This window comes from Clytia hemisphaerica, unplaced genomic scaffold, assembly GCF_902728285.1.
Source record: "Clytia hemisphaerica strain Z4C2 unplaced genomic scaffold, Clytia hemisphaerica genome assembly, whole genome shotgun sequence".
Lineage (NCBI taxonomy): Eukaryota > Metazoa > Cnidaria > Hydrozoa > Leptothecata > Clytiidae > Clytia > Clytia hemisphaerica.
This window is the reverse complement of record NW_027103938.1, coordinates 590,557-825,051: the sequence shown is the minus strand read 5'-3', so window position 1 is coordinate 825,051 and position 234,495 is coordinate 590,557. Positions and strand designations below refer to the sequence as shown.

Here is a 234,495-nt window from a genome sequence, read left to right as displayed (position 1 = left end):
AAAGTTACATAACACTAAGGGTAGACTTCTTCTTTTGACCTAGCCTATTATTTTTTCTGCATGCTTTTTCCCATGAATCATGATTTTCTCACGGGGGTCGCGAACACCAAAATACCGACGCATTTTTCTTGAATCATCATCGCTTTTTTATATAAGAACCAGTAAATTTTCGTGATTTCAAAACGTGATTTTCAGGCTCGAATGTTTTTAAATCTCAAAATGTCCTTAATTTCCTTAGTTTATTCACTTATTTTCTTAAAAGTTAAAAGAGCTGTTTTTAAAATCTGACATTTTTAATTAAAAAAACATTTTTTAACTCGGATCGAAGGAAAGGGCAAATACTGGCATTTTTTGGTTGACTTTCAATGAATTTATGAACATTTTCGAGTCTAATTATGACTTGACCTCCTTTTCACAAAGTACTTTTCATTTTAAAACGTATCTTATGCTCAATGTAATATTGTTTTGTTAAATTGATTTGCAGAATGGAATGCTAAAATTTTGCTACAATGTCAATTCATCATCATCATCATCATCCTTCGACCGTTAGGTCGGAAATACCGAGTATCTCTCTCTCCACAGCTCACGGTCTGACATAACTGTTTTCAGTTCTTCTAACTCGAGCCCTGTTTCCCGCCTCAAATTGTCGAGGAAAGTTCGCTTCCTTGAGCGTCTAGGACCAGCAGGGCACCACAATAAGATATCTGAAACGACCTCAGATTTCGCTCTGAAACAATGGCCGGAGAAAGTTAGCCTCCTGGAAAAAAGAACAGAAGAGATTCTAGGGAGACCTTGGTAGATTTGGGCGAGGTTGGGATGATTTCTCCAATCAAGATTTTGAACCCTTTTTAGGAGATTGGTATAACACCCATCAAGACTTTTCTCCATAGATTTTGTCATGGTCCAGGTTTCAGAACCATAAAGAAGAATGGGCTCCACAAGACACTTGAAAATTTTAAGCTTGAGGTTATTGTCTAGATCACATTGCCAGATTTTGTTGAGCTTATTACAAGCTTTCCACGCAAGTGCTTTCCTGGTTTTAAAGTCGCTATCAGAACTGTTGATAAGAGAGCCTAAGTAGTTGAAATCGATCACTTTTTTAATGTCAACACCTTTCAAAGAAAATAAAGGGAGAAAGTTTTCAGAGGAGCAAAGATATTCTGTTTTTTTCTCGTTACAGTAAAGACCGACCTGACTTGCTGCAGTTTCTAAAGAATGGAGTAGAATTTCGAGATTTTGAATACTTTCTGCAACAAGTGCGAGGTCATCAGCAAAATCAAGATCAGTCACAAACAAGCCAGGGTCACGTGTGCCCTGGGGAGTTTTAATTTGAATTCCCTTTTTGTTAAAAGTATCAACAGAAATTCTTAAAACATAATCCAAAACAACTATAAAAAGAAAAGGAGCAATAGTGTCTCCTTGAAGAACTCCTGCTTGAATATTAAAAATATCTGTATCCCCATCAGGTGATACAACCTTTGCTTTGGAAGAAGTATACAATGCTTGAATAGCATTTATAATTTTCTCAGGGATACCATAGAGACCTAGAATTTGAAACATTTTTTCTCGACTGATCGAGTCGAAGGCCTTTTTGAAATCAACAAAACATATAAAAGCATCTTTATTGAGTTTCCTCATTTCTTCAAGAATTCGTCTGATAGATAAAATTTGAGAGAGTGTGCTCCTGCCCTTCCGGAAACCGTTTTGGTTTCTCCTAAGGAGGGGGTCAAGAATAGGAACAATACGGTTAAATAGAAGTTTGTTATAAATTTTTGCGGCAATTGGCATCAAGGTGATACCTCTATAGTTTGAGGCTAAGGTCAGATCACCTTTTTTGGGAACTGGAATGATACCCCCTGTTAACCATGCAGAAGGTGGCACAAAATCGTTAAATGTATGGTTACAAAACTCTAGAAGGAGGTCAAGAAAAATAGGGTCTTTCCATAAAACTGTGGGTATATTGTCTAGACCGGAAGATTTATTGATAGAAAATGATTTTAAAGCTATTTTAAGTTCATCTTTAGTAAAAGACTCTGTTGAAATGTGTAAGAGATCAAAAACTTGGTTCAGAGGAAGTTGGTCAGGTCCGAGAAGTGGGGGATTTCCAAGCAGTGTCTTGAAATGAGCAAGCCAATTCTCTTTTCTTTTCTCTGGAGATCCTCCTTTGAGCTGGATCGATGGATGATCCTTGCGCCCTGACAGTTCATTGATTGTCTTCCAAGCAGCTGAGTGTTGATTGGAAAAATGAAGATGTGAAATAGAGTCAATTTTACCTTGAATAAAAGATGCTTCAGCTGTTAAATAAGCTTCATCTAAATATTTTTGGGCGTCAGCAAGGCGTTTTGAGGTTCTTCTGGTTGCGCGAGATAGGTGCCTTGCTTTGACTTTATCGTATTCATTGCGTGCTGCGATGACAAGATCATTTTCAGACAGATGTGTTCTTTTGGTTTTAACTTTTTTGGGCAAAAGAGAGAGACAGACATGTTCATTTGCGTCTACCAAAGTTTGGTATTTCTCTTCAATATTGTGATCGGGACGAGAGAGGAGGTCAAATCTATTTTTCACTTCAACCGCATAAATAGAGCGAAGATTAGAACTTGTATAAACTTGTTGCCAATCAATAGATTTCAGAGGGTTGGGTTTGCACTTTTTAGAAGATCTCAAACTTAGACAAATGTGTGCAGAAACGACTCTGTGGTCTGAGCCAACAGAAGAAAAAGAAAAATATGATTGAGCATTTCTGACACTATTTTTCCATTTATTCCGGACAAGGACATAGTCTATTTGGGATTTAGTTCCAGAGGGATGTTGGAAAGTCCAGAGCTTATTAGTATTTTTCATAAAAAGTGTATTAGTAGCAACAAGCTGATGTTGTAACATAAAATCAAAGAGTTTATTACCATTTCTATTTGTCGATTTATGGTATGAAAATTTTACATTATCATTCCCTAACTGGGCATTAAAATCGCCAGCTAATATAAGAAAGTTATGCGCAGGAATAGAAAGGATAGTTTGAGAAAGAATGGAATAGAAACTATCGACATCAACCTGTTCAGAGACATTAGTTGGACTGTAACAAGCTACAAAGGTTGTTTTAGGGTTGCTATTAAATTCGGCAACAATAATTCGATTTGAAATTTTACGGAGAGATAAAAGATTTTCTGCTGCTCTAGAAGAGAGAAGCATACCAATACCTCCGATTGTTGTTCCCTGGGAATTTTTCCATGCTGAGGCGGTTACAAGCTTGTTTTTACCAAGATTTGAGTGGAGGAATTCAATGTCTTTGTGTAGAAATCTATGCTCCTGAATACTGAGCACATCGATTTGGAATTTAGAAAAACACGAAAGAAGCTCTTGTTTTCTACTAACAAGAGATAGAGAGCGCACGTTGAAAGTGCTAAAAATGGCTGGATGTTTGCAAACTAGTAGTCTTTGTGTTTTAGGTTTTGTTACAGACTCAATCCTATCACCGTCAACTCTCTCTGGTGAGTTTGGAGAAGACGGTTCATTGGTTTCGCGGGAAACAAGGTTTAAGTTTGAAACTGAGAAAGCAGGGGCTTTAACCCTGGTGCTGTTTAAAGAGTTATTCATGGTATTTCTTTCGATAGCTAAATGTTTCTAATGCTCCGCGCCACTGGATACATCATAGGGAGAATGACAGTAAATACTGTCTAAAGAGGTCAACCACCCCATGAGGCAAAAATAAAACACTGCAAGAAGCCAACCTATGCAGAGTGTGCAGTACCCAACTAACTTGGGCAAAATCCCTTTAGCCTGGAGGCCAAACGGACAGATAGGAGAACCATACTAACGGTTTCTTGTTAAATGCTTCTACCACTATTCACTTTACCTGCAACAAAGTGAGATTTATTGGTTTTCTCCAGGTTTTACAGTAATCCTTCTGTTTTGTGGAACGAAATTTAATGTTAAAACTTGATAAAATACAGTATTTGCGTGATAAAAAGTGAATTCGCAGTTATATAGTTAAAAAAAAATAAGTTTGTATGTACAGGTTGAAAAATACGGTTACTATTCACAGTCAAAAGTCTTAGTCAAATGAATCTGACTGAACTTTTGAACAATGTCAATTGCACAAGAATCAATTATTAAAATGCTATTCTTATGTGTAATCGTTGACTTTCTTTGAATCAACCAATCACCAAAATTCAAAACCTTCAAAGGTTATGGATTGTAATCTTATGAAGATGATGCTTATGAGAAATATAAAAATACTCACATTTTGCACAATCCCCAACTTGCTTTGAATGAACCAATCACCGAAAGTCAATAACCCTTAATTAAAAGTTATTGATTGTATTCTTATAAAGATGATGCTTATAAGAAAAATAAATATGCTCGCATTTTGCACAAACCCCAAGTTGCTTTAAATGAACCAATCGCCAAAAGTCAATACCCCTTGAATCAAAAGTTATTGATTGTATTCTTATAAAGATGATGCTTATAAGAAAAATAAATATGCTCACATTTTGCGCAATCCCTAACTTGCTTTGAATGAACTAACGGCCGAAAGTCAAAATTAAAAGTTATGGATTGTATTCTTATAAAGATGATGCTTATAAGAAAAATTAATATGCTCACATTTTGCACAAACCCCAAGTTGCTTTAAATGAACCAATCGCCAAAAGTCAATACCCCTTGAATCAAAAGTTATTGATTGTATTCTTATAAAGATGATGCTTATAAGAAAAATAAATATGCTCACATTTTGCGCAATCCCTAACTTGCTTTGAATGAACTAACGGCCGAAAGTCAAAATTAAAAGTTATGGATTGTATTCTTATAAGATGATGCTTATAAGAATAATTAATATGCTCACATTTTGCACAAACCCCAAGTTGCTTTGAATGAACCAATCGCCGAAAGTCAATACCCCTTGAATCAAAAGTTATGGATTGTATTCTTATAAAGATGATGCTTACAAGAAAAATAAAAATGCTCACATTTTGCACAAACCCCAACTTGCTTTGAATGAACCAATCGCCGAAAGTCAATACCCCTTGAATCAAAAGTTATTGATTGTATTCTTATAAAGATGATGCTTATAAGAAAAATAAATATGCTCACATTTTGCACAAACCCCAAGTTGCATTGAAAGAACCAATCGCCGAAAGTCAATACCCCTTGAATCAAAAGTTATTGATTGTATTCTTATAAAGATGATGCTTATAAGAAAAATAAAAATGCTCACATTTTGCACAAACCCCAAGTTGCTTTGAATGAACCAATCGCCGAAAGTCAATACCCCTTGAATCAAAAGTTATGGATTGTATTCTTATAAAGATGATGCTTACAAAAAATGCACAATCCCTAACTTGCATTCACCTGCACAACAGTACCATTGGTGAGTGCAGCATTGCATCCACCAGTACACCACCATCGATTCCACCATTGAATTCACCAGAACCATTGATTCCATCATTGCATTGACCAGCACCATTGATTCTATCATTGTATTGATCATCACCATTGATTCCATCATTGTATTGACCAGCACCATTGATTCCATCATTGCATTGACCCAGCACCATTGATTTCATCATTGCATTGACCAGCACCATTGATTCCATCATTTCATTGATCAGCACCATTGATTCCATCATTGCATTGACCAGCTCAATTGATTCCATCATTGCATTGACCAGCACCATTGATTCCATCATTGCATTGACCAGCACCATTGATTCCATCATTGTATTTACCAGCACCATTGATTCCATCATTGCATTGACCAGCACCATTGATTCTATCATTGTATTGATCAGCACCATTGATTCCATCATTGCATTGACCAGCACCATTGATTCCATCATTGCATTGACCCAGCACCATTGATTTCATCATTGCATTGACCAGCACCATTGATTCCATCATTTCATTGACCAGCACCATTGATTCCATCATTGCATTGACCAGCACCATTGATTCCATCATTGTATTTACCAGCACCATTGATTCCATCATTGCATTGACCAGCACAATTGATTCAATCATTGCATTGACCAGCACCATTGATTCCATCATTGCATTGACCAACACCATTGATTCACCAAGCCGTCAAATCTTCCAGTTTATTCACAAACACCAATTTACAATAAAAACGATTGGATTTATTATCTCCACAGTCATATTCACCAGAACGATCAGATCCTACTGTACAATCATCTTGAATAGATTAACCAAAATCGTTAGGTTCTCCTTAAATCACCGGGTTCGACACCTCAGGGCCACCATTTTCAGCTTTTTCCCTATCGTTACTTCGTTACTTTTTCGTTACCCCTCGTTACTTGCGTTACTTCATCGTTACCGACCGTTACTTTATCGTTACCTGTCGTTACCTACCGTTACTTGTCGTTACCTATCGTTACCTACCGTTACCACTTTTAGTAACCACTGAAAAGTTTGACCCTTTTTTAGCCTAAAACAGTTATTTATATGCCATGGGGAATTTTTCCTCCGCAGTGCTTTGATTACAAAGATAGGTAGGTTCAGCAATTTTAACTTCCGCTTTATAACGTTTTTATTATTTTTTGCAATGCAATGTCTTCTTTTTCAAAAAAATGTCTTTTCATTTCTTCTTTGTGTTAGCAAGCCATTACAAAAAGAATTTGATAAAAGTCTGCAGTCAAAATGAAGATATCTGGATTTTTTTTATTGGATTTTGAAATTGAAAAACCATCAAAAAGTGAATATTTCGGTGCCATTTTATTTTATGCCATTTCTGGGCTAAATTGTCAACCTCAAATGTCTAGAAAGGTGCTATTTTAGCAGAACCAAAATCTCAATGTCTCTGGAACCGCTTATCATTATTAGGAGGTGTATGACCCCTCATTTTTTTTTTTTTTGAAGCTCTACAAGATGTATTAAGTTTGATTGCCACCAAAATAGTTTCAATTTGACCCTGGAATGGCTACCAAATGCAGAGTCCAGTAGAGTGTATGACCATTTCAACAATATCATCAGTCCAGAGTGTATGACCATTTCAACAATATCATCAGTCCAGAGTGTATGACCATTTCAACAATATCATCAGTCCATAACAATGGTTTATTCCATTTAATTAAACCATATAGGAGGGGGTTAAGTTATGACTATGAAGGATGTGTATGGTATGATGATGAAATGACTTTTTTTCAGAATTGCATTTTGGAAAACTTTTTCTGGTAATTTAATCTATTCTAACACTAAGACTATCTGTGAAAAAATTAGCTCAAAATCTTCAAAATTGACCGTTTGCCCCAGGGTTTTGTAAAATCAATATTTTCGAAAATGGGTTTTTGCTTAAGGGGTCACTCACATATAGATTTTTCCTGCAACTAACGTCATTGTGACGCTATCTGAAGAACCCCCCACCCCCTTTCTTAGTGTCATTTACATAAATATACCAAAAATCGATGAAAGTAATTTTTCTTCTCTATTACAGATATTGATATTCCAGCCACATTGATTTTTGTGCTTCGTTTCGCACGGTTTTAAAAACAAGTGGTTTTGACTTGTGACTTTGACATTTGTTTGTCCCCAGACAAATGGTTTTTGGCCTAAAAACCTGTTTTTTTGTAATTCTTATAAATATGATAGAGCTATATCATTGTTACATTCTAATCCTACTTTTTTCCAAGGAACAATTTAGGCCCAATTTGAGGTCTGTGGCACCAACACAGCAGGTTTTAGATTTTTTTTTTCAGGCAAAACCCCTGTTTTTCGCATGTTTCTTTCAATTTTGACCTAAAAACTTATTATTTTATAATTTTCATATATGATGGAGCTATTTCATTGTTACATTCTAATCCTACTTTTTTCCAAGGAATATTTTGGGCCTGATTTGAGGGCTGTAGCACCAACACAACAGATTTTAGGATTTTTTTCTTTCATTTTTGGCCTAAAAACCTTTTTTTTTGTAATTTTCATGTATGATAGAGCTATTATCATTGTTAGATTTCAATCCTACTTTTTTCCAAGGGACATTTTGGGCCCAATTTTAGGGCTATAGCACCAACACAGCAGGTTTTAGGGATTTTTTTCATTCAGGCAAGAACACTGTATTTCACAAATTTTTGAAAATATTGATTTTACAAGACCCTGGGGCAAACAATCAATTTTGAAGATTTTGAGCTAATTCTTTCGCAGAAAGTCTTTAATTAGATTTTAAATTACCAGAAAAAGTTGTCCAAATTGGATTATCAGAAAAATTGTTTTCAATTTTTGCAATTTCATCATACACCCTACTATGAGATGATGTTTTATCCAAATAAATTAGTTTCAATTCCTATCTTTAAAGAAGGATGTGCAACTTATGGTACTTAATAATTCAAAAATACAAGAGTTAGTTTTGCATTCGCGAAAAATAAGATTAAAAAAATGATGAATTAATAACTAAAATTACACACTAAAACACATTCTTCTTGGAACTTGCAAAACTTCATCCGACCAATAGTTGCAGTTGGGTTCTTGCAAAAAATCTAACATGGGAGATTTTCAAATCCCCTATTTCGATCAAAGAGAGAGATGAACAGAGTTAGTTTCACAACTAAAAAGTTGTACATAGCACTCCTCATCACACACGTCTAAATTACTAAAAATGATGAAATCAAAGTTTTAGGAGTGTGATTAACCACACGCCTGGAGTTTTCAAATGATGCAGCCTGGTACAATGCCCAAAATATGCGACTCAGAAATTTTTAATACCTGAGATAAGAACTGTTTCTAAGATTTCCAGTTTCTAATATTTCCAGTTTGGATACCAAGGATTCACCTTAAAGTTGTGTATTGAGTGCTCTGCTAAGCTTTTCTATTCCATTTTTCATTCATAGAGATTTTAATAAAAATGAAAATTACAGTGAGAACACTAGACTCTCAGAATCATGATTTTGAGATTGACAATGAAGAGGTAAGATTTTCTTATTGAAAGGTGTAATAGTATATACATTTTTTGCCAATCGTTAGTTCTGTTGTTAGTGAATATACCTTTACTAAACAATTGTCTAATAGTGTGGTCGTGTTACAAAAGTACAGGCTGTTTGTAGGAAAAAAATAATATATAGCTGAAACTTTCTCCAGACCTTCTCTATAGGATGCTTATGCCTCAGGAAAAAATCCCCTAAAATCCCACTGGTGGAACATCCCTTTTTTGGGCAATTTCTTTTTTCCCCAGGCAAAACCCTAAGGTCAAAATTTTTTGAAAATTTCAAACTCTTTTTGAGACAACATCATGTATACCATTCGAAAGCTCTCAAAAAACTATATCGAAGACTTTTAGACGGGTATAGCCGATTTCATTACCTAACTCGAGATAATTCACGCAGAAGATGCAATTTTTGGTCAATTTTAGACCAAAATGTGGCAAAAAGTGGAACTTGCGCATGAAATATCTCGAGTTAGGTAATGAAATCGGCCATACCCGTTTAAAAGTCTTCTGTATAGTTTTTTGAGAGCTTTCGAATGGTATACCTGATATTGTCTGAAAATGAGTTTGAAATTTTCAAAACATTTCGCCCTTAGGGTTTTGCCTGGGGAAAAAAGAAATTGCCCAAAAAGGGAATGTTCCACCAGTGGGATTCTAGGGGATTTTTTTCCTGAGGCATAAGCATCCTATAGAGAAGGTCTGGAGAAAGTTTCAGCTATATATTATTTTTTTCCTGTAAATTATGCTAAACGACCCCACTATAACTTCTTTGTCTATTTTGAATTTTTTTATGCTGTTTAGGCAATTACTTTTTTATTTTCTGGTTTACGGACATTTGGAGATGATCTTTTGGACCGGAGGATGGAAAAAAAATAAAAATAAAATTGCTCTTTTCAAACTTTGATGTTGGAAAAAATTAAAAAAATATGTTTTGAGAAAACTTACATACATTAAAGAACGTTTTTAGTAGGGAAATTGTGTTTAAGCTATTAAAGGCCTGGACACTGATCCTTTTACTTGCCCTTCTTGCTTTTATGAAATGTAATTTTCTATAAAGTTTTCTTTTTATGGCTGTTCAGTACAAGGTCGGAAGAGCATAAATAAATAAAATATTTGTAAAATCCAATTTTATTTTTATTTTTTTTTTGCAAAAAAAACGTCGGCGATTCCGTAAACCAGAAAATAAAAAAGTAATTGCCTTAATTATGATAAATACTTTTTATTCCTCCCTTCATGTTTAATAAAAATCTTTTTAGGCAGGCTGACAGTATTTTCAGACAATTAAAAGTGAATTATCTTTTCTATTGATAGATTACTGTAAAGGAATTCAAGGAGCTGATCCTTCCAAAAGTTGTAGGTTTCACATTTACATTCATTGAAACTCTTGCTATGATGGACAAAGAAAAATCCTTAGAAGCCCTACTCCAATAATATAAGTCATTTGAGACTTTATTTAGTCACATATTATTGAATGCTTTTGCCAGACATTTTAAATTGTGGATTTTATTGAACAAATGATTTTGATTTTTAGGGTATACCAGTTGACAAGCAAAGGATAATCTTCAAAGGAAAGGTTTTGAGTGACGAAAAGTTGCTGAAAGAATATAGTGAGTTTTTTTTCTAGATTAAGAGCACTCTGTCACAAGGGTTTGTGTGAATAGGCGTTTGTGTTGCATGAATTAAAGTAGAAACATTTCAAAGTAAAAAAGACAGATTTTTTAAATTTTGCTTGCATTAAAAATATTTTGAAAATCTTTCAACTAAAAGTTATAAACTACAAATTGTTCAAAGGTTTACATACCTTTAGATAACTCCCAGCATTCAAAATACTTTTAGCCCCTTTCCCTTTAACTTTGTTGGATAACTTTTATCTTTTAAATGTACCTATTGTGTGGTCCAGGTTAAAATGGTTATGAACCAGTGCACACAAGAATCCTCTCATCAAAGTTGTATGTATTTCTTTTGACAGATGTTGATAATTGTGTGGTGCATTTGGTTCAACGAGCTCCTCCAACTGCTGCATCTTCATCATCCTCCGCGTCTGCATCATCAAGTACGTTGTCATATCTGCACATTGTTTAGTTTTTGTCATATTTAATTGATTAATATTTAAGTTTAACATATTGATCTTGTTTAAACCTTGTTTTTCAACTACAAAGACCTTTTGTCTCAACAATCAACTGTCGCAAGAGTTACTGTCCGACAAAGCAAAGGCGCTGTGGTATAGTGGTCATTGGCCTTGGTTACTGCACAGGCGACTGAGGTTCGATTCCCACTCGCAGCGGTTCACTTGGCAAGTAAATGAACCTTCGCCCGGGTCAACCCATGCCATGTGAGGGGAATTGGGTAGTCAGTCCAAGGTGCTGACGGGGCGCTCATTGAAAGCGTCTATAGTTGCGAAAATAGGCCTCAAAGCCTCCTGCAACTCAACCAAATAGAAAAAGCATAGTCTTAGTGTGATAACCATAGTGTGACAACAAGCTTTGTTCAACAAATTTTCTCTACACTTGGAAACGCCTGAATGCAACTCTAGGATGTGGCTAGTTTTTTTAAGTTTGTCTTACAATAAAAACAAGAAGAGTTTTCACTTATTGTTTTGATATAAACAAAAAAAGTTTAACAAAGAAAAACTGTTTGTAATTTATATTGATAAATTATTTCTGAGAATAGCAGAGATGTCATTATTATGACTTTTTACAATAACGCACTTTATCACCTTAGAAAATAAGGTGAATCTGTAGCTAAGGAGAATATGTTGTAGTAGTAGTATGTATAGTTCTTCAAAAATAGTTGAAATTTAGCAAAATCAAAAACATGAACAAAAAAACCGACAAAAAGCAAGAAAAACAACCATTTGAAGAAGCTAAACAAATCCAAACATGCACTCTCACCTCCTGCTCAGATGACGATGACCAAAACCATCTAAAATGCCGAAACTGTCACCGCATGGTACACTACAAGTGCACACAATTACTGCTTTACCAGCTGCAAATTTTTGCCAATACTTATAACAAACAATATCTATGTCAGAATTGCGTGCGGATAACACTATTTCTAATGAGTAAAATAGGTGAGAACTCATTTCATATGATGCAGAGGGAGATTGAGAAGAAGGGCGACGTCAAAGCTCAAAAACCAGCTAGCCAAGAACTGCAGCCTTCGAACGATATCGAAAGCATCTTAACCAATAAGATGGCTGACTTTGAAATAAAAACCAAGCAGATTATAAAAGAAGAAATAAAGCAAACGACGAAATACATAGAAAAAAACATCAGAAAAAACATACCCTGAAATAACTAAGAAACCCAAGGATAATTTCAAATCAGCAAGAAAATAAGAATGAAGAAAGAGACATCGAATCAAGAAAACGAAACATTATTATACATGGAATGGTGGAATTAGAGGTAGATAAGAAAGAGGAACAACCGGAACAAGACAAAATAGATATTGAAGGTATACTAGGTAACATTGGCGTCCAAGATATCAAACCGTTCCACCATCGCATTGGACAAAACAGAAAAGGGCTACAATGGCGTCCAATCAAGTTGATCTTAAAAAGTATGGAGGAAAAAGAACGGATAATGCAAAATCTGCATAAGCTGAAACGATTCAACGAAATTGGTGGTTTTAGTATTACAGACGACTTCACCATCAACGAAAGAAAAATTATTAAAGATATGTGCCAAAAGGCGAAAAAAAAAAGAATTTAAAAAATGATGATTTCGTTTGTCATGTACGAGGAAAACCTAGAACAAACCTTCGCCTAGTTTGAAAACCTAGGACAAAGACAAAAACAACGTCTTCTCTGTCCATATCTTCTGACGACTGGACGACAGATGAAGAATTAGACAATATTTTATAAATCTAAATTATTTTGTAGAGGTCGATAGACATGTGAAATATAATTCTATGAATAAAATAAGTAAATGTTTTTGCTGGTTTCGTTTGCAAGCCATCAAATCTTTAAGATTTTACCATTAGTTTAGAACCTTGGCTATCAAGCCAGCTTTTCGCGCTCCTGATATTATAAGTCATAAACAAGACAGAGAGTAATTTGTTGATGTTGGTGTGAAAAATTTACAAAGACCTAAGTATAATAAGATTCTGTAACCTCGAATTTATGTCTTTTTATTTCAATGAATCATCCGTCTGTTAGTGAGAATATCATAATCAATAGCAAAAGCTTTATGATGCTTGTCAGATAAGTTGCCAGATAAGCATTTTGGCATTTGCCAAGGCACAAAATTGTGTAATTGGAAAAACTGAGCAATCGCATTTATAAGTTGCTCCTTTGTTGTACAAAATAGCTAGGCTTTTTTTTCGAATTAAGTTAAATTTTATAATCAATAATTCCATCAACAACAATTTTTTTAGGACCAAGTCAACCATCATCATCAAGACCTTCAAGAAATACTTCACAGAATCCTACAGATGAACTGAACGGTGTTGCTCAGGTAGATTTTCACATGTGATTTCCACTTTTCAATTTTTTGTTGACTATGATTCAACATGATAAGTCGTTATTGCATGACTTCGACTGCAATACGAGATATATTTCACGAGTTCTGAGATTTTTCCGCAATATTTTTCCAAACCTCTAGGGGAGAAAGAATATCAGTAAAATAATATTAGAAATAATCAGAAATAGAGGGTGTAATATGCAATCCTCACTCATGTATGCTTCTTTTGATTTTGAAAAGTATCTTTTTTGATTCGCCTTAAAAAAATGAAAAAATATTTTTTAGCACATTGTTGAAAGCTTGGTATCTCAATTTGGTGCTGGGAATGTTTCTGCGAACCAAAATGTAAGCTTTTTTTAATGTTTGTAGCCAGTTTTCTTACTCAAAGTACTCAAAGAGGCAAATTAATATTAACATTGTTTCCTCCTAGGTCATTGCCAACCAGAAATTCTAGACTGACTTGTGGTCAAAAAAAGGGGGGGCCCTGAAAATGAAAAATCTATGTACATTGATTATATTGGAGAGTTATTCACTATTCATATTTATGAAGTATGTTGTTTTACTGATAAAAAGAAAAGAGGAAAGCGAAATTAAGTGTACGTGAAATTTAAAGAATCTGTATTGTGCATTTCAGGGTAATAGCCTCAATGTGAACATCAATGTCTCTAACCCCTCAATGGTATGTATAATGATATATATTGTCCGTGAGTGAAATAATTTTTAAGAATGATGTAATTTTAGTTATCAACCTTCAATTTTTGAGTTTGAGAATTTGACTTTATTCATAGGGTGAGCAAGATGTCATTCAAAGATTGACAACTGCCCGAAGATTTTTGAGTCATGCAGAACATCTGTTGGAACACATTACTGAAGTAGATAATATTGGAAATTTTAACCTGTCAGAACGACTCAAAATGCCACACATTTTTCAAAAAAGCCTCTCAGCGTCAGACCAATAAAGATATTTAGCTTCCTTTTGAAGACTCTAACGTGAAATATAAAAGGCACTTAACATAATTTCTTGAATTTTGTTTTCGATGAAGATTTATTGTTAAAATTTGACGATGTGATGTTATCATCATTTTGTGGTTCATCAGATTCTCACTTTTTGTCATATAAGTTGTATTTTTGTGATTTTTGTTTACTTTATCTAAACTACTTTTTGAGAAATTAACTTTGATCGAACTTTTAAAGCATAAGCTAAGAGGACTGGAAAATGTTAGTGTTATCAAAAATATAGACACCAAACTTTCTTTGGAACAAACAGTTGACCCCTGTGAATGTCCCCATTTTTTGATAAAAAAATATTTGTGAATAGCGCACCGCGCTGAATCTAACTATAGATTTTATTTTTGACATAATCATTACTCTCGATGTGTTTGTACGAGTTCCTATCCCATCAACCTTTGCGTTAATCTCTTTTGCACGTTAATTGCATCATTTGACAAAAGATATATAACAACTTGCACGTATCTTTCATTGAGCCGCATTGAATTGTGGGATTGCAACTCGTAAAAATGTCAAAAAAGTGAAAAGTAATAATTATGACGTATGCGTTGCGGAGCGCTATTAAAAACTTATTTTTAACTTTTAAGTAGAAGCTAACTGCAACAATAATACTTTCTGACTTTCTGTTATTGTAAAGCTTTCAATGAGTAAAAAAGCTCTGCTCTTTGCATTCTTAACAGCCAGAAGATGGTGGAGAGGACACTGACCAACCAATGGACTCCTCCCCGTCAACTGACGCACCTTCAGAATTGAATTGTCCTTCAGCACACGACGATGATGAATCATCTTCAGATGAAACCAATACTGAAGAACAACCGTTAGAGTATGAAATCAAACAAAGTCTTTGTTACTTGCATTTTTCAATCCTCCTTGGTCAACCTTTTAACTTAAAATTATTGGCCCAACGCTAAGCGGTAGTCCTTTCATTTGCAACTTTCTGTCTGTCCGTGGGTGGATTCCGTCTGTGTATCTGTTTTGGTGGAAAGGCGCTTAAAACCAGTAACACACTTTTTAATTTTGCCGTCTGTAGAGAGAAAAGCTTGGTAAAGGTGGATACTGGCTATAAAAGATATATTTTCTGATTCCGCGCTCCTTGAAAACAATTTTCAAAACAAAACAAGATGGTGGTCGAAGGGAGGAGGTTGATTCATACTTTCTTGAACATTTTCTTTGCTTTAGTGGTTAAGAGACTTTCAAACCAAAGAAATCTTTCAGTGATTTTTCTTTACAAACCTTTTTCAACATTCTGCCATATCTTATAATCTTTGCTCAAGTTTTCATAAAGTTTTATGAGTGAAAGTTCTACCTTTAAACCTTAATTTTTAGTTTCTTGTTTTCAAAAAGACTTTATCTTTAGGAAATAATGGCTTCTGGTATAGAAAAAACTAAACTGAAATGCAGCTCATGTGTAAATTTGAATAAGGTTGGAACTTTTTTCTTGATGCTACACAAGAAAACAGTCACTTCTGGATCCGTCGCTGTTAACAGCGGTAGACAGGAGAACCGTCCTGTATTTTTATAATCTGATGTATACAGGACAGGTGTGACCTGTGAGGCACAAATCTGCCTCAAAAAAAATTTACAGTGGGAAATTCGAATTTAGCACTGTCCTCACTTATTAAAACAAAAACAAAATTTCGAAAGTTGGGCTTTCTCTAAAAAAGTGTGACCAGTAAAAGAATAACAAAATTTGATTGGCTATGTTTTCAACCGTTATTAGGAATTAGAATAAGAAATCATACCACGGATCTCCATGCTATTAAAAATGGCCAGTGCCAGTGGTGGGACGTGGTATGATTTCAAACTCGACTCATAATTATTTCAAGTAAACTGGTTCTGGAATTTATTAATGGACACTAAAATGGAGCTCATATGTAGATTGGAACTTTTTCCATGATGCTACGCGTGAAAAAGGTTATTTTTGGATCTGTCTTGTTTGACGATCCGTCTTGCTTGATTTTTCAAACTTGACACATAGTAGGGGACCAAGCCTGGGGTTCTGTGACATCTTTTCTACGACCTAGCCATTTTTAGTCTATTCCCAAGAATCAGTATATTACAAGATATTTTTGACAGGGAGGACGCGGATTAGGCCCGTGAAAACTTTTTATCACCAAAATAGTGACGCCATAGGCAAAACTGCAAGGGGAATAAGGGGTTGAGAAATAGCTGATTTTCAAAAGTCAAAATAAACGAAAATGATTGGTACCATCTGAAAGAACATGGAATTCTGAGCAATAAAATGTATTACAACAACTCTCTGACTAAAACACACAAAGGACTACAGCCGTTTTTAAGACCAACTAACTGTCAGCTCTACTGCTGACGTCAAAGCTTGTCTTGATCGTACTGACGTCGGTATGTTTTTGAACTTCAAGCGGCTTTATATCTAGATTGAAACATTTTTCATGGTTGCAATGCATGAACAGTGAAAATGGTCATTTCTGGATCTGTCATATTAACTGTTAACTCACATTAACCACATGAATTTTATTAGCCTGTATATACAGACCGTAAACTATTTCACCGTCTAGTTTTTTAAAGATTATTTTTCTGGTCCAACTAACATGCCTGCAGGGATATTATTCCCTGCATATGCGAGTGCACCTAATTGTTTAAAAAGCGCCCACTCACTGAGCAGAATATTCGCGGAATTTTTTTATATTTTTCTACGGGCGCGCATAATTTATGGAAAAAGCAGACCTTGTGAAAAAAAAGATAAACAAATGAAAATGAAAACACAGGTTCATTTCTAAAAAAAATGGCTGCCTTTATAAAATGTGGCTGATGTTTTCATGTAGTTTTAAGTAGTTTTGAAAGTTTTTTGACTTTGTGAAAGAGGTTTTATGGTAAGTTATGTGTGTCTGCCTGGGTTTTCAAAGTTTTGATAGTCTGTCAACAAGGGTTCACTCACATGCAGTATCAAACAAACTGTACCCGACTTTTTTAGTTGCACTGGACTCTAAAATTTTAGAAACTTTGTATGTTGAGGTAAGATTCTTTTTCTGAAATTTAGAGTCTGGATACCCAGGCTAGAATTTTATGGAAAGTTGAATGTAGTTGAAGACATTTTCGCGAGAGGGGTCCGCTGCTAAGGCCTGGTAAAATATTTTATCGGCCAAAGACTGACGTTACAGGCAAAACTGTAAAGGCACAAAATGGGTAGAAATTTTTTTTTTGAAACTCGTATTCAACCAGGTGAACCTGCGCCTGCAGGCCCGGTTGGTAGGAGACCATTCAATAAAATTTCAAGCGTCTAACCAATGAGAAGTACCGCGGTGATTTTGAAAAAAAATGTATGTCTTCACTTTGATCCATGTCAACGGGGTCATACATTTGCTGTTTTGCACGCTCGTTTTCAACACGTTACTTTTCGCCTTTGCTGGACCTTCACGCCCAACGGGCTTCTTCTTACTTTATTAAGGAGTGTCTGTGTATTTTACAAAATTAATCATCCAAGACCATCTACTTCTCACTTTTGATTCTTGACTTCTCAACTCTTTTCAATCTTTCTCTCTTTTCATTTAGCTCATCTGCAAGAAGTTTGCGCAGAATTTACAATCAGTTTTTCCAGTTTTATTCACAATTTCAACCTTCATTTCAACGTTACCGAGATATGCTTGAAAATCCACAAGCATCAGTGAGTATTGTTCAATTCAATCGAGTAAGATGAGATAATTTTTATACTATATTCGAGTAGTGTACATCCTTTTTATGTCGTAAAAAAGCAGTCCTAGCTAATGTTGGCTATTTGAGTGAGTCTTTGAAAGCAAATTATTATTAAAGTTTAATCATGGTACATCGTTTAATTCTTCTCTCCAGGTCAGAAGTCCCAGTGATGATATGTTATCACCTCAAATATCAGAGATTTTTCATGATTTATCTCACGCTTTTCATGCTTTATCTGACTTGACTTACAATTTCACTGGTCCTGAACCACGGTCAGTTATGTGTTATCCCCGTATGTCACCCATTCATGCAATGCCCCACATATCTCCACAAGTTCACATGAGTACAATGAGACCTAGAGGCAGTGGGAGCACAACAGAGAATTCGTCATCTTCAACCGCCCCTACTTCAACTTCACCTTCAAACCAGGTAAAAGAAAATATTTCATTAGCAAGTCATTAATTCTTAACCAGGCCACTTTTTTTAAAAACAACATTAAAAACATGCAAGCAATTCGGATAGATTCTTGACTCAACAAATGATTTTAAATCAACAAACTAATCTATTCTTCTGAAATATCTTTCACTCAACCTTGTTTCAGCAAAGTGGAGGAAGTGGTCGACCAGTTGCAGTGGCAGCCATCTCAACAGTGGTTCACATTCCAGCCATCCAAATTTCTTCCATGATGAGGAACAGTTCTTCTTCCTCATCATCCTCTTCAACAAGCAGCAACACGACCAGCACCGGCTCTGTCTCCTCCAACACCACTACCAACAATACCACAACTAACACTTCTTCCACAACCTCCACAGGTCCGACACCCGAACAAATGTTCCAAAACATGATGAGGAATGGGAATTTTCAATCTTTCTCATCATCTTCTGGTGGTGCTACTGGTTCTGGAAACTCCCAAGTCAATTTTGGAATGTTTCCAGCCGGTCAGTTTGGTATGATGTCCTCCTCTTCTACCGGCAGACAAGAAACCTCAGAGTCTAACTCAGAAGGTACGTTTACTATGAGTAGTTCCACTTCTGGCAATCTTTCAGAAGGTCTGCAAAGCATGATGCAAGGAATCATGCAGAACATTTCCAATATGCACGGTGGTACACAAAACAATCCAACATCATCGACCACATCAACAACTAGTACCAATACAACACCTTCTTCAACAGAAAGTGCCAGTGATACTTCTTCATCGCAGCCCAGTCCTTCTCCTCGTCATCCTCATTTTCACCACGGACATCATCATCACCACCATCATAATAATGCAAATAGTAGACCAAACAACCACCAAAATACCACCAATGAGCGTCGTAATCCTTCCATGAACTATCGGCCACATGTTCACCATCACCACCACAATCACGATGGCTCTGTCATCCACCCTGATTCACTTTTACCCTGCCAGTCTTTTCATTTCGGACCAACTTTCCACGGTGAGTCATCTGGTGACGGCGAGGTCGTCGCTGAAATGAACAATATAGTTGTGGGTCAGCGCAACGAACCAGCTGGTGAACCAACAACTACGGTCACACCTTCTTCAAACAGAGAACAACAACAACAACAACAACAACAACAGCAAACTGACTCACAACAGACGCAACAGCAAGATAACAGTGCAAACTCAGGTAATTTTGTTGAACTTTTAGTAATGCCTAGGCTATCCCCCTTCGCTCCGAGCGTCAAACTCCTACTCTTCTAGATACGCACACTGCTATTATTACAGTATTATTTTACATCGCATGCGCACTAATCTTTTAGTGGTGCAATAAAAGGTTCCTAAACTTTATCCGATCTGTTGCAGTTTAATGAAATTTTTTAGTCAAAACTTCTGTTATGTTTAATCCCATTGATAACAAAATTCTCGACTTAGGTAACTAGTCACTGCGTAGTGCCTATAATCCAAGAATAAGGCCTAAAGGCCTGGAACTGTTTATTGTGTATAAATATACAGGCAAAAAATCATATTATTTGAAACTTTCACTGGAATATATTATTGCATTTTTAGTGCTTGTGTCTTGGCTGTGACTTGTGTCTTGATTATAAATCTGGGAGTTATGATTTCATTTTGTAAACCTTTTTATTGCATTTTCAGAATCCACCTGTCGTGAGTATCTTTTTGTTACAATAATGATTTGGGCTCTTTCGATTTCTTAGGATCATCAGCACCCTCACCGACAGACTTTTTAAGCACCCTCTTTGGAAGTTTGGGTGGAGGTGGAAATCCACGTCAGCAGCAACAAAGAGGTGGAGGCATGGTATAAAATTTGCTCTTTCTTTAAAACACCTCAAGAGCTAAAAGTGAATACCGTCAACTCCTCTCAAAATAGGAAAGTAATTGCTAACTTAAAACAGTACTGCTGTATGGTTTTCTTTTCTTACCCGATGGCTAGTGTTTAAAGATATTTCATCTCGGTGCAATGAAATTTCATTCAAGTGTATAAGTTCAGTACAAGCTTGTCATCCCAATAAACGTTATCAAGACAAACAAAAATTTAGGATGAATGATTTAGTGTTTACCGAGCAGTGATCATTATGGTAAACAATAAGGACTTATGGAAAGGCGTGCTTCAACTATTTTCCCATTCGAGGGGAGTTGCCATGGTAATAGTGAATAGTAAATCACAAAACATGCTCAATGATTGGACAGTGTTTACTGCTTTTTTGTATGTTAGAGAAGAAAATATTTTTTCATTTTCCTTGAAGTCTGTCTTCAATATCACTCCTGGAATGAACTTTGTTCTTATTCACTTTTTCAAAAAAGATGGGTGCAGGTGGCGGTATGAACATGGGCATGGGTGGAGGAGCTGGCGGCAATCCTTTCCAAATGTTCCAGCAAATGATGCGATCACCCATGATGCAGTCATTGATCCCTGGTGCCACACCTCCTTCAAGTACTCCAAGCGCAAGTATGTGGTGATCTGTTATGTTCCTAACTTCAGTAATGATAACGTCTTTGTTCCAACGTCCGGTGGCTATAACGATCTCCGTAGTTTTCATTCGATTCGAATTTTTACCGACGTCATTTTTCTTTCAGTGTATGACTTCATGTCTGGCGATCAATCAGTTCGCGAGTTCATCCAAGAAAATTTCGGTTTGGCTGATGACGGTGAATCAGGTATCAACTTTTTATGGATTATTTTTTCTGATTTACTTCTCAAACTATCAAACTTAGGTCAGAAAGTTCATCTTTTGAAGGGTTTTATACACTGCAGTTTTTATGAATGCTAATAAATTGCCTGTTTGGTTATAGGTGGATTCATATCAGACGTGATCGATGTGTTGGCTGATCGTTTGGCTCTCACTGATCTCATGAGTATCTTCATGGGTATGTTTTTTGAAATCCCTGAACCATCTTGTTTCTCATTATCATCATTAGCGAGTTTATGTGTGTGTGTTTTTCAGCGACGGAGACGGTAAGGTTCTAATTCGAGTAGATCCTGACCAGCTGAGAACGACGGTAAATCAGCACTTTTACCGTCCTCGATTTTGCTGGGCGGAATTGCGGGTTATTCCAAATCGCTTTAGTCTCTCTACCGTCCTCAAAAGTGCAAATACATAAACTCGGTATTGCTTATCACACGACGGGAGGATTTTAACAATATTGCATGTAATTGTCTATGACAAAGAGCCGGGAAACTGCCACCCACCACCTGTTCCTCCGAAACAATGTTGTATTGGTAGGGGGTTTAAAACGTCCAAGCAAACTTTCATTCCTCATCGTTCGGAGGAAGAGGGGAATTGGCTACATCGACTGTACTAACTTAGGGCCATGCTTCGTCGAACTCTAAAAAAGTTCCGTACTATATTCATTGTAGTATAATGAACCGACAGATTGAAGTCTAGTTGTTCAAATGGTTATCGTATTAATACTAACCAGTTTCCAGGTGAATTCTACCTCACATTTATTGGCTTGGCTTTTTCGATTTAATTATTTAAGGGTCAACACATGCTTACGGAAGGATCCATGGTCCTTTGCGACAAGTCGTTCAAAGACACTTCAACAATGACGAACGATTAACGGAGGAAAATGTTAAGGTGAAGATAATTATATTTTCTTTTATTTGCAATCAAGAAATGAAGAAACTGTTGTAAAGTCACTGGTTCACCCAAGAATCACATTGAAAAAACGCTCAACAACGCCAATTTCAATGATTTTATCGCGTTTAAATGTTATATTTTTACATTTTACAGCAAGTGGCAACCGCAATGGCAAAGAATTTACAAGAAACTGCGATTGAAATACAAGTAAAGTTTTTTATTTTATTCTTTGAGTTGACTGTCGTCTCTCAGTGAAATTGAACCCTTGAGAAAATCGATCATGTTTCGTGAAAAGAAACAAATTGAAAATTACAACTTTCATATTTGGTAAGTAATAATAGTTGATTTTTCATGACCAATTTTTACATTTTAGCCGAGAATTACTGTACGCAATGATGTTGACTTATCAGCCTCTCTGCTAAACATCGATGTTCGATATTTGGAGAAGTTTTTACGACTTCTCATGGGGAGTGGTGAGTGATTCTTTGTAGTCATTTGAAATTCAATGCTTGTGCATTCCTTTGCAAGTTTTCGAGTGACGAGTGACGTTGAGAATTGAATGTAGGTTTACTTCTTCTGGAAACAGCGAGAAATAGGTTCTTGTATCTGAAAATCCCTGAGAAGGGATTGACAAGGACTTTATTTTGTATTTCATTTCTTTATTTATAGATCGAATATTTTCATACAGTGTACCTAGCTGGTATTCTGAATATGCGAGTTGGTCGTTCGCTTTGTTGGACCATGCAGTGACGGGAGGAGGAGATGCTTTCATGAGGGCTGCCTTCAACTCCCCGACTGTAAGTTTACTTTTTAGAAACACTGAAACAATGTATTTGCAAGGAACCACTTGTTTTTCAGAAGTCTTTTTCATTTTTGTTAGCTTTAGCACACCGATATATTATGCCTAGAATAAATTATCTAGAGTTTTCTCACTTTACTTTCATTCAGTTTTCGAGCTTCTTGACGGACATGCCTGAGCAGACACGACAAATGACATTACAAGTCCTTTTATCACGCCTTCGTTCTGCCACCGCTGGTCGAACCATCACTCAAGAACAATTGAACACCATCATTGTGCGCCCTTCTGCAGCTCCTTCCTGCTCCGCTAAAGCCGAGGTTTGTATGTTTTGTGCCCTGTTTTATTCGTATGGTAAAAGATACAAGTTTCGTATTTTAGATTTCATTGTCAACTTGTCAGAATTTTGGAATTTCAGTTATTGAAGAAGTTGACTTTTCCCTTTTTCCATTCCAATCTTCATTTTCAGATCTTTTCTGTATTTCTTTTTCTTTTTTGATAATTATCCCACTTCGAATTATTTTTTAACGAACACAAAAACTCTATCTTGTTCCAATTCTATCAAAATTTATAGCCTTTTTTATCTCCGGGGCATATTATATTGAGACAGACTTTACTTTAATTTTCCATTGGTACTACTATATATATTTTATATGGGGAATCCACCATCATTGACCACATGTTTTCTTCACAGAGTTCATGTGAAGGAGAGCGAGCAGCCAAACGTCAAAAGAAGACTGAAGAAGATAAAGTGGATGTCAATGCATTGTGGGAAGAAATGAGTTGCTCCATGCAACAAAATGAAAGTGATGACGATAATGAAAACAACCCTCCATCACCGGAAGATTGGCATTCACAACTCCCTAATGTACGTACCGTACCCTGTCTATCCTTTCAAGTCTTTAAGCTGTCTTTTTTATCAATTAATTGATTGATTAAAAGTACAAAATGATTCGAAATTGTAAATTACCCTCCATGGAATAGAAAAAGGTTGACGAACGAGAGGGATGAACAAATACTTTAAAACTGTTATACTTATACTATCTCTGTCATGGGAAAATCAAAATATAATAGTCCCATTCATTTTCGCCGTTCAACATATACATTCTCGGTCATTGTGTATGGGTGAGACTTTCAAGCTATAGCCTTTAATGCTAAAGGCTACCGCGAAAATTTTGCCTGTTCCAGATTTTTTTGTTACAGTGGCACTTTAACTCGAACCTCTCTTACTCAAATTTTTCTTTAGCTCGAACAAGTTTTATAGTCCCTTCAGTTAACAATGCCTTATAAACCTTACTCGACAAATCGAAATTTCCTTAACTTGGACCCGTGCGTGTTCGAGTTATCGAGACTCCACTGTCCAATGTTTAATTCATGTTTTCCGGTGCTTAGGATTGGGTGGTAGTTATAAACCGTGACATTGAGCGCCAAAGAAGAAGACATCCACAAAGACCGTATAGTGATGCTTACATCAATGGTCTACCCAAGAAGAAGAGAAAGGTACATTTCCTTCCTCAATTTTTAAAATTCAATACCTTGAACAAGGTACACGATCTGAGGTTATTGACACTCCTTCTTCGCTCTCACCTACTTGAAATATGTACCTCTTTTTGGACCTACCCCGGTGGGGTGGAGGTCCTATAAATTAACCTTTGTCCATTCGTTCGTTCGTTCGTTATTAGTTTTCCTCGTGATTGGCTCATTAGTTTTTTCTGATTTTTTGCACAAAGATGTGTAACTATAAACCCTCGAATGTAACGGAGCCCGATTTTCGAAAAAAAAAATTTTGGGGCAAATTTGGGCCAAAAAACGGCTAAAAAACGGGTTTTTTGGACTTTGTGAAAAATTGAATCGTTAACTTTTTCAGATTTTTTGCATGAAAGTAGGGTACCATCATAGGTAAAAGATGGCTCAAGCAGATTTTTTCAAAAAAAAATTTTTGGCTCAAAAAACGCATGTTTATCTATAAGAATCACTATTAATAAGCATACATCAATGTTCTTAGCCAAATTACTCAATTTTTTGATGAGATCGATGTTTTTTTGCTCCCAAAGTCTTGAATATGAAAGAATATTTCAAGAGCATGAAACTTTGGTTTTTAAACGTTTTTTTATAAGAAACAAACGACTAATTTTAATAGATCGTCACTATTTGTGTCCTGGATGCTTGTTTAATGGTCACGCTCACGTAGATATCAATTATATATGTGTTAAATGCATAACTAGGTAGGTCCATAAAAGTATCACTTGTTACAGTATAAAATGTACTTCTCTTTCTATCCATTCATGCAGTTGATGACTCGACATTCAGCAGAAGCAGACACAGTAGACATCAAACATTGTGTGAAAAGTGCCATCAGTAAAACTAATACTAAACCTAAAGACGAAGCGAGTAAGTTTTTTTATTTTTCCATCGGCAAAAAAAGCCTAGCCCTCAAGCGAACATATCCGCTTCTTTACTAAAGGTCTCTTTTAGTTTGATGTTCTTCCACAGTGTGCAGTGTGTCATGACTTTGAATCTTGGAAATTACTATGATGTTTGACAATTTAGGTCAGTAGGGTTGGTCGAAAACTTGACGATTTTAGGAGAAACTACGAGTAAAGGTCCATTACCTTGGTTGGTTATTTAGTTTAACAATTATTCCATTCGTTTTATCCATTCATTCATTCTCTTTCACTCCTCTCAAGAATTTGAGCAAGACATAGATGAGAATGACTTACAAAGCATGTTCGAAAGCACATTCCGCCATGACGTTCGACAACGTTTACAAAAAGATGGAGACTACACACCAAATCGTCATCCACACTCCGAAGATTACTTCGTCAAAGGGATTGATAAACAAAAGAAAAAGAAGGAAGATGGAAAATAAAGGCTATTGTTCGTCAACCAGTAGTTCTTCTCAACATTATTAAATATAGCTAAAGGATAGTATTTCTATTTTTTTGAGCATATCCAAATTGTAAATGATTCTTTATACTCTCTGACTGAAAGTGAATCTACATACTGGTTTATCTAAAATTTATATTTAAAAACTTTAGATTTGTCTTTCAACGACTTTTGGGAGCTTTTTGAGAACAACTTTTTGCCCTGCGTCCACATCAGTTTCTCTAAGTTACTCCTGTCCTCGCCACCTGTCATTGAAAACACTATGTTAATCTAAATTGTTTTCAATTTCGTTCAATTCAAATCTGGAAGACGTGATATGAGGTGCTAACTTCATTCTTTTAGTCAATAATTTTATAATTTTTTGTGTTTACTTTTTACAAAATATTGTATTATTGTAAAAAAAAGATAGAATAAACGTAATAAACGCTTTTATGGTAAGTGCGAACGAATTCTTTGGATGATTAAATTTACCTTATTGTCCTACTAATCATTGCTTCTGTATAAAGGTTTGTTAGTTTTGAATGATAACGCTGACGATTATAGTAAAGATGATCTTTTCAAATCTTTGCATTTTTCTTACCATTTCTCATTTTCCTTTTTCAGAAAATATTAAACAGGCTCTCAAGCATGTCTGAAATTAAAACTTACACGAATGACGAGGAGCTTGAGAAAGTATGGATGGATGGCTTTCAAATATACATGGACAACGCAAGAAAGAGTAAAAATGCTGAAGAAGAATTCATGAAACAGCAAGATGTGTACAGTCAGTTTGCCAATGTCTATGATGAAGCCATCCGAATAGAAAAGTACTCAGGGCCTGGTCGTATTGCAGCCAAAGTGAAAGAATTATTTCCAAGGGATGAAGATTTAAGTGCGATCAAGATTCTGGATTATGGCTGTGGAACAGGTTTGGGCATTCAATTTTCTCTGTTTTGACCACCGTAGACCGTGTTTTTACTTGGCTTTTGTTTTCCAAAATCATAATCGAAAATGTGTCAATCGCAATGATAATAGTTGTGGAACATTGTATGCGACCTATCCCAACGTTCTATGTATTATCTTTTTCTTTTTTTAGGTCTTGTTGCTGATAATTTGAATGCACTAGGGTTCAAAGACATTGAAGGTTTGGATCCCAACACAGAACTTCTACAAGAAGCCAAGAAGAAAAACGTTATGAAGAAATTTTACCAGATGAAGAGTACAGATAGTCACCAGTGTTTTGAAACGGCTTCTTATGATGTAATAACGTCTGCTGGTACTTTTTTCCTATCTGCTTCCCACCCTGGTTTTGAAACGGTAAAAACGCTGACCCGAATCATCAAGAAAGGTGGATATCTCATCTTGTTGATCAAGAATGCATATTTAGAATGCCCTTTCATTGATCACACGATCATCCCTCAGTTGGAGGCTGAAGGTGTCTTGAAAAGTTTCCCAAAAGAATTATTTGAAGGTTATCGACAAGCTTTCAAACACGAAGAGGATGGTCAAAGCATGGGTGCTTTCTTAGTATATCAAATTTTGAAATAAAGTATTTTCTGTAGATTGTTTTTCGTTTTGTTAAGCATATTTTAGGACTATTATCACAATCAGATTATTGACACCGAGTGTTTTGACTTTTAGGGTGAGGGAAATCACATGAAATGACATCCTAAAATTTTAATTTTATAGGTATCATTTTTGTAAAAACCTTTTTGAAAAAAAAGAAAATATCAATTTAAAATTTTTTTAAGGTGTGTTGGACAATGTAAAAACAAAGTTTAGTGTTTTTGTTTTTACAGCAAATGGATCTGTGAATTGGCTTTGAAAAGTGTCCATTCTCATGCTAACATATTTTTACATTTTTCTACAGGACTACTAAATAAAAAAAACGAACATGTAAAAACTATGAAAACAAACTAAAAAGCAATCAAAATGTCAGAAGAAGAAACAACAAAAGAAAGTGCTGTGCTATGGATGGGTGATGTAAGTTTTTCTTCTCAACCCAGTTGGCATACAACGTTGTTTCAACGTTCATATAACGTTATATGGACGTTGTGAACATTAGATAAACGTTGAAATAACGTTGTGTGCCAGCTGGGAAGACAGAGTTCGTTAGATTTTATGAGAATTTCTTAAGGACGCCCATTGTTAAATATCATCTTTTCATTGGCTCCAATTATCATTACTCGTGTCACTATCAATTTACGCTCAAATCACTTCAAGACAATATCATAACCCCCTGGATTTCAACACTATCTTTTTAACTAATTTGTCGTTTAGATCAGCCCAGAGATGGACAAAGATTTTGTGATCGAAGCATTTGCAAATATGGGCTTTACTGCCATCGACGTCAAAGAAATGCATAATAGAAATGGGTAAACTTTACTGATGTGCTTCCGTAATCTGTGGTGATTCAGAAAACAACATAGTGTCACTACCTTAAGGGAACTTATTTTGGGGGGAACTAATTTTGGCGAGCGGCGAAAATCTTTAAAAAATTTAATTTTGGCTGAAACTTATTTTGGCGAATAGTGAATTTTTTTAATTTTGGCGGGAACCAATTTTGGCGAATGACAGCATAAATCTGTTCTATTTTGCCTTACTTTGAGCAATTTTGATGAATTTCAGGGGTTATTTAAGCAAGAAAACAAAAAATTTAATTTTGGCAGGAACTTATTTTTGCGAGTGAGCAAAATATTTAATTTTGGCGGGAACTAATTTTGGCGAATTTTGCCTAAATTCAATTTTTTGAAAGTGTCTGGGGCTAACAAAAAATTCATAAATCTTTGGGGGGGGGGGCTTAAAACTCAGGGGGGGAGCTAATTTCTGCCTGGGACCTAAACCCAGGTCGCTATGCTCATTGCAAATATAATTACTCATGCGAGATTCAATCTCTCCTGACCCTATTTCTTTTAAATATTTTTTTCCATATTTTTCATTCAGTGAACGAGCGAATTATTGCTTCGTTGATTTTGGGGATGTGAACGTTGCAAGGGAAGTACTGATCAAAGTCGACAAAGAACCCATCCCAGGCACTGATGTATGTAACTCGCCTTCTGTAACATATTTTTCAGCTAAGAAATGACTGAATATAGTGCGATTGAGCCTAGTCTCTAAAAAATATATTCAAATTCAGATCTTTGGAAGTTTCATTTTTAGTGTTTAACCCTTGTTTCTTGCTTTCTTTCATCTCCTTCTTAGCAAGTCCCTCTGGGTTCGTCTATGTTTCATCTTGATCTTTATTGTTCTGCTTTATAGGAAAAAAAGTTTCGTTTGAATCGTTCTGAATTTGGTAAAGGAGGAGCCGGGTACGTTCTTTTATTTTATTATGAAATTCAGTCATCCTGTCTGACACAACTGAACCCCTTTTCTTGATACTACTTAGCCCGGTCATTGTTAGTGTATATTTTCGCGTCTATTAAATTTCGCGATTCACTAAATTAGATAATTTTATAGAAAGGCTTTATAACCAGAAAGACTTTGCTTGACACACAATGTATGAGTTCAGCTACTTTCAGGCTCATTCGTGAAATTAAATCTACGCGAAATTTTTCAAAGCGCTGACTCGCGAAATTAAATCCAGAAAATTACGCGATTTTTTAATCCGATTAAAGTTGGGGCAATGTATCTGACAACTTATGATATTCTTTCTCTCTGTTATTTTCAAAAATTTCTCAATTTTTTGCCTACTTTGAAAATGTTTCGTGTGTATTTAATTTTGCGATTTTGTGTTTGAAAAATTTAAAGAGTACTAAATTTTGCGAAATTTTGACTAAAAATTTAGAACCCGCGAAAATATATACACATAAGGTAATAATGAGATAGAACCAAGCTCCTTACAAAGTGTCCATTATTTTTTGTTACTTCGACAGACCTCGTCATTGCAAATTGCTTTTATTTTTCTTTAGTGTTGAAAAGGAATTTTCGTTGTATGTTCGTGAAATATCTCTTGAAGTCACTGATGAAGAACTACTGGTATTATTTTTATGTCATTTGTTTAATTGGCTCTCAAATGCTATTAATTGCATAAACGATTAAAAAATACAAAATTTTTTACTTTTATTCGCTTGCCTGTCGTTTGTGAGCTTGTTGCTTCAGTTTCTTTTCAACAAAAATACTGTCTTCTTTTTAGACATTCTTTCAAAAGAAATACTCGTCAGTACGAGCTGCCAATAGTAAGTTCCTACCATCTTTACTTGGCACAAGGTTATCTTTCAATTGTGTTTTTTCTCGTACATTGGTTTCGACGCCTACTGAAAGTTAAAAGTAGTAGCTACTGAAACTATTTTCCCATTTTTATATTTTATAAGCTAAATGTAGGATTCTTCTCTCCTATTCTTCCTCATTATTTTTTTTTTCTTTTTCAGTCGTTCGAGATGTCATGGGCAACTCCAGGTGAGGAACAAAGGTTTTTTTTTGTTCATCCCAATCCTGAGTGGCTTGATGATGAAGATGTGTTGAATATTCTCATGCTTTCTTACATATCTATCTTTCAGGGGATTCGGATTTGTTCGATTTTTCAACGAAGAACAGTTTTCAAGAGCTTTGCGTCAAATGAACGGTGCTAAAGGATTGGGACAGAAGGTGCTCCATGTCAACGTTGCTTCCAAAGGGTACTGCATTTTTATATAATCTCACGAGTAGAATTAATGACGGAGAGAAAATTCTCCTGTGAAAACTCATGAAGAATAATTTTACTGGCTTTTTCAGTAGTGATTTAGATTTTTCGATAGTAATGATGAAATATATCTTTTCGTCTCACAAACAGTAGTGGGAACAAGAACAAAAGTGCAGGAGGTGATCACATGCCAACCGATCCCTCCAAGATGCCGAAATGGATGCACCAACAAATGGAATACATTCAACAAATGCATCAATACATGCAACAATGTCATCAATTCGCACAAGTCAGTACATTTCTCATAAAAACTGTATCTGATGGGGACGATCTACAGATATCACATTTTCTCACTAGCACTTCATAGTGTTCGTATTAAAACCCGTTATAAGCCAGGTCTTTGTATTAACGTAGTCCTAAGTCCTATACATTGGGCCATTTAAAAAAAGTTAAGTTAAGGTTAAAAATAGGAATTTCGAAAAACATTCACAAAAATTTAGGAATGATTTTTACCCAAAGTCATTGGCACGGTCATTCTGCTTTCTCATTTCTTCCTAGGATGTTCACCTTGTCCTCCATATTTTACTTATCCTCTTTCTACAGCAAGCAGCAGCTTACGCAGGGTGGAATCAACACCACCCGCCACCCTCAGAACCTCCGCCCTCTTCATCGAAAAAAGATTCGAAAACGAAAGAGGAAGATGAAGACGGGGAAATAACAGACGAGAAAACTTTCATTAACATGGTGGAAAAGGAACACGCCAAAATGATCTCCGAGGTATGCTCTAGCATTTGATGTTGCCTAGCTTCTTTTACTACTTGATCAGATCGCTAAGTTTTTTATTACTTTATTTTAATATGACCTTTTACGATTGGTGCTCAAAATGGTAGTTTTTTTTTTCATTTCATAATTTTTAACTTATCCCTTTTGACATAAATTAATTTTTTTTCCAAATACCACTTAATCTTATACAACCTAATTTCAAGAATTCATTTTCGAAATAATCTAATTAAAATGGTGAACGTTTATGGGCTATTTTTCTTTTTCTTTTATTTGTAGACAACAGAGCTTGAAGAAGACCAGGAATTAGTCGGTAAGCTTCTTAATATCTTTTAACGAACTCGCGATTGGAGTCTCTTTAACTTGCACACGTTTTATGGACCCTTCACAGAGGCGGATCTGGGATTTTTCTGAGGGGGTTCAAAAATCTCTTTTCAAAAATTTTTTTTCGGAACAAACGTTTTGGGCGTAAATTTTGCACCCGCCCTGCTTGGGCGGTGTCACGTTTTTTCCATTCAACATGGGGGACGTTGATATGCGCCTGCGGGGGACCATTCAAAAAGTACGTTCGTAAAGTACGCTCGAAAATGGCAAATTTTTGACTCCCCCTCCCCCCGTGTACGCTTTGTGTACGGGCGTACGTACGCTTTTCAGTACACCCCCTTAATCAAAGTCGAAACTTGTAACTCTTGTAACAGTAGAATATGTAGGTATCCAATCGTATTTATAACAAAGTCTCAAGAAATTAAAAGAATCTATAAGATGAACAAAAATACCAAAGGAGAAATGAAAAATAGCAATCGCAAAAACCATTTTTTGATGTGAAAATATTGCGTTTTTCTCTCAAAAAAGACAGTTTAGGAAAAATTACGAGCGTACGTACTTCTCCTCAAGGACCCCCCTCCCCCTCGTACGTTTTTGGGAGTACCCCCCCCTCTCGAGCGTACGTACTTTTTGAATGGTCCCATGCGTTGAAAGGAGGGTGGTAGGCCAATTTCTTTTTGACCCGGCTTGAACAGCCACATGCTGAACGTGTAATAATCGTTTGTGGTGATATTCATATATACATTGGGAAATTCCCTCACTGCAATTGCGCACATCTAGTTTCTTCTTTTCAATCTTATCACACAAAACGTTCATAAAACGCAAATATAGTTAGTATTATATTTCTTATATTTTCTGTATTTTTTTGGTTTAACCTTTTATTTTGATAAAACAGACACCCAGAGCATGCTCAGAACTGCTTGTTTGGTGTATATTCTTTTATATGTTCATTGTTCTTGCAGAAAATCTTTTTGAGAAAGCCATATAGATAAAAGAGCAAATAAATGGTTTTGAAGAAAAGTTTGAAGGAAAAATAAGACAATTTATAATATTAAATACTTTCCACACTTCAGTTTCATTTCGTGAATATTTAAAACATAGTAAAAAGTTCGATAATTTATTCTTATAACCATTTTTTATGGAATTTCTTTGTAGTGAATTAATTGGCTGACAATCAAGCAAAAACTTTTCATGTTGAGTATGTTTACATTATAAAACCAGAAATGGATAATATTCTGAAAACAGTGATCAAGTTAAAAAATAAAGGAGATTATTTATATAATACATACAAGGGAATACAATATTCTTAAGATGGAAAAATAAAAGATTTCCAAAAAGTGGAGTACACCATGAGTACTGATATAATGTGTTTTATGTGCAAATAGACTCAAGAAATTCTAGCTCTCAAATTAGATGAATAATCTCATAAAAAAGTACTTTTTACATTAAAAGTAAAAAGTTTGATGTTTTTAAAGCATTATTAAAGGTACTAACAGTAATCATCAACAATCTGTAGGAAAGCACTTTTTCAACTTTCACAATTGTATGGAGTGTTGTTTATAATTCTTTTGGTAGAGATTGTTGTTATATATCATTTCATAAATTCTGCATTCAATCGTACTCTTTTATGCTTACTTGTAGTGGGTGCAAGATGCAGGGGCAGTACTCTCAGAGAAAATTCATAAAATGGGGGGTCATTATTAACTGATTTTGGGGTGATTCTCCCAAAAAACTCAAGGAAAATGAAGGTTTGGCACTTTATCAGGAAAATTTGATAAATTAGAGGTCATTACAAAATGCTAATTGGGTGATTTTTTCCAAAAAATTGCAAAATGTCCACCTATAATTAAGCACAAGAGGGTAATTTTTTCAGAGGTCACCAATGTCTCTTTTTGTATAAAAGTACACCATATTTTCATATGATCACGTAAAAGTAATCTTTTTTTGTTTTGCAAGTATAAAGTGGTATGAACTCTCTCTTCTTATGACATGACGAAACCAAAAATATTTCCTCGCATCACATTATCTTGAAGCATGCATGAAGGTTCACCTTTCCAGAAATTTCATTATTCAACCAAATTCAATCAAATTGCTAAAATGTTGTTCCCTAGCCTTTCTTCCACTCCAGTCTCTGTTATAAAACAAATTTTGTTTTGTTTTTCTATAATAGTTTTCAAAAATAAAGCTAGCTAGCTGTTTTTCCATGTGAAACTCATCAATGCACAATGATGGGAGAAGAATCTCTCGAAACGTAGCAATGTGAAATTCATCAATGTCCAATGATGGGAGAAGAATCTCTCGAAACGTAGCCAATCGCAAATCTCGTGATCCATATGTAGCTAGGTAGATTTTTCCCCGTGACATTCCCGATGCCCGATGATGGGAGAAGAGCCAAACGTAAATTCGTGATTATATTCAAGACACGATAAACTTCCACCGAATATTCACAAATAAGTCCTTTCCCATAAATAAATTCCAAACTTCATTTATCAAGCAAAATTGATTTAAGTTTTGTTTTTGTTGGTATGAATGCTTTTCTTTTAAAGATAAACCAAAGCAAAAATGTTTCCTCAGAATGAAAGTCTTTTTCTTTTGTCACTCTTCACTGGATCAAACAAAAGCAGATGAAAATTCCATCACACAGAGTCTTTGTCAAAATCATCATACATTGATTGATATTGTTGTGTGATTCTCAAATTTACTGATTAAATTGAACCAAAAATGTCCTCAAAAAGATAAGTAATTGCCTGATTATTACCACTTTTCAGGACTTCAATTCCTTTCTTTAAAACACTGCATTGAACGCTTGCAAAGAAGTGAGGTCGTTTGCCGTACGAATGGCTACCCTTCAAATCATTTCAATATTTTGCCGGCGACGACATGCGACTGAAAGTTATTTTTGTAGGAGAATCTTTTACGCTCAAAACGGTCGGTCTCGTATTTTCGAGAAATTTCCTTGAACCACCTCAAATTTGCCATTTCACTGGATGCATTTTCTGAACCAGGTTCAAAATCAAAGATTTTCCTAGCACAGAACACAGCTAGATATTAATCCCGCAAAAAAAAGTCATTGTATATTGGAGGAGAAATTTATTTATGCTGCCATTTGGCAAAGTTGGGAAGAGCTACATTGAACAAAATAACTATCTTCTCAACGAATGGTTACATGACTCTCCCTTAGCAAGCATATCATTCAAAATGATAATGGTTATGCCTCAGTTACTTCTTCAAAAGCCTTCACCGAAATCCAAAGCGAAAGATCACAGTGCTCACCTAAAAAGAAGGCTGGAGCTTTGGATGAAAGGAGAGTTCCATCAACTGCTAGAGGAAAGTACAGCAATTCAACAGAACTTAAAAAGCTCGAGCAAACCAAAAACAATCGCGGAAACCTCGAAACGCTTCCTGAAAGAAATGCAGAGAGGCAACATTAATGGAGCCATAAAAATCCTGACAAATAACATGGAGAACGGCATCCTTCCCATCAATGAAAAGACTCTCCAACTTCTTCGTCAAAAGCACCCTGAGGCGAAGGAACCACCAGAAAACGCATTGCTGACCGACGAGGAAAAGCCAGTCCATCCGATCAAATTCGAAATGATTGACGAAGAGATGGTGAGAAAAGCTGCATCGACAACGAAAGGTGGTGCTGGTCCATCGGGGCTGGATGCAAATGGCTGGTGCAGAATTTTAACATCGAACTGTTATGGCACCAGCTCTTCTGATCTATGTAAAACACTAGCCCTAGTGATAAAAAGGCTATGCACCGAAAAAGTGAACTCCTTATCAATCGAAGCACTTTTGGCATCTAGACTTATACCACTGGACAAAAACCCTGGACTTCGACCCATCGGAGTCGGAGAAATCCTCAGACGAATAGCCGGAAAAGTCGTCACTGCTGCTCTTCGTCAGGAAATCATCTCATCAGTCGGCTTTCTTCAAACTTGCGCAGGGCTAGAAGCAGGGTGTGAGTCAACTATCCATGCCATGCGAACCAAATTCGATCAAGAAGAATCAGAGGCCGTCCTGTTGGTCGATGCGAGCAATGCTTTCAATGCTATTAACCGAAAAGCGTTTCTTCACAATGTTGGTATTGTATGTCCACCTCTCGCCATATTCGCTCGTAACTGTTATGCCGAGAACCTGCGGCTATTCGTAATCGGTGGAGTAGAGATATCTTCGAAGGAGGGTACAACGCAAGGAGACCCAGTCGCCATGGCGATATATGCTGTCGCAATAATACCCCTGATCTTCATGCTAGTCAATGCGAGCATAACAAAAAACCACGCTACTGTATCAGCCGGTTTTGCAGACGACCAGACTGCAGCTGGTAAAATCGATGAGCTTTTGTTTTGGTGGAAGCAATTATGTTCACTTGGTCCCGATTTTGGCTATTATCCTGAGGCAACAAAGTCATGGCTCATCACCAAGCAACAATTTGAAACAGCTGCTAGAAGTACCTTTAAAGATAGCAAAGTAAATGTAACCGTTGAAGGAAAAAGACATCTCGGAGCAACGATTGGCTCAGAGGGCTATAAAAAGTCCTTCGTCCGGGAGAAAGTCAAGGAACTAATTGACCAATTAAAAGTCTTGTCAAAAATTGCCCAGATCGAACCGCAGGCAGCATACACTTGCTTTACGGCAGGCTTCAAACACAAGCTAACATACTTGATGCGTACGATTCCCAACATCGTAGATGAGCTAGCGGAGTTCGATTTTGTTTTGGACAACGAGTTCATACCTGCCATAACAGATGGTATTCATTGTTCCCCCATCGAGCGGCAGCTGATTTCACTCCCAACGAAAATGGGAGGTCTTGCTATCCCTATCTACACCGAGCTGTCCGACCAAGAATTTGAAAACTCGATCAAAGTCACTCGAAGTCTCTCACGAATACAACGAAAGTCACGGCATCAAAAGAGAAATCCGTTCCGAAAAATCCAAGAGACAAGAAGCCAGACGGAAAACCATCATCGAACAACTTCCGATCCACCAGCGAAAGGCCGTTGAAATAAGTTCCGAAAAAGGCGCTTCTATCTGGTTGACGACGCTACCTCTTCTTGAAGAGGGGTACAATATCCCAAAGAACGTATTTTGGGACTTGATTCGCCTTCGATACGGGTGGAATCTAAAACGTCTACCAACCAAATGCGAGTGTGGTGAAACGTTTACGATTGAACATTCACTCACGTGCGAGAAAGGAGGATTTGTTTCACTTCGTCATAATAATTTACGAAATTTGACGGCAAACCTTCTGAGTAACACATGCAAGGATGTTTGTGTTGAACCAGCTCTTACACCTCTCACTGGAGAGGAGTTTAATGAACGCTCAGCTATTGTTTCAGACAATGCACGTTTAGACATTAAAGCACGGGGTTTCTGGCAAGCAGGACAGTTGGCCTTTTTTGATATAAGGGTATTTAACCCACTTGCCAAGCGATAAGCCAACCAGAGCCTCAAAAAGTGTTTTGAAATAAACGAAAAGGAGAAAAAGAAATCTTATGGTGAACGCATTCTTCAAATTGAACACGGTTCGTTTACTCCCCTCGTTTTCTCCGCTACCGGTGGAATGGGGCGAGAAACAACAAAATTTTACTCTCGTTTAGCAGAGACTCTCGGTGAGAAAAAGAACATCACCTACTCTCTAATGGTTACGTGGTTGCGAAGAAAGATTTCTTTCTCCCTAATAAGCGCTGTTGCTATGTGTATTAGAGGAAGCCGATCGTGTAGGTCGCAGAAAGAACTATTAGATTCACTAGACAAGGGTAAACCCATTGTCAGTGAAACAATTGCAAATATCTAATTCTATTTTTTTTTATCTAATCTTATCATTTTTACCATGTTCTATCATCAAGACAGGCTCCGGCTATAGCCTTAGCTTATTAATTTATTATATATTTTTCTGTAAGCTATGTAAATATTCGATTTTACTACGTATACGTTTTGTGATAAAAAAAGTCATAACAAAGATTTTTTACAGCGCGGGAAAGCTAGCTACGCCGTACACACATAACCTAAAGATTTTTTAGCGCGGAGAAAGCTAAGTTTGTCGCGCACACCACGGAAACGCACGCCACATGCATACAGCCCCTGGTAAAATAATATCGAGATATGACCAAAAAGAAAAATCAGTTCCGATCAGAAAACTAGACTTTACTTGAAGAAAGGGTCTTTGTTTTTTTTATGTACTAAAAGGGTTGGGGTGGTTCAGCTGAACCATTTGAACCCCCTCAGATCCGCCGCTGCTTCAGTTAACAATGCGTTAAAAACATTACTCCATAACTCAAAATTTCTTTCTTAACTCGAACAAATTTGCTTTCCTTGCATGGGTTCAGATTATGAAGACTTCACTGTACTTAGTTTTATTAACACAAATATTATGAGGGTTTTGAATGTGTCTTTTATTTTCAGATTTTGACGAACCAGTGGACGTTGCTGCACTGAACCAAGCAATTATCGACCGTGATGATGTAAGCAATCTTACTATGTTACTTGATTAGTTTTCTTTACAGTAATTGATTTATTTAGTAATCCATGAGACCTTCTTTAACACTTCTTACAATCAAATGATATCGTCAGCAAAATCAAAAAGCGGTGCAATTGGTTTTACGAGATTTTTCATCAGCATAAAATTTTGAGCTGTTCTTTCTGCTCATTTTTTTTCTTCTTTTTTTTTAATCTATAGTAACACGAACAAATAGTACAAAACTAAAGGTTCCTAACCTCCCGCAAAAGGACCACCAGATCATACCGCCACGAGGAAGGAACCCAAACTAAGCTAACAATAAATTAATAAATAAATTGATAAATGGAAAAAAAAACTAACTACAGAAGATAAATACTAACAGAAATAAAAAAACAAAAACAAAAAGAGCTAGGAGAGCACTTAGAGTAAAAGACTAAAATAACGGTCCCCCAAAACGGCTTGTATCACAGATAAATTTTATTGTTATACTTAATATATCGTGATTAATATTCTGCTCATTTGAATGCCTTTAATACGTTTACTTTTTTCATCTTCTCTTTTTGCAGAAATTCTTTTTCGAGTTAGAAGCTTCGAAGTGGGATTTCGAAACTTCATTTTTGAAAGCGCAAGAACAGCTGAGATCCAGGTGAAAGGTAAGACGTCGTACCCATGAAAAAGTATGAGGGTTAAATAGCATCGGTTGCATTGTTTAAGGAGAGACTGTTTTTATTTTGAATAAAAGAGTGATATTTTTTCAATTGAATTTTCACTGTTGCTATAAGGTTTTATTGAAGTTCAATGATATTCACTGCACTTCCACCAACTCTAAATATACATTAAAGACCTCACACGCACCTTGACTCTAGGTAGAAAGAATGCATTATATCGCCCTCGATATCGCCCTGCTTTATAAAATCTCATTCTTCATTTCAGGATCAACATCTACCATTTTTAAACGATTTTTGTTGTATAAAGCTTTATCGAACCTTTTTTTTAATTTTTTTTTTAAAGATAATTTAGATTGATTTGGCTTCTTTTCCCTTTGAAATCCTTGGCCAGAAATTTCGTAAACCTACAGTTATGTATTTCCCTTCCGACAAAAATGTTACATAGCATTACATGTTTATTAAAAATTTCCTGCTCAAGGGAAATTTTTCTTAAAACGGTGCGCTTTCTCCTCCTTTTCCAGTGCGCGGTTTTTTACCGCCATTCTACGCCCATGTACAGTATTTTACGCCACCGCCCTTCTGTCTGTCCGTTTTGGTAGAAACGGCGCTTGATACCAGTAACACACTTTCTGCCGTCTGGACAGGGAAAAGCTTGCTAAAGTCGGGTACTGGCTATAAAAGATATATTTTCTGATTCCGCGCTCCATAAACAACAAACGTTTTCAAAACAAAACAAGATGGCGGTCGAAGCGAGGAGATTGATTTCAGTTGATTCATACTTTCTTGAACATTTTCTTTGCTTTAGTGGTCAAGAGACTTTCAAACCAAAGAAACTTTGTATTGATTTTTCTTTGTAAACTTTTTCAACATTCTGTCATATCCTATAGTTTTTGCTCAAGTTTTCATAAAGCTTTCTGAGTGAAAATATTACCTTATAATCAGTTTCATTTTATTTTTAGTTTCTTGTTTTCAAAAAGATTTTATGTTTAGGAAATAATGGCTTCTAATATAGAAATAAATAAACAGAAATGCAGCACATGTGTAAATTTGAATAAGTTGGAACATATTTCTTGATGCTACACAAGGTTACTTCTGGATCTGTCGCTGTTTGTTAACAACCGTCAGGCGTGTGGCATGATTTAAACTCGACACAGAATCATTTCAAGTAAACTGATTCTGGAATTTGTTGATGGACACTAAAATGGAGTTCATGTGTATATTAGAACAGGATTGGAACTTTCTCCGTGATGCTACGTGTTAAAATGGTTATTTCTAGATCTGTCCTCGTTTAACTAACCTGATAACAGCTGTTCATAATTTTCTTACGCGCACGGTAAACCTCTAAAGGCGCTTGAAAATTATACATCTGAGGAAAATAGTCCTCCCGCGGAAAATTTTACAACAAGAATCTTGTTGTGCGCCAGAAAGTCAAAAACTGATACGGCGCCCTATTCATAAACACAATCACGCAACTTTGTTGTCATCCCCAGTCCTTTTAGACGAACGCGGTCCTTACGATTTCGAGATTGCATATTCGTCAGATTGTATGTTTTCACCCCTTTAGAGCTTCAGCGTGGTGGGCAGAAAACAATCACAATCTGATCTCAGGTTACGTTTAACGAATTGGTTGCTTTGATTTTTCAAACTTGACACAGAATTATTTCAATACCAATTAAATGGAATATGGCAATGGAGACTAAAATGCAGCTCATGTGTAAATTTGAACAAGATTGGAACTTTTTTCATGATGCTACACATTAAATGAAATGGTCATTTCTGGAGCTGTCGCATTTAACGGTCAATGGCTTGGATTATTCAAACTCGACTCACATAATTGTTTATAAGTCGAATTGACCTTGATGGAGGAAAGAGGGAGAAGATGAACAAAGACAATACATCGAAGAAGCTCAATAAATCGATGTGGCACCATTTTTACATTTTTTGATGTTGTTTCTTATGGAAGTTAAATTTAATGATATTTTGAATTTGACCTTCGGGTAGAAAGTTTCGAGCTTTCAACCAGGGGGGGTACATGTTCAGTGTAGTGACCCATGGCCGGTGGGGTGGTGGTTTTTTGAAGTTATTTCCATTTAGTACATGGTAGTAAAAAGGGTGGTCTTTTAAAAAAAATCCCAGAAAAAATTACTACCATGTACTAAATTGGGTGGTACCAAAGTAAGCTTTAATTTTAAAGGATAGTGCAATGTAGTATATTCAGCTAGATTTGATCAAACCAAATCGAAAAACTGCATTAACTCGAGAAATGATTTTCAATAGGTTTACCGTATTACTTCGAATAAACGCCCCCTTGAATAAACGCCCCTCCTAAAAGAAAAATTATTTAATAAACGCCCCCTTCGAATGAACACCCTCTCTAGTGGAGGGGCGTTTATTAGAAACCTGTGACTTTAATACAGATTTTAGTCATTTCTTTTAACCAGAGCAGTTTTCGATGCAATTTTAATCTTTGAACCAAAGAAGTTTTGCACTAAAATCCTGATAAAGAACTAAAACAAAGAAAGCACATAGTTGCTCTAAATATTAGACTTTAGACTAAAATAATTTAAAAAAACGTCCCCTTCTTTTAAACGCCCCCCTCGAAAAAACGCCCCTCTTAAAATCAAAAAAATTAAATATTAAATAAACGCCCTGAACGTTTATTCGAAGTAATACGGTAAGTAGGTTCAAGAAGTCAGCGAAAGCTTTTCAATCCCAAAATTTTAGAAAAAAATCATGGTTAGTATCAATGACTGTATTTGTTATTGCTTTTCAGTACTTTTTCAAAAGAACCAGAAAGAATGGTTATATTTGTATTAAAAATAAAGACAAAGTAAATGGTACAGGTGTGGTTAGTTTCCTGAAGTGTATTAAAAGGGTGTTGTAAAGTATCAAAATAGGTGATGGTAGCCACTACAGGGTATTAAAAGGGTGGTATGAGGATTGAAATGGGTGGTGCTAGCTACTACAGGTAACTAAAAGGGTGGTATAGGGATATTTATATGGGCGGTGACATCTACTACAAGGTACTAAAGGGTGGTATAAGGATTCAAATTGGTGGTAATAGATACTACATGGTAGTAAAAGGGGTGGTCCCCTAAAAAAATCCCAGAAAAACTAGTACCATGTACTAAAAAAGGGTGGTGGTCCCAAATTTTTTTTAAATTACTAAAAATCAGGTTATTACCCCATGGGTTACTACACTGAACATGTACCCCCCCCCCCCCTGTTTCAACATTCAATTCATTTTTGATTGACTACATTACATTGCAAAAAGTCTAATTTTTACATTTTTTTTTATTGACACTGTCGTTATGTATATTATATAGATGTTATGGAGGAAATTTTTAACCGCATCTTTTGTGCGGCTCTTGTTTTGTGGTTATGAAGCTTGTAAAAGTACGAGTTGAAAAACCTTTGATTTGCCCCTCCGACACCCCTCTACTACATTGCAAGTGACGTTTTCTGTTTATTCTGGCCTGTTTTCATGTAACAACACATAGAATTTCACAAGAAGCTGTCAAAAATGTTTCCTTTCAATTGCTTATTCGGTTTCAGGTTCGCAGTCATGTTATAAGTGTCACTCCATTTTTTCCTCAAAAATATCCTTAGAAACGCCTCCAATTCAATGTCTTTCAACATTTTTTGAACGATTGACTGGACGAATTCTGTTCCTTAAAGGGAAAAGTTTTTCATATGGTCAGGGGTCAGGTAAAACTTTTCATCGAGGAAGATTTTATTTTAATCTATTTAATTTTCGTGAGCCAAAAAATCACGTTCATCTGATTCGTAGACCTCTATAGATAAACTTCCCATATTAGAAATTTTTTCGTTGGAGAATGAGCAGAAGCCTTTTCGAAAGGTTTCCACAGGGTGTCTACGGGACCTTGAAAACCTTGAAAACCTTGAAAACCTTGAAAATGAACCACCCAACCTTGAAAACCTTGAAAACTATCAATTTTCTTGGAAAAACCTTGAAAACCTTGAAAAGCACTATCCAGTCATTCGAGAAGTAAGAAAAAGTAAAAAACCGCCTGCGGCGCTAGACCTTTATAACACTTAGAGAATTCCATATTTCCCTGTTTCTGTTGCGATTCTGTCGCAACGATTGCAACATATAATATTCTTTTTTATCATTAGCTGAGTTTTTGTCACTAATTTTTCGTTTGCATGAGCCCTAAGAAATCAACTGTTCCCCAATTTTCAAATCGCTTGGGCGTCTTGGAATAATGGCCGTTCATCAATAAAATTTCGAGGATTCCTTAAAACAACTCTTATGGTAATTGATTTTTGTAAAAAACAAAATCAAAAACAAGGCGTTTTTAGCCATTTGAAAGAGTCAAAATCAAAATTTTCTCTCGTCGGCGCAAACCATGGTTGCGCCTCCTCGGTCACTGTAAACAATTGGTTTTGCTTCTAATTCTTTATTTCTACAGTTGGAAGACGATGGGAGCTGGAGTATTTCTTTTTGTGGTATTCTTCTCGAGAGAGAGATAGGAATTTAACTGTGGAAGTAATTCCCCGGGCACCAAGAGCGAATAAATTTTATTTGCTGTCCTCTATTTTTCTTTCACCTACCACTCTGAAAAAAAAACAAAAATTCCTGTAAAGAGCCATAGCAACTGAGTATCAAAAAACCTTGAAAAGTGCCAAAGTTTTTGCCAAAAAACCTTGAAAAACCACTTAAAAATGACCAAAGAAACCTTGAAAACCTTGAAAACCCCGAAAAAAAATCCGTAGACACCCTGTTCCATTTTAGTGCAATTTGGACGCTCTCACATCTCATTTTTTTATTGACACGCTTCGAAAAAACTATACGCTTTTTTCATGAGAATGGTGTTTTTCCAATTTATCATGAATATTCTTAACTTTTTTGGAAAAATCATCCTGAAATATTCTTACAGTATTCTTAGGTTTGGATCCAAACCCAGCCATAATCTAGCATGTAATACATACCTCAAGCAGAAATTTGGCATTTGTGTGGAACCTTTTAGCATTGCCGGGGAATAAGTGGCAATTTATTATTATTTATGATAGTGTTCTTACTATATTATTAATTTTTTGTCCAATTTCAACATAAATATTCTTATAAAGTATACTCTTATAAAAAAAGCGTGTAAAGAACATGCAGGACGGAAGCTTTTCAAATCTGGTACTGGTACCAGTACCATGCAGCCGTATCTACCGTACCCGGTGCGTCGTGCATGAAGAAACAATATTTTGAGTCAACCTAGAAAAAAAATTAATAAAAGGTTTCTATATACCGTTTAAAAAGATAATTTTATCAGAAAAGAAACAAGTTGCAAAAATAACAAAATGTAAAATCAACTATTTTTAAATGATTTTTTGTCATCATTTACGAGATATATTTGGATTGTGGGTAGGCTAAGTTTACGGAGGTTTGTATGTTTTTACAACAACATAATATTTTGTGGATTATTTGAGAGCTTCTGCTCTGAATTTTCCTAAACAAATCATTTCACAATCATTTGATCCACAATGTCTGTTGCAATACAAACAAATACACAACACATCCTTTCACTAAAGCTCTATTTATACGACAACCGGATGGGTGGTCTTATTCCTTGGATGTTCCAGATAATACGCATAGGGTAGGATAGGCCACATATATCTGTAATTGCAAAGCCCGAAGGGCTAGATAGGCAACTTTAAGCTTTCTCCAGAAAAAAAAAGTGAAGCAGAAATTTGACTTTTTAAATTTCGTGCCGATGGATAGGATCTAGCATTTAAATTGTTTTCGGAGCCCAAGATAAAAAAGTAGGCTGCAAACGCTATTTCGAATCTCTCAAACCAGTGAAATTGTTGTTGTCACGTACTCCTTTGGTAGAAATCCTACCAAAACTTGCTTCACTTTTCGATAAAGGCCGCGGATCTAGCCCTTCGGGCTTTACAGATCTGTGGGATAAGCCTTTTCAAATTTCTTGATCCTTTCAAGGGCGGTGTTCTTTCAAAGATAGTGTGAAACCTCGTTCAATTTTTTCGACAAATTCGTTTCTTTCTTCCGTAATGACGTAACGTAGTACGCGTAAGGCAAGACAGCCTAAACTAGAGATTTCAAAAGAGGTGTAATGTCAATTCTGGTACTTTTTCTCCAGTGTGAGAAACGAAATGGATCTGCAAGGAGACGTCAATGTTTCACCGGAACACACTAAAAGAATAGCTTTAAAGACTTCCGCGTTGTTACAAATAATGATTTGTAAACATATCCCATTCTTTCCGATTAGCAGGAAAAGAAAATTGTACACGTACTGAGTTGATTATAGTTAATTATAATTACTAACTCTTGTTATAACTTTAGAAATGGAAATATCTACATATTGTACATAATGTTGTCTAAGGAATAAATTATCATATTAAATGATTGGAAAATAAAACTTATAAAACTCAACAGTATTTACAAAATTAATTTGGATTTCGATTTTAGGAAAGTTTCATCTTTCATCGATTAGAGAATGTTTGAAACTTGATATCAGGGTTGATTCAGAGAGAGCAAGAGAAAGAATCCTATTCACTCACTCCTCAAAGTTTGTTGATTCAAGGCTATCATTTAGGATCTGTGTATTTAAAAACTTTCTCATCATTCCAGCTGATAATTGTAATAGGATCTATTGTAAAGGAATTTGATCACATGATATGATAAGGTATGGTGAAAGTGTTTGACATCACGCGATTATTTTCAAAGACTTCTCTTTTGAAGAAATGCGATGCATCTAGCATTTAAACATTTGACCCTTAAACTAGTGTTTATGTATAAGAATTGCGAAGCGATCCAGGCAAGTCACTCGATTCGCAAGTTGCAAGCAAAATATTTAAATTTATAGGGTAACGCACTAGAAAGTGCGAGTTGAAATAGATAATCGATCCGTAAATGTAAACCCCGCGAAACCCCGACAACTGCTCAGGTCCAGGAAGGACGAACCCCTTTAGAGATTTACTTAAACCCCGGGGTTAAATTCTGAATGTAGAAGACATGACATAACCTTCGTCAGTCTATAATCCCGAATGTATCAAAAAATATATCTAAAACTATAACACAAGCACTATTTACAGTATAAACAATATAAACTACCTTCGAATTGGTAGTTCAAAATGAAATAGAAAATTACAATTTGAATACTTAATATCTATTAAAAAAAATATTATTTGAAAAATATGTTTTTTTGGCCCATCGATAAAAAAACGAGCATTTTAGAACTGTGAAACTGAACAATTTTGAATACGTATCTAGTCTACGTGTAGATACGAAAGCATCCAACGAGGACCTTTTTTTAAATATCTGTTTCCCAGACATAGCCTTCCTGGAAAATTTGATCTGTTGGCCGAATATTTCAAAAATCTTATTCCTAGAAATGAAGATCTGTTTCTCCGCAAAACCTAAATTTTTAATCTCAAAGTATCTTTCCTAGAAAATTTGATCTGTTTCCACAATTTTCAGAATTAAAATTTTGATCTGTTTTCCCAAATAGGATATCTGTTCCCCTCTCCTGGAAATTTTCATCTGTTTCCCTTTCTTTTTGTTATTGATATCTGTTTCCCCCATAAAGTTCAATCTGTTTCCAATGCAATATCATCTTTTTTGGAAACAAATATCTGTTTCCCAATTTATTATGTCATCTCCTAGAAATATTGATCTGTTTCTCTCTGATGACGTCATCAGCTGGAGCGGGGAAACAGATAGTTTTAAGGAAAAGGTCTCTCCTAGAAAATCGGATCTGTTTCCCCATTTTTCAAAAAAAGCTCTCTCCTGGAAAAGGGAAACAGATATTTTCGGGAAATGGGCTCGTTGGCTGCTTCTGTAGATAGAAAACGGAAAGTATGACCAATTAATAGGCTATCAAACAAAGTTTTTTTCATTTTTATGCCTGATATAAGTACATTAATGAACATGAAACCCACCACTACCTGTCATCACGCATCACAACCATTTATCTCCACAAAATCATCCCAAGAATCGACATCAGAATCAAACGAAAATTTCCTTCGTTTCTGACCCACAACCAGTGCATCATAAACTGGATCAGGGTACAACTGGAGTTCACTTCCATAATCGTCAGGGTCATATGTGGATTGACTTCGATCAAATTTGAGAACCAAACCATCGTCATCTTTGACACAAAACATTGTCTTTCCATCTTCGTCTACCTCAGCTAAATAATCATCTTCTTCAGTCAAGTCAGGAGAAGATGAATGGTCCGAAAAAAGAACTTGTTCGTCGAAAACGTACGAATTCAGTTTCGATACAATATCGAGATCGGTCAGTTTAACGAAGGATGAAACACGTGAAGGTGGTGGAGCATCTAAACCTGACTTTTCTTCGTCGATTTTCAATAATGAATCATTTTTTACAATAGGTATTGTCACTAATGACTTTTGTGCTGTCAAGATTCTTCGTTTTTCTGGGAAAGGAAAGAGAAGAAACGTGAGATGAATGTCCATTTTGAAAGAAAATTGGTTTGGGCAGAAACTTTCGCGATCTTTGGGAATCTTAATCCTTTTCGCGAAAGTAAATGTCTTTGAAAATTCACACCTCTGAGTCATTTTCCGCGTAAAAACTTTTATTTTTATGCCTTTATTCACGAAAGTAAATGTCGTAAATTTTGCAATTTTTCTATCATGCGAAAAAGTCTTCTCGCGAAAGTTTGTACGCCTAAAGTATTCAAATTGTGAGAATATATTCTTACTTTTTTCAACTTCATTGTGATGCTCTTCTTTCATTGAAGGATGCCTAAAATATGATGGAAAACATGTCTGAACAAATCAAGGTTATTTAACTCAATTTGAATGGTGTTTCTGTCGTTGGATAGAACATTTCTTAGATTTGATTAATTTTGTCACCAATAAAAATAAACCTAAGTCTTACCATTCAAAGTTGACTTTATCCTGATATGCCTGGATGACTTCAAACGCAATATCAAATGCCTTTTTGGTGTAGAAATTGTATGCACAAAGCTCTCTAATCCTTGGAATCATGTAATGAAATCTAAGAAAGATGGATTAATTTATTAAGAGTTTATTGAAAGAAACTACAAGTGAAAACTCGGTTACTTATTCTGAATTAATCCATAAACCCAAAAGGGAAACGGGTTATGAAACGTCCTATCGAGTAACTTGTCTTTTAGCCATTCTTTTCAGATGTGAGTATTTTATGATTTTATCACAAATTCCTAAAGCGTTTGATGTATTTTTTTACCCTAAGTTTCAACTAATGCATGTAGGATATCTAAAAGAAAATATTTGTAATTCTAGCATGCTTGAATATCATGTTGTCTATAGTATAGGTAACACAAACAAATAGTACAAAACTAAAGGTTCCTAACCTCCCGCAAAAGGACCACCAGATCATACCGCCAGGAGGAAGGGACCCAAACTAAGCTAACAATAAATTAATAAATAAACTAATAAGGCGAATGATAAAAAATGTTTTGTTTCCGGAATGCGGGTGAAGGAAAAAAGTTATCATGCGGCCGGCCGGAAAATAATTTGCTATTTTTGATAATTTATGGATCATTGAAGTAAAGTTTAAGAATAACTTTTATGTATAAACACAGCATAAATTATGCCCTAAATTACAACAAGTACGGACTACTAACGAACGGAAGTTTGCGGCCGCGTCAGAAAAAAATTTTTTTTTTATCGTTATGCTCAATATATCATGATTTTGGACAATGCTAAAATCGGGGTCGCCATAAAGAAGTATTCTACACACTGTTTTGGGATTGAATGGAAACAAGGTTATGTCAAGTTGAAGAAGGCTGTCGAACATCACATCACAAGTCTGTCGTTAGAGTAATCAGAGCAATGCATCAAAAAAATGCTGTGTTGTTTCTACTGAATTTTGTCGACAGTTGCAGAAGGGGTCAACTGTGTCTGCAAAATTATGTCTGAACTTATGCTCACGAAGATGACTGAAACCAACCCTTAATCGGTTAAGGAGAACAACACCATCGTTGTCACTAGCTCTGAAAACTGAGTTAGCACTGGGTCTGAGGAATCAGAGAATTGCTTGCTTGAAAGACTTAATAGTGGGAAGATTTTGTATATGATCTCCGAGTTGTCTTTTTTAAGTGTTACTATCTTAGGATAAACGCTAAGGCACTTACAATTCTTTAAGAAATTCAGAGACGTGTTCGGTTGCATAAATACAAGGTTTGGCAATCCATTGGGCAATATTTGAAAATGTTCGGATGAAATACCAGCACAGATCACTTTGTTGAAAAAGGATTTTTGTTTGGAGTAGAACTAAATGGAAAAATAGAAAATATATATTTTGAGGGTGGTCAAACCTGGTCAAACTCAATTAAATTTTCATGTGGTATTAAATAAATCAAAACCTTAAACGCTTTATGTCTCATGTGTTGTTATCAGAAAAAATTTCTTACAAAGTACTGAGAGTAAAATATGTGTCTAAAATCAAAGTTACATAACCATATGATGCATCATAGGGTAGTTTTGATATTAAAATTGATATGTCTAGACATTTATTTAGATTCTTTGTCTTACTTTAATATGAAATAGGAGGTCTCAAATAAATCGAAACTGTTATAAATGTTATGTATTGTGGTGTATAATACAAGGTTATATAACTCTTAAATTCTATAGTTATCAAATGTATTTTTTTTTAAGGTCAACCTTTTTAAAATTGAATTGATTGAAAAGTGGAGAGAAACACTTCCAAACACTTACTTTTATTGAGCTGATCAGGGACTGTCACCAAATTATCAATCATGTTTCCCTTAGCGATTGTATGTTCCATGTCACTGAAGCATGAAGATGTTGCATTTCCACAGGAGCAAATACTTCCCTCATCATCAGAAGTTTCTGTCGCAAACCCACAACATTGTGGAATGCTCACAATTGCTACATCAAAACTCAACATTTCAGGATCTAATAGGATATAAAACAAAAAATAACACATTATATATTATTTGACATATCTTAAAGTGGTTTGAACTAAAAGTACAATTTTTAGATCATTTCCATATCATCACAATTGATATGAAGATCTTTACATTTTACATATTTCAGTCCAAGATGACCACAAGATAATTTTTTTTTCTCTGAGGCAGTATAACCTTTTATATACAGTCTTTTTGTTGAGCCTATCCTAAATTCTTGAAAAGTGTATGATACAAAAAATAAGAAATTTAGCCGTTCTAGGATGATAAACAACTGAAGGGACTTACAATTATTGTGTAGATAGCGCAAAGTATCCCTGTAGCCTTGTCGACACATTTCTGATAACACATCATTATCTGGAGGAAATAGTGCCCTAGTCATTCTGTAGATATTATGGCTTGTGAATTGAATACTGGTGTTCCTCATATCAAAGTTTGTTTGTGATTTATGTGTATCGTTTGGGCAAATATCACTTTCCCCTCCAAAAGGTGAAATGGTTATTGTTATTCCATTAAAATGTTGTGGCATATTGTCTGTAAAGCCACCATCAATGTAAGACTGAAAGAAAAGAAATAATTCCAATAACAATAATTTCATATTAAGTGTATGGAAACTATAGCTCTGCTTAATGTGGAAATCTTATCAAAGAGTAATATCTTATAGAATTTTGAAAAATAAATCATCCAAGCATTGTGAAAAACACCATGAAAGTTAGAAGAAGGCAAAAACTGAAGAAATATATCTCACCACGCCACGAAACTTTGGAGGAAGAACACCAGAGAAAAATGGTATGAATGATGTGCAAACCAAAGCCTAAAAATTATAAGCAGTTAAATGAATTTGAAATTCTTATATTTTGGTCATTCTGTCTTTTCAGGAGGCCTTTTTTTTTTTATATTGGCCCTTCATAAGTACTATCACATCACATTTCAAAGCTTTGAATAAATTTATAAAGTTTCCTTGATTCTTTATAAACTTCAGTCTGGGAAATCCTCTCAATTGCACGCTTATGTTCCAAGGCCGTAAGCGCGCAATTGCACGGTTATCAAAATGGCAGAATTTTTAAGCGTGTAATTACATGCTTATCGAAATTGTTCTGAAACGGGCGGTAAGCGTTAAGCAAGAAGATTGACGGGTGATGGCTTTTGCGGTAAGCGTGTAATTGCCACGCTTTAAAATTTTCTATAATTTTGACACGTAATTCCTTCCGAAAGCTCTGTTGAATTTCAAAAGCCTAGTGCAGTTTTACTCAAAATTTATCGTAGAAGAAGATTCCGTAAAAATGGATTGCCCGTTAAACCATGCCTTCGCCCGAATTAGAGAATTCTGAACCCCTTGAAATCCCTAAGCAATTTCAACCGGGGCGGGATGAGCGGGCGTAAATTATAACCATGCAATTACGCGCTTACGCCCTCGGAACATAAGCGTGCAATTGAGAGGATTTCCCAGACTGAACTTGGTTAACGTTAAGCGCTTTTCAAGTTGAATTGTCTGAACAGCAGAAATTATGGAAAAATTGCACATCAACAGAAATCATACTAACATCTACTAATTCTTTGTTGCTTGCAAAGTCTGAAACAATGACATTTTCCCAATCAGAAACTCTTGTAAGGGAAACATAGAGCTTTCCAGAAACTTTTTTATATGCATCAGATGGTAAATGTGTCATAAATGTCTTTCGTATCTTTTCACATGGTTCAAATTCTGGGCTAAGTGGCCCTAAAACTTTCCCATGAACTTTTGAAGCAAGATGCATTGTAAACTGTACACTGGCTTCAAGATCTGTGTCACATAAAAGCATACATGCTGTTAGTGCTCCAGCAGAAGAACCTCCAACACACTCAATATTTTCCAACAGTTTCTTTCCATAAAACTTTAAACACGATACAACTCCAATGTGATAGATACCCATAAACCCAGCTCCAGAAAATGCTAAATTCAAATCTTCTGATTTGGAAAACATTGCAACGATAAAATAGTTCACATATAGTTTTCTCGAAGTAATGTTAACTTTAGTAACCTTTTCAGTTGTACCATGTGTATATCATTCCTCACAGCACGTTGCCTTCCATTGACTGAAAGAATAATTTTCTTGATTCAAAATCGTCCCTCGGTTTTGCCCCCAGCCAAAAAAAAAGAAAAGATGTTTACATGTCAATATCGGCTTGATACTGCGGAGGTAAATATAATAGTTTTAACTCCATAGTAGTTCGCTATAACTGTTTGTTTATGATACCTACATTGGTAGCCTGAATCAAGGTACACCAAAAAGCCTGCAGGGGTGGAGGAATGAATATATTTTTTGTGTGGAGTGGCAGAGTGGAGCTTGGGGTTGTCTTATTGGTATTTGGGCAGGGGTAAAACCATGAACGAAGAGCAAAGGTTTATATTGATATCAAACAGAAAAGCTATTTCACAAGATTTGCTGGTAAGATTTTATGTTTTTTTTTAAATTTTTTGTCAATCATTTTCTCAAGCGAAGAGTACGCGAAAGTACGCAAAGCGATTCTAGTTTTACTTTACATTAGTGCCGCGGGTCATCAATGGATAGTATTCAATTATCATTATCCCTTTATTTTAATACCTAGAAATTTTGAAAAAAAAAGGAAAAATAAAAAAATTGTATTTTTTACTGCTCTATATTCACATACTGAATTTGAAAGATCTTCTATACTATGTGGCGTTTTTTTGCAAACTTAAAAAAACTGATTTTTGTCCTGCCTTTACGGGACTTTCGCTTAGTGCTTGAGTGCAGCATAGGGTACAAAGTCCAAACACGCGTTTCCCATAATTTTTGTGTGAAGAGTAGGTCTACACTGATGGTTAGAGGACCCTGCTGATGCACCGGACTTAACGAACACCGGACACGCAAAAGTTCGGTGTAAAATAGGAATTTTTCCTACCACCGGACAATTTCTACACAGGACTTTTAAGGAAGTCAGATGTCCGGTGTCGGAGAAGGATATTTTTTCCCACCGGACAATCAAAACACACCGGACATGACCAGTCCGGTGCGTCCGGTGTTTCTTAATTTTTTGTTTCATAAATGTCCGCCGTCCAAAATTCCCTATATGCAACACCGGACTGACACCGGTCTTATTGCGTCTGGTGTAGCGAAAGGATACTTTTTGCCACCGGACAAATACACCGGACAGTCCGGTGCGTTGGCAGAGTCCTATGGTTAGTTGCTCCCAAGGAAAATTTCCAACATTAAAACTCAGCCCCTAGGCTAAGATCCGTTTCCCACCACAAAAAAGCCAGAAAAACAAGTAAATATAGCCAGTTTTCAATGATTTCGCCCCTGAACTGTCAGTCACGGAAATCCTTGCCTTTGCACGGGGTGTGTATTTGCAACGGTTTCAACGATTTTTTCTGACCCTGTGCAAATGAGCTCTAGAACATGTAAGGTAAAATGCGCGAAAATTAACAAATCTCAACTTTAAAATGAAAATGGCATAAAACAAAGACAAATGGAATTTTCACTTTCTCTTTAGAAAATTCTTTGTACAGGCTGGTACAGGTTGAAATTTTGATCTGTGCATTTTTTTATAATCAAGTGTAACATTTTTCCACTCTGTGTAAATGCAACGGGTCGCAGTGATCGAGTGTATTTGCACTCAAAACAATCAAAACAAAAATGGTAGAGTAGAGCTGTGGCCTGTGAGCGGAGCTGAATAATTATTATTTGAGGGCTATGCATGTTAGCCTCCACTGATGCAAGTGGGTAACACTCTCACGGTACATATTATCAAAATTTTGCATCTTTTGCGCCAGCACCACATGACTGTGTGCTCCGAAGATCTTTGGCGTCAGTTACACGAAATTCATACTGGCCCCTGCCCTTTGAAAAGTAAGCAATCTCTGCCCTCCAGATCTCAATGATTTCTGTCATACTCTGAAAACTGGCATCAGTGGAGGCAAACATGCATAGCCATCATCAAATGAATGACCTGTCTGGTCATTAAAATACAACTACGCAGCTCCGCTCGCAGCTCTACTCTACCATTTTTGTTTTGATTTAATTTTGTATTTTAATGACCAGCCAAGTCTTTCATTTGAGGGCTATGTATGTTAGCCTCCACTGATGCAAGTTATATACCCGATCTCACGGTATGTTTCATTCAGGGGAAACTACCTTAACTTGGTCTAATGTTGACACCCCTCCTCTAATTCCGACACCCTTTTTATCAGCTGAAATTTATAGAAAGGTTGAAACTGTTTTTCTTTGCTTAGTGGTCAGAGAGGAATAGTCCTTTTTAAATCAGTGATTCAAGCTTTTATATTAACGTATTCATCTAAGAAAACAGCTATTTTTTTAGAATCTTCCTTTTACAATCTAGTTTTTCTTTTTATAAAAAGTAGATTATTGACGTGTGGAAAGGAATTGCGGCATGACTAATCCTTTTGTTTCGATAATAACATCAAAGTGGGAATTAATTTTCTTCTTGATTCTTTCTTTCCTTTTTCTTTCTTTTCAGTTCACGCTTTCTCTCACTACTTTCAAAGCTTGGTTAGCTCAAGCGGTTAGATCGTCTGTCTCATATGCATGGGGCTTCGAGCTCGATTCCAATGGACATGTCCAATTTTTTCAATTCTTGATTTTTTTGTGATTCTCTCATCACTTTAATTTTGTATCACATTTTCATTAGAGTGAAGATATAATCGACGCGTTATGTAATGTTAATTGCTATTAGTAATTACACGGTCAATTCGAATCTGTGATCTGTTCCCTCCTAGTGAGGAGTTTTGAATATGCTCTTATAACAACCGTATTTATAAGCATTGAATACTGAAATTCAAATAACGACCATGCAAGAAAGATAAGCAAACCATTAGATCAAGTGCCAAACATTTTGACCTGGTAATCAATTATTATTCTGCCTTTAAAGTATAAAACGGGAAGCTCAATGATTCTGAAAGAAGTTATTTGACGATTCTCTTACAAATAATTGCTCGCTCACTCGCTGGCTGAAAGTGAAAGTAGTGAAAGTAGTGAAAGTTGTGAAAGTAGTGAAAGTAGTGAAAGTGAAACTGAAACTGAAAGTGAAAGTGAAACTGAAACTGTCGGTCAGCAAACGCAGACGCAAACGCCTATACCCGTTCTTCTATATCTCAGCCTTGAATAATCACTTGTGGCAAAAAATTGATTGAAGAAGTGATGCTATCGTTACTTATCTAAACCTTAGACAGAGAGCGGAGGTAATATATGCTAGTTACTTGTTTGATTGACCTTCATTATAAAAGAAAGAGAATTAAAAAAAGAAAATTGAAGAATTGAAACGATTGGTCAAAACATGGGATTGTTGATATCTGGCCTGTATTTTCACTTACTGTTGAATCTCTTGACAACAAGATTGTTTTGATACTTCAACCAGGTTTATCGATCAAACCTTATTCACCATGCCACAATCCCAACCAAATGCATTCAAAAACATTTCAGTAAGTAATCAAATCCCAATAGTGGTTCGAAAGTTGGGAGTGGTTTGTAGCGTTTTCGTGTCTCAGCGTGTATTTGTGTGTGTTCCAGCGATCCTTGAAGGTGCTGGCAGTTAGGCCAATGTAAAATTTGCCTGGGTTGTGGATAGCTGATTTGATGTGACATCTGTAGATGACGTTTTCTTCAAGGCAATTCCCTTGGAGTGGTAGCTATTATTCTTACGACAGTCACACGTTGGATTATTGGTGACTAGATCCTGGTTGTTTGAAAGCTTCTTATTATGCAAAGAAATTATTTTTGAAATGTTTGGTAAGCAATTATAATTAAATTTCAATGTATTTCTAATATCTTTTGATTATTTTTAATATTAATTGGAAGCATCTTGATAAAACAGGTATGCGGGTTATGAAAGTAGCTTTTCTACCTCAAGGAGGGGTTATTGACACTAACACTGTCTTATAGTCCTGGCGCCCTTGCCTTGCATAGCCTCTGACAGGATGGGTTCTGATTTTGTAGTGATACTTTCGCCAATTCAGCTCAACCCATTTTGCCAAAAATTCGGTCAGGTGTTTAACAAAATTGATTTTTAATTTTATATATATTGATATATATATATAATCTTTATAATTTGTAGTTAATATGGGTGATATGGTAAGTATTTTTATTGTAAGCATGAAGCAAATAAGTCGTAGGATTTCTTCCATCTAGTTAGGATAAGAAAAAATAAGAAAAAGGAGAATGAGAGTGGCAGATGAGAAAACATGGTCATAAAAGCCTAACAAAATTCTGTCCACTATGGATATATTTTGTAAACTGAGAAAATATTCTTTGATTAATGAGTTGACAGGAACCAAATTAATGTTCAGCAATGAACTGTTAAAATCAACTTTTGAATCTTAAGTGCAGTACTCGTCCTTGTTCCTTGTGTGTGTAGCCCCTTACTGTAAAGTACCGCCATTTGGGGTTGCTTTTATAAGCGAGGGGTAAAAATCATCAGCTCCCAATCCTACACCATCCAAAGCAGTAATATCAAAAAAAGAAAAAGCTCCCATGTTCAAACAAGGTCCATGAAATAAACGAGTAAATCAATCATTTGCCATGTGCAAGTTGATTTTTACAGACTGCATGCAAGATGACTTCAAAATTGCAGCTGTTTGTTGCAGAAAACTCTTTAAAACTTTCTTCACTAAAAATATGATCATTATAACATCGAATTTATTGATTTGTGCATAACATGACTTTAATTATGATTTTGCAATTAGTACAATCCATGGATTTGAATATTTTATTGGTATTTGTTGATGTTTCTTAAATTTAAAACAGGCTTAACTCAATCCATGTGATTTATTCATTTATATAATAACACCCAGCATTATTCCCCCCTGGTATCCTTTAAAATGATTGATTGATTGATTTTGTTTTCTAATTTAAAATAAATATTTTACAAAATCAAAACCAGCTATGCAATAGTTGAACCGTAGACGTTGCTTGTTTTATTGTGTTTGGGAATAAACCATTCGTTCACAAAGAAACCACATGATTTAAATTATAGTCAAATCAATCAATAACAAAATGAAGCTTTCTAACATCTATTTGAAGAGTGTTGCAGTTCTCTACCAATGCAAGCCTCCTCCACTGGTGAATGGTATTCAAAAACCGATGAAACCTGGTGGTTATTCAGATAGTGGTGCCGATATTGCATACCAGCTACAGAAGTTTAACGTACCTATCATCACTCCTGTTGAATCCCCAGTCGTAAATCAAGACTTTGATTGGGTGTTTCCTGACAGCCCTGAAGGGATTGACATGGCTTTGAAGAAAGGAGCAAAATGTTTTTGGCTCAATACAATCCTTTACAAAGGGCATTCGGTTGAAGCTTACTTTGGAAGAGATATTGAGTTTGTTGGTCAGTTACCTGCTCTAATTGAAAAATATGATGATAAACTATTAACCAACAATCTGTTAAGGAAAAATGGCTTGACTGTCTTACCACAAACTTTGATTTCTAATGATCAGAAATTAGACATGTTAGAGGGACTCAATTTTCCATGTGTTATTAAACCAGTTCGTGGGCGGGGTAGTCAAGGAGTTGTAGTGGCTCAAAACCGTGGGGAATTAAGAGGAAACCTAGAACGATTATTTTTAAGCAAGAAATATGGTAATTCACTTTATATTGAGAACTATTTAACAGGGCAGGAAATCACTGTCACAGTTATGCCTCCTGGAAGATACTATTTTGGAAACAAAGTGGAAGACAAAACCACACCATGGTCTATGCCAGCAGTAAAAAGGATCAACCATAAAAATGGTGTGATCCCTTGGAATGGAGATGTTCCTGTCACTGAGAATAGTTTTATAATGGAAGATGACGAGCTTGCCTCAGAAGCGATTCGAAATGTTTATGTTGAATGCGAAAAAGCTTTCAGTATGGTAGAAGCCAGGGCACCGATACGAATCGACTGCAGAGCGGATAAAGATGGCAAGTATTGGCTTTTTGATTTGAATATGAAACCAAACATCACAGGAGCTTGTAGACCTCATCGACAGAACCAAGATAGTTTGACGGCCATTGCAGCAAGGAAAATCGGATGGAGTTATGGTGATCTACTTGCAAATATTGTTGAACAAAGATGGAAGTGCTAGATACATTTCAAATTCCTTTTAGACTTTCTGGACATTTATTATATTTTTTATACACATTTTTTAGAAACATATTGCATATTTCAATTTGTAAGCAACAACCATTTACATCAATTAAATTATTTTTCTACTGGTTTTTCCCAAATTAATCCAAGGATTTTGGTGCTTAGCCTCTTTTCCGTAAGTTAACGAGAGAAGTTCTGTGCTTCAGATATCATAAAGAGTTTTTCAATACTTTTTAAAATTAATACTGATGACCAAATAGAAGAAACCAGAAGCTTTATTATTAAATTTTTTGTTGTTTGACATTGACTTGACTTTTGATGATTCAGTGATAAATCTTATGAAAGTATTTTTTCACTTCAGGTGGGAGATGTCTTCTCATATCTCCAGAGCAAATTTGTATTGGATATCGATGAAGTTGAACTCATCAAAGGTGAATTGACGTCTCGAGAAAAGGCTGAAAAATTGGTTGAAACTTTGCTCTCGAAGAAACGAAATTTCTTTCGTCACTTTTACAAATCATTGAAGTTTGCAGAATATGACCATTTGTGCGAACTATTGGAAAGCGGCGTGGATGATGTAGAGTCAAGTGATGAAGATGGTTCATCCAGTTCTGATGACGAGGACAGCGATGTTGGCGACCTTCCCAAAGGTAAACAAACTTTTCTTCGTTATTTCTTATTCACAGATTGTTTGCTTGTTTTCCTGTGAAGTCCTGAATAATTTGGAGGCGTGCCTCTAAGATCATCAAACTGCATCAAATGCAAATAAGAATTCAATTGAAGATCTGTTTTTCTTTTTGCGAAATATTGTATACGTCGACTTAAAATCTTTTTTTCTTTCACGATTTTCATCTGCAATTCTATGGTATTAGTTTTTATTTTCAGTTGAAACTATCTTACGAAATGGAGGAGTTCCACAGATCCCTCAAATCTTTGTCGATCGACCGCAATGCATTCAGAAAATACAAGACGCGTTGAACGCACTAGAAGAGGATATTGGATGGGTGGTTTTCCATGGTATGGCTGGTAGTGGTAAAACTCTCTTGGCTTCTGATGGTTTGAATAATGAACCTTTAGTGCATCGATGTTTTCCTGGAGGTATCTTTTGGGTGAATGTCGGTAAAGTTGACAATGCAAGACTTTTAATGAAAATGCAGAACCTTTGCCATTGGTTAGATAATGACGGTCTGTATAGAACACCAAAAAATGTGGAAGAAGCTAGAGACAGACTGAGAATTTTATTTTCACTGGAACACCCTAAATCTTTATTAGTTCTTGATGATGTTTGGTCTGATAATGTATTAAAGTATTTTGATGTTCGTTGCAGAACACTTCTGATCACCAGAAACCCTGCAATTGCAAACACCCTCAGTGGTAATATTATCAACGTTCAAATCAAAGAAACATTAACATTTTCTCAAAGTCAGCAAGTATTAGCATTGTGGACAAACATGGAGATTAAAGATCTACCCGAAGAATCTAACAGCATTATCAATCAATGTCAAGGTTCTCCACTGGCAATATCTATGATTGGCGCTCTCCTTAAAGGTCACAAGAATCGATGGTCTTACTATGTCAAGCAGCTTGATGAACAGAAAATCAGTAAGGTGAAGAGCAAGTTGTCTTATGATTATACATCTTTGTATGATGCGTTTGCTGTCAGTTTCAACGATTTAAGTGACGAACTCCAAGAACATTTTGAAAAGCTATCCATCTTCAATGAGAGCATTGGTATACCAGTGGAAACATTATCCATTCTATGGGATTGTGATGTAAGTCAAGTCTTTTTCCTTGGAAAGAAAACTGTGAATAATCTGTTTGTACTGAGGCCCTACGAAAATATGGTTTAAAGTGTTGCAAACAAGATTTTTTACTCTGTTTAATACAGTTCGGTGATCTAAATATTTTCTCCATCTTATTATGGTATTTCTAATATCAATTTAATAAGATCGAAAGAAAAAATAATTTATCGTTTTTTAATCAAGTTAAATTACTGTGATATCTTCAATATCTTCGATTGGTATGTTGTTCAACTTATTTGATCGAGACAGTGGGGGAGAGGGGCGGGTACATGTTAAGAATAAGAATTTAGGTTCGTTAAAGCTATGTTGATTATACGAAGTTACAGAACTTACATTTTTGTTCTCCAGGAAGTCGAGACTGAAGATATGATGGATGAGCTTATTGGTCGATCGCTCGTTACTTCCAATACGTCAAACGAAGATGATGAAAAGAAGACTTGCTATTTCGTTCATGACATCCAGTTAGGTTTCATCAAAGAGAAAATGACAGAAAAAAAGAAAATTAAAGGATTTCATCAACTTCTCATAGATAGGTTTGTTTTTTTGTTTCTTTTCTAAATTAAAGGTTTTATTTTTACATAAGTGTTCCCGTTTCATATCAGACACATATTTCATATCAGGACAGTGTCTGCCTATTGTTATATTATGCTGATTTAACCAAAAACTATTTATTATTTTCGCCTTTCTGGCCAATATTGCTCCACATCCATGTCAATCCAATGTGAAGCAAACGATATCACTCTTATTTGAAAACAAAACCTTTAAGATGGCTAAGAACCAGAAAAAGCTTTAAAACAAGTCAAATGATTTTAGTGTTTTAGGCTTTGAGGACAAAAATTGTCTGCAGCGGGTTTCAGATCCGACTAGATCATCGCCAGTAACGAAAAATATATCATTGAAACATTAATCTACTAGTCATGACAAGGTGCAACAAAAGTTCTCATGTTTTTTGATTGAAAAAATCTTATTCAACCTTGTTTCATCTTTTTTTGTACCAATCTCTAAACACAGTCAAATTTTTGTTACATGTTACTTAAAGAGATGAAGTACAGAGGTCATAAAGATTACGAGCCTTATCCGAGGAGGTTTAGCTTAACACGACCAATACTTTTTTTCTAAAATAGTTCATATTCTGGCTCTGGCCGAATCGGATAATTTCTTAAGGCAATTTTTATAAAGTATACTCTCAAGTTTTAAACTGATACTTAACCATTAGATATTTAGAGAGACATGGTGATTTCAAGGACATTCCGGACGATGGTTACATTCATTGGTATTTGATTTCACACCTCATAATGGCTGATGACGTCACCACCGCTGTCCAATTGATGAAGGATTTGTTTTGGCTTCAACGCTGTTTGGATTCCACGAGTCCTGTTTCCCTCATTACACAGTTCAACGCTTTACTTGACGCAATGTCATCGTCGTCCACAAATTATCAGGTAATGATTTTGTGTCTGTTTTGTCGATATTGAAATTGGGATTGAAAAAATACTTAATGGATTTGCTTTTACAACAAAGATTTTTCGACAAATCCCTGGAATTAAATTCCGTGAAACACGAATATTCTCATGATTTAAAAAATTACCTATAGAATTGGTCTTTTTAGGGCAAAATAGGCCATATTGTAAACAAAAAATCCTAACGACCGCGAAATAAAATTCCGCGAAACTTCTGAATTTTGAGCTGTAAACTGCGAAAATTTCTTCCCTTAAGGTAGAAGGCGCTAGATTCAATCCGTCGTTCCAAATGCAGTTTCTTTTTTTCTTGCTTAAGAAAGGTCGATGATACCTGTTTACCCCTTCCAGCTTTAAACTCAACATTCTCACCTCAGGAATCAGTGGAACTGCTATCAGACATCAGACGGTTGATTGGTGCACATTCCCACTTGTTTGCTTCTGAAGAAGATGACAAGATGAATCTTACGCAACTCGCACTCATACAACCTTCTTCAAATCAAGTCTTGAAAATAGCATTAGAAAACGGGAAAACGAAACTGAAAGAGAAAAGTGATTCTGTCTTTTATCAGTGGTTGTAAGTCCAATTTGAAATACTTTGGTCTCATGTACTTATTGTACTTTTCGAATCTGCTCCCCACCAAAAGGCCGATTTGTTTGTTGCCTATCGGATGCAGAATGTTTATTTCAGAAATGCTATTTCTCTCGAATAGGCTCTCCTGCAAATTACTAATAAAAAAGTCTTTAAATAAATTGCATAGCTTAGAAAATGTTGTGTTGCTCAACTGCGTTATATTTATACTTACTTACTCCTAAATAACCATCTCCGAAACTTTTCTATCAATAGGAACCGACCAAAAGAGATACAAGACGACCTGACGCTGTCCATTAAAGTACACGTAGACCAAGTGAATTGTTGCAGGTTGGATCATTCCAAAGAAAACCCCACAGTCGTCTCTTGTGGAAGCGATCACCTCGTGAAGGTAATGACTACACCCGTACATTTCCCTACATTATGCATCTATGCGTCATCAAGTTTATTTGATTGTCAGATTCCAAATAAAAACATAAAAACAAAAAGTTTTGTGGAGACAACCTTTTGCTTTGAATCTAACTTTCTTTTTCATTCACCATTCAGGTATGGGACAGTGTCAATGGCAAAATCCTATCTACGTTAGAAGGACATAGTGATAGTGTCAATTGTTGTTGTTTTTCTTCAGACGATAAACGAATCATTACAGCTTCAAGTGACTGTACCATACGAGTGAGTGATTAGGGGATTGCTTCATTAAGTATGTGATTTTTTTGCACAAAAAGGCTGAATCGATGAAAAATCTCAAAATTTGCCTTATCCGGGGGGTAAACTTGCTCTTTTTGGGGGTAATTCTGCTCCGTTTGAGGGTAATTTTGAATGTCTAGGGGGTCAAAAGTCATTTATCCGGGAGGGGGGGGGGTAAATTTCCAAAAAATGTTACATCCTCCACCCCCTCCCCCTCCCCCATGTTCAATTTGTTTTTCTGGATAAAGCCAACTGTCGTCTTAGACCTATTTAGACCTATTTAGATGACATGACTTACTTTCTTTTCCCTTGTAGACATGGTCATTAATGAACGAGACGGAGTTGAAATGTTTACGTGGACACAGGAGCGATGTTTTATGTTGTCAATGTTCCAATGACGATCAATTCCTTTGTTCTGCTTCTGTCGATTCCACTGTCAAGGTGAGTCCTCCATGTCAATCTTTTTATTAATGGTTCAAGAAAAAGAGGGCTATAATTTGATGGAAATCGCTTTAAAACCAATGCACGAAAACACTTCTCCCAATATAGAGTTATTTAATAACTGATTGATTGGATGTTATAATTTTTAGATTTGGGACATGGAGACTGGCTTTCTGGTCTGCAGTTTTGATGAACACGAAGATGTTGTCAATTGGTGTTGTTTTTCACACGACTCTAAAATGGTAGCCTCCTGTTCAAATGACCAATCTCTGAAAGTAAGCGTTTTGTTTGTGTTACATTACAACACAAGTTTTATTTATTTCCAGAATCTTTTTAAATGTTTCTTACACGACAACGATGCTCAAAAGTCGCGAAAATTGAAGGAAAAATTGAATTTGAAAATATTTTGTACAAATTTCAAAATATATCTTGTTTTGAATGTCAATTTGACCAGGACCATTAAAAAGTGCTAAATTCTCATTTTTTCCATTTTTTATTGGAAAGAAGATAAGAAATTACAAATAAATTAATAAACTTTGTCAAAAACTCATGATGGTTTGGTCTTTTCTCGATTGCTAAATCAAAATTATTTCAATAAGTAATCTACGAAAATTATATGATTGAAAAACGAAATTTTGATTTAGTCTTTACACCTTCAAAGCCGACCAAATAATAAAAAGGTGAATTTCATATTAATGGTTTTTCATGAAATGGTTTTCTTGTAGATTTTCTGATAAACAGACGGCAACCTCAGATGTCACCCTGATTGTCCTTTTTTCCTACTTTCCTCTACTTTTTCAAAAAGAAATAGTCCCTTTCAGACTTATTTTGTACAGCTTTTGTCGATTCTTTATATAAATCTCATAACTTCTCAAAAGTTATGGTATTTCGATGTCGTCTGGTTTCTCTTTTGAGCTGATCAACTGGTGTGATGCACGCGATTTACCTTGTCTACTGTTATCGAAATAACACTACATCTGAATGCCAAAGCACATGAACTGAAAAGCCTGATCAAGATTTTCGGACTGAACCACAAACTTTAACTAGTTTTGTTATCAACACGATTAAAACCTCTAAACCATGTTGTCACACATACAGAACTTTTTATATTTCGCAGCCACATTTTGTCACATTGTTGGTATCATCTTGTTGACAAAAGTGCCGTTAACCGAAACCTTTGGTGCCAACCAGCGTTTGTATTTCATGAACATCAGTGTCTGTGATATCGTCGGTTGTCTACTCTCCATAGTCACCGTGTTCGTGAAAGTTCACATCACGCCAACATTAGATCCTAATTTCATCATCATGAAAGTCACATTTTTCGGTATCTACATTTGGTATATTGGATTGATGACTTTGATGACTTTGGATCGCTTCTTAACCGTCTTCTTAAACATTCGGTACCGTGTTATTTGTACACGACGTAAAACAACCATTGCACTATTAGCATCTTTTTTATTTTCGGTGATCGGCACTTTAGTTTTCATCGAAATGCCAGCCCCGGAAGCAGAGAAGATTGCAGTTCTTTATTTGTGGCCAACTTTGGATTCGATCTTTCTATTTGCAACTGTATTAACATACACTTATTTCTTCAGAAAGCTACGTGCTATTCGTCAGACAGAGACCAGATTTGTGAATTTCGTTGCCAATAAAAATGAATCCGTGGATTCGGAGAGAAAATCAACTAAACGAAAAAGTTTTATGTCTAAAAAACGGAAGAGAGGACAGTATAAGAAGACTTTCTTCACACCAACTCTCTTGGTCGCTAATTTCTTTATTTTCTGGCTGATTCCTGATCAAATAAATTTCGTGTTTTTCTTAACCGACCCATCAGAAGAAGAGTTTATCAATTTCAAGGATTACTTCGAGGCATTGAAGACGATCTATCCTTTTGGCATTCTGTGCGATGCTTTCATATATATCTTTTCTCAACGAGAAATATTAAGGTATTTGAAAAGGAAATTACGTTCACTTAGAAATACTGGTAAAAATGGTGGTGGTTCTTTTGTTTGCAAGGGTGAACATTCTCTTAAGTATTGAGAATCAAAGGATTTCAGAGAGCAGTGATAGTAAGTGGAAGTGAAAATGTTACAAAAATATACATTTGAAGGTGGACTTGGAGGACTGTGCTTCCATCTAAAGCACTGAATGTACTGAAGAAGCTAGAAAGCAGAAATTAAATTTTCGGTAATTCAAAAAGTATCGACATCACTGTAAATAAGATAAAGTATTTGGTGTGAAGGGTTTAATTTCAGTTCTTATATTTTCTCTTGTCACAATGATATTCAAGATCCAATATACCTTGAATATAATTTAATCATTTTCCATTTTCAAACGTTTTTTTACGTTGGACCAATTCCAAAAAGCTTAGTAATATCAGTTTCTTCATTAAATAATTGATGATTTTTGTACTTAAATTGTCTTGAAAATGAGATGAAAGTTCGCACCTACAAAGCACACAAATTACGACAATTCACTTATTGTTGAGTATTGGCTGCTGTAAACCAAACACGCAGAAATCAGTATATTTTATTGTTTATTGCTTTTGATCCTAGGTTACTGAATTTTTTTTGTTTCTATCATAACAAAAGGCCTTATATATGTTTCCTTTTGGAAAGAAAGAACACTTTAAATTTCCTTCTTCGACGACGACGACGAAGAAAGGAGAACGATTTTGAGAAGTGGTGTGTGAGCGTAAAACAAATGTGAAGTTCTTTTGAAATTAAAAACTCGTGGTTTTGAAGGAGACTATAGAAGGCCATTAAACTTTATTTTCTCTCATACAAATGGAGGTAAAAGACATCATCAATGTTACGCTTTATCTCATTTCGGTAATCCTGCACAGCTTCGGATTTATAGTTTTGTGGAAAGTACCAGTGGGGCCAAACCTCTCCTCGACGCAGCGTATCTATCTGTTGAACATCAGTTGTTGTGAGCTGGTTTCTTCAATCATCTTTGTGGCAATTCGTTTTCTTCTGGACAACGAACTCTTTGAGGCAGCTGTTCATCTCTATAAAATCGCGATTTCGGGCTTATACTTCTGGTACATTGGTTTGATGATTCTGATGACATTCGATCGGTTTTTGATGGTTTACCTGAACATCCGCTACCCTTTGGTCTGGTCAAATACCAAAACTAATATCTTGTTAGCTGTACTATTCATTGTCTCTGTATTATTGTCTGTGCCCGTTGTTTTGACGGAGATGTTCGTTATCAATGATATTATTCAGCTCTACCTGTGGCCTGTTCTGGATTTCACTTTTCTGTTAACAGCTGTTGTCACTTACACCTATTTCTTCGCCAAGATTCGTCGTCTTCGAAGTACGCAAACACAATACGCTTCATCCTCCCGCACTGCTACCACAGACATCTCCATAAGGCGAACAAACACCGAAAGCTCAACCAACAACACTGCATCCACCAAGGGTCCCTCCTCCATCGAGTTGACACCTCAAGGTAGTGAGGTGGTGAAGGTACCAGTTAAGCGGCAGACATCGAGTAACATCACAAAAAAGATTCGTCGTGGATTTTTCACACCAACCCTTCTCATTATCACTTTTGTTATCTTTTGGCTCATTCCTGATCAAATCAATTTTTGGGACAGCCTCATGGCGCATTTCTATGACAGAGAAGTGGTCAGTCGCATGCTGCAAGACATCTTAAAGAATTTATATCCACTGGGTTTCATCTCCGACGCGATTATTTACATTTTCCTTCAGAAAGAAGTAATTACCTTTCTCAAACGTAAAATCTCAAACGCTATCGCTTTCAAGTGATACTCGGAGAACCAGACACGCACAAGGAGGAGTCTGGGTATGGGTGTAACGTAGATTGTAACGCGTAAACAATTTGCTGAATGTGTTTCGCTGCCTTGGATCAATGAAACATCATTGTAATTTGTAAACTAAGCGCTAGAAAAAAACTCCTAACTGTGTAGACATTCAATGGTGATATGGTGGGAAGAACGATATAGAGAAGTTTCCGAGATGGATAAAAAAACGCAGAAGTAGTTGAAGATAATCTTCTTATTCGTTGAAAACGTGAATAGCCAAATACGGAACATTGTGAAAATAAGGGGAAATAATAATATGATATTTGACGACAAAATGTAAATTAATGGGATATGATTTATTAGTTTTGATGATACCTATTATAACCAATAATTATTTCTTCCTTTCCATATAATATTTTTCATTTCACTATTGTGACTTAACTGCGTCGAGATGGTTTTTAAAAAACAATTATAACAATTAAAACAATTAATTAAGATCGTTCAATAATATTGTCTATTTGTTCTGTTAATTACCAATCGAATTTTGGGTGTCAGAGCCTAAAGTTTGACTAACTTTTCCATCAGAACTGTGTGAGCCTGCTTCAAAAGTCTTTCCCAAAGTCCATGCTGCTCCCCAACTTCCCAAGAGTACAACAATCTCAAGTGGTAAAGAATTATGACCAAATATGTCCATAGAAACGCAAGTCTTTCAAAACGAGTACTCTAAGGTCCTGAATAAACGTCTCTACCCTTTTTTTCGAACCCACTCCCCGTTCTTATTAGGATGCCACCCCGTTTATTTGTTTTTGAAAATATTTTCAGCTATCAGCAGCTGAATTGCTCTAAATAGCCTGGTTTTAGCTTATAATTATTTTTTTTTTGGGGGGGGTGGGGTTAGAGGTACAAATTCTGACCCCCTCCCCGTTTATTTGATTTTAAAAGAATTCCATACCCCGACTATTCGGGACGTTCAATACATCAACTCTCTTTTTCAATTATTTATCTCCTCTTTTTCACTAGATATGGGACATTGATTCAAGAGAATGTCAGACTCAATGGTGCGATGAAGATTTCATTGCTTTCTGTATTTTCACACCTGATGACGAACAAGTTCTCTACACAATCGGTGATCAAATCAAGGTCTGAATTTATTACATACCTTTCTAGTCGGAGACGGCGAGGGCGCTGAAGGAATTCAACGTGTGTATGACAAATAACGTAACTTGGTCCAATGTCGACATCCCTCATCTAATTCCGACACTCTTCTTATCAGTTCGTGAAATTAATTTCAAAACTACAGTTGACGCTCTCTAATTCAATCTTCAAGGGGAATCGGATTTTCATCGAGTAAGGGAGCTTATCGAATAGTAGAACGTCGGATAAGAGAGCGTCAACTGTATCTTTCTTTGCTCAGTGGTCAGGGGGGGGGAATAATCCTTTTTCAATCAGTGATTCAAGCTTTCATATTATTCCTGTCTCTAAAGAAGGGTGTCGAAATTAGACGAGGGATATCGATATTAGACTAACTTAAGGTAGTTTTGATGTTTTACTGAAATCCATTTAGATTAACGGTACCAAAGTTTGTTTTTTCTATTGATTTTCTTCCTTAGCAGTTTCACTCTCGCATCATTTACAGCTAGTACAAAAACTATCAATCAACCTTTACTGTGTGACTAAATTAATGTCGATTTATTCCCTGGATAAAAAGTCACACGATGTTGAATTGAACGGGGCCATTGTTTTCTTCCAGATTTTCAACTTAAGCGATGAGATGGTGGAGAAGACCATTGAAACACCGAGTGATGTCCTTTCGTTAGCTTTCTCTCCCAATCAACAATACCTTGCTTCGGCGCACACCGATATGTCTGCAAGGGTTGGTATTCATATTATTAAATTATGATTCAGTTTTCAGTTTTTTTCCACACACTCTTTCCTCTGGTCTTTACAACTGGTTAAATGATATAACGCGTGGAAAGAATGGTAAAGTATTTGGAGTTAACTATTTACTACTGTATGTGTGGCAGAACTCGTGATTAATGTTTTGTTTTTTCATCTACAGTTGTACGACTTGGAGAATGAGGTATTTGTGCGCGTGTACACTGGCCATTCAAGCTGGTTGACAAGTGTTTGTTTTTGTCAAAGCAATCGAACTCTCGTCACTTCTTCAGCCGATGGAATATGCAATGTAGGATTATCCTCTTTTAACAGAAGGAAACAAGCTGGCTGAGTGTATATTTGCTACTGTTACTGGGGACTTGAATGTCCTGATCTGATGGATTCAGAAAAAAGAGATGATTATTCTATATTCCATCGCTTTTGTTATCATCTTCTGCAAATCTTTAGGTCAGGAGGAGGAGGCCTTCAATATAAAGTCTGTCTCAAAATAATTTGCAGCTGGAGAAAAAAATGGCTGTAACTTTTGATAGAATTCGAATCAAGTTGCGATTTTGTGCTCGTTAAAAAGATATTCGTGAGTGGAATATTATCAAGTAAAAAATTGAGAAAAAAAAGGAAAATGAAAATGAAAAATGAAGAAGAAAAAAACCAACTTCTTGTAGAAATGTGGTATAACTACCATTTTTAGATCATCATTATCACTATGAAAAATTTTTTCAAAAATATTCATTCAATCAAAAGATATCAAACAAAGCCTCATCCTTATCTTCCAGGTTTGGTCATTGAACACTGAAAACTATTCGACAGAAAAGCTCATACCTGTTTTCGATGCATCTTTCCTGGATCCAGAGCATCCTTTCATTGCAGCATGCTCCAACAAGAATCAAGTTAAGGTAATCGATAAAGGTTTTTCCTTTCGTGAAAAAAATGATTTTCCTTCTGAGAGTTGTTGTAGCGGAAGAACAATCTTGTCATCCGAATATTGTTATGAAATTGAAGATTTTTTTCCTTATTATCTGGAAACAGTTTTGTTATTTAAAATGCAACGGTAGATCGATTCAAAAGAAAAGATAGGTTAGGTGGGGTAATATGTCGAAAAACCACTCTTAAAGAGAGAATATATGTACGATTTTGTATAAACGAATCGATTTATTTGAATTGCTTGTGTCACCAGGAATCTTTACGAAATCATAACACTAAGAATTCTCATCATACTCCTCTCCGTCTTAGATGTTCCGAATGATTGGTTTAGCCGGTGAAAGTCCCGCCTTCAAGATGTCCATTAGTTCATGTAAAATATCACGAAATGAAAAGATGTTGGCTGTTGGATTATCGAATGGAAACATCGAGGTTTACTATCTTGAATTCACTGACAACTCAATTTTTCATCTTTACCATTTTAGACTTATCTTGAAATCAAATTATGTGATCACCAGATAATTTTTATCTAAAACCGGAATTTTATTTAAAACTTTTTAGGTGATGGAGATTAAAGCTATAGAAGATAGCCCGAAAATTTCTTTCCATCAATCGTCAACATTTGAGAAGCACAAGAAAGCGATCGTTAAATTAGAATTCACGAGGAACGATGAGTTACTCATGTCGTGTGATGAAGAAATTATTACTGTAAGAAAATATTCATCTTGAACATTTATGTGTTTAGTCGTGGTGAAATTTTAGTTTTATTTAATTGTGATCGTGTATCAAAACGTTTCTGTGGAAAAAGCTCGGGTTAGCAAAAATCTACTTTCCTTTTAGAAAGTTAAATAATCTCGAATTAAGATTAGTATATGTAATCACATAACGAGTGCAATTCGAATATTGAACGAGTGATTTTTTTGCTATTAATTTTCCGAGTCCGAAAGGACGAGGAAAATTCTAAACAAAAAAATCACGAGTGCAATTTTCTAATTGTACGAGTTATTATGTGATTGCGAGCTAATCGCACAATGGCTTTCACTCACGGCGTTCTAAATTTAGAACGCCATGCTTTCACTACTTTTTCCCAGTTAGGAAAGTAAATTACAGAAATTACACCGAGAGTTTTATATTTTTCTCTTCTCTCTGTGTCTTTCTTTTATTGGCCCAGCGCTAGCGATAGGACCTTTCATTTGCATTTCTGTCTGTCCGCGGTGGTGGATTCCTTCTGTGTGTCCGTTTTGGTGGAAACGGCGCTTAAAACCAGTACCACACTTCTTAATTTTGGCGTCTTAAAAGCAAAGAGCTCGCCAAAGTCGGATACTGGCTATGAAAGATATATTCTCTGATTTCGCACTCCGTAAACACACAACGTTTGCACAAAAACAAAACAAGTAGCGGTCGAAGCGAGAGTAGGCTGTAGACTTTCTAGGCCATTTTCTTTAAACATATTTGGTCAAGAGACTTTCAAATCGAACAAAATTTGTAGTGAATTTGCTTTGTAAACCTTTTTCAAACATTTTGCCAAATCTTCTAGTCTTTGCTCAAGTTTTCATGAAGTTTTATGAGTGATAATTTCATAAACATAAAATTCTACCTCAAGAGTATTGCTATCTTTTTTCTTTCTTGTTTTTTAAAAGACTTTATTTTTAGTAAATGGCTTTGATATCAAAAACAAATAAAGATGGAGTTACAGTAGATTACAAATACAAATCATGAAATAGTTTATCAAATTTGGTTGTAAAGTATGTGGTGTGATTGGATAGAGTTAGAGATCGGTGATGGGTTTTTAGTTTTGCAGGACGCAGGATTTATTTAAAATGAACACATTTTGTTGTCGCTTCAATTTGAATGATGGAAGTCATTACTGGATTTTGACAATTTGACAACCTTGGACAACTGGACTGTGCTGGACAATTTTTTATGTTGGGGCGATTCCATTTTTCAAGATACCAACTATGGTTTTTATTGAGATAACTTTTTTTTGGATGAATATTCAAATTGATTTATGGCAAACCAGTGGATTTCTACAAAACATTACTGAAAGATGATACAATTTCCAATAGTCGTTTTTAGGCAATCACAATGATCTAGGCCGTTGGTAAAAAATAGCTTGGTTCCCATCACCCGACCGACCCTATTTTTTTTTAAGTAAAAGGAGTCGAAGGGACAGGAAGTGGTTTTGGCGCTGCTCGAATGTCATCATCAACCTCCGCCATTACAAACTCTGAGCGATGTAGCGAGCGGTGTTTGAGCGGATTTCCATCCAAATTTAATCCGAAATCCAGCTTTGTATGGATTTTTCCCGATTTTCATTTTTTGGACCAAATGGAACCACTCTGGCTATAAGAACCTGGGGTTTAATTTTTAGAGAAGGGTTTTTCAAACAACCTGGCGGATGAAGATACTGAGTCGCATGATATTTTTGAGCATACATTTTTTTAACCCCGACCGTCCCACTTTTTCAAATTTGGGGTGACGGGAACCAAACTATTTTTTACTAACGGCCCTATTGAATATAACTAATTACTACAGACTGTCACGTTCGCCTAAAGCTCCCCATAATTAGTGACAAAAATATTACGTAATAAATTAACGACATGATAACCTGGTGCCTTACAACAACAGAACTTTCCTGGCACTTATTCGGGATCCTTCCGCTGCTTTTATCTGATAAACTGGCAAAGATAGTGTGTTGCCTTGGAAATGACCACCTAACTAATTATTTTGATTGAGTACGTACTTCAACTTTTTACCTAAACTTGGAAAAAACTGTTTTCTGGTCTACTTTTCTTACCTCATCAAGTCGCACAAATCAAGTTGCATATAAATGAAAGGCTTTTATAATATGATAATCACAGTTAGGAGCTATCTTCCCAAGTTTGGGCAAATGAAATTTGGATTAAACCTGCAAGCCATCAGAAGGAAAGTTTTGAAGAGGTTTTTCTTTCGAATTAACTGACGTCAGCATTTTGTTGTGCAGGGTGATTGTTTTTGCTGAATTGTGCTGACGTCAGCAAAGTTTGAAAAAAGATCGTATTTAGTAAATCAGTGAACAAAAGACCACCGACATTTTTATATGTTTTACTAGGTTATATTCTTTTCATTACGTTTTAATGGTCATTCTTCATAATAAAGATTTAAGAAACAATATTTCGACCTCCTTCGTGGAGGTCTTCATCAGGTTTAACAAACGTTCGGTTGAGATCATTGAATTGACGTCAGATGACATCAATGCAATCATGCAATGAACTCAACCTGATGTGCGAAAGCATTGGATTCCAGAACCTTGACGTCACATACTGACCATCGTCTAGATTTAGACCATGTTCACTATTTGTGGCGCTGTCTTACGGAACTGGATCTCCAATATATTATAATAGGTTATATTGTGCTCTAGAATTGATTTGAAGTTTTACCACTGGCACCCTTGTTAATCAAGTGAGGGTCTCACTCCAACCTATCTTTATCTTTCGACCTCTCATCTCTCTCTACTTTTGATACCTTTAATCAGTTTCAAGTTTTTAATTTTTTTCATCGGGCTGGGCCTTCACGCCGCTAGGATTCTTGTTGTTGTTTATTGATTTTCTTTCTCACAAAATAAATTTCGAATGCAATTTAAACGTTCGATACAAAAAGAATGTAAGAAAAAACATTAAAATCAATTTTGTAAACATTGGCGCGGAATTTGAAGAGTGTGATTAACGATTAATTGCTCTCTACAGGATGCAATTAACGATTAATTGCTCTCTTTGAGGGCGTGCCAAATAAGAAAAAATAACCCATCGTGCGATTATGATTGTAACATCTCCACACAATTATCTTTCCATATTTAGATATGGGATGTAGCGTCAAAAGAATTGTATCGGACGTACGAGTACCACACAGAAACAATCACTAAATGTTTGACTTTCGATAACGGAAAGTATTTGGCTTCAACGTCTTACGATGGAAATTTCAAAGTAAGTTCTTACAGTAATTCCATAACAATATTATAGCCACATATCTGTCTTCACAAAATGATTGTTTTTCGGATTGATTCATCAAAACTACCCTTAAACTCGTTTCATTCACCAGATAATGAACGTAGAAACAAATCTCGAAGTTTTTTGTTACGAGAATGAAGAAAATGCAATGATGTCGTGTACTGTTACCCTGGACAACAAAATGGTGGCCGCATGTTCTTCAAACAACCAATGCAAAGTAAGGCTTCTAACCGTATATTCCACATTTGAGTACTTGCTCAATTTGGCCTCAAGACATAAATACTTAATACTTAATACTGTGACTAGTTATCAATTTCATGAGTCAAATATTTTCTTTAAAAAAGAATGTATGTATTCCAAATTTTCATATCTGTCAAAAGTCACGGTAAGTCACCTTTCCCTCTAAGGTAGGCTGAAAATGGCCGAAAATGGACACACGATCGTTTGATCTGAAAAATCTGAATACATATTTAAATTTAGCAAAGTTCCGATTTTCAGGCCTAAAAAGCAAAATCTTTTTTTTTTCTTTTTCTTCTTCATTTTTCATCTTTATTTTCAAAGTTTTTTAAAGATTTCAATAATTCGCTCTAAATGTGTTGATTGCCAATTTTTTTAGAACAGACTTTAAAAGTGTATTTGTTAGAATCTGTTGTAAAAAAGTATAAGTTTAATTTATCATCTTTTGACAGATTTGGTCATTTGACGAAGGGCAGCTTCTGCATACTTTGGAAGAGAATGATGTGATTAGGACCATCCAGTTTTCTGGTGACAACAAATTCATCGCTACTGGGTGTGATAATGGCTCTGTCAAAGTAATACTTTCTTTTTTTGGTGTGTAACAGTGACATAGAAAGTCTTTATCTAAAGATAACCAAAGTTAAAAGAGATTTCCATCATTCAAACGCAAATTACATTTGATAATCTAAGTTTTTTTGCGCTATAAATGTATTTAGCTATCTTGACAGCAGATGTTTACTTTTTTTTGCTTTCATCAGATTTGGAACACAAAAATGGGCCGTTTGAAGACTGAGATGAAAGATCATACGGGTTGGATCACCGATATCAAGTTCGATCGAAAATCGCATCTCGTACAAACTGTCAGTGATAACCTCAAGGTAACCTGCCTAATAAACGCACTCCTCAAATAAACGCCCCCTTCGAATAAACACCTTCCTTTATAAGTCTCTTCGAAACATGCAGCTATAAGGAAGAATCATTTATAAAGGGAAGCTTAGATATGTGTTAATAATTGTATTCTTTCAGTAATCAAACAAATTTGGACTCATTCCGATTTTCATTATTTCAGTTTTTCAACACAAAAGGAGACCGTTTACAGACCATTCCGTTGATCGGGCATTACCTGACGGCAGTTCTCCCTTCTGATGACTTTACGCTCTGCATCACTGTCGATAACCAAGGATATTTGTACGTTCTGCAAATGGTATGAAAGCTATCGTTGTCTCGAATGTATAATAAACGTACTCTCGGGTACCTAGTAGCCGTCCCCCCCCGCTAATCAATTTTTCGAAAATTTTCCACCCAGGACATTCTTATTCCAATCCCCCCCCCCCCGCTTATTCCAATCCCCCCGGCTATTAGGTACCCAAGAGTACATGAGGTAATAAATGTTTATGTCAATTATCAACCAATTAATCAATAGTAAACCTAGATTTTTCAAATTAGTAATAAAATTTTTATTATGAACTCTACTTTTAAAGTATAAGTTATGGAGATTTTTAGGTAGAATATTTTTTTTATTTTTTTATTTTTTATCGATGAATTTTTTTGAAACCTTCTCTTACTTTCTTGTAACAAAACTTAAATTATTTACAAAATTGCATTAAAAATCTTAAAATGAAATAGCTCTAGTATTTCTAAAATTGAAATATTTTTCATGTTTTTTTCTTTGTGAACTTACTTCTAAAATTGTGTTGATTAAAAGCCTACAATTCTTCAAAATTTCTTCCCTTAAGGAATGTATTACTTGCACTTTTATTTCATTGGCAATTTAAACTCCCACCAACCAATAACAATATCCTTGATCAGTTTTTGTGTCCGGTACACATTCTGTAATTCTTTCTCATCTAACCATCTAGAATAAACAAACAAGTGTTCTATTTGTCCTTTGAATCCATCACCACCTAACAGCATAACACCTTTTGAATTCGATAATTTGGCATCCTTTGCCACATTCCTGGTCAATGTCATGTTAGTGGTAAAGTTGTTCACGCCGTTCAATTGCATGTTGAATTGATTAATGTTTTTCTGGTATTGAATACAAATATGTGACTGTTCGCTATTTAGTAGGTTTTCATTTTGAATTCGAATTTTGTCTCCACTAATAAGTAATACAATTGAGTTATTGCTAATAAACATTGAAAGAGCTGTTTCTTTATTATCGCCATCTAATGCTTGAAATTTAAAAACATTTCCAACATCTGATTTAATTTGTATCTTTACACATATAGTTAGATTGTCCATATTTTGTGGCATCTTTGTGACTTGCGTCGATGAGATTTGATCATCAGATGGAAAGTCAACTTTGAAGTTGATATCTAAACCAAAAATAATTTCCAATGCTTACAGAGGATAAAGTGAAACTTTGACGAACACATTATATTAATATCAATTTCGAAGTAGTATACGAAGTTTGAATATTCTCAGTTTTCTCATTATAAACTCCAGACAAAGATGTTCAACAGCTTAATATTGAGAAGTATGCTTTACAAGAAAATGGTAACGAATAAAATCAATAAAATCCGCATGCAAAGAATTTTTTACCCCTACAAAAACCATTCTGATCTTTGGTCAAAATTGGTCCACAAATACAGAATGACTTCTCTTCTTCGTTTGGCAAACACGCCTTTGCTTCTTCTATATAAAAAAAATCATAAGAACGTCTTTTTAAAGGTTATTTGAACTTAAAGGGGTCGAAAGTAAGTAGTGACCCCTGAGCTGTAATAATGAGTAATCGGTTTAAGATTTTTCATTTTGAGGCCGCGAGTTCAAGTCTTTGCACACAAGCTGAATCGCAGACCTCTACAAAACCCCAGGTAGTATAAGGAGCACGAATCCGTTAGTGAATGCCAGCAGCCTAACAAGTTCTCAGCTATTTCAATTGAAATTCAACGCACCCTGCCACAATCAGAGCTTAAAAGACCCCAAAATTTTAAGTACAGAATTGACGTTTTTCCTTCTCTAAGATTTCATGTTTTCCAATTCTTTTGAAAAATCGTCTTGAAAAGGTAATACTTTGTCCAGCGAAACATTTTGTAACTCTTTATTGCCCGTAAGTACCCTCCCCGGTCTGACGTTACAGTCGCGCACCGTCGTTATGCCATAACAAGACGACAATGAGTCGAAATCTCGCATATTCGTTATGGTCCAGAAAGCCTTAAAGTTTACAGATTTGCGCCGCTTTTTGAATGGAAGATTGAATACTGAATCTATGTGCGATCCACATACCGTGAATAGCACAGGTCAAAATCATATATTGATGCTGTGCCGACGAATCGAGATTCTATTCAGCGCGCAATAAACGAAGACAAAAGTAACCATGACGACCATCCAAGATCTTGGATGAGGTTCAAAGTTGATATTTTTATTCCCGTCGTTGAAAACACAACTTACAAAAAGTCATCAATGCTTTGTAAAAAGAGTCAGTGATAGAGAATCATAACATAAAGTCTGTCTATCATTTCGATTCAATTAAAGTGGCATTTCCATAATTAAAAAAAGTTTAGTAATTACTGTTATACATTTGGGGATCATATAATATAAAAGATTTCTTTCGAAATAAACTCATTTCAATTACACTTGGAGGTTTCTGGGGAATTCGTAAATAGTAAACTGCATACTGATACAGTTTGCTAGGCATTAATATGGTAATAATTGCTCTTCATCTTTTTTTGTACAGTGATTAGATTGACACATGCGCGATAAAATTTATATTATTTGTCTTCAGAGGTTAATATATTTTGTGAAAACTTAACCTGATACTCAGGGTACGATTCACAGGGTATCATCTTTCATACCTCAAAAAGTCCTACCGTTTATACGCTTCATCTACAGCTTATATTTTGTCACCTCGGGTATATTTTGAAACCCCAAGGTTTTCATACGGTTATACTTTTCGAAACCTACCGATGAATTTTACTTTTATTCTTGGGTGTATTCTGGTTCTGGTATTTGTGTGAAAATTATACGCGTGTCAGCCACCCGATGGAAAATAGTAGTTAGTCAGTCTGAGGAATTCACAAATAACTTCAAGTTAGCCATAAATTACCCCCGGGTACTAGGTTTGGGTGGATGAGGATTGTGTGCAGGCGGGATCTCCGAAAATCGGAAAATTTGGTCTGATGGCCACGGGATGGCCAAAGTTTCAAAAATCTTACTGCTAGAAATGAAGATCTGTTTCTCCCCGGGGGGGGGGGGGTACTAGGTTTGCGAGGTGACGGGTATGTCCTAGTCTGAATCGCAGACCTCTACAAAACCCCAGGTAGTATAGGTCTGCTTAACGATCTACCAACCGCTTTCCGGTTCGCAAAGAAAATCTTGGCGAGTTAATAATTTGATTGACATTGATGTGCGCGCGAAAACGATCATTTCGAACGTTTTCAATGGAATGTTTACATTTGAAATTCGAATTCCAGACCAGAAAAACAAAACAGAAAAAAGATAAAAAACAATCTGATGCGCGCATTATGTACAGTCTGTAGATTTATTTTTGACTTTTGCTTTTATAAGATATCTGGTCTGTAAATTTATCAAAGCTTTGCCATCTGCTCTTCGGTCGAAGCTCAAAAAATACAAAATATGAACACAAAAGTGAAAGAAAACAACCAGAAACACTTCAATCTCTTCAAAGAATTGAAGATAAGTACCTGAAAAGATACAAAGGCCACACAGTATTAAAAAGTGAAATGCCAAAGCTGAAGAAAAGTTCTTTGTTTGTTTTAACATTTAAAGGCCCTTGTTGAAGGAACAACAACACTCCCTTCTGTAGAATCATAAAGAAGTAATGTCAGAAATATTCAATATCACCCCCAAAATGTACTGTATATACATAACTAGAATACCTTGAAATAATCTGCAACATATCTGTAGAACTGACAAAACAATTATCTGGAGCCAAAGTGATCAACGAATCCAGTGTGGTAAAAATTATACACTCATACAAGTCCAAATTCAAGCATCAAAATGTAGTTTTATGAAGCAAAATTGTGTTGGTGCACACAGAAGATACATCAGGGCACTTAAATTCAATAAATCTAATTTCTCATCTTTTACAAAATCTCCACATCAAACAAGAAAGGAGGACGAAAAACAAGCAAACTTCCTTCCGCCTACTTTTTTTTCGAAATTCAAATATATTTTCCAATCTATGATTTGGTGCCTCACAGAAAACTTAAACATTACGTAATGTTATATTTGTAGACACTCGCCAGCTAAAAATGTCTTTAGCCGTATATCGGCTAAAGGCGGCAAATCTCTGGACAAAGGAAATATAGCTTATTAAGCATCCTCTATAAGGAGCACGAATCCGTTAGTGGATGCCCCAGCAGCCTAGGTATGTCCGAGCCGAAAATCGAAAATCGACCCTTTGAGAGACAAAATTTTGGTGATTTTGGGACCCTTTGAGAGACTTTTTCCTAAATTTTGGTCCATTTTTTCCAAATTTTGGTTTGATTTTCACCAAATTTTGGTCAAAATTCTTGGAAATCGTGACCCTTTGAGAGAGAAATTCTTGATTTTTGTGATTTTGGGACCCTTTCAGAGACTAACTTTTGAATTTGTACCCCTTTGAGAGACTTTTGAGGAATGAGAAAAGGTACCCATGCTCGCACATACCCGGCACCCATTTTGCCTAAGTAGCCCCCCCGGGGTTTCTCCTCAAAACCTAAATTTTTAATCTCAAAGTATCTTCCCTAGAAAACTAGGTCTGTTTCCACAATTTTCAGAATAAAAATTTTGATCTGTTCTCTTAAGCTTGTAAGGAATAGGATGTGTATGTCTGTCCTGGAAATTTTCATCTGTTTCTCTTGCTTTTTGTGATTGATATTTGTTTTCCCCCCATAAATTTCAATCTGTTGTTTCCCAATTTATTATGTCATCTCCTAGAAATATTGATCTGTTTCTCTCTGATGACGTCATCAACTGGATCGGGGAAACAGATAGTTTTAAGGAAAAAGGTCAAAAAGGTCTTTTCCTTAGAAAATCGGATCTGTTTCCCGGCTGTTTCCCATGTGTAGCCCCCGGAAATTAATTTATTTTTCCCGCCATATTGAATAACGCCATTTGCGCGGGAAATCTCCAAAAGCAGTCGGGTACAACAAACGATTATAAAAGTTTTTTGGTGATTTTGTGTGGTAAATGGCAAATGGTAAGAAGATGACTACGATTTTCTATTTTCTTATTTGGTATTTGGCCAAATGTGGTGGATGTACGTACACTCAACCTATAGCTAACCCATTTTCACTGCTCGCTGTTGTACAGACAACAGAGTTTTGGTGATCAAACCGCCCCATATATCATATACCGTGAGAGTGGGTAACTTGCATCAGTGCACAGTGGAGGCTAACATGCATAGCCCTAAAATGAATGACCTGGCTGGTCATTAAAATAAACTATATTCAGCTCCGCTCGCAGCTCTAGTCTACCATTTTTGTTTTGATTTAACTTTGTATTTTAATGACCAGACTGGTCATTCATTTGAGGGCTATGCATGTTAGCCTCCACTGATGCAAGTTACCCACTCTCACGGTAAATAGACCTTTTTTTTGAATAATTATGTACTGTAGTCCAGCAGAAAAACAATGATAAAACCATGCATAATTATTACAATATGCATATGATACAGTAATAGACCTTTTTTCAAAGAGGCCACCCTGTTGAATAATTATGTAGTCCAGCATGATAAAACCATGTATAATTATTACAATATGCATGATACAGTAACTATGCATGGCTCTATCATTGTTTTTATGGCTGGACTACATAATTATTCAACAGGACGTCCTCTTTAAAAAAAGGTCTATTATGCATGGCTCTATCATTTTTTTCATGGCTGGACTACAAAAGTTCGATTAAAAAAATTAATCAAACTCTAAGATTTTTTAAAAGATTGTAAGTGTTCGATTAAGTGCAATCAATGGGTTTCGAACCCATTGTGATGGGATCGAACAGTTTGATAACTAAACCAATTTTGTTTGACAAGTTTGTGCTGCTCTGCCGCCACCGTATATTAGCTTCTTTTCAAAGCCAAATTCGGAATGTAAATCGGGAAATTACTTTCGATAACGGATTACTGCATGACACTTTTCCTGTATTCTTTTAGCGCCAGAGGCGGTTTGTTGGGGTGTAGTTATTCTGCCACTCGGCCGCGCGCGAAATCTCAGAGGGGCTTTATTCCGGATAGACAAATATCCAAGTACAATAAAACGTCAAGCTGTTAAGTCCTAGAACTGTCGAAATGGCAATCGGGTGCCAGGACAAACTTTTTGCAAGCGAGGGAAGATATGAGGATTTAAAATCATCAAACTAATCAAACTTTTTACTGACCGAACTAATCGAACTGCTATTGCAAACTTGCAACCTTCTTGAGCAATATCGACAACAAGGTAAATTATGATGATGTTATGACTGACATTGACAGGGCCCACCGGCCAGCTGGTAATCGTAATGACAGAAATAACAACAACAACAAGGACCGACCCATTTTCGTCCAGTTTACTTCTTGGAAAAGTGCTGAATATTACTTTGATTCTCTTGTCCAACATAATCGCTCACTTAAAAGAAACAATACCAGCACCGAGGTTTATGTTGATCACATGTACTCCCCAAAAGTCACGGCAAGACGTAAGATTGCTTCAAATCTGAGGAAGGAAATTCAAGAACGTGGTGACAATGCTAAAATGTATTATGTGAAATATCCAGCAATATTAATGAAATATGACACACAAGCTAAGAAGTATCTACCCTTTCAAGAGTTTTAACTACACTTGTTGATAACTGAACACGAAACTCGATCGATCTATTATCTATCATCATTTATTTAGTCCGTTTTTTTTTTGTTTTTTTTGCCTAGACAATTAAGTTCTGGTCTGATATGTCAGTGATTACCTGCCCTGCCTGTCCCAATTTTTGACCTTGCGCCATGCCCCTATAACTTAATCATTTGTGCCATGTCCTGATACACAATTCTGCACGAGCTCATGTTTCATTTTTTGCAAGACCCCCATTAGGTACATAGTTTACTGTTTTCTCATTGATAAGGTATCACCTCTCTCTTTTCTCTTTCCTCTTAATACCTTTCTCTCTCTGTTTTTATCCCCCCTCCTTTTGTTATGCCTATAAGAAACAAGAAAGGTAAGAAACAACGTAACATAAAAAACCCCTGTGGAATTTGTAGTAACCCTGTAGCAAAAAATCATAATGCTGTATGGTGACCTTTGCAACCTTTGGATTCACATCAAATGCAACAACACGTCTCTGGATGTCTACCACCGACTTCAAAATGATGAAAACTCATGGTTCTGCCAAAAATGCTACAATCATGCAGTACCATTTGGAGACATATCCCATGAAGACCTAAAACTCACATTACAAGATAAGAATTTTGATTTCTTTCTCGATCCTCTTAATGATATTAATGTGCAATTCTACAGAGATATAGATGAGGCTCTTGACAGCGGTGAGACACAAGAATTGGGTTGTCCTTATACGACAAAAACAATCCCTGCTTAGCTTCAATGCACCTCAATATAGCATCACTTAACTTACATTTTGATGACCTCACAACTTTACTGGGTAGCTGTTCCCTTCCTTTTAACTTCATTGGAATCACTGAAACAGGCTTCAAAGACTTGAACAAAGCCAAAAACTCTTCTAGCTTGATCAATTACAATCACTTTGACTGCTGTACTGTGTCTAACCGAGGTGGAGCCAGAATCTATATCTCTGCAGGATTTGACTCAACCCCAAGAGACGATCTGGTCCTTTATCAAGAAAATGAGATTGAGTCAGTGGTCCGGGAGATTGTGTATGAAAATGACAATAACTTTATAGTTGCATGTATATACAAACATCCAAATGCTGACTCTGAAAATTTCCTTTCTCTCTACTCAAATCTTCTCGACAAAATAATTTCAGAAAATAAAAAAGCAATTATCATGGGAGATTTCAACTTTGATTTACTGATGGCTGATTCAAAACAGCCCACTGATGAGTTTCTCACTACAAATTTAACTCACTGTTTCATTCCAACCATTACCAGGCCTACCAGAATAACTCCTCATTCAAAAACTTTGATAGATAACATTTTTACGAACTTCATCACAGCAAAACCACAGGCATGCAATCTCATATGCAGTATCTCGGACCATCTGCCTCAGTTACTTAAATTGGATCTGAAACCATCTAAGTCTCTTCAAGTCAAATCGTCTAAGAGAGATTTCAGAAATTTCACCAGAAACGATTTCTTGATGGATTTTCTCTCTATCGACTGGGCAACTACTCTTCATGGGAAATCTCCTTCTGACAAGCTCAATACTTTTATTACTAAAACCAATTCGGTTATAGATTCACATGCCCCTATAAAAACTACTTGGAAGAAGGCATGCATACCAAAAAACCCTGGATCACAAAAGGTCTCCTCAAATCAATCTCTTCCAAAAACAAATTATATAAGAAATTTATGAAGGCAAAAGATCAAACCCTTAAAGCACTAAAGCATGACAAGTTCAAAAAACACAGAAATTTACTTGCTAAATTGCTGCGAGCTAGCAAAAACTTATATTACAAAACCTTTTTTTCTGAACATAGTAATGATCTCAAAAAAAAGTGGAAGGCTGTAAATGAAATAATAGGTGTTAAATCATCCACAGATCCTTCCCCAAAACTTATTCTTCAAGACAATGTACATATTAACAATGACAAAGACATGGCTGAAGTTTTCAACAATTTCTATGGGTCAATTGCAGAGAAAACAAAACTGCTAAAACATTTTCAGATTATTTAGGTGTTCAGAAATTATACTCTATTTATCTCAACAGGATTACTCCTGAATCTGTTCTTAAGTTGATCAATGAACTTGACGGACTTAAAGCTTCAGGCCCATCCAGTATCCCAACTTCTTTCCTAAAGATGATAGCTCCTACAGCAAGCACTGTCCTTGCGCACATTTTTAATTTTTCTATCCATGAAGGAGTTTATCCAGACTGTTTGAAGAGAGCAACAGTCAAACCTCTACACAAAAAAGACTCTAAACTTGATGTTGGCAATTACAGGCCTATTTCTTTACTTTCTAATATAAATAAAATTTTTGAAAAACTTCTACATTTTAGACTTTCTCGCTTCTTTGAAGATAATAATATTTTTTCATCTAAACAATTCGGCTTTAGGAAAGGCCACAGTACTAATCATGCTGTAGTTGCTCTCACTGAACTGGTAAGGAAAGCTTTGGACTCTGGACAGATTGCTGCAGGGGTTTTCATTGATTTAAAAAAAGCATTTGACACTGTTGATCACGATATCCTCCTTTGCAAACTTGAACACTATGGAATAAGAGGGCCTGCCCTAAATATTCTCAAATCATACCTATCAGGTCGAGAGCAATGTGTGGAAATCAGAAATACATCTTCAAAATACATACCGATAAGACATGGGGTGCCTCAGGGCTCTGTCTTGGGCCTTTACTTTTTATAATCTACATAAATGATCTCCAACTTTCTCTTGAAAATTCAACAGCCATTCACTTTGCAGACGATACAAGTCTGATCTGCTGCGACGAATCAATTAAACAGCTTAACAGAAAAGTTAATCGTGACCTTGCGCTCCTTGTTCACTGGTTAAGGGCAAACAAAATCAGCTTGAATACATCGAAAACTGAACTTATTTTATTTCGATCGTCTAGAAATTCTTTCACAAAAAAACTTAATTTTAGACTTAGTGGACAGAAGCTGCTTCCCACAACAAAGGCTAAGTATCTAGGTATAATTCTTGATGAACACCTTTCATGGGACTATCAGGTTCAAGACCTAACTAAGAAACTTTCACGCACAGTAGGATTCCTGTCTAAATTGAGACACTTTGTTGATTTTAAAACCCTTATATCTATTTACTACGCACTGTTTGAGTCCCATGTCAGCTATTGTCTTCAAACTCTTGGTTATATAACACAACAATCTCTTGAAAAAATCGAAGTTCTCCAAAACAAAGCTTTAAGAACCATTCACTTTAAGAAACCAAGACAATCTGCTCGTCCTCTGTTTATCAAATCTGCAATCCTACCCATCAGTAAACTTCTTAAGGTAAAAAATTGCCTCCTTGCGTTTGACTTTGTCAACAAAACAATACCTAACTATTTTTGTCTTGATTTTCTTAGATTAACACCTAACCAGGAAGCAACACGTCAATCTTCTTTGCGTCTTGAACCCCCTACAACAACGACGGTAAGATATGGATCCCTTAGTGTAGCAACTCTAGTCACCAGGGACTGGAATGAACTCCACACTAAACTAAAAATCACAGACTTTAAATCAATTTCTAAGTCTACCTTTAAGTTACACCTTCAACGTTATCTATTAACTAAACTTGCTGAATCTTGATTCTGGCTTATCACCCCCCCTCCCCTCCAATAAATCACCCATTTTCTCTTCCTCGGTTTTCTCTCTTTCCATTTCTCACTCCTTCCTTCTTCCTTTTCTCTTCATATCTTCGTCTTCTGTTACCTTGTCTCGTTCAGAAACAGAACAGTACCATCTCCCTTTATAGCTACCTCTGCATTTGTTTGCACTTGTGAATACTAAACCTTAGGTTACTCCGAGTCCACTGGTTCTCTGAACTATTCTTCGTGTGTTTCCCTTCCGTTTTCTCATTCACTGACTACTAAACTAATTAGGGAAATATTACTTTACTTATTTTTATCAGCACATAGTATTATTAGTACATATAACTTGAGCTAACATTTTATTTGCATCGTCAAAAGAGACATGTACATATTTTATCTGTCACCCTGTATATATTCAACAGTAAAGTATAAACCGGTAAATATATTTATCTATCTATCTTATCTATCTATCTTCAAAAATTGTGAGTGTTCGATTAGGTTCGATTAATTTTTTTAATCAAAGTCTAATCGTTCAATGGAGTTCAATTAGTTCGATTGTTCGATTGGTTTGACAAGTTTGATTGTTTAATGACCAGACAGGACGCCTCTACTGATGCAAGTTACCAAACGGTGTCAATCGAACATTTTCAAACAAAAATCGCAATCGAACCAATCGAATGTAATTGAACGCGATCAAATAATTGTGATTCAATTGTCAAATGTAATCGAATCTCAATGAAACGGCTGATTCCTGGGTAAGATTGTGTTCGATTGCGTTTGAGTAAGGTTAGATTGGTTCGATTAATAGTTGACCATGTTCCATTGGTATTGATTGTCAATTACATTCGATTAATCTTCGATTTTGTTCGATTACGATTATGTTCGATGAGTTTGATTGTGATTGAATTAAATTGGATAACTTCGTTAGAGCTTTTTAGCGTGGGCGGCCGAGCGCTTAAGTATCATACGAAAGCGAATAAAATCTTAATCAATCGAAAGTAATCGAACATAATCCAATACAATCAAACGTAATCGAAGCAATCGAACAGCAAATCCTGGGTAATATTTAATTGCGATTTGATTGCGTTTGACAATCGAATTGCAATTATTCGATTGTGTTCAATTGCGTTCATTGATTTGGCGTTCGATTCGTTTGATTGACACCGTCTGGAAGTTACCTGATCTCACGGTACTAAACCTAAACCTAAACTTTTACATAATCATAACCAAACAATCACAATTTTGGAAGCTTATACTGTTATAGGAACAGATAATCTCTACCTATGTTATTATTTTAAAGTTTATTTAAAATTTTAAATTTTGTTGATTTATGTTTCGATGTTCCTTGATTCCCATCACTGAAGTTATTATTTTCAATACTAGACTAGATACCTATTGGCTTGTGCTAAAAAATTTGCAGTGGCGTAATAAGGGTTTGGAATCAAACTAGCTAAAGTAGGGTGGCTGGGTGGTGTAAAAAGGACCGCTAAGAAAAAATTGTGGTCTTTAACATTTTGCCCCCATTACCCCCTGGAAATGTTCGTCCACCCCCTGCATAAGGTCATAAAAATGGAATGGTCCATTGTGCTCAATCTGGTTTGATTGGTTTGATCATTGATCCTGTTCGGTTGAGGTCGTCCGTATAGAACTTCTTTTTTAGTTCAGTCAGTAAACAGTTTGATTATAATGATGTGACAGCTAATAGACCTTCTGCTAGGTGTGATGTTCTGTTGGCCGCTTATTTCTTCTTGGGTGGGGGGAGTTGAAAATGATACCAAGATTTAGTCATGAAAGCTGCCATACTTATTTACAAACTTGCTATCAATTGCAATTGAAGCAGAAATTTCTTTGATTATTTAACTTTTTTTTCTATGCTATGCTATTGCTACATTTTAATTTTTACGCGCTACGTCCTAAAAAGTATTAGCTCGATTATTAGGATTTTATTTCTGTAATACAGTACAGATAATTTCCGGCTCCAATGGATGAAATTATTCAATATATTACTCTTATTTTTGAATTTGAGTAATTTATCCCTAAAATGTACAATCATTCCACACCAGTAAGTTCATTGGGTATTGAATCCCAAATTTTCATTATTCGTCTTACAAACGTATTTTATTTTGTGTTTTGTATAGTTTTGAAATGGAAATTTGATGATTTCTTTTTTGAGAGATATCATTATTTGTAATACATAACACTTTCCGAAATAAACTATCAAAACTTTTGTACAAAACCTCATGCATAATACAAAGCAGTCTTCCTTTGTAGGCAAACATAAAACATCATGCTCAATCCAACCAGCTTTCTTTTAGAGAGCCTCATCTGTTAGGTTGCTGTCAAGTTGTTAAATCTTCCTAGCAGCCTAGTAGCTCTGTCAAGCTGCTTCATAAGTGGACCATTGTTCCCTAATACGGTGTTAATGTAAGTGATTGATGGCAATACAGCACTGTAATAAAACTTGCCAACAACCTTATTACCAAGAATCATCTTTTTTTTACATTTTAATTTTTGTTCTAGTGCTTGAAAATGAGCCTTCCAGTTTAAGAGAATTATCAATGGTAAACACAAGCACTTTTTGACTTTTTTTAATAGTTTCAAGATCTCTTCCATTAATGGTAACATTCTATATAGGACCAGTAAATTTCCTTTTTGAAGCAAATCATAATCTTCGTCTACCCAGGGTTGATAACCACTCATTAACAACTGACCAATTGTGAAGCTGGTTGGGTGCCGCCACCTGGATTTTAGGTATAAGTGCCTCAACAGTATCAACAACGCTAATTTAAGTTGTGTCATCAGCAAAAATTTTACCTGGTCAGCTTCATTCTTGGTGTCACAATTGGATGGATCATCTTAGGGTTTTATTAAATCAGGTATAAATTGTTTGGTTGGTAAGAGTAGAATCTATAGTGGTACCTTGGAAACGCCTTGTTCAACTGGTTGCTTCTCAGATTAATTTTTTCCCATAACAATGAATTGCCTGAAGACCCAAGAGAATGTCTGCACCAACCATCCTAACTCTGTCATATGACCTCCAGCTTTGTTTGGTTTGAATACCAGTTGAAATGTTCTTAGTTTGTAAAAGTTATAATCAATAAATGGGATAAAGTTGGTGTTACATGATAGATATGACTTGACATTTGGCGTTTTCAGGAGTTTTGTCTACCTTCCAGATGTTTGTGAAGTAATTGTTTAGAGTTTCACATATAGTAGAATCACTTGTGGTCAGGATGTCAAGCTAATCAGGATGCCATGTTGAATACTGTATTACTTCGAATTAACAGTTAACACCCTTCCTTTGAGGAAAACTTTTTCAAACGCCCCCTCAAATAAAATGGCAAACTAAGGTTCTCATTCATTTAATTTAAATGATCTTGGTTAGAAATTATTTAATAAAAATCCCCTTCTTTTAAACGCACCCTCAAATAAACGCCTCTTCTAAAAAGCATGGGGTGTATTTAAATTGCGAATACATTCAAATGGATCAATAATTTAAGAAAAATTAAATTGGGGTCTTGTTTTTGAAAACAAACTGCAAAATAAAATTGTTAATGGCCTTTTTATTCAAAGTATCACTTATTTTATATTGTTTATCTATGTTTTAAGTGGCCCCCCAGCGGACCTTCAATATACTAAATTCACGTAATTTCTGTTTACGCAAAGTTTCACATGTGAAAAATCCCATTCACGTACTACGGCAAACTGCTGGGGGCCTTATAAAAACCCTGAAATAAAGGGACAAGCTGGAGTTTTTACAAGCTCTTATTTGATTTGGTTGGTCGTTAAGATGTAATAAAAGAATCTTATTACTTTTTCTAAAGAACGCGTCATCTCTATCACTTTAAATGACCAATTAGTGAAGTATCTTGTAAAAACTCCAGCTCATCCCGAAATAAATGGTCTCTTTAAGTCTTCTTTGCTTACCGCAAGAAGGTATTAATCTTACCCCCAGTTTCTATTTCTCTCTTTTACTTCAACTCAATTTCTATTTCATTCTACCACTCTTAGTTTTTCAAAGATGTTCACAATGTTTTTTTTTGAATCCACTCTCATTTATCGAACAATCTTGAAATGACATTATCGATGCATCTAATCTTCTCAGAAGAGAGGACGACAAAAAATAAATCGATTTTTTCCAGTCAGTAAAGTAATGTTTCATAATTTTCTTGTTCCTTTTTTTCAGATAAAACCAAAGTAAATTCAACAAAAACATGCCTATTTACATTGTGAGATGGGCAGATTTTACTGTTTCATTGGTACAAGCATCTAATAGAAAGAAACTGTTTGAACTTCTTGATGAAGTTAGTGACCCAATTGATGTGAGCTTTAAAGAGCTATCTAACCCATTGTTTTTGAGCCTTAAGCCAGGATTGCCCTTGGAAAAGAGCAAAAAGGAAGAGAAAATGTCTCCTGAAAATGCTGTGATGGAGAAAATGAAGAATTTGTTCAACGATAAGACAAATTGTGATCTTCACGTCAAAATTGGTGATGTACAAATCGGTTGCCATCGATTTATTATTGCGACGAATGAGTATTTTAATGCTATTATCGCATCAAAGATGAGCGAGATGGTTGCTGGAAATATAATGACATTGTGTGGTGTTTCGCCTGAAGTCTTTATCGCTGTCAAAGAATACTTATATCTATCCCAAGTAAGCTGGACAGGGAAGGAAGAAATCAGTTTTTTGTGTAATATATTGCAGTACTGTCATTTAATACAGTTGACAGAACTTTTACCGGAGGTGGAAGATAAAATTTTCTTCTATTTTCAAAATTGTTGCCGAAGCTGGAATGATAACAACAAATTAGTTATTTCAAAAATTGTTAATTCTATTACCCTGGCTAAAAGCCTACAACTTTCGGAGATGTATGAGAAATTGAATAAGCTTCTTTTTGATGAAGTAATGTCAAGCTTAAGAAAGAAAAATGGGGAGGCTCCAAAACGAGAACTCCTTACAGAAATTGAAATTCACCATGAAGAATTAGCTGCACACTACAGGGAAAAAATTGAAATCAAAAGCAAATCAGAAGGCTTTATCGAGATGGTTCGTGATTTGAAATCAAGAAATTACATTCGCGATTTGGAATATGAAATAAGCAAGTTAAACTCCGAAAACATCATCGATAGTATTGATCATTGTCCGTTCCATCGTATTGCTTCATCACTCATTCACATGGAGAAACCAACTAAAGCCATTGTAAAACGAGCAATAAATGGAATTGAAATGCTTGCAGAAGCTGGTTTTACCTTAGTGAAAAAGGAAATGCATTTTTATAAAGTTCCTGGCCATCTTGCTCATGCTCTCAAATGCTCAGCTTTCCATTTAGCAGCAGAGTACGGGAATCTTGATCTCATTAAAGCTTTTGTGAAGATAGGAGCAGATCCATTGGCAAAAATGCATAGCGATGGGCAAACAATAATTCACCATCTTCAAAAAATGTTAGATGACACATCTTGTCCTGAAAAGTTTGCTTCAGATTACGATAAAACCCACCTGAACCCTGCCATAAGGCGAAAGGTGGAGCAAGTGTTAGACCATTTCCTCCAAATCACAGGTTTCAGGAGTGCATCTGATGTACCCTACGCTCCAACTGACATGGAAATCAACAACGACTATTTGGAAAAGATGATGGAGGCAGTTGGGAACAGCTCAATACTTTCGATTCCAATTCAAATGGATGATGAAATCGATTGTGCAACAGGGTGTGAATGCCATCAAGAGATTGGGAAAGTTCTGCATCCAAAAGCTTCTGCTCTTCTCGAGCAATATGATTACGGTGAACAAGACATGGAGGAACAGATGAAAGAGGCTGTTAAGATGGATCGGTTGGACGCTGAGCGTTGCATCCATCCAGATGGTGCTATGAAAAAGTTTTCGGACCGCATTACTTTGCATCAAAGCAGTAGTGATTATGATGACGACTGGTTATCTGATGAACTTGATCATGATATTCTGTCATGAACTTTGATCATCACGCTCTATGTTGCTTCTTTGTTTTTTGGTTTTAAAAAAGTATAGTGATTGATATGACTGTATCATTGCGCTTTATATTAGGTTTACCTTTTTATTATTTTGACTTCTGCTTTAAACGATAGTAATTTCTTTATTTTATGGAAGGGACTTCGTTTTCTAACACCATAATAAGTAGTTACTGAGTAGTTCAGTTGCTGACGGATTGTATGTTTACGAAGTTGCTTCAAGAATAAATTTTCATTCTGGTAGAAGTATTAGTATTTTGATTCCCTTTCCCCAACAAGCAGAGGCGGCTACGTCATTATTTTTTCAGGTTTTCTTGCCTGCTTATCACGTTAACAAACAGAGCTCTAAATCTTTAAATAACATGGTGCACCACTACTATACATGGAAATCTTTCTCTTTAATCTTGATATTCCAAAACAGTATAGCTCTAAAGCTCTAATAAAGCATCTAGTAACATGAAAGTAACGGCAAATCGGCAACGGCACTGTCATCATTGACAATCAAACAAAGCAAAAACATTTTAATCTGTCAATTATTTTCTCAAGCGAAGAGTACGAAAGTTTTTCTGGGTGTGTTGCTATTGATAAAATCCTTATATCACCCTAATTTTCAGTATTTCACTGTATTCGAATTAGTATATAGTGGTCGTAGCTTTAGAATTCATTACGAAATTTCTTATATTCAAAGTTATGTCACTTGGATTTCCCAACCATTCCAACCTGCTCATTCATGGTCCATTATTACAGCGTTTTTCGGACATTCGTCGTGAATTTGTGGACCTTTTTGTTTATAACTTTTAAATAAATATCTTTAAACCTGAATGTTAACACTTTTTATTTTTAGTCGTAAAATAACAAAGATGCCAATATACGTCGTACGAGGGTCTGATCTCAGCTTATCCATTGTGGAGGCAGACACGCGAAAAGATTTGTTTTGGAATTTGGAACAAGCTGGAGTAACTGATGTGATGGAAGTGACATTCAAAGAATTAACCAATCCACTCTTCTTGAGTCTTGAACCCAAGACCAACCCCATTGCTCCTTCAGTAGAAAAACCCGATCATTTAACAAGATTGACTGAGCAAATGACATCTTTGATGAATGATAACACTTTTTCCGATATTTGTGTATTGATCGATGGCAAAAGATTTGATTGTCACAAGTGCATTTTGGGAAAAGTAGAATATTTTCGTTGTTTAATGTCTTCGCAGATGAAGGAGGTCCAAGGCAATGTGCTCGTTTTAAAAGATGTCAGCGCGCCCGTATTCGCAGCTGTCAGAGAGTATCTTTACCTTTGTAAAATGAATTGGGAAGGACAAGACAATATACAGTTTTGGTATGAACTGATAGAATATTGTCATTTGATTTGCCTTGAAGACCTGGTCAAAGATTTGGAACAAAAGATCGGAGGGTATATTTCTAGCCAAGGCTGGGAATGGGAATTTTTTGCTGATGAGCTGAATCTTAAAGAAATGGTCGATGGTATTGTCTTGACTGAAAACATTCGACTAACAAACTTGAATCAAAAAATGAAAGAATTACTTTTTAAGGAAATAATCGCATGTACTAAATCTACGCACAGTCCAAGTAAAAACCGAAATTTTATCAAAGAAATCAAGGAATTCAACCAGGAAGAGTTAGCAGAAGAATGCCAAGAGAGACTGTTCCTCGATAAAAACCTCGATTTAATGACAAATCGATTTGATCTTCTCCTTTCCAACATGGAGTCGAAAACATTTCATACTAACTTGATGAGACTTTCACAAGAAATCAAAGAAAGTGGGATGATGTCTACCCTTAAGTTTTGTCCTTTCCATAAAATTGTCTCTTATATTGTTGATATGGAGGAAGCTTCACCAGTCGTAATGGAGAGAAGTTGTCATGCTATACAAGTCTTTTCTGAATTAGGTTTCCCTTTTGATAGGGAACAGACAAGGGACTATATGGAACCTGGTTTATATCGACATGTAATTGATTCTTTTCGTCGTTCTTGGTTTAATTCAAACGCTTTTCATTTGGCTGCGATATACGGTAATATTGAATTAATGGAAGCCTTTATTGGCGCCGGTGTGGATCCTCTGGCAAAAATCCATCACAATGGCGAAACACTCATGCATGACCTTCACAAAACTCTAGAGATCGCTAACTGCTCTGGAATTGAACATGCTAACTTGGAAAGATTTGCACCGGCGTATGAACACCAAAGAGAGAGAATACGTAAAGTATTGACTTACTTATTAGAGAAAACTGGTTATAAACATATCTCTGATGTACCTTATGCTAAAATTGAAAGTGGAAAGATTGATGAAGCATACATTGATGATATAGTAGAAGGACTCTCCACCTATGAGAAAACTTCTCTCCCCTTCTGTTTCACTGAATGTGAGAGTGAAACCTCATTCGATAGTCTGCGTGAGATAGGAGAGACGATTCATCCAAGGGTTATGGAAGTGGTCGGGGAGGATCCTGACGAATTGCAACTCAGAAAACAAATCCGGCAGGCTATCATAAAGGATATAAAAGAATCTAATCAATCCATTCACCCAAATGTGAAAATGCGGAAATTCACAGAGTTTCACGAAAGTATGGAGATCGTTCCTCAAATGGATGTTGGCGAATGATGTTTGTTTACTAAAGGCTTCAAGTAACTTATTGGATAACTGACGTTGGTAACAAATTTTAGGTTTTTAAATTTAGAGTGCGATCTTGTGTGGGATTTTACCGGGTGCCAATAAAGGTTTGTCAAGATATTGTGGGATATTGTTACGGATAAATTTTTTTGTCGATTTCTCTTTTATTGTATAGAGAAAAACTTAGACGTACCTAAAATGCTAAAATTCATTTAAATAAAATTAGAATTTCAAAATTGAATAAAGAATTAACACAATTATATAAGATAATTCAATTAATCGACTGAACTGATTTTAAAGTCTTTATATATACCAAAATTCAAGTTAGGCTTTTCTCTATACAATAGAAAAAGAGTAAATATTTTTATTAGGACACTCGTAAAATGAAGAAGAAGAAAATTTACTGCTGGTAGAATCATTGTTACTATCACACTTCCACCAATAAATCTTTAATCTTGGAACATTTTATGTGTAAAAACTGGTAAAAAAATTAAAAAATGTCCATCCAATCTAAGGATTTGACTTTACATTGTCTTTCGGGGTTTTCACACTTTTGAGTCAATCAGCATCTAAATTTTCAGTCTTCTACTTTTAAGTGAGTTATACATTTTAATTTTACCAACATCCTATTTATGAAAAAGCCTGTAGTTTTATTTAGGTTTCTTGAGATTTTTCATAATAATTTCACAGTTTTTTCATCCATTACATTCATCTAAATGCTTTGGACACTCTTTTGTGATTTGATTTTAAAATTCATTATATGCAACTATCCTTACTCAGATATTTGAGGACCTGCTGAGGCCAAACAAAGTTTAGGTTGAGTTCAAAGTAACTTCGAATTCGGTCCAGTGCGCCGTTGTCAAGTTGTAAGTCATTGATGTAAAAAAAACACCTTTCAAATGGTGTAAAGGTCGTAAACGCCTAAAGTTTAATTTCAATTCACCCCCCATAAAATTGCAACTATTGTTCAGATTGTGATAAAAGCATAAGATCTCTAAAATCTATAAGATCTTCTAGTAACCCTTGCAGTAGGTTGTCTTGAAAACTTAACTTCAAATAGACAACACCTGGTCATCTGTCAGATGACGTCATTTTTTACTAAACTTTTCTTTGTATTCGTTGCCATGGGAGCTCATATAGGACTTTCAATTACGCGTTCAGGATCTTTTGTTCATATTTTCAGCATACAAAAAAGGAGTAAAAAGAAAAAGTTATGCCTAATCAACAAACAACCCCGAGTATTTGAAATCGACTCATTTAAAACATTTCAAAATTGTGACATCAGACTGGATGTAAAGAACCAGTATAGGTAAAAAAGACCAAGAGCAAATCCAATGATGTCTAGTTTCCTACATGATGTATGGGGTAACCATTTTGTTTAGTTGGTGTAATTATCACTGACCTTTATATATCCCTGGACCAAGCTATATCCGCCATCTTTGATCCAAGTTTTTTTGAAAGCTGGTACCCGCAAAGAAGCCATTGCAGTGTTTGAAACTTGGCCTAACGACAAACGCCGCTACATCATTAGTGTAAAAGTGAAACTAGATCTAGCGCTCTCTCCGCGGGTACCAATTAAAAAAAACTCTGATCATAATATTTTGCTTGGCCGGCATTGAGTAACTTGATCCAGGGATATATAAAGGTCAGTGGTAATTATATTTTACCTTTTACTGTGTATCAGAAGAGAAATCCTTGTGCATACTCAAATCAATTTAGAATGATTTTTATTTAGATTTAAGAAGAAGTTAAATCATTGCTATATGATATAATATTTTCTTATGGTATCACGAAATGCATCCGCATAGTCAGGCACCCTGATATTGGTGCGTTCATTCCCTCAATCAGACACGTAAATACAGTAGATCCAAAGAAAGGCGATAAAAAGACATACCTCGGCTCATCTCTCGGATTGTCGTTTGCAATGTTTCATTTTCCTTCTTTTTGTCTTGATAGGAGACGACAAACACAACGAGCATAATGACCAGAACTAAAACTACCACACACATCGACAACAATTTGATTCTCTCCTTACGGCGTTGTTTCTTGAGGAACGTGAAATCGAAGGGTGAATTGAGATGATCGTTCCAACGACTTCCGACACCATCTGCATCATCCAGACCAATGCTCTGTAAGTCTTCTTCCAAAATGGTGTTGGTCTAAAAAATATAAATATTTTTATAAAATGGAAAATGGTAACTGAGAGGTCAATATACGAGGTTGATATTTTCCAGGGATGGCCAAGCTGTCCAGTAATATTCTATTCGGCTAAATCTTAGTCTTGTCTTGTGCCCCTTAGTTGAAGAATGTTTACTATCCCTTGATTACTAAGTTACAAGGGGATTGGTACAACGCAAAACAAAAAGTCAGAATATCTCGTATGACGATCATTTTAGCACATACCAACCCCAGGTAATTTCACTCCAAACTCTAAATCTTTTTTTTCAACATGATATTTGGTTCCTTTACCTTTACCATTCAGAGACCCATACACTAAAATATCTGAGAAATATCTTAAAAATGGGTAAAGCTCATTTTTCCTGCTCAAATGTAAAAAAGCTAAAGGTTTCTTACTCTTTGTGTTTTGGTCATGCTTTCAGAATTTTTTTTCTGTTCACTCTGCTCCTGTCTTCTCTTTAATTGATGATACCACCAAAAAACTACAATTTCTTTCACCAAAATAAACATACACTAGGGTAATATTATCTTAAGTCAGCGTATTCTTGTATTATTGTTATGCTATGAAAGTGTCAATAAAGAGTCATCGATGAAAACAAGCTTCCATCAGACAAAATATGAAACCAGATTTGTATATGAACAAACGGTGTCATTTTACTTTAAGAAAGTTTTGATATACCGCAAAGTAGCCTCCATTCACGTCTCCAAAATTCATTGACTATTTGACAACTTTTTGTCTTTTCATAGGAAAATTTCATAAGAGCCATAATCGTCATAAAAAACGAGCCACTATTTTAGATTATTTTTAAGCACTTTAGTTAGTCCTTCCCTTTTAGTGTTGACGGATTAAAAGACATTGGGAAAAGTGTGCTTGTGACGAAGACACTTTTTAAATTGAAAGGAAATACAAACTTTACGAGTTTGCCTACACTAAAAATATTGGGCACTTTCAATAAATTCAACTTGAAAAATCCTACAGTTCCATTAAGTTCGTACCAAAGCTAGCAACGGAAATGAAATATAGCCCATGAAGAATGTGTTAAGGATCTTTCTTTTTTTTCCACAGGTCATTCATGGACAGCCAAATAAAACACTAACATACAAACAACAAAGTCTCGTTTGGTACAATCAGGTATTTCTAGGTCACAAGGTGATGTGATTTTATGATACTTTATTCGAACTGTCTATAATAAGTGTGACTTGCAAAAAAATCAAATCAAACCATTTCTAAGTCAAGCCAAAAAACATTGTACATCTCCTGATAGTTTGAAGCTAATAAAAGGCGTATCAGGGTTGGTCTATATGTCATTCTAATGTTATTGTAGTGGCTTCAATTACAAAACGTGGTTAAAACATTTGTGAAATCGCTGAATTGAGTTTTTACGTAGTTACAAACTTTACGAGGAGAACTATTTTGTAAACAGAAAATGGATCTGGTTTTTGTCGTATTATTGAATGTTTTTCAGTCGGTTTTCGCCGCGAATTTCGAGTTGACGGTTTTACACACGAATGACGTACACGCGCATATCGAACAATTTAACGTTTACGGTGGTACGTGTACTCCGGAAGACGCCGGTGGTAATAAATGTTACGGTGGTGTAGCACGAAGACAAACAGTGATCGAAGAATTACGTAAGACCATTCCCAACACAATCTTGATTGACGGAGGCGACCAGTTCTCAGGGACCACGTGGTATAATATCTATAGAGGAAACGCTTCAGTCAGATTCATGAACTACATTGGGTATGACGCAATGGTAGGTCTAGTAGTACGGGTTTCGCCTGGATGTTCTGGTAAAACATCAAAATTATAAGTTACCATAGTCTGAATCGCAGACCTCTCCAAAACCCCAGGTAGTATAAGGAGCACGAATCCGTTAGTGGATGCCAGCAGCCTAAAGTTACCACTCTTGTCTGATATTTTGACCGTATTTTTCGCCTTTTCTACCGTGTTTTAATGTTTCAAACAATGGTAGCTTCCTCTGCAGAATATTCAATTGCTAATAGCTTATAATTTTTTTAATACCTTAAAAATCGTTTAAAATGTCTGGTTCTACACATCCAATATTATTTTCATGTCTGAAAATTTTTCACTTCACAGGCCCTTGGCAACCACGAGTTCGATAACGGTCCTTCAAACCTGGTCACGTTTTTACAGCAGGCAAATTTTTCTGCTGTTTGTTCAAACATGGATGTTGCGAAAGAGACAAAGTGGCCAGATCCTCCAATTTATGTTCCTTCAAAATTTTTGGAAAGAGGAGGCAAGAAGATCGGTATCATTGGATACACTACCCCAGATACAGCTTGGTAAAGTCGATCATTTAAATATCTTGTTTTAAGCAAATATTCAGATTTCTCACTATAGTCCGAGCCTTTATGAATTCCCAATATCCAAACTCGTTTAACACTAACATAAGAATAGGAAGCACCTAAATAGGGAATTTTGAGAAAAGGGCCCATTCATTGGGCCATGGATGTTATACAACACAGATGCACATAGCTTCAATCATATTTTAATTCTTTATACAGGTTATCGAGTCCAGGCCCAAACATCAAATTCAGCGATCCTGTGGAGTCGGTCAGAGCAGAAGCTCAGAAATTGAAAGCTCAGGGGGTCAATATTTTGATTGCATTGGGTCATGCGGGATACGCAAAGGATCAAGAAATAGCGAGATCGGTGAAAGAACTTGACTTGGTTGTTGGAGGACACACTGATACTTTTTTGTGGAACGGTAAGATACCAATCAAAATTTTCTCAAAGTAGAATAACTCTGGTTGGTTCACTGACCTTTAAATACCCTGGACAAAGTTTCTCAATCCATGTCAATCAAATTCTTTGATAGGAGTATTTTTTTAAGTGGAACACTAATGTAAGAACTATTCAATAGCGGTGTAAATGCATCGAGAGCGCTAGATCTACTTTTCCTGGAATACTTTCAAAATAGGTCAGTGGATGGGTGCACAGTGAACACCTAGCAATTGCTGCGGTTTATGTACTTTTACAAGTACTTTAAAAAGTACTCATGGTTGCCAAGGGCCTATGAACATTGCTTACTTCATTCTTTACAGATAGTTACTCTAACGGTTCTTGTACAGCATTTTGTCGTGACAAAATCCTTTTTCATTTCTCTCTTTATTCTCCTTGTAGGAAAGCGAAAGTTTTTATTCTGAGCTGCATAGATAAGACGAACTTTTGAGGATTTCCTTATCAAGAAAATCGCCTTTAATACAAGCGATAATATTAATTAAATATGTAATGGGTTTATCAATCATTTTTACCACGTGAATTTTATTTGATTTTTAAAAATTAACTTTACGAATTGATTTTCTTGTCTCTCTTCTTCAGGACCTCAACCATCAGTGGAGAAAGTGGACGGACCTTATCCATTCATGGCGCAACGAGATGACGGTACTGAATGTCCAGTCGTCCAAGATTTCACCTACGGAAAATATTTGGGTAATTTGAAGTTAACTTTCGATGAAAATGGTAAATTGTTATCAGCTCAAGGAAATCCCATCATGTTGAATGCTTCTTATGTCGAAGATGAGCAAGTTTTAAAAATGGTGGATGAAATGGACGACCCCATCATCAAAGCAAGAATGGTAATTGTTTTAAGATAAGCTTTAGAAACGCAAAGAACAGGCTTTTAGAATCTGCCAACTTAAAAAAAAAATCCTCAAATCTAGATTCATATTTAAAGTTTCCTTGTGATTATGAAACTAATTTTCTTTATTTATTATCAAAATAGAACCAAATACACCCTCGTCCACGCCTTACAGGTTAAGGAGATTCGTACCCCTTAATACATCTTTTTTTTATTAAGGATCCCATTGGTCGTTCATATGTCCGTTTAGAAGGCGATCGCTCCATTTGTCGTTTGAAGGAGTGCAACCTGGGAAATTTCTTCGCAGATGCTTTGGTTGACGCCCAAGTGAAAAATCCTTCCACAGAACAATGGGCTGAAACTGTTCTCGCTATTTGGAATGGTGGTGGTATCAGATCTGGAAATATTGATAGGAGTTTTGATGGTATGGGTAACTTCTTGATGATTCGATGCTTTGACATAACTTTCATTTAACTTCTTTTATTCCTTGCATGTAAGATGAAACCACTAGTTTTAAAATTAAAGGAAAATTTTAATAATTTTTGAGAATTCTAAATTTCAAATTTTGGTATTTATTATGTACTTTTTACGTAATCAAAAAGAAACGAGAGGGATTTGAACTTACCTAGTCTAGCATGCTAGACGACTTAACTCAGTAAAAAATATGAAGTAGAAAACTTGACAGGAGCATCAATATAGTCGTCTAGAATATTTTGTGCACAACAAACTTTTCATAAAAATTCTCTTTTTCATGTTTTTGGATAACATTTTCAGGGGTCTTGTTGGTTTGTTTTGGTTTTTTTTTTTTTTCTTTCACTTAGAAATTCTCGTTGGCTGAAATTTTTATTTGTTTATATATTTTGTTGTATATGATTGTTTTCTCACCCCGCAGAAATCTGCGGGCCCTGCTGGAACTCCCGTAAGCTACGGAAACCACCTTAGCCCAGTCGTTTATTTTAACCATATCCCGACATAAAAATTTCTCGCTTTCCACAAAAACGTTATAAACGACTGGATTCCCAGTCTAGAACTTACCTTGCTTTTATTTCATCATTCAAGCGGATATAAGCCGTGAGGAGCTAAACACGATAAGTCCTTTTGGAAATACAGCAGATGTCATGGAAATCAAAGGCAAATATCTACTTCAAGCATTTGAACATGGATTCTCTGGTGTCGAGACCAAAGAAGGGCGGTTCCCACAAGTATCAGGTTTGTTTTCTACACTCTCTTGTGTCAAATTTTCAGATCGTACTTCGTTTGAATTTTTTTCCGAAATGGCCTGCCTAAATGGTTAATATCATGGAGTCTTGCACCTTTCAATTTTCAAAAATTAACTTGTTTGTTTTTTCTTTTAGGATTTCGTATACTGTACGACAAGACGAAGCCAGTTGGAAGTCGCTTGGTTAGAGCTTTAGCTTTATGTAACAAATGTCGTGTTCCCAAATACGAAGAAATCAACGAAGAACAAATTTACAAGGTTTGTATTTGCATAACCTAAATGGTTTCTAATAAAAGAAATTTGGATCCTTTGAGAGACTTTGATCTACGCAACACGAATTTAATGTGTGTGGTTTCTAACAATAGGGAGAGCAAAAGTAATTGGTTTCGAATATAGCAGTCCTAAAATATAACTTATATAAATTATAATTACAATGTATAGCAATGTGCCCTCCCGGTTATTACCATTATGGCTTTATGGCAACTCCTGAACTTTGGCACAGGATTTAAGGTTACACATTTTGTGGATTGCATTGTGGAGTCACAAGAGTGCTCAAACTGCAAGCAGCGAGCAATGCATAATGCGAATAGTGAGCGTCTTAAATGAAGACTCTCCACCCAATCCAAGAGTGCTCAAACTACAAAAGCAGTGAGCAAATATACAATTATAAATTATAATTAGAAATATTTCGTATTTTGATCTAGTTACGAGTATCTACTTTCTTAATAGTTGGTGACATCGAGCTACCTGGCGGACGGAGGGGACGGTTATACCATGCTGAAGAAGAACGAAGGCCTCGTCAAAGGTGAAGATGCTTTAAACGCCCTGGACGCCTACTTTAGCAAGATGTCGCCTGTCACCGCCAAAGTTGAAGGGCGGGTCATCGATATATCTACTGATGATTTGTATAGACATTCTTCGTCAAGTGCGTTGCGTTCAGGATCGATCAATAGCATGGTATTCTTTCTTTGTTTGGTGTTTTGTCTGTTAAGATTATAACAGATTTTTAAAATATTTGATTTGAGGTAAGTTATGAGAAGTTCTCAGGAAAAAAATGGTAGACTTTGCTACGATACATTTGATCTGAGCTTGAGTGGAGATCTAAAATGTTTCAAAGAGAAGACATATATTGTATCATCAATGTTTGACGATAGCTATCTGGTTGCCATACGAGCTCAAAATTTGTTTGTGACTTTTTTATGAATAGCACCATATGTTTCTACTTTCACGCTGCTTCTTAATAAGATGAAAGAGGGATTTTAAGTATTATGAATATACACAGCGTAGCAAAATATTTTCTATCTTGTTTGAATTATGTAACTTAAGGCGAGTCCTTCGAAAAGTCCAAACCTTTTAAAGGCCTGTTTCCATCGATCGTGCGAGTGTGTACCCTAGGCCAAAATTTCCTAAAATAAATTTTCTGATGGAAATCAATCATTGATCGCGCGGATTGTGCGGCCGAATCTATTTTAAGAATTTTGGCCTAGCTTGCACGCTCCCGCGATCGATGGAAACAGGCACTAATGAAATTGATGTTTAATTACTCTCGGGTACTTAATAGCCGTCCCCCCGCTAATTAATTTTTCGAAAATTTTCCACCCAGGACATTCTTATTCCAACCCCCCCCCCGCTTATTAATTTTTGGGAAAATGTTTTTGAAAGTTCCCTTTTTTGTCTTAATTCTGCTGTATTAGCCTCCTTTTCAAACATTTTCCACCCAGGACATTTTTATTCCAACCCCCCCCCCCGCTTATTAAATTTTGAGATTTTTCCCAACTCCCCTGCTTATTCCAACCCCCCCGGCTATTAGGTACCCGAGAGTAACCCTTTAAATGTCAATGTCGTATATATCAGACATGGCCTATGTAGGAGGGCGAAGCCCTGCCCTCCTGTAATGCTCAGTTTGAGTTAGAAATTGTAATTTTTGGTCTAACTCGTAGGAATTGGATTGGGCTTCGTGGTCAAGCAAAAAACAATCAGAAGGGAGTCTTTCCAGCGAGATTTTAAGCCAATAAGTAAAAACAAATGAAAAAACTTGACAAAAATCTAGATTTTGACTGTTTTTGACCATTTTTGGTCAACGAGTGATCCAAGAACCTCCACATTTGGCCCTGCTTTACTTGATTCTGTCCTCCAGCGAATTAATTTGAAGTTTTTTACCACTGGGCACCTTTCTATCATTCAGGCAGGTCCGCGCAGCGGGCTATGAACAAGCTTCTAACTCCTTCTAGATCCGGAGATATAAGCTTTTAAAGTTTGAACTAGCGATTTTCTTTAAAAAACTTAGAAAAAAATGACCGTGGCACTTAAAGGTTAAACTCGGTGAAACTACAACTAACTTTGCTTTTTCTAACTTCACTTAAATAAATTTCCTTTTTGCGAGGAATAAGGAATAAGATCTGGCCTTGGAATAAGATTCAATATCACTTATGGTTTCCCGCAAAGTAAGCAAAAGAGAATTCGACCCAGTTCATCATTTATAATTTTGATTTTGATAGAATTTTGATTAAATTTATGATTTTTTTTTTCATTTTGAACATTTGAAAATAAATTAGTGGTACTGAAAAGGATATTTTGAATTGCATAATTTGCTGTTTAGGAGTTATATGAAGCTTATATAACACTATTAAGATGATAATCAATTGGACTGTACACATTATCGCGCTACCTTTACATTCATTAATCGATATCCACTGTGTGTTAATAATTGATAAAATCAAAAACTGCTCATTTTTTTTTTTTAATCTAACCTGTATACAATATATAGCACCTTGCCAAATTTACGTAACTTTTTGCAAATAAATTAGAACATTTTGTGTAAAAAGCTCTCATTTGCAAAATCATTTTTCTCGTTTCAAGAGATAAGAAGAAAAATATCAACTAGATATCGCTTTAGTGAGTTTGATGTTGAGATATTGGGTGCTAATATGGTCAATCTTGTCTCTCTATGCTATCTCGTGGCTTTTATAGCACTTGGAGAAACCTCTAAACCGAATCAATGGCATGGTGTCTTTTGGGAAGTAGAACCCTACATCAAATACAACTCATCGCTGGGGATTTACGAAGGAATCTTTCCTACCATTTTCTTGAAAGCAATAAGCTACTGTAACATCTCACAGAATCGTATCTTATCCTATGACGTTAACCTTAAATCGAGAAATGAATTCCAAAAGGCGCTTGAATCAAAAACACTTAAAGGGGATGGAATTCTCGCCAACATTTCCAGTTCCAATGCTGCAGCATGGTTTCCACACGATGTAGACAAAATCAAGAAAGGGCCGTTCGCTTTTCTGAGGAGAAATTTGACAGTCATGGTTGGTGTTTCAAGTGAGGGTTTAGCTGTCATTCAACCAAGGTCAAGAATCTGGCTTCCCAATAAAATTCTACAAGGGATTCCGTACTGCTATACCATTATCATTATCGCCGTCATGTTCGCAGTGTACGCTGGTTTGTTGCTATGGGTTTTTGAGCGGTCCTCCAATGATAATTTCAAAACATCAGGTGGCCCGATGTTGGGTTTGTATTGGAGTTTCGTTACTATGACAACGGTTGGATATGGAGATATTGTTGCCGTAAGTTTTTTCGGTCGAGTTCTTTCCGTCATTTGGATGTTTGTTGGATTAATTATGGCAGCTATCTTGACTGCTACACTGACCAATGTGGTTACAGGAACGGAAGGTTTGAGTATCGAGGGGCAGGAGGTGGCTGTTGTTCGAGACTCGCATGAAGAACGATATGTCCAGCTTGATTATTTCGCTAAACCAAAACTTTATGATACCTATGATGACGTCATTGATGCAGTTCGCGAGGAGAAGGTGTACGCGGCAGTGTTACCACACGACGTCGCAACATGGCGCCAACATGACATTCGAAACCCCAATGTTAAGAATCCGTTGGCTATTACGGGAGAACTGGATGGTCAGGTGCCGTTCGATTTCCTAGTCCATAAAGACGCCTTCCCAAAAAGTGAGGAAATTATGGACTGCATATTCAGCAAGTACAAATACGAAATTATTACATCAACGATGGATATGTATAAACGAAGACTGATCATTGAAACGCTTTATTATGGAAACGCGGACCAGATTTTCGAAGATAATCTTCCTGTACAAATAGGGATTGGGCTTGCTGTTGCAGCTTTGTTTGTGAGCTTGCTTATAACTCTATACAACCGAAGTCACCAAAAGACTTCTATTTCAGTTAGAGAAAAGAAAGAAAAGATTGAAGCTGTGTTTGACGAGATGCTGGTATTAATGCGAGATTATCGGGAATTTGTGAAAGTCAAAGATGGTGTGCTCGATCTTAAAGACGAAATTAAAATCAATATCGAAAAAACAGGCTGAACACTGATGCTCCGAATCTATGCCTTGGAGAAGAAAATCAGTTCGGAGAATACATCCGAAAAGGACATGATAAATACTGATATATCTGAGGAAGGATGGCAAACGATAGTATATACAGCTCTTTTTTTTTATTTATCTATAATTTATTTGTGTAAAATGTATATACTTTCATGTCCAATATTTATTTGAAATAATAATCATTGATTTACTTAATTATTAAAGAAAGAAAATATGTAAAATAAATTATGTATAAATATAGGGCCCAGCCCCTCTTTTAAAAAAGTATAAAATTGATCTACTAATACTTCCACCTTTGTTGGTGAATGTTCATTAAAAGATCACCATAACTCCATCCGATTTTCCTTGCTGCAATGGCCGTCAAACTATCTTGGTTCTGTCGATGAGGTCTACAAGCTCCTGTGATGTTTGGCTTCATATTGAGGTCTAATAACCAATACTTGCCTTCTTCATCTGCTCTGCTGTCGATTCGTATGGGTGCCCTGGCGCCTACCAAACTAAAAGCTTTTTCACATTCTGCGTATACTATTTGGATTTCTTTTGATTCTAGTTCATGATCTTCGAGGATGGAGCTGTTCTCGGAGACAGCAACATCGCCATTCGAAGGTGCGATTCCGTTGATATGGTTGAATCGTTTCACAGCTGGCAAAGACCATGGTGTACTTTTTTCCACTGTTTTATTCCCAATGAAGTATCTACCAGGAGGCATAACTGTAACAGTGATTTCTTGTCCTTCAAGATAGTTCTCAGTGTACAAAGCATTGCCGAATTCTTTGGCTGAAAACAAACGATTCAACTGTTCATTCATTTCCTCTTGATTTCGAACCACAACAACTCCTTGACTACCTCGTCCCCGAACTGGTTTAATGATGCTTGGGAAATGGAAATCTTGTGGTAAATCACACATCTGTTGGATTGAAACAAGTCTTTGAGGTTGAACGGACAGTCCATTTGCTTTCAACAATCCACTGGTCAACATCTTATCATCATATTTGTCCAAATTGTTCGGTAATTGACCAACAAACTCGATATCTTTCCCAAAGAAACTTTCTACAGGGTGTCCCTTATAAAGCACTGTATTCAACCAAAAACAAGTGGCTCCTTTCTTTAAAGCTTCAGTTATTCCTTCCTTGTTGTCCGGAAACACCCAATCAAAGTCTTGATCCACTGAAGGGACAGAGTTAGCAGTGATGATAGGTACTTTAAACTTCTGTAGCTGGTAAGCAATATCGGCACCACTATCTGAATAACCACCAGGTTTCATTGGTTTTTGAATCCCATTCACCAATGGTGGGAGTTTGGATTGATAAAGAATGGCTAGTCTTTGAAGAAGTCTTCTTGAGAGCTGCATATTGGAAGTGAATATATTTTCTTTGACTTTGACTCTTGCTGTCATGCATCGTTTGCTTTCCTTTTTATACCCTTTTTACAGAACAAGAAAAATGCAAAGAATGAGAGATTACGAGATATGTTGGTGCTCTTTACCAGGAACTGTCAAAATGTTCAGCAACTCTCGACAGATTTACACATATAAATTTCCCTTAACTGAAACGCGATTTTGAAATTATTTAGATAAACCTTAGTGACCGACACTATTCAAACAAAATGTTTACTTAAATGATTCAAGTAAAGCAATACTCTGGCCAAAATGCGTCAAAAATGCTTAGTAGATTCCTTTTGTTACAAATCTCTATTTTAATCGATGTTTGGGATTACCCTTGAAGTTTCGCTTCTTAATCAACATTTTTCTACTTTCAACTTTAATGACCTTTACAGCCATTGATATCGTCACAGAGCCAAGCTATCATGCGATATCCAGGGGCGTATCTAGGATTTTTAGGATACCCTGCAAAAAAGATTCAGCTATATATAGTGATTCAGCTATATATAGTGTCTAAGGAGGGCCCACCATGGTTGGGCCCGACGGGCCAGAAAATTTTTGAATTTCGACCCTCTAGATTGGCTAAAACAGCCACCTTTTTATGCCCAATGTACCATGAACCAGAGATAAAGAATTAAAATTCATTTTATTTAAACACAAAATGAAGCTGGTAAAACTAAGATAGTTTTTTGGGTTAAATTGTTTTAAGAACCAAAAAAGAGTGGCCTCTAAAATATGGAATAAATGAAGGAAAGAGAAAGGAGGTGTAAAAAAAATAAATAACTATCATGAATTTTTTAAAGAACTTTTTGAACTTTATATACAGAAAAAAGTGAAAAATGATAGCAAAATAATACAATAGCACACAAAAGATTATAAATTATACAAAAATTTTTATCTGATCGTGATGATAGCAATAACAATAATAATAATATTTACCAAACTGTCTAACATTTTTTATTATGATTTTGATTCTTATTGTGTCATATTTATTTATCTTATTGCTGCCAAAAGGTGACTTAAATAATTTCAAGCAGATTAATAATAAAAGCCTTTTGCCATTTCAAATGAAAATTTAGAGAAAAAGAGCAAAACTATTTTATTCAGACTGGTCAAGAAAAGAGTATTTCATTAGAAAATTGATTAATGTGATGCATTAAAGTATCCAAAACTAGAATTTGTACTGAAGCTGAAATCTCTATAGTTGGTTCATCTTGAAATTGTAGTCTAGCCCCATTCTGGTGTCTCGTTTGGAACTGTTTGCCAAATCAAGCAGAGAATCCTGTACCAGGGGTAAAAAGCCCCCAATGGGCTCTTCCAGAAAAAATCCGTACATGGGGGGTGGAGGATATATTGTTTTTTTTGCTCACCCCATGGACAAAGTGCAAATTTACCCCATGGACATTTGCATTTTTACCCATGGACATGTTGTATCTAGCCCCCTGGACAATGCTGTTTACCCTATGGAAAATACTAAATTTTTGCCCCCTGGACAACGGTATCTCCCCCCATGGACAAGACATCCTCAACCCCTCTTGGCCTTTAAAGAGACATAAATTATTTTTTCCTTCAAATAATTGAGTCCTTCAAACTATCACTTGATTAACACTACCCACACAAATAAATGCCCTGGATACTCTTTAGTTTCAACCCCTGGACAGTCACCCCTTGGACATTCAATCTTTACCCCATGGACACTCAATATTAACCCCATGGACATTCAATCTTTACCCCGTGGACACTCAATATTTACCCCATGGACACTCAATATTTACCCCATGGACACTCAATATTTACCCCATGGACATTCAATCTTTACCCCATGGACACTCAATATTTACCCCATGGACACGTAATCTTTACCCCGTGGACACTCAATATTTACCCCATGGACACTCAATATTTACCCCATGGACATTCAATATTTACCCCATGGACACTCAATATTTACCCCATGGACACGTAATCTTTACCCCGTGGACACTCAATATTTACCCCATGGACACGTAATCTTTACCCCGTGGACACTCAATATTTACCCCATGGACACTCAATATTTACCCCATGGACACTCAATATTTACCCCATGGACATTCAATATTTACCCCATGGACACTCAATATTTACCCCATGGACACGTAATCTTTACCCCGTGGACACTCAATATTTACCCCATGGACACGTAATCTTTACCCCGTGGACACTCAATATTTACCCCATGGACACGTAATCTTTACCCCATGGACATTGTGATTTATAATGTTTGAAAGTATTTTAGGAAATTTTGCCAAGAGCTTAAATCCAGACGGTGTCAATCGAACAACTTCGGACGAAAATCGCAAACGAAACAATCGAACGTGTAATAGAACGCGATCAAATAATTGCGAATCGATTGTCGAACGTAATTGAATCTCAATCAAACGGCCGATTCCAGCGATTCCAGCGTAATATTCGAATAAGGTTAGATTGGATCGATTGATAGGCCATTTCACGGTCGAAATGAATCATGGGTAATAAGAACCAATTACATTCGATTGATCTTCGGTTTTGTTCGATTACGATATGTTCGATGAGTTTCATTGCGATTAAATTAAATTGGATCACTCCATTAAAGCTTATTGTGGGCGGCCGAGCGCTTACGTACCGTGCGAGAGCGAATAAAATCTAATACAATTTAATCAAATGAACGTAATCGATTAATTGAACGGTAAATCAAGGGTAATATTGGATTGCGTTCGATAATCGAATTGCAATTATTCGATTGTGTTCAATTGCGTTCAATTGATTCGGCGTTCGATTCGTTTGATTGACATCTGGCTAAATTTTTAATAAAAACATTGCTACCTTCATTTTCTAAAAAGTGGCACGCTGTTTCAAGACTCCACGCAGCAGAAGGTGCTGTTTTCACTGTCAAAGTCGAAGTTACATATTTAGACACTGATATGACTTCTCGGACTTCAGAGTGCACGCTCAACCAAAAATGTATATTTGCTTCAAAAAAGTATGCGAAACTATATTATAGTGTTATACAGAGTGGAATTATTGGGCGCCCTTTCTGATAAGTGAAACCTTTATATCGCTAAATAATCGCTAAATAAGATTATAAACTTTTTCCCATAATGGGAAAAAGGGGAAAAAATGTGTATTTTTAAATAACAATAGGGCTGATTATATAAGACTTAAATATTTTGTTATTGATATATAAGATACTTTTATATAGGAAGTATATCTATAGAAGTCCGCCCGTTTCTGTTCTCTTCGCCCTCTCTATCTTTGGCGTGCACAACTTGTGTGCTTTCGAGTAAGTAGTTTAAAGTCAAATTTAAAACTTGACGCAGAATGGAATAGCGATCATGATTGGGACGAGGTCACAAAAATAAGGAGCCTGGATGGGACCGAGGGCTAAATCACTCGAAAAATTTTGTTCAAGATTTATGATTTATTTTTGATTCATGATTTATTTTTGAATTTTTTAAATTTGGCGGGGATTTAATTTGGCGAATTGCCGAATTTGGAAATTTTGGCGAGGATTTAATTTGGCGAATTTTGGCACAATTCGCCAAATTCGCCAAATTTAATCCCCGCCAAAATTTATCCAGTTAAGGTAAGTTGAATAAGTTTAAAGTTTTTTCGTATGTCTACTTCTTTGAGTATACTTTTTTTGCGAAACACCTTGTAGTATATATCTTTAAATACTATTAGCTTAGAATCTTGGCTACCATATCACTGTTTCCGTTGTCCACTGAGATCCACCCCGATCCAGTCCAATGAGAAAGTTTCGTTTCTCAAAATAACCTGAATTTCTAACACAGTAAAAAATAACCGGCTTGATTGATTTGTTAGTGTACGACCAGCTGAGGGGATAGAGCACGTGGCTCCGAGTCTCTATCTCAGCGGTTAAAGTCCCATCCGGGATAGTTTAGGTATAAACTTGGCGCCAACAAAAATCATAAAATAAAAAAAGAAATAAGTTTATACCTAAACTACATCCGGGACACGTTAGTTTAGCAAATGAAAGCAATACAAATAATATTTCATGTCAATCAAAAAGCCAAATAGTTGGTAGGTTGCAAAGAATTTGAGATATGTTTTTCTAAGGAAGTAAAAAAGATTGGAAATTTCCTTTAAAAATTACCTACTAAGAAATTTGAAATTGAAGTTTTCCTTTTAAAATACAAAGAATATGTATGAAGCTCATTTTCCTCAGAATAGAAGGAATTTGAAATTGAGATGTCCCTTTGAAAATACAAAGAATATAATGACGCTTATATCTCTTAGAAAATACCCGGGGCTACCAAAGCAAATGGAGGGTATGGGATGTATACTCTCCCCCCCCCCTCGAAAGTGCCTTTCTTTGATCTTTAAAATCCTGCTAAGGGTCATGAAATTACAAAATCTAATTACTGTCACCCAAAACATCGCGAAAATAATGCATGGGAAAAATATCAGTTTATGCACCTTAAAAAGCTAAACTACTTGAAAGTCCCGTTGAGGGTCACAAAATTCGAAGTGCAAGAAGTCAGGTAGCACATACCAATCATCGTCACAAACCTAGAACCCCCTCTCCCAGAGAGAGAGAGAGAGAGACTAACCTACCCAAAAATAAGGGCATAGGCCACATGCCTAAAGCATGAGGATCACAGCGCATAAAATAAATTTCAAAAACTAATAAAACACTATGCTACTCGGAAAATAAAATAGTATTGTCTTAGTAAAAAGAAATAAACTAGTCAAGTAATTATCATCAAGGATCAATTTTCACAGAGTGAATCAAATTTCTCCATTCTAATTTATTCAAAGCCAAATCATGCAAAACATTAGTATCAATGCCAGAATTTTTCAAACATTTATATAGAGATCGACCATATGTGTATCTCGGAGCACCACGAGGACGTTTAGAACGGACCCAGCACGACAACATTTTCCGTGGAAGGCGATTCCAAGGCATGCGCATTACATGTCCAGCCCATCTGAGCTGTTGACGACAAATGTAGGTGTCTCCCAGAGAAAATTGTTGAAATTGAGATTTTCCCTTTGAAAATACACGAATATACAAACTTTGAAATTGAAATTTGCATTCGAAATTACTAGGTATTCGATAAATTCTCTTTTACGTTAAAAGGCTTATTTTCCTTAGAAAATACAAGTAATGGAATATTTCCTAATGGAAATCACAATCCGGGGGTAGCCTGAGTATCAGAGGTCAAGTTTTCAAGGATAAAATATTTGAATTTATTGGCGCTGTGATACTCGCGGTAATCCGGGGGGGGGCACTCGATTTCTAAACGCCGGCATGTGCCGCCAAAAAAATGGCTTTCAAAATCGGACCCTTACCGAACGTGCATTTTACGGAACTTTTCTGACTCTTACAGTTTAGTTTGAATTCACATCTTATTTTGCTGAAGCCCTGGGGGGGGGGCAGTCAGGCAAATTGACCGACGGGTATGTGCGGCGGTTAAGGGTATGTTTTTCAAAATATCCGAAATTCACTGTAAGGGTGGACTTTTGATAAATGCACTGTAAGGGTGGAAATTTCAGCAAATCTGGGAAAAATTGCAAATTTTTGCTCGAAAATGTTGATTTTTATTGCTCTAAAAGAGTTTAAAATTTGAAAAAATGCACTGTAAGGGTATGAATTTCACGGATTTTTTCTGCACTGTAAGGGTGCGATTCTAAAAGCCAATTTTTTCGCCGCACATACCGTCAGTTGGTAAACCCACTGCCCCCCCCCCCCCCCCCCGGGTGCTGAAGCCATCTGAAAATGAGCCTTTTTATATGAGTGCATTCCAATCTAATTTAGAGCGCTTCCAAATTGTTTGTGGTTATGAAATTTCGTGGGGAATTTCCCTTTTGTGCCAAGTATTTTGGAACTGATCGTAGACCCCGAGTCTCTATCATGGTAGGCTACGTCATATCTTCCTTCGTTTCGAGCGTAAAAGGGCCTAATAGCCTGGATCTGTCTATTGTGTAGACTACTATCATGGCGGTTCAAGTCCCATCCGAGACGTTCGTAAGTTTAACAAATGAAAACAATACAAATAATATTTCATCCGTCAATCAAAATCAAAAAACGACAGCTGTCAATCAAATGTTGTCCACCTTTTGCTTTCTCTTCCATTCCATTCGTTTTATAAAAAGTAAAGGCATGGGAATTCTACTGTACTTTTCTTAAGAAAAAGCAAATACCAGGAAGTGCATCAAAGAAAGGATATAAAAGATATTCAATTAAAGCTATAATATTCTATTTTGCTGATCTGACAAGATCTTCAAGATCACTTATTGTTTTGAAATTGTAAGAAAAGAAAAAGTATACAAATACCATAAAAAAGTACCAAATGTTTATTAAACCAATATATGTTCGAATTTCCAATAATAACTTAATTTTAAATCCGGGAAGATAAAAAAACTGATCACTTCACTAAATTTTCCTTCTCGATTTTCGTTTTCCTTGACGTCATACTCTACAAAAGTTTCATAGTTCTAAAAACTGTAAGTTTTCCCTTTTCCTATCGTCTTATTAAGCCATGTGTCCACTCCGGAAAGTTTGCAACGGATCGGTATGGATTGGAACGAAGGACTATCTTCGACCCAGTTGCCACATATTTTCTTCACGTGAACGGTTCAATTGTTCGTGTGTTTGGATCAAAACGAATCGAAAAAAAAGTTGGATTTTTTCAACTTTCTTTGCGATCCGGGCCTGTAAGAGGCCAAAACCGAAGCAGAACCAAAATGGAAGCACTGTAAAAAGCTTTAAACGAATCAGGGGGTTTGTTCAATTGAGCGGGATTTCTCTTTTGTTTTTATAAATCTTATTGAATCTGTAATAATTCAAAGCGTGTAAACACAAATTAAAAGGCGCCAACTTTTTCGAATAGTAGGCCCTTTCTCGTATCCATTTAAACAATGCTGAAAGATCAACTATTTTGAAAGAAATAAAATTTTGTAAGAACACAATATTTAACATTGCCGTTGCGACCTAGACCAAAGTCTTTGAGAGGTGAATTAATTGTTTTCCTGTTTTAATACGCACTCAGTGATTGGTGAATTAGGTCAGAGTAATTATCATTTTCATCCCACTTCAATAAATCTAAAAATAATTGATTTCCTATTAAAAGAAATATATAGGTGAATGTTTTAGAGGTCATACAGAAAATGAGGGCTTAAAATTTTCAACTTTCGTGTCCACGCGACCATGTTGCGATGTAAAAGTGACTTAAAGAGTCTTCTGTTGCAATTGAGTAGTAAGCGGTTTTATTGTTAACGGAGAGAAAAATGCAAGTGTATTTCAGTTTTACATTAATTCTTTTTTTGGTGCTCTTTTCCGTTCATACCAATTGTTCGGGGGATGACGATGCAACTGATAGTATAGGAAATGATTTGGATGGAGAAGATGTGAACGCTGATGGAAATGCCGAAACTAGAGATGAACCGCAGCAACAGCAGATCAGAACATCAGAAACAACGCATAAAGCCATCGATGACCGAATTTATGATGAGGCATTACATTTACTTAAACAACCAGATGAAATTAGGCTTGTTCACTCTTATACCTATTCCCAAAGGAAAATTTATGAGCTCGCCAAGAAGGGTCTAAAAACTCAGGAGATATTTAATCCAGTGAAAAAAACGACTGCCCCTGAAATAGCTGATGCTGAAAAGAAGATCGTTCCAAAAAAGTCAGATTTGGAACTGATTGTTAAACACTTTCACCACGTATTAAAAGGAGAAGGAGCACATAAAATACATATCAGAGCTCGGATAAAGTTTCATGGTATAACAAGACGTTTTGTTCAAACCTGGCTTAATCGAAATAAAGAACATACCCAGCACCAACCAGTTTTTTCAAACAAGGCTCCAATAACACCCGTCGTATCAAAAACGGTCAATGGACACCACCAAATTGATCTTGTTAGCATGGAGAATTTTCCCGTTCAAATAGGTGACCAGATTTATGTTCAAATCCTATCCGTAATAGACAATTTCACAAGATTTCTACAACTCAGACCACTAACATCGAAAGAACCGAAGGAATTGTTATTACACATCATACAAATTTACAGGTATTTTTTATGATCAATTACATTATAATTATATGTATCTTTGGAGTGTTGTGAATGATACGAACACGCGACTGTTTTAGTTTAAAAATAAACAAAATCCGCCTTCAAGTACACATATCTTACTTTGAAACCAACTAAAGCATCTGACTTGGATGGTAGATGTATGATTTTATAGAAAAAAGCCGTTTCTATGAACTGCTTCTATTTTGGTTCTAGAGTTATTCCGAGTTGAACCAAAATGGAAGCACCTCTAAATCAGCATCTTAATTTGAATAAGTCATGATAAACCAATTCAATTATATGACCTGAGTGGTAGATATATGATTTTATAGAAAAAAAAACGTTTCAATGAATTGCTTCTATTTTGGTTCCAGAGTTATTCCGAGTTGAACCAAAATGGAAGCACCTCTAAATCAGCATCTTAATTTGAATAAGTCATGATAAACCAATTCAATTATATGACCTGAGTGGTAGATATATGATTTTATAGAAAAAAACCGTTTCTATGAACTGCTTCTATTTGGTTCCAGAGTTATTCCGAGTTGAACCAAAATGGAAGCACCTCTAAATCAGCATCTTAATTTGAATAAGTCATGATAAACCAATTCAATTATATGACCTGAGTGGTAGATATATGATTTTATAGAAAAAAACCGTTTCTATGACCTGCTTCTATTTTGGTTCTAGAGTTATTCCGAGTTGAACCAAAATGGAAGCACCTCTAAATCAGCATCTTAATTTGAATAAGTCATGATAAACCAATTCAATTATATGACCTGAGTGGTAGATATATGATTTTATAGAAAAAAAACGTTTCAATGAATTGCTTCTATTTTGGTTCCAGAGTTATTCCGAGTTGAACCAAAATGGAAGCACCTCTAAATCAGCATCTTAATTTGAATAAGTCATGATAAACCAATTCAATTATCTGACCTGAGTGGTAGATGTATGATTTTATAGAAAAAAGCCGTTTCTATGAACTGCTTCTACTTTGGTTCTACAGTTATGCCGAGTTGAACCAAAATGGAAGCACCTCTAAATCAGCATCTTAATTTGAATAAGTCATGATAAATCAATTCAATTATCTGACCTGAATGGTAGATATATGATTTTTATAGGAAAAAACCGTTTCTATGAATTGCTTCTATTTTGGTTCCAGAGTTATTCCGAGTTGAACCAAAATGGAAGCACCTCTAAATCAGCATCTTAATTTGAATAAGTCATGATAAACCAATTCAATTATATGACCTGAGTGGTAGATATATGATTTTATAGAAAAAAACCGTTTCTATGAACTGCTTCTATTTTGGTTCCAGAGTTATTCCGAGTTGAACCAAAATGGAAGCACCTCTAAATCAGCATCTTAATTTGAATAAGTCATGATAAACCAATTCAATTATATGACCTGAGTGGTAGATATATGATTTTATAGAAAAAAACCGTTTCTATGAACTGCTTCTATTTTGGTTCCAGAGTTATTCCGAGTTGAACCAAAATGGAAGCACCTCTAAATCAGCTTCTTAATTTGAATAAGTCATGATAAATCAATTCAATTATCTGACCTTTGTGGTAGGTGTATGATTTTATATGATTTTATAGAAAAAAGCCGTTTCTATGAACTGCTTCTATTTTGGTTCCAGAGTTATTCCGAGTTGAACCAAATTTGACGCACCTTCAAAATATGATTTCACTATAGTGTCACTTTCCACAGATCTGTCCACAAAAATTTAGCCATTCCCTCTGATTTATTTAGCTGTAGAATCTGAAATCCTCACCTGTTCATGGGGATGTAGAATTTATTACTTTATCACTGGCGGGATAGGATTGTAAAGAATTTATTGTGAGGTGCTCGAAGTTAGTTTTTACTTTTTCTTTCCAGAACATTTGGCCCTCCTAAGATAGTCCAGTCGGATAGAGGAACTGAGTTCCGAGGTGAATTAAAGCTTTTCCTCGAAAGAGTTGGAATTGAAGCTAGAAACAGTCGTGCCTACCATCCGCAGAGTCAAGGAAAGAGTGAAAGAAGCCATCGTACATGGAAAAATAAGATTCGATATTGCTTTACCAAAATTGCAGAAGGTGGAGGTATGCTTTTTATTGTACTGTATCCAAACATATTCAACTATTCTTTTTTACTAAATTTAGAAAATAGTTTGAGAGTACAAGGGCAAAAACGAGAGGTACAGGCAGTCCACAAACTTACTACATCTATAGATAACATATGCTTTTTTCATAGCCAATAACATTTCTTACTATAACTTATTTAATCTTCTCCTAGAAAATTGGGTAGAACGTCTTGGAGAATGTCAAGACCAATACAACACTGGTGCGCATCGTTCCATTGGAAAAAACAAAACTCCATTCGAGTTATTCTTTGGACGAAAACCAAATTTCGATATTGCGTTGTTTGACACAGGTAGATTTTTTTTTAAATTCTATTTTCGATTTTTATGAGTCTCCGGATGCGCTGCTGGAGGTTTAAAAGTAAAGCTCGAAGAATAGATGACTTCGTTCCTACTTTTCAAGCAAACAAAATTGAAAGAACACAAATCAAACATCAAAGTATTTGCGTTTTTTCGTTTTTCTTGATAATGTTTAGCAAATTTCTTGAAAATTTTATAATTTAATTTCAGCTTTTGAAGGACTTCTTGGCGCAGCTGAAAACCAAGAATATAGTAGCAACGATGACTCCGAGGAAGGTATTCATTTGATTCTAAGTGATTTTTATAGCAAAACAAGAAAGCCTAAGTGGCGTTATGGCCCAGCAGTGTTGGTAGTGTCAACATACTTTCCATTGCAGAGTCGCCATACAACTCAATTTACAGGGGTGAATTTTTTCGATATATAGGGAAACTCGAATCCGGTGAGCAATTTGTAATGAATTAATTAGGTGCTTTAGTTCTTTTCAAAGAAATATTAAACTGGAAGTTTTAACACTAACTCTTCACTTTGGAATTTACAGAATCAGAACTAAACTTACCTTTGATTGTCAATTCAAACAATACACAACAGCAACAACAACAACAACAACAACAACAACAACAACAACAAAATTCCAACGAACACCAATCGACCCTAAACGAATCATTTGGTACATGTGACTTAGACGGTTTGTTTCATAAGTTTTTCCGTGGGGACTAAAGATCCAAAAATATGAACACGTTTCGTGGGAACATTTCCATTGCTCAAGCTACTTTGATAATTTACGAACTAAATATACATACTCTAAAACTGTCGGATTGACTTTCAATGATTTAAAGAAAAGTATCAAAACATGAAGGTGCTTTCCACGAATTTTAGCACGACTTGTACGTCGTCAGAAGCACATATCATTATCAATTTCGCAAGATAATTCTTATAAAATCTTCTTTTCTTAACAGGCAACCAAATCGACGAAACTCGCTCAAACTTAGAAAATTGCAAAACCACTGATAGGACAGCCAAGACTCCGCGTGATTTGACACAAGGTAATTGACGCATCGGCTATTTTTAGTAAGGCAAAGTTTAGAGCGTTATTTAGATCCGGTGTAGAAAAAGACAACAACTTTTTATTTTCTACCCAAAAGTTTAGTTAGATGTGGACAGATCCGGGCAACATTTTTGCAATTTCTTACCAGACCTTCTCTGTAGGCTGCCAATGTCTAAAAATCCCTAAAATCCCACCAGTGGAACAGTTTTTTCATCCTGGTTTTGAGCTAACCCGAGATAATTCATGTAAAAAGGTTAACTGTAATACGAGTTTTCAAACCTTGTTCTCACTAGTCTTTGAATCGAAAGATCATTAGAGACAATAAATGAAATTTACTTTCTTACAACCAGGCACGCAACCAGCTCAAGATGATTCTAGAAGTGATTTTACGGTTATAGTTAGTAGTACTCCTGGCAATAGTAAGTCTTTCCTTTTCTTGTTTTTCAGAGCATAATTGCAAAATTTCTGAAAACTGTTGGTATTTATCTGACACGTATCTGACTAGAGTCTACACGTTGAGAAGATACGACCCCTTGTCACAAACGCGTATTGTTCTTTTGATGACGATGACAATCGAGTTTAGGGGTCGTATCGTGAAAATTTCTGACATTAAGTTATACGACGGTAATTTCTTTACGAAATGATTTTTTTTACATGAATCACATTATCTACATTCTACATTATATTTCAGAGTATAACCTACGATCAGTCCGAAAGAAGAAAATGTTCTCGCCCTCCTGGTTTACCGAATCTTTAATAGGTAGGAGACAGTTTAATAGCTTGATCCTTTTTTATAAATTAATGATTTATGCATACGAAAAGATTTAAGAATAAAATGGTAATGGGATAGGAAATAATGTTCTTGCAATGTTTTAGTATACTATAAGTTTCTTTACTTAGTTTAGTATCATCATTGCTATTTATCTACTACCTAAATTGTTTATTAGATGACGACATTTATGAATTCGACCAACAACAATACGCTAAACATTCTGCTGAAGTCCAAAAGATGCGTGAAGAGAGTATCTTGCATCAAGCGAAAGTAAATCGGAAAATGGTTGAAAGGCATGCGAAAAAGTACTGCTCGAAAGTGTACAAAGTTGGTGATTCTGTCCTCGTAAAGAACCCAAAGTCAAGAACTCGGCGTGGGAAATTGAGATTAAACGAACCTAGGGCATTTGAGGGAAGAATAATTGAAGTAAAAGGAACAAACTACAAGATTGTGTATGAGACTGACTGTGGTGAGCAAGGTTCTGATCTGTTTTCCATTGCCAATATCACGAGCGTTACTCTTGAAGAAGATAACCGCCGACAACGTAAGTCTGGAATGAATCACGCACCTCGTATCGATCCTTTAGCTGGTGCAAGTTCCAATAATGATGCTGCTGGTAACTGCACTGAAGATGACGATGATATCCAATACAGAGAGGCAATGGTACGATTGGAAGAAAGGTTGAAGGTGTATGATATGCAACCGGAAGAAACACTTGGAGATGGCAACTGTTTTTTCAGGGCTGTCTCTAGAATGACATTTGGGGATGATAGCCAACATGAGCTCATTCGTCTACAAGCTATTGAGAGAATGGATGATTACCCTCAGGACTACGCAGAATTTATTGAAAATGGCGAGCATATCAATAATTATATGGATAGAATGGGAAATTCCGGTGAGTGGGCCGATGCTGCCATCATTCGTGCCACGGCAGATGCATTACAAATTGAGATCCATGTAATAAGCTCAAATATGGACCACATCGAAACTTTCACACCACCAGGCCACACAGAAACAATTTTTCTTGGTCAAGTCATGAACATCCACTACGTTTCCACCAGCAACATCAGGCAGCCCCAAACAATACCATTCGGTGGGGTCACGTCTGATGGAATAAGTCTAACAGATACTTCGGGAATGAACATCTCTCTAACATGGTTTTTTAATTTTATGAAAAAAAATCCAGTGCTAACCCAAAAAATCAGTGACTTAAAAGCTACTGCTTCAAAAAAGCTAATGAGGAGTTTGGGCAATTTCGGGTCGGAAAGTCGGCGGAAGCTAAAAGGTTGTGGTATGAGTTGATAAAGAGTAGGAAACTTCCTCTATCTACGTCATCAGTTAACGCTGCTAATATCAGTGATCTAATTTGTTTGGAACCTGTGCATAATCATGGGCTAACAAAATTTATGTACAAAAAAGCATACGGATCTTGCAGTTCTAAAGACTGCAAGTGGAAAATACCTGATAGTCGCGAGTTCGAGCTCAATAGAACATCGATTGACCTAATTAAAACTTTCCACATCGGTGAAAGAGAGAGATGTCCAGAGTGCGCGGGCCATTTTGTTGGTGAGAATAGATTGACGGTAGCTTCTCCCTTCCTTATTATCTTTGGAGATGGAAACTCCATGCATAGTTTCCCTGAGTCAGTCATTTTGAAAGAAAATGATCACCCCCTGTGCTATGACCTTCAGTTTATCTCACTTAAAACTGAAAACACTAAAAGATGTCATTATAGCTCGTTTATGAAATATGGTGACACACACTGGACATTTTTTGAACAACTTGTATCTGGAAATCCAATCCGAAACTTTTTGACATTGCCAAGAGATACGGAACAGCAGATTTCTTTTGTTATTTACATTTGCTTGGCATTACTTCAGTCGTTTTCACCTACATTCCGACAACTAGGCAAAAAACGCAGCATCAAAAATGATAATCAAAAGCCAAACAAGTGTAAGAAAGTGATCCAGAAGCCTATTGAGGTAGAAGCGGCACTAACGGAACGAGAAAATGTGCAACTTGTCCGCCGACGAACTCTGGACTCTTTCATTGAATACGACCGACACATCCATCGCGCACCGGGAAAGGGGAAGGCCTATTTAGCAGCTTTGGTGAAAGATGTACGGGATAATGGATTGAGACGACCAATACATTTGGCAGTATGTAGGAAAACCGGTAGAGCCTACGTTCATGATGGAAACATAGGATGGCAGTCCTGAAAGATTTGCATGTCGAGTGGGTTCCAATTCGTTGTAATTACTATTTTATTCGCCCAGACGACGACCAGACCTTGTGCCACGTTCCTAACGAAAACGTATCCTCATTCCCAGACCACCCAAAACCTGAGGACGTAGGTTTTGAATGTAAAAACTTACAATCATTACCTCCTTCAGATAGTGACACTGATGATGAGTAATTACTGAAATCTGAACACTTTTTCTCAACAACAGTTTTTATCAGAACATGAAAATTTTCAGTTTTAGTGTGCAAATTTTATCACATTTCTTGTTCATATTTTTCATATACAGTATCGTAAGATTCCTAGACATTTTACTTTATGTTTTCATCTTCCTTGCTTTAGTTTTGTTATTATCTTGATTTTTTTTACATTCATATTTTGGATAAGCAAATTCTGAACCCAATTTTTATATTTTTGAAGCTAAAGAAATCCAGTGAATAAGGGCAAAATTACGGTGTTCTGGAAGGAGTAAATACCAAATTGCAACGAAATTTTTATCTCTGGGGACGATTATTGGTCCAGCAGGCCTTTCATACGGGGGTGTTTTAGCATACTTAGTAATTTTAACATATCAGCATATTTTCAAGCATATTTTTAGGACATCGACTTTATAACCACATATAACCACATGTTGATTTTAGGACAATTTTTTTCATCTAGCGTTTCTTTCAATTATATTTTAGATAGTTCACAACCGATTTGCTGTGAATATTATTTTCTTTTGTCATGTTTTTGGAAAGAAATGCCTTTTCATTCATTATATTGAGAACATATAGGATTTTACCATGACATTCATCATGAATTAACAAACGCTTCCATTTTGGTATAGCTGCGATTTAGAGAAAAACCAGAATGGAAGCAGAAATAAATTTTGATTCTAGTTGTTCTTATAAATCAATCTGCTTCAATGAATTGATCTAATTACATTATGTAATAACTGTGTAATCTAAACCAAAAAGACTTTTTATAATCTTTCTTTTGATTATAATATTCTTTTGTACTTTCAGTTATATAGAAAGAAAAAGAAAGAGTTCATTTTTGTAGAAATGCTTAACCCCCTGAAAAGTTATTTGATCTTTCATTGAAATAAAATCTCTATTAGCGTGTACACATCTTCTATTGTTTAAAACAAAGGAAATCACTCAGTTGTTTAGTTGCTTCGACTTTGGTTCTGCTTCGGTTTTGGCCTCTTACAGGGCCGGATCGAAACGGTTCTTTTGTTTTGAAATAAAAGAAACATCTGAAGGAGATTAAAATAATTCGATTTCTTTTGTATGAAAGTTGTAAACAAAAATAATCTACTTTTAAAAAATTCGAAGTGGAATTAGCAAAACGGTTTAGATCGCTTTTTTTCTTCTTTCCAATCCGTTGCAAACATGGCTTTACATTGACTTTATATCTCTTCTTGTAATTTGAGACGCGACACACCCTTAATACTATTTTGTCCATTTTAAACAAATATTCGAGAGGTTTTCTTTTCTGTTTTAGATTATAAGAGTTACTTGATTCAACCTAAATTCAACGTGTAATACTGTACACACCTGAACCCGGGGGGGGGGGGTACTAGGTTTGCGAGGTGGCGGGTATGTCCCCCGGGGGGGGTACTTAGGCAAAAATGCGTGCTGGGTATGTGCGTGCCTTAAGGGTAGGGTTTTTCACCCTCCCAAAGTCTCTCTAAGGGTTACCAAAACAACAAAAGTCAAAATCAGTCTCTCTAAGGGTCGGTTTTTTCACAAACTCGGGTCAAAGAAAAGTGAAAAGTCAAAAAAGTGAGAAAATTTTTCAAAAATTAGAGAAATTTTTCGAAAATTGGAGAAATTCTTTTAAAAATCGAATTTCTTTGGCCCATTATAGAAATTTTTTGTGAAAAAGTCTCTCTAAGGGTTGGGTTTTTCTACACTGAGTCTCTCTAAGGGTCACCTTTTCACCAAAATTCAGTCTCTCTAAGGGTAAGGGTCCAGAGGTCTGGCACGCACATACCCGACACCCATCAATCCTAGTACCCCCCCGGGGTATGTCCGAGCCGAAAATCAAAAATCGACCCTTTGAGAGACAAAATCTTGGTGATTTTGGGACCCTTTGAGAGACTTTTCCTAAATTTTCCATGCATTTTTTCCAAATTTTGGTCAAAATATTTGGAAATCATGACCCTTTGAGAGAGAAATTTTTTATTTTCGTGATTTTGGGACCCTTTCAGAGACTAACCTTTGAATTTGTACCCCTTTGAGAGACTACCCTTATGGCTCGCACATAACCGGCACCCATTTTGCCTAAGTACCCCCCCCCCCCGGGCACCTGAAGCATAAAATTGCATTTTTGTGAAAGTATGATGAGCCTTATCACTGGGGTATGGGAGGCAATTATTTACAGTTAAAAATGCTCTAAGAATTGTATTCTTAGGTTCTAATGCTAATCTCCAGAAGCAGTTGACGAAGCAATTTTTAGAAATATGTGTTCATATCTTCTAGGAGACCACATGTTATGATCTTCAGTTTTTCTATACAAATGATGTGTTCTATTTTCTAGGAAACTTTTATATTGCACTACCTGTCTCTAAAGTTATCATTACTTTATGGTTAGGTGTGTTCTGAAATCTAGGAAAGCTTTACGGCAAGATAAACTTGTAAAATAATGTGTTTTCTCGTTTTTTTCTCTACAAAAGATGTGTTCTGAAGCTTTGTAGGGTTACCTAGACAACCAGAGCACGTTAGATGACCTTGATTATACCCCTGTCTCGTCAGAACACATCATCATTTCTAGCTGAAACATACTTTCAGAACAAATTGGAAAAATTTTAGTTTTAAAGGGATTATACGGTGTTATATACACCCGACTCGTCTGAAACTGATGTCAGCAAAATTTTAATAAAAGAGTCCTTTCAAATTTGTAAATAAAAGGAAGAAAAAAATCTTGCTCCACATTTTTCTTTATTCATTACAAAAGATTCTATTTATTTCAATCTGCTGAATCAACATACATTTTAACTATGTAAAAGGTCAATGGCTTTAAATGGCTATCTTTATATAAAATATGTAAAGAAAGAATGCGCGTGAGAAAATTTTGCTTCTTTGATAAACGAATAAGATATCAAGTATCAATAGAATGTTTCTATTAATAAACAAAAGACTGACGATGACGTCAATGACTTTTATTAGATTTTAATAAAAAGAAACTTGTCTTTTTTGGGAAGTTGTTTCATTTAAACAGCAATAATGAGTAAAATAAAGGAAAAAAAAACCTAAGCGATATGAAGCGAGCAGATAGCAATAGTCGAATGATTATTGATTGACCACCGATTTTTCGTGATTTTTACAATTTTCACAAGCCTTTTCTTCCAAAATAAAACCATACTATGCTTCTTTGCTAGGCCTAAAATATACAATCTCGGCGTAAAACTTAAGTTTTCAATTTTATCAATCCTGATTCACTCGTCAATTTCAATATTTCCATCCTCAGACAGCGGCGCACCTCTGTCAATCAACAAGGGGTGTGACTCTCCCCGAGTCCTCCGCCGACATCAAAATCTTTTTATTTGCAAGTACAGTATTTACATTAAGAATACAATACTCACGATGAAATCCGCGATGAAATCGAATGCCCTAATAATTTTTAGAAATCTAAAACTAAGACCCTCAACAAATAAACTGATATTGAATCTATTTGGAGGGTGTCCTATTGATTTAAAAAGGAGAAAAACTCATTTCTCTCTTTGTTTTTAGATTTTTTCTTTTGTCACACACGATATACCTTTTGGCGAAAAATATGTTGGGGAAAAACTTCCATTTTAGTAGATAGAATGTGCTTTCAAATTTGTTTTTCTCCGACCAAAATTTTAAATCAGTCACTGGTTTTTGGAAAGAGCTTCACCCCTGATTTTGCGAGGAAAGCCTTAAAAAAGAAACGTCTGGATAGGGTTTGATCGGGTTTGATAACAGATCTTGTATCATATAGCCCATAGGCGGCGCCGCCGCGCGCATCGTCAGAATTGTTTTTGATATAGGGGATGCGTATCGTGTATAAAATTCCTGTCCCAGAGTTATTCTAGTTTTAGGGTAACCTGCTTCAATTTTATAGAAAGGCTCCAGTAATCTAATTATTGTATTATTCAAATTTTTAATTAAAATTTAATGAAATTTAAAAATCTCTCCTAACTTACTAAATCAAGCTATCAAGTTTCTAAAACTAAAAAAACACGCGGACGAGAATTTTAAACACGATACACAGCCCCTATATCATCACCTTTTTTTTTACAAGCAACCCAAATTTTCGGCTCAGGGCTGGAGTTGCTAAGGAATTTCCGGACTTTAGCCAAAAAGTTACTTAAGGATTTTGAGCCAAAAATGCCAAGCAACTTCAAAGATTTTGGCTTTTTATATCATTTTATGTCCAAAATAGCTCAAATTTGGTATTTTAATGCCAAATAATGCCGGAAATACGTCCTTAATAGTTATTTTTGGTTGCTGTCCAAGTTCACGCTCAGTTGCTTATAAAAAATGTGTAACATATCAAAGGGGATGCGTTCAGCCTTCATAGCCCAGTACGCTCTAAAGATGTGGACGAAAATAGCCAAAAATTAACACGAATTTTATTACTTTTTCAAGGACACCGTGGTTGGTTTTAATCAAGGGGGTTTTTATTAACACGAAATTTTTCAATTCGTGTTTAAAATGACTAGTAATATTCGTGTACCTTAAAAAAAGGAATCCAATCTCATGAATATGTCGCCAACTGTTAAGAACCTTTATTTTATGTATAATTGGACCGAATGAAAAGGTGTCACCGTTAGGTCAATTTGAATAAAATTCCCTCGAAACAAATCTCTAGATTCTTTCCCAAAAAGGGAAGTCCAGGGAGCGATTTTCCTATTTAGGAGTTTTTGCGACCCTGCGTTGTGCGTGGGTGGGACTCGTGGAGGTGAAAGCGACACATTCCCGTACCCCTATTACAGATATGATTGTTTTGAGGCCTCAATTTCAGGTTCGCTTTAAAGTCTAAGTACAGATGAATTGAAGTTGATATATTAATTTTGCTTTATGAGTTTATAAAAATCAAACTTTGCAAAACTGAATGAATTCGAGGGGTGAAGTTGATTGACAGCCAGAACGGTTGATTGAAAGCCGGGACGATTGATTGACAGGTAAAGATAGAAGAATTCCTTATTTTTTATGTAGTGGACAGGGTTTGATTTAACTTTTCAAAAGTGATTCGTGAAAAAATTCCTTAAAAAACAAACTTCAAGTAAAATAGAACTTAATTTTGTAGCTTTGGAGATCGTTTTTCTTAGACCATCATCGTATATATTTTTTAGTCATTTTTCAAAGAATAAAACTTGTGTGTAGTTATTAAAGAAGACGCAATTTCATTCACTTTCTTCAAATGATGGAGCGTGCTTTTTTTTCTTGCAAATGTTTTATTTACACGCAAGAAAAATGCTATTATATCACTCTTCAAAATTGTGTTTGTTTAGCATACTTTCTGGACATTACAGATCAAACAGATCAAATAAATAGTTTTGTCTAAGAAGTTTTCTGAATGTTTAAAAGCTCAAATAAATAGTGTTATGCATATTAAATTAGTGAAGAAAAAGTTTGTTTGTCTAGTAGGCTTTCTGGGCGTTGAAGATCAAATAAATAGTGTTTTGCATATTAAATGAGCTTATTAATAGAATGAAAAGTCAGTTGATTCTTAGATAAAAAATATCACAAAGTAAACACAACTAACAAACTCACGCCATCAGCTTTTTGTAATTAATGACAGTCAAGGACACCTTCAAATTAGCCTATCATAGGCTGATTTGCCTATCATAGGCTATTTAGACTATTTTATATACCTTAAGGGAAGAAATTTTCGCGGAAGAAATTTTTGCGGAATTTAATTTCGCGAATTTGGGTGTAATTTGCGAGATTAAATTCCGCGAAACACACCAAAATTGTTAAATCGCGAAATTTGGTTTTTTTTCTTCTTCTTTTATTTTGTTGTTTTTGACCAGGTATTACCAAAAAGATGGACACGATTGATTTTTAAGCATTATAACGTGTATTTTTTATCAAATATAAACAAATATAAACACCTCCATGATGCTTCAAAGTTAATCTAAGTTGATAAATTCTTCTCAATCGCGAAATTAAATTCCGTGAAACTTTTAAAATCGGCTCATTCGCGAAATTAAATGCCGCGAAATTTGCCATTTTGAAACTCTGATTCGCGAAATTAAATTCCGCGAAAATTTCTTCCAAGATACTTTCTTTAACACTAACAGCTAGAGAAATGAATTTTTTTCCTCCTAATTTTTTTAAATTTCTAATTCTTTTGATTCGTGATTCTTTTCATCTGAGCCAAAACTAACTCGTGAATCACGAGTCGTTAATTCAAACCCTGGTTGAATTAACACTGTTTCCGTTGTATTTTTAAGAAGATTAACCCATCATGTCTTGTAATTTTGAAAGAAAATGAACACATCATGCCTTTTATTTTAGGAGAATGAACATTACATCTCTTATATTTTAATTAGAAAATAAACCAGCTGCGCTGGAAGGTCAGCCCAATAAGCTTAAAACGATTAGAAGGAAGTACGATCAAGAAACCTAATTCGATGTTAAAGCCAAAGAGGTTGAAAAGCTCATTTTGGTTGAACTTCAGACAAAAAAAGTTTAACACAAAGTTGAATTTGTCCAAAGCAGCCAGAGATATGATAGATTACACGCTTTTCTTTATAAGAATGGTGTAAATCCATTTCATCATGGATATTCTTAACTTTTTTGGGAAAATCATCCTAAAATATTATTATAGCATTCTTAGGTAAGGACTAGACTTAACATTTAGTAAGTACATACGTCTCAAGCGTGGGCATTTTATATTGAGGAAGCTGCTTAGGAAATTTCGTCCAGTTTCGATAACTCAATCAAAAGTTATGGCGATTCTAAGTTTATGTTACGCCACACTTTGACGTTCCTTTCTTACACACAAAAACTCTCCAGACAAGAAAGCCTCAAAACCAATCATAAAAAACTTTCTTTTACACTGCCAGTGGCGTGGTGGGAACATTTCTCTGGGGTGGCCAAGGCAAATATGGCGCCCTTTTTAAAGATTTTTTTTTGTTTTTGGCGGTTCTCTCTATACGCTCATTATGAACACAAAAAAGGGAGTGTGCGAACGAAGCGAGCCAAGAAAATTTTGAGGTGATGAGGGGCGCCATTTTTGTTTTTTTATTTGTCAATCTTTCGATATGGGCGCCTGAAAAATCCTTCTTGGCGTCCCTTATTTTTGGGCGCCCCTTCTCAAAAGGGCTCTGCTGGGGGAGGCCTGGTCCCCCTGGCACCCCTGCCACCACGCCACTGTTACACTCTCTATTTATTTACAATGCAATAGCTTCTTTCAATTTATTGAATAAACAAAAAAAATCGTATTTTTCACTTTTTTCTTTTAATTATAGTGTTCTTTTATTATTATACGCAAATCTTTTATTTAATGAAGTTATGTGTTCCTTTTCTCTTCCAAGAAAAAATATTTTTCGCGCCAAAGTTGTTTCCGAAAATAATCCGAAATCGGAATTATACCAATAAATCGGAATAAAAAGCAACACTGGAGACGCTGGAAAAAAAGAGATTTGAAGAGTCGTCGGGGCTGACCAATGAGCTACTTTACTTGAATATTTGAAGAAAAGTAATTTGTCTTGTGTTTTATGGAAAGTAAAAGCTGTATCTCTGGAATATTTTATAAGAAAATAAACTTTACTTTTCTTGTATTTCAAAACGAAAAAGAACAATTCATTTCTTGTATTTTTAAAGGAACACGAATGTGACGTGTCTTGTATTCTTGAAGGAAAATTAAATCTGCATGTCTTTGTTACTTGAAAGAAAATAATTGTAACATGAATTTCATGGAAAATTAATGTCGGATATCCTGTATCGTAAAAGGAAAATGAAACCTGCATATCTTCAATATTTGAAAGAATATGAGTGCAACGATGTAAAAATAATAGATAACCAACTACCTCTGGAAGGCACTTATCCCAAGAGAACAACCATTGTTTTCCTATTGAAATGAGCACCCTATTAAAAAGCTCTGTGTGCAGTGCGTGTTATGCTTTTAGCTAGATTTTGACACACTTTTTGACATCCACTGAATTGATAGAAGTTTGAATTGTTATTTACTACAAATTTTGGAATTTTTTTCAAAAGATAAAGGTACCAATCTTTAGACAAATTGACTACGGATCGGCCTGATACCACTTAATCTTCATCTGGATAAATAAACGCTCATAAAATGCTGTTATCTGAAAAATATATGTGTGATTTGAAATGCGATATCTCACGTATGAAAAGTGCATGAAGGTTGCATGATACAAATTAAACAGATGCATGTTTATGGAACAATAATATCTAATTAAAAAATTCCTTCTCTGAGGCTGCCTATAGGAAAATACACTTTTTCTAACCCAAATTTTGGAAAAATATACATCACGTGATCGATTTTGTCCAATAGAAGGTTGCAAATGAAGCAAGTTTTTATTTAATTGCACTTTTTACGATGCAAAATGTCATTAATATTTGAACAACCGTAACACGGACGTTTTTTGAGAATCAAGGCAAGTTGGTTATCTATTATTTTTACATCGTTGATGAGTGTTATGTGTTTTGTATTTTTAAAGGAAATGAGGTAGTTATTCTTTGTATTTTCCAAGATAAATAAAGTAAACATTCTTTGTATTTCCGAAGGAAAAGAGGTAGTTATTAATTGTATTTTCCAAGGTAAATAAAGTAAATATTCTTTGTATTTCCAAAGGAAAAGAGGTAGTTATTCTTTGTATTTTCCAAGGTAAATAGAGTAGTGAACATTCTTTTTATTTCCAAAGGAAAAAGGTAGTTATTCTTTGTATTTTCCAAGGTAAATAGAGTAAACATTCTTTGTATTTCCAAAGGAAAAGAGGTAGTTATTCTTTGTATTTTCCAAGGTAAATAGAGTAAACATTCTTTGTAGTTTCAAAGGAAAAGAGGTAGTTATTCTTTGTATTTTCCAAGGTAAATAGAGTAAACATTCTTTGTATTTCCGAAGGAAAAGAGGTAGTTATTCTTTGTATTTTCCAAGATAAATAAAGTAAACATTCTTTGTATTTCCAAAGGAAAAAAGGTAGTTATTCTTTGTATTTTCCAAGGTAAATAGAGTAAATATTCTTTGTATTTCCAAAGGAAAATAGGTAGTTATTCTTTGTATTTTCCAAGGTAAATAGAGTAAACATTCTTTGTATTTCCAAAGGAAAAAAGGTAGTTATTCTTTGTATTTTCCAAGGTAAAAAGAGTAAATATTCTTTGTATTTCCATAGGAAAAGAGGTAGTTATTCTTTGTATTTTCCAAGGTAAATAAAGTAAACTTTCTTTGTATTTCCAAAGGAAAAGAGGTAGTTATTCTTTGTATTTTCAAAGAAAAAAGGTTTATTAATTTAAGTAATACTGTTGAATCGCGAAATTAAGATCCCACTAAATACGAAAAAATTTGTGAATGGTCTAACTTGCGAACTTTTCTGGTCGCTAAAATTTCTGACATTAAGGTAATAAGGTAATAATAATAGTAATAATACGTTATCAATATTATCAATACCCATGGACAAAACATCCTGATTTCTCCCCCATGGACAAACAAGGACCCTTCTCCAACCCCTGGACAAATGACACGACCGACCCATGGACATTCTCTCCAACAGTCAGGTCTCCCCCATGGACAACACATATGTTCTCTCACCCATGGACAACATGTCCTCAGGGTTTTGGAAAACAGCAGGGGATGGAAAACAGGAAAACAACATGTCCTCTGCAACATGTCCTCGGGTCTAAGGTCTCCAGGTCTCCCCATGAACAATCATGTCCTCATGTTCTCCCCATGGACATATCACATATCACCCACCACCCTAGGACAAATTAGTCTAATTCAACCCATGGACAGCAAAAAATATACCCTTGGACAAATGGTATTTACCCCCTGGACAAATGATATCTACCCCTTGGACAATTGTTTTCTACCCCATGGACAAAGCGAGTCATGAACCCCCTGGACATTATATCCTCCACCCCCCATGTACGGACTTTTTCTGGAAGAGCCCAATCCGAATTGAAAACAAACCATATGTCATCAGAAACTCATTTATTCATTATGTACATAATGCAGCATGTTTTATGTTTGGTATCAAAATTCAGTTGTTGTGTTATAAATTTTATACATTATGCATCCAAATTCATTTGCATTGGCAATTACATATCAAAATCAAATCAAGATGTACTTTTCATTACATGACAAATATTGATACAGTATCCAGTTTACAGGGAAAATTTTGAATCCAAAAACTTCCAAGAAACTAAATGTTAGGTACACATCATTTTGATTGAATTATTCCATTCTGTTGTTTCCTTTAAGTTAAATATGGTTTCACTGATCTTATTAGCAGACTTTGTCAGTGTTTACAAAGATTTCGTACCAACCACGTGAAGGTGCAAAATAATCCATTGATCTAGGGGCTACTGGACAGTATGATTGCAACGGCAACTAACCTGAAAGTATATAATGAAGAGGGAATTAGGATCTTTGCAAGCTACACCTACATATTTAACAAACACAAAACAACAAAATTTAAGTCAAACGACAACTGGATAACCAATGAAATTAATCTTATATGATAACCGGCTGACTGTGGGTAACCGCCAACCGCAATGCTTCATGACTGAGCCAATCTACTAAACTTATTGGATGGGTTTTTTTGGTTCTGAGAATAATACTTACAATTCAGGAAAAGTTCTGCACACGTGCAAGGCATCGAAGTGTATCCATCAAAGAATTGTTGCCCACAAGATGGAGAGAAATGGAACTGTACAGGCAATTTCCATTTGGAAGAGAACTAAAACAAAATAGAGAAATCATTTTTAAGATTGTCGTGCAGTTTTTATGACCAGTACTTGACTGGCAGGTGCTGGCCCGCAAACTAAACATAGTCAAATACATTATGTTTGTGTACCTCAAAATAGTGTGCGAAAGACCCACACAGATCTTTTTCTCTCCCCAGAAAATTTTTTTAACCGGCCAAAACATATTAAAAACATTAGGGTGTCAAGGTCAGAATCACAAAATTTTCAATGTTATTTTTTTTCTCTCATTTCAAAATAAAACCACAATAGGTTGGTTGTCCCTGTGCCTCTTAAATTGCCACATATTCATCTCCTGTCGTCAACCTTTTCTTAGCCAGAGTGATTGGCCAAACAAACAGTAAGTACGTACCCCGATTGATCAAATATCTTATAAATATTTCATGATTGGCCACTCACTCACCACTCACTCACCACACACAACAAGTGGTTTTGTTGATTACCAAAAATTATGACAAGTCATAGGCCATAGGCAGATAAGTAGAGAAAGAGGGGGAAGGGACTGAAGGGAAGCAGTTTTTCCTGCACTTATGCTTATCAGATTATAATTGATAACATGCAGGCATGAAAAATAATAGAAAAAAATACCACATACCTTACAGACTTGACTTTCCTTGTTGCAATGGATTTCAGAAGATAACCATAAGAAGAAAAACAAACATTGAGATGACCTTGATGGCAGCCCTCAGATGACGAATTTGGAGAAGATCGAAAATGTGCAGGCTTCAAATTCTTCAGAATTTGCGACAAAATAGATAAAATCAGGACTGTGTATTCTGTTTTTTCTTCTCCAAGCATCTAAAGCCATTTGACGAGTCTCGACTTTTAATGTTTTGACACTAACAGCCATCAAATCCCGGGCAAACCCTGCATTTTGACCTCATCCAGGTCTTTCTGCAAAATTTTGCAGGGTGCAGGCCTGCAAAACGCTTTTGTACACAAAATCTAAAATACAGACTCGAATTCACGCTTCCTGTAACGCGACTTGATAAACAGTTTTCTTATATTTATCGCGGACTTTAAGTCAGTAAAATAAATCTAATGACACTAACGAATGATCCGGAAAAACAACTCCGGGTAGGCTAAAAACAAGCTGCGACAAAAAAGACTCCGGAGCATACCCTGCGAGTGCATGTTTTGCAGGGGTGTCGCACCGCCCCTGATATCCTAGCTACTTTTGGCTGAACTTTGCTTTTTGATAATTTTTTATGACGCTGAGTCCAGTGAAGTAGACTAGGAGCATTTGGCGAGGTCGCCATTTTGACGAAAAAAAATAAAAATTCAAATAACAATAAAAATACTTAGAGTTGAAAGAGAAAATGAGAAACAAACACGATTAACAGATTTGCAATGCCTTATTCTCAAATAAAAATATTGCTTCATACTGTTTTTACCTTCCAAAAACAACTAAAATCTGGCGGATTGTTTTACAGTCCGCCTAAGCAAAAGCATATTACCATATACTACCGGGCCACTTAATCGCGCCATCCAGTCTAGATTTCCGGGGTGAGCAATGTGTCAAGATGTCTTGTAAAAATGTACTATATCAAAAGCTTCCCAACATATCACGACCTACTCATTCTAAAGAGTCGTGACTATGTCAGTCAGGAACAATCGACTAATTAGGGCGTTGTCCTGATAAGGACAACAGGGTGTAGATTAAGTCATCATTTCGATGTCCTTATAGAGACATTGATGTCCAAATTAGGACATTCTAAACTTTAATCTTAATTTCAAATGTTTTAAAGCTAAAAGCGCATTAGAAGCCTTACCAATGGAAAAAGAAACAACCTTAATTTGACAAATTGAAAAAAAAATCATTAAAATTGATCGGTGCGTTACTTCAGAATCTATCATTTCCTGTGCGCTTATTTCACCCTGCCACAACAAGGCTTGAAATTGAAAATTTCTATGTTATCAGGCTCTGAATACATCAGAATTATTCGGTTTTTAGACATGTAAAAATATGAGCCTTAAAGCCTTAAAGAATAATTAAAGATTCCATCAATGAAACCTTTTGAAACTCACTGTATGGAATGATTTTCTTGTGCTCTTTCCAATTGTAGTGCTTAGAATTTGCGCCGCTTTCGGCGTTTCAAGATATTAGCCCGGTGACTTATAAGGACATCAAAATGAATTTATAATGACATTGGTGTCTCGAACTCAAAATTTTAGAAAAATAAAAATGACTAAAATTTTAGAGTAAGGTGCACCTAAAACAGTCTGAAACAGTTTGTTTGATACTGTCTGTGAGTGAACACTTGTTTACAGAAGCCCAAAACTTATACTAATAAGCACATTATAAACTCAACATTAAAAGCATCAATAAAAAATCTCTAATACTGTCAAAACTGCCTAAAACAATAATAAAAAGCCAGCCACATGCAAACAACCACCCGGTAAGTCAGCTGTTTAGCTTTTGCAATGTTTTGGTGTTCTTCATACTTCACAAAAAGTTGTTTAAATAAATAATATGGCGGGTGGGCCTATCGAAAAAACCGCGAAAGTCTTAAAGAGCGGCTGGGCTCGCACCGACCAATAATCATTTGCATCCTCAGATTTGGATGCAGGCAATTTAGGGAAACCAGATCGTAAACAATAGACAAAAATAAACTAGACTGTGAAATAGTTTATAGTCAAGATATCCAGGCTAGGTAAAGCACTAAGGTTCATAACCCATTCCTGCAAAGGTCCACTAAATCATACTGCTATGAAGAGGGAAGTGTGTGTGTTACAGTGTTTCCGCTGCTAAATATTTTTAGAAAATATTTTATATTTTGACCAATTGAATACCTTTCTTTTCAACTTTTAGGCCACCTGAACATTTTTCCTCAGTGAGGATAAAAATTCCAATTGAAATTCAAATGGGGATATAAGTTCTATTGTTCGAAGGTTAAAAAATCCAGTGGGGATGGTTTTGGAGTGCAGTTTTTAACATTGATTTTCGGTTGGGATGAAATCAAAGTCAATTTCCCAGTGAGGCTGAAATTCCCAGGTATTTTCCTACCGGGGACGGAATTTCTGCCAAATTTTTCGGTGGGGCTGAGGTCCCAGCGGGTTTGTGACACAGGAGTGCACCTGAAGTTGATATTATTCATCTATAATCTTTTTTTGTTATTTTTGTTTAGAATAAATAATAAAAATTGGCAAGTTATCACAAGTGAATGGGCGATTCATGTTTCTAACAGTGCGTTTTCTAGTCCCAAGTTCCTGTGGATGGAATGTTGAACATTTTTGTTTTATCTACATGGGTATCACTAATCATTACCCGAAATACGCATTTTCAATAATCGTTTCATTAAAAGTAAATCATTGAACGAATGATAATAATGCAATGATTTCGATATGCGAGCGCTTCATCTCAAGGTTCAACCGTGGTCATTTAATATCAGTTCAAATTTTGAAAATGACCTTACTAACGATCATATTGATCAGACCACAAATTATTGCAATAGCATGACATTAACTAGGATGATATCTACTACCTTACTAATTGCAAAGCAATTTTCTTTCTTGAGACTTTAACAAAATATCTGGATTTATTCTATACCCGGGGGGGGGGGTACTTAGGCAAAAATGGATGATGGGTATGTGCGGACGGTAAGGATCGGTTGCAAAAGTTGCAGATCAGCATGCAAATTGGAGAGAGAGACCCTGTGTAATTGGTGTAATCAGGATCAATTTGAAATGATTTTGGATGTTGTGATTAAATTAATTGCTTAACAATAGTACAATCTTCAGCCATCATTAATTTGTTGAAACAAAAGGGATGGTCAGATATCACAACTCGTTTGTTCATTCGTCGTGGCATTGTGAGTGGTGTTGGCTGTTCGTTCTTGGTAAGTTCTCTATTATTCTCCAATCACTATCATAAACTGAAAATATTTCCTCTGTCGAAAATGGTCATCAACTACACTCATTATCATAGCCTTTTTAAATTATCAGGGCTATCGATTGTACGTTAATGGTGATCATTCTAAAAATTCGAATGGATTCGACCATGCTGTATGCGATGAGTTTCGACTTATGACGTCATCGTTTCTTTAAATGTAATTCCAAGACAACCTAAATCAGAAGAAAATATTTTTAGCTGAAGTCATGAGAACACTTTGTAAATAATTTTTGGAGCACGGTGTGTCATGACATTTTCCGAGAGGATTGGTTTGAAATCTTGAGTCTTCAAGAATTTTCAACTACAATACTTTACAACAGCTGTAGTTATGGAATGGAAAATTTTTATTAAAGGTTTTGTTTTTAAATAAGTGTGATATCGTTTACTATACTCATCAATTTTAATTCACAAGCTTTTTCACGTTGGATTGACACAGATGTGGAGCAAGATTGGTTAGAAAGAAGAAAAGAAAAACAATTTTTGCTTATATTAGCATAATATAACAATATGCAGACACTGTCCTGGTATGAAATAAGTGTCTGATATGAAACGGAAACACTTCTGTAAAAATAAAACCTTTAATCCGTTATGTTGAAGTCGAGAAAATGATGATGTTTTTTTTCAATGTTTGTCTGGACATTATTTCCAAGTTGATTCTCCAGATCTTTAATCCTTTCCCTAAAAAGGAAGACTTAATTGGATAGAAAACATCAGATTAATTGAAATAAAAACATTGTCAATTGACATTTGAGGCGTGTGGAACCAAAATAAATCATTAAAGAATAAAAACCAATTTACACTTTATTTCATTTTAAGCTTTTGTGGTCGAGGGTGGTCAATAAAAATTGAAAAAAGTTTCAATGACATGAACTTTTGGCTTTAATGAGATATTTGAATGAATATATTACACTCACTTTTTTGAACATTTATTTGATTTTCTGTTTTAGCATTTGAGACAAAATGTACCAAGCCTCTTTGTTGTGGATTGCTTTCAACTTAGCGATCTGTTTCGCCGCAAATTTCGAGTTGACGGTTTTACACACGAATGACGTACACGCGCATATCGAACAATTTAACGTTTACGGTGGTACGTGTACTCCGGAAGACGCCGCTGGTAATAAATGTTACGGCGGTGTAGCACGAAGACAAACAGTGATCGAAGAATTACGTAAGACCATTCCCAACACAATTCTTATTGATGGAGGTGATCAATTTGCTGGCACTCTGTGGTTTACTATTTACAAAGGAAAAGCTGCTTTGAGATTCATGAATTACATCAAGTATGACGCAATGGTAGGTCCTATTTCTCCTTTTTTTAAGCTTATCCAAACCGCTCTTCTGTGGCAATTCTCTCCAGAATGTGCATCCTTTATCTCTTCCTCCAAAAAATCTCACAAATGGGCTCAAAGAGTCTTTAATGTCTATAGACAAGGGAAAAGACTACAACCATAGCAGGAATTTTTAATCCACCAAAGTTATCTTTTACTATGTAGCGGAGGTTTAGAAATGATTACCTATAATCAGCCTTGTACAATTATCTGGTGTAGATATTTTCTCTTATCACCTTACTAAATACTTTTACAATTTTCCTGTTTACTACAGGCAATTGGTAACCACGAATTTGACAATGGTGATCAAAACTTGATCGATTTCATGAAAAATACATCTTTCCCCATTGTTTGCACAAATATGGATGTGTCCAAACAAACGGATTGGCCAAATCCTCCAATTTATCTCCCTTCCACAATTTTGGAAAGAGGAGGCAAGAAGATCGGTATCATTGGATACACTACCCCAGATATTACTTGGTATGTATTCATGAATATGAGTTTTCGGATTTTTTCCGAAACTTGTATCTAGAGTCTTCATTTGAATTTTAACTCTTAAGAGAGTCCTCAGGATTTATTTATTTTTTATCAAACTATCAACAATATCCGAAAAGCCGTTTTCCGCGGTTGTTGTTTTGACAAGTTATAATTTCTTAAACTGAGAAGATATTCAAAATGAACCAACAAGGGTGACGTTTTATTTTTGTGACAATAGAAATCTTAAACTGAGACATTCCTATTTTTTAGGCTCTCAAAACCAGGCCCAAACATTAAATTCAGCGATCCTGTGGAGTCGGTCAGAGCAGAAGCTCAGAAATTGAAAGCTCAGGGGGTCAATATTTTGATTGCATTGGGTCACGCTGGATATGCAAAGGATCAAGAAATAGCGAGATCAGTAAAAGAACTTGACTTGGTTGTCGGAGGACACACAAACACCTTTTTGTGGAATGGTAAGAAATCTATTTATTTTTATTTTTGGTCCCAAAAAATTATTCAATAAATTTAAAGCATTTTTTAACCAGAAGGTAACGAATCTAGTCATTTTTTGAGTTAGCTTTTGATCTTCCATGAAATCTTATTATTGTCAAAATTCATTAAATCTCATAATTCTCTCTTCTTCAGGACCTCAACCATCAGTGGAGAAAGTGGAAGGACCTTATCCATTCATGGTGCAACGAGATGATGGTACTGAATGTCCAGTCGTCCAAGATTTCACTTACGGAAAATATTTGGGTAATTTGAAGTTGACTTTCGATGAAAATGGTAAATTGTTATCAGCTCAAGGAAATCCCATCATGTTGAATGCTTCTTATGTTGAAGATGAGGAAGTTTTAAAAATGGTGGATGAAATGGACGACCCCATCATCAAAGCAAGAACGGTAATTATTTAAAAGTATCTTTGTTTTCGTTTAATAACTTCATTTCTATTGCATTTCGTAATGATTGTTAACGTGACTTTCGAATACATGTTCGTTCTATAGGCAGTGGAGTTCCGAAGAGGTCAGTTATGAAATTGACCGAAAAAAACTAGGCACATAACCCTATTCCTGGCACTGAGTAAGCTACTAAAATGGTACAAAGCATGATTATGGGTTTTAGCTTAAACCTCAGTCCATGTATCCAGATTTCTATGCAATAGAATAGTTTCAATAGAAAGTCTAAAGACGAGATGGTAAATTTAGACACTTACGATACTCACAATCCTCACAAAGTTTTTAAAGTGATATGTTGTAAAGCTACTCATTTACGTGATATCCTTTTAGGACCCTATTGGTACCACATACGTATTGCTTGAAGGCGATCGCTCCATTTGTCGTTTGAAGGAGTGCAACCTGGGAAATTTCTTCGCAGATGCTTTGGTTGACGCCCAAGTGAAAAATCCTTCCACAGAACAATGGGCTGAAACTGTTCTCGCTATCTGGAATGGTGGTGGCATTAGATCTGGAAATATTGACAAAAGATTTGATGGTAATTCTTTTAGTTAATCCTGGAGTAAAGTTTTATTGCACCTTTACTTTAATATCATATTGTACGGTTACTCGGATCTCAAACAAGATTGTTAAAATCGTAGAAAACATTTTGAAGTTTTTGTTCCTAACAGACCATGCGTTATCAATTTCTATCATTACATATAAATAGTCTTTTATTTCACACAAGTTTGAGCAAAGGAATTTATTCCAGGTAATACATATTTTCCAAAGTCTTTGTCAAATCAATCTCGAGGCTGAGTTACAGTATCCACGTGGAAACTTTACTACAACCTTTTTAATATCTGTAAATTTTATTTTTTTCGTTTTTCATACAGAGCAAATCAATAGAGAAGATCTCAGCACCATCAGTCCTTTCGGAAATACAGCAGATCTCATGGAAATCAAAGGCAAATATCTACTTCAAGCATTTGAACATGGATTTTCTGGTATTGAAAACAACGAAGGACGATATCCCCAAGTATCAGGTATTAATTTCTCTCTTTTCTTTGAAGGTACAGAATGACATTTACAGATAGGTTATAAGATAATGCACTAAGCTGGATTATATCAATGAGTCTTTGATTTTGTCCAGACGTTTCTACTTGGTGTCAAGAAAAAGAGAAGCTCAAATTTATCAAGAAATAAGATGAGAAATGAATAATGTGTCCCGTTTTTCACCATCTTTCATCTTCATTTTAATCTTTATGAGAAATTTTAAAATGAATCTACTCAGGATTATCCTTTTCACAAGCTTAAACTTACAAACTTACATTCAAAAGCAATACATGTTCTTATTTTCACCATTTTGTGAGTGTTTTTGCCCATTTTCCTAAGTAATCGGGTGTTTTAGAGTCTACAAAGCCTTAAAATTTTCTGAACTTGTTCTTAATATTTAGGTCATGGGAGCCTTATATTCTTACAGAAAATACATGTATAGCAAAATGCAATGAATGTCAATCAAAAGATAGCCAATACAAAGTATTAATACACTTACAAGCTAGAAGAGATCAAATTGTTGCAACTTAATTTCTTCATCATTGTGACCACATGTCTTACCGCAAAACTTAATCAAAGATGTAGATAGTACAGAATCAGGCTTGAAAAGCAATTGATAAAGCGTATTAGAGAATATGTAAACTTTACTGTGATGAATGTCATATGTAAGGTTTCTTTTTTTTTAGGATTTCGTGTCACCTACGATAAGACGAAGCCAGTTGGAAGTCGCTTGGTTAGAGCTTTAGCTTTATGTAACAAATGTCGTGTTCCTAAATACGAAGAAATCAAAAAAGAACAAATTTATAAGGTTTGTTTATCTTTTTACTATTGTGCAGTGATCTCTGATTTAGGTTAGGGCATATTCCCATTTTTGGGAGGGTGTATGTCTTGTCTTGTCTTTTTTTATTTTACTACCATCTCCATTGTACGAATGAGAAAAATGGTTTGCCCTTGATTGACCCTGAAGAAAATTAAAAAAACTTGATTTTTCGATTCTACTGTTTCGTAGTAACATCACCAACTAGGACTTGTAGATCGTGAACAAAGTCCAGTCTAGCGGCATACGACCTTACCACGTGACCCTCTCCCGCACTGTACAAGGATCTGGTATTTTAAACAAGAGAGCCTAAGCGGCGTAAAGGCCCAGCAGTATTGGTAGTGTCAACATATTTTTTGTTGCAGAGTCGCCATACAACAGTAGTGAATTTTTTCGATTATAAAAAATTAATTACTTTAATTTTTTGAGGTAGGAACCTCTTACTGTTTAGAAGAAAAAGATTTGACAATATCACTTGGAGGTATTTATTATGTGTTATGTTAATTGCGCATGCGTCTGCATGCGCACAATAGAAAGTCAGATAATTCGATTTTAACCTAGACTCATCAATTGATAATTGCGCACATGGGCCCTGACAAAGTCAAATCTTTTCGACCAGTTGTGTTTTAAAGGCCTATTCCGCTGCTTCCTGGGCCAACTAAATCATCTATACACAAGTTATTTATGTGTTAGTTTTTTGGATGTTTTTCATTTGTGGCGAATGTTTTCTTTCAGGTCGTTTCTTCGGATTATTTGATCAGTGGAGGTGATGGATACAGTATGTTTCTGAACAAAGAGAGTTCCACTAAAGGTGAAGATGCACTGGAAGTGTTGGAGAAGTACTTCCAAAAGATGTCGCCAGTCACCACCCCTGATGAAGGGCGGACAATTGAAGTCAGCACCAGCAAGGATTCCACCAAGACAGATGACGATTGTTCATCTGCATCCTTTATCTCGTTGAACCCTATCTTCATTGTTGTCGTTTTGTTCATATCCTCCTTTATTTAGTGAATGAAGCATTCGGTCCTTCAATATTGAAATCATATGTAATATTTTAAATGTAATATTTTAAACAAACTTGTGGATACTGTTCCTCTCCTAGATTCTCCAGAAGCTATCTTTGAGCACACACCATGTGGCAACCGGTGGCACTGGAAAATTGACTTTGGTGTCAACATCTGAACTTCCATCGATAATATTGCACACCAAAACCATCCATTCATTCTGGAGTTTTTAAGCTTGAAGCGAATGAATTTCTATCCCCATTGTAATTTTGATCGAAATTATATCCCGATGAGTTCCACTGGGAGCCCTGAGATAGAGGTGTTTTAGCTATCGTCTCCATTTTACTTGCAAGGAATTTATATAAAATCTATGTCTATATATTGGGTACTATGATTAGAAATATCTCTGGTGAAAGCCATGTAAAATGATAATCTGTCGGTGTGCTTGGAAGTTATTACAGCCTGTCAAAATACATGTTTTTTTATAAGAACATCCAAAGTTTTTGAAGTCATCGGATGTTCTTAACTGTTCGAGTTTTAAGCCTAAAAATGTTCTTAACATATTCTTATTTTCAACATTTTGAGAGCATTTTTCGTTCATTTTCCTAAGAAACCAGGTGCTTTTTTGAGTCTGCAAACCTTAAAATATTCTTATAGAATATTTTTGAAATGAATCACACAGAACAATGATCAGATTTCAAACTTTGATTTGATAAAACGTACTAATAGGATTTATATCAAGTTTCTATCTTTAACTTCAGACAGTAAGAAATTCGAAACTGTAGAAAAAACAAATGAACGATGACTGATGTGGAGAAAACTGCCGATTTGAATTTCAAGCGAATAATAAATCAAAATGAAGATTTCCAGCAGTTGAACATAGAAGTGAACAAAGGATTATGGATCTTTGGTTATGGCTCGTTGTTGTGGAAAGTTAACTTTGAATACGAAAAAGACTTGTTTGGTACCATCAAAGGATTTGCGCGAAGGTTTTGGCAAGAAAGTACTGATCATCGAGGAACTACTCAATTTGTAAGTTCTTGATTTAAACTTTAATCTCTAACTTTTCATGACTACGCTTTTTTATAAGCACCTCCGATTTCGGGTTAGCCTTGGGGTTGGTTAGCATTTTAGCTCATTTTTTGTTAAAAATTGCTCTGACTCATACCCCTGATATTAAACCATATTCATTTTTAGTGGGTCAGGGCTATCGTTTCTATATCCCCTATATAAATTCTGATTCATTTAAACGAGCTAAAATGCAAAAACAACTTCAGCCCTGAGCCCGAAATCGGGGTGTATTACACGCTTTTTTTATAAGAATGGTGTAAATCCATTTCATCATAGATATTCTTAATTTTTTTGGAAAAATATCATCCTAAAATATTCTTACAACATTCTTAGGTCCTAATTCAAACTAGATTTAACATTTAATACATACGTCTCAAAATATGGTGATATTCTTTGTACATTCTTAGTTTTTTTTACCATTTTCATCATGGACATTCTTATAAAGTGTATTCTTATAAAAAAAAGCGTGTAGTGTATATACAATATCAATATCGAAGACTTCACCAGTACAACCTTAATTCCATATAAATGTTTTTTCCAAACCCCCCTTCTCAATTTTGCGATTAACGTTCAATTATTGTTTCAATCTTTTTTAGCCTGGAAGGGTTGTAACACTGGTTCCAAGAGAAGATGTAAGAGTTCAGTATTTCACCATTTGTCCCACCATAAATTTGTAGTCCATTGTTTTAAGTGTGCTTTAAGAAAAACAATCTCGAGGAAATTGGTCTAACTACTTTAATCGTAGAAATTTTAGCGAGACTAATTTTAGCGTTTTAGCGAGTTTTCCCTATTTTCGCTAAAATAAATCTCGCTAAAACACGCCGAATCGACAGATCGCTAAAATTTATCCACGCGAAATTTCTGGCTATATTGCCTTGATATATTTTTATCAATAGGAAGGGTTTCAGTGCAAAGAAATGCTAGAAAACGAATTAAATCAATAATTTAATACGAGTATTCGCTAAAATTTATCCACGCGAAATTTTTTGAAATCGTGATTTGTTAAAATAAATCCAAAAGAAGTAAGATTTTCCTGACTCGCTAATATACGCTAAAATTAGTCTCGCTAAAATTTCTACGATTAAAGTATACTGGTGTGATGTGGTTTGACGCATTGCATGAGTACACTTAAAACAATTGGAGGGTTTGCATTGATGGGCTTAATAGAATGGGTGCATCCAAAGAAGTTTAGGTTCTATACTCTTTATGGAGCTACAATTCACCTGGTAAGTGAATTTATTTTCACCTGGGTCAACCCATACCATTCGACAGAGGAATAATTTGCCACTTTGATACAAGAGTCTTATTGGTTAATGTTCCAGGTACCGGGTGACCCACGAAAAAGCATAAGAGTTTGGAGGGTAACTGTGTCCGAAAAAATTGAATTTTAACTAAACTCTTTTTTCATGGTAAAGAGGAAAGGCAAACTTGAATTTTGATGTATCATTTTTTTATTTTGGAAAAGTAGTTATCGAGATATGGAGGTATAAAGTCAAAAGTCATTATTAAAAACAGTTAAAAAACGTCAGAAAAGACAGTATCAAATTTGTATCAGAACAAACATCTTTCCTTTGATCATTTGCTATTTCATTGTCTTAAAAGTTTCGTTAAGAAACAAACATAAGTAATATCGAATTTTGGACAAAAATAAAAGGTACCAAAAGTAGCAAAAAGAGTTTTTAACCTTTGTTATTCTTTTCTGAATCCTTTCGGTAAAAGAAATCAAAATATGCTTCTCACTCGATGTCCCTTTTTACCTTATTACATGAAAATAAATATAGAAGTTTTTAATGGCCTTAAAATTAACACGCAAAAAATTAACACGAATTTTATTTGCTTTTTTAAGGACACCACGGCTGGTTCTAATTAAGGGTTTTTTTATTCACACGAAATTTTTCAATTCGTATTTTCATGCAATAAGGTATTTGTTAAAGTCTGTCTCGAAATAATTTGCAGCTGGAGACAAAAATGGCTGTAACTTTTGATAGAATTCGAATCAAGTTGCGATTAAGTGCTTGTTAAAAAGATATTCGTGAGTGGAATATTATCAAGTAAAAAAAATGAGAAAAGAAAGGAAAATGAAAATGAAAAATGAAGAAGAAAAAAATCAACTTTTTGTAGAAATGTGGTATAATTACCATTTTCACAGGAGTGACTCTTCAATCTTAGATCATCATCAATGTGAAAAAACTTTTCAAAAATATTCATTCAATCAAAAGATATCAAACAAAGTTTATTGCTGGTTGACTCTAAAAAATAGTAAAAACTGGTAAAAAACGACAAAAAAACAGCCTTTTGTCGATCAACCAGCAATAAACTTTGTTTGATATCTTTTGATTGAATGAATATTTTTGAAAAGTTTTTTCACATTGATGATGATCTAAGATTGAAGAGTCACTCCTGTGAAAATGGTAATTATACCACATTTCTACAAAAAGTTGATTTTTTTCTTCATTTTTCATTTTCATATTCCTTTTTTTTCTCAATTTTTTTACTTGATAATATCCCACTCACGAATATCCTTTTTAACGAGCACAAAATCGCAACTTGATTCGAATTCTATCAAAGGTTACAGCCATTTTTTTCTCCAGCTGCAAATTATTTCGAGACAGACTTTAATCAATTAATTTGATACTGTTTTTTGACGTTTTTTAACTGTTTTTTATAATGACTTTATGCCTCCATATCTCGATAACTACTTTTCTAAAATTAAAAAATGATACATCAAAATTTAAGTTTGCCTTTCCTCTTTACCATGAAAAAAGAATTTAGTTAAAATTCAATTTTTTTCGGACACAGTTACTCTCCAAACTCTTATACTTTTTCGTGGTATCAATAAAGATATAAAGTTACACCCGCTTCAGTTTTGGTGTATGCCAACCTCGTTCCCATGACGATTTGCTTTTTATATAGAATGTAGCAAATTCGATTCGATACGACCATCAAAATTATAAAAAAGTGAGAATCAGGCCTTAGGAAAGAGGCTGGGTACATGCCTTTTTGCAAGAACCAGTAAATTTTTACTCAGGTTTGGCTCTTCTTTATTTTTTGGAAGTTTTAGGCTTATTTGTTCTTACGATGTTCTTAATACGCTTAGTTTCTTTACTTAAAAAGGGTTTAAAATCTGTTAAAATCATTAGAATCTCAGTAATTTCTGAAATCTTAAGCTCAGATTGTTTAAGCCGATTTCAAACTTTCTACCTATTTTTTGAATTTTTTTTTTTGATATAATTCCACTCCTTTTTGGACCTACCTCCGGGTACCCCGGTGGAGGTTCTATAAATTAACCCATGTCCGTCCGTTCGTTCGTTCGTTCGTCCGTCCGTCTGTTACCAGCTTTTCTCAGGATTGGCTCATTAGTTTTTTCTGATTTTTTGCACAATGATGCAAAATGACAATGTCCAGAACGTGACGGAGCTCGATTTTTGAGAAAAAATTTATTTGGGCAAATTTGGGCCAAAAACTGCCTAAAAATAGGGTTTTTTGGACTTTGTGCAAAATCCTGTCATTACTTTTTTCTGATTTCTTGTACAAAGATGGAGGGCAAGAATCTCTAAAGAATGGCTGAAGTGGTTTTTCCCGGAAAATTCTTATTCGCCTTAAAAAACGGATTTTCCGTATTTTGGGGAAATTCCCTGTAACCAAATAAGAAAATATAGCTCTTCTCAATGTTGACTCATTATTTTTTTCTGATTTTTTGCACAATGATGCAAAATGGCAATGCCTAAAATGTGTCGGAGCCCGATTTCCGAAAAAAAATATATTTGGGCCAAAAACTGCCTAAAAATAGGGTTTTTTGGACTTTGTGCAAAATCCTGTCTTTACTTTTTTCTGATTTTTTGTACAAAGATGGAGGACAAGATTCTCTAAAGAATGGCTGAAGTGGTTTTTCCTGGAAAATTCTTATTCGCCTTAAAAGACAGATTTTCGTATTTTGGGGAAATTCCCTTTAACCAAATAAGAAAACATAGCTTTTCTCAATGTTGACTCATAATTTTTTTCTGATTTTTTGCACAATGATGCAAAATGGCAATGCCCAAAATGTGACGGAGCCAGATTTTTAAGGAAAATTATTTTGGGCAAATTTGGGCCAAAAACAGCTTAAAAGGTTTTTTGGGCCTGAATGGTTTAAGTGATTTTCGTATTTGGGGAAATTCCTTTTTACCATTTTACATTATTCAACACACAAGCTTTATTTTTCCATTCTGAATTTTTGTACAATTATTGTCACTTTTTTCTTATTTTCATCTGATGTTAATCATTAGGTAGGTCCATTCAGCATGTTGCTTGTTGTCTTTTCAACGAGTACAAAACCGCAAATTCGAATATCCACTCCTGTTTGTCTTTTCAACGAGCACAAAACCGCAAATTCGAATATCTAATTCGAATTCTATCAAAAGTTGTAGCCTTTTTTTCTCCGCTGCAAATTATATTGAGACAGATTTAAGTTATGACCGAACGACTCACATATGCAGAGTCGCAATACTCGGCATAATAGTGATTCCTATTTCCGTTTGAATGGACTGAATTTTGAGATATCAGAGGCAATATCTTACCTTTTTTTAGCCATTTCAGTTAAGGCTTGATTCTAAATCTTTCAGAATCCTCTCTGGATCCCTGACAAGTAAAAAATATAGTTAAAAGCTCTATTTCCTTCCAACTGGAGAAATTGGCCAAAATATCGTCCCCGGTGGAAAATGATTCTCCAATTTTCGTCCTCACTGAAAATAATCAAATAAGCCAATCCTCAATGCAAAATATTATGTTATTTTTACCATCCTCACTAAATTTTCTGACTTGAAAACAAAAGAATTTAAATCCCCGGTCATAAAAAATAAGGGAATATCGATCCCCATCGAGTTTTAGTCCGTTACTTTTACCCCCACTGGCCCTTACCCCCCAAATTCTACCAGGTCTTTGAGAAGGGGGTGTATTAATAAATCGAGACGTAGTAAGAATTATTTACAAACCAATGTCTTTTTTAAGGTGTTTTCGATTCATTTTTATTTGATAGAATGTTTTATGGGGAAGAGCATTTTACATACCGCCAGCATCAGTGAAAGAAACAATGGATACCTTGAACTTTCGTGAAAAAGGCGGCTATTCATTGACAAAAGTTCTATTTCAACCTGACAACGCTAATTTAAAAGAAATGGATGTTTTCCTGTACATGGGCAGCAAGGGTAACCCAAATTATGCCGGTGAAGAGACGTTAGACAATGTAGCAGCTCGTATAGCGAAAGCTGTAGGCCCTAGTGGTCCCAATGTTGATTATTTGTACAATTTGGCGTCTGTTCTTGAGCAATACCGTGATATGATTGGTGAAGACGATAGGGAACATACTTTAGCCTTGAAGAAAAAGGTTGATGTCATTTTATTGAATAACAAAGTTTAATAGTTTTTAGTGTTGTCTTTTTACTCAACAGATATCACCTCAATTGAAGGTTAATTAGCTTTTGCAAAGTAAGCAATAAATCGCGTTCAAAATAAACATTTCTATTTTTCTTATACAGTAAGAACCTTCTTTATAAGAATCAAATCAATAACTCTTGATAGACAGTAGTTCGAGGTCCACGTTAAAGGGACATAGCAGTAGTAAAATGTAAACATTGCGCGAACCACGTGTCATTAAAGAGAACAATTAAAATCAACTTTGTGTCCAAACAAACTTGTAAAACAATTGAAACAATCAAAATAAGCCATATTTGGTTTGATTTTTTATTTTGACATGTGACATTTGTTTTGATTTTGTATGCTGCATACGGTTTGTTTACAAATTTCGTCAGTACTTTTATGTCCCTTTAAAGCTATTTTATAAACTGGAAGTCTCGATTAATAGTATATGGTAGCTCTCAGCTCTTGCTTAGGCGGACTTTAAAACAGTCCATCCGATTCTAGGGTATTCGGGCAATTCCCCGACCGATACTATCCCTCTCCATTTTAGTCAAATCATCTGTTGATCATGTCGTACTTCTGAATTTCTTTCAATTCCGTCAATCTCCTCATGAATTTGTATTTCACATGTCCATCATTGAAGACAACTTTTACTGGGTGCGATCTAATTTTACACTCTTTTCCAATTCAGGATACATATAAGCTGGTGCTTAACTGCTTCTTCCAGTAGTTCATTTACAAAATCATGTATTTTTTTCATTTTCAATTTTTACAATCAAAGTAATAATATTTGAGAAAAAAAGGGAATTCCGACGAAATCTTACCTCCACAAACGATTGGATGATCGCTTCCTGCCTGCTATCCATGCTGCAATAGCTTCTTGTAAAGAACAAACGCTCTTCTTCATTCTAACGTCAAAGCAGAGAAAAAAGTGTTCTTCTTGTGGAATTTGGAGCTTAAAATTTTGTTACCGTGTAACAAAAACTGGATAAAAAGAAGAAGTAACCAGAACTGAAGGTGCTGAGAAAAAACGAGACAAAAAGAAGAATTATTCGCGGAGAAAACAACATTTATGAGCATTTTTTAAACTTTTAACGTCAATTCAGCAAAGCAGAAAAATCAAAACAAAAGAAGATATCATGGGAAAACAAGGAAAAAACAACCGCAATCACCTGCAGTAACCCGTACTGCAGCCGAAAAACGAATAATGGAATAAATTTTTGAACTTGAGAACAAGGTAGAACTTCTTGATAAAAAAGTCGAATCTCTTGAAAACACTGTCGAGCCACTGAAATTAAAAATCAGCAAGCTCACTGACCAAAACGCCGTACTCACCTCTGTAGTAGAGAACCTGAAGACACGAGCGGAAGAAAACCAGCAGTACAGCAGAAGAAACTGCCTCGTTCTTGAAGAAATCACGCTTTCGAACAACGAAAACATTTGCCGCACTAACGAAAGAGCTAGGGATCGAAAAATTATAAATAGATGCTAACTTCGACAAGACCCATAGGATCGGCCCTATCAGAGACAACAAACAAAGAACAATTGTGAGATTCAAGAAACATTCTCTGGTCGAAAAAATCTATTATAAACGCAAATCGACCAAGAAGATTAGTGTTAAGGGCTCTGACCATAGTGAATTTTTCATAATTGCCGTGTTTAAAATGTGTTTTCTGACTGATGTAACCAACAGAACTATGGCATATTATACATTTTCTGTTAGACAAACTATTCCTGAATCTGAAAATTCAAAAATTGCATTGAAAAAATTTGATGAAGAAGAAAATGAAGACTTTTGCGAGGAAGAGTATTTCAACTTTGAAGAGCTTAGTTTCGGCGAAGAAAAAACATTTTGAAAATATTTTCGCAGTAGATGATCTTTTACTGAACAATAAAAATTTTTGCGGAAAATTTTTGTAAATGCTTCTTTGTCTCGAAATCTTCAAAATAGTGGTTTTTCATTAATTTTTCATCCGGATTTCGCTTAAAAAAACAATAATAACTTTTGACACATCTTTTTAGAAATATTTTCCGCAAAATTTAAAATAGTTCAATTCTTTGCGGACAGTGTAAAGAAATTTTGAAACAAAAAAGTTAATTACTCATTAAAACTAAGCACTTTTTATAAAAGAAGGTGATGCAACATATTATTAACGTCTTTTTAAAGTTCATAACGTCGTTTTTACAATTAAATTCTTAATCGCACGATGGGTTATTTTTTCTTATTTGGCACGCCCTCAAAGAGAGCAATTAATCGTTAATTGCATCCTGTAGAGAGCAATTAATCGTTAATCACACTCTCCAATGCCGCGCCAATGTTTACAAAATCGATTTTAATGTTTTTTTGCCTTTCTGGCATACAGGAAAACTGGGAGGCGGGAGGCGGGAGGCTGAACCGGGAGCCGGGAGTCGGGAGGCTGAAATCGAAAGTGGGAGGCGGGAGGCGGGAGGCGGGAGGCGGGAGGCTGAAAACGAAAGTGGGAGGCGGGAGGCTAAAATCGAAAGTGGGAGGCGGGAGGCTAAAATCGAAAGTGGGAGGCGGGAGGCTCAAAACGAAAGTGGGATGCGGGAGGCTCAAAACGAAAGTGGGAGGCGGGAGGCTGAAAACAAAAGTGGGAGGCGGGAGGCTGAAAACAAAAGTGGGAGGCGGGAGGCTGAAAACGAAAGTGGGAGGCGGGAGGCAGAAAACGAAAGTGGGAGGCGGGAGGCTGAAATTGAAAGTGGGAGGCGGAAAACGAATAGACGAAAGGCCGAAAGCGAGAACTAAGTTGCAAAGATAAAGAAAATCTTGTGAAGATAAACAAAGACAACGGTTTAAAAAGCACTCTCACGAGTTCCGTATCGTTTGGTAGTATACGCTTTTTCAATTATAATAAGGAACCTTACGGAGCCTGGAGTATGTAATTGATCTAAACAGTTAGCCTAGCCCATGAGGTCAGTTCACCCGTATATGCAGTAGTGTTTTTTATAAGGACTTTTAAATTGCGAAATTATGTATCGGTTCGATAGTACATTGCTAGCGTGCCGGACTCAGAATCATTGGCAAGAGACTTTGGTAGTAGTTCGAGCCGGGGTCAAATTTTCAGTTTTGCAAAAAAATTCTAAGTCGCAAGGCGTTCCAAGCATTTAGCTACATTTCACTCTTGGTGTTTTCAAGTTAGTCTTTAATTATTGGAAATATGAATTAAAAAGGAAAATACTTTCATTTGTCTTTTTTTCTACGCTCAATGTCAATTTTCAGGATAGGGCTCAAGGTTTGTTTACATCAGAGGAAACCCCGTTCTATTTAATTGTTTAAAAAATTCCATGACACAGCATTCGAAAAAGTAGAATAATTGGGCTTTCCACAAGTATATTACTTTTTGGTCAGCCCGCTGAGCTTTCAAATCGGCTCTTTCCATCATACTCTTCCGTTCAAAAACATTATACATTCGTCCAATTAGCTCAGTCGGTAGAGCAACAGTTTCAAAGCCAGATAGTCCAGGGTTCGATTCCCCCACGTGTATTTTTTTTCTTTTCTAAACGCATCTATCCACAGGGATCAAAAATATTTCAGACCTAATCAAAAAAATTGATTTTTCAAGCACTCCCTGGCTTTATAACGGTCCTCAAGTCTTGAGGTACCGACCATAATTTTCTGAGCTTGAAAACGCCTTCAAAAAGATAAAAACAGAATGTCAAACAGTACTAGGTACTAGGTTTGCGAGGTGACAGGTATGTCCAAAGCAAAAATCGAAAATCGCCCCTTTGAGAGATAAAATTTTGATGATTTTGGGACCCTTTGAGAGACTTTTTCCTAAATTTAGTTTAAAAGTCTGTACTAGACGGACAAGGTCCTCCGCCTACTTTGAAGTGTTAAAAATTGGTTGGCTAGTCAGACAGGCTAATAACGTTTTTTCTGAAACAAATATTCTTTTGACACTTTTTGTCGGACAAATTCGGTTTTGGAAAAACTGGAGCAAGCTTCTATTGCCTATCGGACTTTTTAGCTGTTGGACTAGAACATGTCGGATGCATGACTTTTTGAAGACTCCCCCCAGTTTGTGAAATCATCATTCTGACCAGTCTTCCAAGAGAAAAATAAATAAAATCTGTATTTTCAATTAAATAAGACAGGGTATGAATTTTTGCATAGGAAATTGATTTTCTGTGTGTTTCTCAAGGGAATAATAATCTTCTTTTTCAAAAAGAAAAATTCAACTAATGATTGCTCAAGGAATTTCAGTTATTTTGTATTTTTTGCAAGGGAAATACCTTTTCTTTCAAAAGAAAATCAATAAATTGCTGTGATTTTCCTTGGACAATACGACACAAATGATTTCCTTTGGAAATTAGCTATAGCAATTGACTTTCCTTGGAAAGTATGTAATGATTAATTTTCCTTGAAAAATACGTGAAAATTGATTTTCCTTGGAAAGAACGGAACAAAGGATTTTCCTTGGAAAATACGCAAGAACTAATTTTCCTCAGAAAATACGGACCAGTGATTTTCCTTGGAAAATACGGTCTAGTGATCTTCCTTGGAGAATACGCAATAACTAATTTTCCTTGGATAATACGCGATAACTAATTTTCCTTGGATAATACGCAACAACTAATTTTCCTTGGATAATACGCAATAACTAATTTTCCTTGGATAATACGCAATAACTAATTTTCCTTGGATAATACGCAATAACTAATTTTCCTTGAATAATACGCGATAACTAATTTTCCTTGGAAAATACGCAACAACTAATTTCCCTCAGAAAATACGGACCAGTGATTTTCCTTGGAAAATACGCAATAACTAATTTTCCTTGAATAATACGCGATAACTAATTTTCCTTGGAAAATACGCAACAACTAATTTTCCTCAGAAAATACGGACCAGTGATTTTCCTTGGAAAATACGGTCTAGTGATCTTCCTTGGAAAATACGCGATAACTAGTTTTCCTTGGAAAATACGCGATAACTAATTTTCCTTGGAAAATACGGGACAACTAGTTTTCCTTGAATTAATTATCTTAATCTTCTTATCTTCTAATCTTTCTTATAATTTCGGGCTGACCTTCCAGCACAGCTGGTTTATTTATAAATATAACGAGATTGCTCACGGAAATATCTAACCCGGGCCTGTCAATCATTTTCTAGACCTGTCAATCACTTTTTTGGCAGCATTTCCAGTCAGTTTTGCTTTTCTTTTCACTTGTGGTTCTGAAAAAAGTGTTTATAAGATAATAAAAAAAGATGGAAACCGATTTTTTGCATTTTTTTTAGTTGAAAGTTTTGGAACATTGGATTTTCAAGAGAAGGGAAAGTCATAACTCTTGACTCTTGACTCTCCACCCGCCAACCAACCTGATCCATTTTGAAATACTATACTTGAATCAAACTGCATTGAGCTGAGGTGACACTCCCGGGGGGTGGGGGTTTACCAATTGACAGTATGTGCGGCAAAAAAATTGGCATTTAGAATCGCACCCTTATAGTGCAGAAAAAAATTCATACCCTTACAATGCATTTTTTCAAATTTTAAACTCTTTTAGAGCAAAAAAAATCAAGATTTTCGAGCAATCAAGATTTTTTGAGCAATAATTTTTCCCATAGATTTGCTGAAATTTCCACCCTTACAGTGCATTTCTGATAAATTGGAAAACATATACCCTTAACCGTCGCAGATACCCGTCGCGGCGTCGGTCAATTTGCCTGACTGCCCCCTCCCCCCAATTTGTTTCTTAAAATTTTAACAAAAAGTTTCAAAAATATCAACAAGAGCTCATAAAACCAGAAAAAGTTTGATCAATGTTGACAAAACAGACAAAATAACACAATTTTCTTCGCACCGTATAGGATTCGAACTCTCTAAAACCACTGCAGATGAGTTGCCGTCTCATCGACTTATCCACTCGGCCACGCAGGTGATATGATAAATGATTATAATTGAATCTTTATTTTACCATGACTTGTATAATTTTACCCTGTCAAGGTATTGACTTCTTAAAGAAATGATTTTAGATTATTTCCAACATGCAAGAGCCGATTGCACTAAATATATATAACACTCGAAAACTATCATGTTATATTTTTTTGTAATTAAATCTTGCATCAGCAGTTTCGAAACAAAGCTTGCTATATTTTTATGTAAAATTATTTTTATAAAGAGAAACGCTTCCTAGGAAAACACTTGGTTTCAATAAACATACTATTTGAAATAGTTTTTTGATGGATTGTGCGTGTTTATAAAAAATAAATGATCTGATTTTTCTTAGCTCTTTGTTACCTATCCCTTGACCAAAAACGTTTGTGCGTGGCCTCATAAATGAGCCTCTCACTTTTGTTTTCAGCCTACCGCCTCCCACTTTTGTTTTCAGCCTCCCGCCTCCCACTTTCAATTTTAGCATCCCGCCTCCCACTTTCGTTTTCAGCCTCCCGCATCCCACTTTCGATTTTAGCCTCCCGCCTCCCACTTTCATTTTCAGCCTCCCGCCTCCCACTTTCGATTTTAGCCTCCCGCCTCCCACTTTCGTTTTCAGCCTCCCGCCTCCCACTTTCGTTTTCAGCCTCCCGCCTCCCGCCTCCCGCCTCCCACTTTCGATTTCAGCCTCCCGACTCCCGGCTCCCGGTTCAGCCTCCCGCCTCCCGGCTCCCAGTTTTCCTGTATGCCGTTTTTTCTTACATTTTTTTTGCATCGAACGTTTTAATTGCATTCGAAATTCATTTTGTGAGAAAGAAAATCAATAAAAAACAATAAAAGAAAGACATAAAGAGAAAAATACAAAACTCTCAGTGTAATTTCTGTAATTTACTTTCATCCGAACTGGGAAAAAGTAGTGACAGCCATTGTGCGATTAGCTCGTAATCACATAATAACTCGTACAGTTCGAAAATTGCACTCGTGATTTTTTTCTTTCGAATTTTCCTCGTCCTTTCGGACTCGGAAAATTAATAACAAAAAAGTCACTCGTGCAATTATATTCGAATTGCACTCGTTATCATGTGATTACATATACTAATTACTCTTAAGGGATTCGATTAAAATGTAATTTATAAAGGCAATTCTTTGTTAAAAGTGTTAAGGTGGGAGTCACATGAAGTTTTGAGATTTGGTGAAAAAGTTATCGATTTCGGGATTTTGCGCGTTCTATGACCCTATACCCTTTCTGAACACACTCTGAAAATTTTAAGGCCGTAGCATTTATATTTCCTGAGATATAAGGTTTTTTCTAGACCCTGATCTAAAGTAATTTCCTTAGCAACGAAAAATCATACTCGTTGCTAGGGCCCGATTTCTTTATGGCTGATCTAAACATAAGATCATGACATACCAAACGAAAGATCTTTTTACGCCCTTTTCGGGCGTCTAAATCACCTTTTTTTCGCGGGATTTCCTAATATGACGTAATCAAAGATGGTAACCAAAGAAATGATATTTTTAAAAACATACAAATTTTGGAGGCTGTCAGCCAGCCAGCAGTGATTTTGACTATGAAAACTGCTTTAATTTGGAAATGTTGGATTGACTGATAACATTTTTAGCTCTTTAATGTCATTCTTATCAACTAAGAAAGCTTGAGCTGGGTGAGACCAAAGACTTGATTCTCAAACTCAACGTTTCCGATATGAACTTAGTTTGACGACACCGCAAAACTTATTGAAGGACGAAGACCAAAGGCATATTCAATGATGTATCTATTTAAAGATCCAAGTATTAAAGGAATTGAAAGCCTGGAGGCTGGTTTAACAATTGTGTGTGATGAATTATTGAAGGTCTGGGACGCTCCCTCCGCCCTCTCCTCTGGCTGGATTATTTACATTCACGAAGAAATCGTGCACGGCTAGATGTCCAAGTGGATTCTTGTATCACAACAGATCAACTTTAGATTAACCTATAACTGGCAGAATCAGTGAGGAAAATATACTAGGATGATCTATTACATTGAAAATATGGTTTTTGTTGTGAAAACACATTTAAAATGACTTAAATCAATGTTGACGTGGAATTTGGCGCAAAATTTTAAGGATTGGCGCACATCACGTGAAAGTGATAATTTGGAATTTCTGGACTATTTTGATATTTCAAAGCCTTTTTTAAAGTATATAAAGTAGAACTATAGTGCATTTTAGTCAAACAGCGAAAGAATTTTGTAAAACGGTCAATTTATTACAGAGAAATAGAGATAGATATCTACTTCTGACTTTACGGACCGTTTTCTCAAAATAGGTTTCAGGGGGTTTTCGCACACCTTGGCAACGTTTTCTCAGGATTGACAAGTGCTATGAACTGGAAATTTTCAGGAGAAATTCAAGTTATGGTCTAGAGTGTTATGAATGGATTACATTTTTGAAAAAATACTTCTTTGATTTCTAAATTCAAAAAATGCATTTTTTAGTTTCCAGACCCCCTGGAATGAAATATCAAAAAAAAATTCCATTCATAACACTCCTTAACCAAATATTAACAAGCTGCAAAAAAAATTTTTGTGATAGGTTTTATAGATTTTTCTAAAACGTTGACACAATATTTTCACAGTACATTACCCCCTGGCTGATTTTACCCCCGTCTTGGCTATTTTTAGACTTTTTTTACATTTTTGAAATCATCTATTGTTAAGTTACCTCTGTAGAAAATTTCATTTAAAAATCTCTTCAAGTTCAAAAGTTATACAGGAAAATGTAAAAAATCAACTTTGTCAAATTTTCATGTGACTCCCACCTTAAGGAACCTGAAATATAACTTTTATGCTCAAATACCAAAATCAATTTTTGGACTATGGTCAGAGCCCTTAAACCATCTCTGACAAAATACAGGATAAATACCTTAAATGATGTTCGAAATAGATTCGAAAGAAGTGAGTTTGTGGAGTTTTTCTATACCGATGTTCACGGCAACATGAAGGTACGCTTTAAAGAACAACTGAATGGAAGTATGAGAATGAAGTATCAGAAACGATATTTGAAATCGAAAATTTGCATCGCTACGAATAGTGTTTTCTATATATAATAATGTGATATCTTCAAATTTATCATTCAAATTTTAAGAAACAAACTCTGTTAAGCTGAATTGAGCTAAACTTCTGAAACTCTAAAAACTCTTAACCGAGCCTCAAAAGTTAAACCATAGTCTTTTTCGAAAAATTCAAAACATTTGCAAAACTTCATATCTAGGACATTTGCACGGTATGCGAGGGTTCAACTCACTGCAACTCAAGGAGCTCTTTCTTTCTTTTGTGACTTATGCCAGAAATGGTCATTGCAATTTACCTTTCACGATTAAGCCACCGCAAGTTAGCGTGTGCGTAAACTGCAATTGCAATCTTTTCCCTTTCAGTATTTGTCACGATATCAATGACGAAAGTTTCAGGTTCAACCATTTTCATCCTTTTTTTCTGATCTAACAACTATAGAAGAAATTCGAGAAACTAATTCAGAGTACAATTTAAACACTATTGATTGTAGGTATCTAGATTGTGACGACTTTAACTTTGCTTTTTCTAATACATCTTCACACCTCTCTTTTCTTCACTTAAATATCTGCTCTTTACCAAAACATTTTGATGAGTATAATAACCTCTTAGAAACATTAAATCACGAATTCAAAGTCTTACGAATTTCCGTCTATCCCACACAGGCTTGAGATAGATGGCTATAAATTATTCTTTACTAATACAAAGGCTAGTACCGGCAGCACTGCCCTCTTCATTTCCGACAAGCTAAAATCCAAACCTAGAAAAGAACTTTCTAATCTTCTCAACTCAGAAAAGGAGCTTGAATCTACTTTTTGCGAACTCTTGTTTGAGAAGCAAGAAAATGTAATTGTTGGATGTATCTATAAACATCCAACGATGAAAACCGAAACTTTTACAAACGACTTCTCCATTCCCTTCTTACAAAAAGCTAACAAGGAAAATAAGTGCCTTGTACTTATGGGTGATTTTAATATCAACTTGCTAAAATGTGGTACCTCTCCACATGTAAATAATTTTGTAGACTCTCTTGAATCCTTTTTTCTTTTACTTAGTATTTCTCTACCTATCAGAATCACTGATAGGTCAAGGACGCTCATTGATAACATTTTCTTCGCTCCTTCTAAATACAAACCTTTAACAGGAAATCTTCTTTCAGGTATTTCTGACCACTTGCCTCAATTTCTGATATTTGAGAATTTTCATTTTAACTCCAGCAAGGAAACGAAATATTACAGGAGATGTAAAAAATTTTGATAACAATGAATTCAAAGAATCCTTTTACAGAGTAGACTGGAATGACATCTTGCATTCTGACTCGGATAATCTAGATCTTCTTTTTTGATCGAATGAATACCCTAATAGATATACACGCACCTCTGCAAAAACTCACTAATAAGCAAATTAAAAAGGGAGCTAAATCTTGGATAACTAAAGGCATTAAAACCTCTATTGCTAAACGAGATCAACTCTTAAAGGCTTACACGCGAGAGAAGGACAATACCATTAAACACCAACTCCACATCAGATATAAGTTCTACAGAAATCAAATTGTTAAGCTCTTTAGAAGAAGTGAGAATAACCATTATAAAAAGTACTTTCAAACAAATATAAAGAACAGTAAAAATATCTTGAAATGCGTATATGAATTGATCGAAAGTAAAAAATGCCGTAGTAGCACAACAATATCTCTAAATATTGACGGACAAGTAACATCTGATCCTAAAGTAACAAGCGAGGAATTGAATAAATATTTTACTTCAATAGCCGATAACATACGTCAAACTATAAATGTTAATAATGAGGAAGCGAACTTTCATCAAACTCTTGTAAATTCACCAATAAATTCTCTGTTTTTCGAGGAGATACAAGCTGAGGAAATCGTAAAAATTATCAATACTCTTAAACCTAAGGCAAATGGACCATTCAGCATCCCACCAAAAATCTTAAAATCGGTTCTTAACTCCTTGCTAAAATTTTCAATTTATCAATACAGACAGGCAAGTTCATAACAACTCTTAAAGTAGCAAAAGTAATACCCGTGTATAAAAATAAAGGTTCCCCATACGATCCTAACAACTTTAGACCAATTTCACTCCTATCTAATATTGATAAAATATTTGAAAAATTAATTAAATCCAGAGTTGTAAATTTTCCTAACATTAACAACAGCATCTTCAAAAACAAATTTGGATTCCGTAATAAACACTCTACTTCTCACGCATTATCATTAATAAATCTAACAGAGAAAATTCGGTCAAATACTCTCGGGTACCTAATAGTAATAGCCGGGGGGATTAGAATAAGCGGGGGGGGGGGTGGTTGGAAAAATTCTCAAAACTGCGGGGGGGTTGAAATAAAAATGTCCTGGGTGGAAATTTTTTGAAATAGAGGCTAATACAATAGAGGCTAATACAGCTGAATTAGGACAAAAGAGGGAACTTCCAAAACCATCTTCCCAAAAGTTAATAAGGGCGGGGGGGGGGTTGGAATAAGAATGTCCTGGGTGGAAAATTTTCGAAAAATTACTTAGCGGGGGGGGGGGGGGGCTTCTCTATTAGGTACCCGAGAGTATTGAAAAAGAGGCTAATACAGCTGAATTAGGACAAAAGAGGGAACTTTCAAAATCATTTTCCCAAAAATTAATAAGCGGGGGGGGGTTGGAATAAGTATGTCCTGGGTGGAAAATTTTCGAAAAATTAATTAGCGGGGGGGGGGCTACTAGGTACCCGAGAGTATTGAAAAAGGGTTGTCTTCTTGCGGGGTATTCATTGATCTTCAAAAAGTTTTCGATACAGTAGATCATGAAATTCTTCTATCAAAACTTCATCACTATGGCATACGTGGCGTTGCGAACCTCTGGTTTCGATCTTACCTGACTGAGAGGAAACAATATGTTTCAATTTCTGGGCATGATTCCTCAAAACGATCTATCAGACACGGAGTCTCCCAGGGCTCTGTCCTAGAGCCTCTACTTTTTCTAATATATATAAATGACATTCCTGAAGCCATTCTGAATAGCGAAACAAACCTCTTTGCTGATGACACCTGTCTTCTCTCTTCCGATTCGAATCTAAATTCACTTGAGACGAAAGTGAATTCTGACTTAATCAGACTCTCTTCTTGGCTTCGTGCCAACAAAATCTTTCTTAATACTACAAAAACTGAGGTTATCCTGTTTAGAAGTAAAAATAAACCTGTACCATATACCATAAATCTCAATCTTGATGGGCATGTCTTGAAATTTTCGAAATGTGGCAAATATCTTGGTCTTTTTCTCGATGAATGTCTAGCGTGGAATTTCCATTTTGATCATTTATCCGCAAAACTTAGAAGGTCGAGTGGCATTTTATCCAAACTGTGTCGCTTTGTTCCACAGACCATTCTTAAAACCTTATACTATGTTATTTTCCACTCTCATTTGTCATACGCAATAATTGTATGGGGGCAAAGTCTCACTCAAAACTCTAGAATAGGCAAACTTCAAAAAAGATGCATGCGCGTCTTGACTTTTTCAGATTTTAATGCAGAATCTGCTCCTCTTTTCATTAACCTGGATATTCCAACTTTGCCACATACTGTAATAAAGTTCAATATCCGACTCGTACATCAAACTCTCACTAATCTCTCTCCTGAAGCTGTTACGAACATTTTAAACTTCAAAACTCTGTCTCATAATTTTCTTACTAGAAATAACGAACTGAAACTTCCGGAGCGCCCAAAAGCCAAAACATTAGGTAAGTACCAATCTCTTTTAAACTGGAACCAGCTAATATTACATACTAAAATCGATCTACAATCATTATCTGGATATATGATCAAAAAAAAGATGAGTGAATTCCTTTAAAATTGACCTCTTGCATACCAGAAAAATGAAAGTCCATATAGATATAAAAATACTCTAATTTGACCTATTAAAACAGAAGATTACTTATATATGTAAAATTTTATCAAACAAATTTGTGCCCAAAACCCTTTAAATCACATTTCAAAACTATGGTCAAAATTTTGTATTAATATCTTAAAGATATCTCGAGAAATCGCTTAAATTGCAAAGCTCCGTTATGGGGGTCATTAGAAAAAAGCTACCAATCTTTAAGCGATTGAAAAATATTGTTGAAATTTAAAATTTTGAAAAATAAGTTCTTTTTTTGTAAAACGTCTTTTCCTCTAGATTTGAGAGAAATTTTAAATTTGATCGCCGTTTTGGGGGCCACATACTGTATACTTTTGAATCCCTTTTGTCACTCCAATAATTTTTTTTATGACTTGAAAAAAATAACTTGCCAAAGTTGAGAGCCTGTGTAATAAGAATATCGAAATTAGAATGTGACACTCTCTAAAATTATTACACACTTTTAAGTCAAAATTTTGAAATATTAGTCGGAGTTTTGACAAGCTGACGATGATTTTGCCTCCGTTATTTTGTTAAGATGTAGATAAAAGACTTGAGAGGAGTAGAACAACAGAGACTTTTATCGAAGTTTTGATGTTGTTAGCAAGGTATTCCCAAGTGATATATCATCAAAATCTATTGTTTCATTTTATGCTTTTAACGAGGCGGCAACGAAGCTAGCTGTGTTATCTTCAAAAAGACAAAGGAGATGGATGTCCAGTCGTTTATATGTTCATGGTCTGATAGAAGTAGCTCGAAAACTGTCCAAACCTTGGTAGAAAACCTTCAGGAAAAAACCGCAGTTGATTCGAGTTTCTAGTTTTTTTGTTCAGTCGGTCAATAAACAACACAAGTCCCTGCAAATAAGATTTTAAAAGAATTCTAGGTCATTCATCTGAAAGATAATCGAAAGTAGAGGTCGTTTGTATGATTTCATTTTTTAGGACCCTCAAAATCAACCATTTTCCCTTAGTGATGTCATTAGCTAATGCCCAGTAAGATTTACATTTCCAAACCAGGCTCAACCCAGCCGGCAAAAAAACGTTTAAAAAACGTTTCTCCCAACGTTTGGAAAACGTTTTTTTCAGGTTGTATTTGTCGCACTTTACAACGTTTTTTCACAACGTCAAAAAAACGTTTTTAAAACGTTTTTTGGCAACGCGTTTTTTCACAACGTAATTTAAACCTAAAAAAAACGTTTTGAAAACGTGGTGTGCCGGCTGGGAAAGACGGGTAAAGACACTAAATTCTAACTGCTACAACGAAAGCATAAAACGCTACTAGCCAGGGTGGCACTCATATGGTCCGACCCACGGCATGTGCCGCCATTAAGGGTAGGTTATTTTCGAGACCCTCGAAATGCACTCTAAGGGTGAACTTTTGATAGAGATCTTCTTTAAGCTGAAAATACTGCAAGGGTGTGTTTGGGACTGATAAATTGCAAGTCTGACAGAAAAAAATCCTAAAAAAAATCCTAAAAATCGTGAATTTTTCGACCACTAGAGGGACTTTTGCAATCCTTAGAGAGACTTTGATGAAGGGTGAAAAAAACGAACCTTACCGTCTGCACATACCCACCCAGCACCCATTTTTGCCTAAGTGCACCCCCCGGGCCAGGGTTACTAGTATTAAGACGATAGTCGAAGGAAATAGTATTTAAGATAAAAAAGTGCTCTTTTTAAAAATTATCAGAACTTGTTTTTATACGGTGCCATTCCATCAAATCAGGATTTGCTAAACGTGGTTCAATCTTGACATCTTTCATGGACGATTTGTCAACCCTAAAAGCAAATTGGAAAAGGGATACTCAGTTGGTGATTACAATGCATACAACAAGTAGATTTCTTTGGAGAAATTATTTCATTAATGACACAAAAAAGTCATGACTGCTTTCGGAGATTTTGATTTGAAACAGAAAGCCGAGAAATAAAGACGTTAAAGTTGGAGTTCTTTGCGTCTTTTCATCGCAAAAGTCTTCATTTTCTTCTATATCAATTTTATCTTTTATTTATTGTGATGAAAAAAAGGTAAAATTCGTTTTTATATTTGTATGTTCAAATGAAAAAAGTAGCGGCAGAAATGGACGTGTTCCCGTTTAAAACATCAAGTCATAAAATCAAATTCAGTGTTTAAAAACTTAGTTATACCTTTCTTCCTGCCAATGCAATTATAGTTCGAAGGAATTGAAATCACTGATTTCTGCTACATCCAGCGTTGTCCAAGTTGACGTTAAGGTATTAGCGTATATTCGTTAGTAAGTGACACATTGTCTGATACACTGGCTTCACCATGCACATCTATCCATTCTTGTGTTCGTTATTTGTATCGAAATGATTTTAACAAATTTGAAATGAAAATATTAAAAGGATACACTTTTAAAAAAATACACTGAAAATATTACAACATAATATATTGAAAAAAGAAGTAACTTGTCTAAGCCAATTAGAAAAACCTTTGTACAAAAAAGAAAAATCAATAATATCATCTACAATCGGTGCCGAAATATTGGCACTTTTGGGTATTTTAACGTTTTTCAGAATTTAAAGATCGGGAGAGAATTGTATTTTTTTCCATTTGTGGCTTCCAGGCTATGTTTTAAGCCTTATTGGAACATTTTTGAGCCTTTAGATTCTGAGTGTTAAGTCTCGTGTTAAAACTCACCTACCGTACTTTAAAGCACTTAATAATCACTGGAAGTTTTCAAATTTGAGGGAATACCCCTTTAGTGCCAAATATTACGGTGGAGATTGTAGTTAAAAAGACGATGATGATATAAAATTGAGAAATGTAAAATGCTAACAAAATCACATAAATTAACTACAGTAATCGAAAATCCTAAATCACACCTAGTTCAACAACCAAATAGTCTTGTCTCTGAAACTCAGAAAGTTGTAAATAAAAATATTTCTGGAAATATCTTTCTATTTTTTTTCTACCTACAAAGGTTGTAAATGACGCAGTGGACGCTGAGCTGTAGTAAAAATTAAAGCAGTGTGCGTAAAAATGACCTGAATCTGTCGAATGGTAAGTCAAAAAAGAAAGACTACGTTCAAACAATAAACTAGCTATAAAAATTTTTTTACTCTAAAACATATTAATATAAGATTTTGATTTTGTTCAACCAACTGATAATTCTGTAACCAAACCGGCTGCTTGATCTAAAGAAGAAGAAGAACAATGAGTTTTTTTTCATCAAAAAAGAAATACAGTGAGGACATTTAAATTAGTGCTGCAGACTATTGCGATTTGAATGATGACGTTAAAAGTTTTATATACTCATCTTAGCCATAGTAAAACTCTTTTTCCAAATAATGTTTAGTGGAAACGAAACTTTAGTAGAATTTGAATTAGATAGCAAGAAGATAAGACAGATAAGATGAAAAAAATCGATTTATACAAACCTTTTCACATGAAATTAACCATCACAACTTCATTGACTTTATCCACAATTTTTTCAGATAATTGATTCGTATCATTCCCAATATCGTTCATGTTGATTTCCATGAAGCCTTTGTCCTTGATTTTTGACTTTGCAGTTGATTGATATGCCTGTCTCATTTCGCCTCTCTCCTTCTGTAATATGTCCGTTCCGCCGGGTAAAATGGTAACGAAAAGAAAATATATGTTTTTAAGTGCGTATTTTTGCACCGTTTGAAACATTGTACCAACAGTTCCACGATCAGGATAGTCTGCAATTAATACCAGGAATTTCACAGTACCATCTTCACGCCCATCTTCTTTAGGACCTTCCCATTCACTCCATTTGAACTCAAGTGCTCCTAATAATGCATCCTCCTTATCTTCATAGCCAGTGTCCCAGCTTCCACCACTGGCCCTTTGACTGTTAATGAAACTCTGCAAAGCTGCAAGATCTGAGGTAAATGGGATCTTGTCGAGATGTCCAACTTGACCTCGAACCTTATAACCGATAAAACCGATTTGAAGATCAGCATCTCTCTTGGACTCATCAAAGATTCGTTTTTTGATATTTTCAGTGATCACCTGAATTTTGTTCTTTGCCATCTCGATATAACCACCCATCGATCCTGTTGTGTCGAGCACAAAGCAAAGTCTTATCTTGAGTTTTGTCGCTGCTTGAACAACACTAAACACTCTAAGTGTCAAATCCCTTTTCGATTTTTCGTACTCCTCAAGATAGATCTTATCCATCTCCAAGTCCCATGCTTCATCCATATTGGCAAGTTGTTTCTCGTTGTACAGCACTTTTTCTGTTACGACACGACCAGCTGCACTTGCTAGTCCCTCCAATTTTTGTTCACCGAGATAGAAGCTTTGCAAAGCACCTGGTAGAAGCTTCGGGTCATCAGCAAGGACGAAATAAGGAAAATATTCGAAGATTCCTTCAGTGAAATATCCAATTCCAATAGCTAGTGTTTGCACATTCATACTTTCAGCGTGGTAGAGACTTGTTTGAAGCTTTTTAGGAGCAGAAGGATAACCATCTGTCAGCACGATGATAGTTTTGCCGACTTTTGAGCTTGCTCCATCAGTAATGAGCTGCGTAGCATAGAAAATGCTGTCCGATAGATTGGTTTCATCTTGATCGAAGGTTAGAGCGTCATACAGCTTGGCTTTGGTTTTGTTGTCCCATTCATCATTGAAATCTTTGACCAGCTTCGTTACGGATCCGGAGGTGATTATGCTGAACAAGACGTTGATGTTTTGCAGAGCGGCTGTGAATACATAAATATATTAAATTTAAATTAACTTAATGCATCAATAATAACCGCCTATTAAAAACATCTTTTCAAAACAGGTAAGGATTAAGGAGCCTTTAACGAAAGAAGAATTTAAAATTTAAAGAGACATTTTTGAGCTTGATATAGGAAAAAGGGCGCCAAGATAAATAATTTGATCCGCTTGGACATACAAAAAGCAAAACATCATAAGCTTAGAACAAAAAGTAAGTATTGTAACCTACCAGCTAATGATATGATGATTGAAGTTGCGCCGATTTCTGCCATGCCAGCCATTGATTGCGATACGTCGACAATTATCGTAACTCTGTAATCCTTCCTTGGGCTTCCGATCAAGTTCTCATAGATCTTCTTGTATTGACCATCTGAGCAGACAAACTTGATGTAGCCAGGAATAGAGAATGAAGATCCGCGATAGTCTTGTAAGAGTCGGGTCGGTCGATTATTTGGTAGTGCGATGGTATCCAAAACATCTGTGAGAGAACTAACCAAAACTTCTTCTTCTTTTTCTGTGATAGCACTTGCTTTCTTGTTGATCATATCGCTTGATAAAGTGGGTGGTGGTAAGTTATTTAGTTGTACTGCTATCTTTGATTCGTAGTGACTTTTGAAACGTTCAACAATTCTTTCATCCAGAAATCGAAATGATTCAGTGAGAGGCTTGTTGATGTCACTCACCATGACAGACTTTCCCCATGCAACGTCCAAATCTTTGAATTCTTCAAATTTGTTGACGAATGATGTTGGTTCTTCACATGATACAAGTTGCCTCTACAAAGTAAGATTTAGTAAACTTACTTTAAATTAAGGTTCGTGGATCTATTCTATTTTTAGTGCGTTCACTTATTGATTTGTAAAAAAATTAGAATAAGATTTTTAAAGCTTGGTACTTTGTAAACAGGATTAAATCTTTTCAACTCTTTTGTAATTCTTGGTTTTTGCTTTCGATTTCGTTTCCTTTTTTCCAGAGGGGGGGGGGGCAATCAAGGTTAAAGACCTACCGTACGTGCGGCCCTTAAGGGTCCCTTTTCCAAGCTTCCCAAATTGCACTGTAATGGTCGAAATGAGCAAATATGAGAAGAAAAAAATTAACTCTAAATTTGGAAAATCTCACCATATTTTGCCTAAAAATGGTAAAAAATGTTCGAGCACTTTAAGAGTCCGATTTTAAAAGTCTTATTTGGGGCCGCGCGTACGGTCGTTTTTGAGTGCCCCCGGATCCCTGCTTTTTAGAATGCAGGTTTTGGGCCCTCAAAACGTAGGTCTAGTTAAAATCAAATTATTAAGCTCAGTGGTAAAAGGGCGGGGGGAGTACGGACATATTTTTGTTTTCCCTTAAATTTACAACCCAATGGATGTAAAATTTATGATTTTTATAAAATATTTCAGGATTTTCGATGATGCAAAGTCCTGACTGAAAATTTAAAAATTTTCAAAATAACAATTTTGATTTAACGACGTCTTGATTAAGTTTCTGAAAACCATTTTCTTTTGAAAATAGTTCCATTCGTGAAAAATTTGATTTTTTGTTATAAACATTGCCATTTTTAGAAATTTCAGTTTCATCAATGCTGGTTCTAGGGCCCCAAACACTGGTTGACCTTTAAGATGCTTTATCTTTCACTCATCTTCTCAAGTCACAGATGCATCTGCATTTTCTGAGAGGTATTAGGCGTAGAAAGTTTCCTATATCCCATTTTCATGACCTATCATCAACATGAAAAATATGAGCAATCTGATTGGCTAAAAACGCGTACATAAATGCTGTATTTCATATAAATACAAATACAAGACCGCGTTCAAAAAAGGGGTCTGGTAAGCGAGAGATCATATTTTGTACAATTTGTACAATAAAGGTTTCCTCTTCGCTTCCAATACACAACAACTTATCAAAAGAGTGTATGAAATGAATTTCTTGATCTTTTTAATGACCATTCGATTCTTTTTTCGAATGTTTTGATGTTGATTTCATTCAAATAAAAGTAAAAGAAAAAAATATTGGAAGAGAAAAACAAAAGAAAGAAGAAGAGACACCAATGAAGAGAGGAAAGTTTGTTGATATTTTTCATGTCGAAGATAAACCAGTTATCACACTTTTACTCGTACAATATAGGATATGTTTTTCTCGTTCAGAGTTTTCTATATTTTCATTGCCTAAAGGCTCGGAAAATATGAATGACAAAAAATCTGAACTCGAAAAATATATCCCATATTGTACTCAGTACCGTGTGATAGCTATTACTTATTTTTAATATCGAAGGAGCTACAGTGAGTTTTTATTTAATTTTGGTGCTTTAATATTTCCTTCATATAGGCAAATTTGTTATTCTGAATGTGTCTTAAACCATCAAAAACATACTCATTTTTAAGAATAACGATAATTTTAATAATCATAACATCCTCATTTTAATAACGACCTACGTTTTGGGGGCCACCTACGTTTTTGGAGCCATTTAATGTACGCGTTTTATAAAATTGTTCTTGTAGTGAGGTCTGATAGCATATGAAATCATAAAAATACTTCAGTTGGTGATAAAAGCATGAAACTTGGGACAGATGACCTCCGTAACATTAGGAAAAAAATTTCAAACAGTAACCGCTAAGAATGTCACGTGACTGATGACGTCAGCATTTTAAAGGCAAGATTTAAAATTTGTAAATTTATCAAGTGTTATATATCGTTGGATCATGAAGGTAATAAAGATATAGATGGAGAGAAAACGTCTCGGTAATGACCTAAATGGTCGTTCAGATCTTTTACAAATCTATTCAAAGCGGCTTTTCCTTGATGTACCATCATTGGAAGCAAAAATATCCGAAGGTGAGACTGTTATCCTGGTTGAAATAAACATATTATGCAAAAAGTTCTTGTTCAAAGGCGATACAAAAATAATTTTCTCAAAGTAAGGTTACAATAGTTCTGTGATTTCATATCGATGTATTTTTGGGCGAACACTGTGCTAATTTTGAGAGTTTCAGCAAATTTTCCTTGAAAATTTCTTCATTATAAATCTTTACGTCTAAAAGGTAGGGGGCTTTCAAATTCTGATGGATGATTAATTAAAAGGTTACCTGATCCTAAAATAAAATTCTTTTTGAAATTTATCGATGATTTTATGAGAGGGGACCCTTAAATATAGGATTTTGTGCTTGTTACGGCAAGCTTTTTCTTATTTTGATCAACAAAGCTATTATCTCACAATAGAGTTGTTAAAAATCCAACATCTTTTTACTCAGTTTTTTATGAACTTAAATATTCCCATATCCCATGAGTGAACATAAAGTTGATCACTTTTTCCCATTGCAACCAAGGAGCCGTTTGCTTCGATGATTATGCACAATAAAGCAAAAGGAGTTGATTCTCCATCTATTTCTTATTACCTCCATGGTTGGATGGAGAATTTCATTCTGAACAAAAAAGTTGTGTAGGTCTATTAAAAAGAAACAAGAAGCCCAGAGGGCATAAAGGCCCAGCGAATAAAAATATGAACTGAACAAGACTTAAGTAACAGAGAGGATTTAAACCTAAAGTCGCTAGTACAAGCCAAAGACGCCTTAAACCACTCGCCTATCTCTTATTAGCAACAATGAGAAATAAATCAAAATATTTAATCTTATATACAGAAGTGTTTTGTTCCTAGCACGTGAACAACTGAACTGTTCACTGAACTGTTCACATGATAGAGAAATGTAAAAACAACTTTTTTAAAAGAACATATTCCTAAAGAGAAGAAGGTTTGTTACTCTGTGTAAATCACATTGTTTTTCTTAAAACGTACTACATCTGTTATATTCTTATAGTTTTATTAGTTAATTGTATTTTCTCCTTTTATGTTTTAAACCAATAAAGACGATTGCAATTGTTTTTATTCTGCCAATCATGTTCTAAAAGAGACATGTTTCAGCCAATCAAATTTTTCATAATATGTACTAGCCTGTGCGTGAAATAAAACGCGTATCGCCTAGTAAATTGTTACACACTGACACCGGGCAGAATGCTAATGAAAGGCCCACTACGCTAAAGCTAGCTGGGCCAAATAGCCGAAAAATGGGGAGTTTCTAAACATCGACCAGAAATGGCGACCACGACCAGCGACCACGACCGGCGACCAGATAAATTTGGGTTATCGAGTTTTTCCTCTTTCTCCACCGTTGAGTCTTTCACTTACGATCAATTATTTATCGAATTGAAAAGTAAAGCTCACCCCTGTCTCACCTACAGTGATTATGAAGCCACGTACAAAACGTGTAGAGCAGCCATTTCAACGCTCATGGAGCTTGAATAGAGTGTCAATTTCTATCCTTTTGTATTTTCGGCATCAAATTAATTAGTGGCAAAATTTGTGCTGGAACTTATTTAGGAAGCTTTATATTTGATCATTAGATCATTATTTTGTCAAAATAAGTCATTTTGACAATGTAAGGACAATAGAATAATTGATGAGATTGATATCTCTAAAACTGGCCTTCCCAGCTTTTTCCTACTGACACTTCCTATCTATTCATCCTATCTATTACTATCTAGGCATCTCATTCAGTACAATTAGAATATTTGGTGTAATAAAGTTTACAGGCATCACACTTAATTGCCCTGTCAATATTTTTGTCAAAAAGTGTCACTTTGTTTAGAAAATAACTGGTACGTCAAAAGTCACTTTTAGTATTCTCTCTAGATAGAGTAATTCTCAGCCACGTGCTCAGTGGTTCATTTGAAAGCCACATCAGGACTCGATTTGGATGTTCTCTACGGTGGAGAGATCAGGTAAACTCGATAACCCAAATTTATCTGGTCGCCGGTCGTGGTCGCTGGTCGTGGTCGCCATTTTTGGTCGATGTTTAGAAACTCCCCGAAAAATGTTGTGCAATTATTTTTGAACATAATAAAAAGACCAGAAGGTTGCGATATTTAACTTCCGGACTAATAATTCTACACAAGGATTTTTCAAAAGAAATTGGTGGTCGGATGACACCGAAAGTCTTTATTTTGATTTTATAAGAATAAAATGCAGCCGCTTCTGTGTTTTCAATGATCAACCAATTTGACATACCTCATCGGGGAAAAAAATGTCAGAGTTTTATTTAGTCGGGATTTTTTTTCGTCTTGTAACTAGAATATCTCGACTTTAGAAAATAGTTATTCAAAAATATTTTGTGATTTTGCTCAGGACAATAGAATGATCCCACATGCCAAATATTACAAACCATCTGATTATCCCTTTAAAGAAGAAGTAACTGTAATAAAATTTAGATCTAACCTCTAAATTCGAGTATTCTTGTAAAGCGGGTCCACTTGACTTCTTTGCATCGTCCCTCAGATTATTGTCTATTAATTCAGCCACTGCCTTGATCGTAACCATGAAATCGGTCTCTGGATTCAATTCGCGCCAGTTACCAGGGGCAATTTTGTCCAAGAGAGTTTTGGCTTTATGAAAACTGCTTTCGTAAAATCTCTCGTTCTTGTTGGGAAGAGTTGTTAAAACCAAAAAATGTAGATCTTTAACACTTTTGAGCAATCTTAAATACTTAGCGGCGTCTGTTTGAGTACAGATTCCATCCGTGATGAGAACAAGGTAGCGATTTTCATTTGACCTCTTGGTATACCCAAACAGCTGTTCTTTTGTTGTGACAAAGCTGATTGCATCATCAAGGACTGTATTTTCACTTGAGTCGAAAGATTCAATAATCCGCTGTCCTCTACTCTGATCCATCTTTTGTGTGAACTCTTTGAGAGGTACTTGGCTTCCACCGAAACGCACTACGGCTGTTTGATATTCCATCCTCTTCAATGATTCAAGCAAAACAATCAATATATTGAGGGCTAGTGTCAACTTCTCTCCGTTCATGCTCCCCGAGTTATCCACCAGAAATACAAATTTATTGATTTGCTTGTGACTGACTTGTTGACGAACGTGCACGACTTTCCCATCTTTCATTCTTTTAATTTCAGTCATGATGCGAATACAGGCTGTTTGAAACTGGCGACTGACTTTTGCGAGGTACGTGTATCTTAGTTTATGTTTCTCTTCCTCATCCAATTCTTCACATCCTTCAAATTCTGATACAGCGCTTGGTCTATCATCGGTATCTTCTCCGAGCTCTTTGATCCAATCGTGTTTAACCTGTTGTTTAAATTGTCCCCGGTCCTTCCAGGAGAAAGTGACACTTAAACTCGTTTGCTTTGATGAGCCATCTAGTTTTTGAGTGAAGGAAACAACTTTAGCACCAGGTTCACGAGACGCTTCTAAATCTGCTGCACTTCCTTCATACGGCTGGATGCTTGTTGACTCAACGAATTTTGTGTTGGTTTTTTTGTTTTCCTCATAAATGTTTTCACTTCTGTTCTTTTCTCGTTCGTCAACTGGAAGAAAATCAGAATCTTGCAAGACAGCTTGTTGGTTACCAAAGTTGCTATCCAAATCATTCGTTGTGAAAGCTGATATGAAGATTTGCCCAGCAATTTTGCTTGTCGTCGTGCCTCTTCTTCTGGTTGAAGTATCGCCAATGGAATGGTTGACTTGTTGATGAATTTCTTCTAAGGTTGTCGGCTTTGGGATCTCGTATTCGTAAACAGTATTCTTAAGCTTGAGATTGATTCCAAAAGATTTGAGTGTTTTCTTAAAAATTTCTTGTTTTTCGTCCTCAATGCAATCCAACATGATCGCTAGATTCTTTTTAGCTGTATCTTGAAGTTGACGGAAAACTGATTTGAGCATACCGTTAATTTGACTTGCCTCCCATATCAACTGAACAACTTGGATAACCTTCCATCGATTGATTGCCGCTTTAAAAATTCTTGTTTCTTCATCAGAAAAGTATTCGACGACTTGAAAATGAATCATCAGGACTTCAAGTAAATTTCTCATTTTAACATCAAATTTATTGCACTCTTCTATGATGGAAGTCAATGTTGGAAGATCGATCCTTAAGCCGTAAGCCTCTTCGCAAGTTTGTTTCCAAAAGTCAAAACTGTTTATCACCCTGAGGATGTTTTCGGATTCGAGTAGCTCTTTTTTGATCTTCTGCAAGACAACATCTAAAGATTCTTTCGACTTTGGAGGAACTTCTAATTTTCGAGGGCTTTGTTCACAAGGTGTTTGTGACTCTGGAGCTATGGTGGTAGTTTGCTGAAGAGGTAAATTGGTAATGAAAATCTTGTTTTCCATTTGACTTTGCACGCTAATGTTGGCTGTTTCGAAAATTTCATCATGGTATCGTAATTGATCCTTTCGATATTCAGTTACCTCTTTGTAGAGATTGGTGGTCACAAACTGGAAGGTTATCACTGATAAAGTCACCAGGGAGTTTTGTACAAAGCTAATCTTCGATTCATACAGCGTCATGGAAAACATCGATAAAAAGAGAGCTTGCATGGCAGAATTTGAATGATTTTGAACGATTTCTTCTTGTGAGAGTTGGTTAGAGATTCTAGCCATGGTCGACGACAGCTCTAGTATCATACCATTTGAAATCGATGTGTTTGAATTCAAAATTGTTTTCAAAATTTTATCAAGCTGGAAAACTTGCTTCCACACTTCAATATCCATTGTATTGTTCTCAAAAAACTGATTGGATCCTGATAAAATGTGAATGAGCTCGGCTATGCAGCTTCTAGACGGTTTCGACATTGACAGTAGTTGCGTCAATAAAATATCTTTGATTGAGTCTTTGCCATTGCAAAACACCTTCAGAAAATCCAAAGTTTGCTCCAAGTCAACCTCGTCCTCTTTTTTGATTTTGATTTTGTAAAGCTTGGACATGGCTAGGAAATGTCTTTTAACATCTGGACTTAAGCAATCAGAGTACGACATTTTTGACAAGCATCTTTCCAAACTTCCTGTGCCTTGCGACGCATCTCTCAATAATGCAGTGTTTTGAAAGATAACACGATCCTCCGAGCTGACGAAGCTCAACTGGCATACCATCTTGATCAAGCTCGGTTTGCTATCTCTTGATATGGAACACAAAAGTAAATATTTTGAAATTTGCACCATATTCATTGTAGACAGATGGAATTTGAGTGGTGATGACAATAACCAGTCCAAGAAGCAAACATCGTTTGAATCGTAAGTCTCCTGGTTGTGATATTTATGAACAGAAATGTGAAGACTTTTTGCAAGGGACAGCAATTTTACCAACGAAGGGCAGTTACCCTCGTAACCAATTAAGGCATTGTAAACATCAGATTGTCTCTGGAAACCCATCTTTCTGATCATATGAACATGCTTGTTAGCTACGGTAAGAAGCCCAGCTTGGAGATTAAGAGTTGAGTTTCGGCTGAGAATTGAGATTGCATCAGCTAGGTAAAACTTCTTCTTTTGTAGAGAATCAAACGAATGCTCTGCATGGATAAAATGTTCCAACCGATTTATTTGAATAGACACGTCTTGTGGTATGATACCTTTCAATTTTTGGAAGAATTTAAAAATGATGGTATCTTTTCGGACCGCAAGATTCTCTAAAATGTAAGCGATGCAGTCGACTTGTTCATGTGGAAAACACATGTATTCACACAATTCAAGGAAAGCTTCAACGACGTTTGTAGATTTGACGTTTTCCATATGATCGACAATTTCTTCTTTTTGGTCGACACTATCCAAAAGTTCGACCTGTTCGCTGTCTTTCACTATTTTTGAATGAACGTATTTTGCAATGTTTAACATTCCAGCAATCTTTGGGTGAATTTCATCCAATATGACTGGAAGGGTTTCAAAGGCTGACTCATTAACAGTGATACAGCGAAGAAATTCCACCATGACTCCATCAAGTTCAGCTTGTTTACAAATAGCCATCAACCGAGTCTTCTCTACGCTGTGTTTCCAGACATCCCTATATTTAGTACGGAAGTCTGAGAAAAAATCTTTCAGCTTTCTTGGTGACTTTTCAGCCTCGACGATATACTTTTCCACTTGCTCGAGAAGGTCATCAAATGTTAGTGCAACAGGGCTTAAAAGGGTGGTTGTTCCAATATGAGAAAGCAGGTCTAATGCTTGTTTCGCCGATAGATCATCTTGTCTTCGCGCTTCTCCACCAATTATCTTCTCAGCCGATGTAATAGATGCAAAAAAATCAAGACCTTCACACAAAGCAAAGAAGACTTCCTTTAAATATGGGATATCGTGAGCTTCTTGTTCGCCATCTTCTGAGCCACAAATATCTTTGACAAAATCCCAGATTTGAATGAAACTGTCTTCTCCTTCCAGCCCTTTCACCGATAAAAACTCTTGTAATCGATCAACTAAACTCTCCAAGTCTTGTTTTGTATTGTTGTCATCCAACAAATTTAGGGCAGCTCTGAAAACCGAGTAGCTATCTTCATGATCTGTTGCCGTTAATGTTTCAAAAAACTTGGACATAGTTGCGTCATCCTTATCTTGTCCAAAACAATGTATTGTTTCTGAGATGGAAGTCAAGGAGACGTCACCTTGCTTGTTTTTCATCACTTCTTCTATTTCCTTATATTTATCACTTGACAGTATGGCCGATTTGATATCCGATAGCTCTTCTCTGGTTATAAGTGGAGCACCGCAAACATTTACAATTGCATCCACCATTTGAGTGTGTGATTTCAACTTTGAAATTTCGGTGATTTTATCGAACAATTTTGAGAAGTCCTTCTCAAACTGATCGGCTTCAGATATTTGCATGGTAGAGTATCTTGATTTGCTAAGTCTGTTCTTTTCCAATAGAACTTTCAACAAGGAAGCTGCTTTAGATACTCCTGGACTCGAGTTAAATGGCATTGAGTGAAGAACGTTTACAATCCACTTCATTTTCTCATTGGCAACTTGTACGTTGAAGCGTGGTAGCAACTGTAATGATTCAAACAAGCCATCCTGGTTTTCAGCGAAGTAGTGCGTGAAGAGGCTAGACAACAATTCATGTAAACCTAGAACTTCTCTATTCGATGCAAATTCCAGCATAGCTTTCAAGGGATACAGTCCAATTTTGTCACAAAGATCGTAAGCAATTGATCTAGAACTTTCCTTTGTTGGTAACTCTTTTTTATCATCTTTGAAGATGGTTGAAAAGTTTCGAGAAAGAAAACCTGACTTTTCTTTTTTGCTTTTTAAATCCTTTATGACAATGTCAAGGGTATAGATGTCCTGATTTAAAATGGCTTTAAAAGCGAATGGTAAGATGGTGGATGCCTCGAACTTTTTAGATTCCTGAAGTAGTGATGCAATCAAGTCGACAAAATACGAAGAAGCATCGAATTTTGAGGAGAGTCTTTCAGCAGGAACGGTGTCCGATTTCAGTTTTACAACAGGAAATTCCAAACTTGTACCCGTGGAACTACTCTGTAGTCGCACGAGATGACTGGAACTATTGTATTCAGGTCGGTATATCAATGTTTTAGAGTCGTCTGAAAGGATATCTATTCGCTTTCCATAAATGGATAATCCTTTCCAAGTGCAAGATAATTTTGTTTGCGTTGTGTTTGAAACAATGACTTCAGCTTTGGATCTGTTAGAGACATCCAGCACTTTGTGTGAAGTTACGAGTGGCAATTTGGACACTTGAAAAGATATTCGGAAAACCTGTCTTGGTATTTGGCAATTGGTATGGAGAATAAGGATCCCTTCTGTAACACCGATTTGCGGTCGCACTGAAATACTCAATTTGAACGGCCGACCTTGTCTGATTGTGACAGGCAGCTGAGTGTTGACACACTTCATTCCAAAGCTTTCAATTGAGTATATTTCCACTGGATGATATGACGCCGAGATAGATATTTCTTTCGTTGTTGGGCTGTCTTTCGGTTTGAGTTTGAATAACAATGGTGAAATTTCTTTAATTTCAGGCCATCCAATGTTAAGACTGAGTTTAATATGAGCTTTTCTGATTTGAACTTCATTGCTATCGAAAACATGAATGTCGAGATACGTCGTCATGGCTTTGGGGTTTCGGGCATTGACTTGTAAAGTGGGTTGGAAATCTTCCAGTGATTCAAGGAAAATAGTCCCCTCCAATAAGGTGTTGTTATTATCATCTAGCAGCTGAATCAGTGTCTTCAGCCTGCAAGTTCCATCATTTCTGATTCGTAATTCATCAAATATATTTTCGGTAAACGGAATGTAGGACTTCGAAATAAATTTTGAAGAACCTTCGAACGGTTGTTCCTTGTACAATAGCTTCACACTTGGTTGTACAATGGTATGCTTCACCGAAAAAACGAATGATACAGACTCAGAGAAATAGACTTGGAAGCTTTTCTCTTCAGCGTCAACAAACAAAGTCATCGACACTTCATCCTTTCCTTGGTGTCGAAGGATCGATTCGTTTTTGTCGAACGTACATTGATTTAATTTAGAAGCAAATTTCAATCTGAGAGAGGAATTAAGATGATTGGAAAGCAGGAATTGACATGTTACAGATCTTCCGAACGTTGCATCACCAATATCCAATACAAATCCACCATTGTCATCAGTCTTGAAGGTACCATTTGGACATTTCAAATGCTTCAGGGGGTCGACGTGGTCAATCTGTTGAATCAATGCCAGATTAACTTCTTTTGAGGGAGTACCCTCTTCGGCTCTAGAAATGTTTAGTGTAGCAACCTCATCGCATCGGTCATCGATAATTGTAGGACCAGTCTTCAAATTCGGCGAAAAATATACAACGATTTGTTCATTTTCAAACAGGTTTCCATGAGATTTAGACAATTTGAATTTTTGTAGTTTCCCGAATTCGAAGGAACAAGCTTCATGTGAGGTAATGACGATTTGTTTTGTCTCAACAGTTGGAATACCATGGACATGAGAGTTAAACTCAACTTGCACAGGGTCAGCAGAAACAGCATCTAAATCGAGTTCTACAATTTTGCTCTTGTTGACATACATCTTTAGAATATCGAGTTTGAAATCTGGAAGATTTTCATCTGTCCCCTGTACATCCAGAATTTTCATGGAGAGTTCTTTCTCTTTCGAATGTAACGATGAAATTAGCTGAATATTCTTTTCATCAGAAGCTCTGTTTCCTGTTTGTTTCATGTTCTCAAAAACGTTACGAAGAATAGAGGGACCCTCTTTGGTAGCTTTCGGATCCTGTATCATCATATAATTGAACAAGAGTGTGATTGACCTTTTTAGATAATCGTCGGTGGATTGTTTTCCGATATCGTTCAAGCAGCTTTGCGTAGACTCGTCTACCTTGTGAACATATCCTGCTTGCTTGTCAGACCAAATATCCTTCAGTTGAAAAGCGTACTCTCCGTGCGTACAGATAAAATCTTTTTCAGAGCGGATCTTTCTTAGATTTATGAAACGGTTATTTTTATCCCTACGTAAAGCTTTTAATTTCTCTTTTATAGATTCAATAAAGCTTTTTCGCACTTGAATCAGCTTGGCCAGTTGTGCACTGATTGGTATCATATCAGCGGGTTCATTGATCTCACGTACATCTCGCTCAGTTTCCATGTAAATGAGGCGCATGTCTTGGACTGCTCTTTCCATTATTGACGCCATCTCTTGAAACTGCTGAACTATGGGAGATTTATCTTCCACTAAACTTTCATTTCTGTTTATTTTTTCCAAGAACTGCTTCATTTTAGTCTGCACAAGAGTTCCTGGAGGTTTCACAATTTCAATAGAGCGTAGATCGTAGATGCTTCTATTAACTTCTTGAAGGGAGTTCTTCATAAAGTCAGTCACATCACCTGCACTATGCATGTCAGCTTCTTCGAGGAGATGTATTTTGATATCATCTGGTATTGCACTTGTGTTCAGCTTTTTGGTTTTGTTGCAGTTGTATTTGCATTTCAAAACAAATTTGTCATCTACACCAACCTTTTCTTCTTCTTCAAGCATCCATTCTTTGTACAACAATGTAAAAGAGGTCTGGAACAAAACACGGACAACCTCTGCATCATCATCATCCTCTGTTGGCTCTTCAATGAAAGTTACAGTAAACTTCACGCTATCATTAAAGGAAGATATTTTGAAAGATTCCTTTATAAACTTGATGTCGTATGATTTAAAATTCATGTAGGGTGTAAATGAAAATTTATCCACCGTAAAGATGGTACAAACTTCGTTTGAGAATTCATCTGTTTTAATGATGTATCGTACTTTCTTCCCATCGATCTTTTCAGATATGCTACCGGAACAAGTGATCGAACTGAGTGCAACATTGAACTGATAAAATTCTCTTGATGGCAAATCTTTGATATCATTTTTCAATTCAACATCATTTTTGAAGCGATTGACTTGAGTAAGGAAGCGATCAGTGTACTGAGTCAAGTTGCCGAACTTGCTATGCAAGTGATGTCTTTCACACAGCAAGATAACCATAATAAGCCTTTCCCAGCCGAGGGAAATTCCATCTTTTGTCTTCTGTACAAATTCTGTATACAAGCGTTCCGCAATTTCATGTGATTCCCTTTCTTTTCTTTCCGTTTCTTTTATTGACTTCTTTCTTTCATCATAAAAGATATTTTTTGCTTCTTTTTTCGCGTCAACAAGCTCCTCCCAATACTGATTCCAGTCCTCAGTAACTTCTGTTAATTCCTCGAGACAGGATTGTACGCAGTCAATAGGGCAAATCTCTTCTATAAGAATAGGTAAGTGAGTAGTAATTGCTCTTCGCATCAATTGGAAAAAGTTAACATCTTTAAATGGCGGTATACCATTAACCAGGCTTAGAAGTGTTGTGGACATTTCTGGCTTTCGAAAGTTTGCAAGGCTCGTTTGAATCGTCTCCATCACTCTTAAAACATGGCAAATTATTTGGGTGTAGCGTCGTTCACTGTTTCCGCATAGATGTTGGTTCTTGAACGCCATTCTTGAGTATTTGGTGATTTGTTTTGCTGCACCTCCGATGAATTTCAAAGACATAGCCTCTGTACTCAGCAAAATCGATTCTTCGTTCGCATCGGCTTCTTTGTAAAGATGAGTCAAACCTTTTATTTCCTTTAGTTTGTGTTTCAACGCTAGGGTAACAGCAAGGTTTTCGAAAAAGTCCATATTTGTTTTGAGAGCTTCAGATAACTCTTTGTTTTCAGCCGCCAATGACAAAAAGATCTCTGTTGCGTCCCTCAATTTGAAAAGCGAAGACCTTCCCGAATCAAATCCTGTTGTAGAATATTCAATGAATTCTTGACCCATGTCAACATTTGAGAAAGATCGCTTCTCTGCAACGTTTGTTATAGCAAATATTTCGACAAAGGTCCAAAGAAGATACACCGTTTTACGACAAAGTTGAACCGAAGAAGAACCTTTTGTAAAGGCTTGTAGGGCATTCTGCAAAAAACTTTTGAATTTTTGAAGAAAGTATGATATATTTAGTAGTTCGATCAAGCAGGAGCTGGCATCTGTTTCAAAGACTTTCTCTACTGGATTGAAAACATCTTTCAATGTAGAAAAAGCAATGGTACCTTCCTCAAACTGCAAGGTCTTGTACTCAGTTTCTAAGATCTCCATCAACTTTTTGCTTTCAACCAATCCAATGTCAGATGCGTCAATTTCCTCTCTTTTCAGAAAGCCCTCTTCGAAATGTGAAGCATGGTCGTTCGCTAAGTATCGGATGAGATTTCGAGTGGTCTTGATCAAATGTTCGATATAGACAGCGGTCATTCTTTTCCCGTCGCTCGGGAAGTCTCTCTTCAAACAATTCAAAGTTTCAAGTAACGATTTGATCTTCTCTGTGGATATCTTTGGGGAGGGCTTTCCCAGTTCAGAGAAGCTAGCTTGAATTAACTTCTTTAAGTCTGAATCAGCTTTGACAATTTCATCTTTCTGTGTCTTTTCCTCTTCACTTTCGGAAATGACGTCGATAAAGGTGCCCAAAGCACGCATCAATGATTGAATGGTGCACTCACCAAATTCAATGACCTCCTGTAATCTCCTGTTTAGTTTTGAATGTCCAAGAATTTTCTCCATTTTAAACGCGTCTTCGCTTTTCCCCATTTTTGTAAGCAATTCTGCGATGTCTGTTTTGACTGCTTTCCATTTTGCAATTTCTTCAGATTCAGTGTTAGTGCTGTTCAAGATCTGCTTTAAGTGATAATAGAATTTGGCATCCAGCAGCTCAAATGTACTTTCAATACATGTAGATTGTACTGTTCCTATGATACGCTTGTAGATTTTAATCAGCTCCTTCTTTAGTTGAACGAAAGGTTGTTTTAGGTCTTTGATGTCGGTCTTAACTTGCTTCTCATAATTTAGCTTGTCTGTGCGTTTTTCTTGTTCAAGCTTACGTATGTCCGATTCAACGATCGTTCTCAAGTCCTCACATTCTTTGGCTTTGTCGATGTTGCATTCGCCTTGATATTTTCTTATTCTTGTTTCAAGAATTTCTCTTTCTTCCTTTTTGTTTTCAATTTTGGCTTCTAATACTTTCCAATTCTTCAATATAGCATTATTTTCTTTACCAAAAAAGAAGTGTTGCATAGTTTCAAGATTGCCATGTTCCAAATCTTCCATATATTCAATATCTGGATCGGACCAAAAATCACAAAGCAAGTGTAAATAAGTAAGGTTACTATAAATGATTCTTGCTACTGAAGTTTTCTTTTCATAACATTCATTGGTCAGCTTGCAAGTCCTTTCATAACATGACTCAGCCACTCGGTCAATTGTAGTCTCGTTAATTATAGGAATTCCTGCTAGAGAAAAGTTTGTTTTGACTGATTGCAGAAATATTTCTTTATCCAATAAATTCTGTTCCTCCGGTTGCTTGGAAAACAGCAAGGTGATGAGAGGCTCTCCAGTGAAGAATTGTAAAAAATCATCGATGTAAAGATAATCCATTGTAGCCATTGGTGGCTGTTGACTCTCTCTAAACAATAGCATGTGTTGCTCCAAATACTGAGATGCTTGGTGCGAGTTCAGAAGACTGTGCCAAAGCTGCCCCAATTGAATAGGAAGTGTCGTAGTTCCGAGATAAGCAAAACCAACAAGGGACTCAATCGACGAAAATCTTAGATTTCTGAGCGGTTTTAATCGTTCTTTGAATAATAAATTGCAAAGCTCTTTCAAATTGTTCTCAATCTCTTCAATATTGTTCTCGTTAACATTGACTTCGATCTTGTTTATTAGGATGAGAGATTTAGGTAAGTCGATAGTTTTCTTTAAGGTTTTTAAATTGTTTTGAAAATCCAACCCAATATCTTTTTGCTTTATGGGATCATCAAGACATCTAAGTACAATGTTGAGTGCTTGTCGCAACGAATTGCATTTTCGCAGATTTTCCAAAAGCTGTTCGAACTCTGTTACATTCTCTTTACCATCCAGATTTTTGATTTGTGTTAGCAGGCAGTTCATGAAGCCTTTCATCATTGCTTTGAAGTCGGGATACTTCTTCCGATAGCTCAGCCACTTTTGAAATTCTTCCCTTGACTCTCGAGTCAATGCATTTTCTAAGTCATTAAAAGATAAAAGTGAATCACCAAGCAAGAACTCCATAAATTCCTCGTTGTTCATTGTCGAAATTCTTCTTGCTTCTGTCATATTGGTGATATTGACAGAGCAAGATGGAAATAAGTCATTCATTGTTGTTTCGTCAACTTCCAAGTCAGGTGGCTTTTTCATCCAAGGAAGATCTAGGCTGTCAGGATTTCTTTCCTTCTTGGCTCGTTTGCAAGCAACGTCGATTTCTTTAATAATCGTAAGTACATCTATGTCCAGCCGCTGCAAAGTGTCAATGTTAACCTGTGCTGGGAGAGTCAAGAGCTCATTGATGAGGGAAGATATTTTGGGAAGGAAACATTGGAATCCACATTGGAAGGCCTTCGCATTTGCATCATTAAGTTTTTGAATGTCAATGACAATCTTGTCCTCTGATATTTCAATAAGCTTGTGGTTGTCATTTTTCTTTGGCGATCGTTTAACAACACATCTCTCTTTTCTTTTCTCCTCAGATGAGGATACCAATTCAACATCAAACTTTGCATCTGAGTATTTCCCATAAAATACGTATTCTTCGTAGAAGGTATTGATCATATCTTCAACTTTCCTTAGGTATCCCCCTAAATTTGACGCTGGCTTTGCAAGTCCATTATCAAAGGTAAACCCTTGCATCAATAATTGCACGCAGCCTTCAATCAAATAGATAGCAGAGCATGTGTATTTGAGGGACTCGCATTTTATATCTCCCCTCATAGCATGAAGGTAGATCTCATTGATGATTTTTTTCAATTGATCGTTGAGCTGACAGATGGCCAAACAATTCACAACATCGTCTTCGTAACATTCTCTTTTTAAGACACTTATTGTCTTCATCATCGAAATGTGCCCTTCCTTCTCTTGCAGTAACAAATGTAATAATTGTGTCTTTTCTCGGATTGTAGCTGGTTTCATCGCATTTATCAAGCTAGAGCGGCGAATTTCTAACATCTCAGACATTGTCTCTAATTTTTCGAGGGATTCAGCTGCACTGATACGTTGACCTTTCTCACATTTTTCGAAAAAGTTATCCAGCTCTTCGATCACATCCAAGAAGTTTTCTGGACTTCCTAATGTTGTTTGGGGCATAATTAACCGCACATTGTTTTTCAAGTGGTTCAAATTTTCTTCGTTCACGACTATTCCTCCAGATGATCGACCCTTGTCAGCATAAATGGTAAGCAAGTGCGAAATGATATCATACTCGCCACGCTGAGGACAGAAACTTTCAACAGACACGATTGTGGTTTTAATTTCTCGCAAGGGATATCTTTTAGAACAGTATTCTTCGTAGAACTTGATTGTATCTGTCAATTGAGATTTTTCTCTGTGAATCGAAGCGAAATAAGTTACATCTACAATGTCAGCTTTGAAGAATGGATTGATAACTGCAACTTCTTCGTTCTCCAAAAGCACATGAATCATCAAATAATTTGCATCCATTTGCGTAAAATCTTTGCTGAACAACAACTTTGTTTTCCATTTTTTGGTGAACATTGTGAGAACGTGCTTGAAGAAAAATATCAAATCCACTGCAAACTTTGTCATCGTCGCGTCGAAGTGAAGTTGAATATCAGTTAAATTGATCTGCACGCCTTTGTTGAATTGCACCAACAAGTACTGTGTGAGGTTTTGACGGAAGAAATTAACCAGGGATTGCTTGATATTCTTAGCTTCTAAAAGAGAATCCTCGTTTGAAAGCGCCATCAGTTCTTCTTTAAGGGCTTTTCTGTCCACGTCGCTTTCTTTGGCCATCTCGTCAGAGTCCAGTAATTTGATCCAACGGTTGAAACTTTCAACAGATTTCGAAATGATTCCGGTTAATAGACCACAAAATTCTATTTCAAACACTTTGTGTTCTTCAAACATTTTAGTTGGTTTTTCGAGAGCGATAAATGGCATTTTTGTCATGCAATGAAATTTCATTCCGTGAAATTCCGCTGTAAGGATAGATTGCATTGTGTTTTTGGATATATCCATTCCAAATTTTGTTACCAGTAAATTCAATACGTTTGTAAGAAAAGTAATTCTTGAATGTGACTGATTTCTCAAAGGAGTCGTGTACACTTGCTCCAGTCTCGCAATGAAGATTTTAAGCACTTGTGAATCTTGATCTTTAGATTTGACTTCTTTCAATGATGATTCTTTTGATGCAATATCAGAAAGAAGCGTGCGATATTCATCTTTTGCTAGTCCAGAGAGAAAATTTCTGTAAGTTGAAAGGAAGGATAGCCTTTGAAGGGTTGTACTGATCACCGTACACTCTTTGACAAGATTTTTAGCTGAGTGCGTTTCTTCCAGCAATAGTTGAACATTTTGCACAACAAATTTCAACAGATGATACTTCACCAACAGCGAGGAAACTATATCGTGTTTCATTTTTCCATCTGCAAAGCTTGTATTATTAACGTAGGTACGAATAGTAGATACAAAATGGTTTTCAGTTAATTCTATTTTCGTCATGATTTTTGAAGATCTTTCAAATGATTCAACTTTGACAACTGCTTTGATACACTGGATTAGATTTTTCGATAGCTCAAAATTGGGATTGTCTAGAGAAAGATTGGTGTTGGGTATTTGAAGTGATTCCAGTATTGTTCTGGTGCCGTTCACGACTTTGTGTAAGAGTTGAGTAGTGGAATTTTTCTTCGAGTAGAGATCACATTTTTCCATGAAACAACCGATGGCTTCAAGAACTGCGACGACCAATTCACCAAAACGAATGCACACTTCGTCGGAATCACATAATGACGGTCTGACCGTTTGCTTGCTTTCTTCTTTTGGGAACATTGGATTACCAAGAATCTGCAAATACTCTTCTAGCGCACGTTCAGTGTTGCCTTTTTTAAGGATTGCATTGAAATAACATCTTTCGATGGCTGTTGTCAGCGACGAGAGTAAGGTAGAGCCCGTGATCTTCAGTCGACTCAGTGTTACTTTGGCTGCTGCTAAAACGTTTCTTACATTGAAGTTGTAATTGTTGATAGTTGCAATTTCCTTTTGCTTTTGTAACTCAATCATTTTATTGTGGAATTTCAAAATAACGGATACAAATGACTCGGTGTTTCCCAAATGTTGAAACATTTGGCAAAGGATGTCGAAGACAGGAATTGTTTCGATTGACTTTTGCAGATCCTCTGCTTGATTCTCAGATTTCTTTGTACGATTCGGTACGGTTAAAGGAGTATCCAACTTTTTCAAATTTATAATTATGCAACGATTAAGTATAGCAGTACTAAGATTGCTACCTTTTCTTTCTGTATTCAAAGTTGAGATAAAACGGAATTCTTTGTGAATTTTACCGTTCTTCCTTGAAAGAGTTTCCATCTTAGCTCCTTCACATAGCTCAAGTTCAGGGTCAGCCTCCAACAGGGAATTCAGTCTTTCCAAAACATCACCGGGTGCTTGACCAATGTTGTCTAACAAAAACCAATGACCATTCCTGATGGCTTCCAAGAGTGGTCCCTCGATAAACACAAAATGGACATCACTTTGAGAATACGAATTCATAAACATATTGAGTCTGTCAACGCTATCCTTTATCTTGGATCCAAAATCTGTAGAAAGCCAAGTGTTTTTACGCTTTAGTTTTTCTGCTAGAGCGTTCAATGCTGAAACACAGTCTTTGATTGCTGATACATTCTCGCTATTTTCATCAATGCTTTTTGTGCATAGTATGGGATTTGATTTAAAAAGTTCAGTAAGCTCCCCCAGCACTTCATCATCTAGAGAATCGGTAATACAATAAAGTAACAGGTAACGCGAACATATTCTAAGAGAAGAGTGAATCTTTTCAAAGAGTTTCTTAGCACTGTTCACTGTCCAAGAGCCAATGAGGTCGCTTGTCGTAGTATCTTTTGTTGCAGGGAAAACAATGAGCTTCCGTTGACAAATCTGTGAAAGATGTCGGATAAGTGACGTTTTCCGGCCGAATTTCCACCTTGAAGCAAAATAGCTAATCCAGTGTGAATAGCTGCACTTACATCTAAAAGGTTTTGACAGATGAAGTTCGAAACGTGAAATGAGCTAGCCGAAGTGTATCCTCCTTTATTGATATAGAGATGCCCAATCCTTGAAAAGCCTTTCAGTTCAGTTTCAATCGTACAATTTTCGGCAACTGAGGCAACTTGCTTTGGAAAAGCCTTGTCAACTTCCTCCTGAACATAATTTTGATCTTCCACTTTTCTGAAACGTTTTCCATAGATAAGGTTCAAATTCGTTCTGATGCATTCATCTTGTACTCCAGTGTGCGATTCATTTTCAAACATTTGGTCAGTGCCTGCTATCCCGAGTCGATGAAACTCAGATGTCTTCTCCATCAAAAGTATGAACTTCTCAAGGTCACGAAGGTTGAAAGGCTCCTGTTTAGAATAAAGCTTGAGTTTTGCATCTTGACACATTTTTGTGTGAAATTTCAAAATTTTGTTGACATTTGCCTCACTGATTACACCACTGTCTTTAGCATCCTGCATTTTGAACTCGCCGATAGCTTTTAGCTCCTTCTCGTCAAATTGGGTGAGGTAAATTTTGGTGAAGCAAGAATCCACAGCCTCCGGCAATTTGTTTCTCCCACCACCGATGGTTTCAGGGTTTTTGGTGGCAAAAATGTGTAATCTCTTCAACTTGATTATCTCGTTAGTTGCTTCATTTCGGAACTCCTTAGCACCTGTGAATAAAGGCATCAGTTTTTGCAGCAGTGAGGGGTGAGCAAGATTCAATTCATCCAATAAGATCCAAGTTGTTTCTGATCGTTTTAGCGCTTTCAAAAGTCTTCCTTCCATGAAATTGATTGTTCTTTTACTTCCACCTTCTTCGACGATGGGCAAGAAGTTTCCGATCAGATCTTCGTAAGTTGTGTTGGCGCTGAAATTGATTCTCTCGCATTCGAATCCTAAAGCTTTGGACAATTCCTTGATGATTTTTGTCTTCCCCACACCGGGTGGTCCATTCAAAAGCAAATTCAGTCCACTTGCAGATGCTGAAAATACACGACATACATTTCGAAATGCTGATTTTGACAAATACAGATCCAATTCAGGACACAGATCGATTTTGTTACCAGGTGCAGTCGGACACACTAAGGGAGTCCCGATGATTCTTGCGACATTTAAATCTCCTAGATTTTCTGTTTCGATCCTTTCTTGTAGCATACATTTGAAATCTTTTCCCAAGACTATTGCCTTAATTGATTCTATATCAAGATCGAAATTCGACAATACCTCTTTGTACGGGTGATATATCTCTTTTGATTCATAACCAAATGGTATCTGATCAGCCCACAAGAAAATCATACCAAGAGCGAGTATTTCTTTGAAGTTACTTTTGGTGTATAAGCTGTTAACAAAACTGTTCAATCGAACAATATCTTTTGAAGTGATATTCGTGTATTGATTCACTTTTTGTATGATTCTTTTTATCTTCTGCAAAATATCCTCCCGATTTTCGATGTCTGGGAACTGTAGCATTGAAAGCAGTTCATCATCTGTGTAGCACTTAGTCCTGATCTCTGTCATCCTCGACCGTAAAGCAGGACTCAAATTCAGCTTGTGTCTTCCTATGTCTTTGGTATGAACGGTGCCAATAATCCTTATCGTCTCCGGTACTGTCATTTCATTACCTTGTGACTCTCCATCTTCCAATGTTTTGAGAGTGAAGTCTTCATTGAGACAGAACTCGGGCTTCATCGGTTCTAACAAGTTATTTAATCGTTCAATAACAGCTTGCGAGGGTAGATTGACATCCCTCATGATCAACACTGAACCATTTTTGACAGCTTTTGTACATGGCCCATCTTGGAATAAGAACGTTTGGACAGCGACATCCGGTTTTTCTACTACTCTTTTGACTTCTTCAAATACAGCCACGAATCTCTGGTAAATAAAAAATAAAGTGTGGACCTCTTCTTTCGGTATGAACTTTTTGATTCCTTTCACCAACTTCGACATTTCAGTTCTTATTATTTGAATCAGTTGAAAGCATGTTTGGTTCTTTGATGTTGCTTTTTCAAGTTTTATAACAACTGAATTGTCACCTTCATTGCTTTCTTCCAGATCTTCCCCGTCAATGTCTGAACTGGTAGAGTCTGACTCGGATTCTGACTGCTCACTTATATCATCAAGATCAGCCTCGTCATCTTCATCCTCGCTTCCAAATGTTTGGTAAGGGGTATTTCTATCAACCTCGCCTTGGTCATGGTTATCCACACTGTTAGCATCTATGGAGGTATCTTCGTCATCGTCATCATCGCCAGAGGTGATCTCCTCATCGTCATCGTCATCATCATCATCGCCAAAAGATTTTCCCTTTCTTCCTTCATCCTCACTTTCATTTTCTTGGTAGTCTTCGTCTTCGTAGTATTGAGATTCGTAGTTACTATCAGAGTCACTGTCACTGATAATACTGTTTATGTTGGAATATTCAGGTGGCAATTCATCTTCAATTGGCACTCCAAAACTTTCATCATCATCATCATCGTCACTTGAATGATAGCCTTCATATTCATCGTGGTTTCCTTCAGTAGCATTTCTTGCTTTTGATGAATCTTCAAAATCGATCAGTGATATTGCCTTCGCCAGATCATAACTTTTTTCTTTGGTGTTGTCAAGCACTTTTTCAAAATTGTTTATTTCTTCATTTTCACTTGAGTATGCCTTCGCTAACTGTGTATATAGTGTTGTGAATTGTTTGGAGCTAATCAAAGCTAAGTTGAAACATTCCACCTCTGAATAAGGTCTGAGTCTACCAAGAATGTCAGCGGAATCAGTAGAGTTATTACAAAGAGCAGTTTCGATATCGTTTCGATTGACCATTTTTGCCCAGGTTGATATCAAATGTGACTTGTATGATGTTGGACCAATCAGCAAAATGGGCTCGTTGCAGTGTAATGCGACACATAGATTCCACAAATCCTCTTGAAAGCTTTTTGTTGATCGACTGATTTCATCCATTAATTCATTTGATATTTGCAAGGATTTTGACATCTTCTCAGACACCAGCACGTGGTTGGCATTTTGCAACTTATTCTCACCGACATAAATTTTAGGTACACAAAACTCAAGGTTTTCAGAGTATGGGAAATCATTGAATGTTTCACTGAAAATCTTTGCCATGGTACCTTTATCGTTTTCTTCTTGGATGCGAGAGTAAAGTAATTCGAAGCCAAGAAGACTCATCTTTGCATCGGGAAAGGTTCTCTTTCTGTTAAGCCACTTGAATAAATCTCGCAGGGTGAGCTTGCAAAATTTACTACATGATAAATTTAACTTGATGAACATCCTCGCAAGATTCTGTGAGTAAAGCTTGACATCGAAATCTTCATCATCTTTGAATAGTCGAGCGGCTTTTTTTTCAATGATAGCTTGAATTTCATTTTCCGAGAATTCTTGGAAGAAGATCTCAGAAAACCTCGACCGTAGACTTTTCGGAAGTTCTTTCCTTCCGGCATATGTTGCTCCATTTTGGGCTGCAATAAAGCGGAAGTTAGGGTGTGCGGTGATCATACGACTGCTGTTCGGAATTGTGATTTCTTTCTTTCCTTCCAAGAGAGGATAGAGCATGTTTAAAACTGCTGGTTCTGCAAGATCAAATTCATCAGCTAAGAAAAAATATCCCTTCTCCATTGCTTCAACAAGAGGGCCTTTCGAGTAAGCTCCACCAGGCATGAATGAACCGACATAATCATTCATGGTAGTACTTTCTGTATTGTTGATGTATTTCATTGTTGTACCTTTTGATTTTGCAATGTAATCAACCATGCTCGACTTTCCACATGAAGCAGGGCCTTCCAATAAACAAGGGTAGTCGCAGGAAATGGCAATAGCCAACTTGCACGCTATTTCATATCTGGAAGGTGATTCACTTTCAGAGATGACGTAATCTCCTTTGTCTTCTTCTTCGTCTACAACCACCTTTAGATGTTTGGCATACTTCTTTAGATCACATGAGTATTCGGGAAACACACTTTTTACTTCTCTATACATTTCTTTTTCATCCTGGAACATTCCGAGAAGGTGAAGATGGATACCAGTGTAAAGCTCTCTTAAAGGGACATCGTTTGCTTTCAGGGTTACCAGTTTGTTTGCAGTCTCCAACACTCGTTCAAAATGATGGAGGGTAACAGGTTTCTTAGATGCCTTTCTGATTCTACTGAAGAGCTCGACGAAACGATCACCGTAACCTTTTAGTTGCTCATCTACGATCGTATTATAGATGTTGAGAAGTGAGGTCTGCGAGTCCAATGTATTCTTCATGTGAATGACATTAAATCGATTGTATAAAGCAGGAGAAAGTTCAGAATTTGTCGTGATGTTTGCTCCTGAAAGATGTTCAGATACTCGACTTTTAGGAGGTGTCATTGTTGCGAAGACACGGAAATCTTCAAGGGCTCTTTTTTTCTTCTCTTCCTTTATTGCAATCTCACTTTCTTCATCTTTAGTATCCCCATCTTTGTCACGTTGAAGGTTTTCTGTCACTGTCCAATGTGGTGGGATTTCAAGAACTGAGTTCAATCTTTCTAAAACAGTGCTCTGCGCTTCAGAAATATTTTCAATGACAAGCCAATAGCCTTCATCAAATGCTTTGGTGACGATACCATCAGACCAAGCCACAACTTTATCCTTGTCTGGTTCGTTTTGACCAACCAAAGCCTCCGGTTCTGTTTCTGGTGTCACATAAAGGTGCATCACTTTTTTGCCGGACAGTCTTGCCAGCGTATCTACTGCCGTTGATTTTCCACATCCACTTTCACCAGTCAAAAGAACGGGTTGTTTGAAATTGACTGCATCGATCATCTCCGCCCAGCAGTCTTCCACTTCTTTTGTAATTGATTTAATGTTGTGTAAAAGAGACTGCTCCTTGCCATCGATATCAGATATGGAAAAATATTTCATGGTGAGATTGATGATTTCGCATTTCATATTCTGTTTTTCAGGGTCGGTTTTAACCAGACTTTCGTACCTATGCATAACAGATAGAAGTTTTTTGTGAAGCGGAATTTCTGATGACATTTTATCAAGTGTCCATTTGTATAGAGAATAACCGATGGCTGGAACTTCTTTATTTTTCATGGCATTTGGCAAAATTTGCTTCATGGCATTCTCGTAGACATAATTGCTGAATTCAATGAATATTTTCTCAGTTTCATCTTCTGGTGATTTTCTATCATCTTCTAAAAATCCTGGTTCCAATTTTTGCTTTGATATGTGACCAATTAGCTCATTTCCTTCGAAAAAACCTTTCTTTTGCTGTTTCTGCAACTTGAAATATTTTTGAATGATACCTTTGATCATGTCTCGGTTGTCTTTATGTCTAAGACGGGAAGCGTACACAGAAAAAGCAGCGTAGCCAATCATTGACATCACATCTTCTGAATGTTTTTCATTACACATTTCCAAGATTCGCGAAGCTTTGTTTGCCAGTTTCACGGCGTCTCTTATTGTCGTTTTGGCATAAGCACAATCAGCCTCGTCTGTGTCTCTCATTTCGGTTGATACATCAGCATGAAGGTCATTAATCTTGGCAGCAATAATTGAGTGATCAATGGAATATTCTTTTTGGTGTAAAGTGTGCAGAAGAATTTGTTTTATTTCTTCTTTCGTCGGAGGAGCGATTATGACGGGTGTGAATCTTGATAAAAGGGAAGAGGAGTGGTTCTCTCGTTTCCCTTTGAATAAGCCGGTACTTGGATTTTGTGTACAGAAAAGACGGAAATTTTGATGCATTGGAATCTCCAGGTACTTCTTGTCTGCACTTTGTTCGCTACTTTCGATGGAGTCAGTTGGCAGCATCAATACAGCGGTATCGAGTGCGCTTTCGATGGATGAAAGCACGTTGTCTGGTGCTAAATTGAATTCGTCCAAAAGTAGCCAAGCTCCTAGTTTGAATGCTAAAGTGAATGGACCTTCTTTGAATTCTACTTGCATTTTGCCATCAATTTTTGTTGGAAAGGAAGAACCAAATAATGACATAATTGACGTAGATGAGGAAAGGTTCAATCGAATCAATGGGGCCCCCAATCTCCTGGCTGCTTCGCTGATAATGGCTGTCTTCCCAACGCCCGTTTCACCTTCCAGCAACAAATTCAATGGATTCTCCACCACACTCATGATCAAATCCAGATTCTTCTTCATTGTTTCTGTCTCAACCAACGGCTTCGGTTTAATCACATACTGTTTTAGCTTTTCTGGAATTTCTATAACAGTGTTGTCCAATGTAGTTGGTGGCTGCTTGGAAGGGCTATCTCTGGAGAGTCTGTTGATCTCGTTTTGACAATCTTGTAATTTGAATGTTGACATAGGAAGGTGACGAGACTTGTTGCTGACATATCGATTCAAAACATCTATGAAACTATCATACCCACTTCTAGCTGTCTTTGATCCAAAATGGTTGGTTTCGTTGAGGTAGATATCGACTAAGCCTTTTTGCTGTCCTTTGTCAAGACCCATGATGGTTGAGATGACAAGAATGCAACTTTGTTTTATACCTTGATCTCTGTGCTTAAAACCACGGAGGAGAATATGGAGATTATCTTCAAACAGCTGCTTCAACTGTGTGTGATTTTGCTGCAAGTAAATGTCACAGAGTAACTTGAAAACCATAATTGATGAAGATTCAATCGGTGATTGAGGTAATCCACTGTTGTTCGTATCTTTGAACAATGTATTTATGACGAGGTCCATGACAGCACGAAGATGTATTCCTTTACAGTATTTTCCTAATACTGCAATGACAGGCTTGAAATCTCTCTTGTCAAATCTTTCGGATAGAAGATATATGAGGAAACTTTTAACATCTTTTTCACTCGAAAAACACTTGACGATGCATTCTGGATCAGTGTTTTTGACGATAGTTACTATACATTCAGTGATTCGGTATTTTGTTTCAAATGTCGAGCTGTATCTGAAGGCCTTGAGAAGTCTTTCCAATATTTCTTTAAGAGATTGAAGATCGCGATTATTCAAGTCTGACACAATATCTGTCCTCACTAACAAATCGTGGACATACATCATCAGGGAATTGAATGCCTCAGTGTGACTATCCTCAATGACTTCATTAAGAAATGCCCGGAACAACTTGAGTAGCTTTTCTTTGGAGATCTTTATCGACATTTTTTCAAATTTCTCGATCAGACCAGCTTTAAGGATATACATCAACGAACCACTGACATCCAACACGACTTCTAAAAGCCACTCTACAAATTTTGTTCTATTTTCAGAGCACTGGCTATGCTTCAGAATATCAAAGATTATCGTCAACCATTCTTTAGGTGTTGATTGATCCGATTTTTTCGTCACAAGCTTCTTTATAACAGGTGTCATATACTGGATTGACGCATACCAAACATCAAGGTCTAATTCACTACAAACCTTCTCATGTGCTGCACATAGAATATCCCAATACAATTCTGTACTATCTTCTTGGATGGTTTTTGGTATAAGCCTGATCATTATTTCCAAGGTTTGATGTTGGTTTTCCACTCCCAATTGCCGAATAAATGTTTCCTCGGATAAGATTTCCTTGGCTGGCCAGTCTGACATGTAAGTAACAGAGTTTTTTGACATTAATTCCCCTTTGATTCCACCACTCATTTTTCGTGAGCAAAATGCTTCGTAGATGAATTTTGCGAAGTCTTTGTCCTCAAGATAGCATATTTGAAGAAGATATGCTATATCTAGAGCGAAGAAATTGTTGAGGGATCCGTTAACCATGTGATGACTGGCAATAACATCGAGTAGCTTTCTCATCTCCACTGTTTCCACTTCAGTAGAATCAACAGCTTTTTCAGCATCCCCATTGTCGTCAATCTGACCAAAACTTTCGTCATCATCAGCTTTGTTATGCTTGGCACCATTCACAGCAGCTGCTTCTTTCATTTTCTTGTCATCGTAAACTTCCTTCAATAACTCGACCAACACCCAAACATGATCTGGTCTTGCTTTGATTGGGTTCCTGGAGTCTGCAAACTTGCGAATGTCATTTTGGTCATACTTGTCTTGTTCTCCACTGCTCCACTTGATAGACAAAGATGTCAGCTTTGATTCGATTGCTCGTTCGAATACTAAGTAACTCAACGTACTGTTACCTATTACATCCGAGTGCATCTTCAAAGTTGTATTGATATCTTGAATTCTTTGGGGCCAAAGATCTTGTATCAACCATTTCAAGTGATCTAGCTTAATGTTGATTAGTTGCAATCTTTTAAATTCTTCTAAAAGATTGTAGAATGCATTATTCTTCTTTTTGCTGAACGATTTACGATCGGAAGACAATTTCTTGAGAAGCCATAATCCATCAGTATTCACTGCCATCATTTTTTCTTTGATATCTGGTTGGATTGGAAAACGGACCTTTGATTTCAACTCAGATGAAGCATATGCTAGCCGAAAGTAAACACCATCTCTTTCTTGTTCAGTTAGCAAGGTTTTATCCCTCAGCAAATTCAGCAAAATGGAGATCAATTTCCACAAAAGTTCTATTGGAAATTCCAAGAAGAATGTGTCAGTGAAATGAGTAAAAACTTTACTTAGAAAAGTTTTGATACTGTTGATATCTGAGTCTTTTTCTGCAGTGTATGTCATTGAAAACTCGTCAAATCTGGATAAAAGTACCACATTGATATTGTTGATCTTCTTCAACCTCTTCTTTTCCTCTTCTTTCTTCGAATCTTTGAATGCTTTCAATTCTTTTAGCAACCACGTGACGACTTCATCAGCACTTAAATCTAGATGAAATATTGGAAAAACAACAATTTAGATCTAGTCATATAACTTCAAAACAATCTCAATCAAACGCAATCGATTTGATTTTTAAGCTTCATCATTCGATTTCTATAGTCTATTAATCGATTGAGTTCGAATTGAAACGATTAATTGAATTGTCAATCCCATTCGATTGGAATGGTTTAGCTATGATATTAATCTCTACCTGTCGAAAAAGCCTAGTCGAAAAGCGGGTATTTTAAAAGTCAAGGGTACAAACTTGAATTATTATTGTGCAAAATATGAAGAGACGCATTGAAAATGCAAAAAAAAAGCAAAATGGATATCTATCAGACAAGTCCAAAACCCGTTCAAAAGTTAGTTTATGGTTCGGTCGAATTCTAAATTCTTTTTGGCAGAGGGAAGCTCAAATAGTAATTTAGGCGTATAAACTTTCTTGAATTTTTTCATTTTCACCAAAGATAATTTCTCAAAATAAGGTGACCAATGCAAAATCTTCTCTAAAAAGCTTTGAAGCTAAGAAGATTTGTACTTGCCTCTTTGGTAACAAAGGGTGATAAGTCTGTCTCTATATAGACAGGAGACCCGTTGTATTTTCATAATCTGATATATACAGGACGGGTTCGAGCTGTAAGGCAGATTTGTGCCTCAAAAAATTTACAGTGGGAGTTTAGGCTGTCCTCACTTACTAAATAAAAATAATAATAATAAGAAGATATAAATAAGAAGAAAAAACAAGCAACATGCTGAATGGACCTACCTAATGATTAACATCAGATGAAAATAAGAAAAAAGTGACAATAATTGTACAAAAATTCAGAATGGAAAAATAAAGCTTGTGTGTTGAATAATGTACAATGGTAAAAAGGAATTTCCCCAAATACGAAAATCACTTAAACCATTCAGAACCTTTTAAGCTGTTTTTGGCCCAAATTTGCCCGCAAAAATTTTCCTTAAAAATCTGGCTCCATCACATTTTGGGCATTGTCATTTTATGCATCATTGTGCAAAAAATCAGAAAAAAAATTATGAGTCAACATTGAGAAAAGCTATATTTTCTTATTTGGTTAAAGGGAATTTCCCCAAAATACGAAAATCCGTCTTTTAAGGCGAATAAGAATTTTCCAGGAAAAACCACTTCAGCCATTCTTTAGATAATCTTGCCCTCCATCTTTGTGCAAAAAATCAGAAAAAAGTAATGACAGGATTTTACACAAAGTCCAAAAAACCCTATTTTTAGGCAGTTTTTGGCCCAAATTTGCCCAAATATGTTTTTTTTTTCAAAAATCGGGCTCCGTCACATTTTAGGCATTGCCATTTTGCATCATTGTGCCAAAAATCAAAAAAAACTAATGAGCCAATCCTGAGAAAAGCTGGTAACAGACGGACGAAAGGACGGACATGGGTTAATTTATAGAACCTCCACCGGGGTACCCGGAGGTAGGTCCAAAAATTGAATGACTGTGTTTTCAACCGTCATTAGGATCTGGGTAATAAACGATCAACCCAAACCATGCTATTCATTTCTCCATCAGTATATAAAATAAGAAATTATAGCATGGATCTCCAGGCTAGTCTATAAATGATTTACAGCGGAGACAAAAAGGTAACTTTTGATATAATTTGAATGAAATGGAGCTTCTGCTTTTGTTTGATAATAAGAAGTGGGGCATTGTAAAATAGAAAATATTCAAAGCAAATAAAAAATGAATAAGCAATGCTAATCAAAAATAGTGTGATAATGTAAAAAATGCTGAAAAACAACCTTTTGGAATAAATCTTCATATTTTTTGACTCAGCCATAGAAATTTCATAGGGCAATAGACCTCAACGTGGAGATATGATTGAAAAAAAAAATTTGTTATTTGAGTCAAGATTGTGGCTGAAGCAAGGTGGAGTTCAATTTTTTTTTGTAAGTGTATACATGATATTGAAAAGTGATCTCTGAATGGGACCTCGTAGACTTGAAGAGAAGAAAGGCTGAATTTTCCAATTATACATACTTTCGGGTTGTTAAATTTTTTGTGGTCTGCCTGTTGAGTAAGCCACAAAATTTCGTTCTTTTTGCAACAGGCATAAAAATTATCCAGCTTAACTGTGGATGTATTTTGACATGTAAGCCACATGATGCCCTCATTATATGAGCAAAATAGTGGATGACATCAAAAGTGTCACAAAACAGGGGTTTATTGAATATTTCCCCGCTATAAGGGGAAATATTAGTTAAAAAGGCATTTCTCCGATCCTTGGCTACTTACGCCCTTTTTGCGCCCTTAATAACGCCCACACCTCTCCCGATCGATTTGTGCAGCGAGGCATTTGTGCAGCGAGGCGGAACTCTTGTCTATAGTGTAAAACCTTTAGTCAGGATTAATCAATGTGCGATTTTTATTGAAGAAATTTAACTCACCATGTGGTGCATGTTCTGGACTGTTTTGGTTGTCAACTCGACTGAATTGGAAACTTTCTCTCTGGTTATTTTTCAGACGGTCAGACAGCTTTAAAAGTGACTTTCAGGGATCTTTTTCCTAAGGATTTTTGAAGTTTTTGGATGCAATATTCTTTATTTTTTTTATTTTTTTTCTCCTAAAAGTGCCATACAGTGTGCTGGTGATTAAGCCCGGGGGGGGGCACTGGGTTTGCAGACTGACGGTATGTGCGGGCCAAAAAATTGCTTTTAAAATTGCACCCTTACAGTGCAGTAAAAATCGGTGAAAATCATACCCTTAGAGTGCATTTTCCCCCAACATTTTCAATCCTTTCCGTGCAAAAAAATGGTCAAAATAGCATTTTTGGGCAAAAAATCTAGATTTTTCATGAACTTTCTGAAATTTCTACCCTTACAGTGCATCTTTACTTTTTCCGACCCTTACAGTGCATTTTAAACATCTTGGAAAAGGTACCCTTAGGGCCCGCACATACCCGTCGGTCATTTTGCCCAGCTGCCCCCCCCCCGGGTGATTAAGGAAGCATTGATCACCAACAGTGTGAGTAAACAACAGTGCTTGATCACTAAAGAGGTACACGGCAAAAATATAAACCTTGTCTGCTTGAGCAGATTGATTTACATTCTCGAAAAAGAGGTCGATAAAACAAACCTTGTCTGCTTGAGCAGATTGATTTACATTCTCGACGAAGAGGTCGATAAAACAAACCTTGTCTGCTTGTTGAGCAGATTGATTATTTACACTCTCGACAAAGAAGTCGATAGAAAAACTATTGTCCGATATTTCGTACACGTCAAAAATATAAACCTTGTCTGCTTGAGCAGATTGATTTACATTCTCGACAAAGAAGTCGATAGAAAAACTATTGTCCGATATTTCAGGTTGACATATATTCTTGACAAAGAGGTCGATAGAATAAAGCATCTCCTCTTTTGTGGATTAGATTGGTGTCAAGAGATTCCTGTTCGTTTTCGTTCGCTTTTTGGCTGAGGTTTACATTCAGTGTAATTTTTAAAACACATGACTACAATATGCAACGTTCCTCACTTTGACATTTTCTTGTTATGAACCCTCATTACGCTCTTTTTTTATAAGAACCATGAAATTTGAGTTAAGCCTAGGCTTGTTCTTAAATTTTCTATTGTCTAGAATAATAGACCTATTGTTTCAGTCTAAGCCTGATTGTTCTTATAAAAAAAGAGTGTATGCTGTTAACCCTTTCAGTACCGAGCCCTTTTTTCTATTTTTTTTATCCTACACTTTTTTATAAGCGTATCGTAATGCCCGAAGTTTTTATCATCTTATCCTGGAGATGAGCTTACTTTTTTAAATACAGTAGAGTCTCCATAACTCGAACCTCTATTATTCGAACGTCTCCTTAACTCGAACAAATTCGTTGGCAGCATGAAAATTTCCTAATAAACTCTTATAAAAAACATCCATATATCGAATGTTCCCCTTTTTTGGCTCAATAACTCGAATTTTGTTTTCCTTTCCTGAACTTGAAAAATATAAGCAATCTGATTGGTTAAGAGACAAACCATATTTCTTTTTTGAAAATTTCGATTTTTGGGCCTGGGGTCGAGTTTTCATTTTTTTCAAAATCTTAAACTGCTACAATCAGATCTTTAAATAATAAATAATTTGAAAGTTACTGAAGTCGAGGCCAGTGCGGTGCGCAAGCCTGGACGGCCTCAAGTTGAAACGTTTTTTTTTCGATCAGGCAGTCCATCTGCAAGTGTAAGGGGAAATATTTAGTCGCATTTGTGCGAATCTTGTTTTTGATTAGCATCTATAGGTAGTAGGGAACTTGTTTCACGCTGGCTTTCCAATGTTTTAGAGCGGAGCCTCATATAAAATTGAAATTAAACGATGCCCGATTCTGGGAATAAACAAAAACAACTCTTTCTTTCCTGTAAAGATAAACATAGCGTCAGCCTGGGTTTAGGCCCCCCTGAGTTTTAAGTCCCCTCAAAGATTCATGAAGTTTTTGGTATCCCCGAGGGCTTTCGACCCTCAATACTTTTAAAATGTTGTTCCACAAAAAAGGGTTATTCAACGTGTGTTGCAGTTCCAAGGTTAAGATAAATTATATTGCTCATTTTATATAAAAATATTGCGCCGCAGGGGAAAGTTTTTCAGCTTCATGAGCTTTAATTTGAGGAATTGAAACCAACCATTAAGTACTTATGAAAGTATCTATTAAATTTGAAGCATGTTTAGCCTTTAGCCCCACCTTTGTTTGGCCAACTAGAAGGGGGCTGACGCTATGATAGATCTTAAAGTCTTACTCACTGTACCTAACAGCTAAAAATAAGAAAATCCGATTTTTACGAATTTTCCGCAAAAAAATAGCTTCAGCCACTTCTTGGAGGAACTTGCTCTCTGTCTTTAAGCAAAAAATCAGAAAAAATTAATAAAGCATTTAACACAAAATTTTTTTTTCTCGAAAATCAGGCATCGTCACTTTTTGGGTACTGTCATTTTGCATCACTATGCAAAAAATCAGAAAAAACTAATGAGCCAATCCCGAGAAAAGCTGGTAACAGACGAACGAACGAACAAACGTTAAATTAAATTGAAGGACCTCCGAGGTTGATGGTCCAAAAAAAAAAATTCAACTTCTTGTAGAATTGTCCTATAATCTTCATTTCATATTAGGAACTTTTTAATCTTAGAGGGTTATCGCAGACTATGAAAAAAAAAATTCAAAAAGTATTTATTCAGTCAAAAATACAGCTTATAACTTCTGTCTGGTTGACCAGTTGAGTCCCTTTCTGTTATTTTTTGGTGAATTTTAAAGTTAACGATAAATTTTGGGCTATATCTTTTGACTAAATTAACGTTTTGGAGAAAAAAATTTCACATGACGATATTCTTAAATCTTGTGTGAAAATGGTTATAACAACACAGCTCTTCAGCAAATTGATATGTTTCTCCTTTATCTTCATTTTCAAATTTTTGGGATTTTTTTGTATTTGGTATCATTCCATTCATAAATGTCTTTTCAACAAACACAAAACCACTATTATTTTCAAATTATATCAAAAGTTACAGAATTTTTTGCTGAAAGGTTAGATTTCGTTTTCAAAAGAAAATTACTCTTTAAGTCTATGGTAGACTTACCTTATCGGAGAAAACTTCGTCGGGGAAAATTTTCGTCGGGGAAAATTTTCGTCGGGGAAAAATATCCGTCACTTGCTGGTTTTGGTAAATGCATTAAGGCCGGGGAAAATTTTCGTCGGGAAAAAATATTCGTCACTTGGCCAAAATTTCGTCACTTTTCCCCGACGAAGTTTTCCCCGATAAGGTAGCTCATTAAAACCCTAGAAAGAATAATATGTAGTTGAAATTTGGCTCAGAGGTTCTGGAAAAAAAAACCACAATTGAATTGAAAGGTTTGAACCTTTTTGAAGCAATTTATGATGACGTCAATGTTCAGTACAACTCTCCTGCAAGCAAACTTTTTTTTAAGTTTTCAAAATCAAACTTCGGCCATTTCATCTGAAAGATCATGAAAAGTAGTTAAAGTAAAAATGGGGTCTTTTTTGGAATTTCGTCGATTAGACACCTCTTCATTTAGTTGGTTAGTAACAAATTAATTTATTAAAGTGTAGGTGCTTAGTTTAAGCAGTACATGCTCATTTTTCTCCCCGTGGGGGGAGTGGGTTTACTGTACTCATTTTCCTCCTTTTGATTGTGTAACTTTTCTAAAAAGCTGTCTTTACGTTTTTTTTTTCAGAAAATAAAATCTTTGAATACCTTCTGCATCATAAATACTCTTTTAAATTCTACAGAGGAATCCTCCATTCCTCCAATAGATTTTGCCCAATTGATAAAGATAGAAAAGCATCTAATAATACTCACCTTCATAGTCTTTGTGGGAACGCTTGTTTTCTTCTGCAGTTGCTCTTTTTCGTTTAGAAGACGATTTTTTTGCAGATCCGCCACTGGTGGATGCCATCCTTCAGTCTCCTAATAAATAGAAATTTTATCTTCATTAGATCTTAATCTTCAAAAAGGGCCCATTGAAAAAAAATCACAGACATTAGAACTGATTGGGTGTAAATTGCCAAACTTTGCCTTCTCGAGTGTCAAAAAATTGTTTGAAAGTGAAAGGAAAAATACTTTGAGTCTAGATCTTGAAATATTTCGATTTCAGATTTTGCTGGTCATGGAAACCCTACTGAGGCTACCAGATGTGCCTGAATAAAGTTAAAGTTCAATTTCTGAGATTGCTGAAAAACATGAAAAAATCGACCCATTAAGTTTATATAAAAAGCAACAGTGAATTATTACCCTACGTCTAAGGTATGTGTTCACCTTCCTTGACACATTCTCTTTAATTGATCATATCTTTAGAACAACAAATTTTTATACATCAAAAGTATATATTTTCTGAAAGCCAATAATATTCTCTTTCTAATGGTAAAAGTTTCAGCTGAATTTAAAAAAACTGGGCAGGATATAATTAAAATCTTAAGAATTTTAACCTTACTTACTTCAAAGAAGTTAAAGTCACCCATAGCTTTTGAAATTTGAAAAATAATTTCGATACTATATTCCCAATAGATTGAACCAAAAAAATGTCTTAGGATTTTTTTTTGGATCGACTTTAACTCGAGAAAACTTAAAAATTGTTAAAATTTGGAAAAAATCATTCATTTTTCGAGTTTTTTCCACTTAACCTGAAATTGTGAAGCTTTAACTCGATTAGAAAAAAAATCCTAAGACACTTTTTTAGTTCAATTCTTTGCCGGAAATATAAAAAAAAATTAAGTTCATAGCTAAATGCTATGGGTGACTTTAACCTCGTTAAAACTAGTATGGTGTGGTAAAATTTCGTTTTTTTCTACATCAATTTGAAATTTTTAACGAGATGATTGCTGTTAATTTGAGTAATCAGTGAAATGTGTCAAAAATATTACTATTCAATAGAGGTGAGAATAAACATCAGCTGAATTCTCTCTTTTGTCTTTGTTGTTTCCGAAAGAGACAATTATTTAAGTAAATAATCCACCATAAGACGAACTTTGTTTTGAAATTTAACTGGTTATAACTCTGGATCTAAAAAAGATTTTAAGATCGCGATTTTACCAAAATGAAATCCAGTAACTTTTCTTCCACTTTGACTGAAAAAATTTTTTTTGACAAAAAATCGGAAAAAAGGTGTACACATACCTTATATCGCACGGTACTGATATATTTCAGAGTTCAGATTTTTCGTCATATTTTCCAAACCTTTGGTTTATACTGGCGAAAGACGGGGGTAAATCGTGTGGAATCAGCAAAAAATGTGATCTCAGGATCTAGGCCTCCTTAAACCATGGGATAAGTTTTAAAAGTAATCTTATTATAAAATGAATGTCCATGCAGTAAAAGTTTGGTGGCCATAACTTCAATTTTCATGAAATTATGAGCAATTTTCTAAAATTCAGAATGGCAGTGTGCAGACGACCTAACAACAAAAAATGGGTTTTAGCCAGGTGAGCGCTTCGTCCTACCCCTATGTTGTTATACATTTTTGAAACCACAAGAGGACAGCGCTGTTTATTTACTTTATCTCGCTTATCCAAAAGAAAAGTACAAGAAGTTATTCAATTCTTTCTTGAAATAAGTCCTTTTTAAGGATCTTTCCGGCATTAAGACAAAGATATGAAATTTCAACCTTTTTTTCACAAGATAAGAAAAAGAAATATGTTATATTCATTCGCGCTCTGCTGACTTTTTAAGCCCAAAAGTTAGAGCTTAGACGAGGGAAATATCGAAAATTCTGAACGAGAAAAATATATCATATTGTAAGAGTAAAAATTGCCCTGATGATTGGTTTTATCTTCAACATGAAAAATATCAACAAACTTTTCTCTTTATTTGTGTCTTGTCCAAAGTTTTTTTCTTTTCCTGTTTTTTTTCTCTCTCCTCTATTTTGATGAAATCACCCTGAAATCAACATACAAAAATTCGAAAAAAGAATCGAATGGTCATTAAAAAGATAAAAACATTCTTTTGATAAATTGTTGTGCATTGAACAGTCAGGAACTATTGCTATTAGGCTATGATGGCTAAACTAGGATGTTCGCCTAATTAGGCCAGGATTTGTATCCTAGTTACCCGGGGGTTTACTAGGGCAAAATGGGTTACCGGGATGCGCCGCTGGTCAAGGTACCTTTTTTAACCTCCACGAGTCCCAGGTAGTGTCGCAAAAACAACAAAATCAGTCCATCGTAGGGTGCCTTTTTTGGAAAATCTGGGCAAATAGTAGAAAATTTGGAATTTCAGTCCCATTCAGGGTCACTTTTTCGCAAATTTCGGCAAAATTTTTGGAAAAACGAGTCCCACGTAGGGTCCATTTTTTGAACCTCAGCGGAACACCCCCGTCGGTCGGCAAGGGTAGTCCCCCCCCCGGGATAGTAAATCAGAAGGTGTTTTCCACTATGGATTTCTTGTTTATTTAGATATAGGATAAAGAACCTTTTTTATATTCAGTGAACTCCAATCGGTTAGCTTTAGCCTGTTCCAGATTGAGTGAATTGGAATGAAAAATACACTTGATGCCCTTAAATACACTCGCGATCATGAAATTTCTTTCCAGTTCACGCCACTTTGATTTTTAAAATTAAAAATGGACTAGAATTTTCTCTTTCGGAACTGTTGTGATTGGTGAAAATGACAAAAGGACAAAACTATAATGATTTAAGTCCATGGTTCGCACCTATTGGCAAAAGTTTCAAGTTTTACATTCTAATTTGTTTAGAAATGATTTTAAAGCTTTAGTTAGATTTTGACAACGAACGAGGCTCGTGAATACCTAAAAAATCAGGAATGAAACAGTCTATGGCCATATGCTTGAACCCTATTTAATTTTTCACGGGCCTACTAATATAAGATATACCACATTTTATCGTTCGAGAGAGCCTTTTCACGTTGTGCTCAAACCCTAACGCACAAAATGACTGCAAAAATTTCCTCGACTTTACAAACAAATACATCATAGAAACATATAGATTCAATTCGCGGGACGCCATTTTCAGTCATGATCAGCTATATTTCTCAGAAATGGTAGAAAGTGTATGTAAAGGATGATTAGTAACACCTTGCTTAACTCCAAGTCTTTAAGTATTTCCCATTTGAACTTGTGCACAAGTTTTGTGTTTGTTTTTACTTTTAGATGAAATTTATGTCAATACATGTTTGTGTTTTATAAGCAAGTGTATGCCCCTTGGTCAGGCTCGAGTATGCCTAAGCTTTCAACACATCCAGGCATAGCATATGCTTATTATATGCTTATGAATTATTATGCTTTGATTCACCCAACCCAATTTTTATATACAATTTCTGAAATTTTGTTAACATTCGATTCAAAAGGCGTTCAGATTTTTGGAACAGTGGAATGTGGCTAGTCGTGGAGTGTCTTTTTTTACTTGACCACTTTCAAAACCTTTTGAAGAGAAAAAGATTGACCACGTGAATAATATTTCAGGCTGGCGTATATGCTCAGGATATGCTTAGGAAATCTGCAAATCTGAGCCTTCATTTTCATTAGCCAGTGCCTTCCCACAAACCAAATTTTTTCTTTGTTTTATCGCGATAAAAAAGCGGTTGTTGTCTAACAGGCTAAGCCTTCATATGCTTATAAGCTGTTATGCTTATAAAAAAAACATGTAGGAACAGACAGCTTGCATGAGATTTGGTATTTGGTTTACAGTTTTTTAGTGTTTTTGTTTCTTTGTTCTTAGAACTTTTCTTGGAAAAAAAATAACGATAACCTTAATAATTTGTGTTGGCAAGTTTACAAAATTTCTTTTCCTAGAAGAAATTCTGAATGACAGACTTATTTTTCTGAGAATTAAAACTTTTTTAATTAAATTTTTTGTAAATGTTGATTGAGAAACTGCTCTTGCCTCTGATGTCTTAAAAGTTAGATATTTATCTCCAAATTTACAATCGTTTACATGAGAAAATTCATATATTGCATGAACCATAGGACCATCAAAAAGGAGCACCAGAACCCCGGTGGGGGGCACCGACCTTGACAGCTGACGTGGACGTCCCGCTGGAGCTTGAGAAGTAGATCCTGTCAGATATTAATGTTTGGTAAATTTGGAACAAAATGACAAAATGTAGACGTGCGTGAAATGCAATTTCCAACCTGAAATTGTCCAAAATAAGCAAAAATCCTACCCTGTCCCAATTTCACCTGAGTTCCTCCCCCGGGACTAGAATGAAGTAAAATCTGGAAAAACATTGCTGAAAGTTGAAATAACATTAAAAACCCTCTATTTAAGTTCACGCACCAAGCTGTTCATGATCATAAAAATGTTTTGAAAAAGCTTACAACAAACAAAAATCTATGCCTAAAAAAGGTTGATGGTTGAAAGTTGACCCTGATTAAAAAACAGATAAGAACGAATGCTTGTAAATAAAAGACCAGCATCAGTAATTCTGTTGGAATAGATCTAATTAGATCTCTTTCTTTTCAATTTTTAATTCAACTAAAAAAAAACCTAATCATATGACATTATTGGTGACTCATTTGATATCAGTACTAAGGCCTTTTATGTTTATATTCTTAACTATGGCAAACTACTTCACAGCTTAAATTGAATAAAAAATAAAATAATTATAAAATTCCTTAAGTATGATTTTTACAATTCAAGCTTAAAGGATCTTTCACACCGTTTGCTTACAAAAAAATTCTTAAACAAAAGAAAGAACGAATCTCACTCCAGTAAGGAAAACAAGCAATGATGTTATAATTTGAAATGTCATAGTTTTCGGAACAAGGAAAAGTTTTTAATTTTCAACTTTTAAAATGTCTAAAGATGCCCCAATTTATACCGATTTAGCAACAAATAAAGCTCCTCTAATAAAAAACATGAGCTGTTGATACTTGGAATGAAAATTTTATACCTAGCAAGTCGATTTGGTCTATATTTTTGTTTTCTAAAAATTCATCAGAAAAATGACCTGATAATCTTTAAACTTTTGCGCCGTTGGTCTTATATTTTTTACTCTCCTTAAAAGATCAATGGCTGAAAGAGGCCCCAAAATTGGCAGGAATAAGGGTTTTTTGTAATTTGGGTGTAAGAAAGGTCAAACAGCTTAAACGATCTTCTAAAAAGGAGAAAATTATTCATCATAAGACCACAAAAACCACAGCAAGCATCATCAAGTTTCGATCTTTTTGGCAATCTCTCATTTTGGGTGAGCATCCTCTTTAACCCCTGGTGGATACACAACATTTCTCTTACTTTGACCCTTTGACTTTTCGCGATTCAATGTTCATAGTAGTTTTATGAAAAAATTACAGAGAAAAGATGCAAGAGCGTAAAATAAAAGAAAGGGCCACAGGTAAAAAAAATAACATTGCATTTTATATAGAAGGCGCGCTATAAACGTGTCGAAGGGCGCCACATCGCCCAATTAAACATCAACAAATTTTGGCTCCCCCATGAAAAGCTTTATTGACGCCCCTCTCAGATCTTTCTGCACCCCCTGTCAGGTCGCCCCTGCCTGAAAATGAACCAAATAAACTGTATCCTTCGAGAAAATTTCGAGTAATTTAGGGTTAGGGTTGGTAGGACTCTAAGCCGAGGTAAATGGGACCATACTGTAGAAGCAAAGAGTTACTTCTTTGAGCTGTTAAATTCGTTCATTATACTTCATTTGTCTCCTCCAAGTAATCCAGTATGCCATGGTAGATGAAACGTGTATCAAGGCGGGGCTTTTTGTCTTCACTGATAATAATCAGATAAGCAAATCCTCGCTGCAGAATATTTGCTCGAAACCAAAGGAATTCAACTCCCCAGCCATAAAAACATAGCAATATCAAATCGAGTTTTGGTCCGCTATTTTTACCCCCCACTGGCTGTAAAAATCCTACCGGGTCTTTGAGAATGGGTTGTAACATTCGGAGTGGGGTAAATGGAATCATGGAGTTTTTAAACCCCCAAATGAAAATTTATTGAAGGAGTGGCCTCAATTTCTTCAAGGAAGCAATTTTGATATGGGTAACCTAACCTTTCGCTCTCAAAAATAGAGTATCATTGCTCTTATTTAGCTAGAAGATTGTGTTAATAATATCCATTAGATAGTTTCAATTTTTTAAGGCAATTAAGATCATTTAAAGTATTTCTGCTGATTTTTGAGACGTTGATCACTTATTAGGGTCTACAAAAATAAAATATAGACATAATTTACCAAAATTTGGTGAAAATCTAGGCATTTGGGTCAGAATTATAGTTTTACAGCTTTTGAATGATTTTTTGTTTGGAACTCTTACAACATGAGCTACTTTCAACCTAAGATTCCAGCAAAATACAGCCAAAATGTAGGCTCAAGGTAATGCTTAACATATGCTTAAATTTTTGTCATATCTGAGCCTAGATATGCTTATAAAAAACATGTAAGATTTATTTTTTGATGAGATTATGAAATTATAAAACTTCCCGGAGGAGGGGGGGGGGGCAATCAAGGTAAACGACCTACCGTACTTGCGATCCTTAAGGGTCTTTTTTTAACTTCCCAAAGTGCACTGTAAGGGTCGAAATGAGCAAAGAAGCCTTAAAATGGTCAAAAGTTATCAAGAAAATCCACTGTAAAGGTTAATTTTCGCCCAAATTTTCTCTGCACTGTAAGGGTTCAATTTCAAAGGCCTTCCCCACACGCTTTTTTTTAAATAAGAATTCACTTTATAAGAATGTTCATGATGAAAATGGGCAAAAAATTAAGAATATGCTAAGAATATCACCATCATGGGATTTTGAAACGTATGTACTAAAATGTTAAATCTAGTCTGAATTAGGATATTAACCTAAGAATGCTGTAAGAATATTTTAGGATGATTTTCCCAAAAAAGTTAAGAATGTCCATGATGAAATGGATTTACACCATTCTTATAAAAAACAAGCGTGTAATTTTGGGATTTTGGGCCACACGTACGGTCGTTTATAAATCAAGTGCCCCCACCCCCGAGTTAAAAAACCTACCTGCTCCTAAGGCAGGAAACGTTGAGAATGTTCCACCAAATTCTTCTATCGGGTTCTCTTTCTTTAACGATGGGAGTCCAATCAAGCAATAGTTCCTAAAAACTGAGATAAATATAATCATCTTTTAAAAAGAAAAGAGACCTTAAAGATAACGAGACAGATTTTCTTACAAATTCTTACATAAGTTGAGGTTAAGATCCCCTACACCCCCATTTGATTTAGAGCCTTCTTCTTTGAAAGCTTTAGGAAAAGACTATGTTGAATCTATTCGCTTAGAGATATATCATGCTTTTATTGAATAAAATCCTCGAAATCCCTACCTTTTGATGCAAGTACTACTTTCACTTTACTTCACAAACACTTCACTTCACAAATGCACATCCACACGATCAACGTTTTGCAAAAAAATGGGAGGTGAAAAATATTCTGTCTGACCTCGAGATAAAACCTCATTTCATTTTGACCAATAGAAATCATTTCAAAACAAATCTCTTAGCTGCTATTGGCTAAAAAAGGAAAGTGAAAGTTTACACTGAAATAAAATAATAAATGTCGTTAATTTCCTTTGTTCACAGTACAAAATAGCATTCTAATCATTTTCAGGCTAAAGTGAAAGTTCTTGAGTGTCTTATTACGCTTCAATGCAACTTTTTATGGACGTCTTTAGAACGTGTTTCCCGGTCTGTTTTTCTTTTGAAATATACTTTTTGTAAACCGCCTCCTTTTTCTACTATTTGTGTCTCAGCATGTCTAATCAATACCACAAATTCAAAAATTATTAAATAGGTTTTAGTCAGACTTTTAATATACGAACGAGTGTAACCAAGTATTTGTAAACATTCATCGTGAGAACTTTTTAATGGCTGCTTGATTGCACAGTTGCACATACTTTTGAATGGTCTTTTGTAGAGTGTTTACTACTAAGTATTTTATGTTTGTGTAGTTAGTGAATGCACCAATAAATTGATCATGCTCAGTAAGTAGTACAAAAAGAGTTAATTTTCCACACATCAACAACATCATTATACCCTCCCCTTTCTCCTCTTCTTCACCAAACAAAACTGCAAACAGCACAGGTATGATCTTTTTTTCCTTTTTTGGCGCCGACGGGAGAAATTTTTGAAAATTAGCCCTTCTAGACTGCCTAAAACAGGTCTTTTTCAAGGTTTTTACGCAGAATTTAGCTGAGTCAATAAATTTTCTTTTTGCTTTGAAAAATGTGGTCGGGCCAATGCCCGGGTGGCCCCCCCCCGCTGCCGCGGCCCCTGGCAAGTATTTCTTAGAGATCATGTCAATTGAAATTCAGCAATCATTTTTGTATAATCGAAACGACCCTGCCTAGACACTGCCGTACATTATTGTACGGTGGGTACAGTGGGTGTACAGCAGATTTAAAATTAACCTATTTCCACCGCCGTACAAAGGACATTTAGATCCAGCCCCACCGTACACCACAGCACAATGTACAGCGGTCCCTCGTTAATGATGACAGTTTTCTATCCGATGAAGTTTGATTGGTGTTCGAGGAGGTTGGTTAGTAAAAGTTCCAGCTTTTCCTCCTAGATATTGGCTCGCTCTTTAAGCTTTAGCGTGGGCGTCTGCTAGTAAGCCGTTGGAATGTAAAAAGAATGGACAACAAGGTAATAAATCAAACTAATCGAGCTTCAATCAAACTTCACCGATCTTGATACACCTTTTGCTAATTAGGAATTTCATTTTGAATCATGGTACCATTGTTTGTATAAGATTCCCATTTCCGCACTAAGATTCTTGTTACTTTTCTGGAATCTTTCCCCTATATATTTTTCACGGGATAAACGGCAAGAGATTGGGGAGGGTTTGTTTAATGAGATGCAGCTTAAGGCAGTTATAAAGGAGTCAAAGTTTAATCTCAAAGAGTATTATTTCTTTTGGCTAGTTTTTACCCTGTCATTTTCTAGTCCAGAAGCTGGAGCTCAACTACTCAACTGCTTTTTGCCTTTAATGGGCTCTTCCAGAAAATGTCCGTACATGAGGGTGGAGGATATAGTGTCCGGAGGGGGGGGGGTAGTGAACAATCTCCCACAATCTACAAAATTTGCCTTGTCCTGGGGGGGGTAAACTTGCTCTCGATGGGGTCAACTGATGCTTGTCCGGGGCAGGGGGTTAGACCTGCTGTCCGGGGGATCAAAAGTCACAATGTCCGAGGGGGGTGGGGTAAATTTCCAAAAAATGTTATATCCGTCACCCCCCCCCCCCATATTCAATTTTTTCTGGAAAAGTCCAATGATTTTGATGGTGGTGGGCCATCATTCATATCAGAAAGCGAAGATAGTATACAACAGATTTTTCTGACTAGCCATTTTTCTCAATTTTAGATAAATTCTACTGTTTATAGAAAGAAGTTTATATAAACTTTGCGCAAGTGAAAGAAGTCTTTATCACAAGTTCCTTCAAAGCACAAAATGAGGTTTCTGGCATCAAAGAATTATTTAAGGAATCTTTTTTTTAATGGATTGAGATTTTTCATAATAAAAACAGGGCATCTATGACCTGAGTGTACAATACATTCTCTATATTTTGTGTAACGCTTCATTCAAAATGCATAATGCTGCAGGAGTCACGTTTCACTCGTCTTCGTCGTTGATGTTCAAGTATTATGCGAAATTTTCGACTTTAAGTCGTCTTATTTATCTTGCGTTCGGTAATATTTCCAGGGTTGCTAATTTCAAACTTTTAGTCTCAAAACACCCCCTTCTCCCAGACCCCGGTGGGATTTTATCAGCCAGTGGGGGTAAGACCCCGGTAAGAATAACAAACGACTACTCTCGGGTACCTAATAGCCGGGGGGGTTGGAATAAGCGGGGGGATTGGAAAAAATCTCAAAACTTAATAAGCGGGGGGGTTGGAATAAAAATGTCCTGGGTGGAAATTCTTTGAAAAGGAGGCTAATACAGCATAATTAGGACAAAATAGGGGAACTTTCAAATATATTTCCCCAAAAATTAATAAGCGGGGGGTTGGAATAAGAATGTCCTGGGTGGAAAATTTTCAAAAAATTAATTAGCGGGGGGGGGACGGCTATTAGGTACCCGAGAGTACTCGATGGGGATTGATATTCCCATATTTCTTATGGCTGGGGACTTGGATTCCATTATTTTCTTGCCAGAAAATTCAGTGGGGGTGGACAAAACAGCACAATATTTTGCAGCTTATCTGGTTATTTTCAGCGGGACAAAAATTAGAATATAATTTTCCACTGGGGAAGATATTTTTGCCAATTTTTTCAGTGGGATGGGTTCCCGGTGGGTCCGGTGTCCTAAAAGCGAGATTTTTTGCAAAATACCCAATGTTTTATCCATTAGAAAGGTTTTCAGTTTTTCCTTAACCCTTTAGGTGTCAATGCAGAGTATATTGGACATTACACAGTTTGATGTAGAAATCGTCATTTTTGGTCTAATAGTAGGGGGAAATTTGTAAGATCGTTCGATAATTTTAGTCAAAGCACTTGTTATACATTTTTGGAAAGTTAAGACTGAGGTATAGGGGAATCAAAATACCATAGGTGCTAATTTTTCTCTGACACTTTGGTGTGCTTTTCGGACAAATATGACGGTCCCAGGCAAAATTCATAGGGTCAAAATTTAATGAAATTTTTAGCTCGAGAAAAAAGAGACCTGTTGTATACTTTTGGAAAGCTCTAAAAAAATGAAGATTAGAGATAGATATAGAGATTTCTGTTCCTAACTCGAGATAATGAGCTTCAAAAAGTGGACAAAATAGCTGTTTCTGGCTGAAAAACACTATTTCTAAGGGTAAGCAATTGCTTTTTCAAGGTTATTATTAAGCCAATCAAATTACGAGCAAAGTCGCACTTTGGGCTCACCAAAGTTATTCAAAGTTTCATAAAAAATCCCTTTAAAAAATCAAGTTTTTCGGACCTAGAGATTACACAATTGAATTTCAGGTCATAAAATCTATTACATACCTGTAGGCTGTAGGTATATAAAATTATTTTTTTTCTTTGTGGTTATAGACTCGAAAGGAATCGTAAGGCTCTCAAATATCTATTTTCAAGCTCACTTAACATGGTAACAATGGGTAGTGGCCAATAAAATCTGAAAATTGACCTTCTCAAAACATGGTCATATTACATACTAAGATACCACAAATTTGATGGAGATTAAGAAACATTAGCACCATACGTCAAAAATTAAGTCAATAGAGTTTTGACCCTTCAAAGCCGTATTTTAACAAAAACAGGCGGAATTGCATTTTATGGGTGTGAGATCCTGAAAAATACAAATAAAAAACACATTCTTATAAAAAAGCGTGCAGTTGTTATTGGATGAGAAAAAAAAAGTTATTCTGAGAAAAACCATTTACAAGGGGTAAATAGCTAAAAGGGGCATTTTTCACTTCCTCGTGAAAACTGAAAACTGTTTTCTACAAAACATCACTACTAGGGAGAAAACCATAGACAGCGTACTTCCAACACAAAAAGTTTCAACCTCAAATTCCGCCTGAATTTTCAGATAGAGGGTACGTCTTTTTTTTGTAGATTTTAACTCTGTATATGTTAAGATTTAGACTACATAATCTAATAAAAAGTTGAAACCACTATTACATCGATGTAACCATAGCAATGTAATAAAAACCACAGAAATCAAGCATTATGTACATCCATTCGAAAATGACACACCAAACTAATTAGAGTTTTTAATATAAATTAGGAGGAAATTTTTAGCCTGGAGATATTTATCTTAATCTGTTAGTATTCCATTTGTTATCTCTGAGCACTTATTCTCAAACAGACGATCTGATTAATTTAGATGGGCATCTAATGGTCTATTGGCAATATTCTCTCAAAAATAGCTAGGCAGAAACTACTATCGAGAAATCTAGTTTAGAGCTCTTAGAGCTAAAGTTGTGAATATTCTAATAATTTAAATCTTCGTAAATACCTTTGTCAAAAACGAAAGCTAATTGTTGCGATTAAAGCTGATGAAGCAGATATCGTTTCCTAATATGAATTAAATTGACTTATGAAAGGAAATCGTAGAAAAGAAAGCTACCTTGAAAACTTTCCGAATCTCATGAGGCATACTAAACTGAAGAAGTGGGACACTTGGGTGAGACCATGGGCGGGATGGGACTCTATGGGTGATGATGAGGTGATATGCTAGGGTTTGACGATAGAATGGGCCGCTAGGGTGGAATGATCAGATGGAGCGCTCGGGTAGGGCGATGGTATGAGACACGAATTTTCCCCTCTCTTGTTAGAAATGTGGTATCCAGACAAAAATTTGAGAAATGTATTTTTGTGCAATTTTTATTATTTTCAGAATCTATCGTAATTCCACAAAACAATTTGCAATAAAAAAAATCAATTATATGTTCAATTATTTCTATGCTGCAAAAAGTGCTGCTTTTGGGTAATATGGTATTCCGAGGATGGCCTCTGTGACATAATGTTCCCAAAAATTTAGTATACATGGGTACTTTGATACCACTAAAATGGAGTAGTGGTATGCAAAATATTCTCAAAAACCCTTTGAGTTCACATAAATGTCTGAGAATTTAGTACCCCCTCCTGGTTATAGAAGAATTATTATGGTAAAAAATAATACACAATAACTTAATGTTTACTAATTATGATTTGCATTCACTATTTTGTTTACTGTAGCCTGAGTATCCAAGCAATAAACTTTTTTTTAAACAACCACATAACAATTCCCTCCATAATTAAAAAGAAACTAGCCATTAAGCTAGTTAAGCTGTTGCTGAACGAACTTCAAGTCCTTTGGATGTTGAAGGTGGCTTAAAAGCACGATGAAATTAAAGGGAAGCAGAAATCTCTTCAAATTTCGGGTGAAGTATATTTCAACCATATTTGGAAAACGTTTAAACAAAGATCATTAGAACACTAATATTATTTATTGAAATTCTTCGCCTATTGGGTGGTATTAAGGGGGGGGGGTGTTGGAAGAAAGAGACTATCTATATCATTTAAATTCTGAGTAATTTGGTTAGGAACATTGATCTAAGCTTACAAATAGTGATTCTTATGGATAAAGATTTCATTTTTGAGGTGAAATTTTTTTTTGTGAAAATCTGCTTCAGGTATCTTTCAGCAATGATGGTACCCTACTTAGATACAAAAATCAGAAAAAATTAATGATTCAATACTTCACAAAGTCCGAAAATCGGGCTCCGTCACATTCGAGGGTTTATTTGCTGGGTAACTATAATTGGTAATGTGCTTATAAAAAAATATCGAATTTGACCCACTTTTCTATAAAAACACATATAATAGTGACCAAAATGTCATGTCTAAACACAAATTTTCTTCACATTAAGCCTTCATGAGCAAAGAAAACACCAATCTCATCAAAAAGTTATAAAGTAATTTGGGTAAGAACATTGATGTAAGCTTATAAAATAGTGATTTTTATAGATAAACATGCGTTTTTTGAGCCGAAACTTTTTTCATGTGAAAATCTGTTTGAGTCATCTTTTACCTATGATGGTACCCTACTTTCATAAAAAAAATTAGAAAAAAGGTAGATCAAATATTTCAGAAAGTCCAAAAAAACCCTTTTTTTAGGCGTTTTTTGGCTGAAATTTACCTTGGGCCTCGTCAGGGTTAATATAGCTATGCATCTTTGGGCTAAAAATCAGAAAAATCGAATGAGCCAATCTCGAGAAAAGCTCTATCAATCAAAACAAACTTACTTATCGAGAACAAAAACATTGCGTGCTTAATTGTAGGGGGGGGTCATTTTGCATTTGCGGCTATTAATATAAAGATATTGCGTTCGGTTTAAGTTATGCATGTTTACATAGACTTTAAGGGCTTTGGATGTGCAAGCAAAAGTTGAAACTGGCGATTGCGACGACGGGAACCGCCTTGTTAACACCAATCGATTTTCCTCATCGCGGAAGCATATAAGTTGAATTATTTTCCGGTATGAATGATAAAAAATAAAGGGACGCGTTTATTAAAAAAATATTCTATTATAACAATAATTTCAGAAAACAAATCAGTCCATCAATTTGAATTGCTCTAATTGACCTTTGAGCAGTACTTGATTTCTTGGAGTCGTCTTCCTGCGCGTCAAAAACATTTTTAAACAGAGTCCTTAAGAAAGAATCTTAAGTATTCTTTGCAAAAGTTTTCAATGAATTATCTGCGACGAATGACAAATAAACCATATTTGCTAAAGGAGCCATCCATTTTCCTTTTACTTGAGTGTCCTTTACTTAGAGTAAGCATATTCAAGCTTTCTCTGACAAATGAATACCTGCTAACTCTGTTCGTGACGATCCATAAAACCTTAGCATTCGTAGCATGTAATTTGGGTTATGGAATTATTTGATCAAAACAAAGATTTCGCGTAATTCATTGCCAAATAAATTGTATCCTTTATTTTGACAACAGTTTGCAGGTTTCTTCGTAGACGAAAAAAGAAATACCAGTTGCCAGACCAGTCTAGGTACAAATATTGACATCAATTGTAATAAAAGTTAAAATACAGTTTATCTGAAGATCACATTACTTTCTCAGGTTTTTCCGACTTCTCAAAGTTCAAAAATTGATTGCGGACCTTAAAATGGGTTTCAGACAAAACTTTGATACCGTTGGAAAGCTTTCCAAAAAAACGAGAAAGCTTTGGGTAAAAATGAAGTGGTTCTGAGCTATGATCTGAAGGTTAGCAAAAGAAACCTATTTTTGATATATTTTTACGTCCATTAGGAGGGTTAAAGAATATTTCTGTTAATAAAGGATAAATATCATTTGTGTACTTTATGAAACACAGCATTGTGGTATTAACGGTAAGTGGAAGGACGATTTCTTTAAAGGTTTTGTTTTTAAATAAGAGTGATATCGTTTGCTTACTCATCAACTTTAATTTAAAGGCTTTTTGATATTGAATTGACGCGAATGTGGAGCAAGATTTGTCAGAAAGAGGAAAAGAGAAACATTTTTTTGTTATTTATATCAGCACAATATAACAATAGGCAGACACTGTCCTGATATTAAGTATGTGTCTTATATGAAACGGGAACACTTATGTAAAAAAATACCTTTAATCTACGAAAGCTGCGAAGGAAACAATACAACTGCCATAGCTTGCGGTCGATCAACTTTTAAATTACAGTATACGTGGGCGAAACATTTTCTCACTAACCCCGCCTCTTGTATTGAGTAAATCATAAAATACTTGAAATCGAGCACATATGAAGCGATCACTTTAGTAAGTGTGATGCCCAATATAAGAAAGTCCTACTTTTCATGTTTTTGTTGCTTTAACTTTTGCCTTTTTGTGGGAAAAATCACGCGATATCACGTAAAAATGTTGACTTGTGAAAGTAAATCCACACGAAAATATTCAACTTCTTTTTCAAATTTTCAAACTAAATTTTAAACCCAGGAAATTTCGCTATTTTTAAGCCCGTCATCCTAATCAGATTGAAGAAGTCTCAAATTATTCAGCAAAAAAATCATACTGTATACCTTTAGCACGGAAGGAACGATACCACGATACAAGGCATGTATTCCTTGTTCACGAATCACACTTTGAAGACAGTTAACCATACCCTTGTAAGACGATTGGAAGTCTTTAGAACCTTGCACTTGTAATCTCTTCTTCACGTTATCAATTGGTAGAAGTAAAGCTTTTGCGAAGATTCCACTTATAGTACCACATGCCAGAGATTTGACGCTGGACTCTCTGAACTAAGGGATGAAAGGAAAAGTAATTATCATAGTAAGTACATATATTTTAAACAACATTCATACACCGGATGAAGCAAGAAAATTTAGCACTTTGAATTCGATCTGATCCAGTAATTTTGAATGTTTTTATCTGATATCTTATCATAGTAATCCTATCCTTTAGAAATTTATGTGAGAAATATCATCATATAATACAAAGGTATACCTGTAGTAAGTTCCATGTCCTGTTTAGCAAGCCATAAAACAAGAAGTTCAATCCACAATACGGATAAACGTACGCCAAGTTGGGAATGATTCCTTAAAAAGGGACAAAAAATAAAAAAATAAACCTGCTTTAGGTACTTTATTGAAATTTACAAACTAAACAAAGACCAGCGATGTCCATGACATGTGAATGGCAGTTTTTTATGTCAAAAGACAGTTTTTCACCATGACATTGGAATAACTGAAGTCTGTGTCAAAAAGGTGTAAAGTAATTTTGTTTTCGGCGATAACTTTCCAACCAGTTGTCGTATAATAAAAAGTTTGGATATTGTCGGAAAGATATTTAAATACGCTTATATTTTCTACAACTCAGTTTTTCAAGATTTGTGCAAGAAAGTGACGAAAATTGAAGAAAAAAAGGTACTATCGAAAATGTGTCTCAAATCAATCGAAAGCTGAATAATACACGAGTCCGAAAATATAACAACTCTAGTGTCCTCAGGGGTATCAGCAGCCCCCCAGAAAATTCAAAAACGTTCAGTCCCCCCTTTTCACTTAGTCCCCCCCAGAAAATTTGATTCATGCTAGCCCCCAGATGTTCTCGGGTTTACCGGGCAAAAGCTAGACATGGGTTCAATGAATGCTAAAATCTTTCTCCTTTTTCAAATACGTACATCATTATCTAAATACCTAAATACTATGGCTTAGTGAAATATAAAAACACAACTACTCGTGAATATCTAAATACTGAAAAAAAAACAATTCTGAGAAAATATATTTACAATCCATGCTTAGATTTAAAGAGTTGGCTTTTGATTATCTCAAAATCAGTTGAGACCCCTTTCGCCCCCAGAATATTCGAAAACGTTAGGCCCTCCCTCCTTTTTTTGGAATTTTCAGGAAATTTTTAGCCAGATTTCCCTTTAAATCTCAAAACAAAAAATAAAATCTTTGACCGAACCCATATATTTTTGAACTCGCGTATTATTCAACTTTCGATTGATGTAAAAATCTTTTTCATAGCACCTTTCTATCAAAAGTAGCAAATTTTTTTCTTTGTTTTCCTGCACTTTTTTGGACGAAGCCAAAAACATGAGCGCATCTTCTATCAAAATTAGCAAATTTTCTTCTTCGTTTTTCTTCACTAATTTGGACGAATTTTGAAATACTAATTAGTGGAAAACATGAGCGCATTTGATATCTTTCCAACGATATATCAAACTTTTTATTATAAGACAACTGGTTGGAAAGTTACGGCCAAAAGTAAAAACACTGCATTTTTTGACACAGATATTAGGTGTTTCAAAATTTCCAAAAGATTGTACATTGAGGTGGATGATAAGTATGGGGCAAGCACCCCTCAATCCGCCGGGTACGCCAAATCACAACACGGCAATAAAGATCGACCTATTGGATGAGGAAAATTTCGACGACTTTTAGCTATAAATAAACTGCTAATCAGTTGGACAAACATTTTCTAGTCAAAGACAGTTTCCAAAAATTATTTTTATATATTTTTTGAATGGACAAAGCAATAGAAATCAAAGAATAAAAGATTTATAAGAAACATTCGAATACCTTGGTAAAAAGTTCGAATACCACTTTCTTGAGCTGTGCTTTTGATCAGAATGTGTAACGATAAAGACTAAAGAGAAGGAAGGAGGTGAAACTGAAAAAGTTGAAAAATTATTCGTTTGTTTTCTGGATCCTGATTTTAACCTAGTAATGTGTTTGAAAGAGATAATCAACTATTTCTAACTTTTGAACACGTTATAACTGTAAGTTATTCTGATAGTAAAAGCTTTTATTGCAAGAAAATAAAACAATACCAGATGTCATTTAGTGCTTAGTCGAGTGCTTTGGTGACAATATAAACAAATATCTCCTCTGTTGACATTACAGCATTTTTCAAGGGTAAAAGCCGGATATAAAAGCGGATATGTCCCGTTTTCTTAGAATTAGCTAAACTCTCAACTATACTCTCAGTTGCCTAATAAACCGGAAGCAGGGTCTGAAACGGTGGGAGCTAGTAAATCTGTAAATTTTAATAAACGGGGGACCAAATTGCCGGGGGGTATGATATTGTACCTTTAAATAAACCCAAAATAAGGTAATTATAGACCATTACGAGGCTATTTTGAGCAAAATAAGGGACCCTTTTTTGACAGTTCAAATTTATTTCAAAAATTGTTAAACGGAGGGTCCTAATAAATGCCCAGAGGGGATGGGAAAAATCGAAAAGTTAACAATCGTGAGAGTGCTTGAAAATAGCTAGTTATCGCATTAGTCTGAAAATTCTAAACAAACTTAGCAGTTGTTCATATGGAGGTGGGTTTGAACGGGCTAGCCGAGTCACGTGACCTATATCTAGCAGTTTCATGCTTCTGATGAGGAGACTGTTCTATAATTGTATTGTTCACAAAGTTCGATTTTGTGTTATAAAAAATTCAAGCACAAGGCTTCTGTGTTTCGGAGAACCTCTTAGCTACCATTACAACAATTCATGATATGCACCATTGCAATGTCTTCCACGGACCCAACAGGATTGGCTGAAAGTGACGTATTGACTGATTTTACGTCACTTACAACCAATCAGCTATTGGGTCCGTGCGTGATGTAATGTCAGAAGACATTGCAATGGTGCATATCATAAATATAGAGGCTTTTACCTGCTTGGCTTGGTTACTGACAGCTCTGGTACGCAGTAAATCCAACGGGTGCACAAATAATGATGATACGATGCCGGCATTACCACCAGACAAAAAATCTACAAAATTAAAAAAAAAACATTTTTTTTTCTTGTGTCGACTGTCGTGTAAGGGATTATTTACATGATCTATTATAATATCTGGAATACTTTGTGATCAATATATTTGATGTATCCTTCATCTAAAAAATTAAGTAAATTGCCAGGAATAGGAGTGGGATATCGTAGTAGTCTTTCCTTAAGATACATACCATTCAACTCTTTTCTTTGACAAAGATATGGGTTCAGGAAACTCCTCGATCTTTCGAAGGATGCGAACTGTTGAGAAATAAAGCAATTTACAGTGTGAAGACTCAGTTTTGGAGAACACTAAAAACTTTTGGATCGGCATGTTTCAAGGTTCGAGGGATGCTAAAAATTGAAGGGTCAATACAAAAATGAAAAATGAAAACCAAAATCCGAACAAAAGTTGTGTAATGCAAATAGTGCACCCTCTTTCCGGTTGTAAGAATAAACAGGTATTTTGTGATTTTCAGCAAAATGAGTTGTTCTCTTCCAGCTTTGGGTAGGTAGTTTCATAAGAGGAGGCACATGAATGCGTGAAAATAATCCTTAAAAAGCTTTATCAAAGACTTTAAGAACAAAATAAAATTTATATTTTTACCTGCACACTTCCATAGAAAATGGAAAGGACCTGGGCAGGGACATGACCTTTCCTGAAATAAAGAAAACTTTTGAAGTAAAGTGGTGACCAAAATCTTGTCTGGAGTACAAGTTTTAACAAAAACCACTGAATTATCTAATAATTGTATGATAATATCATTTTGAAAAATCAAACATACCAAAACCCAAACAGCCCTTCTTCTTTGAAAATAAGCTTGCAAGTATTGAGGACTCCTGTATATTTCAACTGTCCAGCCTGAATGAACAAAAAAATATAAAACTTTGAAAGATTCTAAAATCAGAGATTTTATGATAGTACAAAGAGCTATTTACTATAGCAATTTTTAATGTTTATTAACAGTTATTAATAATAATAATGTTTAAAAAAAAGTGGGATCGTATTGTTTCAGAATGTATTTAAAGTCAATTCGCTTTAGAATTGGTAAAAATAACAAACTTTAGTGCACAATTAAAGTGAATAAACTTCAACTGTGTATCTCTTCTGTCAGCAGGAATTTGAAAAGAAAAAGGTTGTCAAATTGCTGCCAACAAGGAAAAAAGTTCACTGTTTTTGCCAGCACTTTTTACGCCTTTGCCATTTGAATGTTTTTTCCTCTTTAATGGTTTTCCATAATTAACTCTAATCTATCAAATTTTGTAAATAAAATTGACAACAAAATGCTGCAATTGACTTGAATAAAAAGTTCCAAAACTAAATTCCAAAGAGGAATATCAGGAATTGCTCAATGTCTGTTTTTGCCTAAAGGTATGGAAAATATATCTTAATCTCTCTGACGGATTGATCAGAAATTGAATTTCCATTAGTTAGATTTTTAGTATTGGGGGCCGTCCACATATTACGTACGCACTAAAATGTCAAAAATCCAGTACCCCCTCCCCCTGTACACAAGCGTACACAAATGGCTATACCTATACCCCCTCGATTGAAGAAAATTTCGAATTCAAATTGCTTGGTTCAGACCTTTATTTCATACATGAAACTCAATGGTTATAAAAAAAATTTTCTTTTTCTTTTCCTTGACGCGGATGAGAAGCGTAAAAGTCGACAAAAAAACAAGCAAAAATGAAAAAGTTTTTCTCGGCGTACGTACATTTTTCTTTGACCCCTCCTCTCCCCCTGAACGCCAGCATACGCTTTTGAGAAGACCCCCTCTCCCCCTTTGTGCGTACGTACTATGTGGACGGCCCCTTGTGTTAAAAGCAGGTACGTGAAAAAAACAAAATGCATGAATAAGCGTTACAATAGGACAGCTAGCTATAAACTAATAATCGATGAGATTGCAGAAATTAGATAAATTGAAAATTTTACCTCTTTGTTCTGTAATTGAAGTCTGATTTTTATAACATCCAAAGGCTGACCAAGAAATCTGGAAACCACTCCTGACAATGCACCAGCGAATGAGTATTGTAAGATTGATAGCTGTTCTTTCACTTTTTTCTCTCCCATGTACTTTCAATAGTTGTCTAACTCAAAATAATGGGACAGAAATTACATATAAATGAAAATAGACTATCAAAATGACACAACACGAAGGACCATTAGAGGAATGTTTTTCTTTCCATTTCTCTGGTACCATCATATTGCATATATCAACTCTGTGTTGGTAATATTCAACCCAACTTAGCATCATCTATTTCGGTTGTTAAATTGCAAAATATAATAACAAGTCATACAATATCTGCTTGTTCTCATTTTCAGGGTACAATAACTTGAAAATAATTGAATTTAGCCCAACGACCTAGCCTATAGTCCTTAGTGATTCCTTAAAAATACAATTGATTAGTATCATAACTAATGGTAGGAGTGTAATGAAAGTACTCTTAGATTCCAAATAAAGGGAGGGGGGTTGGTAAATTTGCGATCTTTTAATAAACAGGGGGACCTTATTACTGTGGTTGGAAATTGTACCTCTGAAAACCCAAAAGTAAGGTAAATATACGCTAAAATCAGGCAGAATCAGGCTATTTAGAGCAAAATAAAGGTCCTTCTCTTTGACAGCTGAAAATATTCTTCAAAAAAATAAAAGGGGGGTGTCCTAATAAAGTCTGGAAGTTGGAAGATTTTCAAAAATTAACAAGTGGGGGAGGAGGAGGGGCGTTTATTTGGAACCTATATTTCCATACCTCATTCAGGTCATTATGACCAAAAATTGGACCATATGCTAACAATTAACACAGAAATTTCAATTCTTTCTACATGAAGCCTTGGACCTTTTTTATGAAGAGCCCAAAATCTGGTCAAGTTGAACATTTACAAGAATTTTTGTCATTGGATTGGTCGTTAACTATTCAAACAAAAACTTTTATTATATTTTTCTAAAGAACACGTCATCTCTATTGTTTTGAATAACCAATTATGTGAGCATCTTGTAAAAACTTCAATACAACTGTGAAAAACCCATCTGATTTGAATATCTAGCTACGAAAAACATCTTCAAAAGAGTCAAAAAAAAAGAGGAAAATATAAAATTGTTCTGTAACTTATGAAGTAAATGCTAAATCTTTCTCTGAAATTACTGTTTTGAAAAAACAGCAATTTCAGGAATTTCAGGAATTTTAGGTATTTTTCATAAAATCTTGAATAACTTTAACTTCAAGTAGGAAAAAGGTTTGACTTCGATTTCACCAAAGGTATCAAATGATGAAAAGACGCGATTCACAAAGAAACAATTTACTGGCATCAGCAAAATTTGCAAAAAAACTGTTTTGCCTGAAATATGCTGACATCCTGTGACATCACCTTTTATCGTCAACTGATCTGGAATTTCTGACAAAACACGGGACAGCCATTCCGCCTACATTTCACCGAACCTCAAAAGTCATTAATTAACATAACCGCGAATCATAGATAGCAAATAATGTGAATATGCTACTCTCACCAGGTAGGCTTTCACACTGAAAAAGGAACAAATTTTTGAAACGGGAAACGTGTAAATGCAATTGCACGCATTCACGCAAGCGTAAGTTATCCACAATCGATAACTTTGACATCAATACACAATAGCGCACACTGGAAAATAGTCTCTGGAGAAAAACAACAAAAAAAAATACATCAAGAGATGCGAGCAACGTGAGTGTGATTAAATTGTTAATTACTTGTTCAAATTATGTAGAAATAGAAATAGGGTGCGCACTCATGGGGATTTTTGGTGCCGAACAATGAAGAATTCACCAAAATAGTAATCCTTTTTTTAACAGCCGGTTGTTAAGACCTCCTCCCCCCTTCCTCTAACAGAAAAAAAAAATTTTGCCTAAAATTACCTTTCCCTTTCATGTTTTTTCACGTTCTTTTTCTTCCCCAACATTGAAATGCTTCTTTATTTCCACTGGAAAACATGCGGTTTCGAGCCGTGATCTTAGGATTTCGCCTGAGGCGAGTCAGGACAGGATGGGAATAGCAGTTATTACCATGAGGTGGGGGGATTGCTGAATTGGATTGACAAGTATGATAGAAAGTGGTGATACCGTGAGTGGTCCTAAATCCGATAGCCCTGCCTAAATCCGATGGGGTCTTTCAAAGATACAAACTAAAATAAAAACAAGCCTTTCGCTGTGACGCAACGAAGATACCAAAGTGTCAACTAAACTGAGAGATTTGATTATTTCTACAACTCACACTTTTTTGATCACATTACTGTAATTGACATCTTGACATTAAAGTAATCTTGTTAGATGTTTTGTTTAGAGAGTTCTTGCAATAGTTTATTGTTTAGCTTGGAGAGGAATTGTTTGTAAACATAGAATTTTTTTTGTAGCAGTTATTTGGGGGGGTCGGATTTAGGCAGGGCTGTCGGATTTAGGACCACTCACAGTATGTAACAGGAGGGTGTCCACCAATAAATGAGTCATACTTTTCCTTTATCGCAGCACATATTTGTAATCAAAGATGATTCAAAACTAAAAAGTAAATACAAAATGAAAATCAAAATCTAAACAAAAATAAATGACACGCCTACTTTTATACAAAAAGTTGGTGACCTAAATCCTTTAATGTCTACTTGAAATTGAACAATATTTGAATACAAAACAAAAGTGAATAGAAAAGTCTTGAAATTGAAATGTAATAAATCTAATATACAAATGACATCAAATACATAGGTTTTTCACTTTCAAGACTTTTCTATTCACTTTTGTATTCAAATATTGTTCACTTTCAAGTAGACATTATAAAGGATTTAGGTCAGTTCTCAACTTTTGTCAACTTTTTGTATAAAAGTAGGCGTGTCATTTATTTTTGTTTAGATTTTGATTTTCATTTTGTATTTAGTTTTGAATCATCTTTGATTACAAATATGTGCTGCGATAAAGGAAAAGTGTAACTCATTTATTGGTGGACACCCTTCTGTTTACACAGTATAAATGGTTTTTTAGTATTTTTTAAGACTTTGGGACACTGCCAGTGTAGACCTAACTCTTCACACAAATATTACGGGAAACGCATGTTTGGACTTTGTACCCTATGCTGCACTCAAGCACTTAAGCCAAAGTCCCGAAAAGGCGGGACAAAAATCAGTTTTTTGAAGTTTGCAAAAAAACGCCACATAGAAGATCTTTCAAATTCAGTATGTGAATAGAGCAGTAAAAAATACAACTTTTCTATTTTTCCTTTTTTTGCAAAAGTTCTAGGAATGAAAATAAAGGGATAATGATAATTGAATACTATCCATTGATGACCCGCGGCACTATCGTAAAGCTAGAATCGCTTCGCGTACTCTTCGCTTGAGAAAATGATTGACAGATTGAAGTTGTTCACCCGCGCAGGAGTTCGCAGAGCGTTCTAGGCTCAATCCTCGGACCGCGCTAAAAATGGTAGACTGAGCTGTGATAGATCATTTCGATGGAAGTTGTTGGAATGTTTACAAGGCTCTTGACAGAAAATCGTTTGGTTTATTGTCAATGATGACAGTGCAGTTATTAATTTTGTTAGATCTGACAAATTGATGTTTGTAAGTGCACTTTATAGTTTTGATTCCCATTGAAGAGCTTTAGGTCTACACTGACTGCCAGGAGCTTCTATTGTAAGTGAGTATTCCCTTCTTTTTTCCTATTTTTGACGGCATAATTGTTGACCCCCACCCCCCTTATGGCGTGAAGCCGTTAAAGAAAGGATTGTTGATTGTCGACGGCCCCTTATATACTGTGAGAGGTCCTAAAGCCGATACCACTGCCTAAAGCCGATTGGGTCTTTCAAAGATACAAACTAAAACAGTATAGACCTAACTCTTCATACAAAAATTACGGAAAACGCATATTTGGACTTTGAACCCTATGCTGCCCTCAAGCACTTGAGCCAAAATCCCGCAAAGGCAGGACAAAAATCAGAAAAAACGCAAAAAAACGCCACATAGAAGATCTTTCAAATTCAGTATGTGAATAGGGCAGTAAAAAATACAACTTTTCTATTTTTCCTTTTTTTTGCAAAAGTTCTAGGAATGAAAACAAAGGGATAATGATAATTGAATACTATCCATTGATGATCCGCGGCACTATCGTAAAGCTAGAATCACTTCGCGTACACTTCGCTTGAGAAAATGATTGACAGATTGAAGTTTTTCATCCCCGCGGCGCGTGCCGCGCGGGAGCTCGGGCGCTATGCGAGGGTTCTCGGCTCAATCCTCGGACCGCGCTAAAATGGTTGACTGAGCTGTGATAGATCATTTCGATGGAAGTTGTTGAAATGTTTACAAGGCTCTTGACAGAAAATCGTTTGTTTTATTGTCAATGATGACAGTGTGGTTATTAATTTTGTTAGATCTGACAAATTGATGTTTGTAAGTGCACTTTATAGTTTTGATTCCCATTAAAGAATCATATTCTGGTTTTCATGTTATTAGATGCTGTTTTAGAGCTTTAGGTCTACACTGTAAAATAAAAACAAACCTTTCGCTGTGACGCAACGAAAATACCATCAAAGTATCAACTAAACTGAGAGATTTGATACACTGAACTAATTGAACCAAATAACAATAATTGCTTCTTATAACAAAACATATTTTTTTATTGCAATATACAATTTCTACACCGGACTTAAGGAAGTCGGATGTCCAGTGTGGGAGAAGGATATTTTTCCCACCGGACACATGGCCAGTCCGGTGGGTCCGGTGTTTCTTAATTTTTGTTTCATAAATGTCCGACGTCCAAAATTCCCTGTATGCAACACCGGACTGACACCGGACTTATTGCGTCCGGTGTAGCGAAAGGATACTTTTTGCCACCGGACAAATACACCGGACAGTCCGGTGCGTTGGCAGGGTCCTGCAGTCACAGGCACAGGCACAGACAGGGGGTAAACGAACTATAAACTGGAACCGCCCAATGAGATTATTGCCATATTGAGTTATCTGTGAGAAATTTATATCTTGCAAACCATTTTGAGTCGAAAAAATAAAGAACAAAAAAATTGTACTGAGCAAAAATAAAAAAGTTCACCCACTTTCACATTTCCACCACCACCACACCACCACACACACACTCTTTCAACTTGTACCCCCATCGATGTCATCAATGCTGGTCTATTTCGAATATTTCGATTACTTTGTGTACTCATTTCACGAATATTTATCTGTATTGCTACACAACAGAATGGGTAGCAGGCAGTAAGCGCTCAGCATGGTGGTCATGCCATGGATAGCCTAGGCTGCTGGCATGCTAACGGATTCGTGCCTCTACTTAAAAGGATATTTATGATGAAATTAACCAAAGATTTAAGAATATGATATAAGAATACCACCACCATGTATCATGGATTTCGGCAACACTGAACTATAATAAAGCAAAAACAAATCAGAAACAAGTGATTCTTTTATGGACCTACCTATTTGGCCCAGCCGCGCAGCGCAAGTGGGCCTTTAAAAAGCAACTGAACAAGACAATTTTGGCTTTGTTGGGGCCTGTGCGCGAAAATAAATTAACAACCTCTTCAAATTACCCTGTTGTTTTTGAAAAGATGTTTTTGATAAGCGGTTATTAATTATTGATGCATTAAGTTAATTTAAATTTAATATATTCATTTATGTATTCACAGCCGCTCTACAAAACATCAACGTCTTGTTCAGCATAATCACCTCCGGATCCGTAACGAAGCTGGTCAAAGATTTCAATGATGAATGGGACAACAAAACCAAAGCCAAGCTGTATGACGCTCTAACACCTTCGATCAAGATGAAACCAATCTATCGGACAGCATTTTCTATGCTACGCAGTTCATTACGGATGGAGCAAGCTCACAAGTCGGCAAAACCATCATCGTGCTGACAGATGGTTATCCTTCTGCTCCTAAAAAGCTTCAAACAAGTCTCTACCACGCTGAAAGTATGAATGTGCAAACACTTGCTATTGGAATTGGATATTTCACTGAAGGAATCTTCGAATATTTTCCTTATTTCGTCCTTGCTGATGACCCGAAGCTTCTACCAGGTGCTTTGCAAAGCTTCTATCTCGGTGAACAAAAATTGGAGGGACTAGCAAGTGCAGCTGGTCGTGTTGTAACAGAAAAAGTGCTGTACAAAGACAAACAACTTGCCAATATGGATGAAGCATGGGACTTGGAGATGGATAAGATCTATCTTGAGGAGTACGAAAAATCGAAAAGGGATTTGACGCTTAGAGTGTTTAGTGTTGTTCAAGCAGCGACAAAACTCAAGATAAGACTTTGCTTTGTGCTCGACACAACAGGATCGATGGGTGGTTATATCGAGATGGCAAAGAACAAAATTCAGATGATCACTGAAAATATCAAAAAACGAATCTTTGATGAGTCCAAGAGAGATGCTGATCTTCAAATCGGTTTTATCGCTTATAAGATTCGAGGACAAGTTGGACATCTCGACAAGATCCCATTTACCTCAGATCTTGCAGCTTTGCAGAATTTCATTAACAGTCAAAGGGCCAGTGTTGGAAGGGGCTTTGAAGATAAGGAGGATGGATTATTAGGACTTGGTTTCAAATGGAGTGAATGGGAAGGTCCCAAAGAAGATTGGCGTGAAGATGGTACTGTGAAATTCCTGGTGTTAATTGGAGACTATCCTGATCATGGAAATGTTGGTACAATGTTTCAAACGGGGCAGAAATACGCACTTAAAAACCGGCAGGTTCAAAATGCATAAAACATAATGCATATTTTATTAATATTGCATAATGCATAATGCATAATATTTGAAAAATGCCAATTTTAGAGGCTATATTAAGGAGAATTTGAAAGATAATACTTTTAACAAAACAAATATACCATTTTCTACCAGAAAATAAAGGGAAGAAAGCTGTAAATTTGAATTTTGGATGATGAAGAAAATCCATGATCCACTGAAAATGCTTGTCACCATTTTGGTTTTCATAGTTGTATTTTACAGAACGTAGTATAGTGTAGAAAAAACACGAAAATATCTCCTCCGTATATTACTTTTCTAACTCGAAAACGTAAATTTTATAGCAAGATCTTTATTCTGGGTTTTTTCTCAGAGATCTTTTCGAACGAACAATATTGCTAATAAATTTCGACGGGTTTTCCCTCTTACAAAGCATTAACCATGTTTAACCATGTGAATGCTTTTTGTTAGATAAGCCAATATCCAGCCAATATACAAAATATGTATAAGTTAAAGAGCTTCATGCGAAAACTAGATCAAAGAAAATAGACTTCCAATCTTTTTACATTCGAATGTTTGTGTATTTATACCTTTTTTGAGAAAGAAACAAGGGGGAAATCTTTCTGATCTGTTTGCATTTTCTTATTACTTACAGTATGCTGAGGGAAAACCCTTTCTGTTGTTATGATTCGAATGTTTTCTCTTTTGTTCGGATTCGAAAAGTAAATATCATGTCTGGGGAAATCCCTCTGATTGGAATGGTTACTTAAGAAACTCTTCTAAAGACGGTTTTATACGGTTTTAGCCTCTACAAAGGAGAGTTTTAGAAAATATAAAATCGCTCTGTAAATTACACAATACTATTATGCATTATGCAATATGTATTATGTTTTATGCATTTTGTACCTGCCGACTTAAAAACATATACTTTCTTTTCGTTACCATTTTACCCGGCGGGGAGGACTGGTTAAAGACGGAGAGAGACGAAATGAGACAGGCATATCAATCAACTGAAAAGTCAAAAATCAAGGACAAAGGCTTCATGGAAATCAACATGAACGATATTGGGAATGATACGAATCAACTATCTGAAAAAATTGTGGATAAAGTCAATGAGGTTGTGATGGTTAATTTCATGTAAAAAGGTTTGTATAAATCGATTTTTTTCATCTTATCTGTCTTATCTTCTTGCTATCTAATTCAAATTCTACAAAAGTTTCGCTTCCACTAAACATTATTTGGAAATAGAGTTTTACTATGGCTAAGATGAGTACACTTTTAACGTCGTCATTCAAATCGCAATAGTCTGCAGCACTACTTTAAATGTATTTCTTTTTGATAAAAAAAACTCATTTCAACAAGTGTTCTTCTTCTTCTTTAGATCAAGCAGCTATTTTGGTTACATAATAAACCAGCTGCGCTGGAAGCTCCGGCTTAAGAGATCAAAAGATGTGAAAGATGAGTTTATTGAGTTAGTTGTGTTAGAACGTTGCCCACAAACTACTAATCAGAACAGATCAGAAAGCAAAGTAATAATTCTATTGCAGAGCGAGTATGAGAAATAATCTTAATGAATAAATAAACCAGCTGGAAGTTTAGCTATTCTAAGTGATTACACATGCACTTTCTTGCCTAAAGAACCAACCCCACCCCCGCCCACTCATCCTCGACTAAAAAGTTCAAAATTGGAGCTAAAGGAGATAAACAGAAGTCAATATTTCCAAGTTCTTATAAATTTATTTTTTTCTAAACTTGCCAATAGCAAAGCCATGATGCGCCGTTGATTTGATTGTCCGGATAAAATTTCGGGAGAAAAATAGCCTAAATTAGAGGCCACAGCTTTTGGCTATAAAGCATTATTGTTTCTGTTGGGATAATACCTGGAGGAGAGTTGGATAAACCAAATAAAATGGTACAATAGTGTGTATGTAAGAAATAGTGGTATATTTGGAAAAAACCTGTTTTGGGTTTGAAAAATCTTCAAAAGGAACGGTCGCCCCAGCCAATGAAATTACGACAAAGTCCAAAAAATATAATTTTCAGTTATAACACTGTGAAAATTTCTCCGATCTTGTTCAAATTTACACAGGAATTGTGTTTTAGTATCCTTTACTGAATTCTCATAGTGATATGTTTGTAAAAAATCTGTGTCGCGTTTGAAATAAATCAAAAGGAATGGTCGCCAGCCTAGTCTGAATCGCAGACCTCTACAAAACCACAGGTAGTATAGGTCTGCTTAATGATCTACCAACCGCTTTCCGGTTCGCAAAGGAAATCTTGGCGAGTAATTTGATTGACATTGATGTGCGCGCAAAAACGATTGTTTCGAACGTTTTCAATGGAATGTTTACATTTGAAATTCGAATCCCAGACCAGAAAAACAAAACAGAAAAAAGATAAAAAACGATCTGATGCGCGCATTATGTACAGTCTGTAGATTTATTTTTGACTTTTGCTTTTATAAGATATCTGGTCTGTAAATTTATCAAAACTTTTCCATCAGCTCTTCGGTCGAAGCTCAAAAAATACAAATATGAACACAAAAGTGAAAGAAAACAACCAGAAACACTCCAATCTCTTCAAAGAATTGAAGCTAAGTACCTGAAAAGATACAAAGGCCACACAGTATTAAAAAGTGAAATGCCAACGCTGAAGAAAAGTTCTTTGTTTGTTTTAACATTTAAAGGCCCTTGTTGAAGGAACAACAACACAATGTCAGAAATATTCAATACGACCCCTAAAATGTACTGTATATACATAACTAGAATACCTTGAAATAATCTGCAACATATCTGTAGAACTGACAAAACAATTATCTGGAGCCAAAGTGATCAACAAATCCAGTGTGGTAAAAAATTATACACTCATGCAAGTCCAAATTAAAGCATCAAAATGTAGTTTTATGAAGCAAAATTTTGTTGGTGCACACATAAGATACATCAGGGCACTTAAATCCAATAAATCTAATTTCTCATCTTTTACAAAATCTCCACATTAAACAAGAAAGGAGGAAGAAAAACAAGCAAACTTCCTTCCGCCTACTTTTTTTTCAAAATCCAAATATATTTTCCAATCTATGATTTGGTGCCTCACAGAAAATTTAAACATTACGTAATGTTATATTTGTAGACACCCGCCAGCTAAAAATGTCTTTAGCCGTATATCGGCTAAAGGCGGCAAATCTCTGGACAAAAGAAATTAAAGGGAACGACGCATGGTATATTTATTAAATGCTGATCTAGCATTGGCACAAACACCCATACGGAGGAGTATCTAGGAGTGCTGGATCATAACAAAAACCAAAAGTGACTTAATTCCAAAAAATATATTCAAAACAGTGAATATAATTTACTATAATGTTCAACAACAACACAAAAAGACTTACATATAACTGAAAGAAAAAAAGAATGTATTTTTCTTTCGAATGAAATCGAGTGTTTCTATTTTTAAATGAAGACATTCTATTGTGAATATATTCGAAAACTTCTTTGCAATCTTTTTGTTTACATTTTGTCTTCATTCACTTTCGTTTACTGTTGAAAAACATAACAAAGTTTTAGCTATACTCTTAAACCGCGTATAATTATCGGTTAAGCCAATCAGCTTTTCGGGCTGACATCAGCATGTATTTCAGAGTATACCATGGAAGTACCATCAAATCCGACCCCTACTATAAGTACTGTCGAACGTGCTAACCGCACTGGCTCAACTTCAGTATCTTTGAAATCATTCGTAGGCCCAATTGTAAACTTAATGGCTTAAGAAAAATTATAGCATTTTGGGTTTTAGCCTCGTTTTGGCGAAAAACTCATCCCCAGGCCCCAAAAATTAAAATTTTGAAAAAATGAAAAAAAACACCCCAGGGATTTGCCCAGGATCAAGTGTGCAAATTTCAGCAAAATCGGACCATTTTTGAAGTCTCCAGCCTGCCCCAAAGTTTTAGCCTCGTTTTAGCGAAAAACTCATCCCCAGGCCCCAAAAATTAAAATTTTGAAAAAATCAAAAAAACACCCCCAGGGATTTGCCCAAGGATCAAGTGTGCAAAATTTCAGCCTAATCGGACCATTTTTGAAGTCTCCAGCCTGCCCCAAAGTTTTAGCCTCGTTTTGGCCAAAAACTCGTCCCCAGGCCCCAAAAATTAAAATTTTGAAAAAATGAAAAAAACACCCCCAGGGATTTACCCAAGGATCAAGTGTGCAAAATTTCAGCCAAATCGGACCATTTTTGAAGTCTCCAGCCTGCCCCAAAGTTTTGGTGACAGACACACACACACACACACACAGACACACACACAGACATTCTCAGATTCTAGCTCAACTGAAGTTGAGAATAGCGCTATTGCCTTAAGCATCCTCTATAAGGAGCACGAATCCGTTAGTGGATGCAAGCAGCCTATCGCCAGCCGCGATGAAATTACGACAAAGTCCAAACACGATCATTTTCCGCCATAACACTGTGAAAATTTTTCCAATCTTGTTCAAATTTACCCAGGAATTGTGTTTTAGTATCCTTTACTGAATTCTCATCTGATATGTCATGTTTAAAAAAATCTGTTGTCGCGTTTGAAAAATCAAAAGGAATGGTCGCCAGCCGCGATGAAATTACGACAAAGTCCAAAAACGATCATTTTCAGCCATAACACTGTGAAAATTTCTCCAATCTTGTTCAAATTTACACAGGAATTGTGTTTTAGTATCCTTTATTGAATTCTCATAGTGATATGTTTGTAAAAAATCTGTGTCGGGTTTGAAAAATCAAAAGGAACGGTCGCCAGCCAGTTAACAGTGATGAATACAAAACAGGATCATTTTCAGCCATACCCATATGACATAACACCACAAAAACTACTCAGATCGTTTTCAAATTTGCACTGTAATGTTGTAATTTTAGTATTCTCTTTTGAATTCCAATGGCTGTGTGTTTGAAAGTTTCATTTTCAAGTTACAGAGTTTTATGGTTATTTTCTAATTCGTACCTCAAACGAAAACAAGACGACTTGAAGTCGAAAATTTCGCCTAGAATTTGAACTGCATGGGAAAAAGAAGAAGTAGAGATTAAAGCTAATCTGAAATCTACTTTACATCGAGCCTTGATGAAACAATTTTACAAGAACAAGGAGACTTAAAATCACTAAAAAAATAAGACCAATTTAAGAACAATTGCTGTTTAATTTTTAAGAACTCTTACAAAGTATATGCTTATAAGAAATAAATATGCTCACATTGTGCGCCGTTCCTTGTTTACTTTGTAAGAACTAATTACCGAAAGGTATCTCACCGTCTATCAAGAGTTATTTATTTGATTCTTATAAAGTATATGCTTACAAGAAAAGTAAAAATACTCATACTTTACGCCATCCCTTGTTTACTTTGTAAGAATTAATTACCGAAAGGTATATCACCGTCAATCAAGAGTTATTGCGAGTTGATTCTATAAAGTATATGCTTATAAGAAAAATAAATATGCTCATATTGCGCGCCATCCCTTGTTTACTTTGTAAGAACTAATTACCGAAAGATATATCACCGTCTATCGTGAGTTATTGAGTTGATTCTTATAAAGTATATGCTTATAAGAAAAATAAATATGCTCATATTGTTTGCTGTCCCTTGTTTACTTTGTAAGAACTAATTACCGAAAGATATATCACCGTCTATCATGAGTTATTGAGTTGATTCTTATAAAGTATATGCTTATAAGAAAAATAAATATGCTCATATTGTTCGCCATCCCTTGTTTACTTTGTAAGAACTAATTACCGAAAGATATATCACCGTCTATCGTGAGTTATTGAGTTGATTCTTATAAAGTATATGCTTATAAGAAAAATAAATATGCTCATATTGTTTGCTGTCCCTTGTTTACTTTGTAAGAACTAATTACCGAAAGGTATATCACCGTCTATCAAGAGTTATTGAGTTGATTCTTATAAAGTATATGCTTATAAGAAAATAAATATGCTCATATTGTTCGCCATCCCTTGTTTACTTTGTAAGAACTATTACCGAAAGATATATCACCGTCTATCATGAGTTATTGAGTTGATTCTTATAAAGTATATGCTTATAAGAAAAAACAAATATGCTCATATTGTTCGCCATCCCTTGTTTACTTTGTAAGAACTAATTACCGAAAGATATATCACCGTCTATCGTGAGTTATTGAGTTGATTCTTATAAAGTATATGCTTATAAGAAAAATAAATATCCTCATATTGTTTGCTGTCCCTTGTTTACTTTGTAAGAACTAATTACCGAAAGATATATCACCGTCTATCAAGAGTTATTGAGTTGATTCTTATAAAGTATATGCTTATAAGAAAAATAAATATGCTCATATTGTTCGCCATCCCTTGTTTACTTTGTAAGAACTAATTACCGAAAGATATATCACCGTCTATCGTGAGTTATTGAGTTGATTCTTATAAAGTATATGCTTATAAGAAAAATAATTATGCTCATATTGT

At 35.7% G+C, this 234,495-nt stretch overlaps 13 protein-coding genes and 2 long non-coding RNA genes across 19 annotated transcripts; 9 read left to right on the top strand and 6 right to left on the bottom strand.

Moving 5' to 3' along the window:
• Positions 1 to 8,822: 8,822 nt before the first annotated feature.
• Positions 8,823 to 27,509, top strand: LOC136809910 (large proline-rich protein bag6-A-like). Its single transcript, XM_067066474.1, has 26 exons — positions 8,823 to 8,905; positions 10,232 to 10,273; positions 10,452 to 10,527; positions 10,890 to 10,973; positions 13,295 to 13,374; positions 13,666 to 13,725; positions 14,015 to 14,059; positions 14,169 to 14,252; positions 15,069 to 15,211; positions 17,917 to 18,028; positions 18,211 to 18,486; positions 18,659 to 19,685; positions 20,215 to 20,315; positions 20,822 to 20,966; positions 21,095 to 21,175; positions 21,311 to 21,385; positions 21,998 to 22,095; positions 22,252 to 22,305; positions 22,472 to 22,571; positions 22,768 to 22,895; positions 23,047 to 23,214; positions 23,589 to 23,762; positions 24,287 to 24,394; positions 25,186 to 25,285; positions 25,582 to 26,687; positions 26,856 to 27,509. The coding sequence occupies exons 1-25, from the start codon at positions 8,843 to 8,845 to the stop codon at positions 25,761 to 25,763; spliced, it is 3,606 nt and encodes a 1,201-aa protein (XP_066922575.1). The 5' UTR covers positions 8,823 to 8,842; the 3' UTR covers positions 25,764 to 26,687; positions 26,856 to 27,509.
• On the top strand, positions 26,408 to 27,307 carry LOC136809927 (uncharacterized). Its single transcript, XM_067066496.1, has 2 exons — positions 26,408 to 26,687; positions 26,856 to 27,307. The coding sequence occupies exons 1-2, from the start codon at positions 26,408 to 26,410 to the stop codon at positions 27,305 to 27,307; spliced, it is 732 nt and encodes a 243-aa protein (XP_066922597.1).
• Positions 27,510 to 27,608: 99 nt separating the features above from the next.
• Positions 27,609 to 105,023, top strand: LOC136809916 (tRNA selenocysteine 1-associated protein 1-like). 2 transcript variants are annotated; one of them, XM_067066483.1, is made up of 14 exons: positions 27,610 to 27,742; positions 28,040 to 28,134; positions 28,703 to 28,799; positions 29,018 to 29,067; positions 29,668 to 29,734; positions 29,892 to 29,934; positions 30,127 to 30,154; positions 30,256 to 30,372; positions 30,528 to 30,666; positions 30,981 to 31,154; positions 31,437 to 31,470; positions 37,890 to 37,948; positions 38,511 to 38,597; positions 38,878 to 38,969. In XM_067066483.1, the coding sequence occupies exons 1-13, from the start codon at positions 27,692 to 27,694 to the stop codon at positions 38,592 to 38,594; spliced, it is 1,038 nt and encodes a 345-aa protein (XP_066922584.1). In that variant the 5' UTR covers positions 27,610 to 27,691; the 3' UTR covers positions 38,595 to 38,597; positions 38,878 to 38,969. The 2 variants fall into 2 exon arrangements, with proteins under 2 accessions (XP_066922585.1, XP_066922584.1); XM_067066484.1 differs by lacking the exons at positions 30,127 to 30,154; positions 30,256 to 30,372; positions 30,528 to 30,666; ... (3 more) ...; positions 38,511 to 38,597; positions 38,878 to 38,969 and adding an exon at positions 104,091 to 105,023 and having other exon boundaries at positions 27,609 to 27,742.
• On the bottom strand, positions 44,940 to 51,632 carry LOC136809913 (patatin-like phospholipase domain-containing protein 2). Its single transcript, XM_067066480.1, has 8 exons — positions 51,070 to 51,632; positions 50,274 to 50,339; positions 49,814 to 50,084; positions 49,314 to 49,514; positions 48,731 to 48,869; positions 47,491 to 47,610; positions 47,312 to 47,355; positions 44,940 to 47,026 (listed from the first exon to the last, which is right to left on the bottom strand). The coding sequence occupies exons 1-8, from the start codon at positions 51,487 to 51,489 to the stop codon at positions 46,539 to 46,541; spliced, it is 1,749 nt and encodes a 582-aa protein (XP_066922581.1). The 5' UTR covers positions 51,490 to 51,632; the 3' UTR covers positions 44,940 to 46,538.
• LOC136809909 (apoptotic protease-activating factor 1-like) lies at positions 51,793 to 75,037 on the top strand. Of its 2 annotated transcripts, XR_010847031.1 has the most exons (22): positions 51,793 to 51,954; positions 57,970 to 58,258; positions 58,494 to 59,380; positions 59,759 to 59,943; positions 60,627 to 60,852; positions 61,245 to 61,444; positions 61,715 to 61,850; positions 62,006 to 62,131; positions 62,462 to 62,587; positions 62,737 to 62,862; positions 67,380 to 67,499; positions 68,110 to 68,232; positions 68,419 to 68,544; positions 69,029 to 69,148; positions 69,486 to 69,605; positions 69,735 to 69,881; positions 73,010 to 73,135; positions 73,251 to 73,376; positions 73,849 to 73,971; positions 74,155 to 74,274; positions 74,466 to 74,660; positions 74,759 to 75,030. XR_010847031.1 is itself a non-coding variant. In XM_067066472.1 (21 exons), exons 1-21 carry the CDS (start codon positions 51,892 to 51,894, stop codon positions 74,604 to 74,606), a joined length of 3,756 nt encoding a protein of 1,251 aa, XP_066922573.1. In that variant the 5' UTR covers positions 51,793 to 51,891; the 3' UTR covers positions 74,607 to 75,037. The 2 variants fall into 2 exon arrangements, 1 of the variants encoding a protein (XP_066922573.1); XM_067066472.1 differs by having other exon boundaries at positions 74,466 to 75,037.
• LOC136809917 (uncharacterized) lies at positions 75,104 to 96,104 on the bottom strand. The gene is made up of 4 exons (XM_067066485.1): positions 95,955 to 96,104; positions 95,275 to 95,539; positions 75,941 to 76,033; positions 75,104 to 75,714 (listed from the first exon to the last, which is right to left on the bottom strand). The coding sequence occupies exons 1-4, from the start codon at positions 96,066 to 96,068 to the stop codon at positions 75,152 to 75,154; spliced, it is 1,035 nt and encodes a 344-aa protein (XP_066922586.1). The 5' UTR covers positions 96,069 to 96,104; the 3' UTR covers positions 75,104 to 75,151.
• Positions 94,196 to 95,395, top strand: LOC136809918 (uncharacterized). Its single transcript, XR_010847032.1, has 3 exons — positions 94,196 to 94,246; positions 94,564 to 94,745; positions 95,337 to 95,395. It is a non-coding gene; the product is annotated as an uncharacterized lncRNA (long non-coding RNA).
• On the top strand, positions 96,625 to 102,890 carry LOC136809914 (snake venom 5'-nucleotidase-like). 2 transcript variants are annotated; one of them, XM_067066482.1, is made up of 9 exons: positions 96,625 to 96,690; positions 97,025 to 97,315; positions 97,660 to 97,865; positions 98,088 to 98,290; positions 98,905 to 99,161; positions 99,383 to 99,587; positions 100,223 to 100,372; positions 100,519 to 100,640; positions 101,112 to 102,890. In XM_067066482.1, exons 2-9 carry the CDS (start codon positions 97,289 to 97,291, stop codon positions 101,379 to 101,381), a joined length of 1,440 nt encoding a protein of 479 aa, XP_066922583.1. In that variant the 5' UTR covers positions 96,625 to 96,690; positions 97,025 to 97,288; the 3' UTR covers positions 101,382 to 102,890. The 2 variants fall into 2 exon arrangements, with proteins under 2 accessions (XP_066922583.1, XP_066922582.1); XM_067066481.1 differs by lacking the exon at positions 96,625 to 96,690 and having other exon boundaries at positions 96,750 to 97,315.
• On the bottom strand, positions 105,024 to 106,139 carry LOC136809926 (D-alanine--D-alanine ligase-like). Its single transcript, XM_067066494.1, has one exon. It carries the CDS (start codon positions 106,137 to 106,139, stop codon positions 105,024 to 105,026), a length of 1,116 nt encoding a protein of 371 aa, XP_066922595.1.
• Positions 106,140 to 113,396: 7,257 nt separating this feature from the next.
• Positions 113,397 to 120,838, top strand: LOC136809925 (uncharacterized). Its single transcript, XM_067066493.1, has 10 exons — positions 113,397 to 114,184; positions 116,064 to 116,266; positions 116,460 to 116,597; positions 116,815 to 116,880; positions 117,144 to 117,290; positions 117,562 to 117,648; positions 118,001 to 118,069; positions 118,342 to 118,410; positions 118,598 to 119,515; positions 120,699 to 120,838. The coding sequence occupies exons 1-10, from the start codon at positions 113,397 to 113,399 to the stop codon at positions 120,836 to 120,838; spliced, it is 2,625 nt and encodes an 874-aa protein (XP_066922594.1).
• A 14,519-nt stretch (positions 120,839 to 135,357) lies between these two features.
• Positions 135,358 to 141,509, top strand: LOC136809912 (snake venom 5'-nucleotidase-like). Of its 2 annotated transcripts, none has more exons than XM_067066478.1 (9): positions 135,358 to 135,410; positions 136,411 to 136,756; positions 137,066 to 137,271; positions 137,539 to 137,741; positions 137,914 to 138,170; positions 138,555 to 138,759; positions 139,097 to 139,246; positions 139,943 to 140,064; positions 140,809 to 141,509. In XM_067066478.1, exons 2-9 carry the CDS (start codon positions 136,424 to 136,426, stop codon positions 141,079 to 141,081), a joined length of 1,749 nt encoding a protein of 582 aa, XP_066922579.1. In that variant the 5' UTR covers positions 135,358 to 135,410; positions 136,411 to 136,423; the 3' UTR covers positions 141,082 to 141,509. The 2 variants fall into 2 exon arrangements, with proteins under 2 accessions (XP_066922579.1, XP_066922580.1); XM_067066479.1 differs by lacking the exon at positions 135,358 to 135,410 and adding an exon at positions 135,970 to 135,987.
• Positions 141,510 to 141,839: 330 nt separating this feature from the next.
• Positions 141,840 to 147,639, top strand: LOC136809876 (putative glutathione-specific gamma-glutamylcyclotransferase 2). The gene is made up of 3 exons (XM_067066434.1): positions 141,840 to 142,109; positions 142,745 to 142,780; positions 147,163 to 147,639. The coding sequence occupies exons 1-3, from the start codon at positions 141,879 to 141,881 to the stop codon at positions 147,541 to 147,543; spliced, it is 648 nt and encodes a 215-aa protein (XP_066922535.1). The 5' UTR covers positions 141,840 to 141,878; the 3' UTR covers positions 147,544 to 147,639.
• Positions 147,640 to 162,038: 14,399 nt separating this feature from the next.
• LOC136809930 (uncharacterized) lies at positions 162,039 to 162,928 on the bottom strand. The gene is made up of 2 exons (XR_010847034.1): positions 162,531 to 162,928; positions 162,039 to 162,164 (listed from the first exon to the last, which is right to left on the bottom strand). It is a non-coding gene; the product is annotated as an uncharacterized lncRNA (long non-coding RNA).
• Positions 162,929 to 163,308: 380 nt separating this feature from the next.
• On the bottom strand, positions 163,309 to 184,996 carry LOC136809875 (uncharacterized). Its single transcript, XM_067066433.1, has 4 exons — positions 170,357 to 184,996; positions 165,326 to 165,872; positions 163,785 to 165,077; positions 163,309 to 163,541 (listed from the first exon to the last, which is right to left on the bottom strand). Exons 1-3 carry the CDS (start codon positions 184,994 to 184,996, stop codon positions 163,789 to 163,791), a joined length of 16,476 nt encoding a protein of 5,491 aa, XP_066922534.1. The 3' UTR covers positions 163,309 to 163,541; positions 163,785 to 163,788.
• A 29,972-nt stretch (positions 184,997 to 214,968) lies between these two features.
• On the bottom strand, positions 214,969 to 221,416 carry LOC136809874 (mitochondrial thiamine pyrophosphate carrier-like). The gene is made up of 9 exons (XM_067066432.1): positions 221,255 to 221,416; positions 220,104 to 220,180; positions 219,926 to 219,977; positions 219,513 to 219,579; positions 219,224 to 219,321; positions 218,133 to 218,199; positions 216,556 to 216,647; positions 216,129 to 216,350; positions 214,969 to 215,102 (listed from the first exon to the last, which is right to left on the bottom strand). Exons 1-9 carry the CDS (start codon positions 221,390 to 221,392, stop codon positions 215,037 to 215,039), a joined length of 879 nt encoding a protein of 292 aa, XP_066922533.1. The 5' UTR covers positions 221,393 to 221,416; the 3' UTR covers positions 214,969 to 215,036.
• Positions 221,417 to 234,495: the final 13,079 nt, after the last annotated feature.

What these genes read in the sequence shown, in the direction of transcription:
- LOC136809910 (XM_067066474.1), top strand. Translation starts at nt 8,843, where the DNA reads ATGAAAATTACAGTGAGAACACTAGACTCTCAGAATCATGATTTTGAG. An exon ending in AACTGAACGGTGTTGCTCAG is followed by an intron (nt 13,375 to 13,665) that starts GTAGATTTTCAC and finishes AATATTTTTTAG; the next exon opens with CACATTGTTGAAAGCTTGGT. An exon ending in ACTGAAGAACAACCGTTAGA is followed by an intron (nt 15,212 to 17,916) that starts GTATGAAATCAA and finishes CTTTTCATTTAG; the next exon opens with CTCATCTGCAAGAAGTTTGC.
- LOC136809927 (XM_067066496.1), top strand. Translation starts at nt 26,408, where the DNA reads ATGTCTGAAATTAAAACTTACACGAATGACGAGGAGCTTGAGAAAGTA. An exon ending in GGATTATGGCTGTGGAACAG is followed by an intron (nt 26,688 to 26,855) that starts GTTTGGGCATTC and finishes TTCTTTTTTTAG; the next exon opens with GTCTTGTTGCTGATAATTTG.
- LOC136809916 (XM_067066484.1), top strand. Translation starts at nt 27,692, where the DNA reads ATGTCAGAAGAAGAAACAACAAAAGAAAGTGCTGTGCTATGGATGGGT. An exon ending in TCACTGATGAAGAACTACTG is followed by an intron (nt 29,735 to 29,891) that starts GTATTATTTTTA and finishes TCTTCTTTTTAG; the next exon opens with ACATTCTTTCAAAAGAAATA. An exon ending in GTCAGTACGAGCTGCCAATA is followed by an intron (nt 29,935 to 104,090) that starts GTAAGTTCCTAC and finishes AGGAGGTGGCTG; the next exon opens with TTGTTCGAGACTCGCATGAA.
- LOC136809913 (XM_067066480.1), bottom strand. Translation starts at nt 51,489, where the DNA reads ATGTTTTCCAAATCAGAAGATTTGAATTTAGCATTTTCTGGAGCTGGG. An exon ending in GATAAAGTCAACTTTGAATG is followed by an intron (nt 47,356 to 47,490) that starts GTAAGACTTAGG and finishes ATCATATTTTAG; the next exon opens with GCATCCTTCAATGAAAGAAG. An exon ending in TCACAATGAAGTTGAAAAAA is followed by an intron (nt 47,027 to 47,311) that starts GTAAGAATATAT and finishes TTCCTTTCCCAG; the next exon opens with AAAAACGAAGAATCTTGACA.
- LOC136809909 (XM_067066472.1), top strand. Translation starts at nt 51,892, where the DNA reads ATGAACGAAGAGCAAAGGTTTATATTGATATCAAACAGAAAAGCTATT. An exon ending in CTATTTCACAAGATTTGCTG is followed by an intron (nt 51,955 to 57,969) that starts GTAAGATTTTAT and finishes TTTTCACTTCAG; the next exon opens with GTGGGAGATGTCTTCTCATA. An exon ending in GAAGCGATCACCTCGTGAAG is followed by an intron (nt 61,851 to 62,005) that starts GTAATGACTACA and finishes TTCACCATTCAG; the next exon opens with GTATGGGACAGTGTCAATGG.
- LOC136809917 (XM_067066485.1), bottom strand. Translation starts at nt 96,068, where the DNA reads ATGTTTATTTTGGTGAAAGAAATTGTAGTTTTTTGGTGGTATCATCAA. An exon ending in GCATGACCAAAACACAAAGA is followed by an intron (nt 95,540 to 95,954) that starts GTAAGAAACCTT and finishes TATATTTTTTAG; the next exon opens with ACCAACACCATTTTGGAAGA. An exon ending in TCAGAATGGTTTTTGTAGGG is followed by an intron (nt 75,715 to 75,940) that starts GTAAAAAATTCT and finishes TTTTTGGTTTAG; the next exon opens with ATATCAACTTCAAAGTTGAC.
- LOC136809914 (XM_067066481.1), top strand. Translation starts at nt 96,986, where the DNA reads ATGGATCTGGTTTTTGTCGTATTATTGAATGTTTTTCAGTCGGTTTTC. An exon ending in CCATCATCAAAGCAAGAATG is followed by an intron (nt 99,162 to 99,382) that starts GTAATTGTTTTA and finishes TTTTTTATTAAG; the next exon opens with GATCCCATTGGTCGTTCATA. An exon ending in TATTGATAGGAGTTTTGATG is followed by an intron (nt 99,588 to 100,222) that starts GTATGGGTAACT and finishes TCATCATTCAAG; the next exon opens with CGGATATAAGCCGTGAGGAG.
- LOC136809926 (XM_067066494.1), bottom strand. Translation starts at nt 106,139, where the DNA reads ATGACAGCAAGAGTCAAAGTCAAAGAAAATATATTCACTTCCAATATG.
- LOC136809925 (XM_067066493.1), top strand. Translation starts at nt 113,397, where the DNA reads ATGCAAGTGTATTTCAGTTTTACATTAATTCTTTTTTTGGTGCTCTTT. An exon ending in TGGTACATGTGACTTAGACG is followed by an intron (nt 117,291 to 117,561) that starts GTTTGTTTCATA and finishes TTTTCTTAACAG; the next exon opens with GCAACCAAATCGACGAAACT. An exon ending in GCCCCAAACAATACCATTCG is followed by an intron (nt 119,516 to 120,698) that starts GTGGGGTCACGT and finishes TTATTCGCCCAG; the next exon opens with ACGACGACCAGACCTTGTGC.
- LOC136809912 (XM_067066478.1), top strand. Translation starts at nt 136,424, where the DNA reads ATGTACCAAGCCTCTTTGTTGTGGATTGCTTTCAACTTAGCGATCTGT. An exon ending in ACATCAAGTATGACGCAATG is followed by an intron (nt 136,757 to 137,065) that starts GTAGGTCCTATT and finishes TGTTTACTACAG; the next exon opens with GCAATTGGTAACCACGAATT. An exon ending in ACGATATCCCCAAGTATCAG is followed by an intron (nt 139,247 to 139,942) that starts GTATTAATTTCT and finishes CTTTTTTTTTAG; the next exon opens with GATTTCGTGTCACCTACGAT.
- LOC136809876 (XM_067066434.1), top strand. Translation starts at nt 141,879, where the DNA reads ATGACTGATGTGGAGAAAACTGCCGATTTGAATTTCAAGCGAATAATA. An exon ending in ATCGAGGAACTACTCAATTT is followed by an intron (nt 142,110 to 142,744) that starts GTAAGTTCTTGA and finishes AATCTTTTTTAG; the next exon opens with CCTGGAAGGGTTGTAACACT. An exon ending in CACTGGTTCCAAGAGAAGAT is followed by an intron (nt 142,781 to 147,162) that starts GTAAGAGTTCAG and finishes TTTATTTGATAG; the next exon opens with AATGTTTTATGGGGAAGAGC.
- LOC136809875 (XM_067066433.1), bottom strand. Translation starts at nt 184,996, where the DNA reads ATGTTTATGAATTCGTATTCTCAAAGTGATGTCCATTTTGTGTTTATC. An exon ending in AAGAATACTCGAATTTAGAG is followed by an intron (nt 165,873 to 170,356) that starts GTTAGATCTAAA and finishes CTTACTTTGTAG; the next exon opens with AGGCAACTTGTATCATGTGA. An exon ending in AATCATCATATCATTAGCTG is followed by an intron (nt 165,078 to 165,325) that starts GTAGGTTACAAT and finishes ATGTATTCACAG; the next exon opens with CCGCTCTGCAAAACATCAAC.
- LOC136809874 (XM_067066432.1), bottom strand. Translation starts at nt 221,392, where the DNA reads ATGGGAGAGAAAAAAGTGAAAGAACAGCTATCAATCTTACAATACTCA. An exon ending in GAAGGGCTGTTTGGGTTTTG is followed by an intron (nt 219,978 to 220,103) that starts GTATGTTTGATT and finishes TCTTTATTTCAG; the next exon opens with GAAAGGTCATGTCCCTGCCC. An exon ending in TCAGTAACCAAGCCAAGCAG is followed by an intron (nt 218,200 to 219,223) that starts GTAAAAGCCTCT and finishes CCTTCTCTTTAG; the next exon opens with TCTTTATCGTTACACATTCT.